The sequence below is a fragment of the Pleuronectes platessa genome, chromosome 23, assembly GCF_947347685.1.
Source record: "Pleuronectes platessa chromosome 23, fPlePla1.1, whole genome shotgun sequence".
NCBI classification, from domain to species: Eukaryota; Metazoa; Chordata; class Actinopteri; order Pleuronectiformes; family Pleuronectidae; genus Pleuronectes; species Pleuronectes platessa.
Window position 1 is genome coordinate 5,847,364 of NC_070648.1, and position 279,438 is coordinate 6,126,801.

A 279,438-nucleotide genomic window follows, 5' to 3' on the forward strand; every position below is an offset into this window, starting at 1 on the left:
TAGCAACTCGACTCGAATGATGCGAAACGCGACTCCAGCTCCGGGCCTGCTGCCTGCTCACCTGAGCTAACAGGCTAACAGGCTAGCTCCCGTCAGTGAACACTGACCGGGGATGTGGAGAGGCTTCACTCACATATCGGATGAATAATACGGTTTGAACTTCAGTTTGTTCTCCTGACAGAGAAGCTAAAGACGTCTGCGCTCCCGTTTCTGTGGTAAGTCAAGTTTAGCATTGTGTTAGTAGTGATGAGCAGGTACCTTGTTAGTTTAGCGCCGCTAGCCTGCAGGCGATGCTAACGGGACAGTACAGAGTTATTAACCGACATGAACCGACATGATCCGGTCCACCCAGCAGGGAAAAAGCATTAGAGTTGATGAGGATGAGTGTGTTTGGGGAATAAGCTTCACAACGTAAGATATCTAATGGCATGTGAAGTTGTTTCACTCGCCAACCCATTTGACTTGACTACGTAACACAGATTATTATTCTGCAGAAACAGATTTACTGTGATCAACTGAAAAGTGAGTATTTAAAGTCACATCTGCATTTTAAGAGCAGCTGTTTAAAGAAGCATTATGTCTCCTAAAACTCTTTATTCAGAGTATTGATGTTGACGTTGATGTGAAGCTATGTGTCTGTCTCATCTTTTTACTTTGTTGCAATCATTTTACTCTAATGCTGTATTATAGCATGAGACAAATGGTTTGTCATTCTCAATTCTTCTGGGGGGGCCAATAAGACCCCCAGTGAGGGCGCTGGGGTGCTGCAATGTGGGGTCAGTCAGACCCACACCTAATTCCAATTGTAATCTAGAGGGGTATATAGAGAAGCCGGTGTCCCATTAACCATGTGCCATCCTCCCTGACCATGCAACGATATCCCGTCGGCGCGTTTGCACGACTGAAACAGCTATTCTCCGAGGATCCCTCATCTGAGCCCGAAGAGGACGCAAAAGAGCCAGACCTAGAAGCGGACGGACAACCAGATGGAGTAGTAGACCGGGAAGAAGACAGAGACGAGATTGAGGACAACGTGGAGGACAACTTGGATGCTGAGGTAGAAGACAACGGAGAGGACAAGGACTACAACCCAGTGGGTGATGCTTCTGCAGATTTGTCATCCGAAGAAGAGGGACAAGATCACGGCTGCACCACCACCCCCACCAGACTCGTGGAAAGAGAGACCTTCAAGTCAAGAAACAGGGAAATAATATGGCGTTGTGCGATAGTAGTAGACTGGACGTTGGCTAATTATTAATAATCATGAAATATGCACCCCGAGAACGACAGGGCGATATTTCGTGCCACGATGCCCCTAAAACTATTCCACACGTACTCAAGACTGCTGCGCTTCGACTGCGAGAAGAGACGCTGGAGAACACTAGCGTTGGGTGATTTTTACCCGAGCGAGTGTGGTCATGGGATTTTCATTGTGTTGCTGCTGTCTGAGTGGTGTGGGTTCTTCACTGACGTCATAGAAGGTAGGCTAGTTTCCCTGCTCCCGTCCCAGTTTTTTTCAATAGGCACGTGTTCGGGTAATTTTCACCTGACATTCATATTAGAGGGTAACAGTTTTTTTGAATATAATATAAGTTGTAAATGATGCAGGCAGACTGAGCCTTCGCCGGACATGTCCCAGGAACGGCTGGACCGAATAACAAGTTCCCAGCTCTGTAACTTTTTTAGGAATTTTTCTTTAACGACCCCCTAATTTTTCACTAATTTTGGAGACTTTTTATAGGGCCCCATGATACCTTTTTTTCGTTTTATGAGATGTTGTATCGAGGAATATAAAAGAACAGTACTTAAAATTGCCAAGTATTGTTGTTCATTCAAATATTTTGATGAGAAATTTTTTTATCGGGTATATTATATCGGGTAAAATTTACCCGACGTTAGTGATTGTTTAATAAATTTTTCTCTAGATTGAAAAATGTCATGAGTAAAACCTTAAAATCATCACCCAAGAGAGGAGAAACAATTTCAAACATTTTGTACCATGTTTATTAAGACATTTCTGACAGAAACCCCAGAAAAATCCATGAAAACTCACAGAATAAAGAAATGTGCGATGATGTAAATCCACTATTTGTGAACCATGACCTTTGATTAAATAAATGTGGTCGCATTGTGAAGCCAGCTATGACCTGCATGTGTTCCTTCATTTAATTTAAAATACAAACTTAAACATTCATTTTACATGCATTTGGAGATTATAGAAAAGTTTAGATAAGATGACATTAATACCAAACAAAGTTGAATATTGCTACTCCACAGTGCTCAGTGAAGTCAGATACATTTTGACTTTAACAGTGCAACAGTAGACATTTTTTGAACTCCCCAGTGTTTCATAGATAGTGTTGTTATGTTTCAAAAGAACAGAAGCTTAAAGGCAGCTGTGTCATTCTGTCCAGGATCCTGGACGTCCCCAAACACTAGCGTGTTCAGTTCCACAGACAAACCTAATCCACTGTCATTGATGTGTCGGATCAGTGCAAAATTTAACTTGGTGTTGAGTTCATCCAAAACCACAACACATAAAGAAAATCCACAATCTGGGATTCTTGCTGACGATAAAGTCCTTTTTCATTCCAGAGATGACGTTCTTGATCTCATGGGAATTCATAACGAACTCAGCGCAGATGCTAATGCTGGCTTGACAGTAGCCATGACAACAGCACCAGACAGGATGCAGTGACGAGACTGATCTGTTGACTGACTCCACTTGAAGCTGTAAATGAGGAGAAAATAAATCATAACATTAGTTTGATAAATACTTTTTCGGCCTGTGAAGTTTTCCAAACAAGCAGAACTAAGTATATCTTACCTATGCCATCCACGGTGATGGAGCTGCCTTCAATGTTGAAGCCGGTGACTGATGAAGCTGCATTTAGCAAAACGACTGCAATCTCAGTGTTGGTAGGAACAGATGTGCCAGTGAAGGTGAGGACACAAGAATTGATGATTGATCCATTACTGCAGGAGGAGAAACCATTAAATGTTAAATTAAATATCAGATATAGGCTGCAATCCTGAAAATGTAACAATATGTCAATAAATTACCTGAATCCCACCACTTCCAAGGAAGAGAAGGAAGAGAATGTGTTTCTGTATATAGGTTCAAGCTGCAGAAACAGAAAACACAAGGTATTTTAAAAAATCCATTTGTTTTATGCTCTATGTTCTTTCACTTGATATTATTTTGGCATCTTGATAAAAAATAAAAAATTTGAAAACACAATTATGTGAAGCCACAGGTTTTATTTTGAGAAGAGGCTTACCTGACTCTTTATGTTAGCAGCTCTTCCTTTAAAAGCAGCAGATGATGTATCCAACAAGTCGGTTGTGAATGTTTGCTGAACAGACCTGAACACCACTCGCTTTGTTGTGATGGCAGCAGTTGTTGGTGCTGCAGTTGTAGTTGTTGTTGTTGCAGTTGTAGTAGCAACTGGACTTACTATAACACATTTTTTAGAAGTGCAAGTGAATAAATCAATATGTATACTGATTTGTGTATGAATATCTTCTGCTGTTGTAAGAGTTAATAACAATTACTTTACAGAACGAGTATTTTAGATGCATAAAAGGAAGCAAAGCGTATTGAATGTTGCCACAAACACACAGGCACTGTTGATAGGTTAATTTCAACTTTAGAGAACTGAAAATCTTTAAGTTGTCCAATTAAATCTTTATTTTACCTCATTGTCTTGTATAGAAACACAATTTTGAATGTGAGTCATTGAACACCAGCATCAGTGGCACAGTGGTTAAAAAATGTTTTACAACAGAAACCACCCTTTAATCACTCCCAGACGTTGTCCCCACCCACACCACCCCAGAAAAAGAATCGAGGACCTAATCACATTTAACTGTGCTCAAAGGCAAAGTACATGAGCAGATCATCTGCCTGACAACAGTGTACATGCCCCGTGCAGCATGTGGATGCATATAACTATCTTTATAAGGCCGCATGAAATAACAGGAATATACTGGACGATTAACTTTTGAGGTAGTTTGATATCAATGCAGCAACACTGCAGCCAACAACAGCTCATTTGAGGATAATTGGACGGATTGGTGCTCAGATGAGTGCAGTAGTATGTACTAGATCAGGGGTGTCCAAACTTTTTATCCCGAGGGCCACATATAGAAAAGAATACGAAGGTCTGCGCCACTCACCCTGCCATGCCCCCCCTGCCCTGGAGCAGACTGTTGACAGGGGGGGGGAGGGGGCTTTCTGAGGGACAGCTGCAGTGGGCCAATACAGTGGGCCATGGTCCATCACATTACATTTCATTTAGCTGACGCTTTTATCCAAAGCGACTTACAATAAGTGCATTCAAGGGTACAAACCCAGAACAACAAGAATCAAGAAAGTACAATTTCAAAACTACAAAGTGCTGTAATTAAATGCCATTTAAGTGCTTCTAAATTGATAGTTTCAAAAAAACAAAATTATAATTTTTTAAAATTTGTTTATTAATTTATTTAAAGATGGCCCGCGGCCCGTAGTTTGGACACCCCTGTACTAGATGATGAACTTGGCTGGAGGGGTAACAAAAAGTCAGTTGTGTCATGCTGTGGGATAGATGTTATATCAACTTACCTAGTACTTTGATTGTGTTGGAATCTATCGTCACATTGAAGGGGCTGTTGATACTATTAACAGCTGTTACTAAGGTTTCAGTAACAACAGCATCCGCTGGGAGTTCTGAAGTGGTAGCGAACCCAACATTCAAATCTACATCAACTCCATCTGCTCTAGTTGATCGTCGCCTACGTCAGGAAACCAAACAAGTATTAATAATAATATTTCCTGAGTGTAGATTCATCCAAACGTGTAATTTGTATATGAAACTATCAACACAGTCAGTCAGTCGGCCTGAATTTAAACAATATTAGTAGAATAACAAATATGTTTTACCTGAACTCTTTCACTCTGCACTTGTCGAACTTATCACCAAATTTGTTCTTGTATATTGTGTTGCACTGCAAAAAAAGAAGCAACACTTAGATGCTGGAAAGATTTCAAACAATTTTCATGAACTAAATTAAGGAATACATTGGTATTTTGGTGGAAATAAATCATCAAAAGTGGTTTCTAGAGTAAAATGTAATAAATAGGCACTTCTAACACTGTTAATGAATAATATATAGGATATGAAAGTGTACTCACCGGCCCAACAAGTTTTTGTTCAAGAGCTTTGAATGTAGCGCTATCTCGGTTATTGAGATCGTCAGTAAATGGCTCTCTAGTCAAGCCAAATGACACAGTGTAAGTAGATTGAGAAGCCACAGTTGTTGGTGCAGCGGTAGTAGGTTCAGCGGTTGTAGGTTCAGCGGTAGTAGGGGCAGCAGTAGTTGGTGCAGCGGTAGTTGGTGCAGTGGTTGTAGGTGCAGCGGTAGTAGGTGCAGCGGTAGTAGTTGCAGCTGTTGTAGGTGCAGCGGTAGTTGGTGCAGCGGTTGTAGGTGCAGCAGTAGTAGATGCAGCGGTAGTTGGTGCAGCAGTAGTTGGTGCAACCGTTGTAGGTGCAGCTGTAGTTGGTGCAACAGTAGTTGGTGCAGCAGTAGTTGGTGCAGCTGTTGTAGGTGCAGCGGTAGTTGGTGCAGCGGTTGTAGGTGCAGCGGTTGTAAGTGCAGCAGTAGTAGGTGCAGCGGTAGTTGGTGCAGCCGTTGTAGGTGCAGTGGTAGTTGGTGCAACAGTAGTTGGTGCAGCTGTTGTAGGTGCAGCAGTAGTTGGTGCAGCGGTTGTAGTTGGACTTACTATAACACATTTTTTAGAAGTGCAAATGAATAAATTAATATATATATCTTCACTGATGAGTGGCTCCATTTTAACAAGCTTAACACTTGGTATGAATCACGTGGTGCAGGTGCATTAGTTTTGTTTCCAATTCCACTGTCACTTGTTTCACAGACATTTTTTTGCTGCATCAAATACATGGTTCATAATTTTTGTCATAACAGGCAATACATCAATCATAGTGTCACCTATTAAAAGCCCCTTGAACATTGGTGGATTACTGTTATAAGCAGTTTTTCCATGAGTATTAAGGGACAACGTTTCTCTGCAGAGGAAAAAGTTCTGCTAGTGCTCAAAGGCAAAGTACATGAGCAGATCATCTGCTTGACAACAGTGTTCATGCCCTGTGCAGCATGTGGAAGCATTAATATCTTTATAAGGCCCCATGAAATAACAGGAATATACTGGAAGAATAACTTTTGTGGTAGTTTGATATCAATGCACCAACACTGCAGCCAACCACAGCTCATTTGGGGATAATTGGACAGAATGGTGTACAGATGAGTGCAGTAGTATGAACTAGATGATGAACTTGGCTGGGGGAGTAACAAAAGTCAGTTGTTTCATGCTGTGAGATAGATGTTGTATTTACTTACCTACTACTTTGATTGTGTTGGAATCTATCGTCACGTTGAAGGGGCTGTTGGTACTATTTACAGCTGTTACTAAGGTTTCAGTAACTGCAGCATCCGCTGGGAGTTCTGAAGTGGTAGTGAACCCAATGTTCAAATCTGCATCAACTCCATCTGCTCTAGTTGTTCGCCGCCTACGTCAGGAAACCAATCAAGTATTAATTGTAATATTTCATGAGTGTAGATAAATCCAAACGTATAATTTATACATGAAACTATCAACACAGTGAGTCAGTTACCCTGAGTGTAAAAAATATTAGTAACGTAAGAAATCTCTTTTTACCTGAACTCTTTCACTCTGCACTTGTCGAACTTATCACCAAATTTGTTCTTGTATATTGTGTTGCACTGCAAAATAAGAAGCAACACTTACACGCTGGGAAGATTTCAAATATTTTCATGAACTAAATTAAGGAACAGATTGATATTCTGGTGGAAATAAATCATCACAACTGGTTTCTAGTGTAAAATGTAATAAATGGGCAAAACTGACAGACTTAATAATTATTATATAGAATGTAAAAGTCTACTCACCGGTCCAACAAGTTTTTGTTCAAGAGCTTTGAATATAGCGCTTTCTCGGTTATTGAGATCTTCAGTAAATGTCTCACTAGTCAAGCCAAGTGAGACAGTGTAAGTAGATTGAGAAGCCACAGTTGTTGGTGCAGCGGTAGTTGGTGCAGCTGTTGTAGGTGCAGCAGTAGTTGGTGCAGCGGTAGTTGGTGAGGCTGTTGTAGGTGCAGCGGTTGTAGGTGCAGCGGTTGTAGGTGCAGCGGTTGTAGGTTCAGCGGTAGTTGGGGCAGCAGATGTAGGTGCAACGGTAGTTGGTGCAGCAGTAGTTGGTGCAACCGTTGTAGGTGCAGCTGTTGTAGGTGCAGCTGTTGTAGGTGCAGGGGTTGTAGGTGCAGCTGTTGTAGTTGCAGCAGAAGTATGTGGAGTGGTAGTAGGTGCAGCGGTAGTTGAAGCAGCTGTTGTAGGTGCAGCGGTAGTAAGGGAAGCGGTTGTAGGTGCAGCAGTAGTTGGTGCAGCGGTAGTTGGTGAGGCTGTTGTAGGTGCAGCGGTTGTAGGTGCAGCGGTTGTAGGTGCAGCGGTTGTAGGTTCAGCGGTAGTTGGGGCAGCAGATGTAGGTGCAACGGTAGTTGGTGCAGCAGTAGTTGGTGCAGCGGTAGTTGATGCAGCTGTTGTAGGGGCAGCGGTTGTAGGTGCAGCGGTTGTAGGTGCAGCTGTTGTAGTTGCAGCAGAAGTATGTGGAGTGGTAGTAGGTGCAGCGGTAGTTGAAGCAGCTGTTGTAGGTGCAGCGGTAGTAAGGGAAGCGGTTGTAGGTACAGCAGTAGTTGGTGCAGCGGTAGTTGGCGCAGCATTGCTTGTTCCAGCGGTAGTAGGGGCAGCTGTTGTAGGGGCAGGGGTAATAGATACTGCAGTAGTTGGTGCAGCGGTTGTTGGTGCAGGAGTTGTAGGTGCAGCATTAGTTGGCGCAGCAGTGCTTGGTGCAGCGGTAGTAGGGGCAGCTGTTGTAGGGGCAGGAATTGTAGGTACTGCAGTAGTTGGTGCAGCGGTAGTTGGTGCAGCAGAAGTTGCTGCAGCTGTTGTAGGGGCAGGGATTGTAGGTACTGCAGTAGTTGGTGCAGCGGTAGTTGGTGCAGCAGAAGTTGCTGTAGTTGGACTTTCTATAACACATTTTTTAGAATTGCAAATGAACAAATCAATATTTATATCTTCACTGATGAGTGGCTCCATTTTAACAAGCTTAACACTTGGTCTGAATCACGTGGTGCAGGTGCATTAGTTTTGTTTCCAATTCCACTGTCAATTGTTTCACAGAAAAATGTTTGCTGCATGTTTGCTGTTATGCTAGTGCTCAAAGGCAAAGTACATGAGCAGATCATCTGCTTGACAACTGTGTTCATGCCCTGTGCAGCCTGTGGAAGCATTTTTCTATCTTTATAAGACCCCATGAAATAACAGGAATATACTGGACGAATAACTTTTGAGGTAGTTTGATATCAATGCACCAACACTGCAGCCAACCACAGCTCATTTGAGGATAATTGGACTGATTGGTGTACAGATGAATGCAGTAGTATGAACTAGATGATGAACTTGGCTGTGGGAGTAACAAAAAGTCAGTTGTTTCATGCTGTGAGATAGATGTTGTATTTACTTACCTACTACTTTGATTGTGTTGGAATCTATCGTCACGTTGAAGGGGCTGTTGGTACTATTTACAGCTGTTACTAAGGTTTCAGTAACTGCAGCATCCGCTGGGAGTTCTGAAGTGGTAGTGAACCCAATGTTCAAATCTGCATCAACTCCATCTGCTCTAGTTGTTCGCCGCCTACGTCAGGAAACCAATCAAGTATTAATTGTAATATTTCATGAGTGTAGATGAATCCAAACGTATAATTTATACATGAAACTATCAACACAGTGAGTCAGTTACCCTGAGTGTAAAAAATATTAGTAACGTAAGAAATCTCTTTTTACCTGAACTCTTTCACTCTGCACTTGTCGAACTTATCACCAAATTTGTTCTTGTATATTGTGTTGCACTGCAAAATAAGAAGCAACACTTATACGCTGGGAAGATTTCAAATATTTTCATGAACTAAATTAAGGAACAGATTGATATTCTGGTGGAAATAAATCATCACAACTGGTTTCTAGTGTAAAATGTAATAAATGGGCAAAACTGACAGACTTAATAATTATTATATAGAATGTAAAAGTCTACTCACCGGTCCAACAAGTTTTTGTTCAAGAGCTTTGAATATAGCGCTTTCTCGGTTATTGAGATCTTCAGTAAATGTCTCACTAGTCAAGCCAAGTGAGACAGTGTAAGTAGATTGAGAAGCCACAGTTGTTGGTGCAGCGGTAGTTGGTGCAGCTGTTGTAGGTGCAGCAGTAGTTGGTGCAGCGGTAGTTGGTGAGGCTGTTGTAGGTGCAGCGGTTGTAGGTGCAGCGGTTGTAGGTTCAGCGGTAGTTGGGGCAGCAGATGTAGGTGCAACGGTAGTTGGTGCAGCAGTAGTTGGTGCAGCGGTAGTTGATGCAGCTGTTGTAGGTGCAGCGGTTGTAGGTGCAGGGGTTGTAGGTGCAGCTGTTGTAGTTGCAGCAGAAGTATGTGGAGTGGTAGTAGGTGCAGCGGTAGTTGAAGCAGCTGTTGTAGGTGCAGCGGTAGTAAGGGAAGCGGTTGTAGGTGCAGCAGTAGTTGGTGCAGCGGTAGTTGGTGAGGCTGTTGTAGGTGCAGCGGTTGTAGGTGCAGCGGTTGTAGGTGCAGCGGTTGTAGGTTCAGCGGTAGTTGGGGCAGCAGATGTAGGTGCAACGGTAGTTGGTGCAGCAGTAGTTGGTGCAGCGGTAGTTGATGCAGCTGTTGTAGGTGCAGCGGTTGCAGGTGCAGCTGTTGTAGTTGCAGCAGAAGTATGTGGAGTGGTAGTAGGTGCAGCTGTAGTTGAAGCAGCTGTTGTAGGTGCAGCGGTAGTAAGGGAAGCGGTTGTAGGTACAGCAGTAGTTGGTGCAGCGGTAGTTGGCGCAGCATTGCTTGTTCCAGCGGTAGTAGGGGCAGCTGTTGTAGGGGCAGGGGTAATAGATACTGCAGTAGTTGGTGCAGCGGTTGTTGGTGCAGGAGTTGTAGGTGCATTATTAGTTGGCGCAGCAGTGCTTGGTGCAGCGGTAGTAGGGGCAGCTGTTGTAGGGGCAGGAATTGTAGGTACTGCAGTAGTTGGTGCAGCGGTAGTTGGTGCAGCAGAAGTTGCTGCAGCTGTTGTAGGGGCAGGGATTGTAGGTACTGCAGTAGTTGGTGCAGCGGTAGTTGGTGCAGCAGAAGTTGCTGTAGTTGGACTTTCTATAACACATTTTTTAGAATTGCAAATGAACAAATCAATATTTATATCTTCACTGATGAGTGGCTCCATTTTAACAAGCTTAACACTTGGTCTGAATCACGTGGTGCAGGTGCATTAGTTTTGTTTCCAATTCCACTGTCAATTGTTTCACAGAAAAATGTTTGCTGCATGTTTGCTGTTATGCTAGTGCTCAAAGGCAAAGTACATGAGCAGATCATCTGCTTGACAACTGTGTTCATGCCCTGTGCAGCCTGTGGAAGCATTTTTCTATCTTTATAAGACCCCATGAAATAACAGGAATATACTGGACGAATAACTTTTGAGGTAGTTTGATATCAATGCACCAACACTGCAGCCAACCACAGCTCATTTGAGGATAATTGGACTGATTGGTGTACAGATGAATGCAGTAGTATGAACTAGATGATGAACTTGGCTGTGGGAGTAACAAAAAGTCAGTTGTTTCATGCTGTGAGATAGATGTTGTATTTACTTACCTAGTACTTTGATTGTGTTGGAATCTATCGTCACGTTGAAGGGGCTGTTGGTACTATTTACAGCTGTTACTAAGGTTTCAGTAACTGCAGCATCCGCTGGGAGTTCTGAAGTGGTAGTGAACCCAATGTTCAAATCTGCATCAACTCCATCTGCTCTAGTTGTTCGCCGCCTACGTCAGGAAACCAATCAAGTATTAATAGTAATATTTCATGAGTGTAGATAAATCCAAACGTATAATTTATACATGAAACTATCTAAACAGTGAGTCAGTTACCCTGAGTGTAAAAAATATTAGTAACGTAAGAAATCTCTTTTTACCTGAACTCTTTCACACTGCACTTGTCGAACTTATCACCAAATTTGTTCTTGTATATTGTGTTGCACTGCAAAAAAAGAAGCAACACTTAGATGCTGGGAAGATTTCAAACAATTTTCATGAACTAAATAAGGGATAAATTGATATTCTGCTGGAAATAAATCATCAAAAGTGGTTTCTAAAGTAAAATCTAATAAATGGCCAAAACTGACAGACTTAATAATTATTATATAGGATATAAAAGTGTACTCACCGGCCCAACAAGTTTTTGTTCAAGAGCTTTGAATGTAGTGCTTTCTCGGTTATTGAGTTCTTCGGTAAATGGCTCATTAGTCAAGCCAAGTGAGACAGTGAAAAAAGTTTGAGAAGGCACAGTAGTTGGTGCAGCTGTTGTAGGTGCAGCGGTAGTAGGTGCAGCGGTAGTTGGTGCAGCGGTATTTGGTGCAGCTGTTGTAGGTGCAGCGGTAGTTGGTGCAGCTGTTGTAGGTGCAGCGGTTGTAGGCGCAGCGGTAGTTGGTGCAGCGGTAGTTGGTGCAGCTCTAGTAGGTGCAGTGGTAGTTGGTGCATCAGTAGTTGCTGCAGCAGTAGTTGGTGCAGTGGATGTAAGTGCAGCAGTAGTTGATGCAGCAGTAGCTGCAGTGGTAGTAGGTGCAGGGGTTGTAGGTGCAGCGGTAGTTGGTGCAGTAGTAATTGGTACAGCGGTTGTAGGGGCAGTGGTAGTAGGTGCAGCGGTAGTTGGTGCAGCAGTAATTGTTGCAGCGGTAGTAGGGTCAGCGGTAGTAGGTGCAGCTGTTGTAGGTGCAGTGGTAGTAGGGGCAGCAGTAGTTGGTGCAGCTGTTGTAGGGGCAGGGGTAGTTGGACTTTCTATAACACATTTTTTTGAATTGCAAATGAATAAATAAATATATTCATCTTCGCTGATGAGTGGCTCCATCTAACAAGCTTAACACTTGGTCTGAAGCATGTGCTGCAGGTGCATTAGTGTTGTTTCCAAATCCACAGTCAATTGTTTCACAGAAAAATGTTTGCTGCATGTTTGCTGTTCTGCTAGTGCTCAAAGGCAACGTATATTAGCAGATCATCTGCTTGACAACAGTGTTCATGCCCTGTGCAGCATGTGGATGCATTTTACTATCTTTATAAGACCCCATGAAATAACAGGAATATACTGGATGATTAACTTTTGTGATAGATTGATATCAATGCACCAACACTGCAGCCAAACACAGCTCATTTGAGGATAATTGGACGGATTGGTATTCAGCTGAGTGCAATAGTATGAACTAGATGATGAACTTGGCTGGGGGAGTAAAAATAATTCAGTTGTGTCATGCTGTGAGATAGATGTTGTATTTACTTACCTACTACTTTGATTGTGGTGGAATCTATCGTCACGTTGAAGGGGCTGTTGGTACTATTTACAGCTGTTACTAAGGTTTCAGTAACTGCAGCCTCCGCTGGGAGTTCTGAAGTGGAAGTGAACTCAATGTTCAAATCTGCATCAACTCCATCTGCTCTAGTTGTTCTGGGCCTAAGTCAGGAAACCAATCAAGTATTAATAATAATATTTCCTGAGTGTAGATTAATCCAAACGTTTAATTTATACATGAAACTATCAACACTGTGAGTCAGTAATCCAAAGTTTAAAAAATGTTAGTAAAGTAAGAAATATATATATTTTACCTGAACTCTTTCACACTGCACTTGTCGAAATCATCACCAAATTTGTTCTTGTATATTGTGTTGCACTGCAAAAAAAGAAGCAACACTTAGACGCTGGGAATATTTCAAATATTTTCATGAACTAAATTAAGGAATAAATTGATATTCTGGTGACAATAAATCATCACAACTGGTTCCTAGTGTTAAATGTAATTAATGGGCAAAACGGACAGACTTAACAATTATTATATAGGATATAAAAGTGTACTCACCGGCCCAACAAGTTTTTGTTCAAGAGCTTTGAATGTAGCGCTATCTCGGTTATTGAGATCTTCAGTAAATGTCTCACTAGTCAAGCCAAATGAGACACTGAAACTACGTTGAGAAGCCACAGTTGTTGGTGCAGCGGTAGTTGGTAAAGCTGTTGTAGGTGCAGTGGTTGTAGTTGCAGCGGTAGTTGGTGCAGCAGTAGTTGGTGCAGCCGTTGTAGGTGCAGCGGTAGTTGGTGCAGCTGTTGTAGGTGCAGCGGTTGTAGGCGCAGCAGTAGTTGGTGCAGCGGTAGCTGCAGTGGTAGTAGGTGCAGCGGTAGTTGGTGCAGCGGTAGTGGGGTTAGCTGTTGTAGGTGCAGCGGTAGTAGGGGCAGCATTTGTAGCTGCAGCTGTAGTAGATGCAGGGGTTGTAGGTGCAGCGGTAGTTGGTGCAGTAGTAATTGTTGCAGCGGTAGTAGGGTCAGCGGTTGTAGGTGCAGCGGTAGTTGGTGCAGCTGTTGTAGGTGCAGCGGTTGTAGGTGCAGTGGTTGTAGGTGCAGCGGTAGTTTGTGCAGCGGCAGATGATGCAGCTGTTGTAGGTGCAGCAATAGTTGGTGCAGCTGTTGTAGGTCCAGCGGTAGTAGGTGCAGTGTTTGTAGGTGCAGCGGTAGTTGGTGCAGCTGTTGTAGGTGCAGCGGTTGTAGGTGCAGCTGTTGTTTGTGCAGCGGCAGATGATGCAGCTGTTGTAGGTGCAGCAGTAGTTGGTGCAGCTGTTGTAGGTCCAGCGGTAGTAGGTGCAGTGTTTGAAGGTGCTGCGGTAGTTGGTGCAGTTGTTGTATGGACAGCGGTTATAGGTGCAGCGGTAGTTTGTGCAGCAGTAGTTGGTTCACCAGTAGTTGATGCAGCGGTAGAGTGTGCAGCTGTTGTAGGCGTTGCAGTAGTTGGTGCAGCTGTTGTCGGTGCAGCGGTAGTAGGGGCAGTGGTAGTAGGTGCAGCGGTAGTTGGTGCAGCAGTAATTGTTGCAGCGGTAGTAGGGTCAGCGGTAGTAGGTGCAGCGGTAGTTGGTGCAGCTGTTGTAGGTGCAGCGGTTGTAGGTGCAGTGGTTGTAGGTGCAGCGGTAGTTTGTGCAGCAGTAGTTGGTGCACCAGTAGTTGATGCAGCGGTAGTTGGTGCAGCAGTAATTGTTGCAGCGGTAGTTGGTGCAGCTGTTGTAGGTCCAGCGGTAGTAGGTGCAGTGTTTGTAGGTGCTGCGGTAGTTGGTGCAGTTGTTGTAGGGACAGCGGTTATAGGTGCAGCGGTAGTTTGTGCAGCAGTAGTTGGTGCACCAGTAGTTGATGCAGCGGTAGAGTGTGCAGCTGTTGTAGGTGTAGCAGTAGTTGGTGCAGCTGTTGTCGGTGCAGCGGTAGTAGGGGCAGCGGTAGTAGTTGCAGCGGTAGATGGTGCAGCTGTTGTAGGTGCTGCAGTAGTTGCTGTAGCTGCTGTAGGTGCAGCGGTAGTAGGTGCAGTGTTCGTAGGTACAGAGGTTGTAGGTCCAGCGGTAGTAGGTGCAGTGTTTGTAGGTGCTGCGGTAGTTGGTGCAGTTGTTGTAGGGACAGCGGTTATAGGTGCAGCGGTAGTTTGTGCAGCAGTAGTTGGTGCACCAGTAGTTGATGCAGCGGTAGAGTGTGCAGCTGTTGTAGGTGCTGCAGTAGTTGCTGTAGCTGCTGTAGGTGCAGCGGTAGTAGGTGCAGTGTTCGTAGGTACAGAGGTAGTTGGTGCAGCGGTAGTTGGTGCAGTGGTTGTAGGTGCAGCGGTTGTAGGTGCAGCTGTAGCTGTTGTTGCCGCAGTTGTTGGTACGGTTGTAGTTGTTGCTGCAGTTGTAGTTGTTTGCACATATCCATGAAGAACTAAAATTCAAGATTTGTGCTTAACTGGTGAAAAAATATATTAACTTACTAAATTAACTCTGATAAATGACTATGTTATAATTGTTCAACTAAAATGTTTGTTGCGATTAATCCCATTATATTCCTTTTATGCTAATGTGACTTAATATTTTCATGTGTAAGATATTAGATAAAGTTTCCACCAAGTTCTCTTACTATAGTCCCATCGTATTGATCAACACAGACTTTATTCTTATTTATTTCTAGACAATCTGAAGTCAATCAGTTCAACCTAATTTATCTTACCTGTTAGAATCAGAAAAACTGATATGATCTTTCTGGTCCCCATCCTGTCAATGTAATCTGCAAAATCAAACAAGATGGATGCAGATTGTGAAGAGATTTTGTTCAACAGTTGGATTAGTTGACCCTCAGAGATGTATTACCTTGTCTCTGATGAAATTGTTGAATGAGTTTATTCACCATCACATACATCTTGATTATTTTTGCAATATTCTGAATTAAACTTTTTTTAATTTTGTTTTAAGTATTCTGAACCAAGCAGATGTTTATCTTGGCACAATGAACATAGAATCCATTGTTTTCCTTAACCCTTTAATGAAAATTGTTTTATTTATTTGTTACACAAGTTTCTGAGATGTCTAACTCATTAAATAAGTATTGATCATGTGGCTAAATACTTTCTCGATATATGGTATATCATATGTTATAAAAGATTCAAAATGTGTTCATTCATCAATGTCTCAATATATTAGTGATTACAGAAACACTGAGAATTTTTTTTTGGGGGAATCATACGATGGAGTAGATGCATATTTTTAATAAATAACAAGGACATGCTGGTAAGTTTTTTTAATATTATTTTTAATCCTTTCAGCTGCAAATTGAAATGCCATCATCTACTTGTATCGTATTTTGGTTGCAGTTTAAACTAGTGGCCTACACACACAACAAACACTTTTTCTAAGGCCATTTGTTTCCAAATTTAGGGACTAAGATGCATTTCAGATGTCTACGATATTGTTTTTAAATAAAGTGCCCAATTCAACTTTTCACTTTTTAAGTGTAATAGAGAGACTATTCTTTTTAATCTGCTATCTACAAAATATCCCTTGGAAGATTTCCAGCTATTTTACAATTCAGTGAGTAAAAATTTGTTATTTATCTGATGGCAAATCCTTAACATCCCTGAACAATAAAATAAAACTTAACCCAGTGAATGTAACAGAGAAGCAACAGCGATCTTGAGCGAAGTTTAATTTCAGCATTAACCAGGCTGAACTGCTCTTAAGCAATTGGACGCCAGAAAATTCTAGAAGAACCACTACTGTATCAATTTGTTTTCAAACATTTAACAAACGTATAAACGCAACTATAATATCCAAATATAAATTGAGCTGAAAATTAGGTTCATCGGTGAACAGAAACGTTGAAGCAGGATTTCAGATTTAACAACAAAGGTTTATGATTTAATTCTCAATCAATTATTATCATTTTTAAGTATTAGATAATAGGTAGTAATGTTTCTTATTCATAATGAAATACATGTTGCATCTTTGGCTTAATAATTAAATATAAACTAAATTAGTATAATAAATAATCGCACAAACATTCAACACACACACACACACACACACACACGCTGATGATGACTTTAGAAAGTGTACAAAAAGTTTAAACTTGTACTTACCCCAATAGAGATCAGTACAAGATGAAAAGTTATCGATTCCCTTCTTTTTCCAACAAACAGGTTCTTAAAATGTTCACTTCTCTCTAAGCTGTCCACATATGATGGACTGCAAACTTCTCTTCCTCTGTCACAGTCGTCTTCTATTTGGGCCTTTTTATACTCAAAGGGAAAAGAGGCTCATGACGTGACAAAATAGTGATACATCTATCAGAAATGCTCTGACACCTAAGTTGATAACGATCTGCTAACAGTCAGTTTCTTGACAGAGTAAGATGGTACACTCCCTTCTTTTGTCCTGTGAGAAAAGTACAGGTACATTCCATCCTCTTGTGTGACAGTAAATTACGGTAAATAAACACTTGTAGTTTCGTAAAGTAAATACAAGAAAACTTGAGATGATCATATGCAACCACTAAATTAATATATTAATGCGTTGGAGATACAATATAATTAAGGAGTTCAAGTTTAAAGTTCCTATGGACACATCCAAAACTATGAAAGACGCGTCAGATTTATTTCCTCATATTTGTCGTAGGGAGTGCCATGGTGTCAAATCTAGAAAAATGTGGGGACGCAAAACAGACTTGACAAGTGTCAGGTTTCTATAAATAGTCTTCAGTCAGTCAGACACATTTCTGGTAACCTTCTAGTCAAAACTATATTGTTAGGGAAACTAGGCTAACGACAAAAACACAACCTGAAATGCACAAGCTATTGAGCAGCTTGAATTGGTACATTTACGTCACATTAATGAAGTGGCTAAAACCATTTTAATAAGTTATTAATCACAGGGTAGCTGTGATTAATCTGATAAATCACCATCTCTAAATGCCAGAAAAATACCAATTTTCTATGTATACTGTTGTGGGAATGGAAAGATAAATGACAGAAGGCAGATGTGAATGTAGCGTGAGGGAAGCGGGGAAAATGAGGTATTGCAACAATGCCACCTCGGGAGTTTCACCTCCAGGAAATAATTAAACCCTTTTGTGTGCAACACAACAAGTTCGTTGATATCACGGGGCAAGAGACGGCTTTACTCAGAGAAAAGAAAAAACTTTTATTTAACTCAATAAATGCTTAAATCAATATACATATAGGGTAAAGGTTACATAGACATTTACCATTAGTTTTTTTTGATTGATACATGTCCAAATGATAGCGTTATTTAGATTGAAAAACAAAATAAAATCAAACTAAAACATACCACAACATAATTGAATGTGGCTGTCTCTTTGCTATGCCCCTGAGGAATCATAGCATATAGTTATTTAGATTTTTTTTTTTATCAAACTCAAAGATGCAGAAATACATGAAATCTCACAGAATAAAGAAATGTGCGATTACTTGAATCCACTATATCTAAATAAGAAAATCAACAGTAAACAGTTTTCATATATATATATATACCAGATACACCATGACCTTTGATTAAATAAATGAGGTCGCATTGTGAAGCCCGCTATGACCTGCATGTGTTCCTTCATTTAATTTAAGATACAAACTTAAACATTAATTTTACATGCATTTGGAGATTATAGAAAAGTTTAGATAAGATGACATTAATACCGAACAAAGTTGAATATTGCTACGCCGTAGTGCTCAGTGAAGTCAGATACATTTTGACTTTAACAGTGCAACAGTACAGATATATTTTTTGAACTCCCCAGTGTTTCATAGATAGTGTTGTTATGTTTCAAAAGAACAGAAGCTTAAAGGCAGCTGTGTCATTCTGTCCAGGATCCTGGACGTCCCCAAACACTAGCGTGTTCAGTTCCACAGACAAACCTAATCCACCGTCATTGATGTGTCAGATCAGTGCAAAGTTGAACTTGGTGGTCAGTTCATCCAAAACCACAACACATAAAGAAAATCCACAATCTGGGATTCTTGCTGACGATAAAGTCCTTTTTCATTCCAGAGATGTCGTTCTTGTTCTCATGGGAATTCATAACGAACTCAGCGCAGATGCTATTGCTGGCTTGACAGTAGCCATGACAACAGCACCAGACAGGATGCAGTGACGAGACTGATCTGTTGACTGACTCCACTTGAAGCTGTAAATAAGGAGAAAATAAATCATAACATTAGTTTGATAAATACTTTTTCGGCCTGTGAAGTTTTCCTAACAAGCAGAACTCAGTATCTCTTACCTATGCCTTCCACGGTGATGGAGCTGCCCTCAATGTCGAAGCCGATGACTGATGAAGCTGCATTTAGCAAAACGTCTGCAATCGCAGTGTTGTTAGGAACAGATGTGCCACGGAAGGTGAGGACACAAGTATTGATGATTGATCCATTACTGCAGGAGGAGAAAAAAAAAAATGTTGAACGAAATATCAGATTTAGGCTGCAATCCTGAAAATGTAACAATATGTCAACAAATTACCTGAATCCCACCACTTCCAAGGAAGAGAAGGAAGAGAATTTGTTTCTGTATAGAGGTTCAAGCTGCAGAAACAGAAAACACAAGGTATATTTTTTAAATCTACTTGTTTTATTCTCAATGTTCTTTCACTTGATATTATTTTGGCTCCTTGATAAAAAATATTGAAATAGAAAACACAATAATTTGAAGCCACCAGTTTTATTTTGAGAAGAGGCTTACCTGACTCTTTATGTTAGCAGCTCTTCCTTTAAAAGCAGCAGATGATGTATCCAACAAGTCGGTTGTGAATGTTTGCTGAACAGACCTGAACACCACTCGCTTTTTTGTGATGGCAGCAGTTGTTGGTGCTGCAGTTGTAGTTGTTTTAGCTGTTGTTGCTGCAGCTGTAGCTGTTGTTGCTGCAGTTGTAGTTGCAACTGGACTTTCTAAACACATTTTTTAGAAGTTCAAATGAATAAATCAATACCTACATCTTCTGCTGTTATTGGAATCAGAGTTAATAACAAACACTTTAACAAATACGAGTAACAAAAGTCAGTTGTGTCATATTGTGAAATAAATGTTGTATTTACTTACCTAGTACTTTGATTGTGGTGGAATCTATCGTCACGTTGAAGGGGCTGCTGGTACTATTTACAGCTGTTACTAAGGTTTCAGTAACTGCAGCATCCGCTGGGAGTTCTGAAGTGGTAGTGAACCCAATGTTCAAATCTGCATCAACTCCATCTGCTCTAGCTGATCGTCGCCTACGTCAGGAAACCAAACAAGTATTAATAATATTATTTCCTGAGTGTAGATTAATATAAACGTGTAATTTGTACATGAAACTATCAACACTGTCAGTCGGCCTGAATTTAAACAATATTAGTAAAATAACAAATATGTTTTACCTGAACTCTTTCACACTGCACTTGTCGAACTTATCACCAAATTTGTTCTTGTATATTGTGTTGCACTGCAAAAAAAGAAGCAACACTTAGAAGCTGGGAAGATTTCAAACAATTTTCATGAACTAAATTAATGAAGTCATTGGTAATTTGGTGGAAATAAATCATCGAAAGTGGTTTCTAGAGTAAAATGTAATAAATAGGCACTTCTAACACAGTTAATGAATAATAGATAGGATATGAAAGTGTACTCACCGGTCCAACAAGTTTTTGTTCAAGAGCTTTGAATGTAGCGCTATCTCGGTTATTGAGATCGTCAGTAAATGGCTCACTAGTCAAGCCAAATGAGACAGTGTAAGTAGATGGAGAAGCCACAGTTGTTGGTGCAGCGGTAGTAGGTGCAGCGGTTGTAGGTTCAGCGGTAGTAGGGGCAGCAGTAGTTGGTGCAGCGGTAGTTGGTGCAGCTGTTGTAGGTGCAGCGATAGTAGGGGCAACAGTAGTTGGTGCAGCCGTTGTAGGTCCAGCAGTAGTTGGTGCAGCTGTTGTAGGTGCAGCAGTAGTTGGTGCAGCTGTTGTAGGTGTAGCAGTAGTTGGTGCAGCTGTTGTAGGTGCGGCGGTAGGTGGACTTACTATAACACATTTTTTAGAAGTGCAAATTAATAAATCAATATATATATCTTCGCTGATGAGTGGCTCCATTTTAACAAGCTTAACACTTGTTCTGAATCACGTGGTGCAGGTGCATTAGTTTTGTTTCTAATTCCACTGTCAATTGTTTGACAGAAAAATATTTGCTGCATCAAACACATGGTTCGTAATTTTTGTCATAACAGGCAATACATCAATCATAGTGTCACCTATTAAAAGGCCCTTGAACTTTAGTGGATTACTGTCATAAGCAGTTTTTCCACAAGTATTAAGAGACAACGTTTCTCCGCAGAGGAAACAGTTCTGCTAGTGCTAGAAGACAAAGTACATTTGCAGATCATCTGCATGACAAAAGTGTACATGCCCTGTGCAGCATGTCGGTGCATATTACTATCTTTATAAGGCCTCATGAAATAACAGGAATATACTGGACGAATAACTTTTGAGGTAGTTTGATATCAATGCACTAACACTGCAGCCAACCACAGCTCATTTGAGGATAATTGGACAGAATGGTGTACAGATGAGTGCAGTAGTATGAACTAGATGATGAACTTGGCTGGGGGAGTAACAAAAGTCAGTTGTTTCCTGCTGTGAGATAGATGTTGTATTTACTTACCTAGTACTTTGATTGTGGTGGAATCTATCGTCACGTTGAAGGGGCTGTTGGTACTATTTACAGCTGTTACTAAGGTTTCAGTAACTTCAGCATCCGCTGGGAGTTCTGAAGTGGTAGTGAACCCAATATTCAAATCTGCATCAACTCCATCTGCTCTAGTTGGTCGCCGCCTACGTCAGGAAACCAAACAAGTATTCATAATATTATTTCCTGAGTGTAGATTAATCTAAACGTGTAATTTGTATATGAAACTATCAACACAGTCAGTCAGTCGGCCTGAATTTAAACAATATTAGTAAAATAACAAATATGTTTTACCTGAACTCTTTCACACTGCACTTGTCGAACTTATCACCAAATTTGTTCTTGTATATTGTGTTGCACTGCAAAAAAAGAAGCAACACTTAGATGCTGGGAAGATTTCAAAAAAATTTCATGAACTAAATTAAGGAATAAATTGGTATTTTGGTGGAAATAAATCATCAAAAGTGGTTTCTAGAGTAAAATGTAATAAATAGGCACTTCTAACACAGTTAATGAATAATAGATAGGATATGAAAGTGTACTCACCGGCCCAACAAGTTTTTGTTCAAGAGCTTTGAATGTAGCGCTATCTCGGTTATTGAGATCTTCAGTAAATGGCTCACTAGTCAAGCCAAATGACACAGTGTAAGTAGATTGAGAAGCCACAGTTGTTGGTGCAGCGGTAGTAGGTTCAGCGGTTGCAGATTCAGCGGTAGTAGGGGCAGCAGTAGTTGGTGCAGCGGTAGTTGGTGCAGCGGTTGTAGGTTCAGCGGTAGTTGGTGCAGCAGTAGTTGGTGCAGCTGTTGTAGGTGCAGCGGTAGTAGGGGCAGCAGTAGTTGGTGCAGCGGTTGTAGGTGCAGCGGTAGTTGGTGCAGCTGTTGTAGGTGCAGCGGTAGTAGGGGCATCAGTAGTTGGTGCAGCGGTTGTAGGTGCAGCGGTAGTTGGTGCAGCTGTTGTAGGTGCAGCAGTAGTTGGTGCAGCTGTTGTAGGGGCAGCATTAGTTGGTGCAGCAGTTGTAGGTGCAGCGGTAGTTGGTGCAGCTGTTGTAGGGGCAGCAGTAGTTGGTGCAGCTGTTATAGGTGCAGCGGTAGTAGGGGCAGCAGTAGTTGGTGCAGCGGTTGTAGGTGCAGCAGTAGTTGGTGCAGCTGTTGTATGTGCAGCAGTAGTTGGTGCAGCTGTTGTATGTGCAGCAGTAGTAGGGGCAACAGTAGTTGGTGCAGCCATTGTAGGTGCAGCGTAGTAGGGGCAAAAAAAAGAAATTAGTTTTTTTTTTTTAAACTAACAATTTAGTAGCACTTGAATGGCACTTACTTATAGCACTTTGTAGTTTTGCTTTATTTTTTAAGAAATTGTACTTTCTTGCTTCTTGTGGTTCTGGGTTTGTACCCTCGGGGTTGATGCACTTATTGTAAGACGCTTTGGATAAAAGCCTCCGCTAAATTAAATTTGACCGGGAGTGTGCTGTATAGGGCTGGAAAGGGCACATGATCTCCCTTCACTTTTTCGCTTTGCCCTGTGAGCCCTTCTGTAAAATGAGCGGATCAAGGAAGCGAAAAGTGGACAATGAGTGCCGAGTGTTTAACACAGAGTGGGCAACAAAATACTTTGTCACTGAAATCCATTCGAAAGCTGTATGCCGGATATGCCGAGAGTACAACATCAGCCGTCACTTTGCTACGAAGCATGCTAACTACGCTAGCAAGCAGTCAACGCAAGAACAGGCGGCTACAGCTCAGAGGTTGGCTGAGTATTTGTTAAATTGCCTTGCAAATAAATGCTTTGCTACTTGTTAAAGGCCAAATCCTTTCATGTAATGATTTTTCCATGTAATTTATATTAGTTCACAAAAATACTCCATCCATCTGGTCCTGGCCCGGCCCCTCTGTCAAATTTTAGAACCCATTGTGGCCCGCGAGTCAAAAAGTTTGCCCACCCCTGTACTAGATGATGAACTTGGCTGGGGGAGTAACAAAAAGTCAGTTGTGTCATGCTGTGAGATAGATGTTGTATTTACTTACCTAGTACTTTGATTGTGGTGGAATCTATCGTCACGTTGAAGGGGCTGTTGGTACTATTTACAGCTGTTACTAAGGTTTCAGTAACTGCAGCATCCGCTGGGAGTTCTGAAGTGGTAGCGAACCCAATGTTCACATCTGCATCAACTCCATCTGCTCTAGTTGTTCGCCGCCTACGTCAGGAAACCAATCAAGTATTAATAATAATATTTCCTGTGTGTATATTTATCCAAACTTGTAATTTGTATATGAAACTATCAACACAGTCAGTCAGTCGGCCTGAATTTAAACAATAATAGTAAATAACAAATATGTTTTACCTGAACGCTTTCACTCTGCACTTGTCGAACTTAGCACCAAATTTTTTCTTGTATATTGTGTTGCACTGCAAAAAAAGAAGCAACACTTAGATGCTGGAAAGATTTCAAACAATTTTCATGAACTAAATTAAGGAATACATTGATATTTTGGTGGAAATAAATCATCAAAAGTGGTTTCTAGAGTAAAATGTAATAAATAGGCACTTCTAACACTGTTAATGAATAATATATAGGATATGAAAGTGTACTCACCGGCCCAACAAGTTTTTGTTCAAGAGCTTTGAATTTAGGGCTTTCTCGGTTATTGAGATCGTCAGTAAATGGCTCATTAGGCAAGCCAAATGAGACAGTGAAAAAAGTTTGAGAAGCCACAGTAGTTGGTGCAGCGGTAGTTGGTGCAGCGGTAGTTGGTGCAGCGGTAGTTGGTGCAGCGGTTGTAGGTGCAGCGGTAGTTGATGCAGCGGTAATTGGTGCAGCGGTAGTAGGTGCAGCGGTAGTTGATACAGCAGTAGGGGCAGCGGTTGTGGGTGCAGCGGTAGTTTTTGCAGCGGTAGTTGGTGCAGCAATAGTAGGGGCAGCAGAAGTTGGTGAAGCAGTTGTAGGAGCAGCGGTAGTTGGTGCAGCGGTAGTTTTTGCAGCGGTAGTTGGTGCAGCAGTAGTAGGGGCAGCAGAAGTTGGCGAAGCAGTTGTAGGAGCAGCGGTAGTTGGTGCAGCGGTAGTTGGTGCAGCAGTAGTTGGTGCAGAAGTAGTTGGTGCAGCAGTTGTAGGTGCACCGGTAGTTGGTGTAGCAGTTGTAGGTGCAGCGGTAGTTGGTGCAGCCGTAGTTGGTGCAGCAGTAGTAGAGGCAGCGGTTGTTGGTGCAGCAGTAGTAGGGGCAGCGGTAGTTGGTATAGCAGTTGTAGGTGCAGCGGTAGTTGGTGCAGTAGTAGTAGGGGAAGCGGTTGTAGGTGCAGCGGAAGATGGTGTAGCAGTTGTAGGTGCAGCAGTAGTTGGTGCAGCAGTAGTTGGTGCAGTAGTAGTAGGGGAAGCGGTAGTTGGTGCAGCGGTAGTTGGTGCAGCGGTAGTCGGTGCAGCAGTTGTAGGTGCAGCGGTAGTTGGTGCAGCAGTAGTTGGTGCAGTAGTAGTAGGGGAAGCGGTAGTTGGTGCAGCGGTAGTAGGTGCAGCGGTAGTCGGTGCAGCGGTAGTCGGTGCAGCAGTAGTTGGTGCAGCTGTTGTAGGGGCATCAAACGAAACAAAAATTACTTTTTTGTTATTAATTAAGACAACAATATTGTTCAATGGGCACTTCACCATCAATAATACCAAACAAATGTCAGCTGAAGTTAAACGTGCGGCTACTGTTACTTACATACTGCTGTGATGGAGGTGGCTTCCACCGAAATGCTGAAGTTGTTGGTATTGTTCACAGCTTCTACTAATGTTGTTGCAACATCAGCAGAGCTGGGGATTTCTGCAGATGACGTAGTGTCATTGAACACAATTCCCACCTCCACTTCAGTATTATCCACTCGTGTTGAGCCTCGTCTGTATCAAAACAAACATATATCTCAATCAAATTCTACTGACATTCATACATTCTATCTGTAATTATTTTTTAATGAATGAATGTAGAAGCTCTAATATTAATGACAACCCAGATGGCACATATTCAGTTTGAATCTGAAAAATACAAAAAATATCTTACGTGAACTTTATGACATAAGTGCGGATGAAGAGTAAGCCATATTTTGTCCTGTAGACAGCATCATACTGTGGAAAGGAAGCAAACAGAAAAACATTCCTAATTAAGAAAGAAACTACAAAAGTTAATTCAATTAAACTAGAATCATATGAAATCTGATCAATTTAACATTACTTACCACAGCTACAACTTTTGCAGCAAGGGTTTTGAATTGATTGCTATTGGGATCACTGAGTTCTTCTACAAATGCTTCTACTATGGTGGCTTTGACAACCACTACTGGTCCAGAAGGTGCAGTAGTTGGTGCAGCAGTAGTTGGTGCAGCGGTAGTTGGTGCAGCAGTAGTAGGGGCAGCCGTTGTAGGTGCAGCTGTAGTTGGTGCAGCAGTAGTAGGTGCAGTAGTTGTTGTTGCAGCAGTTGTAGGTGCAGCAGTAGTTGGTGCAGCGGTTGTAGGTGCAGCAGTAGTTGGTGCAGCGGTAGTAGGTGCAGCAGTAGTTGGTTCAGCGGTTGTTGGTGCAGCGGTTGTAGGTGCAACAGTAGTTGGTTCAGCAGTTGTTGGTGCAGCGGTTGTTTGTGCAGTAGTAGTCGGTGCAGCAGTAGTTGGTGCAGCAGTTGTAGAGGCAGCGGTTGTTGGTGCAGCAGTAGTAGGGGCAGCGGTAGTTGGTGTAGCAGTTGTAGGTGCAGCGGTAGTTGGTGCAGCAGTAGTTGGTGCAGTAGTAGTTGGTGCAGCAGTTGTATGTGCAGTGTTAGTAGGTGCAGCATTAGTTGGTGCAGTAGTAGTAGGGGAAGCGGTAGTTGGTGCAGCGGTAGTTGGTGCAGTGGTAGTTGGTGCAGCAGTTGTAGGTGCAGCGGTAGTTGGGGCAGCAGTAGTTTTTGCAGTAGTAGTAGGGGAAGCGGTTGTAGGTGCAGCGGAAGATGGTGTAGCAGTTGTAGGTGCAGCAGTAGTTGGTGCAGCAGTAGTTGGTGCAGTAGTAGTAGGGGAAGCGGTAGTTGGTGCAGCGGTAGTTGGTGCAGCGGTAGTAGGTGCAGCGGTAGTCGGTGCAGCTGTAGTCGGTGCAGCGGTAGTCGGTGCAGCAGTAGTTGGTGCAGCTGTTGTAGGGCCATCAAACGAAACAAAAATTACTTTTTTGTTATTAGTTGAGACAACAATATTGTTCAATGGGCACTTCACCATCAATAATACCAAATAAAAGTCAGCTGAAGTTAAAGGTGTGGCTACTGTTACTTACACACTGCTGTGATGGAGGTGGATTCCACCGAAATGCTGAAGTTGTTGGTATTGTTCACAGCTTCTACTAATGTTGTTGCAACATCAGCAGAGCTGGGGATTTCTGCAGATGACGTAGTGTCATTGAACACAATTCCCACCTCCACTTCAGTATTATCCACTCGTGTTGAGCCTCGTCTGTATCAAAACAAACATATATCTCAATCAAATTCTACTGACATTCATACATTCTATCTGTAATTATTTTTTAATGAATGAATGTAGAAGCTCTAATATTAATGACAACCCAGATGGCACATATTCAGTTTGAATCTGAAAAATACAAAAAATATCTTACGTGAACTTTATGACATAAGTGCGGATGAAGAGTAAGCCATATTTTGTCCTGTAGACAGCATCATACTGTGGAAAGGAAGCAAACAGAAAAACATTCCTAATTAAGAAAGAAACTACAAAAGTTAATTCAATTAAACTAGGATCATATGAAATCTGATCAATTTAACATTACTTACCACAGCTACAACTTTTGCAGCAAGGGTTTTGAATTGATTGCTATTGGGATCACTGAGTTCTTCTACAAATGCTTCTACTATGGTGGCTTTGACAACCACTACTGGTCCAGAAGGTGCAGTAGTTGGTGCAGCAGTAGTTGGTGCAGCGGTAGTTGGTGCAGCAGTAGTAGGGGCAGCCGTTGTAGGTGCAGCTGTAGTTGGTGCAGCAGTAGTAGGTGCAGTAGTTGTTGTTGCAGCAGTTGTAGGTGCAGCAGTAGTTGGTGCAGCGGTTGTAGGTGCAGCAGTAGTTGGTGCAGCGGTAGTAGGTGCAGCAGTAGTTGGTTCAGCGGTTGTTGGTGCAGCGGTTGTAGGTGCAACAGTAGTTGGTTCAGCAGTTGTTGGTGCAGCGGTTGTTTGTGCAGTAGTAGTCGGTGCAGCAGTAGTTGGTGCAGCAGTTGTAGAGGCAGCGGTTGTTGGTGCAGCAGTAGTAGGGGCAGCGGTAGTTGGTGTAGCAGTTGTAGGTGCAGCGGTAGTTGGTGCAGCAGTAGTTGGTGCAGTAGTAGTTGGTGCAGCAGTTGTATGTGCAGTGTTAGTAGGTGCAGCAGTAGTTGGTGCAGTAGTAGTAGGGGAAGCGGTAGTTGGTGCAGCGGTAGTTGGTGCAGCAGTTGTAGGTGCAGCGGTAGTTGGTGCAGCAGTAGTTTTTGCAGTAGTAGTAGGGGAAGCGGTTGTAGGTGCAGCGGAAGATGGTGTAGCAGTTGTAGGTGCAGCAGTAGTTGGTGCAGCAGTAGTTGGTGCAGCAGTAGTTGGTGCAGTAGTAGTAGGGGAAGCGGTAGTTGGTGCAGCGGTAGTTGGTGCAGCGGTAGTAGGTGCAGCGGTAGTCGGTGCAGCTGTAGTCGGTGCAGCGGTAGTCGGTGCAGCAGTAGTTGGTGCAGCTGTTGTAGGGCCATCAAACGAAACAAAAATTACTTTTTTGTTATTAGTTGAGACAACAATATTGTTCAATGGGCACTTCACCATCAATAATACCAAATAAAAGTCAGCTGAAGTTAAAGGTGTGGCTACTGTTACTTACATACTGCTGTGATGGAGGTGGCTTCCACCGAAATGCTGAAGTTGTTGGTATTGTTCACAGCTTCTACTAATGTTGTTGCAACATCAGCAGAGCTGGGGATTTCTGCAGATGACGTAGTGTCATTGAACACAATTCCCACCTCCACTTCAGTATTATCCACTCGTGTTGAGCCTCGTCTGTATCAAAACAAACATATATCTCAATCAAATTCTACTGACATTGATAAATTCTATCTGTAATTATTTTTTAATGAATGAATGTAGAAGCTCTAATATTAATGACAACCCAGATGGCACATATTCAGTTTGAATCTGAAAAATACAAAAAATATCTTACGTGAACTTTATGACATAAGTGCGGATGAAGAGTAAGCCATATTTTGTCCTGTAGACAGCATCATACTGTGGAAAGGAAGCAAACAGAAAAACATTCCTAATTAAGAAAGAAACTACAAAAGTTAATTCAATTAAACTAGAATCATATGATATCTGATCAATTTAACATTACTTACCACAGCTACAACTTTTGCAGCAAGGGTTTTGAATTCATTGCTATTGGGATCACTGAGTTCTTCTACAAATGCTTCTACTATGGTGGCTTTGACAACCACTACTGGTCCAGAAGGTGCAGTAGTTGGTGCAGCGGTAGTTGGTGCAGCAGTAGTAGGGGCAGCCGTTGTAGGTGCAGCTGTAGTTGGTGCAGCAGTAGTAGGTGCAGCAGTTGTTGGTGCAGCGGTAGTTGGTGCAGCAGTAGTAGGGGCAGCCGTTGTAGGTGCAGCTGTAGTTGGTGCAGCAGTAGTAGGTGCAGCAGTTGTTGGTGCAGCAGTTGTAGGTGCAGCAGTAGTTGGTGCAGCAGTTGTAGGTGCAGCAGTAGTTGGTGCAGCGGTAGTAGGTGCAGCAGTAGTTGGTTCAGCGGTTGTTGGTGCAGCGGTTGTAGGTGCAACAGTAGTTGGTTCAGTGGTTGTTGGTGCAGCGGTTGTTGGTGCAGCAGTAGTCGGTGCAGCAGAAGTTGGTGCAGTGGTAGTAGGTGCAGCGGTAGTTTGTGCAGCAGTAGATGGTGCAGCAGTAGAAAGTGCTGAAGTAGTTTGTTCAGTGGTAGTTGGTGCAGTGGTAGTAGGTGCAGCGGTAGTTGGTGCAGCAGTAGTTGGTGCAGTGGTAGTTGGTGCAGTGGTAGTAGCTGCAGCGGTAGTTGGTGCAGCAGTAGTTGGTGCAGCTGTAGTTGGTGCAGCGGTAGTAGGTGCAGCGGTAGTTGGTGCAGCGGTAGTAGGTGCAGCAGTAGTTGGTTCAGTGGTAGTTGGTGCAGTGGTAGTAGGTTCAGCGGTAGTTGGTGCAGCAGTAGTTGGTGCAGCGGTAGTTGTTGCATCGGTAGTAGGTGCAGCAGTTGTAGCTGTTGTTGCTGCAGTTGTAGTTGCAGCTGGAATTTCTATAACACATTTTTTTTAAGTGTAAATGAGTAAATCAATATGTACATCTTCTGCTGTTGTAAGAATCAGAGTTAAAAACAAATACTTTACAGAGCGAGTATTTTAGATGGATAAAAGGAAGCAAAGACTATTGAATGTTGCCGTAAAGACACAGGAGCTGTTGATAGGTTAATCTCAAGTGTAGAGAACTGAAAATCTTGAAATTGTCCTAATAAATCTTTATTTTACTTCATTGTCTCCTATAGAAACATTATTTTGAATATTAATAATTTAACAACAGCATCAGTGACACACAGTGCTCCGAATTTAACGACTTTGTCACTAGATTTTATCGACTGTTCACCTTCCCTAGCCACTAAAAAATAATTTTTACATGAACAGAGAGCCCCGATGTCATAAGACTCTATGGGAATGTGTCTCAAGTTAATGTTGGTCAGCTGAGACGAGCTCTTTCACACAAAAGGCTCAATCAGTTATGCTTCCATGATAAAATTAAGACCACAACATTTAAAAAAAGAAAAAAAAACACCCTTGGATCACTCCCAGCGATTTCCCCCACCCACACTACCCCAAAAAAAGAATCAAGGACCAAACAAAATATCAAACCTGCAAAATAATAGGACACCGGTTGCATAACTCAATCTAGCGACTTTCAGCTCAGTTTAGAGAGCTGATGGCTTCTTCTGGTGAGGTATTTTTCGGCAACACTGATTTCACATGTATTTAGGACTGACTAGAGATTCGCTGATGAGTGGCTCCATTTTAATAAGCTTAACACTTGGACTGAAGCACGTGCTGCACGTGCATTAGTTTTGTTTCCAAATCCAGTGTCACTTGTTTAACAGAAAAATGTTTGATGCATCAGATACATGGTTCAAATATTTTTCATTCATAACAGGCAATACATCAATCATAGTGTCACCTATCAAAAGCCCCTTGAACATTGGTGGATTACTGTTATAAGCAGTTTTTCCATAAGTATTAAGACACAACGCTTCTCTTCAGAGGAAACGGTTCTGCTAGTGCTCAAAGGCAAAGTACATTAGCAAATCATCTGTGTGACAACAGTGTACATGCCCTGTGCAGCATGTGGATGCTTATATCTATCTTTGTAAGGCCTCATGAAATAACAGGAATATACTGGACGATTCACTTTTAAGGTAATTTGATATCAATGCACCAACACTGCAGCCAACAACAGCTCATTTGAGGATAATTGTACCGATTGGTGTACAGATGTGTGCAGTAGTATGAACTAGATGATGAACTTGGCTGGGGGAGTAACAAAAAGTCAGTTGTGTCATGCTGTGAGATAGATGTTGTATTTACTTACGTTGTACTGAGATTGAGCTGGAATCTATCGTCACGTTGAAGGTGCTGTTGGGACTATTTACAGCTGCTACTAAGGTTTGACTAACTGCACCTTCCTCTGGGAGTGCTGAAGTGGAAGTGAACCCAACGTTCACATCTGCATCAACTCCATCTGCTCTAGTTGGTCTTGGCCTACGTCAGGAAACCAATCAAGTATTAATAATAATAATTCCTGATTAAAGATTAATTCAAACGTGTAATTTATACATGAAACTATCAACACACTGAGTCAGTAACCCTGAGTTAAAACAATATTAGTAAAGTAAGAAATATCTTTTTACCTGAACTCTTTCACACTGCACTTGTCGAACGTGTCACCAAATTTGTTCTTGTATATTGTGTTTAACTGCAAAAAATGAAGCAACACTTAGATGATGGGAAGATTTCAAATATTTTCATGAGCTAAATTCAGGAATAAATTAATATTCTGGTGGAAATAAATCATCACAACTGGTTTCTAGTGTAAAATGTCATTAATCAGGAAAACTGACAGACGTAATAATTATTATATAGAATGTGAAAGTGTACTCACCGGCCCAACAAGTTTTTGTTCAAGAGCCTTGAATTTAGGGCTTTCTCGGTTATTGAGATCTTCAGTAAATGGCTCATTAGGCATGCCAAATGAGACAGTGAAAATAGGTGAGAGCGCCACTGTTGTGGGGGCAGCGGTAGTTGGTGCAGTGGTTGTAGGTACTGCAGTAGTTGGTGCAGCTGTTGTAGGTGCAGCGGTTGTAGGTGCAGCAGTAGTAGGTGCAGCGGTAGTTGGTGCAGCGGTAGTTGGTGCAGCGGTAGAAGGTGCAGCGGTAGTTGGTGCAGCGGTTGTAGGTGCAGCGGTAGTAGGTGCAGCGGTAGTTGTTGCAGCGGTAGAAGGTGCAGCGGTAGTTGGTGCAGCGGTAGTTGGTGCAGCTGTTGTAGGTGCAGCGGTTGTAGGTGCAGCGGTTGTAGGTGCAGCTGTAGTTGGTGCAGCGGTAGTTGGTGCAGCTGTTGTAGGTGCAGCGGTTGTAGGTGCAGCTGTAGTTGGTGCAGCGGTAGTTGGTGCAGCAGTAGTTGGTGCAGCGGTGCTTAGTGCAGCTGTTGTAGGTGCAGCGGTTGTAGGTGCAGCGGTTGTAGGTGCAGCGGTAGTTGGTGCAACGGAAGTTGGTGCAGCAGTAGTTAGTGCAGCGGTTGTAGGTGCAGCGGTAGTTGGTGCAACGGTAGTTGGTGCAGCGGTAGTTGGTGCAGCAGTAGTTGGTGCAGCAGTAGTTAGTGCAGCGGTTGTAGGTGCAGCAGTAGTTGGTTCAGCGGTTGTTGGTGCAGCGGTTGTAGGTGCAACAGTAGTTGGTGCAGTTGTAGAAGGTACAGCGGTAGTTGGTGCAGCAGTAGTAGGTGCAGCGGTAGTTGGTGCAGCAGTAGTCGTTGCAGCAGTAATTGGTGCAGTTTTAGTTGATGCAGCAGTAGTTGGTGCAGTTGTAGTTGATGCAGCAGTAGTTGGTGCAGTGGTAGTTGGTGCAGCAGTTTTAGCTGTTGTCGCTGCAGTTGCAGCTGTTGTCACTGCAGTTGTAGCTGTTGTTGCTGCAGGTGTAGTTGCAGCTGGAATTTCTATAACACATTTTTAGAAGTGTAAATGAATAAATCAATATGTACATCTTCTGCTGTTGTAAGAATCAGAGTTAAAAACAAATACTTTACAGAGCGAGTATTTTAGATGGATAAAAGGAAGCAAAGACTATTGAATGTTGCCACAAAGACACAGGAACTGTTGATAGGTTAATTTCAACTGTAGAGAACTGAAAATCTTTAAGTTGTCCTAATAAATCTTTATTTTACCTTATTGTCTCCTATAGAAACATTATTTTGAATATTAATAATTTAACAACAGCATCAGTGACACACAGTGCTCCGAATTTAACGACTTTGTCACTAGATTTTATCGACTGTTCACCTTCCCTAGCCACTAAAAAATAATTTCTACATGAACAGAGAGCCCCGATGTCATAAGACTCTATGGGAATGTGTCTCAAATTAATGTTGGTCAGCTGAGAAGAGCTCTTTCACACAAAAGGCTCAATCAGTTATGCTTCCATGAGGAAATAAAGACCACAACATTAAAAAAAGTAAAGAAACCACCCTTTAATCCCTCCCAGCCGTTTCCCCCATCCACACTACCACAAAAAAAGAATCAAGGACCGAACAAAATATCAAACCAGCAAAAGAATAGGACGCTGGTCATCATTACTCAATCTAGCGACATTTAGAGAGCCAATGGCTTCTTCTGGTGAGATCTTTTTCGGCAACACTGATTTCACATGTATTTAGGACTGACTACAGCATTGCTGATGAGTGGCTCCATTTTATCAAGCTTAACACTTGGTCTGAAGCACGTGCTGCAGCTGCATTAGTTTTGTTTCCAAATGTAACTTGTTTAACAGAAAAATGTTTGATGCATCAGATACGTGGTTCAAACCACAGCTCATTTGATTATAATTGGTCCGATTGGTGTACAGATGAGTGCAGTAGTATGAACTAGATGATGAACTTGGCTGGGGGAGTAGCAAAAAGTCAGTTGTGTCATGCTGTGAGATAGATGTTGTATTTACTTACGTTTTACTGAGATTGAGCTGGAATCTATCGTCACGTTGAAGGTGCTGTTGGGACTATTTACAGCTGCTACTAAGGTTTGACTAACTGCACCTTCCTCTGGGAGTGCTGAAGTGGAAGTGAACCCAACGTTCACATCTGCATCAACTCCATCTGCTCTAGTTGGTTTTGGCCTATGTCAGGAAACCAATCAAGTATTAATAATAATATTTCCTGGGTGAAGATTAATCCAAACGTGTAATTTATACATGAAACTATCAACACAGTGAGTCAGTAACCCTGAGTTAAAACAATATTAGTAAAGTAAGAAATATCTTTTTACCTGAACTCTTTCACACTGCACTTGTCGAACGTTTCACCAAATTTGTTCTTGTATATTGTGTTTAACTGCAAAAAAAGAAGCAGAACTTAGATGATGGGAAGATTTCAAATATTTTCATGAACTAAATTAAGGAATAAATTGATATTCTGGTGGAAATAAATCATTACAACTGGTTTCTAGTGTAAAATGTCATTAATGGGGAAAACTGACAGTTTTAATAATTATTATATAAAATGTGATAGGGTACTCACCGGCCCAACAAGTTTTTGTTCAAGAGCTTTGAATTTAGGGCTTTCTCGGTTATTGAGATCCTCAGTAAATGGCTCATTAGGCAAGCCAAATGAGACAGTGAAAATAGGTTGAAGCGCCACAGTTGTTGGTGCAGCAGTAGTTGGTGCAGCGGAAGTACGTGCAGCGGTAGTTGGTGCAACAGTAGTTGGTGCAGCAGTTGTAGGTGCAGCGGTAGTAGGTGCAGCGGTTGTAGGTGCAACAGTAGTTGGTGCAGCTGTAGTTGGTGCAGCGGTAGTTGGTGCAGCGGTAGTAGGTGCAGCGGTAGTTGGTGCAGCTGTAGTAGGTGCAGCGGTAGTTGGTGCAGCGGTAGTAGGTGCAGCGGTAGTTGGTGCAGCGGTAGTCGGTGCAGCTGTAGTCGGTGCAGTGGTAGTCGGTGCAGCGGTAGTGGGTGCAGCGGTAGTGGGTGCAGCGGTAGTGGGTGCAGCTGTAGTAGGTGCAACAGTAGTTGGTGCAGCGGTTGTAGGTGCAACAGTAGTTAGTGCAGCGGTTGTAGGTGCAACAGTAGTTGGTGCAGCGGTAGTTGGTGCAGCGGTAGTTGGTGCAGCGGTAGTAGGTGCAGCGGTAGTTGGTGCAGCTGTAGTAGGTGCAACGGTAGTAGGTGCAGCGGTTGTAGGTGCAACAGTAGTTGGTGCAGCGGTAGTTGGTGCAGCGGTAGTTGGTGCAGCGGTAGTAGGTGCAGCGGTAGTTGGTGCAGCTGTAGTAGGTGCAGCGGTAGTCGGTGCAGCGGTAGTAGGTGCAGCGGTAGTTGGTGCAGCGGTAGTCGGTGCAGCTGTAGTCGGTGCAGTGGTAGTCGGTGCAGCGGTAGTGGGTGCAGCGGTAGTGGGTGCAGCGGTAGTTTTTGCAGCGGTAGTTGGTGCAGCAGTTGTAGCTGTTGTCGCTGCATTTGTAGCTGTTGTCGCTGCAGGTGTAGTTGCAGCTGGAATTTCTATAACACATTTTTAGAAGTGTAAATGAGTAAATCAATATGTACATCTTCTGCTGTTGTAAGAATCAGAGTTAAAAACAAATACTTTACAGAGCGAGTATTTTAGATGTTTAAAAGGAAGCAAAGACTATTGAATGTTGCCACAAAGACACAGGAACTGTTGATAGGTTAATTTCAACTGTAGAGAACTGAAAATCTTTAAGTTTTCCTAATAAATCATTATTTTACCTCATTGTCTCCTATAGAAACATTATTTAGAATATTACTAATTCAACAACAGCATCAGTGACACACAGTGCTCCGAATTTAACGACTTTGTCACTAGATTTTATCGACTGTTCACCTTCCCTAGCCACTAAAAAATAATTTCTACATGAACAGAGAGCCCCGATGTCATAAGACTCTATGGGAATGTGTCTCAAATTAATGTTGGTCAGCTGAGAAGAGCTCTTTCACACAAAAGGCTCAATCAGTTATGCTTCCATGAGGAAATAAATACCACAACATTAAAAAAAAGTAAAGAAACCACCCTTTAATCCCTCCCAGCCGTTTCCCCCATCCACACTACCACAAAAAAAGAATCAAGGACCGAACAAAATATCAAACCAGCAAAAGAATAGGACGCTGGTCATCATTACTCAATCTAGCGACATTTAGAGAGCCAATGGCTTCTTCTGGTGAGATCTTTTTCGGCAACACTGATTTCACATGTATTTAGGACTGACTACAGCATTGCTGATGAGTGGCTCCATTTTATCAAGCTTAACACTTGGTCTGAAGCACGTGCTGCAGCTGCATTAGTTTTGTTTCCAAATGTAACTTGTTTAACAGAAAAATGTTTGATGCATCAGATACGTGGTTCAAACCACAGCTCATTTGATGATAATTGGACCGATTGGTGTACAGATGAGTGCAGTAGTATGAACTAGATGATGAACTTGGCTGGGGGAGTAGCAAAAAGTCAGTTGTGTCATGCTGTGAGATAGATGTTGTATTTACTTACGTTTTACTGAGATTGAGCTGGAATCTATCGTCACGTTGAAGGTGCTGTTGGGACTATTTACAGCTGCTACTAAGGTTTGACTAACTGCACCTTCCTCTGGGAGTGCTGAAGTGGAAGTGAACCCAACGTTCACATCTGCATCAACTCCATCTGCTCTAGTTGGTTTTGGCCTATGTCAGGAAACCAATCAAGTATTAATAATAATATTTCCTGGGTGAAGATTAATCCAAACGTGTAATTTATACATGAAACTATCAACACAGTGAGTCAGTAACCCTGAGTTAAAACAATATTAGTAAAGTAAGAAATATCTTTTTACCTGAACTCTTTCACACTGCACTTGTCGAACGTTTCACCAAATTTGTTCTTGTATATTGTGTTTAACTGCAAAAAAAGAAGCAACACTTAGATGATGGGAAGATTTCAAATATTTTCATGAGCTAAATTAAGGAATAAATTGATATTCTGGTGGAAATAAATCATTACAACTGGTTTCTAGTGTAAAATGTCATTAATGGGGAAAACTGACAGTTTTAATAATTATTATATAAAATGTGATAGGGTACTCACCGGCCCAACAAGTTTTTGTTCAAGAGCTTTGAATTTAGGGCTTTCTCGGTTATTGAGATCCTCAGTAAATGGCTCATTAGGCAAGCCAAATGAGACAGTGAAAATAGGTTGAAGCGCCACAGTTGTTGGTGCAGCAGTAGTTGGTGCAGCGGTAGTACGTGCAGCGGTAGTTGGTGCAACAGTAGTTGGTGCAGCAGTTGTAGGTGCAGCGGTAGTGGGTGCAGCGGTTGTAGGTGCAACGGTAGTAGGTGCAGCGGTTGTATGTGCAACAGTAGTTGGTGCAGCGGTAGTTGGTGCAGCGGTAGTTGGTGCAGCGGTAGTAGGTGCAGCGGTAGTTGGTGCAGCTGTAGTAGGTGCAGCGGTAGTTGGTGCAGCGGTAGTAGGTGCAGCGGTAGTTGATGCAGCGGTTGTAGGTTCAACGGTAGTAGGTGCAGCGGTTGTAGGTGCAACAGTAGTTGGTGCAGCGGTAGTTGGTGCAGCGGTAGTAGGTGCAGCGGTAGTTGGTGCAGCGGTAGTCGGTGCAGCTGTAGTCGGTGCAGCGGTAGTGGGTGCAGCGGTAGTGGGTGCAGCGGTAGTGGGTGCAGCTGTAGTAGGTGCAGCGGTAGTTTTTGCAGCGGTAGTTGGTGCAGTGGTAGTTGGTGCAGCAGTTGTAGCTGTTGTCGCTGCAGTTGTAGCTGTTGTCGCTGCAGTTGTAGCTGTTGTTGCTGCAGGTGTAGTTGCAGCTGAAATTTCTATAACACATTTTTAGAAGTGTAAATGAGTAAATCAATATGTACATCTTCTGCTGTTGTAAGAATCAGAGTTAAAAACAAATACTTTACAGAGCGAGTATTTTAGATGGATAAAAGGAAGAAAAGACTATTGAATGTTGCCACAAAGACACAGGAACTGTTGATAGGTTAATTTCAACTGTAGAGAACTGAAAATCTTTAAGTTTTCCTAATAAATCATTATTTTACCTCATTGTCTCCTATAGAAACATTATTTAGAATATTACTAATTCAACAACAGCATCAGTGACACACAGTGCTCCGAATTTAACGACTTTGTCACTAGATTTTATCGACTGTTCACCTTCCCTAGCCACTAAAAAATAATTGCTACATGAACAGAGAGCCCCGATGTCATAAGACTCTATGGGAATGTGTCTCAAGTTAATGTTGGTCAGCTGAGAAGAGTTCTTTCACACAAAAGGCTCAATCAGTTATGCTTCCATGATGAAATAAAGACCACAACATTAAAAAAAGTAAAGAAACCACCCTTTAATCCCTCCCAGCCGTTTCCCCCACCCATACTACCACAAAAAAAGAATCAAGGACCGAACAAAATATCAAACCTGCAAAAGAATAGGACGCTGGTCATCATTACTCAATCTAGCGACATTTAGAGAGCCAATGGCTTCTTCTGGTGAGATCTTTTTCGGCAACACAGATTTCACATGTATTTAGGACTGACTAGAGCATTGCTGATGAGTGGCTCCATTTTATCAAGCTTAACACTTGGTCTGAAGCACGTGCTGCAGCTGCATTAGTTTTGTTTCCAAATCCAGTGTCACTTGTTTAACAGAAAAATGTTTGATGCATCAGATACATGGTTCAAACCACAGCTCATTTGAGTATAATTGGACCGATTGGTGTACAGATGAGTGCAGTTGTATGAACTAGATGATGAACTTGGCTGGGGGAGTAACAAAAAGTCAGTTGTGTCATGCTGTTAGATAGATGTTGTATTTACTTACGTTTTACTGAGATTGAGCTGGAATCTATCGTCACGTTGAAGGTGCTGTTGGCACTATTTACAGCTGCTACTAAGGTTTGACTAACTGCACCTTCCTCTGGGAGTGCTGAAGTGGAAGTGAACCCAACGTTCACATCTGCATCAACTCCATCTGCTCTAGTTGGTTTTGGCCTATGTCAGGAAACCAATCAAGTATTAATAATAATATTTCCTGGGTGAAGATTAATCCAAACGTGTCATTTATACATGAAACTATCAACACAGTGAGTCAGTAACCCTGAGTTAAAACAATATTAGTAAAGTAAGAAATATCTTTTTACCTGAACTCTTTCACACTGCACTTGTCGAACGTGTCACCAAATTTGTTCTTGTATATTGTGTTGCACTGCAAAAAAAGAAGCAACACTTAGATGATGGGAAGATTTCAAATATTTTCATGAGCTAAATTAAGGAATCAATTAATATTATGGTGGAAATAAATCATCACAACTAGTTTCTAGTGTAAAATGTCATTAATGGGGAAAACTGACAGACGTAATAATTATTATATAGAATGTGAAAGTCTACTCACCGGCCCAACAAGTTTTTGTTCAAGAGCTTTGAATTTAGGGCTTTCTCGGTTATTGAGATCCTCAGTAAAGGGCTCATTAGGCAAGCCAAATGAGACAGTGAAAATAGGTTGAAGCGCCACAGTTGTTGGTACAGCAGTAGTTGGTGCAGCGGTAGTATGTGAAGCTGTAGTTGGTGCAACAGTAGTTGGTGCAGCAGTTGTAGGTTCAGTAGTGGGTGCAGCGGTTGTAGGTGCAGCGGTAGTAGGTGCAGCGGTTGTAGGTGCAACAGTAGTTGGTGCAGTGGTAGTTGGTGCAGCGGTAGTAGGTGCAGCAGTTGTTGGTGCAGCGGTAGTAGGTGCGGCGGTAGTTGGTGCAGCGGTAGTTGGTGCAGCGGTAGTAGGTGCAGCGGTTGTAGGTGCAACAGTAGTTGGTGCAGCGGTAGTTGGTGCAGCGGTAGTTGGTGCAGCGGTAGTAGGTGCAGCGGTAGTCGGTGCAGCGGTAGTCGGTGCAGCGGTAGTAGGTGCAGCTGTAGTTGGTGCAGCGGTAGTCGGTGCAGCGGTAGTCGGTGCAGCGGTAGTCGGTGCAGCGGTAGTTGATGTAGCAGTTGTAGCTGTTGTCGCTGCAGTTGTAGCTGTTGTCTCTGCAGTTGTAGCTGTTGTTGCTGCAGGTGTAGTTGCGGCTGGAATTTCTATAACACATTTTTAGAAGTGTAAATGAATAAATCAATATGTACATCTTCTGCTGTTGTAAGAATCAGAGTTAAAAACAAATACTTTACAGAACGAGTATTTTAGATGGATAAAAGGAAGCAAAGACTTTTGAATGTTGCCACAAAGACACAGGAACTGTTGATAGGTTAATTTCAACTGTAGAGAACTGAAAATCTTTAAGTTGTCCTAATAAATCTTTATTTTACCTCATTGTCTCCTATAGAAACATTATTTTGAATATTAATAATTTAACAACAGCATCAGTGACACACAGTGCTCCGAATTTAACGACTTTGTCACTAGATTTTATCGACTGTTTACCTTCCCTAGCCACTAAAAAATAATTTCTACATGAACAGAGAGCCCCGATGTCATAAGACTCTATGGGAATGTGTCTCAAGTTAATGTTGGTCAGCTGAGAAGAGTTCTTTCACACAAAAGGCTCAATCAGTTATGCTTCCATGATGAAATAAAGACCACAACATTAAAAAAAGTAAAGAAACCACCCTTTAATCACTCTCAGCCGTTTCCCCCACCCACACTACCCCAAAAAAAGAATCAAGGACCGAACAAAATATCAAACCTGCAAAAGAATAGGACGCTGGTCATCATTACTCAATCTAGCGACATTTAGAGAGCCAATGGCTTCTTCTGGTGAGATCTTTTTCGGCAACACAGATTTCACATGTATTTAGGACTGACTAGAGCATTGCTGATGAGTGGCTCCATTTTATCAAGCTTAACACTTGGTCTGAAGCACGTGCTGCAGCTGCATTAGTTTTGTTTCCAAATCCAGTGTCACTTGTTTAACAGAAAAATGTTTGATGCATCAGATACATGGTTCAAACCACAGCTCATTTGAGTATAATTGGACCGATTGGTGTACAGATGAGTGCAGTAGTATGAACTAGATGATGAACTTGGCTGGGGGAGTAACAAAAAGTCAGTTGTGTCATGCTGTTAGATAGATGTTGTATTTACTTACGTTTTACTGAGATTGAGCTGGAATCTATCGTCACGTTGAAGGTGCTGTTGGCACTATTTACAGCTGCTACTAAGGTTTGACTAACTGCACCTTCCTCTGGGAGTGCTGAAGTGGAAGTGAACCCAACGTTCACATCTGCATCAACTCCATCTGCTCTAGTTGGTTTTGGCCTACGTCAGGAAACCAATCAAGTATTAATAATAATATTTCCTGGTTGAAGATTAATCCAAACGTGTAATTTATACATGAAACTATCAACACAGTGAGTCAGTAACCCTGAGTTAAAACAATATTAGTAAAGTAAGAAATATCCTTTACCTGAAGTCTTTCACACTGCACTTGTCGAACGTCTCACCAAATTTGTTCTTGTATATTGTGTTTAACTGCAAAAAATGAAGCAACACTTAGATGATGGGAAGATTTCAAATATTTTCATGAACTAAATTAAGGAATAAATTAATATTCTGGTGGAAATAAATCATTACAACTGGTTTCTAGTTCAAAATGTCATTAATGGGGAAAACTGACTAATTATTATATAAAATGTGAAAGTGTACTCACCGGCCCAACAAGTTTTTGTTCAAGAGCTTTGAATTTAGGGCTTTCTCGGTTATTGAGATCCTCAGTAAATGGCTCATTAGGCAAGCCAAATGAGACAGTGAAAATAGGTTGAAGCGCCACAGTTGTTGGTGCAGCGGTTGTAGGTGCAGCGGTAGTTGGTGCAGCTGTAGTGGGTGCAGCAGTAGTTGGTGCAGCGGTAGTTGGTGCAGCGGTAGTTGGTGCCGCGGTTGTAGGTCCAGCTGTTGTTGGTGCAGCTGTAGTAGGTGCAGTGGTTGTAGCTGCAGCGGTAGTTGGTGCAGCTGTACTAGGTGCAGCAGTTGTAGGTGCAGCAGTAGTTGGTGCAGCGGTAGTTTGTGCAGCTGTAGTAGGTGCAGCAGTAGTAGGTGCAGCAGTAGTTGGTGCAGCAGTTGTAGGTGCAGCGGTAGTTGGTGCAGCGGTAGTTTGTGCAGCTGTAGTAGGTGCAGCAGTAGTAGGTGCAGCAGTAGTTGGTGCAGCGGTAGTTGGTGCAGCGGTAGTTTGTGCAGTGGTAGTAGGGGCAGCGGTAGTAGGTTCTGCAGTAGTTGGTGCAGCGGTAGTTTGTGCAGTGGTAGTAGGGGCAGCGGTAGTAGGTTCTGCTGTAGTTGGTGCAGCGGTAGTTGATGCAGCTGTTGTAGGTGCAGCAGTTGTAGATGCAGCAGTTGTAGATGCAGCAGTAGTTGGTGCCGCAGTAGTTGGTGCAGCGGTAGTTGGTGCAGCGGTTGTAGGTGCAGCTGTTGTAGGTTCAGCAGTAGTTGGTGCAGCTGTAGTAGGTACTGCAGCAGTTGTAGATGCAGCGGTAGTTGGTGCAGCGGTAGTTGGTGCAGCGGTAGATGGTGCAGCTGTTGTAGGTGAAGCCGTTGTAGGTGCATTCGTTGTAGATGCAGCAGTAGTTGGTGCCGCAGTAGTTGGTGCAGCGGTAGTTGGTGCAGTGGTTGTAGGTGCAGCAGTTGTTGGTGCAGCTGTTGTAAGTGCAGCGGTAGTTGGTTCAGCTGTTGTAGGTGCAGCAGTAGTTGGTGCAGCTGTTGTAGGTGCAGCGGTAGTTGGTACAGCTGTTGTAGGTGCAGCGGTAGTTGGTGCAGCTGTTGTAGGTGCAGCAGTAGTTGGTGCAGCTGTAGTAGGTGTAGCGGTTGTAGCTGCAGTTGTAGTTGTTGCTGCAGTTGTAGTTGTTTGCATAGATCCGTGAAGAACTAAAATACAAGATTTGTTCTTAACTGGTGAACAAATATATTAACTTACAAAATAAACTGTGGTAAATTACTCTTTTATAAGTGTTCAACTAAAAAGTTTGTTGCGATTAATCACATTATATTCCTTATATGTTAATATTATTTAATATTTTCTTGTATCAGATATTATACAAAGTTTCTACCAAGTTCTCTTACTAAAGTCACATAGTATTGATCATTACAGACTTTATTCTTATTTATTTCAAGACAATCTGAATTCAATCAGTTCAACCTTATTTATCTTACCTGTTAGAATCAGGAAAACTGATATGATCTTTCTGGTCCCCATCCTGTCAACGTAATCTGCAAAATCAAACAAGATAGATGCAGAATGTGAAGAGATTTTGTTCAACAGTTGGATTAGTTGACCCTCAGAGATGTATTATCTTGTCTCTGTTGAAACTGTTGAATGAGTTTATTCACCATCAAATACATCTTGATTATTTTTGCAATTTTCTGAATGAAACTTTTTTGATTTTATTGCATATACATTGCAATAAATAGGGCTAACCCTAACCCTAACCCTTATTTTTGTTAACGTTTTTCTTTGGAACTATGAATGCCATCATCTACTTGTATCGTATTTTGGTTGCAGTTTAAACTAGTGGCCTACACACTCAACCAAAACTTTTTCTAAGGCCACTTGTTTCCAAACTTAGGGACTAAGATGCATTTCAGATGTCTACGACATCGTTTTAAAATAAAGTGCTCAATTCAACTTTTCACTTTTTAAGTGTAATAGAGACACTATTTTTTTTAAACTGCTATCTACAAAATATTCCTTAGGAAGATTTCCAGCTATTTTACAATTCAGTGAGTAAGAATCGATTATTTATTTGATGGCAAATCCTTTACATCCCTGAAAAATAAAATGTTGTAATTTAAGTGTAATTTAAGCATCAACCAGGCTGAACTGTTCTTTGGCAATTGGACGCCAGAAAATTCTAGAAGAATCACTACTGTAACAATTTGTTTTAAAACATTTAATAAATGTATTAATGCAAATATAATATCCAAATTTAAATTGAGCTGAAAATTAGGTTCATAGGTGAACAGAAACATTGAATGAGGATTTCAGATTTAACAACAAAGGTTTATGATTTAAATATCAATCAATTATTATTATTTTAAGTAACAGAATATATGTATTCATGTTTCTTATTTATAATGAAATACATGTTGCATCTTTGGCTCAATAATTAAATATAAACAAAATGAGGATAATAAATGATCGCACAAACATTCAACAAACACACACACACACACACTCACACTGATGACAAAAAGGTTTAAACTTGTACTTACCCCAATATAGATCGGTACAAGATGAAAAGTTATCGATTCCCTTCTTTTCCAACAAACAGGTTCTTAAAATGTTCACTTCTCTCTAAGCTGTCCACATATGATGGACTGCAAACTTCTCTTCCTCTGTGACAGTCGACTTCTATTTGGGCCTTTTTATACTTTGAGGGAAAAGAGGCTCATGACGTGACATAATGTTGATACATAGATCAGAAATGTTCTGACACCTTAAATGATCTGCTCACTGTCAGATTCTTGGCAGAGTAAGATGGTACAATCCCTTCTTGTGTCCTATGAAAGGTATAGGTACATTCCATCCTCTTGTGTGACAGTTAATTACGGCAATTAAACATTTCTAGTTTAGTGACGTAAATACAAGAAAACTTGAGATGATCCTATGCAATCACTCAATGAATATATTAATGCGTTGGAGATACAATCAATGGACGTAAGGCTGCTGGCCCTGATGGCATCCCTGGACGCATGCTCAGGGCCTGTGCTGGGCAGCTAGCTTAGGTATTGACTGACATATACATGTCCATATACTTGCTTTAAAACCACCTCCATCATGCCGGTGCCTAAACGCTCCACTGCCCTGAGCCTCAACGACTTCCGCCACTTGCACTCGACCCCACCATTATGAAGTGCTTCGAGAGGATGGTCCTGGCTCATCTTAAAACCTGCTTACCGTCCACACTGGACCCCTTTTGTGCTGAGTCCTCCCCTTCACCTATGACTTCACCTATGACTGCACACCTGTACATGCTTCTAATACCATTGACAGCTTCATCCCTGCGGCTGTCACCCTGCTGAACTCTGCACCACAGTGATAGCAACCGTCCCCCCCCCCCCCCCCCCCCCCACACACACACACACCCACACCCCCGCACACACCTTCTCCAGTGACTATACTTCCCCCCTACACCCTGGCTTGGACAGCCACAAAACCTCCTCCAACCACTGAACATTTGAACATTAGACTGTATTTTATTTTACTACTGTATTATCCCGCCTGTAGTATGTTCACATTTATATACACTACCGTTCAAAAGTTTGGGGTCACCCATGAAAACTCACACTTTTATTTGTCAAATGAGTTGCAAAATGAATAGAAAATATAGTCAAGACATTGACAAGGTTAGAAATAAGGATTTTTATTTGAAATGTGAATTCTTTTCTTCTAACTTTTCTTTCGTCAAAGGATGCTCAATTTGCAGCAATTACAGCATTGCAGACCTTTGGCATTCTAGCTGTTAATTTGTTGAGGTAATCTGTAGAAATTTCACCCCATGCTTCCTGAAGCCCCTCCCACAAGTTGGATTGGCTTGATGGGCACTTCTTGCGTACCATACTATATTTCAAGGGTTTTCTAATCATCCATTAGTCTTCTAAGGCGATTAGGAAACAGAATTTACCATTAGAACACTGGAGTGATAGTTGCTGGAAATGGGCCTCTATACACCTATGTAGATATTTCATTAAAAAAACAGACTTTTCCACCTAAAATAGTCATTTACCACATTAACATTGTAAAGAGTGTATTTCTGATAAATTTAATGTTATTTTCATTGGAAAAAAAAGTGCTTTTCTTTGAAAAATATGGAAATTTCTAAGTGACCCCAAACTTTTGAACGGTAGTATATATTTATACATTTATCTTGCTCATAGTGTATTCATCGTTCTTATATCATACAATGACTGTTAATACTGTACTATTCCATATATATATTTCTTACTGTACATATCTTATTTATTCACATTCCACTTTAAATATGCACATTTCACTGCACTTTTACTACCTTTTTTTGCACTTCTGGTTAGATGCTAAACTGCATTTCGTTGTGCAATGACAATAAAGTTGAATCTAATCTAATCTAATCTAATACAATTTAAGTGTTCAAGTTTAAAGTTCCTATGGACACATCCAAAACTATGAAAGGCGCGTCAGATTTATTTCCTCATATTTGTCGTAGGGAGTGCCATGGTGTCACATCTAGAAAAATGTGGGGACGCAAAACAGACTTGACAAGTGTCAGGTTTCTATAAATAGTCTTCAGTCAGTCAGACACATTTCTGGTAACCTTCTAGTCAAAACCATATTTTTAGGGAAACTATGCTAACGACAAAAACACAACCTGAAATGCACAAGCAATTGAGCAGCTTGAATTGGTACATTTACGTAACATTAATGAAGTGGCTAAAACCATTTTAATAAGTTATTAATCACAGGGTAGCTGTGATTAATCTGATAAATCACCATCTCTAAATGCCAGAAAAATACCCATTTTCTATGTATACTGTTGTGGGAATGAAAAGATAAATGACAGAAGGCAGATGTGAATGTAGCGTGAGGGAAGCGGGGAAAATGAGGTATTGCAACAATGCCACCTGGGGAGTTTCACCTCCAGGAAATAATTAAACCCTTTTGTGTGCAACACAACAAGTTTGTTGGTATCACGGGGCAAGAGACGGCTTTACTCAGAGAAAAGAAAAAACTTTTATTTAACTCAATTAATGCTTAAATTGATATACATATAGGGTAAAGGTTACATAGACATTTACCATTAGTTTTTTATTATTGATAACAAGTCCAAATGATATGGTTATTAAGATTAAAAAACAAAACAAAATCAATCTAAAACACTTTGCTATGCCTCTGGGCAAACACAGGATGATGTTATTGAGAACTTTTAGAACTCAAAGATGCAGAAATACATGACATTTTACAGAATAAAGAAATGTGCGATTACTTGAATCCACTATATATAAATAAGAAAATCTACGGTAAACAGTTTTCATATATATGTATATACCAGATACACCATGACTTTGATTAAATAAATGAGGTCGCATTGTGAAGCCCGCTATGACCTGCATGTGTTCCTTCATTTAATTTAAGATACAAACTTAAACATTCATTTTACATGCATTTGGAGATTATAGAAAAGTTTAGATAAGACATTAATACCGAACAAAGTTAAATATTGCTACGCCACAGTGCTCAGTGAAGTCAGATACATTTTTACTTTAACAGTGCAACAGTACAATATTTTTTTAACACCCCCCAGTGTTTCATAGATAGTGTTATGTTTCAAAAGAACAGAAGCTTAACAGATGCTACTGCTGGCTGGACAGTAGCCATGACACAAGCACCAGACAGGATGCAGTGACGAGACTGATCTGTTGACTGACTCCACTTGAAGCTGTTAATGAGGAGAAAATAAATCAAAACATTAGTTTGATAAATACTTTTTCGGCCTGTGAAGTTTTCCTAACAAGCAGAACTCAGTATCTCTTACCTATGCCTTCCACGGTGATGGAGCTGCCTTCAATGTCGAAGCCGGTGACTGATGAAGCTGCATTTAGCAAAACGTCTGCAATCGCAGTGTTGGCAGGAACAGATGTGCCAGTGAAGCGGAGGTCACAAGTATTGTAGATTGATCCATTACTGCAGGAGGAGAAACAAATAAATGTTGAATGAAAAATCTGATTTAGGCTGCAATCCTGAAAATGTAACAATATGTCAACAAATTACCTGAATTGCACCACTTCCAAGGAAGAGAAGGAAGAGAATGTGTTTCTGTATAGAGGTTCAAGCTGCAGAAACAGAAAACACATGTTATTTAAAAAAAATCAACTTGTTTAAAGCTCTATGTACTTTCAGTTGAAATTATCTTGGCTCCTTGATAAAAAAATACTGAAATAGACAACACAATAATTTGAAGCCACAGGTTTCATTTTGAGAAGAGGCTTACCTGACTCTTTATGTTAGCAGCTCTTCCTTTAAAAGCAGCAGATGATGTATCCAACAAGTCGGTTGTGAATGTTTGCAGAACAGACCTGAACACCACTCGCTTTGTTGTGATGGCAGCAGTTGTTGGTGCTGCAGTTGTAGTTGTTTTAGCTGTTGTTGCTGCAGCTGTAGCTGTTGTTGCTGCAGTTGTAGTTGTTTTTGCTGCAGTTGTAGTTGTTGTTGCCACAGTTGTAGCTGTTGTTGCTGCAGTTGTAGTTGTTTTTGCTGAAGTTGTAGTTAATTTTGCTGCAATTGTAGTTGTTTTTAATGCAGTTGTAGCTGTTGTTGCTGCAGCTGTAGTTGTTGTTTCTGAAGTAGTTGTTGCTGCAGTTGCTGCTGTTGTTGCTGCAGTTGTAATTGTTGTTGCTGCAGTTGTTGTTGCTGCAGTTGTTGCTGCTGCTGTTGTTGCTGCAGCTGTAGTTGTTGTTGCTGAAGTTGTTGCTGCAGTTGCTGCTGTTGTTGCTGCAGTTGTAATTGTTGTTGCTGCAGTTGTTGCTGCTGCTGTTGTTGCTGCAGTTGTAATTGTTGTTGCTGCAGTTGTTGCTGCTGCTGTTGTTGCTGCAGTTGTAGTTGATGTTGTTGTAGTTGAAACTGGACTTTCTAGAAGACATTTTTTAGAAGTGTAAATTAATAAATCAATATTTATCTGTTCTAAGAATCAGAGATAATAACAAAGACATTACAGAAAGAGTATTTTAGATGGATAAAAGGAAGCAAAGACTATTGAATGCCGACACACACACACAGGAACTGTTGATAGGTTGATTTCAACTGTACAGAACTAAAAAATCTTTAAGATGTCCGAATAAATCTTTATTTTACAAAATTGTCCTGTATAGAAACACAATTTTGAACGTGACTCATTTAAAACCAGCCTCAGGGGCACATGGTTTTCATACAGTGCTCCCACTTTACTGTTCACTTTCCCTAGCTACTAAACAATCATTTCTACAAGAACAGAGAGCCCAGAAATCAAAAGACTCTATGGGAACGCGTCTCACGTTAATGTTGGTCAGCTGAAAAGAGCTCTTTTACACAATAGGGTTGATCATTTATGGTTCAATGATAAAAATAAAGTAATTAAAAACAACAGAATTCACTCCCACCCGTTTTTCCTATCCAACCTCATTCAAAAAAAGACGTATCTTTGTCACATGTGACGCCATCAAGCAATCTAGTGACTTTCAGATACATTTTAGAGAGCCAATGGCTACTTCTGGTGAGATTTTTTTCTGAAACACTGATTACACATGTATTTAAGACTGATAAGAGCGTCGCTAATGAGTGGCTCCATTTTATCAAGCTTAACACTTGGTCTGAAGCACGTGGTGCAGGTGCAGTAGTTTTGTTTCCAAATCCACTGTCACTTGTTTAACAGAAAAATGTTTGATGCATCAGACGCAGGAAAATTGGACAGAATGGTGCTCAGATGAGTGCAGTAGTATGAACTAGATGATGAACTTGGCTGGGGGAGTAACAAAAGTCAGTTGTGTCATGCTGTGAGATTGATGTTGTATTACTTACCTAGTACTTTGATTGTGGTGGAATCTATCGTCACGTTGAAGGGGCTGCTGGTACTATTTACAGCTGTTACTAAGGTTTCAGCAACAACAGCATCCGCTGGGAGTTCTGAGATGATGGAATTCGCAATGAACTCAACGTTCAAATCTGCATCAACTCCATCTGCTCTAGTTGGTCGTCGCCTACGTCAGGAAACCAAACAAGTATTAATAATAATATTTCCTGAGTGTAGATTCATCCAAACTTGTAGTTTGTACATGAAACTATCAACACAGTGAGTCAGTCGGCCTGAATTTAAACAATATTAGTAAATAACAAATATGTTTTACCTGAACTCTTTCACTCTGCACTTGTCGAACTTATCACCAAATTTGTTCTTGTATATTGTGTTGCACTGCAAAAAAAGAAGCAAAACTTAGATGCTGGGAAGATTTCAAATATTTTCATGAGCTAAATTAAGGAATAAATTAATATTCTGCTGGAAATCAATCATCAAAAGTGGTTTCTAGTGTAAAATGTGATAAATGCCCAAAACTGACAGACTTAATAATTCTTATATAGAATGTGGAAGTGTACTCACTGGCCCAACAAGTTTTTGTTCAAGAGCTTTGAATTTAGGGCTTTCTCGGTTATTGAGATCTTCAGTAAATGGCTCTTTAGGCAAGCCTAATGAGACAGTGTAAATAGGTTGAGAAGCCACAGTTGTTGGTACAGCGGTAGTTGGTGCAGCAGTAGTTGGTGCAGCTGTTGTAGGTGCAGCGGTTGTAGGTGCAGCTGTTGTAGGTGCAGCGGTAGTAGGTGCAGCAGTAGTTGGTGCAGCGGTAGTTGGTACAGCTGTAGTTGGTGCAACGGTTATAGGTGCAGCGGTAGTAGGTGCAGCAGTTGTTGGTGCAGCGGTTGTTGGTGCAGCGGTAGTTTGTGCAGCTGTAGTTGGTGCAATGGTTGTAGGTGCAGCGGTAGTTGGTGCAGCGGTTGTAGGTACAGCGGTAGTAGGTGCAGCCGTAGTAGGTGCAGCGGTAGTTGGTACAGCTGTAGTTGGTGCAACGGTCGTAGGTGCAGTGGTAGTAGGTGCAGCGGTTGTTGGTGCAGCGGTAGTTGGTGCAGCGGTAGTTGACGCAACAGTTGTAGGTGCAGCGGTAGTAGGTGTAGCGGTAGTTGGTGCAGCGGTTGTAGGTGCAGCGGTAGTTGGTGCAGCAGTAGTCGGTGCTGCAGTAGTAGGTGCAGCAGTAGCTGGTGCAGCGGTAGTTGGTACAGCTGTTGTTGGTGCAACGGTTGTAGGTGCAGCGGTAGTTGGTGCAGCGGTAGTTGGTGCAGCAGAAGTTGGTGCAGCTGTTGTGGGTGCAGCGGTAGTTGGTGCAGCAGTAGTTGGTGCTGCAGTAGTAGGTGCAGCAGTAGTTGGTGCAGCGTTAGTAGGTGCAGCGGTAGTTGGTGCAGCGGTTGTAGGTGCAGCTGTAGTAGGTGCAGCGGTAGATGGTGCAGCAGTAGTTGGTGCAGCGGTTATAGGTGCAGCTGTAGTAGGTGCAGCTGTAGTAGGTGCAGCGGTAGTTTGTGCAGCTGTAGTTGGTGCTACAGTAGTAGGTGCAGCAGTAGTTGGTGTAGCGGTTGTTGGTGCAGCAGTAGTTGGTGCAGCGGTTGTAGGTGCAGCAGTAGTTGGTGCAGCGGTAGTTGGTGAAGCAGTTGTAGGTGCAGCAGTAGTTGGTGCAGCGGTCGTAGGTGCAGCGTTGGTTGGTGCAGCTGTAGTTGGTGCAGCAGAAGTTGGTGCAGCGGTAGTTGGTGCAGCGGTTGTAGGTGCAGCTGTAGTAGGCGCAGCGATAGTTGGTGCAGCTGTAGTAGGTGCAGCGGTAGTTTGTGCAGCTGTAGTTGGTGCTGCAGTAGTAGGTGCAGCTGTAGTAGGTGCAGCGGTAGATGGTGCAGCAGTAGTTGGTGCAGCGGTTGTAGGTGCAGCGGTAGTTGGTGCAGCAGTTGTAGGTGCCGCAGTAGTTGGTGCAGCGGTCGTAGGTGCAGCGTTGGTTGGTGCAGCTGTAGTTGGTGCAGCAGAAGTTGGTGCAGCTGTTGTAGGTGCAGCTGTAATTGGTGCAGCGGTAGGTGGTGCAGCTGTTGTAGGTGCAGCGGTAGTTGTTGCAGCGGTTGTAGGTGCAGCAGAAGTTGGTGCAGCTGTTGTAGGTGCCGCGGTAGTTGGTGCAGCAGTAGTTGGTGCTGCAGTAGTAGGTGCAGCAGTAGTTGGTGCAGCGGTCGTAGGTGCAGCGTTGGTTGGTGCAGCTGTAGTTGGTGCAGCAGTAGTTGGTGCAGCGGTAGTTGGTGCAGCTGTTGTAGGTGCAGCGGTAGTTGTTGCAGCGGTTGTAAGTGCAGCGGTAGTAGGTGCAGCAGTAGTTGGTGCAGCGATTGTAGGTGCAGCTGTAGTAGGCGCAGCGGTAGTTGGTGCAGCGGTTGTAGGTTCAGCGGTAGTAGATGCAGCCGTAGTAGGTGTAGCGGTAGTTGGTACAGCTGTAGTTGGTGCAGGGGTCGTAGGTGCAGTGGTAGTAGGTGCAGCGGTTGTTGGTGCAGCGGTAGTTGGTGCCGCGGTAGTTGGTGCAGCTGTTGTAGGTGCCGCAGTAGTTGGTGCAGCAGTAGTTGGTGCTGCAGTAGTAGGTGAAGCAGTAGTTGGTGCAGCGGTAGTAGGTGCAGCGGTTGTAGGTGCAGCGGTAGTAGGTGCAGCTGTAGTAGGCGCAGCCGTAGTTGGTGCAGCGGTAGTAGGTGCAGCGGTAGTTTGTGCAGCTGTAGTTGGTGCAGCAGTAGTTGGTGCAGCAGTAGTTGGTGCAGCAGTAGTTGGTGCTGCAGTAGTAGGTGCAGCAGTAGTTGGTGCAGCGGTTGTAGGTACAGCAGAAGTTGGTGCAGCTGTTGTAGGTTCCGCGGTAGTTGGTGAAGCAGTAGTTGGTGCTGCAGTAGTAGATGCAGCAGTAGTTTGTGCAGCGGTTGTAGGTGCAGCTGTAGTAGGCGCAGCGGTAGTTGGTGCAGCAGTTGTAGGTGCAGCGGTAGTAGGTGCACCGGCAGTTTGTGCAGCTGTAGTTGGTGCTGCAGTTGTAGGTGCAGCAGTAGTTGGTGCAGCTGTTGTTGGTGCAGCGGTAGTAGGTGCATCTGTAGTTGGTGCAACGGTTGTAGGTGCAGCGGTAGTTGGTGCAGCGGTAGTTGGTACAGCAGAAGTTGGTGCAGCTGTTGTAGGTGCCGCGGTAGTTGGTGCAGCAGTAGTTGGTGCAGCGGTTGTAGGTGCAGCTGTAGTAGGCGCAGCAGTAGTTGGTGCAGCAGTTGTAGGTGCAGCGGTAGTTGGTGCAGCGGTAGTAGGTGCAGCGGTTGTAGGTGCAGCGGTAGTAGGTGCAGCTGTAGTAGGCGCAGCCGTAGTTGGTGCAGCAGTAGTAGGTGCAGCGGTAGTTTGTGCAGCTGTAGTTGGTGCAGCAGTAGTTTGTGCAGCAGTAGTTGGTGCTGCAGTAGTAGGTGCAGCAGTAGTTGGTGCAGCGGTTGTAGGTACACCAGAAGTTGGTGCAGCTGTTGTAGGTTCCGCGGTAGTTGGTGAAGCAGTAGTTGGTGCTGCAGTAGTAGATGCAGCAGTAGTTTGTACAGCGGTTGTAGGTGCAGCTGTAGTAGGCGCAGCGGTAGTTGGTGCAGCAGTTGTAGGAGCAACGGTAGTAGGTGCACCGGTAGTTTGTGCAGCTGTAGTTGGTGCTGCTGTAGTAGGTGCAGCAGTAGTTGGTGCAGCTGTTGTTGGTGCAGCGGTAGTAGGTGCAGCTGTAGTTGGTGCAGCGGTTGTTGGTGCAGCAGTAGTAGGTGCAGCCGTAGTAGGTGCAGCGGTAGTTGGTACAGCTGTAGTTGGTGCAACGGTTGTAGGTGCAGCGGTAGTAGGTGCAGCGGTTGTTGGTGCAGCGGTAGTTGGTGCAGCGGTAGTTGGTGCAACAGTTGTAGGTGCAGCGGTAGTTGGTGCAGCAGTTGTAGGTGCAGCCGTAGTAGGTGCAGCGGTAGTTTGTGCAGCTGTAGTTGGTGCAGCAGTAGTTTGTGCAGCAGTAGTTGGTGCTGCAGTAGTAAGGACAGCAGTAGTTGGTGCAGCGGTTGTAGGTACACCAGAAGTTGGTGCAGCTGTTGTAGGTTCCGCGGTAGTTGGTGAAGCAGTAGTTGGTGCTGCAGTAGTAAATGCAGCAGTAGTTTGTACAGCGGTTGTAGGTGCAGCTGTAGTAGGCGCAGTGGTAGTTGGTGCAGCAGTTGTAGGAGCAACGGTAGTAGGTGCACCGGTAGTTTGTGCAGCTGTAGTTGGTGCTGCTGTAGTAGGTGCAGCAGTAGTTGGTGCAGCTGTTGTTGGTGCAGCGGTAGTAGGTGCCGCTGTAGTTGGTGCAGCGGTTGTAGGTGCAGCAGTAGTAGGTGCAGCCGTAGTAGGTGCAGCGGTAGTTGGTACAGCTGTAGTTGGTGCAACGGTTGTAGGTGTAGCGGTAGTAGGTGCAGCGGTTGTTGGTGCAGCGGTAGTTGGTGCAGCGGTAGTTGGTGCAACGGTTGTAGGTGCAGCGGTAGTAGGTGTAACGGTAGTTGGTGCAGCAGTTGTAGGTGCAGCAGTAGTAGGTGCAGCGGTAGTTGGTGCAGCAGTAGTTGGTGCTGCAGTAGTAGGTGCAGCAGTAGTTGGTGCAGCTGTAGTTGGTACAGCAGAAGTTGGTGCCGCTGTTGTAGGTGCAGCGGTAGTTGGTGCAGCAGTAGTTGGTGCTGCAGTAGTAAGTGCAGCAGTAGTTGGTGCAGCGGTAGTAGGTGCAGCGGTAGTTGGTGCAGCGGTTGTAGGTGCAGCGGTAGTAGGAGCAACGGTAGTTGGTGCAGCGGTAGTTGGTACAGCTGTAGTTGGTGCAACGGTTGTAGGTGCAGCGGTAGTAGGTGCAGCAGTTGTTTGTGCAGTGGTAGTTGGTGCAGCGGTAGTTGGTGCAGCAGTAGTTGGTGCTGCAGTAGTAGGTGCAGCGGTAGTTGGTGCAGCGGTAGTAGGTGCAGCGGTAGTTAGTACAGCAGTAGTTGGTGCTGCAGTAGTAAGTGCAGCAGTAGTTGGTGCAGCAGTAGTAGGTGCAGCGGTAGTTGGTGCAGCGGTTGTAGCTGCAGTGGTAGTAGGTGCAGCTGTAGTTGGTGCAGCGGTAGTTGGTACAGCTGTAGTTGGTGCAACGGTTGTAGGTGCAGCGGTAGTAGGTGCAGCAGTTGTTGGTGCAGTGGTAGTTGGTGCAGCGGTAGTTGGTGCAGCAGTAGTTGGTGCTGCAGTAGTAGGTGCAGCAGTAGTTGGTGCAGCGGTAGTAGGTGCAGCGGTAGTTGGTACAGCAGTAGTTGGTGCAGCAGTAGTTGGTGCAGCGGTAGTTGGTGCAGCAGTTGTAGATGCAGCGGTAGTTGGTGCAGCGGTAGTTGGTGCAGCAGTAGTTGGTGCTGCAGTAGTAGGTGCAGCGGTAGTTGCTGCAGCGGTAGTAGGTGCAGCGGTAGTTGGTACAGCTGTAGTTGGTGCAGCGGGTGTCGGTGCAGCGGTACTAGGTGCAGCAGTTGTTGGTGCAGTGGTAGTTGGTGCAGTGGTAGTTGGTGCATTAGTAGTTGGTGCTGCAGTAGTAGGTGCAGCAGTAGTTGGTGCAGCGGTAGTAGGTGCAACGGTAGTTGGTACAGCAGTAGTTGGTGCTGCAGTAGTAGGTGCAGCAGTAGTTGGTGCAGCGGTTGTTGGTGCAGCGGTAGTTGGTGCAGCTGTAGTTGGTGCAACGGTTGTAGGTGCAGCGGTAGTTGGTGCAGCGGTTGTAGGTGCAGCGGTAGTAGGTGCAGCCGTAGTAGGTGCAGCGGTAGTTTGTACAGCTGTAGTTGGTGCAATGGTCGTAGGTGCAGTGGTAGTAGGTGCAGCGGTTGTTGGTGCAGCGGTAGTTGGTGCAGCGGTAGTTGGCGCAACGGTTGTAGGTGCAGCGGTAGTAGGTGTAGCGGTAGTTGGTGCAGCAGTTGTTGGTGCAGCGGTAGTAGGTGCAGCGGTAGTTGGTGCAGCAGTAGTTGGTGCTGCAGTAGTAGGTGCAGCAGTTGTTGGTGCAGTGGTAGTTGGTGCAGCGGTAGTTGGTGCAGCAGTAGTTGGTGCTGCAGTAGTAGGTGCAGCAGTAGTTGGTGCAGCGGTAGTAGGTGCAGTGGTAGTTGGTACAGCAGTAGTTGGTGCAGCAGTAGTTGGTGCAGCGGTAGTTGGTGCAGCAGTTGTAGATGCAGCGGTAGTTGGTGCAGCGGTAGTTGGTGCAGCAGTAGTTGGTGCTGCAGTAGTAGGTGCAGCAGTAGTTGCTGCAGCGGTAGTAGGTGCAGCGGTAGTTGGTACAGCTGTAGTTGGTGCAGCGGTTGTCGGTGCAGCGGTACTAGGTGCAGCGGTAGTTGGTGCAGCGGTAGTTGTTGCAGCGGTATTTGGTGCAGCAGTTGTAGATGCAGCGGTAGTTGGTGCAGCGGTAGTTGGTGCAGCAGTAGTTGGTGCTGCAGTAGTAGGTGCAGCGGTAGCTGCTGCAGCGGTAGTAGGTGCAGCGGTAGTTGGTACAGCTGTAGTTGGTGCAGCGGTTGTCGGTGCAGCGGTACTAGGTGCAGCAGTTGTTGGTGCAGTGGTAGTTGGTGCAGTGGTAGTTGGTGCATTAGTAGTTGGTGCTGCAGTAGTAGGTGCAGCAGTAGTTGGTGCAGCGGTAGTAGGTGCAACGGTAGTTGGTACAGCAGTAGTTGGTGCTGCAGTAGTAGGTGCAGCAGTAGTTGGTGCAGCGGTTGTTGGTGCAGCGGTAGTTGGTGCAGCTGTAGTTGGTGCAACGGTTGTAGGTGCAGCGGTAGTTGGTGCAACGGTTGTAGGTGCAGCGGTAGTAGGTGCAGCCGTAGTAGGTGCAGCGGTAGTTTGTACAGCTGTAGTTGGTGCAATGGTCGTAGGTGCAGTGGTAGTAGGTGCAGCGGTTGTTGGTGCAGCGGTAGTTGGTGCAGCGGTAGTTGGCGCAACGGTTGTAGGTGCAGCGGTAGTAGGTGTAGTGGTAGTTGGTGCAGCAGTTGTAGGTGCAGCAGTAGTAGGTGCAGCGGTAGTTGGTGCAGCGGTAGTTTGTACAGCTGTAGTTGGTGCAATGGTCGTAGGTGCAGTGGTAGTAGGTGCAGCGGTTGTTGGTGCAGCGGTAGTTGGTGCAGCGGTAGTTGGCGCAACGGTTGTAGGTGCAGCGGTAGTAGGTGTAGCGGTAGTTGGTGCAGCAGTTGTAGGTGCAGCAGTAGTAGGTGCAGCGGTAGTTGGTGCAGCAGTAGTTGGTGCTGCAGTTGTAGGTGCAGCGGTTGTTGGTTCAGTGGTAGTTGGTGCAGCGGTAGTTGGTGCTGCAGTAGTAGGTGCAGCAGTAGTTGCTGCAGCGGTAGTAGGTGCAGCGGTAGTTGGTACAGCTGTAGTTGGTGCAGCGGTTGTCGGTGCAGCGGTACTAGGTGCAGCGGTAGTTGGTGCAGCGGTAGTTGGTGCAGCGGTAGTTGTTGCAGCGGTAGTTGGTGCAGCTGTAGTTGGTGCAGTCGTAGCTGTTGTTGCTGCAGTTGTAGTTGTTGCTGCAGTTGTAGCTGTGGTGTTATCTGCTTGGCTTGTTGTTTGGATAGATCCGTAAATAACTAAAATAAAAAAGATTTTTGCTTAACTTGCGAAAAATTAAATTAACTTACAAAATAAACTGTGGTAAATGACTGTGTTATAAGTGTTCACCTAAAAAGTTTGTTGTGAATAATCACATTATATTCCTTATATGTTAATGTTATTGAATATTTTCTTCTTTAAAATATTGGTTGAAGTTTCTACCAATTTTCTGACTAAAGTCACATCATATTGATCATCACAGACTTTATTTTTATTTAATTTTAGACATTTTCAAGTCAATCAGTTCAAGCCTATTTATCTTACCTGTCAGAATCAGGAAAAACGATTTGATCTTTCTGGTCCCCATCCTGTCAATTCAATCTGCAAAATCAAACAAGATAGATGCAGATTGTGAAGAGATGCTGTTCCATAGTTGGTTCAATTGATCCTCAGAGATGTATTACCTTGTCTCTGATGATGCAGTTGTTAAACTATGACACAAATGTTACATAATTACACTTTCTCTGTGGTCAAGTTATTAGTCATAACCCTTAAATGCGGTTTGTTTCCTATTTGCCACATTAGTTTCTTGAGACTTGACTAAGTGATGAGAACTTTATCTCATCATCATGATCACTACTCAATTGCACAACATGTTGTACACAATCTATCAGGCATTGTCTGACCCCTTGTGGTCTGTCTGTGCACTGTACGTAGGGAGAGTCGAGGACTTTATAGGGGCTTTGAGCAGAATTGGATGTTGTGGAAACCATCGCCTACCTCACCTGCTATTTAATCGAATATATCCATCATCAATTTACACAGATGTAGCTTTATTGTCCTGAGATTAGCATTAGCTCTCATGATTACAATCTCAAAAACTACAATACAGACCACAATGACAAAATCTGAACTCAACTTATAATAATTTCATTCTTCATATTTCTTATTCTATCTTGTTTAATTTACTCTGTCAGTTGAGACAATATCTGAGTGCATTGGTTTCTGAACTTAATAATTATTTGTATCTGCTTATATACGTTATTTCGAATGTAAAGGTCTTTTAGCTGCAATTGATTTGTTGAAAAGATGCTATATAAATAAAGTTTGATTGATTGACAGTAAAGTACTTTGAACTATTAACCAAGACTAGAAAAGCATGATAGAATTAAGACCATTCTCACAAATTCAAAATATAGTATTCAATCAGCCCACTGATAAAACATTGAATCTACAATGGATTAATAGTTATATTTTCAAGACATCTTGAGGAGTTTTCTGAAATATAAGTTTTGATCCTTTCAGATTCACATTGAAATTCCGTCAGTTGCCTTCATCATGTTTTTTTTTGTTTTGGATATTGGTGGATATCTCATAAACCACACATAAGAGACAAACAGCAAAAACTGCGTCTTTAAATATCATGAGGCTGCATTTAAATATCATGAAAATGACTCGTCAACCTGTTGTGCTCAGCAGAACACGAGACGCTCACAGTCAGGACTCAGTATTAAATTAAATGCTAATTGGTTTTGTATTTGTATAGCGCTTTATAGTGAGTGGAGCAGACAAGATCCGTCACCATCGATTCATCACCAAACACATGGCCGCAGGTTTGTCACCTAAATCATCCCAAGAAAAAATTAACTATGGACGTGAACTAGTTTATTTTCATCTGCATGAACTGAACTTGGAACCCGTTCTTTTTAAGTGTGAACTGGCTCAACACTGCATCTAAAGATGGGCTCATAATTCAGTTTTTTTTATTCAACCATCCTTTATTTGCGGGAAAAAAAGACCCAGTTGTTTAGGATAAAGGTTATCTTTGAGTTTGATTAAAACAAATTGTGGTGTGGTATGTTTAAGTTTGATTTTATTTTATTTTCAATCTTAATAACTTGGATTTGTCATCAAAAATAAAAAAAACTGATATTAAATGTATATATCTGCTCTCTGTCATTTATCTTTCCATTCCCACAATCAGATAATTTAAATGTTGCAAACACACACAAATAGTCTCATTCTCAGACTATTTACTATCTTCATTACAAACAGATGTTATAAAAGAAACCAGGAATGAAATCACGTTTCTTTTTCAAAAGTGTAATTTAGACCAAATTTAGATGCAACAACTGTCACCAATTAGTAATGATTATTATAATTCCATTGGTGGCAATTTTACAAATCCAAATCAGTGGGGAATGTAAATCTATTCTTTTTTTGAAGGAAAAGATTTTGACAAATTTTTTTGCTGAACTTAAACAAAAATCCCGCCTGACTAACAAACTCTCTTTCTTCACATCTCGTTATTTAGATAATCTGCACAAATTTTCACAAGTGATAATGAGTCTTTTACTTCACTTTATTCTCTCAAAACGATTTTACTTATTGCTATTTGAATATACCAATACAAAAGAAATACTACTTAATATTAAGTCGAGCTTTAAATTGAACAGGTCATATAAAAAGGTGATGATCTAGGTGATCAGTTATTGTCTCTTTAAATCTGAGAAAATATTTGTTATTTAACTTGTTGGAAACACACACACACACACACACACATACACACACTAACACTTAAATACACCAACGTGTCCATATAGATTGTACTCACCTTAAAGGCAATGAAGAAAAGTTATTTATTTCTCTGGTGTAGCTGTTCTTAAAGTCTTACAGTGCTCAGTTCACTTCACATATGATGAACTGCTAACCTGTCTCCCTCTGTGGCATTCCACATTTATTTCGGCCTTTATATATTGCAAAGAACTACAGGCTAATGACGTGGGTCATTCATGACAGATATGTTGCGACAGCTACATCTGTCAAATTCTTGGCGTAACATTGCGGTATACTCCCTTCTTTTGTTCGTGTTGTTTTCAGTTTGACAGTATGAAGGGCCGAAGAGATCACCTGTGTAAGGACACAGATTAATGTTGAATGTCTTAATTCAAAAGTTTTTGTAAACAACCCTAGAATTTATTAATTAATTTCACATTTTATTCTACATTCTCTATTCTGATTTTATTAATTAAATAATACCCCAAAATTATATATAGCAGCAATTATATAGCCTGTTACATTCAAGGTTAACGATTGAGGTATATATGAATATGAGATACTACATACTGTATGTAGGTAATATTGACAATATTTACAATGAAATATCAAAGCATGAACATGTTTGATGTTTGGGTCATTGATAAAAATTATTATTGAATAAAATAGTCAAAATAAAAGAAAAACAAATTCAGTATTTTTTTAATTCAGTTCAGTTCACAAATAAAACACTTTAAATCTTTCACCTTATGTGAAATTTTACATCTAACAAGGTCTTTATGGAATAAAATCAAGCTGTCTCAAGTCCTCACAATAAATCATTGAATTGTTTAAAGGTTAAGTTAAATTTAGATTTAAGGTTTGTCTCCAGGAATTGAATGTGAGTAAAAGGTATTTCCTCTGATGTCACAACTACTGGGTGTGTGTGTGTGTACGTAGGTGTGTGAAAACAAACACTTTTGTCTTAGTTATGTTGTGAGTATTTGCAGTAGTCTACATTAGTCTATTTGTGAAATTGATTATGTATTTTCTTTCTGCTTCTTCTTGTTCTTATAATTATAATTATTTATAGTAATAATAATAATAATTTATTTTTACCAAACGTAGCCCCCCCCCCCCCCCCCCCCCCCCCTCTCTTTTTATCTTCATGACTGCTTGTGTGGCTGTAGTGGATGGGCAGAGGGGGACATTTAATAATGTCATTGGTAAAATTGGTAAAATTAAAATTCCAGGACAACAGAAGGGGAATTCAAAGAATTTAATGTGAGTTAAAGGTATGTCCTCTGATGTCACAACTACTGTGTGTGTGTGTGTGTGTGTGTGTGTAGGTGTTTGAAAACAAACACTTTTGTCTTAGTTATGTTGTGAGTATTTGCAGTAGTCTACATTTGTCTATTTGTGAAATTGATTATATATTTTCTTTCTTCTTCTTCTTGCTCTTATAATTATAATTATTTATAGTAAGAATAATCATTTTTTATTTTACACAAAACAACAAACATAGATAAAAAAGCACACCGTCCATCAATTGGCTGGAGATGCAAGTAAAATCTAGGTTGGCATAATGGGAGACTGCCTCTTTCACCAACAGGGTGAATGGTATCAAGGAGAGAAGAAAATAAAACCAAACCAATATTTGGGCGGAGGATGGCACAACATAAACTAGTAAACAGGAGAGGGCAGTGTTTGCACAGAATTAAAAATTGCACAGGGGAGAACTACTGGCAGTTTCTAGCCCCAAGCCAGTGTCAAGGTTCCCTTCATCACCTTTATATTATGTTAGACATATTTTTTTCTCATTTTTAAATATTTTTCACGATGTTCAAGAGTAATCTGGAAATGGTTTGAAATATCAAAGGGAATTTCGCAGACCCCGGCAATGCCGTCGCGGACCACCAGGGGGCGGCAAACCCCTGGTTGAAAACCCTTGGTTTAGACGGAAGGAGAAATATTATACTTTTATTTTGAAAAGGTAGTTCCTGAAAAACGAAAAAGATCGCTAAATGGCAGATGTGCCTCGTTGTTGCATGAAAAACATTACTTTTAGTTGTTTAGCACCTGGCTGATAAAGGCACAAGGTTTGTGGTTATTTCGTTACTTGTTGTCATTATTATAAACATAATTCTAAACGTCTTTTTGCGGTGTAAGGACACGTGTGTGCGCGTTTAAATTTCCAAAACAGCAACGCAATCCATATTTCCCGTAGCCTGACTGTCATACTCATAATTCTAGTCAGAATAAGAGTCTGATACCCAGGAACGTGCACAGATAGACCCCTAGGTTGGCCCTTTTGCCCTGGATGAGAAAAGTGCCCTTCTGCTGGAGCCCACTTTTTTCTTCATTCATCAATATTTAAGAATAAAAATTACTCACTCTGTCATCAATTCCCCCCAAATGTGTTTTGATATCTAACGGGGCTTTTATTTGAGTTCTTGTGAGAATTTCGCCGCGACATGCTATGCTGCGCTCACAAGCCCAGCGGAGCTGTTCTGTGTACTGTGTTGTCAGCTTTATAGAGATTATGTAAGTCACTCTTGATAATTATGCACAACATTGATTTATCTCATTTACAAAATTTGCAGCATAATGCCAAGAAAAGAGAGACTCCAAAAGCAGAAGGACAGGGAACTGCAGCAAGCAGCTCAGGGTAGAAGCTCTCTTTATCTTGGATCAGGCCATCAACTTGTAAAACAAATGAGGGAGAATCAGTAACCCTACCTGGTCCTGGGAGCCCATCACATCATTAACCCTAACCCTAACATATTATTTGGTTATATGACCTTGTTTTGTCTGTTTTTGCCTGTTATTCATTTATTTATTCAAATTGATCATTTGAGCTAGTTTGTTAACAAAAATAAATATATAAGTTGAAAATATCCTTCTGTGTTTTTTATTTATTTATTATTATAATTTTTCATTTCATAAATAATTTTGGCAATGGGTGCCCTTTTTGGGGGTTTGAGCACCTCCCCCCCCAAATGTCTGTGCACGTGCCTGCTGATACCGCTCCATTGGCCTGTGATTATGTGGCGTGTTTCAACCGAACCAGGAAAATAAATGCCTCTTCGCTCAATTGGATAGACCTACAACCAATCAGAGCAACGTAGTATGTGACGTATGTTAAGCGACGTATAGTTGTTATTAACAGAACTCAACTGCACGCACGCAGGAAGAAGTAGAAGAAGAAGATCAGTAAAAACGATTTTTGCCGGTGTTGTAAAAATAATTTATGGATACACGGAGAACTTACCAACACGATCTGCAATTTTTAGGGAAACAGTGACGCATGGTTCACACCGGACGCGGAGGCGACGCCAAAGCGCCGCGCTAATCCCTAGCGCGCCGCTGCTTGGCTGTTCACACCGGACGTTGAAGCGTCGGGCAGCGCTAATAATATCACCCGTTGATCCAGTAGTATAAAAGCATATACTTATGTTGCTCCAACATTAAGCAACAGCGTCCCAACATTTGTCTTTTTTGTTGTTGTCTTTATACAACATGTTCCGAGGATCATACAACTCACTGTACTTCTCCACTTCAATTATTAATTTAATGTCATCCATGTTGAAGAACTTCTCCGCTGTTTGCTCCGTTTAATGTCGGGTGTCGAAGGTAAATTACGTATTCTCCACTCAAGCCTATGTGGAGAATACGTAGCCCCCCCTCTCTCTTATCTTTATGACTGCTTGTGTGGCTGTAGTGGATGGGCAGAGGGGGACATTTAATAATGTGATTGGTAAAATTGGTAAAATTTAAATTCCAGGACAACAGAAGGGGAATTCAAAGTCTGGCATCCAGGCTATATTTCCCGATATGATAGCTGCAAATGTTTTCTAGTGTAAAATGTAATTAATGGGCAAAACTAACAAAGTTAATAAATATTATATAGAATGTGAAAGTGTAGTCACCGGCCCAACACATTTTTGTTCAAGATCTTTGTATTTTCTGCTTTTTGGATTTTTTAGATCGTCAGTAAATGTCTGTTTAGGCAAGTCCACTGAGACGGTGTAAATAGGTTGAGAAGCCACAGTTGTAGTTGTTATTGTTGTAGGTGCAGCGGTAGTTGGTGCACAAAACAAATACGGCCACCTTTGGCTGACTTGTGTCCCAAATCTGGCAAACAGGAGTGGCATCATTCTTCATGGGATGTGGGTCAAATCTGGCCCAAAATAATTTTGCTGTGTTGGTTTGAGACTGAAATAGGTTGTTTTTTTCAAATGACTCAAACTACACATAAAGGTTAAAAGTCTGATCGACCCTCTCTTCACCCACCAACATTTTAAAAAACATCACAAAAGAGATGACAAACTTTTAAAACATTTGTTTATTTGCGAAGTTTTTGACAGAAACCAGAGAAACTATAAGGAATCTTACAGAACAAAGAAATGTGTGATTAAATAAATTCTCTTTATATAATTACGAAAATTGACAGTGCATAATTTTCACATATATACCAGATACACCATGACCTTATCTATAATACAAGAGGTCGCATTGTGAAGCCCGCTATGACCTGCATGTGTTCCTTCATTTAATTTAAGATATAAAACTTAAACATTCATTTTACATGAATTTGGAGATTATAGAAAAGTTTAGATAAGACGACAATAATACCGAACAAAGTCGAATATTGCTACGCCACAGTGCTCAGGGAAGTCAGATACATTTTTACTTTAACAGTGCAACAGTACAGATATTTTTTTAACTCCCCAGTGTTTCATAGATAGTGTTGTTATGTTTCAAAAGAACAGAAGCTTAAAGGCAGCTGTGTCATTCTGTCCAGTATCAACAACAAATAAAAAAAATCAACAATCTGGGATTCTTGCTGACGATAAAGTCCTTTTTCATTCCAGACATGACGTTCTTGTTCTCATGGGAATTCATAACAAACTCAGCGCAGATGCTAATGCTGGCTGGACAGTAGCCATGACACAAGCACCAGACAGGATGCAGTGACGAGACTGATCTGTTGACTGACTCCACTTGAAGCTGTTAATGAGGAGAAAATAAATCAAAACATTAGTTTGAGAAATACTTTTTCGGCCTGTGAAGTTTTCCTAACAAGCAGAACTCAGTATCTCTTACCTATGCCTTCCACGGTGATGGAGCTGCCTTCAATGTCGAAGCCGGTGACTGATGAAGCTGCCTTAAGCAAAACGTCTGCAATTGCAGTGTTGTCAGGAACAGATGTGCCAGTGAAGCGGAGGTCACAAGTATTGTAGATTGATCCATTACTGCAGGAGGAGAAACAAATAAATGTTGAATAAAAAATCTGATTTAGGCTGCAATCCTGAAAATGTAACAATATGTCAACAAATTACCTGAATTTCATCACTTCGAAGGAAGAGAAGGATGAGAATTCCTTTTTATATAGAGGTTCAAGCTGCAGAAACAGAAAACACATGGTATTTAAAAAAAAAAAACTTGTTTTATGCTCTATGTACTTTCAGTTGACATTATTTTGACACAATAATTTGAAGCCACAGGTTTTACTTTGAGAAGAGGCTTACCTGACTCTTTATGTTAGCAGCTCTTCCTTTAAAAGCAGCAGATGATGTATCCAACAAGTCGGTTGTGAATGTTTGCAGAACAGACCTGAACACCACTCGCTTTGTTGTGATGGCAGCAGTTGTTGGTGCTGCAGTTGTAGTTGTTTTAGCTGTTGTTGCTGCAGCTGTAGCTGTTGTTGCTGCAGTTGTAGTTGTTTTTGCTGTTGTTGCCACAGCTGTAGCTGTTGTTGCTGCAGTTGTAGTTGTTTTTGCTGCAGTTGTAGCTGTTGTTGCTGCAGCTGTAGTTGTTGTTGCTGAAGTTGTTGTTGCTGTAGTTGCTGCTGTTGTTGCTGCAGTTGTAGTTGTTGCTGCTGCAGTTGTAGCTGTTGCTGCTGCAGTTGTAACTGTTGTTGCTGCAGTTGTTGCTGCAGCTGCTGCTGTTGCTGCTGCAGTTGTAGCTGTTGCTGCTGCAGTTGTTGCTGCTGCAGTTGTAACTGTTGTTGCTGCAGTTGTTGCTGCAGCTGCTGCTGTTGTTGCTGCAGTTGTAGCTGTTGCTGCTGCAGTTGTAGCTGTTGTTGCTGCAGCTGCTGCTGTTGTTGCTGCAGTTGTAGCTGTTGCTGTTGTAGCTGTTGCTGCTGCAGTTGTAGCTGTTGCTGTTGCTGCAGTTGTTGCTGCTGCAGTTGTTGCTGCAGCTGCTGCTGTTGTTGCTGCAGTTGTAGCTGTTGTTGCTGCAGTTGTTGTTGCTGCAGTTGTAGTTGAAACTGGACTTTCTATAACACATTTTTTTTAAGTGTAAATGAATAAATCAATATTTATCTGTTGTAAGAATTAAGTTAATAATAAAGCCATTAAAGAACGAGTATTTTAGATGGGTAAATGGAAGCAAAGACTATTGAATGTTGACACACACACACACACAGGCACTGTTGATAGGTTGATTTCAACTGTACGGAACTGAAAATCTTTAAGTTGTTCTAATAAATCTTTATTTTACCTCATTGTCTTGTATAGAAACCCAATTTTGAATGTGACTCATTTAAAACTAGCATCAGTGGCACATGGCTTTTCATACGGTGCTCCCCCTATACTGTTCACTTTCCCTAGCTACTAAACAATAATTTCTACATGAACAGAGAGCCCAGAAATCAAAAGACTCTATGGGAACGCTTCTCAAGTTAATGTTGGTCAGCTGAAAAGAGCTCTTTTACACAATAGGGTTGATCAGTTATGGTTCAATGATAAAAATAAAGTAATTACAAACAACAGAAATCACTCCCACCCGTTTTCCCTATCCAACCTCATTCAAAAAAAGACGTATCTATGTCACATGTGACGCCATTAAGCAATCTATTGACTTTAAGCTACATTTTAGAGAGCCAATGGCTACTTCTGGTGAGATTTTTTTGGATTACTGTTATAAGCAGTTTTTCCCTAAGTATTAAGAGACAACGCTTCTCTGCAGAGGAAACAGCTCTGCTGGTGCTCAAAGGCAAAGTACATTAGCAGATAATCTACGTAACAACAGTGTACATGCTGTGAGATAGATGTTGTATTTACTTACCTAGTACTTTGATTGTGCTGGAATCTATTGTCACGTTGAAGGTGCTGTTTGGACTATTTACAGCTGTTACTAAGGTTTCAGCAACAACAGCATCCGCTGGAAGTTCTGAAGTGGTAGAATTCGGATAGAACCCAACGTTCAAATCTACAACAACTCCATCTGCTCTAGTTGGTCCTCGCCTACGTCACGAAACCAAACAAGTATTAATAAAAAAAAATCCTGAGTGCAGATTAATCAAAATGTAAAAATTGTACAAGCAACTATCAACGCAGTCAGCAACCCTGAGTTTAAACAATATTTGTAAAATAAAAAAAATGTTTTTACCTGAACCCTTTCACGCTGCACTTGTCGAACTTATCACCAAATCTTTTCTTGTATATTTTGTTGCACTGCAAAAAAAGAAGCAACATTTAGACGATGGGAAGATTTCAAAGAATTTTCATGAAATAAATTTAAGAATAACTTGATATTCGGGTGGAAATAAATCATCACAACTGGTCTCTAGTCTAAAATGTAATTAATGGGCAAAACTGACACAGTTAATAAATATTATATAGAATGTGAAACTGTACTCACCGGCGGAACAAGACTTTGTTCAAGATCTTTGTATTTACTGCTTTTGGGATTTTTTAGATCGTCATTAAATGTCTGTTTAGGCAAGTCCACTGAGACAGTGTAAATAGGTTGAGAAACCGCAGTTGTAGTTGCCGCAGTTATAGTTGTTATTGTTGTAGGTGCTGCAGTAGTAGTTGCAGCGGTAGTTGCAGCAGTAGTTGGTGCAGCGGTTGTAGGTGCAGCGGTAGTTGGTGCAGGGGTAGTTGGTGCAGCGGTAGTTGGTGCAGCGGTAGTTGGTGCAACGGTTGTAGGTGCAGGGGTAGTTGGTGCAGCAGTAGTTGGTGCTGCAGTAGTAGGTGCAGCGGTAGTTGGTGCAGCGGTAGTAGGTGCAGCGGTAGTTGGTGCAGTGGTAGTTGGTGCAGCGGAAGTTGGTTCTGCAGTAGAAGGTGCAGAGGTAGTTGGTGCAGCGGTAGTTGGTGCAGCAGTAGTTTGTTCTGCAGTAGTAGGTGCAGTGGTAGTTGGTGCAGCGGTAGTAGGTGCAGGGGTAGTTGGTGCAGCGGTTGTAGGTGCAGCGGTAGTTGGTGCAGCGGTAGTTGGTGCAGCGGTTGTAGGTGCAGCGGTAGTTGGTGCAGCAGTTGTTGGTGAAGCGGTTGTAGATGCAGGGGTAGTTGGTGCAGCGGTTGTAGGTGCAGCGGTAGTTGGTGCAGGGGTAGTTGGTGCAGCGGTAGTAGGTGCAGGGGTAGTTGGTGCAGCGGTTGTAGGAGCAGCGGTAGTTGGTGCAGCGGTAGTTGGTGCAGCGGTTGTAGGTGCAGCGGTAGTTGGTGCAGCGGTAGTTGGTGCAGCGGTATTAGGTGCAGCGGTAGTTGGTTCAGCAGTAGTTGGTGCTGCAGTAGTAGGTGCAGCAGTAGTTGGTGCAGCGGTAGTAGGTGCAGCGGTAGTAGATGCAGCTGTAGTTTGTGCAGCAGTAGTTGGTGCAGCGGTTGTAGGTGCAGTGGTAGTTGGTGGAGCGGTAGTCGTTACAGCTGTAGTTGGTGCAGCGGTAGTTGGTGCAGCTGTTGTAGGTGCAGCGGTAGTTGGTGCAGCAGTAGTTGGTGCTGCAGTAGTAGATGCTGCAGTAGTAGGTAAAGCAGTAGTTGGTGCAGCGGTTGTAGGTGCAGCGGTAGTTGCAGCGGTTGTAGTTGCAGCAGTAGTAGGCGCAGCGGTAGTTGGTGAAGCGGTTGTAGGTGCAACCGTAGTTGATGCAGCAGTAATTGGTGCAGCTGTTGTAGGTGTAGCGGTAGTTGAAGCAGCTGTTGAAGGTACAGCGGTAGTTGGTGCAGCTGTAGATGGTGCAGCAGTAGTTGGTGCAGCGGTCGTAGGTGCAGCGGTAGTTGATGCAGCTGTTGAAGGTGCAGCATTAGTAGGGGCAGGGGTTGTAGCTGCAGCCATTGTTGGTGCAGCGGTAGTTGATGCAGCTGTTGTAGGTGCAGCGGTAGTTGGTGCAGCTGTTGTAGGTGCAGCGGTAGTAGATGCAGCTGTAGTTGGTGCAGCGGTAGTCGGTGCAGCTGTAGTTGGTGTAGCAGTAGTCGGTGCAGCGGTAGTAGGTGCAGCGGTAGTTGGTGCAGCGGTTGTGAGTTCAGCGGTAGTAGGTGCAGCGGTAGTTGGTGCAGCGGTAGTAGGTACAGCAGAAGTTGGTGTAGCTGTAGTTGGTGCAGCGGTAGTAGGTACAGCAGAAGTTGGTGCAGCTGTTGTAGGTGCAGCGGTAGTTGGTGCAGCAGTAGTTGGTGCTGCAGTAGTAGATGCTGCAGTAGTAGGTAAAGCAGTAGTTGGTGCAGCGGTTGTAGGTGCAGCGGTAGTTGCAGCGGTTGTAGTTGCAGCAGTAGTAGGCGCAGCGGTAGTTGGTGAAGCGGTTGTAGGTGCAACCGTAGTTGATGCAGCAGTAATTGGTGCAGCTGTTGTAGGTGTAGCGGTAGTTGAAGCAGCTGTTGAAGGTGCAGCGGTAGTTGGTGCAGCTGTAGATGGTGCAGCAGTAGTTGGTGCAGCGGTCGTAGGTGCAGCGGTAGTTGATGCAGCTGTTGAAGGTGCAGCATTAGTAGGGGCAGGGGTTGTAGCTGCAGCCATTGTTGGTGCAGCGGTAGTTGATGCAGCTGTTGTAGGGGCAGCGGTTGTAGGTGCAGCGGTAGTAGATGCACCTGTAGTTTGTGCAGCAGTAGTTGGTGCAGCGGTTGTAGGTGCAGCGGTAGTTGGTGCAGCTGTAGTTGGTGCAGCTGTAGTTAGTGCAGCAGAAGTTGGTGCAGCTGTAGTTGGTGCAGCGGTAGTTAGTGCAACGGTAGTCGGTGCAGCAGTAGTCGGTGCAGCGGTAGTAGGTGCAGCGGTAGTTGGTGCAGCGGTTGTGAGTTCAGCGGTAGTAGGTGCAGCGGTAGTTGGTGTAGCGGTAGTTTGTGCAGCAGTAGTTGTTGCAGCAGTAGTTGGTGCAGCTGTTGTAGGCGCAGCGGTAGTTGGGGCAGCGGTAGTTGGTGCAGCCGTAGTTGGTGCAGCAGAAGTTGGGGCAGCTGTAGTTGGTACAGCAGAAGTTTGTGAAGCTGTTGTAGGTGCAGCAGTAGTTGGTGCTGCAGTAGCAGGTGCAGCAGTAGTTGGTGCAGCGGTAGTAGATGCAGCGGTAGTTGCTGCAGCGGTTGTAGGTGCAGCGGTAGTAGTTGCAGCTGTAGTTGGTACAGCAGTAGTTGGTGCTGCAGTAGCAGGTATAGCAGTAGTTGGTGCAGCGGTTGTAGGCGCAGAGGTAGTTGGTGCAGCGGTAGTTGGTGCAGCGGTAGTTGGTGCAGCATTAGTTGGGGCAGCTGTAGTTGGTACAAGAGAAGTTGGTGCAGCTGTTGTAGGTGCAGCAGTAGTTGGTGCAGCGGTTGTAAATGCAGCGTTAGTTGGTGCAGCGGTTGTAGGTGCAGCGGTAGTAGGTGCAGCGGCAGTTGGTGCTGCAGTAGTAGGTGCAGCAGTAGTTGGTGCAGTGGTAGTAAGTGCAGAGGTAGTTGGTGCAGAAGTAGTTGGTGCAGCGGTAGTTGGTGCAGCGGTTGTAGGTGCAGCGGTTGTGGGTTCAGCGGTAGTTGGTGCAACGGTAGTTGTTGCAGCAGTAGTTGGTGCAGCGGTTGTAGGTGCAGCGGTAGTTGGTGCAGCAGTAGTTGGTGGAGCTGTAGTTGGTGCAGCGGTAGTAGGTGCACCGGTTGTGGGTTCAGCGGTTGTAGGTGCAGCGGTAGTTGGTGCAGCGGTAGTTGGTGGAGCTGTAGTTGGTGCAGCTGTAGTTGGGGCAGCTGTAGTTGGTACAGCAGTAGTTGGTGCTGCAGTAGTTGGTGCAGTGGTAGTAGGAATAGCGGTAGTAAGTTCAGCGGTACTTGGTGCAGCGGTAGTAGGAACAGCGGTAGTTGGTGCAGCGGTTGTAGGTGCAGCGGTAGTAGGTGCAGCAGTAGTTGGTGCAGAAGTTGTAGGTGCAGCTGTAGTTGGTGCAGCAGTTGTTGGTGCAGCGGTTGTAGATGCAGCGCTTGTAGGTGCAGCGGCAGTTGGTGCAGCACTAGTTGGTGCTGCAGTTGTAGGTGCAGCATTAGTTGGTGCAGCGGTAGTATGTGCAGCGGTAGTTGGTGCGGCGGAAGTTGGTGCACCGGTAGTTGATGCAGCCGTTGTTGGTGCAGCGGTAGTTGAAGCAGCTGTTGTAGGTGCAGCGGTAGTTGGTGCAGCTGTTGCAGTTGCAGCGGTTGTAGGTGCAGCGGTAGTAGGTGCAGCGGTAGTAGATGCAGCTGTAGTTTGTGCAGCAGTAGTTGGTGCAGCGGTTGTAGGTGCAGCGGCAGTTGCTGCAGCGGTAGTTGGTGCAATGGTAGTTGTTGCAGCAGTAGTTGGTGCAGCGGTTGTAGGTGCAGCGGTAGTAGGAATAGCGGTAGTAAGTTCAGCAGTAGTTGGTGCAGCGGTAGTAGGAACAGCAGTAGTTGGTGCAGCGGTTATAGGTGCAGCGGTAGTAGGTGCAGCGGTAGTTGGTGCAGAGGTTGTAGGTGCAGCGGTAGTAGGTGCAGCGGTAGTTGGTGCAGAAGTTGTAGGTGCAGCTGTAGTTGCTGCAGTAGTTGTTGGTGCAGCGGTTGTAGATGCAGCGCTTGTTGGTGCAGCGGTAGTTGGTGCACCGGTAGTTGATGCAGCGATTGTAGGTGCAGCTGTAGTTGGTGCAGCTGTAGTTGGTGCAGCAGTTGTTGGTGCAGCGGTTGTAGGTGCAGCAGTAGTTGGTGCAGCGGTTGTAAGTGCAGCGGTAGTTGATGCAGCTGTTGCAGGTGCAGCGGTAGTAGGGGCAGCGGTTGTGGGTGCAGCGGTAGTTGGTGCAGCGGTTGTAGGTGCAGCGGTAGTTGGTGCAGCTGTAGTTGTTACAGCAGAAGTTGATGCAGATGTTGTAGGTGCAGCGGTAGTTGGTGCAGCAGTAGTTGGTGCTGCAGTTGTAGGTGCAGCATTAGTTGGTGCAGCGGTAGTATGTGCAGCGGTAGTTGTTGCGGCGGAAGTTGGTGCACCGGTAGTTGATGCAGCGATTGTAGGTGCAGCTGTAGTTGGTGCAGCTGTAGTTGGTGCAGCAGTTGTTGGTGCAGCGGTTGTAGGTGTAGCAGTAGTTGGTGCAGCCGTTGTTGGTGCAGCGGTAGTTGAAGCAGCTGTTGTAGGTGCAGCGGTTGTAGGTGCAGCGGTAGTAGATGCAGCTGTAGTTTGTGCAGCAGTAGTTGGAGCAGCGGTTGTAGGTGCAGCGGTAGTTGGTGCAGCGGTTGTAGGTGCAGTGGTAGTTGGTGCAGCGGTTGGAGCTGCAGCCGTTGTTGGTGCAGCGGTAGTTGAAGCAGCTGTCGTAGGTGCAGCGGTAGTTGGTGCAGCAGTAGTTGGTGCTGCAGTTGTAGGTTCAGCATTAGTTGGTGCAGCGGTAGTATGTGCAGCGGTAGTTGGTGTGGCGGTAGTTGGTGCAGGAGTAGTTGGTGCAGGAGTAGTTGGTGCAGCGGTTGTAGGTGCAGCCGTAGTTGTAGTTATTGTTGAGGGAGGTGTTGTTGTTGGTGTTGGAGTTGGACTTGTAGTTGTAGTTGTACCTTCGCCACCCACGATGACGGAGCTGCCTTCAATGTCGAAGCCAGTGACTGAAGAAGTGGCATTTAGCAAAACGTTTGCAATCGCAGTGTTGTTTGGAGCAGATGTGCCGTTGAAGGTGAGGACACAATCATTGATGATTGATCCATTTCTGCAGCAGAGGAGAAACAAGTTGATGTTGAATGAAATGTCAGATTTAGCCTGCAATCCAGAAAATAAGTGAACAAATTACCTGAATTTCACCACTTCGAAGGAAACGAAGTAGGGGAATTCATTTTTGTACCGCGGTTCAAGCTGCAGGAACAGAAAACATAAGGTATTTAAAAAACTTGTTTAATGCTATTTCACTTGAATAAGAAATACTGAAATAGAAAACACAATAATGTGAAGCCACCGGTTTAATTCATGAAAAGAGGCCTACCTGATTTTTTATGTTAGCAGCTCTTCCTTTAAAACCAGTAGATGATGGATCCAACAAGTCGCTTGTGAATATGTACAGAAGAGACCTGAAAATCACTTGCTTTGTTGTGATGGCGGGGGTTGTTGGTACTGAAGTTGTAGTTGTTGTTAGGGTAGGGGTTGTAGTTGTTGGGGTTGGGGTTGTAGTTGTTGTAGGGGTTGGTGTTGTAGTTGTAGTTGTTGTTGGGGTAGGTATTGTTGTTGTTGTTGCAGTTGGTGTAGTTGTCGGGGTTGGTGTTGTAGTTGTTGTTGCAGTTGGTGTTGTTGTTGGTGTTGTTGTTGTTGTCGGGGTTGTAGTTGTTGTTGTAGTTGTTGTTGTTGGTTGTGTTACAGTTGTTGTTGGAGTTGTTGTAAGGGAAGGTGTTGTAGTTGTTGTTGTAGTTGGTGTTGTTGGTTTTGTAGTTGTTGTCGGGGTTGTAGTTGTTGTCGCGGTTGGTGTTGTTGTTGGTGTTATAGTTGTTGTTGGAGCTGTTGTAGGGGAAGGTGTTGTAGTTGTTGTTGGAGTTGGTGTTGTAGTTGTTATTGGGGTTGGTGTTATAGTTGTTGTTGGAGTCGGTGCTGTTGGTATTGTAGTTGTTGTTGGAGTTGTTGTTGTTGTAGGGGAAGGTGTTGTAGTTGTTGTTGGAGTTGGTGATGTTGTTGTTGTCGGGCTTGGTGTCGTAGTTGTTGTCGCGGTTGGTGTTGTTGTTGGTCTTATAGTTGTCATTGGAGTTGTTGTAGGGGAAGGTGTTGTAGTTGTTGTTGGAGTTGGTGTTGTAGTTGTTGTTGGGGTTGGTGTTATAGTTGTTGTTTGAGTCGTTGTTGGTGTTGTTGGATTTGCAGTTGTTGTTGGTATTGTAGTTGTTGTTGTAGGGGAAGGTGTTGTAGTTGTTGTTGGGGTTGGTGTTGTAGTTGGTGTTGGTGTTGTTGTCGGGCTTGGTGTTGTAGTTGTTGTCGCGGTTGGTGTTGTTGTTGGTGTTATAGTTGTTGTTGGATTTGTTGTAGGGGAAGGTGTTTTAGTTGTTGTTGGAGTTGGTGTTGTAGTTGTTGTTGGGGTTGGTGTTGTAGTTGGTGTTGTTGTCGGGGTTGGTGTTGTAGTTGTTGTTGCAGTTGGTGTTGGAGTTGTTGTTGTTGTAGGGGAAGGTGTTGTAGTTGTTGATGGAATTGGTGTTGTTGTCGTTGTCGCAGTTGGTGTTGTTGGTGTTGTAGTTGTTGTTGTAGTTGGTGTTGTTGTTGGGGTTGGTGTTGTAGTTGTTGTTGCAGTTGGTTCTGGTGTTGTAGTTGTTATTGGAGTTGTTGTTGTTGTAGGGGTTGTAGTTGTTGTCGCGGTTGGTGTTGTTGTTGGTGTTATAGTTGTTGTAGGAGAAAGTGTTGGAGTTGTTGTTGGAGTTGGTGTTGTAGTTGTTGCTTGAGTTGTTGTAGGGGAAGGTGTTGTAGTTGTTGTTGTAGTTGGTGTTGTTGTCGGGGTTGGTGTTGTAGTTGTTGTTGCAGTTGGTGTTGGTGTTGTAGTTGTTATTGTAGTTGTTGTTGTTGTAGGGGTTGTAGTTGTTGTCGCGGTTGGTGTTGTTGTTGGTGTTATAGTTGTTGTTGGAGTTGTTGTAGGGGAAGGTGTTGTAGTTGTTGTCGGAGTTGGTGTTGTAGTTGTTGTTGGAGTTGGTGTTGTAGTTGTTGTTTGAGTCGTTGTTGGTGTTGTTGGATTTGTAGTTGTTGTTGGTATTGTAGTTGTTGTTGGAGTTGTTGTTGTAGGGGAAGGTGTTGTAGTTGTTGTTGGGGTTGGTGTGGTTGTCGGGCTTGGTGTTGTAGTTGTTTTCGCGGTTGGTGTTGTTGTTGGTGTTATAGTTGTTGTTGGATTTGTTGTAGGGGAAGGTGTTGTAGTTGTTGTTGGAGTATGTGTTGTAGTTGTTGTTGGGGTTGGTGTTGTAGTTGGTGTTGTTGTCGGGGTTGGTGTTGTAGTTGTTGTTGCAGTTGGTGTTGGAGTTGTTGTTGTAGGGGAAGGTGTTGTAGTTGTTGATGGAGTTGGTGTTGTTGTCGCAGTTGGTGTTGTTGGTGTTGTAGTTGTTGTTGGAGTTGTTGTTGTAGGGGAAGGTGTTGTAGTTGTTGTTGGAGTTGGTGTTGTAGTTGTTGTTGGGGTTGCTGTTGTAGTTGGTGTTGTTGATGGAGTTGGTGTTGTTGTCGTTGTCGCAGTTGTTGTTGCAGTTGGTGTTGGTGTTGTAGTTGTTATTGGAGTTGTTGTTGTTGTAGGGGTTGTAGTTGTTGTCGCGGTTGGTGTTGTTGTTGTTGTTATAGTTGTTGTTGGAGTTGTTGTAGGGGAAGGTGTTGGAGTTGGTGTTATAGTTGTTGTTTGAGTCGTTGTTGGTGTTGTTGGATTTGTAGTTGTTGTTGGTATTGTAGTTGTAGTTGGTGTTGTTGTCGGGCTTGGTGTTGTAGTTGTTGTCGCGGCTGGTGTTGTTGTTGGTGTTATAGTTGTTGTTGGATTTGTTATAGGGGAAGGTGTTGTAGTTGTTGTTGGAGTTGGTGTTGTAGTTGTTGTTGGGGTTGGTGTTGTAGTTGGTGTTGTTGTCGGGGTTGGTGTTGTAGTTGTTGTTGCAGTTGGTGTTGGAGTTGTTGTTGTTGTAGGGGAAGGTGTTGTAGTTGTTGATGGAGTTGGTGTTGTTGTCGTTGTCGCAGTTGTTGTTGTTGGTGTTGTAGTTGTTGTTGGAGTTGTTGTTGTAGGGGAAGGTGTTGTAGTTGTTGTTGGAGTTGGTGTTGTAGTTGTTGTTGGGGTTGCTGTTGTAGTTGGTGTTGTTGTTGTTGATGGAGTTGGTGTTGTTGTCGTTGTCGCGGTTGGTGTTGTTGTTGGTGTTGTAGTTGTTGTTGGAGTTGTTGTTGTAGAGGAAGGTGTTATAGTTGTTGTTGGTGTTGAAGTTGGTGTTGTTGTTGTTGTTTTAGTTGTTGTTGTTGTAGGGGAAGGTGTTGTAGTTGTTGTTGGAGTTGTTGTTGTTATTGTTGTTGTTGGGCTTGGTGTTGTAGTTGTTGTCGCGGTTGGTGTTGTTTGTGTTATAGTTGTTGTTGGAGTTGTTGTAGGGGAAGGTGTTGTAGATGTTGTTGTCGTTGTTGTTGGGGTTGTAGTTGGTGTTGTTGTTGTTGATGGAGTTGGTGTTGTAGAGGAAGGTGTTGTAGATGTTGTTGGAGTTGGTGTTGTAGTTGTTGTTTGGGTTGGTGTTGTAGTTGGTGTTGTTGTCGGGGTTGGTGTTGGAGTTGTTGTTGTTATTGTTGTTGTTGGGCTTGGTGTTGTAGTTGTTGTTGGGGTTGTAGTTGTTGTGTGTGTCGGGGTCGTTGTTGTAGTTGCAGTTGTAGTGGTTGATGGGGTTGATGTGGTGGTCGTTGTCTGTGTTGTAGTTGTAGTTGTTGTTGGGGTTGGTGTAGTAGTTGTTGGGATTGTAGTTGTTGTTAGGGTAGGTGTAGTAGTTGTTGAAAGGGTCGGTGTTGTAGTTGTTGTTGGGTTTGGAGTTGTTGTGGGTGTTGGAGTCGTTGTTGGAGTTGCGGTTGTAGTAGTTGATGGGGCTGGTGTTGTAGTCGTTGTTGGTGTTGTAGTTGTTATTGGGGTTGGTGTAGTGGTTGGTGTTGTTGTTGCAGTTGGGGTTGGAGTAGGTGCTGTAGTTGTTGAAGGGGTCGGTGTTGTAGTTGTTGTTGGAGTTGGTGTTAAAGTAGTTGTAGTTGGTGTTGTTGTTGTTGTTGTTGTTGTAGGGGTTGGTGTTTGAGTAGTTGTGGGGTTTGTTGTAGTAGTAGTTGAAGGGGTTGGTGTTGTAGTTGTAGTTGTTGTCGGGGTAGGTGTTGTAGTTGTTGTTGAAGATGGTGTTGTTGTCGGGGTTGGTGCTGTAGTTGTTGTTGTATTTGTAGTTGTTGTTGGGGTCGGTGTTGTAGTTGTTGTTTGGAAAGGTGTTGTTGTTGGACTTGTAGTTGTAGTTGTACCTTCGCCATCCACGGTGACGGAGCTGCCTTCAATGTCGAAGCCAGTGACTGATGAAGTTGCATTGAGCAAAACGTCTGAAATTGCAGTGTTGTTAGGACCAGATGTGTCGTTGAAGGTAAGGTCCAAAACATTGACGATTGATCCATTTCTGCAGGAGGAGAAGAACATTTATTTTGAATGAAATGCCGGATTAAGTCTGCAATCCTGAAAATGTAACAATATGTGAACAAATTACCTGAATTCCTTCACTTTCAAGAAAGAGAAGGAAGAGAATTCGTTTCTGTATAGAGGTTCAAGCTGCAGAAACAGAAAACACATGGTATTAAAAAAAAAGAAAACTTTTTTGGTGCTCAATATACTTTTACTTGATATTATTTTGGCTGTAAACGAAAAGCTTTTATTTTTAGAAGACGCTTACCTGACTCTTTATGTGAGCAGCTCTTTCTTTAAAAGCAGTAGATAATGTATCCAACAAGTCGGTTGTGAATGTTTGCTGAACAGACCTGAACACCACTCGCTTTTTTGTGATGGCAGGGGTTGTTGGTACTGCAGTTGTAGTTGTTGTTGGGGTTGATGTAGTTGTAGTTGGCGTCGGGGTTGATGTTGGAGTTGTTGCTGGAGTTGGTGTTGTAGTTGTAGGGGATGATGTTGTCGTGGTTGTTGGGGTAGGTGTTGTAGTTGTTGTTGGTGTTGTAGTTGTTGTTGGGATAGGTGTTGTAGTTGTAGTTGTTGTAGGGGTTGGTGTTAAAGTAGTTGTAGTTGGTGTTGTTGTTGTTGTTGTTGTAGGGGTTGGTGTTTGAGTAGTTGTGGGGTTTGTTGTAGTAGTAGTTGAAGGGGTTGGTGTTGTAGTTGTAGTTGTTGTCGGGGTAGGTGTTGTAGTTGTTGTTGAAGATGGTGTTGTTGTCGGGGTTGGTGCTGTAGTTGTTGTTGTATTTGTAGTTGTTGTTGGGGTCGGTGTTGTAGTTGTTGTTTGGAAAGGTGTTGTTGTTGGACTTGTAGTTGTAGTTGTACCTTCGCCATCCACGGTGACGGAGCTGCCTTCAATGTCGAAGCCAGTGACTGATGAAGTTGCATTGAGCAAAACGTCTGAAATTGCAGTGTTGTTAGGACCAGATGTGTCGTTGAAGGTAAGGTCCAAAACATTGACGATTGATCCATTTCTGCAGGAGGAGAAGAACATTTATTTTGAATGAAATGTCGGATTAAGTCTGCAATCCTGAAAATGTAACAATATGTGAACAAATTACCTGAATTCCTTCACTTTCAAGAAAGAGAAGGAAGAGAATTCGTTTCTGTATAGAGGTTCAAGCTGAAGAAACAGAAAACACATGGTATTAAAAAAAAAGAAAACTTTTTTGGTGCTCAATATACTTTTACTTGATATTATTTTGGCTGTAAACGAAAAGCTTTTATTTTTAGAAGACGCTTACCTGACTCTTTATGTGAGCAGCTCTTTCTTTAAAAGCAGTAGATAATGTATCCAACAAGTCGGTTGTGAATGTTTGCTGAACAGACCTGAACACCACTCGCTTTTTTGTGATGGCAGGGGTTGTTGGTACTGCAGTTGTAGTTGTTGTTGGGGTTGATGTAGTTGTAGTTGGCGTCGGGGTTGATGTTGGAGTTGTTGCTGGAGTTGGTGTTGTAGTTGTAGGGGATGATGTTGTCGTGGTTGTTGGGGTAGGTGTTGTAGTTGTTGTTGGTGTTGTAGTTGTTGTTGGGATAGGTGTTGTAGTTGTTGTAGGGGTTGGTGTTGTTGGGGTTGGAGTGGTTGTTGGTGTTGTTGGAGTTGATGTTGTAGTTGTTATTGGGGTCGGTGTTGTTGATGCAGTTGGCGTTGTAGTTGTTGTTGGGGTTGGTAAGGTAGTTGTTGAAGGGGTCGGTGTTGTAGTTGTTGTTGGGGTTGGAGTTGTTGTGGGTGTCGGAGTTGTTGTTGTAGTTGCAGTTGTAGTTGTTGATGGGGTTGGTGTTGTAGTCGTTGTTGGTGTTGTAGTTGTTGTTGGGGTTGGTGTAGTAGTTGTTGTTGGGATTGTAGTTGTTGTGGGTGTCGGAGTCGTTGTTGGAGTTGCGGTTGTAGTTGTTGATGGGGCTTGTGTTGTAGTCGTTGTTGGTGTTGTTGTTGTTATTGGGGTTGGTGTAGTAGTTGTTGGGATTGTAGTTGTTGTAAGTGTCTTAGTAGTAGTTGTTGTTGTAATTGTTGTTGTAGTGGTAGGGTTTGGTGTTGTAGTTGTTGGAGTTGGTGTTGTTGTTGTTGTATTGGTTGGTGTTGGAGTTGTTGTGGGGGTTGTTGTAGTAGTCGTTGAATGGGTTGGTGTTGTAGTTGGATTTGTTATTGGGGTAGATGTTGTAGTTGTTGTTGGGGTTGGTGTAGTAGTTGTTGTTGGGATTGTAGTTGTTGTTAGGGTTGGTGTAGTAGTTGTTGAAGGGGTTGGTGTTGTAGTTGTTGATGGGTTTGGAGTTGTTGTGGGTGTCGGAGTCGTTGTTAGAGTTGCGGTTGTAGTTGTTGATGGGGCTGGTGTTGTAGTTGTTGTTGGTGTTGTAGTTGTTATTGGGGTTGGTGTAGTGGTTGGTGTTGTTGTTGCAGTTGGGGTCGGTGTTGTAGTTGTTGAAGGGGTCGGTGTTGTAGTTGTTGCATTAGTTGTAGTTGGTGTTGTTATTGTTGTAGGTGTTGGTGTTGGAGTCGTTGTGGGGGTTGTTGTAGCAGTCGTTGAAGGGGTTGGTGTTGTAGTTGGAGTTGTTATTGGGGTAGATGTTGAAGTTGTTGTTTGAGTTGGTGCTGTAGTTGTAGGGGTTGGTGTTGTTGTTGTATCTGTAGTTGTTGTAGGGGTCGGTGTTGTAGTTGTTGTTTGGGAAGGTGTTGTTGTTGGACTTGTAGTTGTAGTTGTATCTGTGCCATCCACGGTGATGGAGCTGCCTTCAATGTCGAAGCCAGTGACTGATGAAGTTGCATTGAGCAAAACGTCTGAAATTGCAGTGTTGTTAGGACCAGATGTGTCGTTGAAGGTAAGGTCCAAAACATTGACGATTGATCCATTTCTGCAGGAGGAGAAGAAAATTGATGTTGAATGAAATGTCGGATTAAGTCTGCAATCCTGAAAATGTAACAATATGTATAGAGATTACCTGAATTCTTTCACTTCCAAGAAAGAGAAGGAAAAGAATTTGTTTCTGTATAGAGGTTCAAGCTGCAGAAACAGAAAACACATGGTATTAAAAAAAAGGAAACTTTTTTTATGCTCGATACACTTTTACTTGATATTATTTTGGCTGTAAACGAAAAGCTTTTATTTTGAGAAGAGGCTTACCTGACTCTTTATGTTAGCAGCTCTTTCTTTAAAAGCAGTAGATGATGTATCCAACAAGTCGGTTGTGAATGTTTGGTGACCAGACCTGAACACCACTTGCTTTTTTGTGATGGCAGGGGTTGTAGGTACTGCAGTTGTAGTTGTTGTTGGGATTGTAGTTGTTAGGGTCTGAGTAGCAGTTGTTGAAGGGGTCGGTGTTGTAGTTGTTGTTGTTGTAGTTGTAGGGGTTGGTGTTGTAGTTGTTGGAGTTGGTGTTGTTGTTGTTGTTGTTGTAGGGGTTTGTGTTGGAGTTGTTGTGGGGGTTGTTGTAGTAGTCGTTGAAGGGGTTGGTGTTGTAGTTGGATTTGTTATTGGGGTAGATGTTGAAGTTGTTGTTGGAGTTGGTGTTGTAGTTGCAGTTGTTGATAGGGTTGGTGTTGTAGTTGTTGTTGGGGTTGGTGTAGTAGTTGTTGTTGGGATTGTAGTTGTTGTTATGGTTGATGTAGTAGTTGTTGAAGGGGTCGGTGTTGTAGTTGTTGTTGTAGTTGTTGTTGGTGTCAGGGTCGTTGTTGGTGTCAGAGTCGTTGTTGGAGTTACGGTGGTAGTTGTTGATGGGGTTAGTGTTGTAGTCGTTGCTAGAGTTGTAGTTGTTGTTGGGGTTGGTGTTGTAGTTGTTGTAAAGGTTGGTGTTGTAGTTGTAGTTGTTGTTGTAGGAGATGCAGTTGTTGTTGCAGTTGGTGTGGTTGTTGGAGTTGGTGTTGTTGTTGTTGGCAGGGTTGGTGTTGTAGTTGTTGTTGGAGTTGTTGTTGTAATTGTTGTTGTAGTTGTTGTTGTAGTTGTTGCTGGAGTTGGTGTTGTAGTTGTTGTTGGAGTTGGTGTTGTAGTCTGTGTTGTTGTTGGAGTTGGAGTTGTGGTTGTGGTTGGTGTAGTAGTTGTTGAAGGGGTCGGTGTTGTAGTTGTTGTTAGGGTTGGTGCTGTAGTTGTTGTTGGAGTTGGTGTTGTTGTTGCTGTTGTAGTTGTTGTTGGTGTTGTAGTTATTGTTGTAGTTGTTTTTGTTGTAGGAGTTGTTGTTGGAGTTGGTGTGGTTGTTGGGGTTGTTGTTGGAGTTGGTGTTGTAGTTGTAGTTGTTGTTGGGATAGGTGTTTGAGTTGTTGTTGTTGGTGTTGTTGTTGGGGATGGGGTTGGTGTTGCAACTGTTGCTGAAGTTGTTGTTGGTGTTGTAGTTGTTGTTGTAGGGGTTGGTGTTAATGTTGGGGTTGGTGTAGTATTTGTACTTGTAGTTGTTGTTGTACTTGTTGGAGTTGATGTTGTAGGGATTGGTGTTGTAGTTGTTGTTGGAGTTAGTGTTGTAGTCTGTGTTGTTGTTGGAGTTGGTGTTGTTGTTGTTGTTGTCGGGGTTGCTGTTGTAGTTGTTGTTGGTGTTGTAGTTGTTGTTGTTGTAGTTGTTGTTGTTGGAGTTGGAGTTGTTGTTTGGGTTGGTGTAGTAGTTGTTGAAGGGGTCGGTGTTGTAGTTGTTGTTAGGGTTGGTGTTGTTGTTGTTGTTGGTGTTGTAGTTGTTGCTGTAGTTGTTGTTGTAGGAGTTGCAGTTGTTGTTGGAGTTGGTGTGGTTGTTGGGGTTGGGGATGTTGTTGGAGTTGGGGTTGGAATTGTTGTTGTTGTAGCTGTTGTTGCCGCAGTTGTAGCTGTTGTTGCTGCAGTTGTAGCTGTTGTTGTAGCTGTTGTTGGTGCAGTTGTATCTGTTGTTGGTGCAGTTGAAGCTGTTGGTGCTGTAGTTGTAGCTGTTGGTGCTGTAGTTATAGATGGTGTTGCTGCAGTCGTAGCTGTTATTGCTGCAGTTGTAGTTGTTGCTGCAGTTGTAGCTGTTGGTGCTGTAGTTGTAGATGGTGTTGCTGCAGTTGTAGCTGTGGTGTTATCTGCTTGGCTTGTTGTTTGGATAGTTCCGTAAATAACTAAAATAAAAAAGATTTTTGCTTAACTTGCGAACAAATAAATTAACTTACAAAATAAACTGTGGTAAATGACTGTGTTATAAGTGTTCACCTAAAAAGTTTGTTGTGAATAATCACATTATATTCCTTATACGTTAATGTGATTTAGTCTTTTCTTGTGCAAAAGATTAGTTGAAGTTTCTACCAATTTCTCTGACTAAAGTCACATCGTATTGATCATCACAGACTTTATTTTTATTTAATTATAGACATTTTGAAGTCAATCAGTTCAAGCCTATTTATCTTACCTGTTAGAATCAGGAAAACTGATTTGATCTTGCTGGTCCCCATCCTGTCAATACAATCTGCAAAATCAAACAAGATAGATGCAGATTGTGAAGAGATGCTGTTCCATAGTTGGTTCAATTGATCCTCAGAGATGTATTACCTTGTCTCTGATGATGCAGTTGTTAAACTATGACATAAATGTTTCATAATTACACTTTCTCTGTGGTCAAGTTATTAGTCATAACCCTTAAATTACGTTTGTTTCCTATTGCCACATGAGTTTCTTGAGACTTGACTAAGTGATGAGAACTTTATCTCATCGTCATAATCAATACTTCCTTGCACAACCTGTTGTACACAATCTATCAGGCATTGTCTGTCCTCTTGTGGTCTGTCTGTGCACTGTACGTAGGGAGAGTCCAGGACTTTATGGGGCTTTGAGCCGAATTGGATGTTGTGGACACCACCACCTACCTCACCTGCTATAAATCAAATATATCCATCATCAATTTACAGAGATGTAGCTTTATTGTCCTGAGATTAGCATTAGCTCTCATGATTACAATCTCAAAAACTACAATACAGACCACAATGACAAAATCTGAACTCAACTTATAATGATTTCATTCTTCATATTTCTTATTCTATCTTGTTTAATTTACTCTGTCAATTGAGACAATATCTGAGTGCATTGGTTTCTGAACTTAATAATTATTTGTTTCTGCTTATATACGTTATTTCGAATGTAAAGGTCTTTTAGCTGCAATTGATTTGTTGAAAAGATGCTATATAAATAAAGTTTGATTGATTGACAGTAAAGTACTTTGAAATATTAACCAAGACTAGAAAAGCATGATAGAATTAAGACCATTCTCACAAATTCCAAATATAGTATTCAATCAGCCCACTGATAAAACATTGAATCTACAATGGATTAACAGTTTTCAAGACATGTTGAGGAGTTTTCTGAAATATAAGTTTTGATCCTTTCAGATTCACATTGAAATTCCGTCAGTTGCCTTCATCATGTTTTTTTTTGTTTTGGATATTGGTGGATATCTCATAAACCACACATAAGAGACAAACAGCAAAAATTGCGTCTTTAAATATCATGAGGCTGCATTTAAATATCATGAAAATGACTCGTCAACCTGTTGTGCTCAGCAGAACACGAGACGCTCACAGTCAGGACTCAGTATTAAATTAAATGCTAATTGGTTTTGTATTTGTATAGCGCTTTATAGTGAGTGGAGCAGACATGATCCGTGACCATCGATTCATCACCAAACACATGGCCGCAGGTTTGTCACCTAAATCATCCCAAGAAAAAATTAACTGTGAACGTGAAGTAGTTTATTTTCATCTGCATGAACTGAACTTGGAACCCGTTCTTTTTAAGTGTGAACTGGCTCAACACTGCATCTAAAAATGGGCTCATAATTCAGTTTTTTTTTATTCAACCATCCTTTATTTGCGGGAAAAAAAGACCCAGTTGTTTAGGATAAAGGTTATCTTTGAGTTTGATTAAAACAAATTGTGGTGTGGTATGTTTAAGTTTGATTTTATTTTATTTTCAATCTTAATAACTTGGATTTGTCATCAAAAATAAAGAAAACTGATATTAAATGTATATATCTGCTCTCTGTCATTTATCTTTCCATTCCCACAATCAGATAATTTAAATGTTGCAAACACACACAAATAGTCTCATTCTCAAACTATTTACTATCTTCATTACAAACAGATGTTATAAAAGAAACCAGTAATGAAATCACGTTTCTTTGCTGAACTTAAACAAAAATCCCGCCTGACTAACAAACTCTCTTTCTTCACATCTAGTTATTTAGATAATCTGCACAAATTTTCACAAGTGATAATGAGTCTTTTACTTCACTTTATTCTCTCAAAACGATTTTACTTATTGCTATTTGAATATACCAATACAAAAGAAATACTACTTAATATTAAGTCGAGCTTTAAATTGAACAGGTCATATAAAAAGGTGATGATCTAGGTGATCAGTTATTGTCTCTTTAAATCTGAGAAAATATTTGTTATTTTACTTGTTGGAAACACACACACACACACACACACACACACACACACACACACACACACACACACATACACACACTAACACTTAAATACACCAACGTGTCCATATAGATTGTACTCACCTTAAAGGCAATGAAGAAAAGTTATTTATTTCTTTGGTGTAGCTGTTCTTAAAGTCTTACAGTGCTCAGTTCACTTCACATATGATGAACTGCTAACCTGTCTCCCTCTGTGGCATTCCACATTTATTGAGGCCTTTATATATTGCAAAGAACTACAGGCTAATGACGTGGGTCATTCATGACAGATATGTTGTGACAGCTACATCTGTCAAATTCTTGGCGTAACATTACGGTATACTCCCTTCTTTTGTTCGTGTTGTTTTCAGTTTGACAGTATGAAGGGCCGAAGAGATCACCTGTGTAAGGACACAGATTAATGTTGAATGTCTTAATTCAAAAGTTTTTGTAAACAACCCTAGAATTAATTTATTAATTTCACATTTTATTCTACATTCTCTATTCTGATTTTATTAATTAAATAATACCCCAAAATTATATATAGCAGCAATTATATAGCCTGTTACATTCAAGGTTAACGATTGAGGTATATATGAATATGAGATACTACATACTGTAGGTAGGTAATATTGACAATATTTACAATGAAATATCAAAGCATGAACATGTTTGATGTTTGGGTCATTGATAAAGATTATTATTGAATAAAATAGTCAAAATAAAAGAAAAACAAATTCAGTATTTTTTTAATTCAGTTCAGTTCACAAATAAAACACTTTAAATCTTTCACCTTATGTGAAATTTTTCATCTAACAATGTCTTTATGGAATAAAATCGAATCGAGACTAAAGAGGTGACTCCTTTTCAAGATGTCTCAAGCTGTCTCAAGTCCTCACAATGAATCATTGAATTGTTTAAAGGTTAAGTTAAATTTAGATTTAAGGTTTGTCTCCAGGAATTGAATGTGAGTAAAAGGTATGTCCTCTGATGTCACAACTACTGGGTGTGTGTGTGTGTACGTAGGTGTGTGAAAACAAACACTTTTGTCTTAGTTATGTTGTGAGTATTTGCAGTAGTCTACATTTGTCTATCTGTGAAATTGATTATGTATTTTCTTTCTTCTTCTTCTTGTTCTTATAATTATAATTATTTATAGTAATAATAATAATAATTTATTTTTACCAAACGTAGCCCCCCCCCCCCCCCCCCCTCTCTTTTTATCTTCATGACTGCTTGTGTGGCTGTAGTGGATGGGCAGAGGGGGACATTTAATAATGTCATTGGTAAAATTGGTAAAATTAAAATTCCAGGACAACAGAAGGGGAATTCAAAGAATTTAATGTGAGTTAAAGGTATGTCCTCTGATGTCACAACTACTGTGTGTGTGTGTGTGCGTAGGTGTTTGAAAACAAACACTTTTGTCTTAGTTATGTTGTGAGTATTTGCAGTAGTCTACATTTGTCTATTTGTGAAATTGATTATGTATTTTCTTTCTTCTTCTTCTTGCTCTTATAATTATAATTATTTATAGTAATAATAATAATTTTTTATTTTACACAAAACAACAAACATAGATACAAAAGCACACCATCCATCAATTGGCTGGAGATGCAAGTAAAATCTAGGTTGGCATAATGGGAGACTGCCTCTTTCACCAACAGGGTGAATGGTATCAAGGAGAGAAGAAATTAAAACCAAACCAATATTTGGGCGGAGGATGGCACAACATAAACTAGTAAACAGGAGAGGACAGTGTTTGCACAGAATTAAAAATTGCACAGGGGAGAACTACTGGCAGTTTCTAGCCCCAAGCCAGTGTCAAGGTTCACTTCATCACCTTTATATTATTTTAGACATATTTTTTTCTCATTTTCAAATATTTTTCACGATGTTCAAGAGTAATCTGGAAATGGTTTGAAATATCAAAGCGAATTTCGCAGAACCCTGCAATGCCGTCGCGGACCACCAGGGGGCCGCAAACTCGTGGTTTAGACGGAAGGAGAAATATTATACTTTTATTTTGAAAAGGTAGTTCCTGAAAAACGAAAAAAATCGCTAAATGGCAGATGTGCCTCGTTGTTGCATGAAAAAACATTACTTTTAGTTGTTTAGCACCTGGCTGATAAAGGCACAAGGTTTGTGGTTATTTCGTTACTTGTTGTCATTATTATAAACATAATTCTAAACGTCTTTTTGCGGTGCAAGGACACGTGTGTGTGCGCGTTTAAATTTCCAAAACAGCAACGCAATCCATATTTCCCGTAGCCTGACGTTGTCATACTCATAATTCTAGTCAGAATAAGAGTCTGATACCCAGGCACATGCACAGATAGACCCCTAGGGTGGCCCTTTTGCCCTGGATGAGAAAAGTGCCCTTCTGTCGGAGCCCACTTTTTTCTTCATTCATCAATATTTAAGAATAAAAATTACTCACTCTGTCATCAATTCCCCCCAAATGTGTTTTGATATCTAACGGGGCATTTATTTGAGTTCTTGTGAGAATTTCGCCGCGACATGCTATGCTGCGCTCACAAGCCCAGCGGAGCTGTTCTGTGTACTGTGTTGTCAGCTTTATAGAGATTATGTAAGTCACTCTTGATAATTATGCACAACATTGATTTATCTCATTTACAAAATTTGCAGCATAATGCAGTGTTAATTTCGTTGACGAAGACTATGACGAAATATATTCGTTAACGACCTTTTTTCCATGACGAAGACGAGACGAAGACGTAACGAAAACGAATCTTTGAAAATAAAAACTATGACGAAATCTATTTTAATTTTCGTTGACGAGACTAGACGAGACGAAAATGTTGGTGGTTGACTAAGTCACAATAATTTTTAAAACATCATCGTATCAGGCCGTCATGAAGTATCAGGAGTGGTCGAGTGACTGTGTCTGTGTGTGTCTGTGTATGTGTGTGTGTGCGCCCCAGATAGCGCTCCGGTCCGTAGCTCCGCCCCCCGCCTCGCGCACTCCCTCAGGGAGACACAGTGAAAGCAGAGCGCGTTCTCGTGGAGCAGCCTCTCAGTGACCGACTGCTTCTTAACTATGAAAACAGTGAAAACCAGAGTTTCTCTGGTCTCAGCTGCTCAGAGATCAGCCCCTCAGCTTCTTGATCAGAGCAGAAGCTGCAGTTGGTTTGTACATAGCTGAAGTTTCTGTGTCCGGCTCCAGTCTGACCTAGCCTGGATGCCAGACGAACTTAGCCCCGCCCACAACAATTTGGTCGGGCAGTTCGGTCTGGAGTCGCTCCATTGGGAAAAAATTATGGCCCGACCGGGCCAATCAGATTGTCAGGGCGGGCTTTATACGATGATTGACAGATGATCAACGGTAACGTAATCAGCCACGTCATCAAAGTGCCCTCGGGTTGAATTCGTTTTCAACAAACATGCCTGCCGCTGGCGAGCTGAGATGTGTAGATGCTGCCATTGAGTCTGTTTTAGAAGACATCGACAGCGCATTCATTTTGAAAGAGGAACACAGAACGTGGAGGCGACGCCAGAGCACCGCGCTAATCCCTATCGCCCCGGCGCTTGGCTGTTCACAACGGACACTGAAGCGACGCTGAACCGCCGGGCAGCGCTAATAATATCACCCGTTGATCCAGTAGATCGCTGCACGGCTTTGTGCCGGTCACACCTGAGGCTGAAGCACCACACTGCGCCAAGGCTGCCTCGCGGTGCTTCAGCCTCCGGTGTGACCGGCACAAAGTTTTAACATGGGAGTGAATGGGAGCCAGCTGTTATTTAAGGCTTGGCGCTGCGCTGAAGCGTCCGGTGTGAACCCGAGTAAATAACTCACAATGCGTTGCTTAGCATACGTCACATACTACGTTGCTCTGATTGGTTTTAGGTCTATCCAATTGAGTGAAGAGGAATTTTACTTACTGGTCAGTTGAAACACGCCCCATAATTTTTTCCCAATGGAGCGACTCCAGACCGAACTGCCCGACCAAAATGTTGTGGGCGGGGCTAAGTTCGTCTGGCATCCAGGCTAAGTCTGACCTGCTCTCCCTATTTGTTTTCACATTTAAAATTAAATATATATTTTTAAGCTATTAGGCTGCAGCTATATGTTTTTATAGAAAAGGAGTTTAATGTGGCTATTAAATGTGACTAAAACTAGACTAAAATGGAATTTGTTTTCGTCGACTAAAACTAGACTAAAACTAAGAAGGATTAAAATGACTAAAAGGTGACTAAAATTAATATGCATTTTCGTCAAAAGACTAAGACTAAGACTAAATCAAAAATAGCTGCCAAAATTAACACTGGCATAATGCCAAGAAAAGAGAGACTCCAAAAGCAGAAGGACAGGGAACTGCAGCAAGCAGCTCAGGGTAGCAGCTCTCTTTATCTTGGATCAGGCCATCAACTTGTAAAACAAATGAGGGAGAATCAGTAACCCTACCTGGTCCAGGTAGCCCATCACATCATTAACCCTAACCCTAACATATTATTTGGTTATATGACCTTGTTTTGTCTGTTTTTGCCTGTTATTCATTTATTTATTCAAATTGATCATTTGAGCTAGTTTGTTAACAAAAATAAATATATAAGTTGAAAATATCCTTCTGTGTTTTTTATTTATTTATTATTATAATTTTTCATTTCATAAATAATTTTGGCGATGGGTGCCCTTTTTGGGGGTTTGAACACCTTCCCCCCCAAATGTCTGTGCACGTGCCTGCTGATACCGCTCCATTGGCCTGTGATTATATGGCGTGTATCAACCGAACCAGGAAAATAAATGCCTCTTCGCTCAATTGGATAGACCTACAACCAATCAGAGCAACGTAGTATGTGACGTATGTTAAGCGACGTATAGTTGTTATTAACAGAACTCAACTGCACGCACGCAGGAAGAAGTAGAAGAAGAAGATCAGTAAAAACGATTTTTGCCAGTGTTGTAAAAATAATTTATGGATACACGGAGAACTTACCAACACGATCTGCAATTTTTAGGGAAACAGTGACGCCTGGTTCACACCGGACGCTGAGGCGACGCCAGAGCGCCGCGCTAATCCCTAGCGCGCCGCTGCTTGGCTGTTCACACCGGACGCTGAAGCGTCGGGCAGCGCTAATAATATTACCCGTTGATCCAGTAGTATAAAAGCATATACTTATGTTGCTCCAACATTAAGCAACAGCGTCCCAACATTTGTCTTTTTTGTTGTTGTCTTTATACAACATGTTCCGAGGATCATACAACTCACTGTACTTCTCCACTTCAATTATTAATTTAATGTCATCCATGTTGAAGAACTTCTCCGCTGTTTGCTCCGTTTAATGTCGGGTGTCGAAGGTAAATTACGTATTCTCCACTCAAGCCTATGTGGAGAATACGTAGCCCCCCCCCCCCCCCCCCCCCCCCCCCCCTCTCTCTTATCTTTATGACTGCTTGTGTGGCTGTAGTGGATGGGCAGAGGGGGACATTTAATAATGTGATTGGTAAAATTGGTAAAATTTAAATTCCAGGACAACAGAAGGGGAATTCAAAGTCTGGCATCCAGGCTATATTTCCCGATATGATAGCTGCAAATGTTTTCTAGTGTAAAATGTAATTAATGGGCAAAACTAACAAAGTTAATAAATATTATATAGAATGTGAAAGTGTAGTCACCGGCCCAACACATTTTTGTTCAAGATCTTTGTATTTTCTGCTTTTTGGATTTTTTAGATCGTCAGTAAATGTCTGTTTAGGCAAGTCCACTGAGACAGTGTAAATAGGTTGAGAAGCCACAGTTGTAGTTGTTATTGTTGTAGGTGCAGCGGTAGTTGGTGCACAAAACAAATACGGCCACCTTTGGCTGACTTGTGTCCCAAATCTGGGAAACAGGAGTGGCATCATTCTTCATGGGATGTGGGTCAAATCTGGCCCAAAATAATTTTGCTGTGTTGGTTTGAGACTGAAATGGGTTGTTTTTTTCAAATGACTCAAACTACACATAAAGGTTAAAAGTCTGATCGACCCTCTCTTTACCCACCAACATTTTAAAAAACATCACAAAAGAGATGACAAACTTTTAAAACATTTGTTTATTTGCGAAGTTTTTGACAGAAACCAGAGAAACTATAAGGAATCTTACAGAACAAAGAAATGTGTGATTAAATAAATTCTCTTTATATAATTGGGAAAATTGACAGTGCATAGTTTTCACATATATACCAGATACACCATGACCTTATCTATAATACAAGAGGTCGCATTGTGAAGCCCGCTATGACCTGCATGTGTTCCTTCATTTAATTTAAGATATAAAACTTAAACATTCATTTTACATGCATTTGGAGATTATAGAAAAGTTTAGATAAGACGACAATAATACCGAACAAAGTTGAATACGCCACAGTGCTCAGTGAAGTCAGATACATTTTTACTTTAACAGTGCAACAGTACAGATATTTTTTTAACTCCCCAGTGTTTCATAGATAGTGTTGTTATGTTTCAAAAGAACAGAAGCTTAAAGGCAGCTGTGTCATTCTGTCCAGTATCATCAACACATAAAAAAAATCAACAATCTGGGATTCTTGCTGACGATAAAGTCCTTTTTCATTCCAGACATGACGTTCTTTATTCTCATGGGAATTCATAACAAACTCAGCGCAGATGCTATTGCTGGCTGGACAGTAGCCATGACACAAGCACCAGACAGGATGCAGTGACGAGACTGATCTGTTGACTGACTCCACTTGAAGCTGTTAATGAGGAGAAAATAAATCAAAACATTAGTTTGATAAATACTTTTTCGGCCTGTGAAGTTTTCCTAACAAGCAGAACTCAGTATCTCTTACCTATGCCTTCCACGGTGATGGAGCTGCCTTCAATGTCGAAGCCGGTGACTGATGAAGCTGCCTTAAGCAAAACGTCTGCAATTGCAGTGTTGTTAGGAACAGATGTGCCACGGAAGCGGAGGTCACAAGTATTGTAGATTGATCCATTACTGCAGGAGGAGAAACAAATAAATGTTGGATGAAAAATCTGATTTAGGCTGCAATCCTGAAAATGTAACAATATGTCAACAAATTACCTGAATTTCATCACTTCGAAGGAAGAGAAGGATGAGAATTCCTTTTTATATAGAGGTTCAAGCTGCAGAAACAGAAAACACATGGTATTTAAAAAAAATCAACTTGTTTTATGCTCTATGTACTTTCAGTTGACATTATTTTGACACAATAATTTGAAGCCACAGGTTTTATTTTGAGAAGAGGCTTACCTGACTCTTTATGTTAGCAGCTCTTCCTTTAAAAGCAGCAGATGATGTATCCAACAAGTCGGTTGTGAATGTTTGCAGAACAGACCTGAACACCACTCGCCTTGTTGTGATGGCAGCAGTTGTTGGTGCTGCAGTTGTAGTTGTTTTAGCTGTTGTTGCTGCAGCTGTAGCTGTTGTTGCTGCAGTTGTAGTTGTTTTTGCTGCAGTTGTAGCTGTTGTTGCTGCAGCTGTAGTTGTTGTTGCTGCAGTTGTAGTTGTTTTTGCTGCAGTTGTAGCTGTTGTTGCTGCAGCTGTAGTTGTTGTTGCTGAAGTTGTTGTTGTTTTTGCTGTTGTTGCCACAGCTGTAGCTGTTGTTGCTGCAGTTGTAGTTGTTTTTGCTGCAGTTGTAGCTGTTGTTGCTGCAGCTGTAGTTGTTGTTGCTGAAGTTGTTGTTGCTGTATTTGCTGCTGTTGTTGCTGCAGTTGTAGCTGTTGCTGCTGCAGTTGTAGCTGTTGCTGCTGCAGTTGTAACTGTTGTTGCTGCAGTTGTTGCTGCAGCTGCTGCTGTTGCTGCTGCAGTTGTAGCTGTTGCTGCTGCAGTTGTAACTGTTGTTGCTGCAGCTGCTGCTGTTGCTGCTGCAGTTGTAGCTGTTGCTGTTGTAGCTGTTGCTGCTGCAGTTGTAGCTGTTGCTGCTGCAGTTGTTGCTGCAGCTGCTGCTGTTGTTGCTGCAGTTGTAGCTGTTGTTGCTGCAGTTGTTGTTGCTGCAGTTGTAGTTGAAACTGGACTTTCTATAACACATTTTTTTTAAGTGTAAATGAATAAATCAATATTTATCTGTTGTAAGAGTTAATAATAAAGCCATTAAAGAACGAGTATTTTAGATGGGTAAATGGAAGCAAAGACTATTGAATGTTGACACACACACACACACAGGCACTGTTGATAGGTTGATTTCAACTGTACGGAACTGAAAATCTTTAAGTTGTCCTAATAAATCTTTATTTTACCTCATTGTCTTGTATAGAAACCCAATTTTGAATGTGACTCATTTAAAACCAGCCTCAGGGGCACATGGTTTTCATACGGTGCTCCCCCTATACTGTTCACTTTCCCTAGCTACTAAACAATAATTTCTACATGAACAGAGAGCCCAGAAATCAAAAGACTCTATGGGAACGCTTCTCAAGTTAATGTTGGTCAGCTGAAAAGAGCTCTTTTACACAATAGGGTTGATCAGTTATGGTTCAATGATAAAAATAAAGTAATTACAAACAACAGAAATCACTCCCACCCGTTTTCCCTATCCAACCTCGTTCAAAAAAAGACGTATCTATATCACATGTGACGCCATTAAGCAATCTATTGACTTTAAACTACATTTTAGAGAGCCAATGGCTACTTCTGGTGAGATTTTTTTGGATTACTGTTATAAGCAGTTTTTCCCTAAGTATTAAGAGACAACGCTTCTCTGCAGAGGAAACAGCTCTGCTGGTGCTCAAAGGCAAAGTACATTAGCAGATAATCTACGTAACAACAGTGTACATGCTGTGAGATAGATGTTGTATTTACTTACCTAGTACTTTGATTGTGCTGGAATCTATTGTCACGTTGAAGGTGCTGTTTGGACTATTTACAGCTGTTACTAAGGTTTCAGCAACAACAGCATCCGCTGGAAGTTCTGAAGTGGTAGAATTCGGATAGAACCCAACGTTCAAATCTACAACAACTCCATCTGCTCTAGTTGGTCCTCGCCTACGTCACGAAACCAAACAAGTATTAATAAAAAAAAATCCTGAGTGCAGATTAATCAAAATGTAAAAATTGTACAAGCAACTATCAACGCAGTCAGCAACCCTGAGTTTGAACAATATTTGTAAAATAAAAAATATGTTTTTACCTGAACCCTTTCACGCTGCACTTGTCGAACTTATCACCAAATCTTTTCTTGTATATTTTGTTGCACTGCAAAAAAAGAAGCAACATTTAGACGATGGGAAGATTTCAAAGAATTTTCATGAAATAAATGTAAGAATAACTTGATATTCGGGTGGAAATAAATCATCACAACTGGTCTCTAGTCTAAAATGTAATTAATGGGCAAAACTGACACAGTTAATAAATATTATATAGAATGTGAAACTGTACTCACTGGCGGAACAAGACTTTGTTCAAGATCTTTGTATTTACTGCTTTTTGGATTTTTTAGATCGTCATTAAATGTCTGTTTAGGCAAGTCCACTGAGACAGTGTAAATAGGTTGAGAAACCGCAGTTGTAGTTGCCGCAGTTATAGTTGTTATTGTTGTAGGTGCTGCAGTAGTAGTTGCAGCGGTAGTTGCAGCAGTAGTTGGTACAGCGGTTGTAGGTGCAGCGGTAGTTGGTGCAGGGGTAGTTGGTGCAGCGGTAGTTGGTGCAGCGGTAGTTGGTGCAGCGGTTGTAGGTGCAGGGGTAGTTGGTGCAGCAGTACTTGGTGCTGCAGTAGTAGGTGCAGCGGTAGTTGGTGCAGCGGTAGTTGGTGCAGCAGAAGTTGGTTCTGCAGTAGAAGGTGCAGCGGTAGTTGGTGCTGCGGTAGTTGGTGCAGCAGTAGTTTGTTCCGCAGTAGTAGGTGCAGCGGTAGTTGGTGCAGCGGTAGTAGGTGAAGTGGTTGTAGGTGCAGGGGTAGTTGGTGAAGCGGTTGTTGGTGCAACCGTAGTTGGTGCAGCAGTAATTGGTGCAGCTGTTGTAGGTGCAGTGGTAGTTGGTGCAGCGGTTGTAGGTGCAGGGGTAGTTGGTGCAGCAGTACTTGGTGCTGCAGTAGTAGGTGCAGCGGTAGTTGGTGCAGCAGAAGTTGGTTCTGCAGTAGAAGGTGCAGCGGTAGTTGGTGCAGCAGTAGTTTGTTCTGCAGTAGTAGGTGCAGCGGTAGTTGGTGCAGCGGTAGTAGGTGAAGGGGTAGTTGGTGCAGCGGTTGTAGGTGCAGCGGTAGTTGGTGCAGCGGTAGTTGGTGCAGCGGTTGTAGGTGCAGCGGTAGTTGGTGCAGCAGTTGTTGGTGAAGCGGTTGTAGATGCAGCGGTAGTTGGTGCAGCGGTTGTAGGTGCAGCGGTAGTTGGTGCAGCGGTATTTGGTGCAGCGGTAGTAGGTGCAGCGGTAGTTGGTTCAGCAGTAGTTGGTGCTGCAGTAGTAGGTGCAGCAGTAGTTGGTGCAGCGGTAGTAGGTGCAGCGGTAGTAGATGCAGCTGTAGTTTGTGCAGCAGTAGTTGGTGCAGCGGTTGTAGGTGCAGTGGTAGTTGATGGAGCGGTAGTCGGTAGAGCTGTAGTTGCTGCAGCGGTAGTTGGTGAAGTGGTTGTAGGTGCAGGGGTAGTTGGTGAAGCGGTTGTTGGTGCAACCGTAGTTGGTGCAGCAGTAATTGGTGCAGCTGTTGTAGGTGCAGTGGTAGTTGGTTCAGCGGTTGTAGGTGCAGCGGTAGTTGATGCAGCTGTTGAAGGTACAGCAGTAGTAGGGGCAGCGGTTGTAGCTGCAGCCATTGTTGGTGCAGCGGTAGTTGATGCAGCTGTTGTAGGTGCAGCGGTAGTTGGTGCAGCTGTTGTAGGTGCAGCGGTAGTACGGGCAACGGTAGTCGCTGCAGCAGTAGTAAGTGCTGCAGTAGTAGGTGTAGCAGTAGTTGGTGTAGCGGTAGTAGGTACAGCAGAAGTTGGTGTAGCTGTAGTTGGTGCAGCAGAAGTTGCTGCAGCAGTAGTTGGTGCTGCAGTAGTAGGTGTAGCAGTAGTCGGTGCAGCGGTAGTAGGTGCAGCGGTAGTTGGTGCAGCGGTTGTGAGTTCAGCGGTAGTAGGTGCAGCGGTAGTTGGTGTAGCGGTAGTAGGTACAGCAGAAGTTGGTATAGCTGTAGTTGGTGCAGCGGTAGTAGGTACAGCAGAAGTTGGTGCAGCTGTTGTAGGTGCAGCGGTAGTTGGTGCAGCAGTAGTTGGTGCTGCATTAGTAGGTGCTGCAGTAGTAGGTAAAGCAGTAGTTGGTGCAGCGGTAGTAGGTGCAGCGGTAGTTGCAGCGGTTGAAGTTGCAGCAGTAGTAGGCGCAGCGGTAGTTGGTGAAGCGGTTGTAGGTGCAACCGTAGTTGGTGCAGCAGTAATTGGTGCAGCTGTTGTAGGTGCAGCGGTAGTTAAAGCAGTAGTTGGTGCAGCGGTAGTAGGTGTAGCGGTAGTTGCAGCGGTTGTAGTTGCAGCAGTAGTAGGCGCAGCGGTAGTTGGTGAAGCGGTTGTAGGTGCAACCGTAGTTGGTGCAGCAGTAATTGGTGCAGCTGTTGTCGGTGCAGCGGTAGTTGAATCAGCTGTTGAATGTGCAGCAGTAGTTGGTGCAGCTGTAGATGGTGCAGCAGTAGTTGGTGCAGCGGTAGTTGGTGCAGCGGTTGTAGGTGCAGCGGTAGTTGGTGCAGCAGTTGTTGGTGAAGCGGTTGTAGATGCAGCGGTAGTTGGTGCAGCGGTTGTAGGTGCAGCGGTAGTTGGTGCAGCGGTATTTGGTGCAGCGGTAGTAGGTGCAGCGGTAGTTGGTTCAGCAGTAGTTGGTGCTGCAGTAGTAGGTGCAGCAGTAGTTGGTGCAGCGGTAGTAGGTGCAGCGGTAGTAGATGCAGCTGTAGTTTGTGCAGCAGTAGTTGGTGCAGCGGTTGTAGGTGCAGTGGTAGTTGATGGAGCGGTAGTCGGTAGAGCTGTAGTTGCTGCAGCGGTAGTTGGTGAAGTGGTTGTAGGTGCAGGGGTAGTTGGTGAAGCGGTTGTTGGTGCAACCGTAGTTGGTGCAGCAGTAATTGGTGCAGCTGTTGTAGGTGCAGTGGTAGTTGGTTCAGCGGTTGTAGGTGCAGCGGTAGTTGATGCAGCTGTTGAAGGTACAGCAGTAGTAGGGGCAGCGGTTGTAGCTGCAGCCATTGTTGGTGCAGCGGTAGTTGATGCAGCTGTTGTAGGTGCAGCGGTAGTTGGTGCAGCTGTTGTAGGTGCAGCGGTAGTACGGGCAACGGTAGTCGCTGCAGCAGTAGTAAGTGCTGCAGTAGTAGGTGTAGCAGTAGTTGGTGTAGCGGTAGTAGGTACAGCAGAAGTTGGTGTAGCTGTAGTTGGTGCAGCAGAAGTTGCTGCAGCAGTAGTTGGTGCTGCAGTAGTAGGTGTAGCAGTAGTCGGTGCAGCGGTAGTAGGTGCAGCGGTAGTTGGTGCAGCGGTTGTGAGTTCAGCGGTAGTAGGTGCAGCGGTAGTTGGTGTAGCGGTAGTAGGTACAGCAGAAGTTGGTATAGCTGTAGTTGGTGCAGCGGTAGTAGGTACAGCAGAAGTTGGTGCAGCTGTTGTAGGTGCAGCGGTAGTTGGTGCAGCAGTAGTTGGTGCTGCATTAGTAGGTGCTGCAGTAGTAGGTAAAGCAGTAGTTGGTGCAGCGGTAGTAGGTGCAGCGGTAGTTGCAGCGGTTGAAGTTGCAGCAGTAGTAGGCGCAGCGGTAGTTGGTGAAGCGGTTGTAGGTGCAACCGTAGTTGGTGCAGCAGTAATTGGTGCAGCTGTTGTAGGTGCAGCGGTAGTTAAAGCAGTAGTTGGTGCAGCGGTAGTAGGTGTAGCGGTAGTTGCAGCGGTTGTAGTTGCAGCAGTAGTAGGCGCAGCGGTAGTTGGTGAAGCGGTTGTAGGTGCAACCGTAGTTGGTGCAGCAGTAATTGGTGCAGCTGTTGTAGGTGCAGCGGTAGTTGAATCAGCTGTTGAATGTGCAGCAGTAGTTGGTGCAGCTGTAGATGGTGCAGCAGTAGTTGGTGCAGCGGTTGTAGGTGCAGCAGTAGTTGGTGCAGCGGTAGTTGGGGCAGCGGTTGTAGGTGCAGCAGTAGTTGATGCAGCTGTTGAAGGTGCAGCATTAGTAGGGGCAGGGGTTGTAGCTGCAGCCATTGTTGGTGCAGCGGTAGTTGATGCACCTGTTGTAGGTGCAGCGGTAGTTGGTGCAGCTGTTGCAGGTGCAGCGGTAGTAGGGGCAGCGGCTGTATGTGCAGCGGTAGTAGGGGCAGCGGTTGTAGCTGCAGCCATTGTTGGTGCAGCGGTAGTTGATCCAGCTGTTGTAGGTGCAGCGGTAATTGGTGCAGTTGTTGCAGGTGCAGCGGTTGTAGGTGCAGCGGTAGAAGAAGCAGCTGTAGTTTGTGCAGCAGTAGTTGGTGCAGCGGTTGTAGGTGCAGCGGTAGATGATGCAGCTGTAGTTGGTGCAGCAGTTGTTGGTGCAGCGGTTGTAGATGCAGCGCTTGTTGGTGCAGCGGTAGTTGGTGCAGCAGTAGTTGGTGCAGCGGTTGTAGGTGCAGCGGTAGTTGGTGCAACGGTAGTTGGTGCAGCTGTAGTTGGGGCAGCTGTAGTTGGTACAGCAGTAGTTGGTGCTGCAGTAGTTGGTGCAGCGGTAGTAGGAATAGCGGTAGTAAGTTCAGCGGTAGTTGGTGCAGCGGTAGTAGGAGCAGCGGTAGTTGGTGCAGCGGTAGTTGGTGCAACGGTAGTTGGTGCAGCTGTAGTTGGGGCAGCTGTAGTTGGTACAGCAGTAGTTGGTGCTGCAGTAGTTGGTGCAGCGGTAGTAGGAATAGCGGTAATAAGTTCAGCGGTAGTTGGTGCAGCGGTAGTAGGAGCAGCGGTAGTTGGTGCAGCAGTTGTAGGTGCAGCGGTAGTAGGTGCAGCGGTAGTTGGTGCAGCGGTTGTAGGTGCAGCGGTAGTAGGTGCAGCGGTAGTTGGTGCAGAAGTTGTAGGTGCAGCGGTAGTAGGTGCAGCGGTAGTTGGTGCAGCGGTTGTAGGTGCAGCGGTAGATTGTGCAGCGGTAGTTGGTGCAGAAGTTGTAGGTGCAGCTGTAGTTGGTGCAGCAGTTGTTGGTGCAGCGGTTGTAGATGCAGCGCTTGTTGGTGCAGCGGTAGTTGGTGCACCGGTAGTTGATGCAGCGATTGTAGGTGCAGCTGTAGTAGGTGCAGCGGTAGTTGGTGCAGAAGTTGTAGGTGCAGCTGTAGTTGGTGCAGCAGTTGTTGGTGCAGCGGTAGTTGGTGCAGCAGTAGTTGGTGCAGCGGTTGTAGGTGCAGCGGTAGTTGGTGCAATGGTAGTTGGTACAGCAGTAGTTGGTGCTGCAGTAGTTGGTGCAGCGGTAGTAGGAATAGCGGTAGTAAGTTCAGCGGTAGTTGGTGCAGCGGTAGTAGGAGCAGCGGTAGTTGGTGCAGCGGTAGTTGGTGCAACGGTAGTTGGTGCAGCTGTAGTTGGGGCAGCTGTAGTTGGTACAGCAGTAGTTGGTACTGCAGTAGTTGGTGCAGCGGTAGTAGGAATAGCGGTAGTAAGTTCAGCGGTAGCTGGTGCAGCGGTAGTAGGAGCAGCGGTAGTTGGTGCAGCAGTTGTAGGTGCAACGGTAGTAGGTGCAGCGGTAGTTGGTGCAGCGGTTGTAGGTGCAGTGGTAGTAGGTGCAGCGGTAGTTGGTGCAGAAGTTGTAGGTGCAGCAGTAGTTGGTGCAGCAGTTGTTGTTGCAGCGGTTGTAGATGTAGTGCTTGTTGGTGCAGCTGTAGTTGGTGCAGCTGTAGTTGGTGCAGCAGTTGTTGGTGCAGCGGTTGTAGGTGCAGCAGTAGTTGGTGCAGCGGTTGTAAGTGCAGCGGTAGTTGATGCAGCTGTTGCAGGTGCAGCGGTAGTAGGGGCAGCGGTTGTAGGTGCAGAGGTAGTAGATAAAGCTGTAGTTTGTGCAGCAGTAGTTGGTGCAGCGGTTGTAGGTGCAGCGGTAGTTGGTGCAGCGGTTATAGGTGCAGCGGTAGTTGGTGCAGCTGTAGTTGTTACAGCAGAAGTAGGGGCAGTGGTTGGAGCTGCAGCCGTTGTTGGTGCAGCGGTAGTTGAAGCAGCTGTTGTAGGTGCAGCGGTAGTTGGTGCAGCTGTTGCAGGTGCAGCGGTTGTAGGTGCAGCGGTAGTAGATACAGCTGTAGTTTGTGCAGCAGTAGTTGGTGCAGCGGTTGTAGGTGCAACGGTAGTTGGTGCAGTGGTTGTAGGTGCAGCGGTAGTTGGTGCAACGGTCGTAGGTGCAGTGGTAGTTGGTGCAGCTGTAGTTGTTACAGCAGAAGTTGATACAGCTGTTGTAGGTGCAGCGGTAGTTGGTGCAGCAGTAGTTGGTGCTGCAGTTGTAGGTGCAGCATTAGTTGGTGCAGCGGTAGTATGTGCAGCGGTAGTTGGTGCGGCGGTAGTTGATGCAGCAGTAGTTGGTGCAGCGGTTGTAGGTACAGCCGTAGTTGTAGTTATTGTTGGGGGAGGTGTTGTTGTTGGTGTTGGAGTTGGACTTGTAGTTGTAGTTGTACCTTCGCCATCCACGGTGACCGAGCTGCCTTCAATGTCGAAGCCAGTGACTGAAGAAGTGGCATTTAGCAAAACGTTTGCAATCGCAGTGTTGTTTGGAGCAGATGTGCCGTTGAAGGTGAGGACACAATCATTGATGATTGATCCATTTCTGCAGCAGAGGAGAAACAAGTTGATGTTGAATGAAATGTCAGATTTAGCCTGCAATCCAGAAAATGTAATAATAAGTGAACAAATTACCTGAATTTCACCACTTTGAAGGAAACGAAGTAGGGGAATTCATTTTTGTACCTCGGTTCGAGCTGCAGGAACAGAAAATACAAGGTATTTAAAGAAACTTGTTTAATGCTATTTCACTTGAATAAGAAATACTGAAATAGAAAACACAATAATGTGAAGCCACCGGTTTGATTCATGAAAAGAGGCCTACCTGATTTTTTATGTTAGCAGCTCTTCCTTTAAAACCAGTAGTTGATGGATCCAACAAGTCGCTTGTGAATATGTACAGAAGAGACCTGAAAATCACTTGCTTTGTTGTGATGGCGGGGGTTGTTGGTACTGAAGTTGTAGTTGTTGTTAGGGTAGGGGTTGTAGTTGTTGTTGGGGTTGGGGTAGGTATTGTTGTTGTTGTCGGGGTTGGTGTTGTAGTTGTTGTCGGGGTTGGTGGTGTATTTGGTGTTGTTGTTGTCGGGGTTGCTGTTGTAGTTGTTGTTGGAGTTGTTGTAGGGGAAGGTGTTGCAGTTGTTGTTGGAGTTGGTGTAGTTGTCGGGGTTGGTGTTGTAGTTGTTGTTGTTGTCGGGGTTGTAGTTGTTGTTGTAGTTGTTGTTGGTGGTGTTATAGTTGTTGTTGGAGTTGTTGTAAGGGAAGGTGTTGTTGTTGTAGTTGGTGTTGTTGGTGTTGTAGTTGTTGTCGCGGTTGGTGTAGTTGTTGGTGTTATAGTTGTTGTTGGAGTTGTTGTAGGGGAAGGTGTTGTAGTTGTTGTTGGAGTTGGTGTTGTTATTGGGGTTGGTGTTATAGTTGTTGTTGGAGTCGGTGTTGGTGTTGTTGTTGGTATTGTAGTTGTTGTTGGAGTTGTTGTTGTTGTAGGGGAAGGTGTTGTAGTTGTTGTTGGAGTTGGTGTTGTTGTTGTTGGGCTTGGTGTCGTAGTTGTTGTCGCGGTTGGTGTTGTTGTTAGTCTTATAGTTGTTGTTGGAGTTGTTGTAGGGGAAGGTGTTGTAGTTGTTGTTGGAGATGGTGTTGTAGTTGTTGTTGGGGTTGGTGTTGTAGTTGGTTTTGTTGTCGGGGCTGGTGTTTTAGTTGTTGTTGCAGTTGGTGTTGTTGTTGGTGTTGTAGTTGTTATTGAAGTTGTTGTTATAGTTGTTGTTGGAGTCGGTGTTGGTGTTGTTGTTGGTATTGTAATTGTTGTTGGAGTTGTTGTAGGGGAAGGTGTTGTAGTTGTTGTTGGAGTTGGTGTTGTTGTTGTTGTCGGGCTTGGTGTCGTAGTTGTTGTCGCGGTTGGTGTTGTTGTTGGTCTTATAGTTGTTGTTGGAGTTGTTGTAGGGGAAGGTGTTGTAGTTGCTTTTGTTGTCGGGGATGGTGTTGTAGTTGTTGTTGCAGTTGGTGTTGTTGTTGGTGTTGTAGTTGTTATTGAAGTTGTTGTTGTTGTCGGGGTTAGTGTTGTTGTTGGTGTTATAGTTGTTGTTGGAGTTGTTGTAGGGGAAGGTGTTGTAGTTGTTGTTGGACTTGGTGTTGTAGTTGGAATTGGGGTTGGTGTTATAGTTGTTGTTGGAGTCGGTGTTGGTGTTGTTGTTGGTATTGTAGATGTTGTTGGTGTTGGTGTAGTAGTTGTCGAAGGGATCGGTGTTGTAGTTGTTGAAGGGGTTGGTGTTATAGTTGTTGTTATAGTTGTTGTTGGAGTTGGTGTTGTAGTTGTTGTTGGGGTTGGTGTTGTAGTTGGTGTTGTTGTCAGGGTTGCAGTTGTAGTTGTTGTTGGAGTTGTAGTTGAGGTAGGGGAAGGTGTTGTTGTAGTTGGTGTTGTAGTTGTAGGGGTTGGTATTGTTGTTGTTGTCGGGGTTGGTGTTGTAGTTGGTGTTGTTATTGTCGGGGTTGGTGTTGTAGTTGTTGTTGGAGTTGTTGTAGGGGAAGGTGTCGTAGTTGTTGTTGGGGTTGGTGTTGTAGTTGTTGTTATAGTTGTTGTTGGATTTGGTGTTGTTGTTGGGGTTGGTGTTGTAGTTGGTGTTGTTGTCGGGGTTGGTGTTGTAGTTGTTGCAGTTGTAGTTGTTGTTGGAGTTGTAGTTGTTGTAGGGGAAGGTGTTGTTGGAGTTGGTGTTGTAGTTGTAGGGGTTGGTATTGTTGTTGTTGTTGTCGGGGTTGGTGTTGTAGTTGTTGTCGGGGTTGGTGTTGTAGTTGGTGTTGTAGTTGTTGCTGGAGTTGTTGTAGGGGAAGGTGTTGTAGTTGTTGTTGGAGTTGTTGTTGCAGTTGGTGTTGTTGTTGGTGTTGTAGTTGTTATTGGAGTTGTTGATGTTGTCAGGGTTGTAGTTGTTGTCGCGGTTGGTGTTGTTGTTGGTGTTATAGTTGTTGTTGCAGTTGGTATTGTAGTTGTTTTTGGAGTTGTTGTAGGGGAAGGTGTTGTAGTTGTTGTTGTTGTCGGGGTTGGTGTTGTAGTTGTTGTTGCAGTTGGTGTTGTAGTTGTTATTGGAGTTGTTGTTGTTGTAGGGGTTGTAGTTGTTGTCGCGGTTGTTGTTGTTGTTGGTGTTATAGTTGTTGTTGGAGTTGTTGTAGGGGAAGGTGTTGTAGTTGTTGTTGGAGTTGTTGTAGGGGAAGGTGTTGTAGTTGTTGTTGTAGTTGGTGTTGTTGTCGGGGTTGGTGTTGTAGTTGTTGTTGCAGTTGGTGTTGGTGTTGTAGTTGTTATTGGAGTTGTTGTTGTTGTACTGGTTGTAGTTGTTGTCGCGGTCGGTGTTGTTGTTGTTGGAGGTGTTGTAGGGGAAGGTGTTGTAGTTGTTGTTGGAGTTGGTGTTGTAGTTGTTGTTGGGGTTGGTGTTATAGTTGTTGTTTGAGTCGTTGTTGGTGTTGTTGGATTTGTAGTTGTTGTTGGTATTGTAGTTGTTGTTGTTGTAGGGGAAGGTGTTGTAGTTGTTGTTGGGGTTGGTGTTGTAGTTGGTGTTGTTGTCGGGCTTGGTGTTGTAGTTGTTGTCGCGGTTGTTGTTGTAGTTGGTGTTGTTGTCGGGGTTGGTGTTGTAGTTGTTGTTGCAGTTGGTGTTGGAGTTGTTGTTGTTGTAGGGGAAGGTGTTGTAGTTGTTGATGGAGTTGGTGTTGTTGTCGTTGTCGCAGTAGGTGCTGTTGTCGTTGTCGCAGTTGGTGTTGTTGGTGTTGTTGTTGGAGTTGTTGTTGTAGGGGAAGGTGTTGGAGTTGTTGTTGTAGGGGAAGGTGTTGTAGTTGTTGTTTGAGTTGGTGTTGTAGTTGTTGTTGGGGTTGGTGTTGTAGTTGGTGTTGTTGTTGTTGATGGAGTTGGTGTTGTTGTCGTTGTCGCGGTTGGTGTTGTTGTCGGGGTTGGTGTTGTAGTTGTTGTTGCAGTTGGTGTTGGAGTTGTTGTTGTTGTTGTTGTAGGGGAAGATGTTGTAGTTGTTGATGGAGTTGTTGTTGTAGGGGAAGGTGTTGTAGTTGTTGTTGGAGTTGGTGTTGTAGTTGTTGTTGGGGTTGGTGTTATAGTTGTTGTTTGAGTCGTTGTTGGTGTTGTTGGATTTGTAGTTGTTGTTGGTATTGTAGTTGTTGTTGTTGTAGGGGAAGGTGTTGTAGTTGTTGTTGGGGTTGGTGTTGTAGTTGGTGTTGTTGTCGGGCTTGGTGTTGTAGTTGTTGTCGCGGTTGTTGTTGTAGTTGGTGTTGTTGTCGGGGTTGGTGTTGTAGTTGTTGTTGCAGTTGGTGTTGGAGTTGTTGTTGTTGTAGGGGAAGGTGTTGTAGTTGTTGATGGAGTTGGTGTTGTCGTTGTCGCAGTTGGTGTTGTTGTCGTTGTCGCAGTTGGTGTTGTTGGTGTTGTTGTTGGAGTTGTTGTTGTAGGGGAAGGTGTTGGAGTTGTTGTTGTAGGGGAAGGTGTTGTAGTTGTTGTTTGAGTTGGTGTTGTAGTTGTTGTTGGGGTTGGTGTTGTAGTTGGTGTTGTTGTTGTTGATGGAGTTGGTGTTGTTGTCGTTGTCGCGGTTGGTGTTGTAGTTGGTGTTGTTGTCGGGGTTGGTGTTGTAGTTGTTGTTGCAGTTGGTGTTGGAGTTGTTGTTGTTGTTGTTGTAGGGGAAGGTGTTGTAGTTGTTGATGGAGTTGTTGTTGTTGTCGCAGTTGGTGTTGTTGTCATTGTCGCAGTTGGTGTTGTTGGTGTTGTAGATGTTGTTGGAGTTGTTGTTGTAGGGGAAGGTGTTGTAGTTGTTGTTGGAGTTGTTGTTGTAGGGGAAGGTGTTGTAGTTGTTGTTGGAGTTGTTGTAGGGGAAGGTGTTGTAGATGTTGTTGGAGTTGGTGTTGTAGTTGTTGTTGGTGTTGGTGTTGTAGTTGGTGTTGTTGTCGGGGTTGGTGTTGTAGTTGTTGTTGCAGTTGCAGTTGGTGTTGGAGTTGTTGTTGTTGTAGGGGAAGGTGTTGCAGTTGTTGATGGAGTTGGTGTTGTTGTCGTTGTCGCAGTTGGTGTTGTTGGTGTTGTTGTTGGAGTTGTTGTTGGTGTTAGAGTTGGACTTGTAGTTGTGGTTGTACCTATGCCATCCACGGTCACGGAGCTGCCTTCAATGTCGAAGCCAGTGACTGAGGAAGTTGCATTGAGCAAAACGTCTGAAATCGCAGTGTTGTTAGGAGAAGATGTGCCATTGAAGGTGAGGTCAAAAACATTGACGATTGATCCATTTCTGCACAACGAGAAAAAAATTAATGTTGAATGAAATGTCAGATTTAGGCTGCAATCCTGAAAATGTAACAATATGTGATCAAATTACCTGAATTTCACCACTTCAAAGGAAAACAAGTAGGGGAATTCATTTTTGTACCGAGGTTCAAGCTGCAGAAACAGAAATCGACATGCTAAAAAATGAACTTGTGCTCGATGTACTTTCACTTCATATTATTTTGGCTACTTGATTAAAAAAAATATTGAAATAGAAAACACAATAATGTAAAGGTACAGGTGTTATTTTGAGAAGAGGCTTACCTGACTCTTTATGTTAGCAGCTCTTCCTTTAAAAGCAGTAGATGATGTATTCAACAAGTCGGTTGTGAATGTTTGCAGAACAGATCTGAACACCACTTGCTTTGTTGTGATGGCAGGGGTTGTTGGTACTGCAGTTGTAGGTGTTGTTGGGTTTGTTGTAGTTGTAGTCTCCGTCGGGGTTGTTGTATGAGTTGTAGTTGTTGTCGGGGTTGGTGTTGTAGTTGTTGTTTGAGTTGTTTGGGTTGGAATGGTTGTTGTTGTAGTTGTTGTAGGGGTCGGTGTTGTTGGAGTTGGAGTGGTTGTTGGTGTTGTTGGAGTTGGTGTTGTAGTTGTTATTGGGGTTAGTGTTGTACCTGTTGTTGGGGTTGTAGTTGTGGTGGGTGTCGGAGTCGTTGTTGTAGTTGTGACTGTAGTTGTTGATGGGGTTGGTGTTGTAGTCGTTGTTGGTGTTGTAGTTGTTGTTGGTGTAGTAGTTGTTGTTGGGATTGTAGTTGTTGTTAGGGTTGGTGTTGTAGTTGTTGTTTGGGTTGGTGTCGTTGTTGTTGTAGGGGTTGTAGTTGTTGTCGCGGTTGGTGTTGTTGTTGTTGGAGTTGTTGTAGGGGAAGGTGTTGTAGTTGTTGTTGGAGTTGGTGTTGTAGTTGTTGTTGGGGTGGGTGTTATAGTTGTTGTTTGAGTCGTTGTTGGTGTTGTTGGATTTGTAGTTGTTGTTGGTATTGTGGTTGTTGTTGGAGTTGTTGTTGTTGTAGGGGAAGGTGTTGTAGTTGTTGTTGGGGTTGGTGTTGTAGTTGGTGTTGTTGTTGGGCTTGGTGTTGTAGTTGTTGTCGCGGTTGGTGTTGTAGTTGGTGTTGTTGTCGGGGTTGGTGTTGTAGTTGTTGTTGCAGTTGGTGTTGGAGTTGTTGTTGTTGTAGGGGAAGGTGTTGTAGTTGTTGTTGGAGTTGGTGTTGTTGTCGTTGTCGCAGTTGGTGTTGTTGTCGTTGTCGCAGTTGGTGTTGTAGTTGCTGTTGGAGTTGTTGTTGTAGGGGAAGATGTTGTAGTTGTTGTTGGAGTTGTTGTTGTAGGGGAAGGTGTTGTAGTTGTTATTTGAGTTGGTGTTGTAGTTGTTGTTGGGGTTGGTGTTGTAGTTGGTGTTGTTGTTGTTGTTGGAGTTGGTGTTGTTGTCGTTGTCGCGGTTGGTGTTGTAGTTGGTGTTGTTGTCGGGGTTGGTGTTGTAGTTGTTGTTGCAGTTGGTGTTGGAGTTGTTGTTGTTGTAGGGGTCGGTGTTGTTGGAGTTGGAGTGGTTGTTGGTGTTGTTGGAGTTGGTGTTGTAGTTGTTATTGGGGTTAGTGTTGTACCTGTTGTTGGGGTTGTAGTTGTGGTGGATGTCGGAGTCGTTGTTGTAGTTGTGACTGTAGTTGTTGATGGGGTTGGTGTTGTAGTCGTTGTTGGTGTTGTAGTTGTTGCTGGGGTTGGTGTAGTAGTTGTTGTTGGGATTGTAGTTGTTGTTAGGGTTGGTGTTGTAGTTGTTGTTGGGGTTGTTGTCGTTGTTGTTGTAGGGGTTGTAGTTGTTGTCGCGGTTGGTGTTGTTGTTGTTGGAGTTGTTGTAGGGGAAGGTGTTGTAGTTGTTGTTGGAGTTGGTGTTGTAGTTGTTGGGGTGGGTGTTATAGTTGTTGTTTGAGTCGTTGTTGGTGTTGTTGGATTTGTAGTTGTTGTTGGTATTGTGGTTGTTGTTGGAGTTGTTGTTGTTGTAGGGGAAGGTGTTGTAGTTGTTGTTGGGGTTGGTGTTGTAGTTGGTGTTGTTGTTGGGCTTGGTGTTGTAGTTGTTGTCGCGGTTGGTGTTGTAGTTGGTGTTGTTGTCGGGGTTGGTGTTGTAGTTGTTGTTGCAGTTGGTGTTGGAGTTGTTGTTGTTGTAGGGGAAGGTGTTGTAGTTGTTGATGGAGTTGGTGTTGTAGTCGTTGTCGCAGTTGGTGTTGTAGTTGCTGTTGGAGTTGTTGTTGTAGGGGAAGATGTTGTAGTTGTTGTTGGAGTTGTTGTTGTAGGGGAAGGTGTTGTAGTTGTTATTTGAGTTGGTGTTGTAGTTGTTGTTGGGGTTGGTGTTGTAGTTGGTGTTGTTGTTGTTGATGGAGTTGGTGTTGTTGTCGTTGTCGCGGTTGGTGTTGTAGTTGGTGTTGTTGTCGGGGTTGGTGTTGTAGTTGTTGTTGCAGTTGGTGTTGGAGTTGTTGTTGTTGTAGGGGAAGGTGTTGTAGTTGTTGATGGAGTTGGTGTTGTTGTCGTTGTCGCAGTTGGTGTTGTTGTCGTTGTCGCAGTTGGTGTTGTAGTTGTTGTTGGAGTTGTTGTTGTAGGGGAAGGTGTTGTAGTTGTTGTTGGAGTTGTTGTTGTAGGGGAAGGTGTTGTAGTTGTTGTTGGAGTTGTTGTAGGGGAAGGTGTAGATGTTGTTGGAGTTGGTGTTGTAGTTGTTGTTGGTGTTGTAGTTGGTGTTGTTGTCGGGGTTGGTGTTGTAGTTGTTGTTGCAGTTGGTGTTGGAGTTGTTGTTGTTGTAGGGGAAGGTGTTGCAGTTGTTGATGGAGTTGGTGTTGTTGTCGTTGTCGCAGTTGGTGTTGTTGGTGTTGTTGTTGGAGTTGTTGTTGTAGGGGAAGGTGTTGTAGTTGCTGTTGGAGATGGTGTTGTAGTTGTTGTTGGGGTTGGTGTTGAAGTTGGTGTTGTTGTTGATGGAGTTGGTGTTGTTGTCGTTGTCGCGGTTGGTGTTGTTGTTAGTGTTGTAGTTGTTGTGTGAGTTGTTGTTGAAGAGGAAGGGTTTATAGTTGTTGTTAGTGTTGAAGTTGGTATTGTAGTTGTTGTTGTTGTTGTTGTAGGGGAAGGTGTTGTAGTTGTTGTTGGAGTTGGTGTTGTTATTGTTGTTGTTGGGCTTGGTGTTGTAGTTGTTGTCGCGGTTGGTGTTGTTGTTTGTGTTATAGTTGTTGTTGGAGTTGTTGTAGGGGAAGGTGTTGTAGATGTTGTTGGAGTTGGTGTTGTAGTTGTTGTTGGGGTTAGTGTTGTAGTTGGTGTTGTAATTGTTGTTGGATATGTTGTAGGGGAAGGTGTTGTAGTTGTTGTTGGAGTTGGTGTTGTAGTTGTTGTTGGGGTTGGTGTTGTAGTTGGTGTTGTTGTCGGGGCTGGTGTTGTAGTTGTTGTTGCAGTTGGTGTTGTAGTTGTGGTTGGAGTTGTTGTTGTTGTAGGGGAAGGTGTTGTAGTTGTTGTTGGGGTAGGTGTTGTGGTTTGTGTAGGTGTTGTTGTTGGTGTTAGAGTTGGACTTGTAGTTGTGGTTGTACCTATGCCATCCACGGTCACGGAGCTGCCTTCAATGTCGAAGCCAGTGACTGATGAAGTTGCATTGAGCAAAACGTCTGAAATTGCAGTGTTGTTAGGACCAGATGTGTCGTTGAAGGTAAGGTCCAGAACATTGACGATTGATCCATTTCTGCAGGAGGAGAAGAAAATTTATGTTGAATGAAATGTCAGATTAAGTCTGCAATCCTGAAAATGTAACAATATGTGAACTGATTACCTGAATTCCTTCACTTCCAAGAAAGAGAAGAAAGAGAATGTGTTTCTGTATAGAGGTTCAAGCTGCAGAAACAGAAAACACATGGTATTAAAAAAAAATCAACTTGTTTTATGCTCTATGTACTTTCAGTTGACATTATTTTGACACAATAATTTGAAGCCACAGGTTTCATTTTGAGAAGAGGCTTACCTGACTCTTTATGTTAGCAGCTCTTCCTTTAAAAGCAGCAGATGATGTATTCAACAAGTCGGTTGTGAATGTTTTTAGAACAGACCTGAACACCACTCGCTTTTTTGTGATGGCAGGGGTTGTTGGTACTGCAGTTGTAGTTGTTGTTGGGGTTGATGTAGTTGTAGTTGGCTTCGGGGTTGATGTTGTAGTTGTTGCTGGAGTTGGTGTTGTAGTTGTAGGGGATGATGTTGTAGTGGTTGTCGGGGTAGGTGTTGTAGTTGTTGTTGGTGTTGTAGTTGTTGTTGGGATAGGTGTTGTAGTTGTTGTTGTAGTTGTTGTAGGGGTCGGTGTTGTTGGGGTTGGAGTGGTTGTTGGTGTTGTTGGATTTGGTGTTGTAGTTGTTATTTGAGTCGGTGTTGTTAATGCAGTTGGGGTTGTAGTTGTTGTTGGGGTTGGTGTGGTAGTTGTTGAAGGGGACGGTGTTGTAGTTGTTGGGGTAGGAGTTGTTGTGGGTGTCGGAATCGTTGTTGTAGTTGCAGTTGCAGTTGTTGATGGTGTTGGTGTTGTAGTCGTTGTTGGTGTTGCAGTTGTTGTTGGGATAGTTGTTGTAGTTGTTGTAGTTGTAGTTGTTGTCGGGGTCGTAGTTGTTGGGGTTGGAGTGGTTGATGGTGTGGTTGGAGTTGGTGTTGTAGTTGTTACTGGGGTCGGTGTTGTTGATGCAGTTGGGGTTGTAGTTGTTGTTGGGGTTGGTGTGGTAGTTGTTGAAGGGGTCGGTGTTGTAGTTGTTGTTGGGGTTGTAGTTGCTGTGTGTGTCGGAGTCGTTGTTGTAGTTGCAGTTGTAGTGGTTGATGGGGTTGATGTGGTGGTCATTGTTGGTGTTGTAGTTGTAGTTGTTGAAGGGGTTGGTGTAGTAGTTGTTGGGATTGTAGTTGTTGTGAGGGTAGGTGTAGTAGTTGTTGAAAGGGTCGGTGTTGTAGTTGTTGTTGGGTTTGGAGTTGTTGTGGGTGTTGGAGTCGTTGTTGGAGTTGCGGTTGTAGTTGTTGATGGGGTTGATGTAGTTGTAGTTGGCGTCGGGGTTGATGTTGGAGTTGTTGCTGGAGTTGGTGTTGTAGTTGTAGGGGATGATGTTGTAGTGGTTGTTGGGGTAGGTGTTGTAGTTGTTGTTGGTGTTGTAGTTGTTGTTGGGATAGGTGTTGTAGTTGTAGGTGTTGTAGGGGTCGGTGTTGTTGGGGTCGGAGTGGTTGTTGGTGTTGTTGGAGTTGATGTTGTAGTTGTTATTGGGGTCGGTGTTGTTGATGCAGTTAGGGTTGTAGTTGTTGTTGGGGTTGGTGTGGTAGTTGTTGAAGGGGTCGGTGTTGTAGTTGTTGTTGGGGTTGGAGTTGTTGTGGCTGTCAGAGTTATTGTAGTTGCAGTTGTAGTTGTTGATGGGGTTGGTGTTGTAGTCGTTGTTGGTGTTGTAGTTGTTGTTGGGGTTGGTGTAGTAGTTGTTGTTGGGATTGTAGTTGTTGTTAGGGTTGGTGTAGTAGTTGTTGAAGGGGTCGGTGTTGTAGTTGTTGTTGGGTTTGGAGTTGTTGTGGGTGTCGGAGTTGTTGTTGGAGTTGCGGTTGTAGTTGTTGATGGGGCTGGTGTTGTAGTTGTTGTTGGTGTTGTAGTTGTTATTGGGGTTGGAGTAGGTGCTGTAGTTGTTGAAGGGGTTTGTGTTGTAGTTGTTGTTGGAGTTGGTGTTGCATTAGTTGTAGTTGGTGTTGTTGTTGTTGTTGTTGTAGGGGTTGGTGTTTGAGTCGTTGTGGGGTTTGTTGGAGTAGTAGTTGAAGGGGTTGTTGTTGTAGCTGTAGTTGTTGTCGGGGTAGGTGTTCTAGTTGTTGTTGTAGATGGTGTTGTTGTCCGGGTTGGTGCTGTAGTTGTTGTTGTATTTGTAGTTGTTGTAGGGGTCGGTGTTGTAGTTGTTGTTTGGGAAGGTGTTGTTGTTGGACTTGTAGTTGTAGTTGTACCTGTGCCATCCACGGTGACGGAGCTGCCATCAATGTCGAAGCCAGTGACTGATGAAGTTGCATTGAGCAAAACGTCTGAAATTGCAGTGTTGTTAGGACCAGATGTGTCGTTGAAGGTAAGGTCCAGAACATTGACGATTGATCCATTTCTGCAGGAGGAGAAGAAAATTTATGTTGAATGAAATGTCAGATTAAGTCTGCAATCCTGAAAATGTAACAATATGTGAACAGATTACCTGAATTCCTTCACTTCCAAGAAAGAGAAGAAAGAGAATTTGTTTCTGTATAGAGGTTCAAGCTGCAGAAGCAGAAAACACATGGTATTAAAAAAAAATCAACTTGTTTTATGCTCTATGTACTTTCAGTTGACATTATTTTGACACAATAATGTGAAGCCACAGGTTTCATTTTGAGAAGAGGCTTACCTGACTCTTTATGTTAGCAGCTCTTCCTTTAAAAGCAGCAGATGATGTATTCAACAAGTCGGTTGTGAATGTTTTTAGAACAGACCTGAACACCACTCGCTTTTTTGTGATGGCAGGGGTTGTTGGTACTGCAGTTGTAGTTGTTGTTGGGGTTGATGTAGTTGTAGTTGGCGTCGGGGTTGATGTTGTAGTTGTTGCTGGAGTTGGTGTTGTAGTTGTAGGGGATGATGTTGTAGTGGTTGTTGGGGTAGGTGTTGTAGTTGTTGTTGGTGTTGTAGTTGTTGTTGGGATAGGTGTTGTAGTTGTTGTTGTAGTTGTTGTAGGGGTCGGTGTTGTTGGGGTTGGAGTGGTTGTTGGTGTTGTTGGATTTGGTGTTGTAGTTGTTATTTGAGTCGGTGTTGTTAATGCAGTTGGGGTTGTTGTTGGGGTTGGTGTGGTAGTTGTTGAAGGGGATGGTGTTGTAGTTGTTGTTGGGGTAGGAGTTGTTGTGGTTGTCGGAATCGTTGTTGTAGTTGCAGTTGTAGTTGTTGATGGGGTTGGTGTTGTAGTCGTTGTTGGTGTTGCAGTTGTTGTTGGGATAGGTGTTGTTGTAGTTGTAGTTGTTGTAGGGGTCGTAGTTGTTGGGGTTGGAGTGGTTGATGGTGTGGTTGGAGTTGGGTTTGTAGTTGTTACTGGGGTCGGTGTTGTTGATGCAGTTGGGGTTGTAGTTGTTGTTGGGGTTGGTGTGGTAGTTGTTGAAGGGGTCGGTGTTGTAGTTGTTGTTGGGGTTGTAGTTGTTGTGTGTGTCGGAGTCGTTGTTGTAGTTGCAGTTGTAGTGGTTGATGGGGTTGATGTGGTGGTCGTTGTTGTTGTTGTAGTTGTAGTTGTTGAAGGGGTTGGTGTAGTAGTTGTTGGGATTGTAGTTGTTGTGAGGGTAGGTGTAGTAGTTGTTGAAAGGGTCGGTGTTGTAGTTGTTGTTGGGTTTGGAGTTGTTGTGGGTGTTGGAGTCGTTGTTGGAGTTGCGGTTGTAGTTGTTGATGGGGTTGATGTAGTTGTAGTTGGCATCGGGGTTGATGTTGGAGTTGTTGCTGGAGTTGGTGTTGTAGTTGTAGGGGATGATGTTGTAGTGGTTGTTGGGGTAGGTGTTGTAGTTGTTGGTGTTGTAGTTGTTGTTGGGATAGGTGTTGTAGTTGTAGGTGTTGTAGGGGTCGGTGTTGTTGGGGTTGGAGTGGTTGTTAGTGTTGGTGGAGTTGATGTTGTAGTTGTTATTGGGGTCGGTGTTGTTGATGCAGTTAGGGTTGTAGTTGTTGTTGGGGTTGGTGTGGTAGTTGTTGAAGGGGTCAGTGTTGTAGTTGTTGTTGGGGTTGGAGTTGTTGTGGCTGTCGGAGTTGTTGTAGTTGCAGTTGTAGTTGTTGATGGGGTTGGTGTTGTAGTCGTTGTTGGTGTTGTAGTTGTTGTTGGGGTTGGTGTAGTAGTTGTTGGGATTGTAGTTGTTGTTAGGGTTGGTGTAGTAGTTGTTGAAGGGGTCGGTGTTGTAGTTGTTGTTGGGGTTGGAGTAGGTGCTGTAGTCGTTGTGGGGTTTGTTGTAGTAGTAGTTGAAGGGGTTGGTGCTGTAGTTGTTGTTGTATTTGTAGTTGTTGTAGGGGTCGGTGTTGTAGTTGTTGTTTGGGAAGGTGTTGTTGTTGGACTTGTAGTTGTAGTTGTACCTGTGCCATCAACGGTGACGGAGCTGCTATCAATGTCGAAGCCAGTGACTGATGAAGTTGCATTGAGCAAAACGTCTGAAATTTCAGTGTTGTTAGGACCAGATGTGTCGTTGAAGGTAAGGTCCAGAACATTGACGATTGATCCATTTCTGCAGGAGGAGAAGAAAATTTATGTTGAATGAAATGTCAGATTAAGTCTGCAATCCTGAAAATGTAACAATATGTGAACAGATTACCTGAATTCCTTCACTTCCAAGAAAGAGAAGAAAGAGAATTTGTTTCTGTATAGAGGTTCAAGCTGCAGAAACAGAAAACACATGGTATTAAAAAAAAATCAACTTGTTTTATGCTCTATGTACTTTCAGTTGACATTATATTGACACAATAATTTGAAGCCACAGGTTTCATTTTGAGAAGAGGCTTACCTGACTCTTTATGTTGGCAGCTCTTCCTTTAAAAGCAGCAGATGATGTATTCAACAAGTCGGTTGTGAATGTTTTTAGAACAGACCTGAACACCACCTGCTTTTTTGTGATGGCAGGGGTTGTTGGTACTGCAGTTGTAGTTGTTGTTGGGGTTGATGTAGTTGTAGTTGGCGTCGGGGTTGATGTTGGAGTTGTTGCTGGAGTTGGTGTTGTAGTTGTAGGGGATGATGTTGTCGTGGTTGTTGGGGTAGGTGTTGTAGTTGTTGTTGGTGTTGTAGTTGTTGTTGGGATAGGTGTTGTAGTTGTTGTAGGGGTTGGTGTTGTTGGGGTTGGAGTGGTTGTTGGTGTTGTTGGAGTTGATGTTGTAGTTGTTATTGGGGTCGGTGTTGTTGATGCAGTTGGCGTTGTAGTTGTTGTTGGGGTTGGTAAGGTAGTTGTTGAAGGGGTCGGTGTTGTAGTTGTTGTTGGGGTTGGAGTTGTTGTGGGTGTCGGAGTTGTTGTTGTAGTTGCAGTTGTAGTTGTTGATGGGGTTGGTGTTGTAGTCGTTGTTGGTGTTGTAGTTGTTGTTGGGGTTGGTGTAGTAGTTGTTGTTGGGATTGTAGTTGTTGTGGGTGTCGGAGTCGTTGTTGGAGTTGCGGTTGTAGTTGTTGATGGGGCTTGTGTTGTAGTCGTTGTTGGTGTTGTTGTTGTTATTGGGGTTGGTGTAGTAGTTGTTGGGATTGTAGTTGTTGTAAGTGTCTTAGTAGTAGTTGTTGTTGTAATTGTTGTTGTAGTGGTAGGGTTTGGTGTTGTAGTTGTTGGAGTTGGTGTTGTTGTTGTTGTATTGGTTGGTGTTGGAGTTGTTGTGGGGGTTGTTGTAGTAGTCGTTGAATGGGTTGGTGTTGTAGTTGGATTTGTTATTGGGGTAGATGTTGTAGTTGTTGTTGGGGTTGGTGTAGTAGTTGTTGTTGGGATTGTAGTTGTTGTTAGGGTTGGTGTAGTAGTTGTTGAAGGGGTCGGTGTTGTAGTTGTTGTTGGGGTTGTAGTTGTTGTGGGTGTCAGAGTCGTTGTTGGAGTTGTGGTTGTAGTTGTTGATGGGGTTGGTGTTGTTGTTGTTACTAGAGTTGGTGTTGTAGTTGTTGTTGGAGTTGGTGTTGTAGTTGTTGTCTGAGCTGGTGTTGTAGTTCTAGGGGTTGGTGTTATAGTTGTTGTAGGGGTTGGTGTTGTAGTTGTAATTGTTGTTGGGGTAGTTGTTGAAGGGGTCGGTGTTGTAGTTGTTGTTGGGGTTGGAGTTGTTGTGGGTGACGGAGTCGTTGTTGTAGTTGCAGTTGTAGTTGTTGATGGGGTTTGTGTTGTAGTCGTTGTTGGTGTTGTAGTTGTTGTTTGGGTTGGTGTAGTAGTTGTTGTTGGGATTATAGTTGTTGTTAGGGTTGGTGTAGTAGTTGTTGAAGGGGTCGGTGTTGTAGTTGTTGTTGGGTTTGGAGTTGTTGTGGGTGTCTGAGTCGTTGTTGGAGTTGCGGTTGTAGTTGTTGATGGGGCTGGTGTTGTAGTCGTTGTTGGTGTTGTAGTTGTTATTGGGGCTGGTGTAGTAGTTGTTGTTGGGATTGTAGTTGTTGTTAGGGTCTGTGTAGTAGTTGTTGTTGGAATTGTTGTTGTAGTGGTAGGGGTTGGTGTTGTAGTTGTTGTTGGGTTTGGAGTTGTTGTGGGTGTCGGAGTCGTTGCTGGAGTTGCGGTTGTAGTTGTTGATGGGGCTGGTGTTGTAGTTGTTGTTGGTGTTGGTGTTGTAGTCGTTGTTGGTGTTGTAGTTGTTGTTGAGGTTGGTGTAGTAGTTGTTGTTGGGATTGTAGTTGTTGTTAGGGTTGGTGTAGTAGTTGTTGAAGGGGTCGGTGTTGTAGTTGTTGTTGGGTTTGGAGTTGTTGTGGGTGTCGGAGTCGTTGCTGGAGTTGCGGTTGTAGTTGTTGATGGGGCTGGTGTTGTAGTTGTTGTTGGTGTTGTAGTTGTTATTGGGGCTGGTGTAGTAGTTGTTGTTGGGATTGTAGTTGTTGTTAGGGTTGGTGTAGTAGTTGTTGAAGGGGTCGGTGTTGTAGTTATTGTTGGGGTTGTAGTTGTTGTGGGTGTCAGAGTCGTTGTTGGAGTTGTGGTTGTAGTTGTTGCTGGGGTTGGTGTAGTAGTTGTTGAAGGGGTCGGTGTTGTAGTTGTTGTCTGAGCTGGTGTTGTAGTTGTAGGGGTTGGTGTTGTAGTTGTAATTGTTGTTGGGGTAGGTGTTATAGTTGTTGTTGTTGTTGAGGTTGATGTTGCAGTTGTTGTTGGAGTTGGTGTGGTTATTGGGGTAGGGGATGTTGTTGGAGTTGGGGTTGCCGCAGTTGTATTTGTTGTTGCTGCATTTGTACTTGTTGTTGCCGCAGTTGTAGGTGTTGTTGGTGCAGTTGTATCTGTTGTTGGTGCAGTTGTAGCTGTTGGTGCTGTAGTTGTAGATGGTGTTGCTGCAGTCGTAGCTGTTGTTGCTGCAGTTGTAGTTGTTGCTGCAGTTGTAGCTGTTGGTGCTGTAGTTGTAGATGGTGTTGCTGCAGTCGTAGCTGTTGTTGCTGCAGTTGTAGTTGTTGCTGCAGTTGTAGCTGTTGGTGCTGTAGTTGTAGATGGTGTTGCTGCAGTTGTAGCTGTGGTGTTATCTGCTTGGCTTGTTGTTTGAATAGATCCGTAAATAACTAAAATAAAAAAGATTTTTGCTTAACTTGCGAACAAATGAATTAACTTACTAAATAAACTGTGGTAAATGACTGTGTTATAAGTGTTCACCTAAACATTTTTTTGTGAATAATCACATTATATTCCTTATATGTTAATGTCATTTAGTCTTTTCTTGTGCAAAATATTAGTTGAAGTTTCTACCAATTTCTCTGACTAAAGTCACATTGTATTGATCATCACAGACTTTATTTTTATTTAATTATAGACATTTTCAAGTCAATCAGTTCAAGCCTATTTATCTTACCTGTTAGAATCAGGAAAACCGATTTGATCTTGCTGGTCCCCATCCTGTCAATACAATCTGCAAAATCAAACAAGATAGATGCAGATTGTGAAGTGAATCTGTTCCATAGTTGGTTCAATTGATCCTCAGAGATGTATTACCTTGTCTCTGATGATGCAGTTGTTAAACAATGACATAAATGTTTCATAATTACACTTTCTCTGTGGTCAAGTTATTAGTCATAACCCTTAAATTACGTTTGTTTCCTATTGCCACATGAGTTTCTTGAGACTTGACTAAGTGATGAGAACTTTATCTCATCGTCATGATCAATACCTTCTTGCACAACCTGTTTCACACAATCTATCAGGCATTGTCTGTACTCTTGGGGTCTGTCTGTGCACTGTACGTAGGGAGAGTCCAGGACTTTATAGGGGCTTTGAGCCGAATTGGATGTTGTGGACACCACCACCTACCTCACCTGCTATAAATCGAATATATCCATCATCAATTTACACAGATGTAGCTATATTGTCCTGAGTTTAGCATTAGCTCTCATGATTAGAATCTCAAAAACCACAATACAGACCACAATGACAAAATCTGAATTTAACTTATAATAATTTCATTCTTCATATTTCTTATTCTATCTTGTTTAATTTACTCTTTCATTTGAGACAATATCTGAGTGCATTGGTTTCTGAACTTAATAATCATTTAATATGCTTATATACGTTGTAAAGGACTTTTAGGCTGCAATTAATTTGTTGAAAAGGTTAAATGCTAAATAAATAAAGTTTAATTGATTGACATTAAAGTACTTTGAACTATTTACCAAGTCTAGAAAAGCACGATAGAATTGAGACCATTCAAACGAATTACAAATATAGTATTCAATCAACCCACTGATAAAACATTGGAGAAAACAATGAATCTACAAGGGATTAATAGTTATTTTTTAAAGACATGTTGAAGAGTTTTCTGAAATGTAAGTTTTGATCCTTTCAGATTCACATTGAAATTCCGTCAGTTGCCTTCCTCATGTTTTTGTTGCTCTGGATATTGGTGAATATCTCATAAACCACACACAACAGACAAACTACAAAAAGGTTTATGGCCAGATTCTTTAAATTCCAGACTATTTGCTATCTTCGTCACAAAAAGATGTGATAAAAACGTAATGAAATCAAACGTTTATTTTTCAAAAACTGTCATTCTCTCACATCGAGTGATTTAGATAATCTTTAATCTAAAGATTGAGAACTAATGTTGTGCTCATTTTAAACTAAAATCCGGCCTGACTAACAAACTCTCTTCACATCTATTGATTTAGATAATCTGCACAATTTTCAAAAGTGATAATGAGTCTTTTACTTCACTTTATTCTCGCAAACGATTTCACTTATTGCTATTTGAATATACCAATACAAAATAAATACTACTTAATATTAAGTAGAGCTTCAAATTGAACAGGTCATATAAGAAGGTGATGATCTAGGTGATCAGTAATTGTCACTTTAAATCTGAGAAAATATTTGTTATTTTACTTGTTGCAAAGACAGACAGACAGACACACACACACATACACACGCTAACACTTAAATACACCAAAGTGTCCATATTGATTGTACTCACCTTAAAGGCAATGAAGAAAAGTTATTATTTATTTCTCTGGTGTAGCTGTTCTTAAAGTCTTACAGTGCTCAGTTCACTTCACATATGATGAACTGCTAACCTGTCTCCCTCTGTGGCATTCCACATTTATTGAGGCCTTTATATATTGCAATGAGCTACAGGCTAATGACGTGGGTCATTATGTCGTGACAGCTACATCTGTCAAATTCTTTGCGTAACATTACGGTTTACTCCCTTCTTTTGTTCGTTCCTCAGAACAAATACTTGTATATTTCTTCATGGGAATGAAGCTCTACCAGTTTGACAGTATGACGGGCTGAAGAGATCGACTGTGTAAGGACACGGATTAGTGTTGAATGTCTTGATTAAAAGGTTGTTGTAAATAACCCTAGAATTAAATCGACAATTATATAATATAATAAAACCCCAAAATTATATACCAGCAATTATATAGCATGTTACATTCAAGGTTAACGTTTTAAGAATAAATTAATATGAGATACTACATACTGTAGGTAGATAATATTGACTCATAGTTTACAATGAAATATCAAAGCATGTACATGTTTGATGTTAAGGTCATTGTTAAAAAATGTATTGAATAAAATAGTTAAAAATAAAAGAAACACAAATATGCACTCTTAAACACATTTAAATTCAGTTCAGTTCACATAATAAACTGTAAAGCTTTCACCTTATGTGACATTTTACATCTAACAAGGTCGTTATGGAATAAAATGGAATCGAGAATAAAGAGGTGAGTCATTTTCAAGATGTCTCAAGCTGTCCCAGATGCAACTCCACTCTGTGCTGCTACTTCTGCTGAAACAATGGCCTCTGCAGCCCTATCTGCCCTATGGGGAAACCAGGAAGCAATAACTTCATCTCATATCACATGTTTGTGTGTGTGGTCCATTCACATTATCGGGACTTGTCTTTCTCATGAGGAGAAAAAACAAATCCTCACAATAAATCATTGAATTTTAAGGTGCATACATGTTTAAAGGTTAAGTTAAATTTAGACTTAAGGTAAGGTAAGGTAAGTAGTAATTATGGTTGAGGTTCGAGAAGGGTTAGGGTTAGGGTTAGGGTTAGGGAAATTAATGCGAGTAAAATGTATGTCCTCTGATGTTACAACAACTGGGTGTGTGTGTGCGTAGGTGTGTGTGTGTCTGTGATAACAAACACATTTGTCTTAGTTATGTTGTGAGTATTTGCAGTAGGCTACATTTGTCTATTGTTTAAATTGATTATGTATTTTCTTTCTATCTTCTTCTTCTTCTTCTTCTTCTTCTTCTTCTTCTTCTTCTTCTTCTTCTTCTTCTTCTTCTTCTTCTTCTTCTTCACATCTATCACACATAGGAGAAACTAAATCAAGTAATTAGCTGAAGTCAGTTTAAGAACAATGTAGCCTGTAGAGGACTTTAAACTGGATTTGCTAAAATTGATTGATACCAGATAACATACAGATGTGGGATTTTATCGGCAAAAATCCAGTGTTCTACAGAAGGTGTAATCTGGATAAGAACTTAAAGTGTCCCAGGTGATAAATGGTGAGCATGACCCAAATAGCACAACACAAATACGGCCACCTTTGGCACCTTTGGTTGACATGTGGCATTACTATGCTTGACTTGTGTCCCCAATCTGGCAAACAGGAGTGGATGTGTGTAATCATTCTTCATGTGATGTGGGTCAAATCTGGGCCAAAATCATTTTGCTGTGATGGTTTGAGACTAAAGGTTAAAAGTCTGATCGACCCTCTCTTCAACCACTCAAATTTAAAAAACATCACACAAGAGATGACAAACTTCTAAAACCTTTTCGTACCTTACTTATTGCGAAGTTTTTGACAGAAACCAGTGAAACTATAAGAAATCATACAGAATAAAGAAATGTGTGATTAAATAAATCCTCTTTAGATAATTAAGAAATTTGACAGTGCATAGTTTTCACATATATACCAGATACACCATGACCTTTGATAAAATACAAGAGGTCGCATTGTGAAGCCCGATATATGACCTGCATGTGTTCCTTCATTTAATTTAAGATATAAAACTTACACATTCATTTTACAGGCATTTGGAGATTATAGAAAAGTTTAGGTAAGACATTAATACCTAACAAAGTTAATGAGGCCAAAGTGCTCAGTGAGATACATTTGGACTTTACCAACAAATAACAATCTGGGACTTTTGCTGACGATAAAGTCCTTTTTCATTCCAGAGATGTCGTTCTTGTTCTCAACTGAATTCATAACGAAATCAGCACAGATGCTTTTGCTGGCTCGACAGCAGCCATGACAACAGCACCAGAAAGGATGCAGTGACGAGACTGATCTGTTGACTGACATTAATGAAGTCTCTGAATGTCTCTGTTGTGATGTTAAGATAATTCATAACATTCTGTCTGAAATAAATACACTTTCATGAAATAGCACACAAATATGTTTGATAGAGTTTAAGAGATAAGAGATTTTTGTTTGAAATAGCCAATGCGTTCAAGTTTTACTTTATTCTCAGCAAATCAAGTGCTTTAGCCCTCGTCCTGACTGTCCTCTGGTCACGCTAGAAGGGAACAGGTCAAAGAATCAGTCTTGGTTGTATTTGATGGGCTGAGATTGCAGAGAGATTCCAGATGAACCTTTTTACAGTACTGAAGGGCGAGCCTGCCCCATGATATACAGCACCTGTTGCCTGCAGTAAGGATGTTGTGAACTGAGCACCTACGTCAAGTCCGACAGGATTCAAACTGTACACACAGAGCTCCGGAGTCAGAGAACACACACACACTAACACACATAGTTGTTTGGAATTAGAACTGTGGCTCTTTTCTCCTTCTCTAAGAGAATCTGAAGATGTATGTAATTACTTGAGTTAACTGTTGTTATTTTGGGATCCCACCTGTCTATGATCCTGTTCAACCATTCGTTTATGCAGTTAAAATCGTTTTTCTCAGTTATCCATCCTCTTGGCTCACGTCATTCCTTAGGTCTTCTGAGTCTGGTCCAATCTTTACTTTATCTTCACTTTACTTGAATCTTCATGTACTGCGCTCAGTGATCAGACTAACTGACGCTATATTGCAGCATGACGCGTGTTTGACAGCAGGATGCAAGCCTCTTAGCTTCAGGAATGTTTTTGGCCTGTGTTAATCCTGTGTTATTTTTGCCCTTTTTGGTGTAGGTATGTTCCTCCTCTCACTTAAAGTTCACTGAGCGTCATTGCAAAACCGGTTTTCATGATTCACACCTCTAAATGGACTCTCCACAACCATCTATAATACAAACCCAGCTTATCAGGTGGTCTATTTAAGAAGGGAGAAATTTCTGCTGCTGCAGTATTGCTACCAGTTGCTTCAGCCCCTCCACCGCCCCTGCATCCACCTGTAGGCTCCAACGGGGGGGAGGGGGGGTTACAAGTATTTGCTCATCACTCCCATCATTCCTGTGTACTCACATTGGGGAGTGATTAAGTTGGAGCCTAGACACCAAACACTAAACCTGTTCTACTGCTGCAATAAATCTTTGAATCTGAGTTGTCTGACTGAATTAGAGCTCTCCACTTAACGACCACTCAAGTTGCAGTTTACATCCATGTCCGTCCAGACTCATAGAATATAAATAGTTGAGACTTTTAAGGGATTTAATATAAGTTGTTAAATCTATTTTCTCTTCAAAAACATATATCAGCTTTTTTTGGGAGAGGTTGACAGGGGCTTCACGGCATTCCTGAGATATTGCATTCACGAAAGTGATATGTATAACTCAAAAGCAGAATGCCTCCAGCTATGGTTGCTGCAGGGTTGGAGGCATGCAAAGTGGCTGTAGCATGATGGTGCTGAGTAAAGAATTGCCATACAAAATGCTGTATTGTTCTATTATTGCTATTAATTACATTTGTTTGCATTTCTACGAAGCATTTTCAAAAGTAACACCTCTTGCGTCTTCAGGAGAAAACTCAACAAGTTTCCTTGAATATGTTGCGTGACAACAATGTATTTATAATCATTACGGCAGAAACTAACTTGCGCAAGCACACTGATTTAATCTAAGAAATGAAAAGGTGTGATCATTGTATATTATTTTAACCTAACCCCACCTCTGGCTTGAGGTCCAACACACACACCCACACACACATACAGGCAGACACACACACAAAGACAGACAACAGATGGATTATGGCCGGCTGTGGCAGAGGATGTGAGGTGTGTTATTCACTAATGGAAGTAGCAAAGCTGTATACAAGGCAGACCCTGACTGACTTCTGAATCATTAGAAATGTGTTCAGAGCTTCTAAGGGAGCAGGCTGATTTAGGTCCGGACATTCTCCAGGAGGTTTCCTCTCACACATTAACAATGCAGCAGGAGATCTCTGCTCAGACTCATTCACGACAACAGAGAAATCTCTGTAGCATTCAGAGATTTAGGAATTCCACATCAGAGATCACTTGTATTTGTTTTGAGAACGTTGACTGCCAGTCAGGCCTTATCACCTAAACCTTCTTGACATCTTCGTCCGTGTCTTCTACGTGTATTGTACCATTATTTTCATCCTGATATATTTATTATATTTCAGTCTTGCATCGGTTGACTGTTAGAAATGTTATCAACATGCCCCGTTGCTCACAGTGACTCCTCCGGACAAACCTGCTGTTTTCTCACATCAGCTCACTCGGACATTCTGCAGAGTCTTTTCCAGGTGCTTTGTCGGACGATCTCCAAAGAAAGTCCGGAGCCTCTCAGTCTGACATTTGTTTTCTCACATACAGATCTCCGGAGAAGGTCCAGCATTCAGTGCATGTCTGAAAGCTCCGTAGGATTTGCAGGGTTCATGGGGCAACATATTAGTACAGATACTGTTGTCAGAGCAGGACTAATGCTGCTGTGGGGTTGCACCATTATCCTCATTTGTAAGGGCTCTGATAGGGAATTTTGTTGGAATTTGTTGTCTCCCAGTTCAAACATTATGGTGGCAAAAAAGGAACTAGCTACCCCTTACTTAAGAACCATTAGAACGTGCAGCCACAATCCATATCCCAATCTTTCCCGTCCTTGTTGCCTTTCTGTTTCAGTATGGACATCTTCAGCGAAAGCCTGTAGACCCTTTTCTTAGAAAATTATTCGGCGCTGAGAACTTCTGACTCCTACAAAAGAGATGTTTCTGTTATGACTGAGTCATTATGGATCCAAAAGCAAATTGGCTCACAGACAATAGGATGGGTTGAGGTTCATTATTTGATTAAATAAGCACTGCATAGCAAACAGCATGTGTCACTCTCAGTCTCTTTTGTCTGAACACACCTGATTCACTGATACAACAAAGGTCGAGACTTTCCCACCAACTGTAAAACATCACAATGACATGAGTGGTTATATAAATACCCTTTGTATTAAAAAGCTGACAATGTGCATAAAACATATATATACATATACATATATATATATTACATTATTCATATGCATATATTTTATATATAAATGAGATATAGTATGGGATTTTGCTTCAAAGTATAATAAACTAAAAAATTTGGAGCATTATTTGGTTGTGAAGTTGGAGGAAATACATCTTGACATTGACATTCAGATTTCACAATCCATTTCTGATGAAGCCACGCGATCAGCCAGACATGGAGTCGGGCCGGTTTTTCATGTCTGGCAAGGAAGCATAAGTCATCGTCGTCAAGTAAATATTGCGATAGCAAAGCACTCCGTGACATGCACGATACAATATGGAAAATGTTTTCTGACATCCTAGGTCTCAATAGCCTTTGTTGTTGTTATTGTGTGAGGCTGCGTCTCTACATGTGTATGTTGTTGGTTTGTTTGTCTAAAAGATTACACCTTTTTTATTGGTGCAACCATATGACAAAGAGTCCAACAAAAGACAACATATAAAAAGTCAATACAAAAGATAAAAATGATAATAGTCATAGTATAAACGGTTACCAGCTCTGGTGTGGATTCAGTTGACGGAGCAGAGCTAGAATTTATTCATGCCCACCTTGATATTTTATATATATATTCTCTTACTAATGTCATTTCTTGGAGTATTTTCAAATGTCTCAAATTGTAATTGACCTAAAGTAAAAGGTTATGTTAGTCAACAAGCCGAAAGAGATGATAAAAATAAGGAAATTGGACATAAACATTTTTGAAATAAAACACATAAAACATATTGATCCAAAATGTTTTCAAATATAAAAACATGAACAAAATATTTCTTATCATATATAAGATGTCATTAGAACTATGCTTCTTTTGTTTTTGGAGATATGCCCATTTTTCTCTGTTCCTCTCTCTGCTCTTTGGCGTAATCCACACGCTTTCTGCTGCATGAAGTGAGATGCCATCACGTTGTACGCTCGTGATGACATCGAAAACAAAGACCTTGACTTTCTGCTGCAAAATTGAATCTTCCTCTGTTTGAGAATGATTTTAAAAGTTTCGCAAACAATCGATAAGATAAGATAAGATGCGATTATTCTTTATTAGTCCCTAGATATGGAAATATGATATATAATAGACATCAGTAAAACTATGAATAAATAAATATTTAATATATACACAATAAAAGATACCTGCGTATGTAGAATATAGACAATCAACAATGTATATAGAATATATACATTATGAGCGATACATACACAGTGAGACAGGATGTGCATTGGTAATTAAATTGCACAGATAGATATATTTCTTTTTATGGCATTTCCCAGAAAATAATTTATGGAAGTTGGTGTAAAGAATATGCAATATATTCATAGTGTTGAAATCTAAGAGTTTGTACAGATGATAGACAACATGATGTTTTTTTACTGTGGTGGTGGTATGCACTCTGAGTGGAATTCAAGTAATTCCAGTAATGACGCAGTCGAGGTGTTCTCGTACTGTCATTACTAGGTCTGATCAGTGAAAAGCTGGTTCTGAGGTGATTCATCGAGCAGGCTCTCTGAATGCCTTGGGTGCAGGGCAAGGATTCTTTGGAACCGCACCCAACTCAGAAATAGATTTTACCCTCAGGCCATAAGTCTTAATCATGTATCAACTGTGCGCACTTTAACAATCTCTAAAAACATCTCCCCCACACACACATTCTTATCTTGTTAGTATTTTTGTTCTATGCAAGCTCACATTCTTTCTCTTCTGTCGTCGAAATCGTAATATTATTACTCTCCTGTCCTTTATTAGTAATTACTAAATGTGGAGCTTGCCGGTAAATGTTTTTCCCACGATGATACTTGCACAACCGGTGTGGCAATAAACATCTTCAATCATGTTCAGTCATTTTAAAGTTATGGCAGTTATAGGCACATTGGAAGCTAAAAGATTAACAACTACTCACTATTTATTTTAGCACTTTTCTGGTTCTGGAGATGCACAAATATTACACTTAATAATGTCGAATTTACATAACTAGCATCCCAGCTGCAAAGATATTGACATTAGCCTTGTTGTTATTGAAGTCTTTATACTGATGACAGTGAAACATCATGCTGAATCTATTTAAAAATAATAATGAGCTTGGATCCATTGTTGGACTTAATTACAGGTTTAATTCAGGTTTGAGCAAAGGTTTCATTAGGCAGCTCTAAAACTGTCTACAGTTCAGCTAGTGCCAAATCAGGTCAGTGGAAAAAAACAGGCTCCAATCTACATTTATACTTTATCCATACCTTTATACTTTAAACATCCCCCCCCCCCCCCCCCCCAAATATGAAGATTGACACTGTTTGTTTTCTATGAAAGTCATTCATAATTATCATTTATGTCACTGCGTTTCCTTTCAGCTGATAAACATTTTTCGTAGTTCAGGTTATCTAATTTAATGGCCAGTATTGGGCTCAGTGGAACCAGATAATGAAACTTTATCCCGTATTTGTTGAACTTCATTCGCGACACAAGCTGTTGTGACTATGTTGTGACATCTCTGTTTGTTCTGAATGCTCATTATTCACATGAGCAGCTTTTATGTTCAGTGTTGTCTTTGGCTCTGGGCCCTAAGAATGTCTTACCTTTCCATAGCACATTGTGCTTAACTATTATTAGAAAGATTCTTTCCCTCCCTTAGAAGTCAATGGGTATCGGCATTCAATAGCCGTAACAAAAGCAAAGAGATGTTTTGATCTAGACAACCAGGCACCTGCTTATTTGTGCCAGTATCCAATCAGCTCCTCAGCAGTGCGAATTATGAACAATCCTGCATATACCTGACAGAAAATGTTCTCCCCAAACATCAGAATGGAGAAAAAATGTAATTTAGTTCGTGGTATTGATGTTGGCACCAGGCAATCAGATTAGAACATGTCTTCAGTGTGAATAAAGGAAGCCGAATGGTGATGGTGGCACACAGAGGGCATGACTCAGAAAGCTGCGCTACAGGAAGCAAATGTTTTATTCGCCTCCTCGTCTTCAGCGGGTCCTGAAGCATAGATGTGAGTACAAACATGAGGGACAAATCCTTAACTAATGTCAAGGTATTCCTGAGTCATCCCAATATTTTAACCGGCCTCTCACAATCTTTCGTTTCAGTGGTACTGATAACATTTACTCAAATTGTAGATTGTGACGGATCAGGGATCAGGGATCAAGGAGATATTTCACTTCAACCACTGTGAGACATTATTGTGGCCTGGCACTCGTAATGGTGTGTGTGTGTGTGGGGGGGGGGGGGGGGGGGTGCAGGTGAAGAAGGATACTGAGTGTAAAGCTGAAGTTTAAAATGTCAAGCTCAAGTTTCAAATTTACTTTTACTGTCCTTTAGCCTCAAACAAAGAAATATCATGTTGCCAACAAAGTACAACAAAACATGCAACATGTTAACATACGACAAAAAGGCAGACAATAAAGGTCGCTATTGTGTCTGGCGTGTACACACCCGTAGGCAAACATAATAAAGTAACTAAAAGCATACAACAATAGTCTTATGACGTGATGGCATAATAAGACAAGTAGTAATGATGATTAATGTAATATGGTTTATAGTCTGGTGTGTAAATAAGCAGCCTAACAATACGATGTAAGTATGCAAACTAAAAATAGTTGGTAATAGCTTTGAATATGAACGTAGTAGTAAACAACTGGAGGCACAGTGGTGATAATGGACTGGGAGTGATGGTAAAGACTTTTCCATAACATTTCAAACATCATAGAACTGATACATCCTCAGTGGACAAAACTAACAGGAGTTGATATTATTTATTTATTGGTATTTACTTATTTCTAAATGTCAGGGGTAAGGTGATATTCATTAAAATAACTTTATTTATCAACCTTGAAAGCCTTTAAAGTGAAATTTACGTAATATCAGCAACCCAAGCTCAAGCATAAATGACTGAGCAGTCACACACCCAATAGCAAATAACTCTGATCGCCCCCTGGAGCTGCACCACGTTACTACAGGCCTAGGAGAGAAGTTTTGTCCCATTTCATACGACTGATACAAACGAAACGTTGACCCTCCTGTAGAGATTTAGGCTTTTTTTGTATTTCTCTGTTCATTTCTATGTAAAATTCGTATTTAAATACATCTTTATACATATACAGTAGAACATCTTTGTAGATTAAAAATGCATTTGAAAGTAAATGCACATACACAACTGCTTCTTTTGTCTTTTTCACAACAAATGCTGCCATTTGTGAACAAACACAACTTTAACCCTAGATGATCTTTTGACATTTTTTACTTCCCCTTAAAACATAGTCCTGTGGCAGATATTGCTGTCTGTCATGCAAGTGATCGTAGACGAACACGGGTATATAAGCTCCCCCTGCTGGTCATTGTTCTTTTCAAAATAAATTATTTAGATTATTTCACAGGTAGAAATAAAATAAAAAGTTTAAATCAAATGAATGTTTTTGGTTAGCATATTAACTTATAAAAATGTGGACTTCACAATAATAGTTTTCGCTGTGGATGAGTGTACTTTGTCACAGTAGCTTCAAATAAACTAAAATAAAAATAAAACATTCCAATTATTATCACAGATTAAACATAGTCTACTTCTCGAGGAAGTCATGGCCAAATTATCTCACACCTTTACAACATTCCTGATATATTAATGTGTGCGTTAACATTAAAACATAATACCGCCAAGGTATAATATATACAATAGTGACATCTGATCTTGATGGTGGATTTTACCCTCAGGCCATAAGTCTTAATCATGCATCAACCATTCACACTTTAACAATCTCTAGAAACATCACACACACACACACACACACACACACACACACACACACACACTTTATTCTTATTTTGTAAGCTCACATTCTTTCTCTTCTGTTTTAGAAATCGTAATATTATTACTCTCCTGTCCTTTATTAGTAATTACAAAATGTGGAGCTTGCCGGTAAATGTTTTTCCCACGATTATACTTGCACAACCGGTGTGGCAATAAACATCTTCAATCAGGCTGAGTCATTTTAAAGTTATGGCAGTTATAGGCACATTGGAAGCTAAAAGATTAACAACTACTCACTATTTATTTTAGCACTTTTCTGGTTCTGGAGATGCACAAATCTTACACTTAATAATGTAGAATTTACATAACAAGCATCCCAGCTGCAAAGATATTGACAACAGCCTTGTTGTTTTTTTAAGTCTTTATACTGATGACAGTGACACATCATGTTGAATTTTTTTTAAAATTATAATGAGCTTGGATCCATTGTTGGACTTAATTACAGGTTTAATTCAGGTTTGAGCAAAGGTTTCATTAGGCAGCTCTAAAACTGTCTACAGTTCAGCTAGTGCCAAATCAGGTCAGCGGAAAAAAACAGGCTCCAATCTACATTTATACTTTATCCATACCTCTATACTTAAAACATCTCCCCCCCTCCCCAAATATGAAGATTGACACTGTTTGTTTTCTATGAAAGTCATTCATAATTATCATTTATGTCACTGCGTTTCCTTTCAGCTGATAAACATTTTTCGTAGTTCAGGTTATCTAATTTAATGGCCAGTATTAGGCTCAGTGGAACCAGATAATGAAACTTTATCCCGTATTTGTTGAACTTCATTCGCGATACAAGCTGTTGTGACTATGTTGTGACATCTCTGTTTGTTCTGAATGCTCATTATTCACATGAGCAGCTTTTATGTTCAGTGTTGTCTTTGGCTCTGGGCCCTAAGAATGTCTTACCTTTCCATAGCACATTGTGCTTAACTATTATTAGAAAGATTCTTTCCCTCCCTTAGAAGTCACTGGGTATCGGCATTCAATAGCCGTAACAAAAGCAAAGAGATGTTTTGATCTAGGCAACCAGGCTAAGGCTTATTTGTGCCAGTATCCAATCAGCTCCTCAGCAGTGCGAATTATGAACAATCCTGCATATACCTGACAGAAAATTTTCTCCCCAAACATCAGAATGGAGAAAAAATGTAATTTAGATCGTGGCATTGATGTTGGCACCAGGCAATCAGATTAGAACATGTCTTCAGTGTGAATAAAGGAGGCCGAATGGTGATGGTGGCACACAGAGGGCATGACTCAGAAAGCTGCGCTACAGGAAGCAAATGTTTTATTCGCCTCCTCGTCTTCAGCGGGTCCTGAAGCATAGATGTGAGTACAAACATGAGGGACAAATCCTTAACTAATGTCAAGGTATTCCTGAGTCATCCCAATATTTTAACCGGCCTCTCACAATCTTTCGTTTCAGTGGTACTGATAACATTTACTCAAATTGTAGATTGTGACGGATCAGGGATCAGGGATCAAGGAGATATTTCACTTCAACCACTGTGAGACATTATTGTGGCCTGGCACTCGTAATGGTGTGTGGGGGGGGGGGGGGGTAGGGGGGGTGCAGGTGAAGAAGGATACTGAATGTAAAGCTGAAGTTTAAAATGTCAAGCTCAAGTTTCAAAATTACTTTTACTGTCCTTTAGCCTCAAACAAAGAAAAATCATGTTGCCAACAAAGTACAACAAGACATGCAGCATGTTAACATACGACAAAAAGGCAGACAATAAAGGTCGCTATTGTGTCTGGCGTGTACACACCCGTAGGCAAACATAATAAAGTAACTAAAAGCATACAACAATAGTCTTATGACGTGATGGCATTATAAGACTAGTAGTAATGATGATTAATGTAATATGGTTTATAGTCTGGTGTGTAAATAAGCAGCCTAACAATACGATGTAAGTATGCAAACTAAAAATAGTTGGTAATAGCTTTGAATATGAACGTAGTAGTAAACAACTGGAGGCACAGTGGTGATAATGGACTGGGAGGGATGGTAAAGACTTTTCCATAACATTTCAAACATCATAGAACTGATACATCCTCAGTGGACAAAACTAACAGGAGTTGATATTATTTATTTATTGGTATTTACTTATTTCTAAATGTCAGGGGTAAGGTGATGTTCATTAAAATAACTTTATTTATCAACTTTGAAAGCCTTTAAAGTGAAATTTACGTAATATCAGCAACCCAAGCTCAAGCATAAATGACTGAGCAGTCACACACCCAATAGCAAATAACTCTGATCGCCCCCTGGAGCTGCACCACGTTACTACAGGCCTAGGGGAGAAGTTTTGTCCCATTTCATACGACTGATACAAACGAAACGCTGACCCTCCTGTAGAGATTTAGTCTCTTTTTGTATTTCTCTGTTCATTTCTATGTACAATTCGTATTTAAATACATCTTTATACATTTACAGTAGAACATCTTTGTAGATTAAAAATGCATTTGAAAGTAAATGCACATACACAACTGCTTCCTTTCACATTTTCCCAACAAATGCTGCCATTTGTGGATAAACACAACTTTAACCCTGGATGATCTACCGCACCGACCTTTTGACAGTTTTGACTTCACTTAAAAACATAGTCCTGTGGTAGATTTTGCTCTCTGTCATGCAAGTGATCATCGACTAGCACAGATATATAGCTCCCCCTGCTGGTCATTGTACTTTTCAAAATAAAACAATTATTTAGATTATTTCACAGGTAGAAATAAAATATAAAATTTAAATCAAATGAATGATTTTGGTTTGGCATATTAACTTATACAAATATGGACTTCACAATAATAGCCTTCCCCTGTGGATGAGTGTACTTTGGCACAGTAGTTTAAAATAAAATAAAAATAAAACATTCCAATTATTATCACAGATTAAACATAGTTTACTTCTCGAGCAAGTCATTGCTAAATTATCTCACACTTTTATAACATTCCTGATATATTAATGTGTGCGTTAACATTAAAACATAATACCGCCAAGGTATAATATATACAATATAGTGGCATCCGATCTTGATGTCGGATCATGATCTTGGTGGCTGCTGACCATGGACTATGATTACAACAAGACTGCTTGAAATACAATATTTCTCCTCAGATACTCGACCATTACTGAAAATAAACCATCAAACCATTGACCATCCATTATTTTAAAAAGTGTTTATTCTAATCAATGCTGCAAATATCCTATCTTTCTGATGTTCTCCTTTACACGTGGCATCTATTGCACTTCTGTCCGTCCTGGGAGAGGGATCCCTCACATGTGGCTCTATCTAAGGTTTTTACGTTCTTCTGACCCTGTTAGAAGGGGATAATTTTAGTAGTTTATCAGTTCAAATCATACTTTGATGTATTGTAAGGCTATTTTATATAAATAAATTGCTGTTTGACACTGATAATGTCATGGTAGCAGGCAAGCTACAACTATCTTAGCCTACATATTGTTTAGTGTTCATGGGCAACATCCACCCTCATAGTTGCTCTATTTTTATGTTGTGTTATATTGAACTTTGTTAGGAATTAATTATGAAATATTCTAATAATAAATATCATGTCCTCATCTATTTAGTATTTTTTAAATCCAGTCCAACAAGGTACAAACAAAACAATAACATAGCTCAAATAGAAGAAAAAAATACATCAAAATTTACCTCTATTCTGTTTCTTGTTATGTTTTATTTTATCTGTTTTTTATTCTAATCTTTTCGTGTCTGTGCTCTATTGCGATGGGATCTTCAAATTGCTTTGAAACCGCCTATTGTTGACTTTTCAACTGTTTCATATTGTTTTTTCAAATTGTAAAACCCCCTATAACTGTGTTTTGAAAGGTGGTATATGAATCAATTTTATTATCATATCTTCGTATCAACAAACTGTTACCTTGCCATGTTATTTTTATTTAATACACATCAGCAGAAAACAAGTACATTTTTTTGTTTGCTTCTCATAGTTTCTCCTCTTGAACTTAAACAGCTGAATACAAAGGCAAGTCTTCGGTGTCATATCTTTCTCAGCTTCATGCAGCGAAATCATTTAATTCACTTTTAACATCTACCCAAACTGATTTTAAGTTGGTGACAGGTTGGTAAGAAATTGTGTAAACATACATACAAGCTAACAGACTACACATATGATGATATTTTTATTTATTAATTCATTACATTCTTTTTGTGTAAATATATTGTATCATATCAGCTTCTACACTTCACACAGTGGTTTTCAATGGAATTAAATGGAAATGGCACACACAGATCATTTATTGTGGTAATTAATAAAATGTTGTTCATGGGTCCTTCACAAACTGGAATCACAAACATGTGTTTCAGGGAATAATAAGACGTGTTTTCATTGTCTTCAGTGCCTTTAATCAAGCATCATCATCATACAGTATTACACATTTTTATATCCATTGTAGATGGATCAAGCTAACACCCAGCATAAAGCAGTGCAAAGTAGTGCCACACGTGACCCAAGTGTCTTTGCTAGTCGCAGACTGATGCAGTTGTCATTTTCCTGTCCAGCCCCCACGTTGCTTGAATATCAAATGCACCATCTGAATGCCTATCCTCTAGTTGGTCTTACATGGAGGTGTGGTTTTGGCACATTGTCGATGCATCGCTATCAAGGGCCGCTGGAATCCAATTGCACGATCAACTAACAAAATCCTTGTCTGAAGTCAAAGGTAATAGGCACCAAATACCACACACACTTCCCACTTCTTCACACACACTCCTCCTTGGCCACCTGATGAGCAGGCCCTTAAAATAGCGCAACTGTGAAGAATGGGAGCTGGTAGTCTACCTGATTTAAAGCATGCTAAGCCCCTAACACACCCGATACTTAAGTAAGACACTAAGTACTACCCTTCTGAACCGTGCGCCTGCGCAGCAACCTTTTTTTGCTCATATTGGGAATTTCTAAGTGCCCAAATGCGTTTACGACAATGATCATTAAAAGAAGAGCCCTTTATATTTCTTACTAAAGTTTTACAAAAAATACAGTTAAGCTCATAGAGTATACATGTATGATATTATAAATACATTAAAATTAATACACTTTATTTCAACAAAGCCAGGCATGGTTCAGACATTGTATATTGCAGGAGTTATAAACTGCGCTTGGGAGTCATTTTTTTCTCTCGCATCTTAACTAAATAAGTGAAATATAATTTAATATAAATAATGCTTAATACATTTCAATGAATTTACCTTTAGGTCTGTTTAAGAGGCAGTGGTTCTAAATTATATTATTATAGCAGGGGCAATTCAATTGTATTCATACTATGTTAAAAAGTTAAGTGTGATGTGATCTGAAGGTTTCAATTGTCACTACTCAAATGTTCAATTACCTCCACCAATATATTTTAACATGTGTCTCTTTGTTTATTTGCAGGATTGCACACATTCTACTAAACCCCTTTAAACCAAACATGGTAGGGAGATGTGGCATGTGCCTGGAGAGAACCCAGTAAATGTTGATATGAATGCAAGATCAAGGGGCAAATCCAGGAAGAGTTTTCATTCCTTTCATGACAATGCTATTTGAAAAATAAATAATTTCAGACCAAACTACAGAAACTAAACGAACGTGATTATTGCTTAGCCTTGACGGAGGAATGCACTCTACGGATTTTACAGTAAAAATAACCATTTTATTTTTGTAGAATCTCTTCCTATTATGTCAAAGAGAAATAAAGAGAGCTTTATCAAAGTTTGGTTGAATAGGAGTGCCCCTGTAATCAACTTTTTGGATTTCTGATGAGAATAATGTCCTTTTTCATCAGCCCAGTAACTATTGCTGGCTTGACAGCAGCCATGACATCAGCACCAGGAAGGATGCGCTGATGAGACTGATCTTGTGGCCGACTCCCCTTGATACTTCTGTAAATGTGAAATAGAAAATCAGATGTTGACTTATCAAGCGGTTATGTAATACTGGACATTTTTGAAAATGTAACATTCAGTCTTGCTTACGTGTGCCATCCACAGAAACGGAGCTGGTTTCAATATTGAAGGCTGTGATATTTGAAGCTGCATTGATCAATACATTGGCAATCTGCGTGTTATCCGGAACAGATGTGGATGCAAAGCCCAGTCTAATGTGGTTGATGATCGATCCGTTGCTGCAAAAGAAAAATACCAAAAGTATTGTTTTAATTTCATTGTATTAATTGCCAATATTCTTAAGATTGTATCACGACAATGTAGCATATTACCTGAAAGACTCCACATTTAAGGTGCGAAATGAAGAGAATCCTTGTTTGTAGGAAGGTTCAAGCTGCAAAAAGATAATTAAAACCCTTTGTAAGTACTTTTATTTCGTTGGCTGTCCAACAAAATGGATAAAACTGCCATTTTGTAAAAATACATCTGAAAAATGTATTTGAAAATTGTAGGTCATATCTAAAATATGAATTTGTGATGATAAAATCAATAAAAGTGTTAATATCTTTCAAATCATATCCAAGTTCACTCCAAAAAAGACACTTACTGTTGTCTTAATCAATAAGGCTCGACTTTTAAATGCTGCAGATGATGGATTCGCCAAGTCAATTGTGAATGTCTCTCCAACTGATCTGAAAGTGAGTTGTTTTGTTGTGATTGCCTCAGATGTGACAGTTGTTAAACCTCCAGTTGTAATTAATCCTGAAGTGGTAATTGACACGCCTGTGGTGGTCGACCCAGCAGTTGTAGTTGATACACCGGATGTAGTTGATACACCAGTTGTAGTTGATACACCAGTTGTAGTTGATCCGCCTGTGGTGGTCGACCGACCAGTTGCTGTTGAAGCTCCAGTTGTAGTTGATCCACCAGTCGTAGTTGACCCGCCTGTGGTGGTTGACCCACCAGTTGCTGTTGAAGCTCCAGTTGTAGTTGATCCACCAGTCGTGGTTGACCCGCCTGTGGTGGTTGACCCACCAGGTGTAGTTGAAGCTCCAGTTGTAGTTGATCCACCAGTTGTATTTGCTACAGTATTCAAACACAAATGTGAAAGAAGTGATTAAAATGTATTCAAAGTAACATATTATCTTTAGTGTAAATACATCATATATAGTAATATGTTGTGTATATGTGTATATTAGTCAAAATTGTTACATTTACTGAAATAAATCAGCAAATAAATAAGCAAATCAGAAATCAACCTTCGACAATTCATATTGCTTTCATGAAAATTTCTTTTTTGTTATTAATTGAGACAACAGTATTGTCCATTGGGTGCTTCAACATCAATAATACCAACAAATGTCAACTGAAGTTAAAGGTGGGGCTACTGTTACTTACACACTGCTGTAATGGAGGTGGATTCAATCACAATGCTGAAGTTGTTGGTATTGTTCACAGCTTCTACTAATGTTGTTGCAACATCAGCAGAGCTGGGGAGTTCTGCAGATGACGTATTGTCCTTGAACACAACTCCCACCTCCACTTCAGTCTTATCCATTCGTGTTGAGGCTCGTCTGCATCAAAACAAACATATATCTCAATCAAATTCTACTAACATTGATAAATTCTATCTGTAATTACTTTTTAATTAATGAAAGTAAACGCTCTAATATTAATGACAACCCAGGTGGCACATTTTCAGTTTGAATCTGAAAAATACAAAAAATATCTTACGTGAACTTTATGACATAAGTGCGGATGAAGATTAAGCGATATTTTGTCCTGTAGACAGCATCATACTGTGGAAAGGAAGCAAACAGAAAAACATTCCTAATTAAGAAAGAAACTACAAAAGTTAATTCAATTAAACTAGAATCAAATGAAGTCTGATCAATTTAACATTACTTACCACTTCTACAACTTTTGCAGCAAGGTTTTTGAATTCATTGCTATTGGGATTACTGAATTCTTCTACAAATGCTTCTACTATGGTGGCTTTGACAACCACTACTGGTCCAGAAGGTGCAGTAGTTGGTGCAGCAGTAGAAGGGACAGCAGTAGTTGGTGCAGCAGTAGTCGGTGCAGCAGTAGTCGGTGCAGCAGTAGTCGGTGCAGCAGTTGTAGGTGCAGCGGTAGTTGGTGCAGCGGTAGTTGGTGCAGCAGTAGTTGGTGCAGCAGTAGTTGGTGCAGCGGTTGTAGGTGCAGCCGTAGTTGGTGCAGCGGTAGTCGGTGCAGCAGTAGTCGGTGCAGTAGTAGTCGGTGCAGCGGTTGTAGGTGCAGCGGTAGTTGGTGCAGCGGTAGTTGGTGCAGCGGTAGTATGGCCAGCGGTAGTTGGTGCAGCGGTAGTTGGGGCAGCGGTAGTTGGTGCAGCGGTAGTTGCTGCAGCGGTAGTTGGTGCAGCGGTAGTTGGCGCAGCGGTTGTTGTGTCAGCGGTAGTTGGTGCAGCGGTAGTTGGTGCAGCGGTAGTAGGTGCAGCGGTAGTCGGTGCAGCTGTAGTCGGTGCAGCGGTAGTCGGTGCAGCAGTAGTCGGTGCAGCTGTAGTCGGTGCAGCGGTAGTCGGTGCAGCAGTAGTTGGTGCAGCTGTTGTAGGGGCAGCAAACGAAAACAAAAATTCATTTTTTGTTATTAATTGAGACAACAGTATTGTCCATTGTGTGGTTCACCATCAATAATACCAAACAAATGTCAGCTGAAATTAAATGTGTGGCTACTGTTACTTACACACTGCTGTGATGGAGGTGGATTCAATCACAATGCTGAAGTTGTTGGTATTGTTCACAGCTTCAACTAATGTTGTTGCAACATCAGCAGAGCTGGGGATTTCTGCAGATGACGTAGTGTCATTGAACACAATTCCCACCTCCACTTCAGTATTATCCACTCGTGTTGAACCTCGTCTGCATCAAAACAAATATATACCTCAATCAAATTCTACTAACGTTGATCAATTCTATCTGTAATTATTTGTTTAATTAATTAACGTAAAAGCTCTAATTTTAATGACAACCCATTAGCCCATAGTCAGTTTGAATCGGAAAAATACTAAAAATATCTTACGTGAACTTTATGACATAAGTGCGGATGAAGAGTAAGCCATATTTTGTCCTGTAGACAGCATCATACTGTGGAAAGGAAGCAAACAGAAAAACATTCCTAATTAAGAAAGAAACTACAAAAGTTAATTAAATTAAACTAGAATAATATGAAAACTGAACAATTGAGCATTATCCTTACCACAGCTACAACTTTTGCAGCAAGTGTCACGAATTGAGTGCTTTTTGGATCACTGAGTTCTTCTACAAATGCTTCTACTATGGTGGCTTTGACCACTACTGGTGCAGAAGGTGCAGAAGTTGTGGGCCCATCAGTGTTTGTTGGTTTAACAGTTGTAGTTGTTACTCCAGTTGTTGTCAAACCTGCCGTTGTAGTTGAACCAATTGTTGTTGTTGAACCTCCAGTTGTTGTTGATTCACCAGTGGTAGTTGACCCTCCTGTGGTGGTAGACAAACCAGCTGCTGTTGAACCTCCAGTTGTAGTTGATCCAAATGTTGTTGTTGAATCTCCAGTTGTAGTTGCACCACCAGTTGTAGTTGATCCCACAGTAGAAGTTGACCCACCTGCCATGGTCGACCCACCAGTAGTTGTCAAACCTCCTGTTGTAGTTGATACACCGGTGGTAGTTGATACAACAGTTGTTTTTGATCCTCCAGTTGTAGTCGATACACCAGTTATTGTTGAACCTCCAATTGTAGTCGATACACCGGTTGTTGTTAAACCTCCAGTTGTAGTTGATACACCGGTGGTAGTTGATACACCAGTTGTTGTTGAACCTCCAGTTGTTGTCGATACACCAGTTGTTGTTAAACCTCCAGTTGTAGTCGATACACCGATTGTTGATGATCCATCAGTGGTAGTTGACCCATCTGTGGTGGTCGACCCACCCGTCGTTGTTGAACCGTCAGTTGTAATTGGGCCAATGGTTGTTGTAGAAATGCCAGCTGTAGTTGACCCACCAAATGTTGTGGTACCTCCTACTGTAGTTGATCCACCAGCTGTAGTTGAACCTCCAGATGTAGTTAAGATAGCGGTTGTTGTTGAGCCTCCTGTTGTAGTTGATCCACCAGTGGTAGTATATACACCAGTTGTTGTTGAACCTCCAGTTGTAGTTGATAAACCACTTGGAGATGATCCATCAGTGCTAGTTGACCCCCCTGTGGTGTTGGACCCACCAATTGTTGTTGATACACCAGTTGTTATAGCGGTTGTTGTTGAGCCTCTGGTTGTAGTTGATCCACCAGTGGTAGTTGATACGCCTGTGGTGGTTGACCAAATAGTTGTTGTTGAACCTCCAGTTGTAGTTGATACACCAGTCGTGGTTGATCCACCGGTTGTTGTCAAGCCTACTGTTGTAGTTGATTCACCAGTTGTTGAACCTCCAGGTGTTGTTGAACCTCCAGTTGTAGTTGATCCACCATTTGTTGTTGAACCTCCAGTTGTAGTTGATACACCAGTTGTTGTTGAACCTCCAGCTGTAGTTGAACCACCAGTCGTAGTTGATTCACCAGTTGTTGTTGATCCTCCAGTTGTAGTTGATACACCAGTCGTGGTTGATCCACCAGTTGTTGTTGAACCTCCTGTTGTACTTGATCCACCAGTTGTTGTTGAACCTCCATTTGTAGTTGAACCACCAGTCGTAGTTGATTCACCGGTTGTAGTTGATCCTCCAGCTGTAGTTGATACATCGGTTGTTGTTGAGCCTTCTGTTGTAGTTGATTCACCAGTTGTTGTTGAACCTCCAGTTGTAGTTGATCCCCCATTGGTAGTTGACCCGCCTGTGGTGGTCGACTCATCAGTTGTTGTTAATCCACCAGTTGTAGTTGATTCACCAGTTGTAGTTGATCCACCAGTTGTAGTTGATCCACCAGTTGTGGTTGATTCACCAGTTGTTGTTGATCCTCCAGTTGTAGTTGATCCACCAGTCATACTTGATCCACCAGTTGTTGTTGAACCTCCAGTTGTTGTTGAACCACCAGTCGTGGTTGATTCACCAGTTGTTGTTGATACACCTGCCGTGGTTGCTCCACCAGTTGATGTTGAACTTCCAGTTGTAGCTGATAGACCGGTTGTAGTAGATCCTCCAGCTGTAGTTGATACATCGGTTGTTGTTGAGCCTTCTGTTGTAGTTGATTCACCAGTTGTTGTTGAACCTCCAGTTGTAGTTGATCCCCCATTGGTAGTTGACCCGCCTGTGGTGGTCGACCCATCAGTTGTTGTTAATCCACCAGTTGTAGTTGATTCATCAGTTGTTGTTGATCCTCCAGTTGTAGTTGATACACCTGCCATGGTTGCTCCACCAGTTGTTGTTGAACTTCCAGTTGTAGTTGATGGACCGGTTGTAGTTGATCCTCCAGCTGTAGTTGATACATCTGTTGTTGTCGAGCCTTCTATTGTAGTGGATTCACCAGTTGTTGTTGAACCTCCAGTTGTAGTTGATACACCAGTTATAGTTGATCCCCCAGTCGTACTTGATACAGCAGTTGTTGTTGAACCTCCAGTTGTAGTTGATCCCCCATTGGTAATTGACCCGCCTGTGGTGGTCGACCCATCAGTTGTTGTTAATCCCCCAGTTGTTGTTGAACCACCAGTTGTAGTTGATTCACTAGTTGTAGTTGATCCACCAGTCGTGGTTGATTCACCAGTTGTTGTTGAACCTCCAGTTGTAGTTGGTAGACCGGTTGTAGTTGATCCACCAGTGGTAGTTGATCCGCCTGTGGTGGTCGACCCACCAGTTGTTGTTGATCCTCCAGTTGTAGTTGATACACCAGTCGTGGTTGATCCACCAGTTGTTGTTGAACCTCCCGTTGTAGTTGATAGACCGGTTGTAGTTGTAGTTGATACACCGGTTGTTGTCGAGCCTTCTGTTGTAGTTGATTCACCAGTTGTTGTTGAACCTCCAGTTGTAGTTGATCCACCAGTTGTTGTTGAACCTCCAGTTGTAGTTGATCCACTAGTCGTAGTATTTACCTGACTTGTACTTAGGTCAATGGCCACTATTTGTAAAGAACAATTAACACATTTAAATAATAATAATGATTAAAGGTTCAAATGAATTTCATTGTCAGGTAACTGCTTCGAATAATTTTGCTATAATCAATAACTTACCTATAAATATCAGCAAACTTGATAAGACTGGTCCAAAAGCCATTGTGTCTGCCTGTTATCCTGCAATTGTTGACAGCATAGGAACAAAAGGTGTTATAGATATAATAGACATGATCTTCAATTGTTAATTATAATTACCTAGTTAAACTAAGATAATTGATGTTAGTCAAATCAGCAATTACATGTGCATAAAAACATAAGATAATAATAATTTACATCATGAAATCAACATGATATTTTTTCAATTGTATAAACACAGTCCTACACTGTAATACAGCATACCAAATTTCTCTTTTTTTCAATGAGTATGCAATGAGACCTATGTAGGTCCAAAATTGTTTAATTTATATTTCACTCAGATTTTCCCTTTACAGAATAGGGAACTTGAACACTGCTTTTCACATAACTTCAGACTTTCATTCACTCATTTAGCAGCTTTTTATCCAAAGCAACCTACAACTGAAGGACAGCTTCAGAACAGAGGCAGACCTTTAACTATATTGGCAATCAGTACAGCAATCTGCTGAACAACCCTACACTTAATTGTTTAGTTCTTATAGAGGAAATATAAAAGAAAAGTGGTCTGTTATCCTAAAAAACATATTTGTCATAAAACATGAAAAAATTAAATTTAAAATCCTAAATCAGAACCTAAATTAAATAGGTTTCTCCCAGGCTCATCCCCATCTTCACCAAGCTTGATGGAAATCGGGTTAGTTTTTGTTTTTACAAATAAACCAACAAACATACATAAGTGAAATCCCAGGCGTCTAGGAAGAGGTGATCTGTGCACTCTCAGGTAAAGATGTGTACCGAAAGTTGATTGTAAGTGATAGTTGTGCATGTTGAGGTGTTTGATGAGTTTAAAGAGGAGGTGCTCTTCCAAAAATGAGTCTTCAAGAGATAATTGATGTGCAAGGGCTCGCAATGTTCCTTGGAGGATTGCAATGCCTAAGGAGCGTAAGCATGTGTGATTGAGTTCAAGAAGCTGCGATCAGTCTACCTGTCAGCAAACATTACTGATTCGAATCTGGTACAAATTAAGACCAGACTTATAGATGCAAAAATCACGATTTTATTTAAAAAAAATTAAGATTCTGCAGATATTTAAAAAACACCAAATGTTAGTTGGTTTTATGCAAACAAAGCATTCCCAGCTTCTCTTATGTAGCATCTTGACTACAATTATACCCAATAAATCAGATTTAGTTTTTCTATAAGGTGGTATATGATTTCAAATTGTAGGATTGTATATATATGTAACTCTTAATATGATTGTAACAATGCTCTGTAAAAAAAGATTTGTTGAATAATTATATTTTTAAAAATGTTGAATAAAATATGTGTATAGGACCATTTGTTCTTTTCTTTGTAAAACCTAAATTAGTGAGTTATTAAATATACTGCAGCATTCAAGACCTAGTTTAAGCTTTAAATCAATCTCAGCATTGTAAATATTTTATGTAATTTAAAAAAAAAGGCTTTAAATTTTATGACAATTTTACGACATGTCTAAATGTTCCAAAAATTTAAATCAAGGAAGTTTTAGCAAATTGACGGAAATACATAGCAGGCAATCAATATTTACTCATTATAGTAAAGTATAATCTAGTTAAATTAAAACACCCTGCAATTGTAATGTTTTTCAAAGTAAAGATGTACTTACCGTAAGCAATATTCAAGTTAGGAATAATCTTCTGTTAGGTTCTTTAGATATGTGTTATTTCAGAGGCCCCTTCATGAAAGCCATATGGTGTGGTGTCTTATATACAGAGGAAATCTGAAGAAAGTGTGACGTCATTTGGGCATCAACACATCAGGCTGAACAAAGAAAACAATACCTGCAATCAAGTCTCTGTGAAATTCATGGTTCAGTCGCTGCGTTACATGCATTCCACCAACTGAACAAACTGGATCTCATTGTCATATCTCTAACACAATGGAGCATTGAAAACATTATTATATTTTATTTACGTTTATTTACAAGACTAATGTAGGAGATCAGGTAAAGATGTGTTGTAAAAGTGCAGAGTAAGTGCCAGTTATCCACGTTGGGGTGATTGTGCACTTATTTATAAAACAAATATGTCCTGGCAAGGCACATTGGTGCCAATGTACTTTGTTGTCTCTTTCAAATTCCATTTAAAGTCATGTGGTTTAGCCAAGTGACAAACCAATCATGCCAAAACAATGAAAGAATACTTCGACCACGGCCTGTCATGTTGATATGATTTAATAATTAGATAAATAAATAAAAGAGATTAGTATCTATATTACTATATATTGTAATGTTAAGCCAGCCATGTCCATTTTCTGAGAGTACAATGAGATAATAGCAGATGACTGTAGGTGTCTTGATCAAGTACTTCACACTGTCTAAAGCTTCACTGTAAAAATGTCTCTGCATGCCTTAATGCAACCTCAACAGAAAGTTAAAATAATTAACAGCAACATCCTTATCGTCAAAACAAAACAATAAGGATTATTTGATTTATTTAGGCAGAATAATGGGGAGTACTCTAAACTGTAAATACATGGCACAGGTCATTATTTTAGAAGATTATATAAATAAGCATCAGGGTAAAGAGAAAGGAAAAATAAATACACAGTGTGCAGATGAATAAGATAATAAACATCAGAATCACAAAGTTAATAAAAGAAATGTTTGCCTTGTTTGTTTTTTTCTTATGCAGTACTTTTCCAAAATAAAAGTAAGAATAAGAAATAGATTAAGGAATGAAACTGGCGATTAAATAAAAATAGAAACCACAAACAATGTATCTGTATGACTGAAACCCAAAGACATACAGTTTTAAATAATTTTATTTCCAAATCATTTGTGAATTAGATCGATTGGCATCATGTTTTTAAAAATAGGACGTTAGTGTTATCTACACATACACCCACAGAGAAGAATGCAGCATAACTGGCCTCACCAACACATATACAGTATGCAGAGGGAAACTCCATGAACATCATTCAGTGCCTTGCTTAAGTTCATGGCATGATGGCTGAGTGATACATCTATTTGCGGTTGTGCATCATCTCTTGGGCAACTAGGCTTCTGAACAGTCTGCTGCACACAACCAATAGGCAGTCATTCTGACATCACATACAGCAGTTCTAAGAATTCCAAGGCAATCATTGTTTTCACTCTTTGCTCCAATACGGCAAATCTGGGTGTGCAGGTGCTTCCTGGAGGCTGATCCTCGGTCATAAAGTCCTTCAAGCCTTCGGTAACTCTTCTAGTGACAATGTGGGAATCTGTGAAATGTTATAAGCAACTAAATCTAGATTTCGTGTTTCTTTGGATACTGTTACAACATTTGTTGTAGCTGGGTTTGCCTCCTCCATGTGTTTTCAGTAGTGTGTCATTTTTCCAGATGCTTTATATGTACCAGTGACCTGTTGATGGCGAATTAGCAGATAATGAGTCTGCACTGACACTGATTTGTGTTGTCACACCTGTAATTGACATTGACTGACATTGTATTGACTGTTGCCAAGTAGGTTTTAGTTTGTGTTGGCATTTAGATGTACTCTGTTATAGATAGGATGGTCTTAGCTGGTGTTGTTGCTGGAACTCACCTTTATGATATACATAAAATAAATGATGTCCTGTTATACAAGTCTTTTATCCAACTTACTCTTAGTTTCTCATCTATTGCTTTGATGGAAATCTAAATATTACCGTGCCAAAAATCAGCTGAGCTGTAATGTGATGGTGGCTGACAAGATATTCTTTGTGCAACAGGTAATGTTGCACCTTTTAAGGAAAACATCCTTACCTTTAGCATGTATGTACATAGTATTTCTTTCTGTATTGTACTGTTTTATTGCCTTTTATTTTGTCCACCTGATTGCAAGCCAAGTTTACCACGTGGAATGATGATCGCCACTGAAGGCTGGGCCAGCAGTGTACAAATAAGGCTCATTACTTTAGTTTTAGTGCATATCACACACAACTTATGTGACACAGCATAAAATATGTAGCAAGGAGAGGTGCAGCTAATGCGGAAATATTTGAAGAATCAGCCAACGTCATTGACCGCTTCGATGACGAGGCAGGGCAACAAAACATTCTTCAAGAAAAAAATTCGAGGGCAAGAGTTTGATCCCAGAGTGAAACAACATTAATGTGACATTAGTCTCAGTTTGATGTGCATTGATACAGATCCAGTTTTTTGTGTGGAAGAGGACTTTTCAACTTCAGGGGAAAGTAGGTCTCCTTTGAATAATTCCAATTGTGGGGAGGGATACATTGAACACTGTCTACAGGGACCGATTTTGATTGTGTCTTAAACACCTGATGTTGTGAAGTTGACTTCATGTTGTTGAAGTTGACCAGAATTGATGCTTTCAGGGATGGGAACATCTCAGATAGATTGTAAGATTTAGCTCCTCTGTCTGTGCTCTGTCTTGGAATTTGCGTGCAGATGAGCTTGTTAGCATGTGATCGGTACGTGACAAAGGTGGAATGCTGGTTTGACCCTGATCTGTGACGACTGAGGTTTCAGGTGTGGCTGGCATGGCAGTCAGAAATATGTTCATGGGAGAGTCAACAATGTTTGCAGATGCATTAAAACCATATAAAATATTATTTGTTTCATTTATACTGATACTGTCGTCTGTTGATATTGCATTTATTTCCTCTACTCGTTTAACTCAGGGAAATTGGCCATTACAGAAGCTCCCACAGTTAAATGTCCATATATTTTATCTCAAACATCTCCAACAAGGTTTTTCCCTTTTTAAGAGATTAAAACATGTGCACTATAGCTGCAGTGTTATCATAATTTATGTCTCCTGAATTCAAATAATGGTTCATGTTACTACACATAAGGACAGCTTTTATTTGGTGGTGGACACAACGCTTGACAGTTCAATGTGGTAGTTGAATCCATCCAGTTGTTAGTTTAGAGCAAATTTCTTTTTTGAGCGCGTAAAATATTGCCAGATATTAGAAAATAATTTGAACATTTATGACTTGTGAATATTAATTGGGGAAATTGTACTTTAAAATCAGTTTCAGTAACATGGGTATTCTTAGACTTTTAATTTAACCAAGATGGAACGCTAGCAAGTGGGAGTTTAGGGAAGAAAAAAAAAAGAGATCTTCCTCTTATAAAGTTAGATTTTTCTTGGCATTTCAACTTGATTCTCAAAATGCATAATGGAAAGATATTTTTCATCTTTTCATTTTGGTCTAATGCCTGGCCCTCTACACTTTTCCATATGTCTGTTCTTCCTAGTACGTTATAAAAACACCGGAATTGGATAGTCTGAGAACTTGTCAGACTTGTGGAATCCTATGTAGGGCTAGTCACTTAACCCTTTGTAAGGTGACTCAACTGCCAGTAAGACTCGGTGACAAGTGATAGCTGTGCATGAGCAGCAAGCATTTCTGATAACAAAACGAAGACAAATAGAAATGACGTCAAGGTTTTTGGGTCCTATTATATGAAGTCCAACACCGTCTACTAACAACGGCATATTCTTAGCTTCTAGCTTACTTGTTTCCTTGTGCGGAGTCTGTGTGCGCTGTGTGCAGGCTGAAGGATGTTGTGACATGATGTGTGGAAGATAACATTCCCCCACTGGCACATACACACTTCAGCAGGGGCTGAGTGAAAAGACATATTTAAAAATAACTGCTCTGTAGTATTTGATCTCATTTCGTTATTTTTCTGTTTGTGCCATTATTTTCTTCATCAATATTTTACTGTTAATAATGTTATTTTCCATTATTCCGCTATCTCTCTCCAGGAAGTTCACTAAGTCTTTAAAGCTTTTAAGTTCTTTATGCTTTCCCCGGTTTGATCAAATAAAATAGGTCTACAAAAAATACCTAAAAAAACTCTCTTTTGCTAAGTTTTGTCTTTGTACTTGGGAAGGTGTTAATTTAAAGCAAAATTCATAAGCCGTTTTTTTCATTGAGAATATATTTGAAACAAAACATTCTTGGGAAAGTGGTTGTATAAAATCGATGAGGCAAGCAAGTGCAACTCCACACGATCTGTCCAAATAAACAAACCCATAGTTGTTGTTCACGGTTCATTTAGAGTGAATCATGACTCTCATTGTCATTTATGATGTGTGTAATTGAGCCGCAAGTCTATAGCAGAGGTGTGGATGGAGCTACAGACATATTTATTCTTATATCAACTGTATCAACACAGCTACTGAATCTTATTAAGGTCGTCTTACCCTTCTGCCAACATGTTGCATTGTGCATTTAAAACAGTTTGCTTCCCTACTTAGATTCTTTCCTTACAGTAGTATGTGGATATCATTCATGAGAAACTAAAGACCTGGCTTTAATTATTTTTATATTATTTAGATTTTAATATAAATTTCCAAAACTCTTTTGCAATTATATTCTATTTATCGTTCTATTTCATCATTTAATTTCTTTGATTGGTTTTCCCTTAAAAAATATGGGACAGGAAGACTTTTCACCTTGAGGGGAAATGTAGGTCTACTTATTGAATAATTCCAATTGTGGGGAGGGATACATTTAACACTATCGACAGGGACCTAATTTTATTGTGTCTCAAATATCTCGTGTTGTAAAGTTGACTTCATGTAGTGATGCGACTATCTCAGATAGATTGTAAGATTTGTTGGTAAGATTTAGCTCCTCTGTCTGTACTCTGTCTTAAAATGTGCGTGCAGATGAGTTTGTTAGCATGTGATCGGTACGTGACAAAGGCGGAATGCTGGTTTGACCCGGATCTGTGACGTCTGAGGCCTCAGGTGTGGCTGGCATGGCAGTCAGAAATATGTTCCTGGGTGAGTCAACAATGTTTGCAGGTGCATTCAAACTGTGCAAAATATAATCGGTTTCATTTATACTGATACTCTCCTCTTTCGATATTTAATTTATTTCTTCTACTTATTTAACTCAAGTTAATCTATTTAATCGTTCATCTACTTATTTACTTTCTTTGATTTGTTTTTCCTAAAATATCGTTCTTTTCCATCATCTCTTTTAGTATTTATTTTATTGTTGTCATCTGTTCTTGTTTGCCTGTTTCCTGAACCATAATAAATACTGATCTGGTGGGGGATAACAAAAAAAATTGATTCATGCTGAAAAGGAACTGCCAAACCAATAAAAATATAATGGAACCGCCCATCTACTAAGATCTGAATGTACTGGAACTAGGTTAGTACACAAACATATAAACAAAGGACAACGAAAAACACTTCCTGGGTGGAGGTTATTTAGGCTCAGGACTGTTCCATGACTCACACTGAGATGTCTTCTGCATCCATGTTCTATTAAGTCAAGATTTTACAAGTTATTATCCATTTCTGTTTTACTTTACTTGAAAGGGGAGAATATTTGTTGAGAACAACTGCATAGGTTAACCCGTACGTTTTAACTGAGGGCCACTGAGAAGCGCAACTGGGGTGTAGGCAAGATTTGATGTGTAGACCAGGGAGTTTGCTCCGAATATTCCCCCTAACCCTAAATACCGCCAACTCTGTCACAACTTGTAAAGATATTCCTTCATTAGTTTAATGCCCTTAACTCATTGACCAGCTACTTATCATATCAAAAATTTTAGCATAACCCATATTCACAAACTACAATTTGCCTCAAGGGGATAACAATCTTTTCAAGGAGCTCCATTCTCTTTCCTTAACCCTCGACCTGAGAGAAAAAGTCTTAAATGTATCTTCTGTACTTTGTGTCATTTAATTTTATAAGAATCTAAAAATAGAGCAGTTGCACATTTTTGGTTAGTCTCTTATTGTTATTTATTTTTAATACACCTTTCTTACCAAGCTCTACAAAGTGCTTCACAAAGACGACAAACCAAAAAAAAAAAAAAAAAACATCAAAATAATACAATAGCATTTAAAATCAAAGGCAAAAAATTATATAACCCAAAATCTAAAAACAAATAAAAAATATAACAAAAAGCATAAAATGGCAAATACGTTGTAAAAGAAATACCTAAAAGCTATCAAATAGAAGCCATTTGGTAAAAGTACGTTTTGAGAAATGATTTAAAAACTATTATGGCATTCAAAAGTGATAAAACCCACACAAGAGACATCGATAACTTTTCTACAAAATCCCAACCCTCAGATAACATCACCTCCATTTAGACCAGAGCTAAACATACCACATTGTTGTCACTCATGTGAGACTAGTTTCTGTGGTGTATGTTATCTCTTTTCCGCCACGCAGAGGACATGTGGACACAGCCACACCTCGAATCCTGTTGTCTCTGCCGGTGGACACATCGGACTTTGTGTCAAATAAGGACATTATTTCCGATGTTATGTAAGTCTGCAATATGGTAAAAGAAAAACATTCCAACAAATACTTTTAGGAGGATTTAATTATATTGATGTATCGGTGCAATATTATGGAGGATAAAAGAATAAGAGAAAGAGTAAGTGATAGTAGTATTTAATTGTGCTTTCTATTAAAAAATGACCTTATTTTACATATAATGTATGTTCACATGTGTAATAGAAGAAAATAAAATAATTAAGCAAATATTCGTAGAGGTATTTATCCACATTACTTTACCACTGCAATATTATGGAGGAGTCTATTAGAATAAAAGATAAGTGACACTAATTGTAGTAGTTAAGTATTTATACATTTTGTGTGTCGTGTAACGATAGACCATAAATCTAAAATAATTTTAAAACTAATATATGAATGTAGTATTTCATTTATTTGTAGGACTAAAATTATTCTAAAGTTATTCATAAGGATTGCGAAAATTACATGAAAGGCATAGATACCGGTGTTGTACTAAAAACTACATTTCCCATAACCGCCATTTTGTAAATAGTAAGGAAAGCCATTAGTCCAAAAAGGAGCTTATCGCCTCTCCGTGCTGTGGCTCTTAAAGGAGACGCATCCTGAGCGGAACCGGTTTCCACCAAAGAAACGTGAGGTTTGCTGTCGCTTTAAGAAGACAATAATGTTCAATGTTTGTAAAATTATATTCTTCATATAACGTGATATTTTTTAACAATAACAGATCTAATGCAACAGCCGTGTAGTGTCGCTCATTGTATCTTTAGCCAGCGAACATTACTTGGTCCCACCGGAGCAAGGCCTTCTTCTCTGATCTTCATTTTTATATTTTCACATCTAACTGAGTAAGAAACGTGCGTGAGGCTCTTGACAGTCGAACTACAGCGACATGGACTCGGAGGAGGACGAGGTTTCGGCTCCTCGTCCCGGGGTCGAGAACACCGGAGACCCCGAGGAGGCCCCGAGCTCATCCGCGGACTCGCTTGAATCGCCCAGCGGGAGAAGGGGACGCAGAGGCCGCGCTGCAGCTGCAGGGACCCGCCCGGACTCTCGGTCTCCTGCCGGAGGCTCCGTGCGTGTTTTGCGAGCCCGGGGAGCTGCAGCTGGCGCCGCTGCGGGGTCGGAGGATCGTGGCGACTGCACGAAAAAACCCGCAAGTCCGCTCCCGGGACGTGGGAGACGTGCAGGATCCCGCTCCCGACATTCACCCGTCACACAGTAAGTGCATGCACATAAAGGCATGACAGCTACTTTACTGTACATCACTATTGCAAGCAGCCCCAGTGAGTCTGCACAGCAAGGAGGCTCGTTATGGAGGACCATACATGACTTAAGTAAAAATAAATAAATAAATAAATGTATAAATAAAAACAGAAATAAATAAATAAATGAATAAATAAAAATGGAAATAAATAAATAAATACAGAAATAAATAAATAACTATGTTAATACCAAGAGAAATGTCAAAATAAATGTCTTAAATATATTTGCACATTTATTTATTCCCTGATACATTTCCTTTTCATTTGCAGTGTCCTTATGCTAATGAGAAAGGCGGGCCTAACCGCAGTCTCATGCAGGATTGGTCACAAGAGTGTAATGATCCAGCCCTACGTCTGCCTCTCAATGCTGACTGGTGTCCAGTAGCTGTTTGCAGCGTTGAGCCAGTTCACACTTAAAATGAACTAATTCAAGTTCAGAGGGTTAGTTAAGGTTATTTTTTATTGGGATGATTTAGCTGTCAGTAGTCCTGACTGTGAGCGTCACGTGTTGTACTGAGCACAAGGAGCGAGCCGAGAGGAGAAGGAAACAGAAACTCCAGCTCGGTACAAACCACCTGCAGCCTCTGCTCTGATCATGAAGCCGCTGATCTCTGATCAGATGTGACCAGAGAAACTCTGTGTTTTCACTGTTTCCACTGTTCTACAAAGTCACTGACCGGCTGCTTCACGGTGAAGAGCTCAAGTCTCAGTCACTGCCCGTGTCTCTGAGCGAGTGTGTGGAGCAGCGCAGGGGCTGTGTGTGTAGCTCAGTTGACCAATCCTGCTCGAGACTGAGGTTGGGCCCGCCTTTCTCATTAGCATAAGGACACTGAAATCGAAAAATAAAAGTTGGAATAAATGTGGAAATAAATAAATAAATGTGGAAATAAATGCAGAATTAAATAAATCAATGTGTTAAACTTATTTCCACATTTATTTATTTATTTCCACTTTTATTCCAACTTTTATTTATTTCCACATTTATTTATTTCCACATTTCAGTGTCCTTATGCTAATGAGAAAGGCGGGCCTAACCTCAGGATTGGTCAACTGAGCTACACACACACACAGCCCGCTCCGTCACACACTCGCTCAGAGACACGGGCAGTGACTGAGACTTGAGCTTTTCACCGTGAAACAGCCGCTCAGTGACTTTGTAGAACAGTGGAAACACAGAGTTTCTCTGGTCACATCTGATCAGAGATCAGCGGCTTCATGATCAGAGCAGAAGCCGCAGGTGGTTTGTAACGAGCTGGAGTTTCTGTTTCCTCCTTCTCCTCTCGGCTCGCTCCTTGTGCTCAGTACAACACGAGACGTGACGCTCACAGTCAGGACTACTGACAGCTAAATCATCCCAATAAAAAATAACCTTAACTAACCCTCTGAACTTGAACTAGTTCATTTTAAGTGTGAACTGGCTCAACGCTGCAAACAGCTACTGGACACCAGTCAGCATTGAGAGGCAGACGTAGGGCTGGATCATTACACTCTTGTGACCAATCCTGCATGAGACTGCGGCTAGGCCCGCCTTTCTCATTAGCATAAGGACACTGCAAATGAAAAGGAAATGTATCAGGGAATAAATAAATGTGCAAATATATTTAAGACATTTATTTTGACATTTCTTTTGGTATTAACATATTTATTTATTTATTTCTGTATTTATTTATTTATTTCCTTTTTTATTTATTTATTTATTTATTTATTTCTGTATTTATTTATACATTTATTTATTTATTTATTTTTACTTATGTCATGTATGGTCCTCCATAGCTCGTGGCTATAAATGTCGGAAGTGTGTTTTATCACTGGGGGTTCTTAAAGCTATACAAATACCAGATATTGAGTTGGATGCACATGTTTGCCTCTGTGCTCTTGTTATCCTTGCAGTTGTACAATCACAGTATCATGCTTTGTGTTTTAGTTGCACCACATTTATTTACTTTCTCTCTCTCCCAGAGCTGCCACAAAGAAATCCACAGACAGAAAAGGTACACGCACACTTCGCTCAAATGCACATCACCTCTAAACAGATATGTATTGGATGTGTCCCTAACCCTTTGACACACTGGCTCCCTCAGCATCCTCTCTCAGACCCAAGGCGTCCAAACCTGGAAAGGGCAAAGGGAAAACCAGAGCCTCACACACCACAGCAGTAGCAGGCAAACCTGAAGCAGGGATGGAGACTCCATCATGTGGTGAGAGAAACAGTGTCCTTGTTTCTTTACACACACTGTACATGTCTCTTTAATAAGGCTGGAATATTTGAATGCTGAAGTTCAGTATCTCTGTTCTTTTCAGGGGAGGACTTGGAAGACAGCAATGTCAAGTGAGTGCTAGTCAACTTACAGAATGAGAAACGCAGAAGTTGTTATGGTTTCTGTATTTATTTTGCCAATTTGAAGTGTGAATTTTATTGTGGTCCGTATGGTCTCGATGGCCACATGTAGCCTTGCAGATGCAGCTCTCGGCGAGGACCCTCCATACAGTGATGACCCAGATGACCTCATCTGTCAACCCGACACAAAGACGTACGCTGAGCTCACTGCCGTTCTTCAATTGTATCAGTCACGAATGCTACTTTATATGAAGACTAGCAGTGTTAAAATGTTTGTTTCAATTAGGATTTTCCTTGTTACTCTCTAGGAAGAAATCAAGGCAGTGTGCAACGTTACAACAAGAGGAAGTCAAAAAAGAGGAGTTAGAGGGGAAGGAGGAGGAGGAAGAAGAAAATAACATCATAAAGGAAGAAACGACTGAGATTGTGGCGCAAATTGAGGATGGAGAGGTTGACAACACAGAGCCAACCAGGAAGTAAGTAAATTGTGGATTGATGATTATCTGAAGGAAATCACAGAGGGACTGATGGCTAACCACACTGGTAATGGGAGCATTTCAGGTGTGACTGATATCTGAAGGCACAAACCCCATTACTACATCCCTGTGAGCTGGTTTAATGCAGGGCTTTGTCTCTTCCTCCCTTGTGCTGGCTGCAAAAGTGCATTATGAAGTACACCTCTGATTGTGACCTGTGAGTTATTAAATATTGGTAACCACACGTAGCCATATGAGGTCATGACAGAACTAGAACCGCAACCAGAGAGCACATTCCTCTGCCAAACCAATAAAAATTAATGGAGCCACCCATCTACTATGATCGTAATGTACTGGAACTAGGTTAGTACACAAACATATAAACAAAGGACAATGAAAAAACACTTCCTGGGTGGAGGTTATTAAGGTTTAGAACTGTTCCATGACTCACACTGAGATGTCTTCTGCATCCATGTTCTATTAAGTAAAGGTTTTTATTAGAAGTTATTATCCATTTAATATACCTTTTACATGGGGAAAAAGTCACGACTAAAGTATTAACACACATTTCAGCCTACAGATATTACTTTTTTTGTGGATGCCACGTTGAAACATTTGAAGAGGAATCTAAGTGATTTCCTGACCAACTCAAATTCATACTCAACTTCAGAATTTGTTTCCATTCAGGCGAGGTCGACAGCACAAAGATAGCAAAGCCCCTCGGCAGCCAAAGCGAAGGTACAAATCTTTCCTATGTCAGTTCCTTTTGATATCTATTGTTAATCAAATAGAATTGGATTATGATGCTGTTTCCTCTTTTGTGTCCTTACAGGAAAAAGCCCCCAGTGCAGTATGTCCGCTGTGAAATGGAAGGCTGTGGCACTGTCTTAGCCCACCCACGCTACCTACAGGTCTGCCACCCTGTCGCCCTTAACCGGGACAACCGTGTTATTTTATCTTCTTCTAGCTGACTCTTCATCTGTCTCCTCTCTTTTTCAGCACCATATAAAATACCAGCACTTGCTAAAAAAGAAGTATGTCTGTGATCACCCTTCATGTGGGCGCTTGTTTCGCCTGCAGAAGCAGCTGTTGCGCCACGCCAAGCACCACACAGGTGATGTTGGAGCATCGAGTGTTCATGTGGACATTCTTTATACTCTCCCTTTATGTCTTCTCAATAACAGACACATTTCTGAGCTTCTTGAACTGCTTCATTATACAAGCCAAGCTGAGAGATGAAATAATTCTTCTTTGTTTCTTTTCATGCAGTTTTTTTAATCTCTGCCCGTCATTTGTCTTTCAGACCAACGGGACTACATCTGTGAGTTTTGTGCTCGTGCCTTCAAGAGCTCCCATAACCTCGCTGTGCACAGGATGATCCACACAGGAGAGAAACCTATACAGTGAGTAGGAGCAATAGTTTGCCTATTTATTTAGAGTTGATTTAAGATTTCATGCACATTGTCATTTATACAGTCACTGTATAATACTTTATTCTCGTAATTTTAAGGTTTTTTATTTTATTTTCATGCTAAAAAACAGTGAGAATTAACAGAATAGAGGAGATAAGAAACATATCAAACTCTACTAACGTCATTATTTACTATTAAAGCTCATTCTGTCACTAAAGTATTGACACCAGCCATCTGACTTGGATTTAAATCCTGGTTAATCCAGGGTTGTATAAACACGTCGGCTATAAATCCTTTGTATAAACAGCTTTCTTAGTTGTACCTATTTATGGGACTGCATGTAATGTGTTATGTAATGTTCCTAATGTATTGTCAACGGAAAGCACCAGACATAATAGATCTGTTTTTATACTCCGCCCTGACGAAGGCAGAAGATTAAGACTTTATGAAGAGCATTTTCTTTTCTTTGTCATACACATTTTAAGATCTTGTATAATGTGAAGTTGTTTCGTTTTAGATCTGAGTCATGTCTGAATGAATTGTGAGGGATTCATTGTATTTCTTTCTTTGCATATGGTACAAGTGTGCATGTAATCATTAGTAGTTTTTATATGTAGCCAAATTGAATTTAGCTTGTAATAATATTGTGTTATAATTTTATTGAATGCAGGACTTCCTTGTTGTGGAGTATATTTAACTATTTTCTACTGATTTGAAAACGTCTATTTTAGGAAATTTGAGGTAAAGGGTCATAGGTGAGATCTGAGCTTCACATCAGTTTGGATCATAATATGTTCTTCTGTCTCCACCTTGTGGCAGATGTGAGATCTGTGGCTTCACCTGCCGTCAGAAGGCCTCCTTAAACTGGCACATGAAGAAACACGATGCAGAAGCCTCCTACCAGTTTTCTTGCTCCGTTTGTGGCAAAAAGTTTGAAAAAAAAGACTCTGTTGTTGCACACAAGGCCAAGAGCCACCCTGAGGTGCTCATAGCTGAGGCTGTTGCAGCTAATGGTGGTACGGTAATAAGATGTTCCACCCCGGGCACAGAGAATGTCCCTGTCCTCACCCAGCCTGAACAGCCCTCTGTCAGCCAGGAGATCCAAGAGCTCCAGCAGAGCCAGGTGATCCAGGAGAGCCAGGAGGCAGCAGTGGGTAGTAATCTCACTCCGCTGCAGCAGGTGGTGCTCCCATTTACTCCACAGACTCAACTAGATGTGTCTCAAGGCCAGTTCCTCCAACTGCCGACGCATCAGGTGGTGCAGGTAGCACACCCGCAGCAGGCCCCTACCTTGCTGCACCTCACCGCTGCTCCTCTCTCTCACCTCTCCACCAACAGCCACCCGCAGCTCATCCAGCTCCCTTCCCTTCCCGCCAGCACCACCGCATCTATGACCACCATGGGCTCCCAGAGCACCCTCCTCACCCTCAGCTCCGTCACCACCCTGGCCTCCCAGCAGGCCGTGCAGTGGGGCAGGGAGGCGGCAGAAGTCGCCCCGCTGGCTGGGGAGGGCGAGCTGTGGGAAAAGGTGATCGTGGGCGGGGACCACCAGGATGTTGGGGACATGATTTGGGAGAGCTGCAGGGAGAGGAGGAAGGACGACGAGGGGGTTGTCTGGGAGCGGGAAGGAGAGAGACAGATTCGGTTGCAGTGTGCAGAGATTCACGGAGATAATTTAATCTAGATAGACGGCTCGAGAATGATGAACTTCATGGAGGGAAACTAAAAGGACACAAGACTGAAGGAAATGTTTATGCAAATTCAAGAAATAGCAATTTATCTCCATGGAGTATATCATAGCAGACGCATACAGTTACAAAACTACTTCATGTCAGGGAATATGATTAAATATGTAGATTAGTGATGCTTCTTTTACCACTTAATTTGAGTGTTTTAGAACTTTAACTTTGTCACCCTGTGTTTGTATAGATATGTGTATGTTAAAAAACATTTTAGATTTAAAGATAATGTACAGGAAAGTCCAAAATGACATTGACATTTATTTCCACATAGTAGCCCTGCTATCTTTATCTTTATTTTAATCTTTAATCTATTTACAGAGTGAAATGAGTGTCCTGAGGTTAACTCCAGCACTAGTTGCTTAAAACATCCAGAAAAATATTCCCTCCGAGCAACAACTACAACCACATTTTTTTGGGGTTTTGACAAGAACAAATTACAGACAAAATACAAAATAAGCAGCTTTAAAGTTCTTACATTGAAAGCCAGCCATTGTTTATTTTATTATTTACCTCCATGCTTTACCTACTGTCACATGCCAAAATGTCTAATGTCCAAAATATCTATATCGTCGTCCTCATTTGATCGTATTTATTCACCAGTGTTACATTTTCCATCCAAATGGTACTTTACGTTTGGCGTCTGATTTAATCAGTATACAGATCTTTGCATTGTCAGGATTATACAGGTAACAGTATTTTGATTTAAAAAAGAAATGTTTGTAATTCTCTCAATGGATGCGCTCAATATTTTTTGTTAGAAATGTTTAATAAGAAAATATACCTCTGTACACTGCCACTACTACTGAGTAATCGTCAGCTTAATTTATCCAAAATTATGTTCAGAATAAATGAATTATGTGCTGAAGTCTGTGGGTATGTTTATTTTTTGGGACAAATCCTTTTAACAAGAGAATCATTGTAACCAAATTACTTGAAATGACATATGCTTATCAATTACTGCAGTACCCTCAAATCACATACTGGGGAAAAAAAGATTGTTATGGAACTTTTCTGGAAGCTGGTGAAAAGAGAACTCCAGCATCAGCTGATGTCATAAACAGAAGATTTTAATGTAGACTTGATGCATCAAGGAGAACAGCAGGTGCAACAATATAGAAATACAAACAGAAAACCATGAGCAATTGTCACCCCAAGTCTGTACTTGCGTCACCCACTCAAACAGCAGATCCATGAATGGCTAGAATTGCTGTCATTCTCTATGTTACATGTAGCTGTTGGCATCCTATTGGATAGTTAAACCTAAAGTATGCATAACTAATTCACATTCTGCCACTGGGGAAATACGCCAAAGAGTAAAAGTCGGGGAGAGGTGAAGTTGGTGTCTCTCTGTCGGGAGTATCTGAGTTAGATATGAAAGTCCCTCAACGTAGATACCACAATACACTGTTGGTTGGGCCTTTATCTATAACCTGACCTTGGGTACTGACAGGCACTATTCTCCTGTACAGATATAATGTATAATATATAATGGCATATACAGTATTGTATATGCCTCAAAAAAGATAAATGAAGAAGACAAGACAAGTAGAAGAGGAAAACAAAGCAAACCAATGTTAGGTTTAATATTTGGCACAAAAACCTGGATTGCATTATAATTCTAACCTATCAGTGATGCACGAGTTGGTTAAGACTTGATGGAATCAGCAAACATATTCAGAGAGGGATCTGCCCCTTTCATTTTGTACACTTAACTGTGTTTTAGATCAATCTTCCATTAATAATCCATTTCGACAAGCTGAAAAATAGTTTGTAGACATTTTATTTAATATGTACATATGTAAACAAGATTCCTCCAGATTATTAGGTTTGACCATATGTATGCCCCTAACAGGTAAAATGAGCTCAAATTTACAATTTATTCTATATATTTTTAACGTAAATGTATTTACAACAATATCCAGGATGATGTTCTTAGAGGAAAAAATCATTAAAAATCACAGCTTTATTATTGCCTGAAAAGGAGAGTGTGCACCATAATAAAAATACATATGTAGGTTTGTCAATATGGTACTTTGCCAACAATATTAGTTTAATTGATTGAATTCAGATGCAGAATTGAAATTCTCTCAAAAAAACAACTCAGCCATAGTCCTGCAAACATAGAAATAAAAGCCCTATGAGACACATTCTACATTAGTGAACACGAGCAATACAATTAATATTAGATTGTTTGATTGATTGATATTCTTGCTTATTTTTAATATTGTACTGATAAAAACACAATATTCTACATTCAAAGTTACACTTAGATGTCTTAAAATCGACTGTTATCAGTTTCGGATATTAGATAGTTTCTAAAAACATGGCACCAGAGCTTTTTATTCTCTCTTGTGCACGTGAAGAAAATGGTTTGCAGCAGATGTTCATATTTCGGATTAACTTCTGTTTTGTTGTTCTTATTTACACTCACTTTCCAGTTGTCATTCCAGGAAAGTGAATGTCAGGAACTGGAAACACAAACTATCCCGGTGAGGAGTTTTGATTATTTGTGGAAGGATGGGTGGGGGCCACAGGGTGACGATGTTTTGGGGGGGGGGGGGTTGGAGAGGAAATAAAAAGGCCCCTTCTATGCGTCCCCCTAAAACACGCCCCCGTGCCTTGCGGAACCTTTTAAATCCCCTCTGGTTACGCGCACGCCGACATGAGCACCGACACCGACACGCCGCACTGACCCGGCCAGCGAGGACAGGAGCCCCGAGGCCAAACCGAGAAAACGTCCGAAGAAACGCTGCTTCGCCGCCCGATATCTTTGACGCTGGGGGTCGGGGGCGAAGCTTTGGGAGACACTCTCCCCCGCTCGGCCTTCGTCCCGCTCGCCGCCGCTGACCCTCCTGTGGAACCGGGGCTGGGGAGCAAATGGCAGAGCAGCAGCCAGAGGAGCAGCCGCCGATAACCGAGCTGGACGCGCCGGGGGCTGGACGGTCCCGTACCGGGAGAGCGGCGGCTCTTGCCCGGCTACTGCACCACGAGTGTACCCGTCTGCTCCAGCTATACGTGAGTTATGAGGGTGGTGGGACACTCTCCCCTCCCGTTACTTGTGGCTTCAAAATGGGCATGTTGGTCACTAGCTACCTGTTAATACCTCCATAACCCTACATCTGACTTGTAATGGCTACACATTGACCAGTGTGCTCTCAGAGTGTGTTGTTGATGCTGTGCTGCAGAGTGTAATCACACTAAAACAAGCCCCCACCTCCTCCATTTCCCCTGGGGCCCCTAATGGATAGAGTGCATGGGTTTGTGTTTTTCATGCTGCTGTGCCTCATCATCCTTTAAAAAAAAAACACCTTTCAATTGATCAGCACAATCAATTCCCACTAAGTGCTAAATTTAGAATTAATCAATATCAAAGAATAAAGTCACAAGTGCCAGGCCAGCAAGGCATCGTATTGCTGCAAGCTTCTAAATTCCTGTGTTTGATTTGCCCGTCCTTTGCAGAAAGAGAGGGAGACCTTCCTGCTGGACCACACCCCAGACAGCGGGCGCATCCTGTCCTTGTCCCCAGACTCGGAGGAGCCCAGCAGTGAGGAGACGGTCCAGCTGCTGCATGCAGCTCTGCGGCAGTGCCTGGGTCTGCTCCACTGTGTCATCCTGAAGGAAGAGGAGGAGTGGGGCGAGCTGGAGGGCGACTACGAGACCATGAGGACCAACGTCCGGGCCCGGCTGGAGCACTTGCTCCACAGCACCAAGAGTCTAGCAGAGAGCGAGAGCAAGCCCCTGGAGGTCACTCCTGACCACCAGTGTAATGAGGTGAAGTATTTGTCAGTAGTAAGGAAGACATCCTCTGGAGTGATGACGAGACTATTTATCAAACATCAATAAAATATGGCATTTTATCCATCATATAGGTACTTCTACTCCAGTATCACATACACAAAATTAAAAAGCTGTAATAAATGTAGTTCTGTAAACTTTCAAATAACATGCATTTGAATATGAATATGAATTGAAATCCGAAAAAATCGGTGGTGGGGGGGGGGGGGGGCAGGTAGCTGTTATGTGACTGTGCAGCCTCTGGACTCCAGGTTTGTCCATCACCCATATTTTATAAATATATATTTGTGCTTTTATTTTACATAACAAACCACAACATGCCTCATTTTCAGTAAAACGTTTGTTGAATGTACGATACTCTTCTCGTCTATCAGGTGACCGGATTCCCCTCCTTTTCTCCATGAAATGTATTCCTGTCACCTACATGTTTAGGTTTATTGCATTTTTTTATGCTATCATCCCAAGACATGAGATCTACAACTACAAACATGTGCATGTGACTAATGTTGGGAACAAAGATTCAAACCTTTCATATTAATCTCGTAGATAATCCAGAAAATCTTGGGATTGTGTTTAAATCTGCACTGAATTAATAAAGGATAAAAAAAAGTCTCACTCATAACCACAACAGATGTATCGCTCTCCTCTGCTTTGCTCATTCATTCATTACATGTTTGGGGTTTTCCTTTTAATGATGCATCCTGATGCAGTGATGTCAACTTGCTCTCCTCCGTGTAGGAACCCGACGGTGCTGGAGGAGCGTTCGGGCTCAAAATGTGGACCTATCGCGTGCTGCTGGAGCTGATCCACTGGGCCGACCACGCCGTGCAGACCCTCCACATCTTACACACCGAGACGACAGGAGCAGAGGAGACCTAACTCTCTCTGTTTTGATCTGGCAACATCCCTGAATGAACTCACTCAACACTAACAGCCAGCTTTGTCTTGTATTTTCTCCAGATGAAATATTAGGTCATGCGGAATATCCTCTGTGAACACTAGAGGTTCTAAAAGCCCTGCTCAACTAAAATCACAACTAAGCTCCTTTTTAAAAACAAAGCCCAGTAGACGGGTTTTCCCAGACGCTGGTATTTCCACAGCAAGTGCTAAAATGACCTCTAGTTTCCCACAGTTGCTATTTCCTTTGACAAAGAAGCGAGGGCAGACTCACTTTAACTCCAGTGAGTTTGCACTCTGCGTGTGTACAGGTTGGTTTGCCTGGTGCGGTGGCAGAAAAAGTTTTTTGTATACAGTGTCTAAATTATTTAATTTAAGTGTATTTACCTTTGATGACTAAATATGTGCTGTTCATAACACTCCAAAATCTACTAACTGCTAGAATGTAGCCAAAAATACCCGACTTTTAAAACTGTGACTGATGTGCAGCTGAACCTGTAGCCCTTAGCTATTTTAATAATTCACCTAGCTCTTATTGTACCCCATTATTAACATGTCTAGTCCCAATAATTACACGTATAGACTGAATGCTTGTATGTTTTATTGTTTGACATAATCTGTGATGATCAAGTTGCTGCTCCGGTCTCCTAGTTCTCTCCTGATATAACACTTGAATGTGCTGCTACACTGTTCTCGAGTTTGAACTAATAGACCAGTGGTTCTCTAACATTTTCTACCAAATGTTTGAGAACCACTATATTAGACCAATATCTTCTGGTAGGATTGTACTGTCTGTAGCCAAACTCTGCACCCCACTGTAGTGGTAAATGCCTGACACAGCACACAGTGTTTGAATGAGCTGTGACGTCAAGACCTGCTGGTTTGGTGGATTTCTGAATGTCTGGCTTTTCTTTTATCTCTGTGATAAATAACTGGATGTGCATTGAAGATTAAAAGGCAATCTTAACCTTTTGTGTTTCACTGATCCTGACTCTATTGTTTCCAAACCCCACTTTTGCGTTTACACTTATAATTACATGGTATCATTTTATTTTATAGGCAATCTGCCAGGTGGCTTTGAAAATAAATCTTAAGGGCCGAGAGATGATTAATGAAAGAATGGTTTCCTTACATTTATATCAATCTTTCTGGACTTGTATCTAACCATTCTGAAATCGAGGGTAATTGTGATTATTTAAATTAAACCACCTGTGAAGATCAGATGGGAAGTGACTTGTTAGTGGACCTGCTACTTGAAAATTAGCCTTAATTAAACTTTGTATATTCCTATCAAAAGTGTAATTGATTTGAACCCACTGATTTATATTTAACAATGTATTTTATGAGCTAACCATGTGTTTTCAAACCTTTGATTTTTACATCCTAACTCAAAAAGTATCCAGTAACTAAAGCTTTTGAAATGAATATAGTGGAATAAAAACATCACTGTTAATTAAATCAAATAAAAAAAAAACTCAAAGTAAAAATCTTTATTTGAAGAGTAACTGGTGGGTGAAACTTTTGAAATACATGTACTGGAATTAAACGATATAATATTTGCCTCTGAAATTAAGTGCAGTGGCAATATGAAATAGCATACAATGGAAATACTCGAGAAAAGTACTAGCCTCGAAATTTTACATTGTAGTACTTGAGTATTTGAGTACTCGGTTACTCTCCACTACTGCTTCAAAGCATCGATGTACATGCACGTGTCTTCAGGAGACATCACATGAATATCTATGCTGATGATAATATTGTCCATGTATTAAATGTGTGTTGCATTGTGTTGTGGTTTCTCTTTATTCTCCTCAGAGGTGGGTGCACCCCATTTTACCATTAGAGCCCCAGAGGGATGTTGTGCACATGCGCGTTGAGCCATCTACCGGAGCGCGAGAGGTAGCGAAGGGAGTCCTAATGGCGGAGACTGTACGCTCGCCTTTCGACTACCGGGAGCCGCCGACCCTCGACAGCGACGGGGATGGGAGCAAGCCGCCGCCGCCGCGGGGGTGAGTGAGAGCGTCGGGCCGCCGGTTCGCCGCCGCGCGGGCTCGTTTTTCCACCGGGGAAATGTGGCAGTTCCAACACCAGGGACGCACGCGCCGCCGCAAGCGTGCGCGTCTGTTTCAGTTCACGTTAGGAGCCTTTATTTCGCGTGCGTGTCTCCTTTGGTTATACCGGAGAAAAGGGAGCAAGGGGAGCGAGCTTGGCTGCCTTTCCACCCGGTGGCAGCTGCTATGTCCCGGGAGGTCGCGCCTCCTCCCCGCCTCGCTCATCTCCAGCCTCTCGGTTCATGATGTTTTGACCGAGGCTAGCTGCTAGAAGCTAACGGGGCTAGCGCTTGTTTAGCATCGCCGTTAGCATGCACCCAGCAGGGATCATCGGGGGAAACCTGGCTGATCATCGGGTGTGTTGTCGTGTGTCGGCCGTGTTCAGCTGCACATGCATGGGAACGTGTCGTCGAGCAGAGTCCGTGTGTTCACGCTCTCCGCTCGGACTGTGATCAGCCGCTGCACGTCGCCACTCGTGGCTTGTTTGGGCTTCGAGTAAACAAAGTTGCTGACCACGACCAGAATGTTTCCGATTAAAGTGTCACTGGACTCGAACACAGCTTGTGGAGGCGATCAGCCGTCTGACAATGCATCTGTACAGGCTGACGTGATCGAACAAAGGGGTGGGGCAATGTCCAATATTATTATTAATGAAATCATAATAATACCTGAGACTCAGCTGCTGTTTACAGAAGAATATTAGTCCCTCCATTATGATCTGCTAGTTTAGGGACTGATGTACAGCTGCTTAGAGGGATAAGATCTATATATATATATATATATATATTAATCCCAAAGATAATCCTTCTACCAGATCTTGGCCCAAAGTAGAATTTTATACTGGAAAAGGTTACAATAATTAAAACTAGACTAAAATAGGAATAGACATTGAAAATTCAACATTCCCGACGTACAGGTATTTTCATTGGGAGATTTTGCTGCCGTTTGATCTTGTGTGATCTCAGTAAATTGAATTATGGCTGCAGCTAATTCCCATTACTGATAAATCTGCTGATCCTGTTTTCAATGATTCCTCCCCACTTCATCTATGACATGTTAGAAATTGTCATAAATGGCAATGGCGGCTTTGCAAAGGTCATCTTCAACTGTTTTAGCATAAATCCACAAACGTAAGGAAATCTCCATTGGAAACTACATATATTTTTTTACTTTAAACAATGTCTGAAACTATCAATTATCACAATAGTTTGTGATAATGTTTTTGCTGATTGACTATAGTTTCAGCTCAAACTTGTTGGGTTAAGGACTGTTCGCATGAATATGAACTATCTAAAAATGTTTCTTCTGGCTATCAACAAGTATAATCGGCAAAATTTGGGTAAACGTGCGTAATTTAGTATTTATGACATTCACACACTGAACACAGAAGATGTATAGATATTGGAACAAAGTCTGAATTGAAGCCAGGATGAAAAGCATGTATGTGCAGTAACATCATATCTTTTAGACACTCGCCATTCCAATACACCCGACAGCAAAACCAACATGAAGGTTGTGGAAAAAAATCCAAGTTTCTGAACGGCTGTGTTTTCATTGTTTCCCAAATCAAAAGCATGTAAAATGTTCCCTTGAGTAAACGCCACTGCTGCTATCATCACATGTAGTTCACAGCCTTACTGTCATCTCTTCCCACCAGGCATCGCATGCTCCGCTCATTTCCTTTGCCCTTTTCCAGACGCCTCAAGCACCAGAGTCTTTGTCGCTTTGTCTGAACGTGTGATTATGCTGAACGAAGCCCTGGTTTTGTTTTTACAGCCGCGTGTGTGGGAGAAAAAGGAAGGGGACACCTGTGAAGGTGTGCGACCGAGCGTATGTAACAGAAGATGAGGAGGAGGAGAGCATGTCAGAACACAGCTACAGCCCTGGTATATACAGAAACACACACACACACACACACTCATTTTGCCACATGCTGTTGGTGTTTTCCTCCATTCTCCTGCTTATAAAAAACAAGTATTGTGTTGTAGTCATCAGTGTATTGTTGTAAGGAAACACCTGTTATCTTTCTAACATAAGGCTTGTTGTTGCTGAAGCTGTTATGATGTGATGGATAGAAACAGTCTTCTCCGTCTCAGGTGAGGGCCAGTACCCAGAGGGGGCAGAGGACCGCCTCCCTCCACCTGGCAGCCCCTACTACCTACCTGATCCCGCTCAGCTTTGGTAAGGAGACCCCCCTCACCAGCCATGGTTGCTGTGATCCGCTGTGCCTTGTTTGTTTTTTTTGTTTTTTTTCATAGAAGATCCATATTACTAACATCAGGTTATATATTTCAGTGTGCCAGAGTTGGGAGAAGAAGGGGCGAGTGGGGTTCGGGGGCCCGTGCTCTTCCATCCGCCGCCCAACTGCCGCATCCGAGAGGTCCACTGTGGGACGCAGGTGCGGTTGGTCGTCATTGCGATCCGCGACATCGCCAAGGGGGAGGAGATCACAGTGGACTACAGCCTGACCGACTGGGGAGAGAATGCAATGGTGAGCCACTACACATAAGGACATTATAAATAACAAGTCTGGTTATGGTCTTATTGTCAACAAATCCAATGAACAAGGTCAAAACCAACATAACTGGCCTGTGGCACAGACCTGATTATTGTCCAAAAACTAATAAAAACACCTTTAAAAGTGAAACTCCAAAAGTGTATTGTGGACACTTCACCCACCTATGCCATGACTATTGGGACTGAGGTTAATTTTGAGCTGGTCCCTCAATACACAGTCCAAAAATCTTCATAGAAATAGTGCTTGTTAATCCTCAAACTATGTGTTTGTGACCAGTCTTGATTTTATAAGGAGCCAACGGGTTGTGACTCAATAGGGAAGTGAGAAAGTGTATAACCCATATTGGTTTTTCAAGGACATTGTGAATAAGTGCAGACCCTGTTGACAATTTGAAATCTGTCTCTCACCAGGAGGATGAGGCTGGCCCCCACCCACTGTCCCTCTCTGTTTCCGATTACCTTACCCCCTCCTGGTCATTATCACCCTCATCCTCCCCACTCACCCACTCTGAACCCAGCGACTCAGATCGCGAGGAGGACGAAGAGGAGGAAGACGACGATGATGACGATGACGATGAAGAAGAGGAAATCGAAGAAATACGGGGCAGAATGCTGCGCCGCCGCAAGAAGCGCAAGCTGCCAGATGCTGTCGAGTCAAAGAAGAAGGACTCACCCACCTCCTCCAGAGGACCTGGGCGCCCGTGCTCCTCCTTTTCCCGCCCAGCACCTGTCACACCCCCAGTCAGATCCCAGTCCCAGTCACCAGCCAGCACCCTGGCTCCCCCGACCACCAACATCAACAATAACATCAACATTAACATTGGCAGCTCCAGCGGTGCCACAGTGAGCCGGCGGCAGCACTGCCCGTACTGCGGGCGCCACTATCGCTCATTAGCACGCCATCTGGAGAAACACCATGCCAACCAGCCGGAGGTCAGAACGGCCATGGAGCTGGCCCACCTTCACAGCTCTTCAAACGGCAGCGCCTCACACCCTCAACCCTCGTCGTCCTCCACCTCTGCTACTCACAGTCATTCCTTTGCTGTCCCTCAGCCTTCGGGCTCGAACCCTGCGCCGCCCTCTCTCTTCTCCAGGGAGAGGGAAACGCCAGCTACTCGCTCGAGCACAGGCGCCGTCTCCTTCTCCCTCTCGCTCACCCCGCCTCCCTCGGGTCAGCCCACAGCCGCCAAAAAGGGGTCAAGCTGCTCAGCACCTGCAGCAAAACGCGCTGCACCCCCCATGGTGACCAGGGTTAAGAGTCCATCGCCGCCGCCTCCTCCGCCGACTCCCAGGAGGGGTCGGAGAATGAAGAAAGAAAAGCAGGAGGAGCAGCAGAAGGTGGAGGTGGAGAGCTTGAGAAGTCAAGAGGAGCTGGTTCCACCTCCCACTCCAGAGCCGGACATAGATCCAGAGGAAGAACTGGAGCTGAGTGCAGAAGGTGAAGATGAACCGGCAGAAGAGAAGAATGGAGAAATTACAAGGTTTGGTTTTCTATGATACTAGATACCATTGTACATTAGTTGCTGGATTGTGCATCATTAATCTAACGGCTGTTTCTTGCTCTCTGTTTTTCAGCACACAAAGACATCACATGTCTCCGCTGCTCTCCTCCCTCTCTTGTCTGGTCCTCTACCTCCGCCGCCAGCAGCACACCTCCTTCCTTTCTTTAACCCGCTCTCCTCACTCCGCCGAGGCCTGGCGCCTGCTCTGCCATTCCAGCCTGTCCCTGCTCATCCTCTACAACCGCCACCGCGAATGTGAGGTGGCTAAACTCACCATACAGGACTACCGCAGCCGCGTCACCCCACAGGCCAGCACCATCACCAGCCCCCCCTCCGGCACGGAAGCCCTCTTGTCCCCCTTTGAACGCCATGTCCTCTCTCTACTCCCGCGGGCCGGCGTTTTAGGCAAGCGCGGTCGCGTCCAGCCGCTTATTCTCCCGCCACACTGTGAGTCCTGCCTGGACCTGCTGCTTCAAACCAGCCCCAATGTTGGTGTGGACCCAGAGAGCCCCTACGTCTTCTCCCGGCCGTACCACTCTCCTGCCACCCCTCTCCGGGGCACGGACCTCCTGAGGAACCTGGCTCGAGCCAGCGGGGCCAAGAACCCCGGTGCGCTGACAGCAACAAGAGCACGACGGCAGGTAGCTATCCTTACCCAGCTGCTACTGTTGGAGGAGGGTGAGGGCCAGGCTGGAGCAACCAAACGCCTGGAGGACTTCCTGGAGAGAGAGTACCACGTGACCCAGAACTGCTCCGCTATCATTCGTGATCCGTCTCTTATGGGCCGGGTGGGTCGTGTTGTTCTTTATGGAGAGAGGGAAGGTGTTCTTTTCAGAGGGATGAGTCTGCAGCACATCTGCCTTGAGTTGGATGGTAAACACACAAACACACAAACACACAAACACACAAACACACACACACACACACACACACACGTATGTATTTGAGCCCATCAGCAGGTATGCAATTCATTTCAGGTTTTGCTTCTGAGAACCTTTGGTAAGATTGAACTTTGAAATCTGTTTGGAGTAATGGTTAGTGACCAGTAATGCTTAATAATGTTTTTTTTTCTGGGAAAAGACGTTGATAATAGGTGTATACTTGTTTTCTTTTTCAGAGTTCGTTGTGAGAAGTCTTTCTTGCAGCAGAAAGTAGACGTTTCAAAACATGTACAAAGTCAACTAAAGCTATCTGTGTTGCTACACAACACTAGACGTTTTGTAGTTGATCCCACGGAATTATTGTACCATGTTATTTGATTTGATCCGAGTTAACCACCTTGTGGGTTATCTCTGTCCTACAGTGATGTCTGGGAACTCAGCCGACTCCTTTTCAGAGGAATCTGAGGCAGAAGAAGAGAAAGAGGAGGTGAAGGAGAAGGTTGAGGTAACGGTGAAGAAGAAAGGCCCCGGTCGACCGCCGCGGAAGAAGAGGGCGCCCATTCCTTCTCCAGTTAGCCAGTCGATAGCCAACGTCCATAAGAGGCGAAGTATTCCCCCCAAATCAGGTAACCATCCGTCTTTAACATTCTGAATTACTGGGAATCCTCAGTTGAACTTAATTTGTTTACTTTCTGAAACACCCCGTCTTTCTCACAGGCAAGCGTGGTGTGCTGAAGCGTCCCTGGTCGGAGGCAGAGCGTGTAGCAGTGGAGACTCACCTGAAGCGAAACCTCATGGAGCTGCGCGTCCCAGCGAAGGCAGACTGTGAGCGCTGCCTCGAACTCTGTCCTCTGCTGGTGAGCAACCAGCGAGACTGGAGGGCAATCAAGTTTTACGTCCACAACCGCATCCAGCTGCTGAAGAAGCAGGGGAGGAGGGAAAGCGCCGCCGCAGTTTGCTAGATAAAAAAACTATTTAAAAAAAAAAGATGTGGCAGAGGGACACGTACCATACTGTATAAACCACCAGCAATCACATGAAGATATAAACTCTTGGCTGTGTTGGAGAGCAGCTTTCCCCGTCTCATCACCCTGGTCATAAGGGAGAAGTGTAATAAAAGTGACTAAGCTAAGAAACGGATGCTGTCGCTTCAGTTAGGGATCGTTCGTGCTCAGTGTTGGGATCCCCAGTGTCTGTTTCCGAGATGTATTTTTAAGTGGTTGGACAAGATGTTCTTGTAAGTGTGAATATGAGTTCAGACACAGTGAATGCATTTTTTTTTTTAAGATCTGTTTTTTATGTCATTTTTACTAGCTAGTTGACAGTGGAGTGGTGGCTCTTATGAGATATAAAGGAGAGAAGGTGTCTGCAGTGATCAGGTGTGCGCTTTAGACCCCTAGACCACCGGGACACGCCACAACAGACAAGCTTCTGTCCCACATTTTCCTCCACAGAACGCTGATGACCAAACATGACTTTTAAAGCTTTGGAGGAAGACACCAATGGTTCCGATGGTTAAAAAAAAAAACACAGAAAAACTACGTCTCCGGGACTGAGACGTGTATGAACTTGTACAGTTTGTTTGATATCGACCCGCAACACCCAACAGACAAGTGTTTTAAAGAAGTATTCCTTAAAAGTCTTGGACTATGATGCACTGGTCTGTGTATCCGTTCTTGCATACCTCTTATCATGATCATCGTCAGACTAGTATGTATCGAGGCACGCCTACTTGAATTTATTGCGATATATGAGAAGAATATCCAAACAAATTTTATTTCTAAATCAACACATGGTCGCATTCATCATGTAAATACTTCTTAATCTATGAAAAAGTATACAGTAGTGATGACAAAGTTAGTATTGTGTTATGGTGTACATACTGTAAATACTATCTGTACTTATTAAAGTGTATGACATTTTGCTGTGTTTTCTTAAACTGGACTGTAAAGTGAGGATTCAACAAAGAGTGAAACAACAAAAAGATACTGGATCTCAGATTCATTGAGTTTATTGAAAAAGCTGACAGTAATGAAAAGTACTAACTTAATGAAATGGACGGCATAAAAAGACGAACACATCAAATATAACATCAAACACACAATATAATTATTCATTATTTCAGTCAGAATAATACTACATATCAAACTAATACTTTTAATAGCTACATTACTGTATAACATGCAGAGCACACAAAACTTTGCTAAATTAAATTAACAAATTACTTTTTTTTTTTTTTAAACACTATAAAACAGTAAAAAAACATTTACACATGCAATTTTTTTAAGTCAGAACTACAACTACCACTAAATATGAAACGGATAAACATCAAGAACGTTATCTGAAGGTTACCTTAAACCTTGAGTCAGCAGAAAGCAGGGTGTTGTTTTCTCTGGTGTGTGTGTGTATGTACAAAATAACTCAACAATTCATGGAAGGATTTTCACCAAACTTTGTAGAAATAGGACTTGGGAGTGTATGTCCAGGTGATTAGCTTTAGGAGCTGATAAAAATATTGACATTTATTACACACATTTTCCAAGAAAGCTTTGCAAACAATAGAGAAACAATCTAAAGCTTGTATTGATGAGACAAGTATCCTTCTTCAGATGATGTCCCATATATTATATATATTTGCCCCTCGATGCTTTTCGAGATTACTTGCGGTTATATATAATTATTATATTAGATTCAGAAGATATTAAGATTCAGGCTCTTGTGCCCTTTCATCGTTCCCTGTGTCATTACACGCACCCTGTTCTATCTTCTTTAATATCTTCATAGTTCCTGTGTCACCTTTACCAGGATTGAAAAACGGAAAGACTTCACCCTGGAACTTAGCAGTGACAGATCCAATGACAGATTCATCTTCCACATTATAAAAGGAAAGTTCTCCGCCGTCATAATTCAGATATACACCGACTCTTGTCGGTCTTGAGCGAACAGGCAGTAAAACCTTTGGTTCTGTGTTTAGCTGAAAGCTGTCTGCTCTCTCAGGGGAAGACGACAGGAACCAGAAACCATTTGAAGTGCTAGAAGGAGCATCACCCTGCAGAGGGAAGTCAGTTGCCTTCGTTACCCCCACCCACCAGGACTGTTTAACCTTTACTCCAGGATTCTCCAAAGAAACCTCCCAGTAGTGTTGACCTGAAGTGAAGCCAGGGGTTCCCCTTATCGCTGTGAGACAGGTAACTGCTGTTACATCAGGATGCTTTTTGTCTCTGAAGATACCAGCTTTGATTGTGATGTATGGATTTCCTTTATCCTCAAGTTCAATATTTACTGAAAAATGTAAACATAGATTAGATTTGAATCAGGCAGAGTCATAATAAGCTGATGTATAATGTTTATGGTCAGTGTGATTCTCTGAAAAGTTTAGATTACCGTAATGCTTTTTAGCCTCTTCAAGAGCTGCCTTCTCAACTGTAGGTGAGAACAGATACACACACAGTGAACATGGACTCGACACAACACTCAAGCAAGTAAGGATAACAGTCTGCTCCTATTTCAATTCAATACATGACATGACAACAATGACAGAGTGGGTTACTTCTTACCTTCTTGTAAAAGCTTCATATTCTCTGGAAACACAAAACACAAAAATTAACCCTTGAGTTCAGATTTTTAGAGAACAGAAACTACTTGAAGCATTTCCACGAAACTTGTTGAAGGATGCGATCTGGATCAGGGAAGAGTGCATTACACTTTGGTGTGGATCCAGAGAAAGGGGCAGATCTGGAATTTATTTTCACTTTCTTTAACGTTGTGAACTTGGGTGGTTTTTTGTGTGACATTTTCAACATTTTCCAAGTGAATTATTCCTGGATCTTGATGAAAGAAATCTGGAATATTTAGGGGACTGACCTCTGAGAGTGAGAAACTTGGGTTGATGAATTGATTTGCTCTACTGAGTTAATACTGAAATGTGCTCCATGTGATGTGTGAGGTGTTTCTTACCCTCAGCTTGGTTGCCCTCTGATTTGCCTTTCTTCTGGAAAACTAGGTGAAAAATAAGTAAAAATATTTGCAAAGATTTTCTTGATTCAAGTTCATTCAATAAATTTGGCTTCAGACAAAATGTGATGTGGGGAAATCTCTGACATACTGCCGCTATATTCTGACATTTTATAGAATATCATTAATGGGAATGTTGCAAAATGTCTGATAAAGCACAGAATCAGTTTATACTCACATGAACAGCACTTTAACACTATGATTAGTGACTTTGATTGTGCTGATAAATTTCTTCACATAATTCATTTAAATCTCCTTTTTATTGATTGAAAGGTGATTTAAAGAAATTGACAACATGTACCTCTCTTTTTGATGTACGGCCATCCAAGTAAAGCTAATGCGGCCAAGAAGAGTAGAATGAAGATCACCAATGCAGCCACCAATCCAGGCGCAGATTGAACCACTAAATAAAAAACAAGACATATTAGTATTATTCTTCTATTAATGTTCTATTTAAATTAAGAGACAGACAATTTTCTCTACCCTGTTTGGCAGGTGGAGGAGGGATTTCCAGCCGCACTCTTGCCTCCTTCATGTCCACGTCAGAGAGACCCACTGAGCAGGAAACCTCCGAGGAGCTTGGGACCAGCACCCAGCTGTGGACTGACACAAGACCAGAAGAGACTTTGCTGTACTCCAAACTCTTTGGGGTCAGATTCTGCTTCTGGTCGGCCCAGTGCAGCTTCGGCCTCGGATACCAGCCTTCAGATCCACAGCTCAAATTCACCAGGTTTTGTTCTGCCCACACCATCGACAGGAGCGGAGTGTTTCCTGTTTCTAGAAGTGGGACGAAGATGAAGATTTGATGTAAAGGTGGAGACATTTTTTAGAATTGTGTTATTTTTTTCCCCTGTCACTCACCTGTCACCTTGAGACTGACACTTCCACGGTCATAACCCTGATCACTGCTCACGTAACAAATGTAATCTCCCTCGTCCTCAATCCCGACATTTAGCAGCTTCATGCTCACGTCTCCTGCTGCCAGCCCACCGGATGCTGCGTCCTTCAGGCCAAACGAGGCTCGGTCCACGTACGAAGCATCCTTGTTCGCGCTCATCTTTCTATTCTGATACAATATGATCGGGGTATCGAAGCGGTCATTGCGGTACCAGCGTACCTCCAGAGCCTCGGCACTCTGTGGTGGATTGAGCCAGCATGGTAGTGTGGTTTCTCTACCAAGCTGCTCTAAGACAGAGGACCTGACCGAAACCACGAGGCTCTTTGAAGCTGCAACAGAATAAATGTTATTAGTCAAGATAATGTATTTTTCTTCTGTATTTTAGAGAAAATATAATAGTTATAACTTGTAACTAAACTGTACAACAGCATTTTTGTTTCACAATTCATTCAGTTATGTTGAAACTACCCGATTCTTTAACAGTAATTTAGTGGCTTCAGGAATTTACTAATTTATAGTCTTTTTCTCTGCTTGTGGTTGATGATAAATCATGTTTAGGAAAGATGCATTCAGCTCCTCTCAGCAAAGACGGTTTAATTTGATTTAGTGGAAATATAAAAGTTATTGCCATAATACTAAGTGATCCCATGCATTAAAAGATCAGACTGGAGAGTAAATACATTGTGAAATAGTGGAAAGTTGTAAATCAAACGGTTTACCAGGGGCAGCGCTTGACAAAGACGAGCAAAGAAGCAGCAACATGTGCACGTGGGTCATCATGTATAAACCTGACAAATGAAAGGAGTATTAATTCAGTGAGGAGACACACGTGATATATGATCCTTCACGCTTTAGTATCTGGTTTAAAACAGCACAGCTTGAATATGAACAGAATAAAGGTTAATGTGGGTCAATCAGAACAAAATGAAATGTAGGCCTACCCATTGCAGTGGTGTGATCCAAAATGGAAATATCCTTCAAGCAAGTCCAGGTATCGACTTTAAAGACAGAAATCAGGACCCAGTTCAGATTTAGAAATAAATCCAAGGTCACTAAATCGAGCTAATGTCCACGTGAAACCTGGAAAAGTGAGAACTCACGTCCTCGGACAAAAGGGTTTGGTCTGCAGCTTTACTTTCACTTTTGATAGACGCAGTTCGTAAATATGACCAACAGGAGGCACCAGTTTGCAGAGACACTGATGGGAGCAGTAGACATACAAGCAGCAGTACAAGTATCTGTACTTTTTGAAATGTATGACATATTACTGTGTTTTTCTCAAACGGGACTGTTGAGTGAGTTTTACACTGAGGACACAACGAAAAGAAACCAGATCTCAGATTCATTGAGTTTATTGAAAAAAACTGACGGTACCAAAAAGTACAAACTTCATGCAGTGTTTTAAAATTCAATCAATGAAAAGACAAACGGTATAAAAATATGAACACATCAAATAAAACATGAAAAACACTATATAATTATACATTAATTTAGTCCAAATAATACTACTTCATATCTAACTAATACTTTTCATAGCCTCATTGCTGTAGAACGCGGGAGCCCACAACACAAAGACTTTGTTAAATTAAATTAAACAAATTACTCATTTATCTCTTGCAAACACTATAAAACTGTTTATGTGACAAAATATTCTAACATGCAGTTTTCTTAAGTCTGAACTACAACTACCACTGAAGAAGAAACAGGTAAACATCAAGAATGTTATCTGAAGGTTCGATTTTTGCAACCTTTTGCGTACAATGCTGGAATGACTCCGCCCCCTTTGGAGGTTGCTTCTATCCATTAAGCCTGAATTTATCTATTCTCCACACGTTTCATTATTCAAACCGAGTTCCAGGGCAGAATTTTAAAATACAGGCATGTAGTTTATTAATGTTATATGAGTTAAAAAGTAGAGTAAATATTACTTGGGAGTCTATCTTTAGATGATTAGCTTAAGGAGCTGATGGGTCAAAGATCAACAAAAATATTGACATTTATTACACAAATCTTCCAAGAAAGCTTTGCAAACAATAGAGAAACAATCTAGTCTTATATATATATATATATATATATGCAGCTTATATATCTTTTACAGGATCATGAACAAAACCTAAATCTGATTGAAAAATAATTCATGATTATGTAGTGGGAATGATGATGATCATTATGGCGTCACTATAAGGTTGTTATAAATAACATCATATAGTGTAGAAATGCATTACATTTTGTAACTACTACGATTACAGAGACACGATCTACATCTTGTTCAGATCAACCATCACTCATCATCCTGTAGTTTGAATGCTGTAATGATGAAATGGCATTGTTACCAGTTAGCAAAACCAGATTGAAGTATATGTAACCATGCACAGGGTATGATTCGCCCTTCTATGCTTTTCATGATTCCCTGCAGTTGCTGTATAATTATTATAATAGACAATTTTAGATTCAGAAGATATTAAGATTCAGGCTCTTGTGCACTGTCATTGTTCCCTGTGTCATTACACTCACCCGGTTCTTTCTTCTTTATTATCTTCATAGTTGCTCTGTCACATTTACCAGGATTGAAAAACGGAAAGACTTCACCTTGGAACTTAGCAGTGACAGATCCAATGACAGATTCATCTTCCACATCAAAAAAGGAAAGCTCTCCGCTGTCATAATTCAGATATACACCGACTGTTCTCGGTCTTGAGCGAACAGGCAGTAAAACCTTTGGTTCTGTGTTTAGCTGAAAGCTGTCTGCTCTCTCAGGGGAAGACGACAGGAACCAGAAACCATTTGAAGTGCTAGAAGGAGCATCACCCTGCAGAGGGAAGTCAGTTGCCTTCGTTACCCCCACCCACCAGGACTGTTTGACCTCTAAATTAGGATGCCACAAAGAAACCTCCCAGTAGTGTTGACCTGAAGTGAAGCCAGGGGTTCCCCTTATCGCTGTGAGACAGGTAACGGCTGTTACATTAGGATGGTGCTTGTCTCTGAAGATACCAGCTCTGATTGTGACGTGTGGATTTCCTTTATCCTCAAGTTCAATATTTACTGAAAAATTGAAACATAGATTAGATTTGAATCAGACAGAGTCATAATAAGCTGATGTATAATGTATATGGTCAGTGTGATTCTCTGAAAAGTTTAGATTACCGTAATGCTTTTTAGCCTCTTCAAGAGCTGCCTTCTCAACTGTAGGTGAGAACAGATACACACACAGTGAACATGGACTCGACACAACACTCAAGCAAGTAAGGACAACAGTCTGCTCCTACTTCAATTCAATACATGTCATGACAACAATGACAGAGTGGGTTAATTCTTACCTTCTGGTAAAAGCTTAATATTCTCTGGAAAACATAAAACACAAAAATTAACCCTTGAGTTCAGATTTTTAGAGAACAGAAACTACTTGAAGCATTTCCACGAAACTTGTTGAAGGATGCGATCTGGATCAGGGAAGAGTGCATTACACTTTGGTGTGGATCCAGAGAAAGGGGCAGATCTGGAATTTATTTTCACTTTCTTTAACGTTGTGAACTTGGGTGGTTTTTTGTGTGACATTTTCAACGTTTTCCAAGTGAATATTCCTGGATCTTGATGAAAGAAATCTGGAATATTTAGGGGACTGACTTCTGAGAGTGAGAAACTTGGGTTGATGAATTGATTTGCTCTACTGAGTTAATACTGTAATGTGCTCCATGTGATGTGTGAGGTATTTCTTACCCTCAGCTTGGTTGCCCTCTGATTTGCCTTTCTTCTGGAAAACTAGGTGAAAAATAAGTAAAAATATTTGCAAAGATTTTCTTGATTCAAGTTCATTCAATAAATTTGGCTTCAGACAAAATGTGATGTGGGGAAATCTCTGACATACTGCCGCTATATTCTGACATTTTATAGAATATCATTAATGGGAATGTTGCAAAATGTCTGATAAAGCACAGAATCAGTTTATACTCACATGAACAGCACTTTAACACTATGATTAGTGACTTTGATTGTGCTGATAAATTTCTTCACATAATTCATTTAAATCTCCTTTTTATTGATTGAAAGGTGATTTAAAGAAATTGACAACATGTACCTCTCTTTTTGATGTACGGCCATCCAAGTAAAGCTAATGCGGCCAAGAAGAGTAGAATGAAGATCACCAATGCAGCCACCAATCCAGGCGCAGATTGAACCACTAAATAAAAAACAAGACATATTAGTATTATTCTTCTATTAATGTTCTATTTAAATTAAGAGACAGACAATTTTCTCTACCCTGTTTGTCAGGTGGAGGAGGGATTTCCAGCCGCACTCTTGCCTCCTTCATGTCCACGTCAGAGAGACCCACTGAGCAGGAAACCTCCGAGGAGCTTGGGACCAGCACCCAGCTGTGGACTGACACAAGACCAGAAGAGACTTTGCTGTACTCCAAACTCTTTGGGGTCAGAATCTGCTTGTGGTCGGCCCATTGCAGCTTCGGCCTCGGATACCAGCCTTCAGATCCACAGCTTAAATTCACCAGGTTTTCTTCGTTCCACACCATTGACAGGTGCGGAGTGGTTCCTGTTCCTAGCAGTGGGACGAAGATAAAGAAGATTTGACGTTTGAGCCATATTTTGTAATTATTTTTTTTCCCCTGTCACTCACCTGTCAAATTGAGACTGACACTTCCACGGTCAGAATGCTGACCACTGCTCACGTAACAAGTGTAATCTCCCTCGTCCTCAATCCCGACATTTAACAGCTTCAGGCTCACGTCTCCTGCTGCCAACCCACCGGATGCTGCGTCCTTCAGGCCAAACAAGGCTCGACCCTCGTACGAAGCATCCTGGATCCCGTACATCTTTTTATTGTAATACAGTAGGATCGGGGTATTTAAGGGATCATTGCGGAACCACTGTACCTCCAGAGCCTCGGCACTCTGTGGTGGATTGAGCCAGCATGGTAGTGTGGTTTCTCTACCAAGCTGCTCTAAGACAGAGGACCTGACCGAAACCACGAGGCTCTTTGAAGCTGCAACAGAATAAATGTTATTAGTCAAGATAATGACCAAGTCATCTTGAAAGTACTTTCAGGAAGATTAACATTTTTTTGTCTTTTTCTATTCTAGTGGTTGATGATAAATCATGTTTAAAGATCCATTCAGCTCCTCTCAGCAAATAAGGTTAAGTGTGATTTAGTGGAAATATAAAATTGAATATAATTGCCTGAATATTGCCACAATAATAAGGGATCACATGCATAAAAAGGTCAGAATGGAGAGTAAATACATTGTGAAATGTGGAATAGTATAAATCAAACGGTTTACCAGAGGCAGCGCTTGACAAAGACGAGCAAAGAAGGAGCAAAAGGTGCACGTGGGTCATCACGTGTAAACCTGACAAATGAAAGGAGTATTAATTCAGTGAAGAGGAGACACACGTGATATATGATCCTTCACGCTTTAGTATCTGGTTTAAAACAGCACAGCTTGAATATGAACAGAATAAAGGTGAATGTGGGTCAATCAGAACAAAATTAAATGTAGGCCTACCCATTTTAGTGGTGTGATCCCAGATGGAAATATCCTTCAAGCAAGTTCAGGTATCGACTTTAAAGACAGAAATCAGGACTAAGTTCGGATTTAGAAAAACATCCAAGGTCACTAAATCAAGCTAATTTCTACGTAGACCTGAAAGAGTGAAAATCACCCCCTTGGACAAAGGGTTTGGTCTGCAGGTGTACTTTCACTTTTGAACTGCTTATGTTATTCAGGTTAATATTTAGCTGGAAAATACTGTAAATATGATTGAGACTAAAACAAAAACAAAATCCCAGAGGAACTTTTAAGAATTGGCGCAAATTCTGACAACCAAAACATTTCTCACCTTGAGCTTCTTCTTCTTTGCGTCTCGCTTCGTGCTGGATCATAACTTTTCTGAACCTTGAACCTGATCTCAACAAACTAACAAATTAATCAGTAAACATTAATCAGAGGCTGCAGGCTTAATTTTCCATTTTTACGACGCCTCACGGTTAACATTTTACTGAATTTTTCTTCTACGAAAATACAAAAGACAAAAGTATCCTGCTACAAAATATGAATCGGTTTTCATCAAATCTATCAAATCCAAAATATTATTTTTTAGATACATGTATCTGCCCATCCCTGAATAAAGGCACGATTTAGAATTGAAATCAAAGTTACCCATTGTATTTTAATACTAATTGATATATATAGTTAAAGCAAATGGAAGCACAGTGTTTAAATATATATGCCTTTGCTCTTTGCTATTTTATTTCCCAATTTAATTCTTTTGTTGAACGAAGTAACACTTGCTCTGGTTCATTTGTACAAAACACTCACAAAATACATTCGACAATGACAAAAAGCACAGAAATGGGAAAGTGTTAGCAGCATCTTGTTCTTTTTAGGATCTAAAGCTTGAACTGGAGATCTAGGAGTAATAAGAGCCTTTGTAATAAGTGTGTTTGTGATCACATGTAAAGTGCTCAGTGCTGTAATGGAGCACACGGGATCCTGATTGTGTTACAGAAGGAGGGATTGTGGACACTGCCCTGAAATGTCAATGTGGTTTCAGACACGTGAGTTCTCTGCGTCAAGGGGGACGGAACACACCCGGATCTGACCGGAAGTTGTCTGATTATGTGTTCAATATAAAAGCACACAGTCGGTAATGGTTAAGACAAAGTCAGACGATGCGTTATTTGACAGCACAATGTTTATATAGTTACATTTACACGCAAGTGGTCGTTCTTCATGAAAAAAAACCTTCAGATTTCACTTTGCTGAAATAGGGATTTGGGTTTATTTTGAAAAGACTGACCGGAAGTTGCTATTGTAAGTACGTTAGCTTTAAAGCTACTGAATGTTGTTGTCGGGTACCACAGTCCAATCAGCCACCTAGCTCGTGTGGCCGTCGGGTTGAGATGACCCCGAGCAGTATCCGTGGATTAAGTTAGCCTAGCGTTGTATTATTTAACAACACGAAATGATAGCTCGGGTTGCTAACGTTAGCCGCTGCCGTGACTAGTTAGCTCAGTTGTCCCGCAGCTCAATGGCGAAGTAGCAGCTCATCAGTTTCACATCTGCAAAGTGGGCGACGTCGTTGTTCTTCTGGGGCTTTTCAGGGGACATGTCGAGACTCATTGACTCCGACGAAGACACACCGCTGCTCCGGGACGATGCCAACAGGTGAGCACGAGAGTTCAGCCACAAACTAAAGACTTCTACTGAGTTACTGGATCAGTAAACAGGGAGTGATGCAACTGCACAGACATTAGTGAACCGTGCATTGTGTAAAGAGTCAGGTCAGACTGGTTTACTGTTGTGATTGTGTACCAGCCTGTCAGTAACCTCACGACATCTGTCCTGTCCCCTTGTCCTGTCCTGTCTTGTCCTGTTCTATCCCCTTGTCTTGTCCTGTTCTCTCCTATACCCTCGTCTTTACCTGTTGTATCCCCTTGTCTTGTCCTGTCCTTCCCCTTGTCCTTTCCTGTCCTATCCCCTTGTCTTGTCCTGTTCTGTCCTATCCCCTTGTCCTGTCCCCTTGTATTGTCCTGTCCTGTTCTGTCCTATCCCCTTGTCCTGTCCCCTTGTCTTGTCCTGTTCTGTCCTATCCCCTTGTCCTGTCCCCTTGTATTGTCCTGTCCTGTTCTGTCCCCTTGCCTTGTCCTGTTCTTACCTATCCCCTTGTCGTGTCTTGTCCGGTACCCTTTTCTTGTCCTGTCCTGTCCTTTCCCCTTGTCCTGTCCTATCCCCTTGTCGTGTCTTGTCATGTGCTGTCCTCATGTCTTTTCTGGTCTTGTCCTCTCCCCCTTATGTGCAGCGACGGCTCCCAGGATGGAGTCTACAAGAGTCGGTGGAGGTCCATCAGAGTCATGTACTTCACCATGTTCCTCAGCAGCGTTGGTGAGTAACAGCCACACAAGTTACACAAGCAACTTAAAGTCTCCAAATAACCTAATCACTAGATGTCTTTGGACTGTGGTTTGAAGCTGGAGCAGCTGAGGTAAATGAGAACATACATTTTGCAGGATGAATAGGTTTTCTTTATGGTATTTCCCCCTCATAGACTCTGAATATGATCTGTGTGTTGGTCGGGCTTATGTTTGGTATAAAGTTCGGGATTTTTGGTAGCATCCAAATCATCAATGTGTTGCTTGCACTTTCAGGTTTCACTATTGTCATCACATCACTTTGGCCCTATTTGCAGAAGGTATGTATGACCCTCAATTTTTTTTTAATTAAGGGGCAGTGCTTTTATTGTTCAAATGCAAATGCAGTGTAAACAGGAAGTCAAAGAATAAATCAAAGCAAATGGAGACTCAACTTTGGATTCAGCATGTGTCAATAATGGTACTTGTTCATATTTGTCATTCTTGTGCTTTTGCTTTTTCTTCCACCTGTTTTTCACATAGATGGATGGAAGCGCCACCGCCAGCTTCCTGGGATGGGTGGTGGCCGCCTACAGCCTCGGTCAGATGGTGGCCTCCCCCTTGTTCGGCCTGTGGTCTAATCACCGACCACGCCGGGAGCCACTGGTGTGCTCCATTTTCATCAACCTGTTAGGCAACATCTACTACGCCTATGCAAACCATCCCACGGCCAATAACAAGTTCCACATCCTCTTGGCCAGAGCTTTTGTCGGCTTTGGAGCAGGTGATGTGTGGGATTCTTATTTGCTCTCAAACATATGTGCATTACACCACATTTGCAAATTGGATGATATTGTCAGTGCCCCACATCATGATAATGTAGATTTGGTCTTTTCACCGCAGGCAACGTTGCTGTGGTGAGGTCGTATGTGGCTGGGGCAACATCGCTCAAGGAGAGAACCAGCGCCATGGCGATGATGAGCGCCTGTCAGGCCCTGGGTTTCATCCTGGGACCGGGTAAAGATTCCTGCATTTTAGCGGTGTTGTGTATGCTGTGAAAAAGACAACAAGGACAGAAGTTGTGGATTTTATTCTTAACATTTTAGCGTGTTTGCGTTTTTCAGCACTTCAGGCGTGCCTGTCGTTCCTCGGCGAGCACGGTGTCACGGTGAAGTTCATTGATCTGCAGCTCAACATGTACACCGCTCCTGCTATACTGGCTGCAGCTTTTGGCCTCATCAACATCCTGCTGGTTCTGTTGGTGCTGAGGTGAGGATTTCCCCCCTGAATAAATACACAATATGTAATGCTGTGCTCATGTAGTTTTGGGAATTTGAGTACACAAGACAAAGATAACCGTACTATGTCTTTCAAAACCCGTTCATTTCCATCAGCCCTTTGCATCTTGCCTCTCAATGTCTGGAATCATCTTTTCATTTCATCATCGATAGTAATTAGGGGCTGTGTTGATTTCCACTAACAGAGAGCATCGTGTTGATGAACATGGAAGACACATTCGAGCCATCAACTACAATTCGGAAGGTATGTGCGGTCCTGCTCTGTCTTTATTATACATGTTTAAATTGAACACAAATGGTATGTGAATTTTCTTTGAGAACTATTGGACATATTATAAGCCAATGTTTCCTGGTTGAAGCTTTTATTTCTCACCCTTTTATTCTCCTATAGATGGAGAGGACATTTGCGAAGAACCTGAGGAAACCATCGATCAGGTAGCGGTCCTGACCTCCAACGTCCTCTTCTTCATGGTCATGTTCATCTTTGCCATCTTTGAGACGTACGTATTTCATTGCAGACTACAGAAGCAGTCGAATCAGAATGTAACAGACAGTTCTTCGTGTCTAATGCGTGCAAATTTACACTTGATGGCCCAGATTTAAATTGATGTGTTTATGATTTTGCAGAATCACCACCCCCTTTTCCATGGACATGTTCTCCTGGACAAGGAAGGAAGCTGTTGTATACAATGGCATCATCATGTGCTGCATTGGATTTGAATCCATCATTGTGTTTCTGGTTGTAAAAGTTGCTTCTCAAAGGTACAGTTACTCATGAACGTATTGAATAGAACTACACCTGAACTTGTCATAGATTGTTTTAACACAAGGAATGTTTTTTTTCTTTTCTGCCAGGGTTGGGGATCGTCCTGTGTTTCTTGTCGGACTGGCCATTATATTCTGTGGATTCTTTACCCTGCTTCCATGGGGGAACCATTACCCAAAGATCCAGTGGGCGGGTACTGATTGTTTTAATGCCACACAATGTATCAGTTTTCTATATTGAAGTGAGAAACTACCTATTGATATTTTGGATTTTCTCTTCCAAACCTAGACCTCAAAAACAACTCGCTGGTCAGTCAGATATCTGAGGCCACGTTAGCCTCCAACAGCTCTTTAGAGCCCACAGGCTGCCCGTATCAACAGACCTGGTGCCAGTATACTCCAGCAATACACATCGCCCAGTACATCTCAGCGGACGTCTTGATTGGCATGGGATACGCAGCCTGCAACGTCATGTCCTACACACTTTATTCCAAAATCCTCGGACCCAAACCTCAGGTGAGAAGATTATAGTTTGATGGATATGATGCTTTATTTTTAAAACATGATTAAATGGTTGAATGCCTCTTTTGAGAATCCCTAATGTGGATTTGACTTCCTGCAGGGTGTGTACATGGGCTGGTTGACGGCCTCTGGCAGCGGTGCGCGGACATTGGGTCCCATTTTTGTCTCCCAGGTCTACACGATCCTGGGACCTCGCTGGGCCTTCAGCCTCATCTGCGGGATGGTGACAGGGGCCATCGTCCTCCTGAGCTCCGTTTACCACAGACTCATCGCATTCTCTGCGCGCCACAGACAGACGGTAGAATAATTCTCAATGGAGAGAGACTGATGGCAGTTTTCTACTTTTATTCTCAAAGACTTGAGCCAAAGACCCTGGCTATGATGACGGACTTTCCATTGCTTTTGCTCACTTTACAATGTGGTTATTGATTTGAGAGTTAATGCCTCAGGGATGACCTTGACCACAGTCGATGTGAAATACCATGATCTTAATGATGGAACTTTAATACATTTGATATTTAATTTTTACTGACAGGAAATGTATTCACGATTGCACAAGCTCATATTCACTGGATATGGCATTCCTTATACTATATTAACGACACTTAAAAGATTTTATTTTAAATAATTTTGAATGTGTGTGTGTGTGGGGGGGGGGGGGCTGTAATTGAAATATTTCCGATCGAATATTTCCACATTTGATTGTGTAGGGGAAATAATGGGGTTATGTTTTCTATTACTGTTAATGACTTAACTTGTGGTTGTTTAAAACTACAGGTGGTCGGTTACCTGAACTAATTACGAAAGTGTGAATGCATGTATGATAATGATTAACTGAGTGATGCATTGAAGATTTAATATGATCCCACTCCCACGTTCTCTGTGTCACTTCATTATCAGTTGTCATTTTCAACTTGATCTGGGTTTTTAAAGCAACTGTGAGAAAAAGCTTTTTCATTGCTTATCTACAGAATAGAGTATACGTAATATACATACGACTTTACAAGTCCGTGTGGGAATCTGTTGTTTAATGACTTCGCAGCAGAAAAGCTGGACCGAGAAGTTAAAAATGAATTTAAGCTGTTTACATCAAATTCATGTGACATTAAAGATATAAGATGTGAAAGCTCCACATATTATATAAAGAACCTTTATATAAATGAAAACAGCAGCTATTTCTCTGAATATATAATTGTGCAAAAGTTATAATACTGGTGCAACTACAAAAGTCTTGAATTGTTACTTGTTTGTCATAGTAATGTGGAAACAGCTGTAAAATATAGAAATATATCTAAATAGTTAGAAATAAACCAAAATTTACTGTACAATGTTGTACAATTATAAGATATGGAGATATTGTATAATATCAACATATTTTATTTTATAATATGTGTAAATGAAATGCACTATAATGAACTAATAGCAATAAATATGACTGAATTTAGGAATAAAAATGACGCATAGAAACATAGCCCAAACTGTGGCTTTATAATATGGAAAAGTAAACATGTTCACTGTCCTTATTTTCTTAAAGATTAAAATAAATTCATTAACACAAAATAAATGTAAATAAACCGTAAAAATAAAGGCAAAATTTATACATTCACAGCACCAATGTTACAACACAGAAATAGAGTGCAGTCAATATTATGTAATGTAAAATAAATATTATAATGCAGGGAGGAAACAAACCAAAACAAACCTATCCAACAGAGGGCAGCAACGGCCGCGTCGCCGCAGCGAGCTTTCGTCAGAAACGATCGGACTTCCGCTAGTTCACGCGGATGCATCCCGGGGAGCGCGAGCCACATGAGTTGAAAGTTAGCGGCTAACTTTTTTAAAAACGTACAAGTCTCGCACATAAATGCGTTATAAGCTGGATCTGAAGCGCATATGAAGCGGCGGGGGGAACCATGGAGATGTACAGAGACGACTCGGGTGAGGAAACGCGTTAGCACAGAGTCGTCGGGCGGTGAAGCTAATGAGCTGGTCACTGTTTGGGGGAAAAAGGAAGGAAAACAAAGGAATCACAGCAAAAATATACACTAGTTTGATTTAACACTGACACGTCAAACATGTCTTCCTCTTTTTCCAGAGTTCATGGACATGGACATGATCGTAAGTACAGCGCTTTCAGTCTCTCTGCGGTTTGAAACTTCTGCTACAACAATGGTGGGTGTGGGACGATGGCACAGAAGTAAGAGGTGAACGTGTTTCTAACATGGTGGCGAACTCATCAGACTCTGACCTCTCCTGCTCACGTCTGTTGTTGACACTCGGTCACTTCCGGTTTGGGTTCCGCGAACACAGATGTGCGCTGATTATTGCGCAGTTGCTGCTCCTCGGGCAAGTCAACGAGATAGACGCTAAAACAAGATGCAGGTTATTTGCTGTAAACAAACAACAACTACAAACTATACAGTGAGTTAATCATTTTACATTTCTGTCAAATAGCTGCTGGTGTTGTGACACAGAGGTGACACAACCTGATGTGGTGACACAAAAGTGACACAACAACAGGTCGAGGTGTATTTGCAGTGTTGCTCTGATTATTTCCTGGAAATGAAGCTATAGAGCATTCTGCTGACTTCCTACTTCTGTAACATCGCTTCTTAAAACCCATTTTGTTGTAGACGCTTTCAAGGAGTGTTGTGTTTCTGTTTGACTTGTGTACTTGTCATATTGCTGCTTTTGTGTGTTGAAGTTTTCGCGGGGAACCTCGTTTCCTGAACCACTAAAGCTGGTTGGTCTGACCTAGTTGCCACGTTGCATCCTGTGAATTGTTATCTCTCTTATATTTAGTCTTCTTGCATTGCTGTCAAAGCACTTTGTTGTTGTTATTATTATTACCTTGGCTGAGGTAACAATGGTCCCACTGGGGGGAGAAATGATGCTGAATCATGCCCTCTACAATACCTTTAACAAAACCACGTCTGACACTACAGGTGGTCAGGAAGCTCAAAAAGGGGTTTAACGTCTGTTCCCTTCAAAAGATTGGTCGTACTGTGACTGGATCACTTTTTCTTTGCTTTTAAAAGACGGTCTCAACAAATGAGATGCAGTCTATTGTGGAAGTGGCTCCACCCCTGATGATCTCAGATCAGATCAGGGCAAAGGGAAGTGAAACTTAACTCGAGTCAGTACTGGCTTCAGATTTCCTTAAAAAAAACACACAAGCCTTGTTTAGCTTGGACTATAATTAGGGGGGGGGGGGGGGCTCTTAGGATGAAGTTGGGAAAATGAAAGTGTAAAGTCTGATATGATGATGGTCAGCAACTAGCATGAATGCACTTTGACATGTCTTTATCCCCCGTCTATAGCAAAAGGTTGTGGGCATGTTCGACAGAAATCCTCGCTTTCAAAGGTTTGTCAGCTTTGGCCTGCAGGGTAAGATCTACACACACACACACACAACACAGTCTTGCTTGTTTATTCTGGAACACATTTCATGAAATGCAAAGGGGAATGTATAAAACAAAATTATGAAACATAGTTTTTCTTCGCAGGTCTGGATTACAGGGATGAGGAGGATGACGATGTGGGTGAGGTTGATTTTGGAGATAGGAGATGGCTACCTCCACCGAGTTATTGGACTGGTGACCATCCTCACCTATCCACTCAAATAGTTCAGGTCAGAGAGAGCGTAAGTGAATTTTTGTTGTATCTGTCCTTCCAAAGTGGATGTTTGAAAGATGTGAAGTGTTTCCATAGAGTCCCAATGGTTAATGTTTGTTTGGTAGGAGGCTGAAAGAAATGCCAGATTATTAGAGGAAACGAGAAAAGGCAAAGAAAAGGCTGAGAAGAAGAAGCTTAAGAAACAGGTAAATTCTGTCCCCGGTAAAAACGTCATTGTAACAAGTGAATGTTAGAACGTGTCGATAAAGCTTTTGTGCATTCTTGTCAAACAGAATCAGAAGAGGAAAAAACAGCTTGAGAGGGAAAAACGGAACCCCGTAAAAGCCGAGGAGGTAAAATCCTATGTTTAACACCATTTTTTAAAAGGTATCCTCGAAAACAAACTCGTCAAGTATGTTTGGTTTAACAGGTTTGTGTTTTCTTGAATTGCAGGGAGAAAGGGATGCACAGCAATCTAAAGCAGAGGACACTAAACCCATTGAAGGGAAACCCAAAGACGATACAGATTCCAGTGTAAAAAAGTCGCCTTCAGCTCAGGATGCAGAGACCAGTGGTGGTGAATCCAGTGGTGAAGATAGTGACACTGAGGAGGACCCCTTTGAAAGTGAGGTACCAAGAGCTCTTGTTATTACTGCAATTCATACACATGTTATTAAACAGAACTAGGTTTTGATCTGAGGAATCTTTTTGTGTGATTGTGCTAAAATGATCAGTTTCTGTGTTGCATGCCTTACATTTGCATGCCTTACATTTGAACATGACGCAGAGGAACTTAATGTATTAAACTCATATTAAGCATTTGACATATGAACAAACAGAATATATAGTGTATTCTTCCGTCCGTCCCCTCAGTCCCCTCAAATTCAGTTAAGCGGCACCAAATGCCACACTCGCAGATATCAGTCTTTTATAGATACCTGATTGTTTTGATATTTAACAGGCTTAACAACTGGGGTTAGTTGTCTTTCTTTTCCTAATGTTTTATTTCTTTATTTGATCTTTTAAGGAACTGGATATGACCAGCACTTTTGTGACTAAAGCCGCACTAATAGCCAAGCGTAAAATGGAGCAGAGGCCGAAGCCTGAGAGGAAAGAGAAGAAGTCCCCGGTTAAAGAAAGTAAAACAGTCCCGGACCGAACTAAAGAAGAGCCAGAGGTTGAAAACAAGGTGATTGAGCTTTCAAACAAAACACAAAGACATTTATTTACAACTGATAACTCTTCCAGTAACAACCACAGAACTGAAATAGTTACTTGATTGTTTTGTCCTTTTATTTATTACATGGGATAAAGCTGCTCATCTCACTTCTCTCTTCCAGCCTGATCAGGATTCTGCTGCCTCTACCGTTGAAGATCATATAAAAATAAGTACTGAGCTCGCAGGTAGGTTTTGTCCGAATCGTGCACAGGCTCTTTGCAACTTGTCGATGTTTTATATTTGAATATTCTTTGTTTCTTTTGTCTCTACAGTTATTGGAAATAAATATGCAAGTTCTGGAGACTTTAATACGGCTGTGAAATTCTTCACTGACGCGATTAAATACAACCCTACAGAGTTTAAGTAAGAACTTGTGCTCTACTTCATTCACAGTAAATTTGCACACGATGCTCACCCCACCATTGTTTTTTCTTTTTACTTAATCTTATTGTTTCTGTCGCAGGTTGTTTGGCAATCGTTCCTTCTGTTTTGAAAAGATGCAAGAATACGAGAAGGCGCTGACTGACGCCGAGCTGTGTGTTAATTTGTGTCCAGGCTGGGTTAAAGGCCTGTTTAGGAAGGGCAGAGCTCTGGCTGGTCTTAAGGTAAAGATCTCAATGAAATGTATGTTGGTCTAAAAAGAAAATTGTGGCCTCTGGTCGGCAATCACCTGTTACATGAGTCCACTGGTTGGTGGAGGCATACAACTGCAGGGTGCTAAATCTAATCTTCCATATTGATCCAAAACATTTTATAGTACACCAGTGTTGACTTTATACTGCTTTATTGTTTTGTTCTTTTACACTCCATTAACATGACCCACACTTCAGTGTTTGTGGCTGTGAATAAGTAACCTCTTTCCCCAGGTTTTGTTTACCCTCATCGTTTTAGGTTGGAATAACTTTGAGATCACTCTGACCTCGTTGCAACTCTCCCGAATTAATTCGCAGTGTCACTGAGCTGCACCGGCTCCCATTACTTACTCAGACTTGTTTTGACTCGTTGTTGCTGGGTACATGAATAACTGGGCTGATTGGTGGTCACGGTGAATGAGTCTCAACTTTTTGATTTAGTCTCAAAGGAGAGAGTGAGGAGAGCTCATCTTCTTTTTTCTCTTTCTTCTTCCCGCAGAGATATAGGGAGGCTGCTCAGGCCTTCGGTGAAGTTCTCAAACTGGACGGTTCATATGCAGAAGCCGCTCAGGAACTTATGCGAGTGAAGATAACACAACTAATGGTGTGTTACATGCTTGTAAAATCTCTTTCAATGGGGATGTATGGGCTACATCCACACTACTACTTTTCAGTTAACAATATTTTGTACTTTAAAACACTAGAATCTGGAGAATTATAATTGTGTGTTTGTTTGCAGGAGTGTGGATTCACTCGGGAGCAGAGCTCAAATGCTTTAATTATTCATGGAACAGTTGAGGAAGCGTTAGCGGTTCTGTCTAACTTAAACCATCGTCCAGGTGAGTGTGTCTCCCCCGATGAACCCACATTTGGTTAGTTACTTACAGTGTCGGTGTGTGTTTGTACAATAAACCAATTGTAAACATGGATCTTGTGTTTAGGAGCTTTTCCAAGTGCCACTTTACCGGCGGCTCAAGTCAAGAACATCACCGGAGTGTCTCCAGTCCTTTCAGCCAGCACACACCCTGCAGTCGCTGCTTATCCTCCTCAGTCGCACAACGCACTGAATAACAAACCCATAGGCCCAGTTCAGAATATGTCAAACATCCAGAGTCAATACAAACCCGTTCCTCACCAGGCCACGAAGCTCAGCCATGAAAACAGTCGACCACCAACGTGAGTATATATCCACTCACTGCAGTAAAATGTTTTATTTAATCAAAGGTTCGAAACAACTTGTTGATGAAATTAACTTAAAATGATTGAAAGTCTCTCAGTTTACATACGGCAGCATTTCAGTGTCACAGACGGATGTGTGGGATATTCACCATAAATACCAAAACATCAAATCTTAATACCTTCCTGTCAAAAGATCAACGTGTCAATGAATCTACTATCAATGATTCTAACAATTATAGATACTGTATCAGCGAGTGTAATCTAAGGTTAATTGGAGGATTCTTGATTCAATTCTCATGAGGATCTTAATTTAACACTATTCAGAAGATAAAGAATTGTTGGTCTTTCTTTGCCTCTAATGAGACAGTATATTTTCATGGAGCAGAAAATCAGTTGACGTGTTTATGATCTCCCAACTGTTATGAATGATGGTGTTATGAATATAACGACTTCTGACAACATAAGAGGATCAATATTGGGATCTCGGCGTAGGTCGGTCACCTTCATTTTCTTTTTAATGTGTTGTGATGTTTTCTTTCAACAGGGAGCTGTTTCCAGTTTGGGTTGGAAACTTGATTTATCCAGTACCCGACTCTGTGATAACTAACGTGTTTAACAAGTACGTTCTTTTTTAGCTTTCGTATCTCTGCAATTTAATCCAAGTGTTAAATTGTTGTGTCTACACACACACTGCAGTTGCATAGTATTACAGCTGTCCTGTTGTGTCCTGCAGAGCTGGATTTGTCTATAGTGTGAAGGTTCTGGCTCAAAAACGCTGTGCCTTCGTCAACTTTACCAAACGGGAGCATTGTGATGAGGCGATCCGACGCTTTCATGTAAGTACTTCCTGAAAAACATATTTGCCGACCCAAGAAGAAAAAACGAATTATTACCTCCTTCCCTATGCGTTCATACATCCATAAGAAATAAAACCTCAGGCTCCATCTAACCTACAGGAATAGATTCTCCTGTAGATAAAATGTAGATAATATTTGTTTTTGTCTTCAGGGCTATGAACTGGATGGGATGAAGATCGCTGTGAGATACCCAGACAGGATTCCTCCGTTCATGGGCATTTCAAGAGCTGCCCTCAAATCTGATGGCTTTCAGAATGAAAATTCAAGGTGAGTGCTTCATATAACGTTCAGTTTGAAAAGTATAATTCATCTGATTTCACTGTCTTTCGGAGTGTGAGAGGAAAGGATTGATATTGCTCACACCTTCTGCGGACCAGGAGAAGGCCGCTGTTAGCTTGGTGTAATGACAGGAAGTGCTGGGAGACGGTTAGTCACTGCTCTCAGATGTTGGTCCTCCCGTCATGGAGGTTTGTTAAAAGGATTACAAAAAACATATCAAACCAATTAGATCAATTAAGTTAACATTTATTTATTTCACCTCATCTTCAATTATGAGGAAGTGTAAGTCATTCTGGTGTTTTCTCCATATTCCTTCCAATTCCGCTTGTTGATATCTGCAGTCTCCCGGTCATAATTTAAGATTACCTGCTGTTGTTTTTTCATTCTGAACTGAAACCTCATAATTCTTTGCAGGCTAAATGTTTATGGAAGCCCACGACCTGTTTACCCTCACAGACCCGTCCCTGAGCACAAAGACGACGAGAAGAACTGACGGGACACGAGACATATAGCATCTCTGAATATAATCAGAATCACTCGTACAGAGTTTAAAGGCTTTTACTGCCTCTTGAAGAAGTATTTGTCTTTAGTTAACCACAGAAACCAACACTTATTAGTTGCGATTTCAAAGAAGGATTTTATTTGTTCATGACTACTTATCTTAATCCGTGATTATCTGTTATATATATTTTTGGAACAGAAGTAATAAGATATCTGACAAAAAACTGATTTGTAAAGAAAAAAAAAAGTTTAAATGTCAGGGAAGGCGGAATATCTGATTTACCAATTTACATATAGAGTTTTATTTTCTAAACTGGGATTATCATATTTCTTACAGATTCCTGTGTTCCAAATGTATAGCGCAATGTTGGAGTGCTAAAAACACAGTGTCAAATGAATGTCTTAAGTACTTTATTTCTAAAGTATAGTATCAACTTTGTCACATGCTTTAAAGAAATCGTTTTTTTAAATCATTTATATACACACTGATCCAGAAAAAAAACAAAGGTATTGGTGTCGGGAGCTTATTTACAGCTAGTATCTGAATAGACTGTATTCAGTTATTATTCTTTCTTTCAAAAAACAAATAACAATTGTCGGTAACACACCAGGGACTATTTTGTTGCCCACTTGGTAAATGTTTAATTCCTCACTGCTCATTCAGGAGATGACTTTAAGGTTCCAGTTCATCGTCATGAGGCGGCATGAGTCATTTTATGCAGACGCACTAATTCATTCATTTTAAGGGTTTGGTCTCAAGTCAAGAATTAAAGATTCTTCCATATTCAAAGATCTTGTCTCTTTATTTAAACACAGTATGTAAACATAGTATACATATCTTAGAGGATGCATTTGTTTTTATATATATTTTACAATTGAATTTAAAATATGGCAGACTGGTTTACTTGTGAACTTCTGGTATTTTGCCACTAGATGACAGCACAAGCAAAGCATTTGATCTGCAGAGAACTGGCTTGTGTTGATCAGGCCATACCTGCAACACAACAGCTCTCGGTCTCATATACAGATGGCAAGAGAGAGCAGAGACGGATTTTTACACACTGTCTGATAAAGATTCCGACAGTAAAGGCAATGGGTAGTGATGGATAAGGTTTTCTTTAACAAGTTAAGTCTTTCATTCTCACTTTCCACCTTCAAACTATGAAATGAACTGAACTATGAACTAGTTCAGAATTGAAATGGTGAACTATGAACGTGAACTAGTTCATGAGAGGTGTGAACTTGCACAACACTGCTCATCACCTTGTAAAGATAACAGTGGTCCCCATTTATACACCTGCAGGAAGGAGTTACTCTGAGATTAGAGTTAGTTGCACAAGTCGTGAATATGTGCAGAGAAAACTCTCAGTAGATTCTGTGACTTTTCACTGGCCTCGTTCTGACTCTGCGGCTCCGCTGTGTAAACGACAGAAACTGATGTCATTTGAAAGTCAGATTCTGAGTCAGCACAAACACCAGCAGCTCTAATTCTTCATCAGCTGGCGTCACACGCTCATAACTCTTGATCACTTCCCCCTGGACAGATTCGCTGCTGCTGCTGAGCTGTTCCACGTGCTTGAAAAAAATAACCAAGATATTAAAATGCAAAAAGCAAAAAGGAAATCTACAGTTGCTCCTGCATCACTGATCAGATTTTTTTTTATTTTATGGCAACTTTGGGACTTAATTAAGAGCAGAGAAGTTGTGATGTGCAGCAGCTGCAGGCTTCATAATGTCTGCTCCTTCCAGCTCTGCTCAGGGAAGGAAAATACTTTATCATGGTTCAGCCTGCAGCCGGGGAAACGCTGAGGCAAGATGCACGTCAACAATACAGGGAAGGAGACAGATAATGACATGTCGAGGGTGATAGAATGTGTAGGAGGCAGGTTTGTGTCAGTATTTGTCCCATTTCAGGTTTTTAGTGGCTATTTTTGTGAAAAGAAAACCAATTTCTTTTGTTAAATTTTAATTATTTTATCACAAAATGTTCTTTATTTGGTCTTTAAACACAAAAACTCAGTTGAGGAGAATAACGATGGGTCTGGGCTCGGTTTGATTGACAGGTGTATTACATCACCTGGCGGGTTTCAGTTTGAGTAATGAACTCGTGTCTTTTGTCTTTTTTACTGTGCTTCACAACCTCGATGAACTCATTTACTTTAGTGGTGAAATGATGGAGAGGCAGAAAATCAATCAACCCTTTTGATAATCAATATATTATTTACTGATTGTGGCTTGAATCTGAGAATGTTTTATTGATCCTACTAAACCATTTTAATACCTATTTTTTATTACCGCAGTGCTTTATTGCTGTCTTGTTTCTTCAAGTGTTCATTTTTCCACAAAGTTTGGTTTGAATGAGTTATTTGATGATATAAAAACAGGGTGAAACGTCACGATTTACAGCCGCGACTGACTCGTGATTGGTCGAGCAGGTGCGTCTGGCTCCAAATGAAAATTGCAAAATGGCGGCATCTGTATCACGGTGGGATAAAGTGGAGACGCACCCCCCGTCTCTGCACACTGTCCATGGTCAGTTGTAGAGCGTGGATACTCAACCCAACCCCAGGTGGACCTGTTGGGTTTGTTTTCTCAGCTCCCAGCATTAGATCGCTGCCCGAGCTTTTGGTCGACTCAGGGATATCGTCTCTCTTTTGCTTTCCAGCTGTCGTCTGTTTGACTGTTTGGTTCAAATCTGTTGTCGAAATAAAACTCGTGGACCCAGTTCACTCCAGACTCTGCCACAACAACCGTCTGTTTTAATTTTTTGAGATATTACTTCTTTGTTCTCCTGGCACGTGTCACATTCACATCAGCCATTCACACCGAGTCGTGTGTGAGTGATGTCAGTGTCTCTCTTTCATGCATGGTCTAACCACTGTGCCATTACCATATTAGTGTAAATCATTTAGAAGGTAAAATTGCTTGGATTCGTCACATTAGCTCGACCAGCACTATGTGTGGGGATCAGAGACAGTCACACACACAGATCAGCTAAGCTCTTGTTAGAATTCCAGTGTGGCTCTTACCAAACAAGCTGCCGGAGGCCGATGATGGAGGATGAGGAAGTGGCGTGGAGCGGGACCTTGCGCTCCAGCAGACCCGCTGACACGTGGCGGCCTGCCCCGCCCTCGGCTGCGGAGCCAAGGTCAGCCAGGCTCCAGTGTCACACCCCACTGAGGGCCGCCGCCTCGGGGAGCTCACACACGGGTCGGGGGTTTTAACATCCAGAAATATTTCTTTAAACTTAGATGAGTATTAAATCTGTATGTAGATGGAGGTGCCCTGTTGTCCTGGATCTGTAGCTGTGGATTAAAGATGTCTTCCTTCTGTTGAAGATGATGTAATACCATCAAAAAGCTACTGTAGGCGAGATTTTCTTAGATACTGGTTTCCAAGGTCAAGAATGAACTGGCAGCACAACTTTAAATGAACGAGAAGAGGTTTAGAAGGCAGGAAATTTTAACATTTATAATTCCACAAAAAACGGAATAAACTCCAATACGAGGTGGAGGATCATGTGATACAAGGGACACTGAGAAATGTGTTTTTCCTTCCCCAACTTTCTCATGCATGTTAGGGAACGTGAAGGGAAACAGAAAACAGAGATTTGGAGAATAATAATAATAATTTCCTCCATATGGCCCCAATACTCCGTCATAATCAACATCATTTAAAAAAAGTGTTTTTAGGACTTGAACATTCAAAACAGCCACGTTGGTCTTTTCACTTGTTCTTTATCAAGGTAGAGTGTAATAAGAACATGTTTCATTTTAAAAACTAACACGGTGGATAAAAGTAAAACGTCTTCTAAGAAAGTTCAAAATAATCTAAAAACCATGAGAGAATTGTGCTTACTTCACTTTCTACCATCTTTGATAACCTTTGACACAGACGGGTTCAACATGGAGTTCTTTCACAGCGGGAAGGCACCTGTGTTTTGTCTCTTCTTGTTCTCTCTGAATCCCAAACACCGTCCCTGCGAGTTGAGGAAGAACTTAGGAGTAGAAAAATAAAAGACGTGTCCTCTGACTGTACTAGAAGGTAGTAGAAATGTTTGAGATATTCCTGATTCCAGAGAGGTGCTCCGACTGCAGTTCCTCCTCCAGCGGGGGGTCCTGACCTTCAGTCGACCCCCCCGCCGGTGTCGGACGCCTCCGAAGTAATTCCGAACAGCCCAGACACTGAAAAGTTTGAGCTCCTTCATCGAATGAGTCTCGACCTCAGCTGCTCCGGGGCAGATGTGAGCGGTGTCTCTTCGATCAGCGGCGCCGATCCCAGGTCAGCTCCAGAGGCAGATGCTGCTCATGGCCTGGCAGGTGGAGCTGCTCTCGGCGGGAGAGAGGTAGATCTTGCCGCTGGGGCAGACGCACACCTCGAACACGGCCTGCTCGTGGGCCGCCTGACCGGGAGACGCCGTGTAGACGCCGAGCGGGAGGCTGCCCAGCTGCACGGTGCTGGCGTCCAAAAGAATCTGGAAGAGGAAAAACACCAGAGACAAACCGAGGGTCATTTAAATAATGTCAGGGATTTATTACTAACTCAGGCTGATAAATGACTGCGGAGCAATCAGTGAACACAATGTGACAGTGCAGTGAAATACAGTGAATCCTCCATCTCGCTGTCAAATATTTTTCATTTAGTCCACAAAATTGTTAATTGTCTGAGCCGTGCTGCAGCTGGTCTGAGGCCCCTGTCAGTCATCTGAGGTTTAGGGTCTACACATCAAAAGCACAAGATGGCAGCACCCGTAAGCAGGATGTTTTGTCGTCCATCTTTATTTACAATCTCTGCTTTTGCGTTGTGACGTTTGTATTCATGTTGTTACCTTTAGCTTCATGTTGTGGCGTTTACATTCATCTTGTGGCTTTTGAATTCTTGTTTTCTTTTCGTTTTCGAGTGAGATGTCTTGGCCACAGTACCGTAAGCTACATGGAGGGAGGATGTTTTACAGGTCTGTTATATTACGCAGCAATCTCCCAGTGTATCTTGCGCTCCTCCTCACCTCGCCCTCTGTGGACTCCAGGATCAGGTCCTTTCGACTGCTGACCTTCAGTGGCCCCTTGGCGGCGCTCGCCTCGACCCCCCTGGGGGCCTCCATGGTGAGAGTCCGCGTTGGAGACTCCAATCTGACGAGCAGAGAGAGAGAAAGAGGACGTCTGAGAGATGTTGTGCGAGAACCCATCGATTCACTCTGTTTATTCTTCCGGGACGTTTGCATTGATAAAACTTTCCGTGTGATTTAATAGCCGAGGGAAACCAGTTGCGTCCGAGGGTGAATTGATCGCCCAGCTCACGGTTCATGAGCATCCTTGTGTAATCACTGGTTTCACATATTTGAAAGACAAAGCAGCTTTCTATTATTTCTGCTCGGCTCCTGATGCGAAAATGTATTTTAGGCGCCGGTTACACCAATGATTTCATCACCTGTGGAATATCAACGGTGCTTTTTCATGTTGAAGCAGCTCCTCTCATTATGCTAATCCAGCGCGGCTCCTAAACAGCCCGTAATTGTATCAGCTGATTTTGACCTTCAGCCGCACTGAGGCTAATGCAATTTGCATTTTCTTCCCAGGGACCATTTGTTTACACGGGGGAAGATAAGTGTGGGAGCCAATCAATGTGGAATTTGTTTTCATAACTCATAACCGTTTCAAATTGATTTTCTTCACCCCCCTCCCACAGCCGCCACCACCATCGCCATCTTCCCCCGAATCTGTTTTTCAATGAATTTTAAATGGGAGACTTTAAGGAGACGTCTAGAAATCGCTCAAATCTCCGCACCCCACTGAAAATGACACACATTTCGGATTATGCGCCAGTGGAATAAGGGGAGAGGGGGATGGGGGAGAGGGGGAATAAAAGGAAAAGAGAAAAGAGAAAAGCCAATGAATTTCATCTGCATTTGAAAAGCCTCTTTGACTTTAACTCGGCTTTCAGTGAATACAGTTTGGAGAGGATCTGTGAAATGTGCATTTGACCTGGGACTGGTTGTGCCCTACACCCGCGGGAAGTCAGTGGATTCTGCCTCAAGTCGTTATTTTTACCATTTTCTCCTTGATGCTGATTTTTCTTTGCTTATAACTTCATCAGCACTTTTTATTGCCTGTTCTACACCTGCCTTGTCCTGCGTTTCTGCTCCGGAGCTACTTGAGAATGATGCCTCCTCATTAGCGAGTCCTCCTCAAACAGTTCTACAACATACTGTCCCTTTGTTATTGTTTGTGTGCTGGATGTTGTGTTGAGGGCTGCGGAGTGCAGTTAGAAAACTTTGCTTTTCATCCTACCTGGTTTATTCTCCAGGAAGATTTTATCATTCAATATAAAATAAAAGGTCTAATTCAGCTCGAACGAAGCATTCCAAGCTTTTAATTTGTCTTCAAATTTGTCAAGGAGGAAGTGATACTATGAATGTTGTTCCCATGACCTTTGTGGAATCAGCAGGTTGAGGTGTCTGATTATTTATCGCATTGTGAACTGAGTGAACTCTCCCGAAGTGACACAACCCGATATGTCTTTCCACTGAATCTTTGCTTGTTAGTGAGAAACCTGTGCTCCTCGGCTTCGTGCGTTTCAATTATTGCAATAATTATTTCTCAAGCACCCACTGTTTAGCTGTGACTCGGATTGACGATTCATTAACAGAGCAAATTAAAACACAGAGTGATGAGAAGTTAGTTAAAGGCGATGTTTGACGTCCTTCTGGGGACATTGCATTGTCTTCTAATCACACGTTCACCAACAGCCGTCCTCTCACATCAGCCAGGACCTCAGCACTGAGGTTTTTCCTCATCAGGACCTGGACTCTGGATCGACTTGTCCCAACAAGGTCACTGAGGAGTCTGGTGAATCCACCAGAATACAAAGGACTCAATTTCCCCGAGTGCTTGTTTCAGACACAGTCCAAAAATAAAAGAATTAAAAGAAAAGTCTCCTGGGTTTTGAGAACCAGCTCAGACTGGTTCCAGTTTCATGTGGAGAAGGTTTACGGTCTTGTTTGTCAGGCTTTATCTTTAGCAGCAGTGTGAAGTCCCATTATAAACCTCACTGCTGATTGATAAAACCAGTAACCTTTACTACTAATGAGATGTCATTTAAAAAACCCTCCGTGGCTGCTCAGGATTTGATATTAAATGTTAAATGACACCATTTTAATCCCAATATTCCTCATAACTTATTTCAATGTAATGAATGAACTCGTACTTGATATCAGGAGCATGTGTGTTTCGTTGAATTGATTTTTAATTTCACAGTTGTATGAAATTAATGGTGACCATATAGATATATATCAGATTGAACTACAATGTTCAGGATTTGTTCTTAAATTCATATTTCTTATTTTCGCGATAAATTTCCTCTTTTCCTTCTGTATCAATAGTTTAAATGCAGCATTATGGTTTTTTTAACCAAGTGTTGCATTGCTGGAAAGAAAGTAAAGGAATCTACAGTGGAAATTATCGTGCTCATCATGTAATCTCCATTCATTTGCATACAATTTAGAGTCTTGTGTTAATGAGTGGAGCTAATTTGGTTGTTTTAAAATGTCACCATGTCCAGAAACATTCAGATCAAGCTCCGTCCTCCCCAGTGCCGAGAAGCTTCTTGTACTCAGAGTATTTCAGTGGCTTCTGGCTCCGTCCAGGAAAAAGCTTTGCTACAGATAACCTGTGTGGTATTTGCAGTCATAAAGGCTGTTTACGACTCCCCCCCCCCCCCCCCCCCCCCTTCCCTGGAAAATCTGTCCAGCTTTTCTCGGATGACATTTACATGGGCAGAAAGGTCACAGTATCACAGAGGCACGCAGGAAAAGAGCTGCTCTGGACCAAATGTGCTGATGGCCGGAGCTGATGTCTGAGTGGATGAGATTTATTAGAATAGAGCGAATCAGCTCTGTGCGTTCGGGGGGGGGGCTTCATAAAAGGTGAAACTTTAAAACTTTACAAAACTCCCAGACACGGCCACGAAACACTAAAAGATCTGGATGCTGAGAGATCCAAACAACCGTCCATCCATTATCCACACACCCTGGACAGGTTGCCATGAGGCGTATCACGGGGGAAGATCGGAACAACACACACTTATCTCTCGTGCAAGCACCCCAATTTACTATCTCAGCTTTGGGTCACAACAACAGAGTGTAGCTGTGGGATGCCGAGCTGGAAGAATACAAATATACGATGAAGACGCGGACGAAGATGTCGAATCGGAAAGACGGGATTTGCGCGCTTTTGGTGATAGAGGCCGGCAGTGGCATGTCCTGCCTCTGGACACGACCCCTCACCTGAATATTCCCGGATATTTACATTTCTGATCTGCACAATCTCAGATCAGCAGAACCAGCATCAAATGCCTGCAGACCTCAACTTTAGGTTCCTTTTGCAAAGAGGTGAAACAAAACATCCCATAACTCACATAAACCTAAACAGAAGATACAGGCAACCTAATAAAATATAGTATATAAAAATAATAACATTTTCTTGGATCCGACATCATATAAAATGTCCACATTTCCATCAAAGCAGTTTACTATGCGAGACACGTCCTCTGCTGACTCATCATGAGCGTTTAACAGTTTGATAGCAGGAGAGGTTAAATTATTTCTTTCTTGCTAATCACTAAATCGCCTTCAGGGGAGGAGAAGCTCTCAAAGTCTCGGTTCGGAAGATGTAAGAACAGATCGAGGCGATGATCTCACAGGTCGTTTCCCCTGCGATGGACTGATGTGTGTAGAGTTTGAGTCTGAGACGTTTTGTTTGTACAGCTCATATTCACCAATCATATTTAACCTCATGAGGCTGAATAATCTGTACAAGGTGTAACGTCCTCCTTCCTTAATACTTGACTAGAGAGAGGAAAAACTACTAAAACAAATCACTGCATCTGTATTAGAGCCCAATATCTCAATTGTAAAATATCAAACCTCTATATATTGTCATAAGGATTTGATAACAGAATCTTAAAATAGATCGGCCTTACCCTAGACCAATATCTGAAATGTTTCACTCCGTTATATCAGCATCGGAATTGACCTCAAAAGTCCATATCAGCTCTTATCTGTATAACAATGTGATATTTTCTGCTGTCCAAACTTTCCTCTCAGAAAACGATCGATGCAACAACAAAGAAACATCACATTCCTCCACTGCGGTCATAAGTAGAAAAAAAAAACACACACTGCTGCTGCACTACATCTTAATCCCAACAAAGTGCTGGTAGAACAAAGTCTGAGCGGAGCTAAGTGGAACCGAGAGGAGTTGTTCTCCTCCGCCTTTATCTCCTTAATGAACCTGTCACTCTGCCCCGGACACGTGCTGCAGCTGAAAAGCTGCTCGGTCGACCAACTCTGCAAACACACCTCGAAGCTGGAGAGCAGCCGAGACTGAGTCGCTGAGAAGTTGCAGAGAAAATAAAATCCAAAGCTGGGAAAACGTTTATTATCCTGCCTTTTTCAGATGCTGGGTCAGAAAAGGCCAGAAACCAAAAGAGGCTTCACATCCTGTCTCGTCTCACTGCAGATTCTCAAAACGTGTCAAACAGTCTGTTCTTGACACAGATGAGACCTGGAGACTATTCGGTGTGTTGATCACTAATAGAACAGACACGTCCCTGTGAAAGGGAACAAACAGCACGGCAGCAGCATCACAGCAGAAATCCCAGCATTCATCCCCGGCTTTGCTCCGCCCGTCAGGAATCAGAGCACAGTCGTCTCAAATTAGCTGCAGAATGATCTGGTTATGTAATTAACATAAATATTTTCATCTCCAGTCCCAGATTTTCTGCGATTCCGTTTCCGTCCTCCGACTCCACGGGAAGCTTTGAGAGCGAAACCACAGAGGTGATTATGAGGTGAAGGTGCAGAGCTTCTCCTCTTCATCACAGCTCAGCGCCAAGGCCTCAGCTCAGGGGCAGTGTATCACATGTCATCAAACTTCTTTTTTCTAGTTGTTGGGTCACAGAGACGATAAATACGATGAACTGGGGGGGTGAAAAAACGTTTTGAAACTAAGAAATATACTGACATTCTTTTACACTAAATATGCAAATTAATGCCAATGGACTTATTATTATTCGCAGGAGATTCAATAATTCAGAAGCAGCGTGACGAAGATAAATGAAGACAGAGTTGAGTGTGAGCGTACACACACACAAAGTCATCGGGGAGAGAGAGAGAGAGAACAGGTGTTTCTCAGAGGAGGAGATCTCAGGTGAGTTTCTCTGATTGTGTCTCTGCTCTTCTCTCCCTGATCGCCGCTGGTTTAAAGAATGAGAAATGACACACAAAGACAGTGATGTTGTGTAGAGAGAGAGAGAGAGAGAGAGAGAGAGAGAGAGAGAGAGAAACTCATGAATATAGATGAAAAGTCCCAGAGTCACACAAACAAACAATACAAAAAGAACATGAAATGCATAAGGTACTTTTAACACAAATGTTTTAAAGAGAACAAGCTGCACTGTTTTTAAAAACATGGAAAAGAAAATCCCGTCAAAGAGTTCCTACAGTATTTATGATAACAAAAAAAAAGGGTGCGTGTGTGTCGGAGAATTTTTATTTCAGCGAGTACATTTTTCTGAACGTGTTCCGGTAATTATACGGTGTGATGTCATCATATCACATGATAAATAAGATTTACACACAAGCGATTAATCAACAGACTGATAATTTACTGTGTGGGCGTGTATGATGAAAAAGAAGCAGTGCAGGAGGAGTGAGTCATCACTGGTTCTACTCAGACTGAACTTAAAACCTGCCAAAGTCAAAGAGAGCGGGGGGGGGGGGGGGATAATGAATACACATTTAAATATTGAAGATAATTATTTCAATGTGACCAATATGGATTTTTTAATATTGACATTAAAGGATATGGAATCTTTTCTTGGACCCACTGTCATATTTTGGTCTCTGGCCTTATTTCCCTTCCATTAGTTTTCTTTATTATTATTATTATTATTATTATTATTATTATTATTATTTTTATTAATGTCTCAGTTATTTGTACGTTGACATATCAACTTCCTGTTTTATTATGTAGTCCCGTATGTTTCAGTGACATCACATCCTGTTCCTGCGTTCCCTATCATGAGTTTCACCTGTGTCTGTTTTTCCCCTGAGTGTTTCCTCAGTGTTTCTTCTTTCCTGAGTTATTTACCCGTCTATGTTTTTCACTTTCAGCCCATGTGTGGTGTCTGGATTCCTCTTCCCCGTGTTTTAAAGCCGTAAGTCAAATCAAACATTGTTTATTGGATCTTTCCTCATGTGGCACCTGCGTTTGGGTCCTCACCTGTTTCTAGTCATTATAAAAATACCTGCAGATAAAACCAATCTGCTAAAATACGTTTTTATATCAGTGCATATATGACTTCAGACTTTCCTCTAATATTCTTTCCCACTTCCTATTATATTTAGTTAACACTCTGTACTTAACACTATCATGATCAAGTTAAAAAAAATATGTATATGATGTTTTTTCCTGCTGGTGTGCAGAAACACGAGATTTTGGTAAAAAACATAAAATGCAATAAGTTTTTTTAATTGAATCAAACGTTGACAATATATGAATGAAATTCAAGAGAAATATCTGTTTTATTTGAATGGAAGAAAATCTGAATCCCGTCCCGAGTAAAAGTCAAGTTGCTGTTTTCCTTTTCTCAACTGTTGGGCTGCTCCTCATTAAGATTTTGAACACATAGCAGATGGTGACCACCGAGCTGTGTGTGTGTGTGTGTGTGTGTGTTTTAAAGTGAACCTCATCAGTATTCCTCTCACTCTGGAGGAATTAGCTGCCAGAACACTGCGTTTTCTGCCAACTTTGATCCCTGGCCCCTCCCCCCCTGGACCAGTCAGGTGGACAACAAACCGCACTCGTTATAGCTCGTCAATGGAGCGACGGGCGCGCTCGCAGCCTCGGGGGGGGGGGAGCGTGCACGTGCCGAGGATCACATGCACAGCAGTGTACGAGTCTAATAAGCGCCAGCCGACGTCTCCACGCTCTCTCCACACTTTAATCAATTCCCCGCCGCCATAGAGAATAACCAACAAATTAGCTCGCCCCCCGGCCGTGAAATTAATATAATGGTGAAATCTTGTTTTTGAATTTGTGTGATAACGAGGCATCCAGTGGCTGCTCCAGCTTTGTAGAGAGGCTGCTCGAGAAGAATCCTGCTGCTGAATAATGGTTCCTCCATCTGTCATCATTATTTAAAGATATCCGTTTTTAATTGAACAGGATATGAACATGTGACATTAAGCTTTAATGAATCTCGTGGACTTACCTGAGGTCTTCGGACGCCCTCGCCTGGATCAGAGGAGTTTCTACTGAATTTCCGAACACGGCGCCTTCAGAGCCTGATGATAAAGCCGACTTTTAGAATTCACGAAATTTACAAGCTAGGTAAGGAACATCTTCAAAATGTCTTTCTTTGCCTTTAAGATCTGATTATGCATATTTCTGTATCACAAGAGGATAAGTTGAGGCACATTTGACCTGTGACGGTGAACTTCTCTGTTGTCATGATGACCTCCTCTTCATCTGCAGTGAACAGGAGTCTTCCTCCATCTCGACTTCGCACCTCCAGCCGCTGACACTGGGCCTCCACAGCCTCAGGTCCTGCAGACAGATGTTATCAGACTGAAGCTTCTGGCATCGATTATAACTCCTACAAACTTTTCTCCGCTCCTCAAAGATATATATTTATGTTATTATAATATCTATATTTTTGCCATGACAAAATGTTCAATAATCCACGAATGCTTCCCAGACTTAACTAACTTTTCAGTTTTTATAATTCATCTGCATTAGAGGACAGATCTACACCTACAAAGTTTGATTAATCTGAAAATTCGAACGTTAATAGTTGTTAATGACGCTGTTTAAAGAGAAACATCGGCCTCAGGAAACTCAGTCTGGGAAAGTAAGACTATTAGGGCTGCGAAAAACTTTTAAGTGTTTGTTCTGCGAATGAAAAGTGCCCAACAAAGCTGGATCAGCCATGCTTTTACTCCAAATGGAGACAAATCAGTAAGCTCTACTACTGCGGAGGAATATTAATTCTTGCTCACGTGACTTTTTCTCTGTGTCTTTCCAGATGTGCACGCAGTAACTTTAAACTTCTCCCTCCTCCTCCTCTCTCGAACCATTAATCCACACGCTGTGACGGCCCGGCAAGTTAATTATTCTCGACCGAGTTTCATCTCATTCCAGATAAAAGGCACTTGCTTCAGAAGTGGCCGCTGCTCGTTTTTTTGGAGGAAGGCCGAAGCGTGACCGAGACGTGTCACATCATCAGTCTCGTCAAATCAGCGTCAACCCTCAACTTATGTTGGCTCAGATCGATGGCTGCTCCCGTTAATAAGCAGGTCATCTGCTCTCCAGTGGTCATTAATCATGTAAACGACTGCGGTAATTTCCTCTGACTGATGTTTAAACTTAACGATAATAAGAAGAATCCATTGCCCTTTCAATGAGTGTATCAAAGGTTAGTGTGAAAGTCTACACAGCGTATTTTTACCAGCACAGAGAGGATTACAGAGAATTTAAATGGTTGTGCTACAGTTGATTCAAATGGGTAATAAATAGGATTGATCGGGTCATTTACACCCAGGACTGGATTAATGTAACATTTTCAAATTAAAGAAAAAGGGGAGCAAGTAAATAAACCTGTGTCCCAAATGACAGTGAGTCACAAAGCTGCTCTGCTCCAGAGTTTAAACCAGGTCCAGGCGAGTGGTGATTTCCTGTCTGGTGTACAGTGGACTCACCCACTGTGAGCTGGCCGGTCAGCTGGCCGCGCTCGTCTCTGGCGTTCAGCGTCACGTTCTTTTCTGATCGAAAGGCCAGCAAGCTTTCCTTGGGGGGGGGGGAGGAAGAAAGAGAGAGAGAAAGGATAAATATGTCATGTTAGTGACTTAAATCGTAACTGTAAGTCTCTCTCCTTTAGCAGGATGCACAGTCAAATTAATTACTTCTCCTGTTTTCTTTTTTTCATCATTATACAAGTGACATATGTATTTTTAAGGTAGAAGTATAGGTTTCGCAGCCGTAATGTCACAGTCTCCAGGCAGCTTCTCTATTAAATATGATCTATGAGCAGATGTATACTTAAAATTTTAACTGTAATAGTATATAGAGATGGATATCGCTTCCTCCCACTATCCCAAAATGATGCCACAATACCAGTGTTTCCCATTAATCATCAAATGTGGAGGCCAATTCTTTTTAGTCCCAACACAGTTTCATAATGAATCCAAATTTATTACACTCTTCTCATTATAACTTGGTTTGTGCAGCGCTATTTGCTGCATGGTCGCTCAGGCTGTTGCACCCCCACATGCTGGTGCTACAGTCCATAACGTTCTTACTGCCGACATGTCGTCCATCTTTCACATAAAATCAATGTTAATTCCTGTATAAAGATTCCATCATCAGCATCTGACTGCTTGTTTCTCTTTGCTACTGAACTCCTCTACAGGAACGCTTTGGGTGAGTATAAATGTAACATATCAATCTGCTTTATATCTCAATACAGTGTATGAAACCAGAATCAATGTGTCCTATGTCTTCAAAATAGACCTGCGTCAACACAACAGGTTGGAGTGAGCCGTAAAAAGCTTCCCACTTGGTCTCAACCTCTAAATTACACCACATTTACATTGAGACAGAATAAATTAAACCTAAATTATCCGAAGATGAGTGATGCAGTGAGGGAAGGGTTTGATGAGAGTCTGTGTCGGGGGAGGACGTGTGTTTTCCATCAGTGACAGCAGGTGTACGTGTTTCATATTCTTCACTGCAGACATTACAACTCCAGACCTGTGCTGCTGCTCTCTCCAGTTTTGCAAGTTAATGACTGTTTGGCATTTGAATGATGGCACGTGTGTGTTTGTGTGTGTGTGTGTGTGTGTGTTTGTCACTGTGTGCATGCAAACAAGGCTTTAACTCTGCAACTCTATCACCTCAGTTGTCTTATGTTCTTTAAAAAACTTGAGAGATGGTGAAACCAAGAATCAATTTAACAGATGTAGAGTGTTATTAGATGAAGGTTTATGTGAGTGTGTCGAAGGTGTTGGCCAATCAGCAGCGACCTGTAAATAAACCCTGCAGTATCAAAAAGGCAGTGCAACACAATGGATTCCAGTTCTCTCCCTTCTTTTAGTTTGCATCACTTGAAGATGCTAGAAGACACGTTTGTCGCCAGTATTTTATAATTACATTAATTAGCACAATGAGATAATACTTGTATCTGGGTTTCTGTATGTATTGATTTCAATAAATTTGTAACATCGAGCGTAATTTTAAACTATGAACACACGTAACCAAGTCATCTACTTTCGAGACTTCCAAAAATGTCCGCTGCTGTAGTTGCAATGCGTATGTATCATAACTGTTAACATGTATATAAAAGTTTTGTTTTGGTTGGGAGCTCTGCCCAAGTCCCCGACCACGAGATAGTTAGACGCCACCAATAACCCCCCCCCCGCTCTCTCTGTCCTGAGCCTCTGATTCTCCCGGTGATGGAGACACACTCGACTCTTTCTGCTCTTCACTAGCGGAGCGGCTGACCTCCCTGCAGGCCTGCTCAGAGCACTCCGCCACAACTTTGCTCCGCCTGTGGGTGAACCACAAGTGAACAAGTTTGAATTCACCACCGTCTTGCCGGATGATTTTGCAGGGGACAGGAGCCACAGAGCAAAGTGGGCGTCGAGCCTCACTGGACTTAAAACGCAGAACTTTACAAAGCATCTTCCTCTTCCTCCATGGAATTGGTAATGCAACCTTGTAGAGTGCAGCCAAGCACAGTTTAACATTGCCAATGTCTTTTACTTGACTTTGGTTGGTATTTATTAAACTTTAGTCTGGATTAGTTCATGTTAGTAGGTTCCACCCTCCTTGTATGTTGCTACTGTCTTTTTAACACCTGACACCAACTGGCCTTAACTAATAAACACAGCAGCCAAACAGTCCCAGCCGCCATTTTGATTCTGCCATCTTGTTTGTAGTTTTTCTTTGTGTACCTTTCACACACCTGTGTACCATTTGTTGTATTAGATATTGTTCATTGTTGTTCAGTACCACTTGAGTCTGTTTAATTTTTCCATGAGTGACTACTGCTAACTTCTAATCTGCAGACCTCAATCAATCGATATTATCCCTTGTCCCTTCTTTTGAGCAGTTGTTACTATTTCATATTTTAATATCAGTTTGTTTTGAATAGCCAATAATTAAAAATAACTGAGCGCTTCAGCCTACCAACACACATGAGTAATAAATTCTGGTTACAAATTATGGAAAGAGAAAGTTTGTGGGGACTAAATCAGATCAACGATGTATGTTGTGTCACAGGTTGCACTAAGAACTGTGTTATATGGTGACTACTTGCACGTGTATTTGTGGGATTATGTAAATGTGTTTGCAATATGGACGGGTGCACACAATATGGTACCATGTTATGTATTCAAACCTCTTTAGGGTAATTGCGATGTTTGTTGCATAATGTGGATTTGTGCAAGTGCATATGTATTTGTATGGTTGCAGCTTGGGTGAAGAGCCCAAGACAAATATTCCTTATTGTTGGATAATGTTAATTTTGAAACTGGATATCACGTTAACGCTGCTCTCACGTTCTAAAAGTCTATTATTCACTCTCCTTTTTGCTTTGTTTGGGTCTCCACCATCTCTTGGGAAATGTCTCTTTAGTTAAATAATGGTCCCTTATGTTCACAAGCTAGTTGCTGCCTGCTGTGTGATGCTTGGTCATTTGACTTATTCTTGATGTATTGATTCGTGCTGCATTTAACAGTTCATTTAAGGGTAACTGCTCATACCACACACTTGTGTCTGATGGCTAACTGCCAACTGAGCGGCAGCTATGTTATGGAGATGGCGTCCTCCATTTTGGACTCTCCAGTTTGTTTTTCCAGAAAGGTCAGCTCTGTCAGGACAGTTTACATTTGTCGCTGAAGCCGCACTTTACACCAAAGCCTCCACGAGCAAATCCACTGAATTCCCCAACTGGTTTATTCTTACATTATTCAGATTAATCCGTTTTGTGATATATTTGTTATTTTCGTAACTAACATGTATGTAGTTTCATATTGATCTGATTTTGCTGTGATGGAGTCTAATGGGTTTGATTAACCGTAGCATCACGTTGTCCCAGCAGATCATCTCAAGTTTGTGCGGTGTGTAACTTTGCAGAGGTCGTTGGTTTTGCATTTTCATTCCCTGCTTGCTCCCCTCTCGATATAAATGCGCATCATGAACTCAGACGTTCCACAGCAGGCAGGGCATCATGAAGAGATGCGAGTTCTCGAGTTGAAGTATCCCTTCACAGAGTTTATAGGTCTTAAACTGTTACCCGAGGGGCTGTGGCAGAGACGCGGCCAGCTCTCCTCCACACTTCTGTGGGGTTACATAAAAAAGGCTTTTTAGTCACTGCGCCCGTTCAGGAAGGTCAAGCGCGGACCCGAGTGAAGGCACATAAATGGAGCTTGTTGTTGGAGGTGCACTGGGCCCCATCAGACTGAGAAATTACCGCGGCTGCTTGTAAGGCAAAGGATGCCGCCCTGCATACAATGACTAACATCACGGCTCAAAGTAGAAGCACGACGCACGGCTGCGGTGAAACGGTTTGAAAAAACAAAGAAACCTCCCGTCTCTCTGCGACTGTGTGTTCACTAAAACCCCAAAGAGACATTTAAACCGCAGATCAAGAACATTGCTCCGGGATTAACTATAATCCCGACCAAATATTTGCATAAATATATTTCAATTTTAATTATATTTAGCTGATGTGCCAGAAGCTAATTTGGATTCTGAGCTGAACAAGTAAATATAATGAAAAAAAAGTAGGAGAGGTACGCTTATTATGTTTTAATTTCCTCTTTCAAATATCAAACCTCGCAGGCGGCGTCTTTGCAAGCAGGGAACAGGCGGTTAGAGGAAAATGTTTGCATGGATATTTACAAAAATTTTTTATTAACAGACCCCTTGTTTTTTCCGTGTACTAACACTGAGGCCAAATTAAATTGCTTTGTGTAAAACTCAGATTGAAGATGCTGCCACAGTTTGCTCCAAAGAAGTTATAATTAACCAAGTGGCCGGCTTCGCTCCTCATCCTCAATACACACTCGTCTTGTACAGTGAGAAGTAGTGAGGGAGAAGTTTCTCTCTCCAGTAAAAATACACCTGCATCTGAAGCTATTTATAGATCAGTCGGGGTCCCAGGAGACGTTAACGTGAGCCAACAGTCTGAACGGCAGAGATTTGATGAACTGTATCTGGGCACCGTGCCTCACACCACGCTGTTCTCAGACTGATGCAGACGGTAACACAACAGCGACAATCAACTGAGTGATGTTGATTTTATCAGGTTTTCGTGGGTTTGTTGAAACACAAAAGGCAGAATGCAAATCATACTTTTGAGCCAAATAACATAGCTTGATGTTTTCAAATCTAGTTTTTTTTTTTGTCGTCGTTGCAATTCAACTTGAAAGGTAGAGTTGGTTGTTCCAGAAACCATTTTTATCTTATCAGTTTAAACGGTCTTCACATCCCGATGGCCATCAGTAAATAAAGAAATCATTTTTAAATAGAAGCCTCCGTGATCCTTGCAGGACTGTAAAGCCAATTTCAGACATAATCCCTGGAGGATTGATAACATCAAAAGCTCTTTTAACATCTCCGTCAGTGAATCGAAGGGTAGGGCACCATGAGCACCCCCCCTGCTGCGTTCTCACCTTGGCTCCTTCAGACACTTACTGTTAAATATGGAGCTGGAAATGAGCTTTAAATTATATGAGAACAGAAATGTCCAATTTAGGTTCTGTAGGTTTCTCAGCATGACAATTTTTATTAAAATCTGTGAGAGAGTGAAACAAAAGTGTGATGATTTGACACGGAATAACCCAAATGCTCACGTAGTCATATGTTGAGTTTTTGTTTACTCATTTGATCGAGAACGGTGCTTGTTTGTCAACAGACAAAATATTGTAAATGAGCCAGAGTTTGCTGCATAAACTTATTTCTAATCTAAAAAAAAAATCTGTTATCCCGAGCCGGTCTTTACAAGGCAACTTGAAATAAAATAAAATGACCTGTTGTAATTCATGTGCATTAAACTATCAGAACTAACTACAACAAACTCAGGATGGAAGCACTCGTCCACTTACTGTTAACACATCACCATCTGCAAATCAAAGGCCACTTCTGCTTGTGAAATAACCACTCAAGCTGCTATTTTCCTTTCCTTTCAAGCGGACAACAGGAACCAATGAGCAAAACAAGCTCCTGTTGTTCTGAACATAAATAAAAACGCTCCAATCTCAACAGGCCATAATTTAAATCCACTGGAATACATGGATTTACAGCAGCGCTCTGAAGGGACTGACCTCTCTGTGAAAAATGTCCCCGCTGCCCATCGGATCTATGTTTTGACCTCTGGTGTCCTTAAGTTTTACTCTAAAGCAAAAAACAAGTCCCGAATCCCAGAGCTTGTCGTCTTTTGCAGGATATCTAATAGGAATCTAAACAATGCATCCGATCAGTGAGATGAAATATGACTTTTGCGCATAAAGCAAACAGAGTGCACGTATTCTTCTTCATGCAAAAAGATTCAAAACTACTGTGATAAAACTTTTATAGGTCATAAAAACAACAAAATGTGAAAGCTGCAAAGGACTGAACACATCAAGTTGGCCAGAACTGAAACTGGAAAAAAATTCTAGCGTCTAAAAGTGAAAGGGTATCTTCAAAATTTCAATATACATAATTTTCAACAATTATGGATGCCATGTTCCGTCGGAAGGTGAAGTTTCTGAGTGTGACTCAGTGAAAAAAGCCTGAAATTACAGTCGCTCTGTGGCTTTTTTACTTCACATGGGTGAAATTTCCTGTGTCAAAACTGATTCCTGCAAATTTTAGATGCACTTCGGCTTTGACACGTGTAATTGGAGCTGTTGTGTGGCAATAATGCGCTTGAAATTTTTATGTGTTAACATTTAACATTAAGGTTGTCCCGAGAAATCTCTTTCATGCTTCTCGAATGGAGCTTCTTTTTGGCATAAAAGCTCAATTGTTGCGGTGCTGAGCTGAAAGGAGGAGGGAGGGGTTGGTGGATAGAAATTAATATAGTTCAAGCCCCGTGGGCGTGAACAAATAATATACAGCTGATTTCATCTACAGTATCTGCCTGTCAGCTGTGAAGGACAGCTCTGGTTTACCTAGATAGAAACTGCAGCACATAGCCGGAGACGATATAAAGCTTGTATTGATCATAAAACTATGAAAAAGTCACAATGATGTCATGAAAGTACTACTTGAATAGTTTAAAAATGCATTTTTTAAATATACCTCTGCATCCTATAGGACTATAGACAAAACCTAAAGCTTATATAGATTTCACTCACGTTTTGGTCACCACCTTGTCTCTCGGTGGTTTAGTGCTGGAACAGTATGAACAGGAGGTTTTAAATCCTAATCTCTCTGTACCACTTAATCACTTTCTGTGTTTTCATTTCCAGATATTTTTAGATATTTATGTAGATTCATTTGCATATTTATTATCACAACATACAGATTTTGAGCTCACACTTTGGCTTCATGATTAACAGCCTCTCTGCTTTCTCCTCATTTATTTTGGGTGCAATTGACAGGGCGGTTATAAAAACGAGGATGAAATATGGAAGTTACTGAACCGATAATACCGATAAGTGTGGCGACATGCATCAGTAACACAACAGTTGTCTTTACACACGGAGACGGAAAAATTACAAATGCATCGCAAAGCCGATATTCTCATTCAGATACAAGTTTGGTTTCACTGGAAAAAACTTCCTTTTTAATCTCGACATGCAAACAGAATACATTTGATGTGTTTTCTGGCTCCAGTTTAAACCACATTCGAACAGTTATCACAACATGCTACTGAAAGCACTGATTTCAGGGGCGGCTCTGCTTGTCATTTGCTGCCAGAAAAAAAAAAAGAAAAAAAAAACTCCGCGGGAGCTGTTTCCACTTGGTATTCACAGATTACGGCTTCAGCCATTGATGAAGATTCAAAGCACTGGTTGAGCCGCGAGAAATAAAAACGAAAGCTCCTTTGAGTTCAGCTACTTGGCCGTGTGGCAGCTCGGACTTTGAACACTCCTAAAAAAACCATACTATTTTATATGTTTGGATATCTGGTCCATTACAGTGGTCACTGCTGCTTGCGGTAATGGCTTATTGATCAATGGTGGCCATCGGAGTGAAGAACAGCACTGGGCACTGTGCTGTAAACTCATTGGATGACCATAATCCCCCGCTCCCCCGGTGCTTGACATATTTCCTCAGGTGAGAAATATCGAGTGACCCACGGAGATCTTTGTCCTGCAAATATCTCTGGTGCCGGTAGATAAGGGCGCCACTGCACTGCCTGTCTGTAAAACAGGACAGTAAAAATGTCTGCAAGGTGGTATTGCACCGGGGGATGAGATATTGGCTTTGTCCAGTGCTGGGCTTGTGTGTCTGCTACGGCCTTGAGGTGTATGCTACTGCTGAAGTGCACGAGGGTTGTGTTAAAATCAAAGTTTGGATCCGACCACGACATGGAAGCGCGAGAGCGGCCGGTTTCCGAGTTGTTTCTCGATCTGCTGTGGAAAACTGTTCCCACGATCGAGCCAATTCCTCCATCGACTTCGCTCCAAAATCCAAATTTACATGGAGTCCCAGCTTCCAGGGCCTGAAATTGCTTTCTGCACCGTGCCTAATCACTGAAAAAGGGGGATGATCCAACTGAGCGTCTGCGATTCGTGTGGGAGAAGGCCGCTTGGATCGACTTTGGGCTGGCGCTGTGTTGGTTAATCAACTAAACATCAAAGGGGAGGAAGTGGAAGAGGGGAATTTATCGCGGGGGCTTGATTGGAACTCTGGTCTCCCCTCTGCAATCGTCTGTAATCTCCTGCAGGGTTGTATGTGGCCTGCGAGGAGCCGAGAGGCAGCCTATTGCCCATTTCCTGCCGATGGGAGGCCCCGATAGTGCGCTGTTGTGGGGTGACAGGAAATTAGGAGGGACGACGAGCAGGGGAGATGTGGACTGAGTTGAATCTCTTCGATCCAGGCTCAGCTGCAAGGTACAGCATCAAAGAATCGTCGAGGCAGAGGGATGCTGGCCCTGTCGTTAAAGAATTGATTGCAACTTCCTCAAAAGTGAAGGGTTGATATCGGCTCGTCTGCAGCTCCGGGGAGCTCCGTCTCTGTGGGAGCCTTTCTCCTGGTTGTTTCTACTTCATCATTCCCTGCTAGTAGGACGGGGATATTGATCATGGAGCTGGAAGAGCGTGAGAAGAGAAACGTACCTTTCTGGACTGGATCTCGTTCACGTAGAGAGGCAGCAGGAACTCGGAGATCCCCTCCAGGCGAATCCCGTCCTGGTTCAAATGGAGGTTTCCCATTCCGTCCTGAAACAGAATCAGTATGAGACGTTACATTCCTGGTTTTTATTCAAATGATTATTAACCTCCCAGAAGGATGACCAAAAAAAAGGAGTCCTGCCATAGCTTTGAATCGTCTGTTTATTTTCCACGCTTCCTAGTTTTGATGGGAGAGAGCACACGTCACTCACACACTGCAGGCCCAGCCGTCAGGGCCAATTTAGGGTTCAGCGCCTTGCCCAAGGAAACTTTGGCACGTGGATCTGTGCAGACTGGGATGGAACAGCCAATCTCCTGGTTAGTAGACGACCTGCTCTGCAGCCACAGCCGCCCGTCATGCCGCATAAGAGCTGCAGCGTGAGTGACAGCGAGGAAGGAGGACATGACATGGAGGAGACGATGCCACTCGGCTGTGTCGGGGTGACAGGCGCCATGCAGCGAGGAGAGCCAGGATAATGTGGCGGCCGTGGATGTGAATGTTGAGGAGATTCATGGAAATTATAAAAAGAGAGCGCTATGCTCATGTAAATTCACACGAGTCGGCTTAATATGAACATTACTGTAATGATTATTGTTATTATAGCCGGTGGTGGGAGTTGTAGTGGTGGTTGTAGAAATGTTTTCCAGGCTCTTCTGTGATTTACAGAGAGATTAAACACAACATGATAATGGAAGTTCATTCACCATGGCCTTACATTACCGCACGCGTTTGGATGCTTCTCTCTCGGGTTTGGACCGAAAAATGCAACCCAAGCCATGATCTACTGCAATATTACGTATAAAATTTCCATTGCGGGCAGTTTTCTGCAGCGGACTACTTCATAATTACAATAAAACTCACTTAATGCAGACGTGATGTTCGCTGCCCTGATGGATTCTTCATTTTTATATCGTATAGACGTAAATGGAAAAGCAGGGCCGGGGACAGTGGGAAAATACAAACTAAATTCCAAAAAACATGCACCACCACCAATTTCACCAAGCAAAGTTTTCAGGTCTTTACTTTTCGGTAGAGAAAAAAACATTGAAGATGCCATATAATGGGCACTTGAGCTTAAAACCATGTACTTTTAGTGCAGACCTCAAGCTGCATTAATATATAAAGTTATGAACGGATAAATGTCATGACAGATGTCACTGTAAAAAATGATAATGGTCCATTGGCTGTGTTTTACAATGAGGAACAACTCATTTAGATTTGTATCCAGGGCCTGGTTTTGTTGGACTCTAGATTTGTATCTCACCAAAGTGAAGTTTGGGCCCTGTTCGTGAACAGATGGATGTTTTTGAATAGTTCTAAAATGCGACCAGCTCTAATGGTGAAATACAGAGTGAGGGGAGTGGGTGAGCCCCATCGTACTCGGTCGAGAGCCGGGACTGAACCGGGGTCATGATGGGAGGACAGAGAGGAAGAGGAAGGTGGGCGGGGAGGAGCGGAGGTTTTTGTATGTCAGTGGCCAGACGTGTGCGACAAAGTGGAGGTGATGGTGGTGGGTGGGAAGAGTCGGCCACACGCTGTCAGACGAGTGGGTGGGAGGTGCAGGGAGCGTTGGACATATTTAAGCCCTTTTTTAAAGGCTAAAATTCAGATTACTCAATTATTTATTTTAAGACTTGCGAGTGGAATTATCAGTTTAGAGAAAAACCTTCACTACCGAAGTCCAATGCTTTCAGGCTGTTGCTATCATCGGGTTTGTGAGTGATGATCGTAAATCTGTCCTGCCTGAAATGATGAGGCGGTAAATGTTGACGTTCCCTGGCAGCTTTTTAGAAGAGATACAGGTGTGTGTGTCTGTGTGTGTCTGTGTGTGTGTGTGTGTGTCGGTCGACCCCTTTGTCCCCCATTTCCTTGACTATCTCAAATTCAGACGTTCAGACGTACAGTACAGCGGATAACAACTGAATATCAATCCAATAAACAGGCGTCTAGTTTGGCTCGTGCTTCCTTATTAAGCTCGCAGAGACCTGAGAGATGGGGGGGGGGGTGAACAGCGAGGTACATTTTCCAGAGCGACACCAACGGCACTGATAAGGTCTTTTACTCGTGACACAGATTGATGGGAGGCGAAGCGGCGGAGGAGTGATAGCAACAGTCGGGGGGGACGCATCCGTCACGGAGGGAGGATGGTGCCGCTGGGACTTAGTTGACAAAATGGTAAATTGTGTGTATTGTCCCCAAAAATGTCAGCGGAGCTCTCAGCAGCTGTCTGTTTTGTTTCTGCTCCGGAGATTAACACGTTGTGTGTCAGCCGGCCGCCGCTGCCAAGTCCTTTCTAATGCTTTATCAAATCCAGACGAGACAAAGCACTCAACAAGAGGCGCCTCCAGACACATTTCAATGGGCCTGCGAGAATGAACTGCAGATACAGAAATTCATGTTGTAATGTTCCTAATTGAATGTCCATATTAGGGCGACACGGTGAGGCAATGGTTTGTGTTTTCTGTAGCTTTGCAGCAAGAGGATATCTGTGGGTTTGAACCTGACGTCAAGCCGGGGCCATTTCTGGATTTTTTTTATATTCTCCCCATGTTTGTGTTGGTTTGCTGTAGCTTCCTCCCACAGTCAAACACATGCAGTTTGGTGACTGGGTGTTTGTCCACGTCGCCAGCAAGGATTGGCTACAGCCTATCATGACCCTCAAAGGAAAAGCCGTATAGATAATGGATTCACAAATGGATGAATGGTTGATTGTCCATAAGATGTGTTGTAAGATCGCTCACTGAAAACAGTCCCTTTCATTACTTGAGTAACACTTTAGGCATGTAATCCGGCATACACACACATTTACTCTAGGTGGCATGACAACAGTAGATAACCGTTAACCTCTGCGCTTGTAAGAGGACGAGAGGGTGCCAACAATCGCTGGGTGAGCTCCCCCGTGACAGCTTTCCAGATGTTCGGCCAATCAGAAGACTTGTATTGCCTGTGTGGCTGTGCGTAACAGGCCGTTTGAGATGAAGTTTCTGGGGCTGGGAGTCCTGCAGAGCTCCTCTAGAGGAGTCCCACTATGACAATATAATGTTGTAAATTGAGCACAATCTGTCTTTTTAATGTGTTCCACAGTATTAACTTAATAATCTCGACAGTTATATTCCAGGCTCGTAATTTCACCTTCCCGACCGACTCGGGCTCATTTTGGACGATGCCCCCCCCGCCGTCCACTCACCACTGAGAAATTCATGACTTTTATGATCCAGACGGTGAGCGCCAGGTTCACGATCATGGTGACCAGGAGCAGCAGCAGGAAGAAGTAGAGGCATCTCTTCCTCCAGCCGTACAGGCCCACGGGGTAGACGGCATCGCAGCCCGGCCGCTGGAGGTGCAGGGACTGGGAGGCGAGGATGAACTGCTCCTGGGTGATCTGGGGCCAAAACAAATCAATGAAACACACACACACAGGAGGCTTTATGTTTGCAGGCTGACAAGAACAGACATAATCACACACTGGATGAGGTTATTATCGCTAAAGATGACTCCGAGCTGATGCACAGCTGTGTTATTGGAAAATGTATACTTCCAAAAAAGTACAGAAGGTGAAGGCACATTATGAAAACCGCCTGAAACATTCATGCCTGGTAATTAAATGGACCGAGACAAGGATTTCAACCTGTGACACACCAGGAAATAAAAAGTCTGAATACGCGTTGCTGATTTATTTTGGTAGAATTTGAATTTTCCATTTTTGGGGCTTTGTCCTAAGCTATCTGGTCGCAGCATTGAACCTGTAGCAGAGTGATCCATCAAGCCGCGTGCAGAAGAGACAAGGTCATTTAGGGGACTGCATTTTTATTAAAAAGAGATACCAAATCATAGAGCCTCTTCTGTGTCGCTCCGCTGCAGGCTAAAGAGGAATCGTCCGTCCAGATTCATCTATTACAAGTTGGAAATCACTTTATAAAATAAAAGGCCCCTGAAGATGGAACATTTGGTAAACGGCATCTTTTTATTTCCTTGAGTCAATAAAACACAAACAGCGACTAAATCTAAATGCTTATGAGCTAATCATAGGGATTCGTGTCAATGAGACGACTGGAACACGAGGTGCTTGACATTTCTGCTCATTTTTTTCATGTACTTTACACTGATAATTCATTTCTGTAACGTCAGTGCTTTTTTTTTCTCTGCGCTAATTACTTGTTGACATTTTGTCAAACTGGATCCCTGTGCTCACAAAGGAAGCTGCAGTGAGTGGCAGCTTCCAGCCGATCTGTGTGCCACTCCCCTCAGGCTGAGATCTTTATGGTTCACTCTTAAAGGGAAAATATTTCACATGTCATGCCACCTGCCCTTGTGGGGGTGAAACTAATAGTAAGGTGCTGCCATGTCAAGTGAGTCCACGACTCCAGTGCACGGAAGTCCGCAACTATGAAATCTCACATTATGGAAGAGAGGTGAATTATGAGATGTCAGGAAGTGTTTTTCACTCCGGCTGAGAAACTAAGTGCCTGTCAGCTGCTGCAAAGCTGCTGCCGCTGTTGCATTGCAAGCTCTGATGTGAGATCAGAGAGGATGGTGTCTGCCGAGCGTGGCTGTCCGGGAGCCGAGGCGAGAGGGGGTTGTTGTTGTCCAGCCGATTGTGACCGCGAGCTGACAGCGTGAAACTCCCCATCACGGGCCTGCGGGGCTGGATGAGCTCTGAACTGTCGTGCTCAGCTGTTGTTGTGATGAATTCACAGGGAGGCTCTGCCAAGGCCCAACTGTCCCCTTATGAAACCATGTTTAAATTCACTATAGGTCCAGATTTATATTTGGATCTGGATGAACTACCAGTCCCCTAAACATGCCTGATTATTTTCATCCGTCTAAAACACATGAATTATTCTCCACTTAATGTCATGGAGATGGGTTGAGTAGATTTTTAATCCTGCTGCATAAGAGACAAACGCAGACAGAACCATGAGAGGTAACAAACTAGAACGGAGTAGACAACCTCCTCCCAGGCCCAGTCCTCTAGCATTCAGTAAAGCTGCATCACACTGCACATACTCACAGATATCAGTTCCCTGAATGTGACTGACATTTGTTCGCCCCCCCCCCCCCCCACCCTTCCATCAAGATCCATGAATTATTCCCTGAGAAATTGTTGTAAAACGTCAACAAAAAAAAAAACACTCATAAAATGTTAAAGATCCGGATCCTGATCCGGATCTGCACCAAAATGTGATGAGCTGCTCTTTGGGTCAAATCCAACAAACAAACAGATGAAACTCAACCTCCCTGGTGGTTTATGAATAAAGCACGGCGCCTGCTCATGCAAACAAGTTTTGAATACATTCCACAGGGGCGACTATTGATTTATCCTGCCAGTATAGAATAATTGCATGAAACACACACATCCATAGCTGACACACCTCGGAGGGGAGTGAAACGCACAGCCTCACACACTCGTCAGCTCAGCATCTAAAGACTTTTCCGAAAGCTTTCATGGTCGGTCAGGACACAGAATCCCAGCCCGTTGTTTTCTATCAATGTTGGGATAAATCAATCTCTCTCACGAGGAGCCAGCGGTTCACATGTTTGTGTGATTATAAAAACCTCAAAACACTGAATCCAGCTCTGTGAAATCGTATTGTTTGTGTGGACGAGGCAGCGTGTGGTGCATCAGCCGGTGAAAAGCTGGAGCCAGAAATAGGATTGTTGTCCTTCAGGCCGTCCAGAAACTCAACACCAAAGGCAACAAAGGCAGAGAGATTTTACTTTGTGGCTGCAACTCCAGATTATTTTCAATAACAAAACTAAAGCAGTAGAGCGCATGCATGCTGGTATTTTATAGGCAACATTTGCTTTATGTTATAATGAGGTTTACAACCGCCATGACCTCTCATAGTGTGACATTGAAAGAATATTGTACAATATAAAATATGTACAATATACCATACAATATATAACACACCCAGCAAAACTTGTTTGAGGGTTGGGCGTAAAAATATATCAAGAAAAAAGTTTCATATCAGTCAATATAAAAAATGATCACGATAGATATCACATTATTATTTCTGAGGAGGAAACTCAGAAAATGATGAACACATTTAATGCACGGTGCATACGCAATATCTTGATAAAGATTAGACTTGTTATATTGAAGAAAATTACATTATATATATATATATTGCGATAATTTTACATATTGCCTAATTTCCCCAGTGTGTTTCCAAGTCCTTCCCATTACCGACACCACCTCACGGAGCTTTATCGCTGCTTCACGGCCTCATCCACCCTGTAGGTGACTGCTCCCGGGGTTCAGACAGTTCAGGTCACGTCTGCGAGCGGCGGCAGATGTCTCACAAATGGAGGCTGTGACTTTGCAGCGAGTACAAATGAGCCACATCGCCGGCCAAGAAATGTCAGCGATTTCAATTTGGCCGGCGACACAGCTGAGAGACGAGGGGCGTTATGAGAGGTGCTTCCACAGAGGCCGAGCACAGAGTCTCAAGACTTTACCACAACTTCCCACAACGCAGGGAGCTCCTAGCCCAAAGCCGTGCCTCTATACTGGACACACGTTTTTTTCCAATCCACTCTTGCTAGGGGAAACTTCAGCACTTTTCAATTTCTATGGCAACCCACTGTTCCCAACGCCGGTGGATCCTGTGACTTCCTTGCAAGAGTGTTAATGCATATATTACCCTGGTCAAGTCGGGCCCCTCTTACAGCTCGGCCATTCACGGAGCAAGCAGCCGCTGGCATTTTGTCAATCCGTCATTTCAGCATGCGGGTCACAGCTGACACTCACAACCGCCACCGGACTGATGGAGATGTCAAACTGTGAGAAGCTACTCTGACGTTTTAGGAAAACAGAAGTATTGATCAGAGAGAGGCTGAACGGGAGCATCTCACTGTGCGGGGCTCCCACTTATCAGTTCATGTCAGCTGCAGTCGGCCTGACAGTTTTACCTCTTAATGTGTAAAAGCATTTATAAAACAGCGCAGGTACCGAGTCCAAGTTTTAAGAATATTCATGTTTTTATCACCTTTAATGGAGCAGCTGGGGAAACATCCTGATCATCATTAGTGGTCAGTTAAAGGTCAACGCAGGGACAGATGGACACTTAATGTTGATAACTGTGATACGACCCCGTGGGGCCTGATGATAAACTGAAGTATTAATCTCTTGTCGACACTTTTTAAAGAATTGTAAAAATCACATGTAGTTTAACTGAGAATAGCTCCGGCAAGCAAACCAGGAATTCAGTATATAACGAAATATATATCTCTCAAAGGTGATTTCTTTAATTTTATGTAGTGCTCTTCATACTGATGTTTATTCAAGTGATATTTGATTTGGAAACGTGGTGTAATGTCACGATTGACAGAGAAACTAGAGCTGTCACTTTTTGATTGAAATTGAAATAACCATTCTAATGTGGAGGGGAGAAGTTGATATTGGAACTGTGATGAGTCTAGAATCGCAGCTGGCTGTCTGAAGTTTGCCTCGTGATCCAGCAGAGGGCGCTCACTTTCGGCACGACCTATTGGATCTCATGTTCCAAAGTCACCAAAGCATCCGAGAGGCGAGGTGCGGCAGTAGACACCAAAGTAACGAACAAAGGTGCGGCCTGTTTTCCGAGCAGAGCGATCAACCGTGTCTGACTGTGTGCATGCAGGGAATTTAAACGAATGGCGTGTCCTGTGAAATTCGTTCCAACGAGGGGAAAATGCTAATTGGGACCGACTGGCGATGGTTCAAGCGTATGTATCGTCCGGACTTTCAATACCGCAACTCCGTACTCTGGATATAAACTACATCTTTGGAGCAAGATGGCAGCGCTTGCATGGGGGACATTCTGGCTTCATTTTCTGGATCAGCCTACTCGTCCCCTCGGCCAGCTCCTTACCTCAGGGAGGCGCTACAGGTCACTGCCCAGTAAGACGAAGCATTTCCCCCACTTTTGACAGGACTCTAAAGTCCATTCTTCACATGCATGCCTGCCCACCAGTTTGTGTATGGAAGATCAATTCAACAGTCAATCAATCAATCAATCAAAAGGAACCCGGCCTGTGGGTCCTCTGTCACCCATTTACTTTAACCAGTGAACAGATGGGTCTAAAATCAACTCAACGCTACGCATGGTTTACCACCTACGTTCCTGATTACATGTGGTTTCTATTAATAGAATCCAAACACCTACACAGCAACTTGCTCCTCTGAGGTACAATAAGCTGTAAACTGTTTCCTCTGCAGACTGCACCGAGCTGGAAACCTCCATGTGGATTTGCTTCACGATCATATTTGTCTTCTGCGTACTCACTGTTATCAATCCCTTTTAAGTTTGTGCCATGATTTGTGTAACTTTTTTTGGGGGGGGGGGGGCTTTTTCTCCGAGGAGGTGCTCCTCGGAGCTTTGACTGCTGACGTTACAGCTGGATCGAGCCGAGGCCAGCAATTACCCAGCATTCCCTACCCACTGTCAGCGCGCCTCATCTTCACCAATTAGCCTAGAGGGTGATATTCGACATGCTGCTCTGATCAAACGGTGACACGCTGCCGAGGCGGCAAAACGCAGCTGAGGAGCCACTAATGAAAGAAAATGAGTCGCTATTAATTCTTGATCATGTTAATCAGGAAATCGGCGAGTGCTCTCTCACTCAGCAGTGGCACCGGAGTCCCACAGGGCTGGAGGTAAGAAAACATTGGAACTGTAAAGCTGGTTCTCATCCGTCCTGCATATGAGCGCCCAAAAATCGCTGAGGCAGCAGCGAGGAGAAGAAAAAAATGGACGCAATCACGCCACAGGTCCGACGCACACTTTGTTAAAGCACCTATTTATTCAAGTTCTGTGGGCTACTGACAGAAAGCCCAATCAAAAAGACAGAGGAGCCCCAACACAGGACTATAGCCGGGGAAAGCCAATTATATCTTTCAACTGTGCAACGCTATGTATCGATGTAACCATTTCACATTTCGTTGATGTGACAATGAAGCATTCCGGCGAGGGCGCTGCTGTCGATAGTTGACTCCACTCGAATGCGAAATCCAATTTTTGTGGCTGCATCGTCTCTGCTGGAGTTACGATACTGGCGGTGGCTCGGTCGGGTGCAGCTTGCTCGCCCTTTCTGTGCGGATGCATGGACGGAGCAGCGGTGCACTTCCTCCGGCGGAAAGCAACAAGGCAACTCCACTCCCAAGTGCGAGATCGGCAGGGATCAAAGATCTCCAATAAGCCTGGCACGGCTAAAAGGTTGCGGCCGCTCAATCAGACAAAGCCCCGACATCACAGGCTGTTTGAAGGCGGTTTTCAGAGAGAGAGTTTCCTTCTGCTCTTTACGTGCAGGTCTGCGTTTGAGGACACTGTCATGAAAAATAAATGCACTTTTTGCAACACCTAAATGAGCAACAACCCTCATTGGCATTCTGCACCTCTGACCCTCGCATCATTTATTAACTCCTTCCCCCCGGTGTTCTCACGACTGTTCTGGCAGGGGAAGAGAGAAAGATACCGAACTGCTGATGTCAACAGACGGACACTTCTCTCCACAGTGCACTATCTCTGCCTGCTAATCCCCAGGAAATCCAGAGGGAGTCAACGGGGGGGGGCAGTTTTTGGACAGCTCTCCCATAGGTGTCATTTGTATTCATCAGCCAAACGCAAGGGGGAAGCGGCGGACTGTACGCAGTGTAATCAGAGAAAACAGAGCTGCAAAAGCATCCGAAAAAACAGAGCCGCTGTTTTAATTCCTGGCGTTAAATCAACAAAACACAACAACTCCCATTAAACACGACAAATACGCAGGGAGGGACACGTTTGCGAGTTTAAGGGGCCGTGCTGATCAGCTCAGAGCTGCTTTTAACAATCGTGGAACTTGATGAGGAGACTTTTCTTCTAACTTCCTCCAACGTCGCCATGTTTGTTGTTGTCGGAAACTCTCGACTCTGCGCTGCCCTCTAGGGGATGTTTCACTTTTCGCGTGTATAAACAACACAGTAGCCTTAATAAGGATACATGGGCAAGCCTGTTTGAGTGGCTTGTTTTTGTGGCCTCTTTAAGACGTTTTCCAGTACAAACAAGGACCTCACGACGTAAATCATATTTAAAAGGTGAAAACTGAAGATTAATGGGTTAGGGATGTTGTAACTAGGAGGTTAGTCTCCAGGGAAATCAATACAAGTCCTCTGAAGTCATAGTTATAGTGGACTAATGGGTGGACTCTGGAGTGCATGGTCAAACTGGAGCTCTGCTGGTTTTCTGACATGAGAACAGCACGGTGACGAGATGCACATACTGTACCCAGAGGTGACTAACCCCCGCCCCCCACCCCCACCCCCACCCCTCTTCCTCGACTTGAATGATAATGAGAAAAAGCATGCGGGCAGAATATTCATAGGCTGTCACATTAATGTGCTTCCTGAAACCGCGGCTGGGAGAAGCAGAATGCATAGAATATGAGGAGCATAGTGCAGGAGGGAGATACAGGAGCTCCAGGCCTCCTCCTCCTCCTCCTCCTCCTCCTCCTCTTCCTCCTGATGTGTTTGAGCTGCGGTGGGTCACTGGTTATTAATCACCGTGTACCTGCCTGCAGAGAGGAATGCAACCGCTGCAACACAGGGAGACACTTTCCATTCATCTTTCATTAGCCGGGACTTTCTCTAATAGAGGAAGCGGAGCAGAGGATGCACCTGTTGCACAGGGAGGAAACTTAATTTGTTTTTTTTTAAAGGGGTAGTTCAACCAAAGAATGGAAATTCACTCATTATCTACTTCGCACTATGTAGATGGTTGGTGAAGTGATTGAGTCCATAAAACACATTTGGAGTTTCAGGGGTTAAAAAGTGTTGCAGTCAAATCCAAAAGAATTGAAGTAACATGGCGACCGATTCTTCAAACATAAAAAAACATAAATTCTTCCAATCTGCTCCTTTGGTGTCATCAAAGTGTCCGTAAGCTCCGACATTCAAATTAGACTCAAAATGAGGTTGTTTACACCAAGTTTTTAGCCTGAATATCCTCTGATATCCTCCTGCTGGTTACTTCTGATCCTGTCTTACGAGAACTCACAAGTATCCTGAGAACAGACGACATGTAGGCGAAAAACTTTCAACTCGTATTTTAATGTCAAGCTTGACAGACACTTAAATATGACACCACAGGAGCAGTATGGAGGCATTTCATTTTTTTATTTTTAAGATCGAAGACGTGGCCAACATTTACTTCAATCGTATTGGATTTGGCTGCAACACTCTTTAACCCCCGAGACTCCACTTCACCCCCAACTCCATCGGCACGGTGCTGATGATATAATGAGTGAATTTTCCTTTTTGGGTGAACTGTCCCTTTACACGCTTTCTGTCCATCACTGAACTTTCCGTGTAGAACGATGAGTAGTGAGTGGACTCACCTTCAGTGACTCTATGTCCAGAGTAGTAGACTGATCCATGTCACAGCCTCATCGGTCCTGGTCACATATTCACATCAAACTTTGCACGAGCCCCCCCAACGCTCCGCATCTTGCAGCCGCTCCAGCGCCCGAGCCGCGCGTCCTCTCTGCCATTCACAAAGAAAATACGCACATCCAGAGTTTTACGCATGTGAGACTTTAAATGTGCGCAGCGGTGCACTCTGGGTGTTCTGTCCGTCCCGTGGTGTCCCGGTGCTGCGGCTCCTCCGCTGCGCTCCTCACTTTCCACTCCGGGAGCCTCCGCGCTTCAAAACTCATCAGCCATCAAGTCACACGGAGTTACGACCCGCCACTTCCGGTTACCCGTGCTTAAAACATAAAACGCAATTGTTCTGAGATGATTTGTGACCATTGTTTATTTTTTTATTTAACACAATCAGGTCGTGCATCTCTTATTAAGAATAATCTGTCGTGTGGGATTGATGAATAGGGAATGGGATCTTTTTCCATTATTTAGTTTAATTTGTTGTAAAGTGTACGTTTTTAGAGTAACCTTGATTGATTGCAGAGATTTATTCTGAAAACAAGGACTATAGCATTTCTGTTTCAATCATAGTTGATTGTTGCTGACTTGATATAAATCAAATCCCACTTCACACAGACGAAGCCCTGTTAAAACCCAGACTGGTTGCAGCACCAGTAGCAGCACCAGTTAGACTTTAATGGAACATTATGTTAGAATTATTTGACCTTTGTTTCCTCCTCATACTGTAAATTGGCTCGTTCTGTCACTGACTCCACTCCCATTCTTTGGTTATTGGCGACATCTGCAGGACACGTTGTGTTACTGCAGTGAGAAATCAATTAATCAACCAATCCTACATAAACTGGATTTGATCAAAAAGACTGTTATTTAATGCCAACAATTTGAGTAAAAAATGGAAATCCTGCAAAGTATGGTACAGCAGATGAATGTGTATTTAAAAAAAGGATAAAGGACACAATTTAAAGTATAAGACTAGAGATATAAAAAGATGTAAAATAAAGATAAACTTGAGAAGCATCTTGTTAATGTATTTGTATTAAATTAAGTTCATCATTATTTATTGTATTTTAAATTAAATGGAAACATTTAAACATCCTACGTTTAAGGATGTTAATTAAGGTTTAAAAAATTACTGAGAATAAAAGCTTATGTGTTTAATTTCGGGGTTTGCAGTACCGTGTGAAGACAGCAGAAGGCAGTCAAGTCTCAAACTGGTGTTTCCAGACAAACACAATCGAACCAGATCTCACGCACAGAACCTCTGAACTAGGATGAACAATCAATTGTCGACTAAATCAATTCCTCATCGCAGGGATGTCGGACGCCAGCAAACAGCTGATGGCTCAGAAAAGGTAAAGAAATACATCTGATCATCTGTTTATAACATGTATCGGCTTATGATTGATCAAGTTAAAGGATCCATAAATAAAAACATGTCATTTTACCTTTTTAATATCCTGTAATATCCCTGATGTCAACACAGACATCGAGGCAGTACTGAGGTCTATATATATCATTACTGCTCCTATAAATCGTTGATTATAACATATTCTCCTGTGTGTTGTTACAGTGGTAAAATTGCAGCTGGAGCAGTTGTGTGTGTTGAGAGTGAAATAAGAGGAGATGTGTCCATCGGTGAGAGATTCAATTCCACTGTTAACGCCCCTTTATACTTTTGTTTTTTATAACAGGCTCCTGACTGTCGCTGTTAATCTTTTATTTTTGATATTTCCACAGGAGCCAGAACAGTCGTCCACCCAAAGGCCAGGATCATAGCAGAGGCTGGGCCTATTGTCATTGGAGAGGGGAATCTAATAGAGGAGCAGGCTCTTATTATTAACAGGTAATAATAACAACATTCATAATAATAATAATGATTTGAGTTTCAGTTCACGTGATCTCTCCTGGTGTATTTTTTGTATTGTCTAGTTATCCAGAGAACATCATGCCAGACACAGAGGGGGTGGAGCCAAAGACCATGACGATTGGAACCAACAACGTGTTCGAGGTCGGATGTGGTATCCTTAACCGTTTTAAAATAAATTAGTAAATTACTGTTTTATCACAAATATCTCAATTTATGTTATATTAGAAAAAACGCCTCAGGAGAAATAACAAGTATTACATATTTTGACCAGCAGAGGGCACTGAATAGTTAATTATGCTACTTTGAAGCGTTTCAGGGCTAATATAAAAAGATTGCAATTTCTTAGAATTAAATCCTTAATAATTCTACCACAGTTTCCCAAGCTCTGAAAATTGGGGACAATAATGTGATTGAGTCTAAGGGTAAGTACTTTAATCCTTTACTGTTCTCCTCTAGTCCTGTCTTGTGATTTTATTACATTTAATTGTTGTCATTTATCTTGATATATTCAGTATAACATGATACAATAGATGATCTGTAAAATGATTAAAGGAACAATAATGTTATTAATTTACATAGTAATCTAATACCTGACAAATAAACACGAATCATCAAATTTATGCAAACTATAAAGAGTTTCTCGTCTCTTTCCCTTTTCTCTCATTGAATTGCAGCTGACCTCGGGAGGAATGTGATCCTGACCAGCGGCTGCATCGTGGGCGCCTGCTGCCAGGTCAACACGTGCGAGGTCGTGCCCGAGAACACGGTCGTGTACGGATCCAACTGCATCAGACGCGTGCAGAGTGAGAAGCCGCAGGTCAGTTCTCCACCGAAGCTTTGGTTGAGACTTTATCTTCATCTAGTGGATTCGTGTAACCAGCAGGTGGACATTTGTTTTTGTCTCGTAGCCTCAGACTCTGCAGCTCGACTTCCTCATGAAGATTCTGCCCAACTACCACCACCTGAAGAAGACGGTGAAGGGAGGCGGCACGCCCGTGAGGAACTGACGTGGAGGAATTTAAACGTCCTGCAAACGCCGACACCACGAACTCTCACATTTCCCTCAGCTTGCACTCGCTTTTTCACTCGTTTGTCCCTAATGTCTAATAAAATCACCTGCAGCATCAAAAAAGTTCAGCATACTCTACATTTCTTCCACCAGGAGCCTATCAGGGGACTTTTGAGGCCCAAAGAATTTTTTTCCCAGGATTTAAAGGTGTTTTTACATGTCTGCCATTATCAGCCCCCCCCCCCCCCCCCCCCCTTAGCTTGGGCCCCAGCGGCCCTGACTGCTATTATTCTTTTACATGTCTGACCTCATTTGAAATGTGTTGTAGTCCTGAAATAAAACCTTTTCAAATAAGTTAATCAATATTATTCATCTTTATTTATAATTGATCAAACAAAGGGACAGCAGATTCTAATAATGATTAATGGTTTTATATTGTCTATATTTTGTGACCACAAGGTGGGGGTATTGAGCAACTCTTTGCACACCTCCTGCCTTGAAGGCTTTGGGTTGGTCAGGTGATACAAAATGTGCAATTAAAATATGATTTATTCACACTAAAGCTTAAAATATCTATGTCATCATGTTAATGTTTAAAAAATAGTCTATATATAATGTAGTTTTCTGAAAATATTAGCGACAGAATACGCGAGCACTGGCGACTTCCAACCTGATCTAAAAAGTACGGTAATGATTCCCAAAAAAGATATCTGTGGGTGTGGTGGTCCCTATCTCGTTCCGGTGGGTTGCCAGTTCTGCGGCCTCCCACCAGGGGTTGCCAAATTGGTGCCGGGGTACAGTGGGACTTCCACACAGAGATTTGGTTTATTGTAATTGACATGGGTGGGGTTGTGACTTGCATTTCTTTCTGCAGGGTCTGAATAACGCCTGGCGCCCTCCTGCTTGTGTCGAAGCCCCTTGGGTTTTGCTCCCATCTGTGCCACACACACAGATTAGGGTGTGGGTTGAAATGTGTTTGTGTGTTTGGTGGACAGCTCGATCATGGCCTGACATAAAATAAATACTGATGCCACATTTTACAGTTGTTTTCCTGTGGACGTGAAGCGAGCTGGAGGCCGCCGCTCCGGCTCCTCAGAGTCTGAAGGGTTTGTGTCACGCTCGGCGAGGAGGGCGCCACACGGCACAGCAGCTCCCTGCAGGAGGCCCACAGCTGGTGTCGCACTCTGCCAATACTCATTTGAACATGTCACGGTGGAGTCCCACGAGGAGTCCACACCGACCAGGGGCTAATTATTTCAGCCGAGGAGTGCAGCCGGGGCCATGTCTAGGCTCCTCTCTGTTCTCACTTTGTCTTTTTTTTTCCACTACCATCATTTTTTACTTTGGGGTGTTGCCAAAGCGTAATTTTCCTTTTATATGACAAGGGGGACAGATGCTGGGGCGCAGTTGCACGAATGTGGAGCTAATGGGGGGAACGGGGGGGCAAGAGTGGCCTTTTAATCTGCAGAGGGTCTTTACATAGGCTAAATGATGATAGCAACTAACGTTAGGAATTTAGAGAGGAAGTTCAAATGGTGATCTATATTTGGAAACTGTTATTTATACCTCTGCCGTACTGTACTGGTGGGAGACTGAATTCTCCAGCTTCCACTGGTTTGTTCGAGCTTTTTGTTCATGGCGGTGGTGTTTGCTTCTCTGCCACCGGGGTTATCTCAAGTCAATGTTTGGCTACAATACGCAGCATTCCCTGAGGAGTCAATAACATCTTATCGTATACACAAAGAGAGCGGCATGGGATTTCAGTTTGTCGTTCGGTGGAAAGAAATGCGAGTGAGACCCGTTTCTCTTCGGCCATTTGGAGACACGTCGAACTCTGACATTTCGCGAGAGCAACATCAACAACAACAACAACAAAAAGTTCTTCCCCTTGGTTTCACCGCGGAGCTCTCCGTCTTCTGCAGTTGTTGTCGTCCACTGCAGTCAGTCATGTTCAAACAGGCCACCGGTTGGTTTCGGGTGGATAAAGGCTTTGTGACAGCTGACCTTTGCAGCCAGGTCCACGCCACCTTTCGAAAAGTGAAATGTGACCTATAGGCCGCAGTGATTTCCACTGCAATCCAACAGAAATAATTAATTTCATCACAACAGGGAACAACTGGATGTCCTGTCTTTTTTTTTTTCAGCCACGTTAGCAGCTCTGCAGACGGCTACGTGGGATGGTCAGGGGCAGATACATTTCACTCATGGATTGCTATGAAAATTGGTAGACATCCACATTCCCCAGAGGATAAACCCCAAAATCTTTTTTATTTTTGCATTGTGTCAAAAGCTAGTTTGTCTCGTACTTATGATCACATTACACCTCAGCTCAGATTAAGATGGCGACAGTGGTAAACCACATACATTGTTTATAAAGATGGACGATGTGATTGATTGATTGGTTGTTCAAGCAATGTTATTATTGTTGTTTACATATTTACCTTTTAATTTCTGAGCATAGTGTTTATGTTAGCTGTGGTGAAATTATATGCAGTTTATTGGACAAATGAATGACATGCTCAATACACATGAACATACTGCGTGATGTTTTTATTTAAAAGTAGGAGACAAGTTTCCCCTTTCCTGTAAAAAATAGATATGAACAGAAATATGAAATAGTCATTTTACAAAACGTGATGTGACAATCGTAACATTTGTATATGCATCAGGAAAAAAGTGACAATATATGATTTTCAATCACAGTAAGTGAAGGTCAGAGTCCTGCAGAGAGCATAAAACATTGTTTGGAATATGCACATTCTTCAATAAAGATTACAAGCGATGGTAAAGACAACAACCTCAGGAGCCGGGCTTTAGTTCAACCTTTTATTGGTTCCACTGCAGAACAAAGAGAAGATAGAAGTTGACGCACTTCCCTTTGACCTGCTTTAAGACATTTTAGGACCCACTCAGAAGCATTCAAAGGGAACATTATGGCCCATTATGCAGACCTGTGTCAACATTTGGGAATTCAAGCCTCGGAGACGTACTTAACGCGACCTCTGCTCTCCTGCCTCTCCACGGCTCACTGAGCCGTGAGAGCCTATAGTACAGTCTCATGACACACACTTGTCTCCTCAATGTGTTTCTGTGCATTCCCGTAACTGCAGGTTTTCCGTAAATGAAAGAAAGGAAAGGATTATTTTTGTCCTGAGCTGTTTTCCTTCATGTGGCTCATCAGATTTCACACAAAGTCCCACCTCACCACTCTCGAACGCTCGCATTCTCTTCCTCTCGGCCCGTCCAACAACGGGAAATATGACTTTTCTCAAACCAAAAATTGTTTTCCCAGACACCTGCCTCATTAATTTAACATTTTTGGCCATTTGGAAAGGTTAACCCAACCTGAAATCAGTGACTGCTCCAGCCAAAAAAGACAAGAAAACCCTTCAGTTTGTAAGGTGACACGTTCTCCAGGGATTCTTTCCTGGCACAGACTTGCATTTCATCCTGTGGGTATTTGGTGAGGGACAGTAAGCAGGGCATAACACAGCGAGGGCCCTGATATCAACTGAAACTTCAGTCCGGCCGACGCATCACTTTGGTCCACACTGAAATGTCTCGATAACTGGCGACTGAATGTTTTCTTGCATTCATCATCCCAATAGGATGAATCCCACTCGTTTTTTGACAACCTGGTGCTTCCTGTGGCTCGTCCAAGAGGTGGACGTTTTTTGTGGGATTTTGAATGAACTATTTTGTCAACTATTGGCTGGATTAACATGTGGTGCAGCTATTATCTTCCCCCTCAAGAAGAATTGTAAAAACTCAAGACAATTTCTCAGATTCGGATGGATTTTGGCCCCAGGTCGCTCCTGACTGATTTCAGATTCCGACTTATTTTCCGCCAACAGGGTCCGGATGTCTTTTTAAAAGAAGACTGATATAATTTAAAGGTTTAGTGTGTAAGATTTAGGTGAAAGGAATCTATTGGCAGGAAATTGAATATACAAAAAAAAAAGATTGTGAGAATTGTTTTTTTCTTTTGCCAAGAACGGGCCCTTTATATTTAATTCCCTCATATTTACATCAGGAGTGGGTCCTCTCTTTGGAGGCTTCCATTTCCACAGTGGACTTAACATGTCATGCTCTAGACAGACGTCACCCTTCACCCGCATGTTCAGGCAGTTTCCTGTTGTTGTGAACTCACCTGACGCGCCAATCTTCTGTTGCATTCTTTATATGTAAATATCAAACTCCCGGAAAATCTCTGGACCCACTTCTCCAGAGATCCTATCTGAAAATCTTTTTTTTGGTCTTTTTTTTCCTTCACTCAGAAAAAGAGCTATTGTTATGAAGAAGCCGCCGAAAAAAAAGCATTGAGCCAACTGAAACAAAGCACCGAGCCTCTCATGGCCAATTTGAGCAGGTCAATCTGACCACAAATTGCTCATTAGCGATCCTAGAGGAAGATCAAAGGCCACGGAGCACGAGGGAGGAACGCTGCGTATCAGTAAGTCAAAGGAATGGAATGGTCTGGCCCGGAGCCCAACGAGGAGCCACTTACCCCACATCACTCCAAAGGGTGAAGTGTGTTGCTCTGCCAAACGCAGAGGTGCTGTCAGGTCTGCATGTAGGCCCCGCTTGTTTGTACAGGTGACCTCTAAATGGATTTGCAGCCCTGTCCTCCCTCCCTCTTCTAACTTAATTAGTTTTGCGAGGACGTTTCGTAACCGTGCGGTGCAGAGATAAGGAGTTTTGCTTTGCTACCGAGTTGCGGGAATGCAAAGAAAGGGAGTAACAAGGGGAGGAGGCGCGGCATCGTCTCGTAGTCCTCTCACCGCCGGCTGAGCGGACTGCAAGAACCGCGGGGGTCCCTCCCTCGAGGATCCACCACTGGTCAATACATCGACATTGTGTCACCATAGATTCATGTTTTGGTGCTCATATCAGGCTGGCCTTTTAGCTATGAGTCAGTGATCCAGAAGATGATACTGGGTAACTTGATTTGTGTCTCAATCATCGGCCCCGCTTGTGTTTCAGCAGAGGCTTTTGTAATGCAGTTGAAATGTTGTGTTATCTGGGAAACAAAGGATCTCTGGTGCTCAGTGCTGTGTGTTTATTTGTGTTTTTAGGAAGCGACATATTAACCAGTTATTGGCATCTTGCCTATACTGCTCACCTATGTTAAAGCCTATTTGTCTAAAGTGGTGTAAGAAGTTGCATTGTTTTTGTGTGGATTGAACAAACAAGATACCTTTACTGGCCAAAATATGAAACCACAGCTAGACATAACCTCTGACAAAGTGGAGGCTGTATCTGAGGGCAAGATATTAACATTTTACACAACAGTACATAATCTGTAGTAACTACTCTCTGCCAGACAGCCAGGAGACATGTTTCCCTAAATATTATTTGACATTAACGTGCACGCTCTCGTTTGTCTCCCCATCGATAAACACGGCACCAACAAGGCTCCTTCGACCAGTTAACAGACACTTGTGCTTTTATTTTTAAACTCACAGTCCCCAAGATAACATAGAGATACCTCAATGTACGGCTGGACCATGTCAAAGCTTGCTGACGTGTTGCCCAGGACGCCGTGACCAGATTGTCTGCGTCCCCTGCTGTGTGTGAGTGTGTGTGTGTCTGTGTGCGCGTGTGTGTGCGTTTTCGTCGAGGGCCACACTCCCTCTCCAAGCAACAGACCACACAGCTCAAGCCCTGAGACCTGTCAAACACAGCTGGGACATCTCCCCCCCTCTCTCTTCCCCCGCCCCGCCCCGACTCCCATCCTCTCCTCCCCCTCCGTGCTCCCCAGACTCCAGCAGGAGGCTTTGATTCAGGGGGTGTGGAGCAGCGAGGGGAACATTTCCATTTTTATCTGCTGCGAAAAGACTCAGAGAGCCTCCTCCCCTCCCTCCTCGTGCCGAACTGCTTCTCATCAGCATAAAAAGGATCTGCCATGTCCCTGCTTCATTGTGCATGCTTCAGATGCAGAGTAATTGATATAGACACGATCGGGGAGGGGAAGGAGCACACGTCTCTATGTCCGATCCACGACGACTGATTTCCTTTTGTTGCTTCTGGGTTGCAGGTTCAGCAAAAGTGACTCGCTCTGTTTTCTGCACTGGCTGTCACTGAGTGCCAGAGTCTGTCCCGCGCAATGAGTGTCACGCAAACATATAGTCAAAGTCCTCCACTGCCGAGCTACTGTCAGCTCTTGAACTTTTCATCGCGAAGAAGAAAAAAGAAAAAAAAAACACACAAAGTGAAGCGGTTGCTGAAAATAACTGTTGTGTGTTCAAGGGCTGCCTTGTCACCTGATCGCCGCTTTTAAAGGCTGCCTTGCATCCTGCGCCGCTCGGGAGACAATAATAGGTGCGCCAGTGAAGTTCTTCAGTGTTTGCTCATCCCCACTGTGATTGAGACATGCACTTCCATAGCTCCAGGGTCCGACTGTTACCGCACTCGGAGGTCATAAATCAAATTGTCTGAGGTGAGCTCACGGTGGATTAGGGCAGCTTGTCATCATATTCCAATCTTGAGCAATTTGCAGGTGCTGTCTCCGGTAACTCTTTACATAGACATCCGGCCCTGTTTCTGTCTTTATCTACATTCTTAGCAGTGATCTCTAAGAGGAACTATTTTACCTGGGAGATAGATGGAGGACATGTCTTCCCTCCCTTACAATCTGCAGAAATGAAGCCAATAAATATCCTGGATACGAGTGACGCCATTTTGCTTGTTTGGAGCCAGACAGCGATCGAGGCCCCGCCCGTACACAAGCACGACCAATCACGAGTCAGTCTCAGCTTTATATCCTGACATTTCCTGCCATGTTTATAGAATCAAATAATAAACAGAAGCCAAACTTGTGGGAAAAAATTTATACTTTAACACAAAGTGGGATAAGAACCACTTAAAATGACAGTAACCATTTGTGTGTCTCTAACTTTGTTTAGATGGCTTCTGGACCTGTTACTGTTTGCACATATCTGAGTCAAACCCCAGACTTCTTGAGTAAAGCCTTCAGTTGTTTTGAAGTTTTCCTCTGACCCCCCCCCATGAGGGTCTCTGCAGACTCAGTTCTTTCCAGAGTTGTTACATAAGAGGCTTGTGAAATGTATTATTGAGTCAGGTTGATAATTGGCTGTGTCCCCTGCTCTGTGCATCTTTACAGGTGATGAATTATGCTGAGTGCCAAGTTTTAAGGTGTTAAAGTTTTAATCCATTGTGTGCGTGGCTTGTTGAAAAACATCTCGTGACTGCAGCTTTATGATGGAAAACTGATGGTTTGAAACGCTTGTTAAAGTTTAAACAGGTTAAGTTAAAGTTACTGAGTGAACTGTGCAGAAAACTATACTGACACTGAGTATTACTAAAACGAAATTACTTTCCAAACAAAACACAACACAAACAACGAGAGCCATTCAACAGTTTTTTGTGTGCGAGCGAATAAGTTAATAATAGAATGTGTCACCTGTCCTGCATAACCTGCTGCTACTCAGAGCGCAATAACAATTCTTAAGTATCTTCAATCATTGGACAAATGAATGTGCCACATCAAACCAGGCTAAGATGAATGCAATTTAAATATAATAGATGAAATAAATTATGAAACCCGACAATATCGATGTGTTTGAATTACGTAACCGTCTCTGAAAGAATCAAACCAACAATTAACCAACAATAAGTCAATAAACCAAAAACATTCGAGGAAGAATCCCTCACTACTAATTTTGTGTTTGAACCCTTCACGTTTTGTTTCATAATCAGTACGTTTAAACAAACCCTGACGTTTGGACACCTCTTCTTTCAGTGTTTTTGCAGATCGAGAGGGGGGGGGTTCATAGGGGGGAACCTGGGCCCCTGACCTCAGTGACTTCTATCTCCGGCCCTGCACTGAGTTCAGCTGCTGTGTTAAGTGACTCTTACTGATTATTATTATTATAATTTATTTTTGGGCATGAAACGTGATGAAGCCCAGCCAGCAGCAGCAGCAGCAGCAGCAGACGATGCCCCCCCACCCTCCACCACCAACCACACACTCACACACACACACACAAACACACACACACACACACACTAAACCCCTCCTCTGTCCCGCACCCCGCCCTCCCTCACGTGGAGATGGGGAGAGAAGTTACCACCGAACATTTACCGAGTGTTTCATTCAGGGAACAGAGACACGAGCCGGAGCAGCTTATCCAGGGAACCACTGAGGAATATCTGACCCCAAAAAAAAGCTGACTTCCATCCTTCCTTCCTCCTCCTCCAGTCAAGACCAGATCCACCTACCATCTTCCATGTCGCCAAACTAAAGAAGAAGAAGACAGAAGAAAGAAGAAGAAGAAGAAGCAGCAGCAGCAGCAGCTCGGCTCAGTTGGACAGCGGCCGCGCGCGGACTCCTGTCGTCTGCCCCTCTCTTCTTCTTTTCTACGCAACAAAAAGAGAGTAACCATTTCGGTCCTGGAGGAAGCGAAGAGGAAGAAGACGCAGAAGCGAAAGGCGACGAGAGAAGCGGAAGACGTGGAAGAAGACGACGGCGCAGGTGAAAGTGACAGAGGCAGAATGAACAGCAACAAAACCGAGAAGGAGATCGAGCAGAGTGAATTCACCAACCACGAGGAGGAGGTACGTGAGGGAAGCGAGTCAATAAAAACAAACACACCTTTCAACGAGTCAGATAAATCCACAATAAAGACTTTTCTACCCGCTTCAGATTATCAAGTGTCTCTGAGATGTTCCCAGAGTTGTTAAAGTTTCTTATTCTGAGGTGTTTTCTGAGCTGAATCCCAGTTCCAGCTTGTAAAAGTTGTTTGTACTGGTGTTAGTTAAAAGATGTGCCCCAAATATTTAATCAAGATAAAGAGTATTTTCTCAATATTAGTATTTCGTTTGGGATTGAAAACTTTGCTCCTCAGTAAATCAAGATTTTGCTCATTATCAGAATATATATGACGGGATTATATTTTTTAAGTTTAAAGATTTCGCTCCTGAGTAAATTAAGATAACAGTAATAACTATTCAATCAATAGTCAGGATAATCACATTAAAAGTGACAATATTATAATATTTTAAAGTTTTTCAATTTATATTTGTGCTCCTCAGTGAAGTAAACTCTTCTTCCTGAATAGAAAATGATAAATGCTAGTTAACATCAAATAATTGTAAATTCGAGGTAGATCCATTTTGTGTTATTCATACTCAATGTGCAATGTTTTCTTTTATTGCCCAGCCCTTTTGGCACAGTGCCATTCATTATATTTACACCTGGAGAATGTTCCTTTATTTCACTTCAATATGCACCTTTCATAAAATTTTCACATTACTTTTTTATTGTGTTTCCTTTTAAAGTAACCCACCTCATGCTGTAGCCAAGTTCAAATGAAGCAGTAATTAAACACTGGTAATACTGAATGTTCACTGAGGTTTAAATTAGAACCAGTTGATGAATGACTGATGCAGTTCCTGAATAGCTCTAAAACCCGGATGCCAATGAGGAGAATCATAACGTTCTTGGGACTTAAGTGTTACCAGTCCTCGGCTTTACTGTACCATAAAGCCAGACTCCCCGCAACACTGAGAAGCAGTGGTAGAGGGAATACTGAGCCAGGGCAAATTAGTTTTCAGTGAAGCTGAGGGAGCAATTGAAGTTCAGGCAACCACTGTTGCTGCAACACATTGGCAATAAGTCCTTTTAACCCACATGCACTGCATTACAGTCGACCAAGAAGAGCCTCTCCGTACGACTGTAACTTAATTACACCCAAACACTCTAAAATGATATTGTTTGTCCAAAGGAAAAGTGACGTGATCCGTTTTAGTTTCTGGTGAAAATGGCTCTCGAACATGTTGGACATGAGCCCAGTTTCTTCCTCCTCCTCCCGTTCTCCTCTGTAAACATTGCTCAACCTGGATCCGTAATATCGCCCTTCTCTGTAAATAAGTTCGCAGAGGAGCGGCACGGACCAACCCCCGTTCGGACGACAAGAACTGTTATTTCAGAGCTCCCCACATCCCCAGCCAAGTGATGTAAGAAGGGCTCCATGAGATCATATCAGATATTTCTCTTGGAGCGGTCTGACGAAGGCCCGGTGTATTGTTTTTGTCATTTTGTAACTGAATTGCTGAACAAACCCCCGGCCTGATGTAATACCATATTTGGTCCACCGCTGAGGTTACCGTGGGTTCAAGCCCTTTGTGTTACACCACACAGAGGAGAATTAGACTCCTATACTGAAGTCTGTGAAAGTTAAAGGAGAGTTTAAAGGTCCACAGTGCGGCAGTGCGCCTGTTTATGGACGCATGATTACTGTCATTACTGAAAAATCTATTGTTTTGATGAACATTTCAATGTCAAAGGTGGAGAACTATGCCCATCACACTTTATCAGGGGCAAAGGTGACAAAGTCCCTTCAGATGTCTCGTTTTTTATCACTTGAAACCCCCAGAATCTTTAAGGTACAATGAGCCATTTTTGGACACAGACCCAAATTTCTGGATATTCTCTCGAGTCTTCCTTTCACACATGAGGAACGTAGAGGGAGATTGTCCAGGTCAGACGCGTTCACAACAACATAATCATGTCTAGAACATTCAGGCTGGGCAGAGGAAGAAGAACATGACATATAAATGTATATGTCATGTGTTTTTTGGTTTAAGGCACATTGACGCCGGCCCTTACCGTCAAATGTCTTCGTCGGCCTCTTCTTCATGCATGACACTTTTTTTCATCCTCAACTGTCTGGATTTGAGACGTCACTTTCTCCCTTTCGAATACGTCGGCAGCAGCTGACTCGGACGTTTTGCGTTCTCCCTCACAGCCCCTCCGGAAAATGTCCAGACTTCAGCGCATGTCTGATGTCAGCCGCTATAGAGAGACGGCATCTAGATCTCACATTTGTCAGGCTAGAACCTACAATTGTGCATTTGTTTGCTTAGGAAATGGCTTCAATGATTCATAGCTGTTGGTAGTTTAATGTTGATCAATTCATCAGCTCATTGTTTCTGCACCACAGGGTGCAACCTATTTGTTTTAGCCGGGAGAGAGAGATGGCTCCACATCATTTCAACCGATGATAATTATCTGATTAATTTCTTTTTACCAGCTAATAATGCATCACTCAGCACAGCGTAATATGGTAATTTAGTTTGAGTGCTAAAATCATCAATGAGTGAATTGAGGCAGTTGACTTTTATATAAGACACATTTTAAGCCGAAATGCACAATATTTAATGATTGAACTCCAACGTGAGGATTTTCTGCTCCTTTGTGTTTTTTCTATTGTTCCACTGAATTTGTTTTTCCTTATGGATGAGTTGTCAGACAACATTTGCAACCAAATGCATCTCAGCCTGTGATTCTTATTTTCTGACATTTCATTAACCAAAGAAGTAATTTATTTACTTCTAAATAAAAACAAGCAGCTGAACCCAAAATTGTAATAATCGTTTTGACTTTTTTTCTTCTATTTAATATGAGAAAAACCTCAACCTCAAAAAAGATTGTTTTAAATTCTGCGATGCGCACAAGCAGAGGGAAGAGACGAACCTCTTTTATTGTGTAGAGGACAGAGAGCAATGACCAGAGGAATCTAATGATGGTGGACATGTTTGGAAGCCATCCAGACCGGCAGCAACTTAAATATACTCGGGTGTATTAACGTGCGGTCAGACAGCAACGTTTTGTCTCTGGTGTGATGCCGCTTTAATGATGTGCGTTTTATGCAAAGTGGAGCAGCGAGTTTTCAGGAACACGCACACACATCCACACACACGTACACAAGCAGGTGTTGATAGGTGCAATCACGCACTCGCACACTCTTGCAGACGGGTGTGGAGATTCACACAGAAACACACGAGACAGACAATAATGTGACTAATTTGTGTGTATGACTGGCGTTGTATCCACACGATTCAAGAACGTGAGAGTTCAGCTGTCGGCTTCACTTATCGTCAAAAGCTCTAAGATGTCGTTATCGGCATCTTTGTCTCATTACTTCTTCATCCTGAGCTTCTTGATATTCTTTTAGTTTTGTCCCGTGCTGCTGCCGTCACGTGTCTGAAACGTCATCCACACTCCCACTGCCCCCTCTGAAAGTTCTGGACATCTTCTTGCTGTATTCTCACAAGGGCTCACTTTGAAGGGACTAATTGGACATGTTGTTTTTCAACTTCAGCTCCTCATCCCGGCTCCTGCACTGGAGCGTCCACAAAGTTCCCCTTGTCGAAAGCACTCAACGTGAAAAATGCCAAACAGCTTTGTACTTAACAACACTAAAGCAACCGTAAAGTGTGACCTTATGAGAGTCAAAGTTTAACAACCCTGCTGGTGTGACTCTCACATGCTGAACAGCAGCAGCCTCTTGCACTGCCGAGTAGGCGACTCAATGGATCACTGATTCGCACCAGTAAAGCGCCGTAGCGAGCTCGGCTTCCCATGCCTGCTTCATCGCTCAGCCCTCACACGTCATCGTCAGCGCTGCACCTAAGCCCGATGATGCTCAATGTTTATCTTCCGTGGACCAGTGCTCGCCAAACATGGTCTTGTTGCAGAGAAGGTATGCAGGTCTCAGCCCCCGGCAGCATCTAATCTTGCGTGCTGGTTTGATAAAGCTCCATTATCGGGTGTTCTGGATGCTTTCACATTCTGTGGCACTCAGCGGCCACTGAGGTAGTGGAGGTGACACGCCGTCTCTTACATGGCAGATGCCAAAGATACGTTGTGACCCGCTGTGGATTCCAGACCGTGTATGGAACGAGAGGAGCTGCAGAGTAGATCATATTTTCTAGAAAAGTGAATTTAAAGAAGTGAGTGAGTCTTTGTGGAGGCTTTGTTCCTCCTGAGCTGTGGAGACAGTGATGTGAAGTACAGTCGCACAGCCTGTGGTGAGGTGACACATTCCAGCCGTGTTTGTGTTATCAGGAAGGTAACCTATCATGACAGAGTGCATGCAATGAGGGAAACAAACCCAGTTCAACAAAGTCACATTGAAATCTTATTTACTATTTTTAGTGCCTTTATAACTGAATGATAAATCGATTAGGTGACAGAATGTTTTCAATTTTATTTTTCGAACTGAAAGCCTTTGGCTCCTGGATTAGTAGCTGGAGAAACAATCTATTTGAATGCGTCACTTTAGGAATATTTTAGACTCCAAACTATTAATCAAGAACATAATCAGCAGACTAATCATTCGTTGGAGCTAAGAAATTAATTGATTAACCTTTTTAATTTATTTGATTAATCATTCAAGTCATTTATCTAGTGAAGACAGACAGATTTGTTCTCCTGGAATCTCAAAAACAAGGTTTTGCTGCTTTTCTTTTTTGTGTCATCATGAATTGAAGAGTTTTCTCTGAACCGAGGGTCGGACATTGTCGCCTTAGGCTCTGGAGTTTGAAATATTGCCTCATATTTTACACAGACAACAATCAAATCATAGAAAAGCAACATGATGATTTATTTTATTGTTTGCTGCCCGAGTTTGCGGTGTTGTTGTTCACATTAAAGAGCGAAGGGAAAGGTATTAGACAGAACGGTGAAGACATGCAGTACAGGCAGTGAGTACATGGAATGCATCGTGGATACCAGTCACCCGACTAAGCATGACCTCTAACCTCTTGCCGTCAATTTCCCTTAAGCCAACTCATGTTTATTTAAGTCGAGACCTGCCCAGCTCTCCCCACGCTGGAGGTCCACCATCAAACTGCACCTGATGTTTGTCCAACGACTGAACTCAGAGTGCCGACGCTTTTATTGTTTCCTCTACAGGACGAAACTATCCTCTGCCTGAAATGTGCTGCTGGATGTTACAATCTGACACAGCGGGGGCCTTTAAACCTTGTCAGACATCTGTTGATTGTAGTTCTTGGCTGACCATAAACACGTAAGTGGATATTTACGAGCGCCCAACGAGAAACAGAATATCACTCGAGCAAGAGTTCAGCAAATGCGGCGTGAGTCCCTGGGGTGTTGTTTGGATTGTGCTTAGCCTGCATCGGGGATCCACCGGGTCCTCCTCAAATAACAGGTCATGTGGCCGGCCTGACCTTTTCCATTAAGAGACGTAGCTGGGGGTGCTCCGCTGCAGGAGAGGCACTGTAAAGCGGGAGGGGGGGGCCACGCCGCTCTGCAGCACGGTGGCGTGGGCACGTGTGTGTGTGGTCCCTCCGTGTGCATGTATCTATGAAAAGGGCACGCAGATATGTTAACGCTCTGTGACATGAAACGCTATCGCATGGGGAGCTTTAGAAGGTAAAGTGGCCCTGAGAGGGCAAATGGGAAACATGAAAAAAGCGTCATGGATTGTTGAAGACGATCACAGTAATAAAAAAGCACATATAAAGTATACATTTATACAAAGCCCGGGTATAGTGCTCACACAGTAAAACCCTCTCCCGTCTGCCCGTCTAATAGTTTGGAGTTTATTTATATAAGCGCCAGGGGAATTGTCATCTTATCTTAGCCATTTGTCAGCTCTGCGACAAGAGGTATTTGAAAAGACAACAACAAGGCTTAGCGTCAGGAGCGGCTGGCAAAAGAAGCCTTTTAAAACAGTTGCGAGAAGAACAAAAAGAGGCAGCGTTAAAGAATCGTAGGATAACTTTGAATAAATATATTAAAAAGTGATCAGGAGCGAGGAGTGAGCCTCTAATGTGGCACCGCGTTCCTTAAAAGGCCTCGGTTGTCATCTTTGCCTTGTAATTAATGATGCTCGAGTTGAGGGAAGTGCGAGCTCGTGCCTCGACAGCGTCAGCCATCTTGTCCTGCTTTGTCACACTGTATTTATGAGCCTGTTCAGTCACCTCCACTTAATATTGCTTACTCACCAGCTATAATTATCCACCTCACTGTGAGATCTGTCTCGTCTCTGTCTCTCTTTACACCCTCCTGTAGACTTTTTTCATGTTCTACACCATTTTCTCGAAATTAATCTTTTTTCTTTTCCCCAACCACCAAGTACTCCTCCTCCTCTTCTGCTCCCTCTCTCCACTTTTATCTCCTTTCCCCTCCGTTTCCTCCTCCACTCCGTTCCTACGTCCCAACCTTTATCTTGTTCTCCTGCCGTTTCCTTACCCCCCTCTTTTCTCTGCCTCCACCCTGGCACTGTTTATAATTTTGCCTCTCCTCTTCTCCTCCTCTTTCCTACCCCTCCCTTCTTTTTCATCCTGCCTTCTCTCTCTTCCTCTCTCTCTTGCACCCATTTTAGTCCCAGTAGCCACTCTTTCCTTATCCCTTATCGGCCCATACGTTGAAAGCCTGACCCTGACATTTCTGAGCAGAACGACCGTTTATGGTCATGGGAAGGAAGACAGAGGCGAGCCAGGCGGAACGGAAACAAAGTGAATGAGAGTCCAGATTAGCACGGGAAGGGTTGGGCCAAAACTGGAAACTCGAAAAGTCTGTAGATGTGCATCAGTGGGTTGACCCCTGAAACGCTTCAATTACACACTAATTGTAAGTCAGACTAAACTATTTCATATTCTAAACAACAGATCCTTCAAACATCCCCAAAAAACTATTTAAAACAAAAAAAAAGGTTTATGAAGCTAAAGCAAACATTTTGTGGCCCCAGCTTTCAGCATGTGAGTATATTTTGATATAATTATTGAACAGTGACAATTCTGTAAGAAAGTGTTCCAAATCAAGTCATGAGCTAAGGCTATTGGAATGTTCTCATGAGAATTTGTTTTGGTATCTTTTATTTAAATAATGTCACATGTATTGATTTATACTGATAACAAGATAACCATTGTTCGTAGGAGAATTATCTCTGACAAACACAAAAGAATATCTGTACGAGTAAAACTACTTATCAACGGCAGGTTAAGAGTTTTTTTCCCCTGGAGACATAAAGAATAATTGAGTTTTCCACTTGCACCTGACATTTTAACCTTCTGCCTACCCAACCTAAAAAAGGTTTTAGGTGTCCACTTGGGGAAGCAGCAACAAAGAGAGCACAGGAGAGGCTGACATGGACTTGGCCGATTCGTTTACGTTAATGAACACTCAGGAATGTTAAGTCCATTCTTTGAGACTCATCAGATAAGAGAACGGGAAGAAGAGAGCAAGCGGGCATGAAAGATTTTGATGAACTCTGATCCGACAGCCGAGCAGTCAAGCCGTTGCGTCGCTGACACCCCGTGAATGGGTCCGGCCTTATCTCCCACACGTCACCCAAATGACACCTCAAGGCCTTGTTTTGCTCAGGTCGGAGACGGCTGATGAGAAAGAGCGAGCACATGCGTGTCACTGCGTTTCGTTCAAGTCCGGGGGGAGAGGAGGGAGAAAAGAGTCACTGAGCAAGGGATGGAAAAACACAGTGAAGTGGGCACGCTCTCTCGGCTTTCCGAGGTCATTTGTTTTAAATGTCTTTTAAAGGTTAACCTGTTGGAACATTTACAGACCCTCACAGGGCTGTACTTGTTGCTCAAAAGCACTTGTGGGAGGCAGCGAGGGGGAGAAAGACAAAGAGACTCTCGGCTCGCCGCTCCGCTGTGACGCTGGGAGTGTGCTCAACCCTCACAGTTAACCCCTGACCTGCACAATAACCGTGGCTTAACCCCGTGACCTCTGACCGTAAATGTGAAACTTGACCCGATGAACCCTGGTTATTAACGGACAAACGGAGTCGTCCATTTATGGTGGTTTGACACCTCTCGGGGTCTGCCATCTCTCACTCTTCACATTCTCCGACACGGAAGATGAAGGGGGGGGGGAGAAGAAAGAAAGAACTTGTGAGGATGGCGGATGGCGATGCCAACGCATAAGATGGCAGAGGAGAGTGGGAGTCTTGTCAGTTAGACTGTTTTTTAATAACGTGGCACTCAAGTGATGCAAGAAAACTGAGCTTGCCCTGAGCTGACACGGGCTTATGGGTAGACTTTGATTGTAACTTGGTCACAGTGAACAGAGACCTGTGCACGAAGACTTGAAAGCAACTATTGCGGGTCTGCAAGGAATGAGCTTTTTTTTAAATTTCATATGCAGGTAATTGCAGCATTGTTGCGTACGCTCAGGCTCCACAATAGGCCCGGATACTGTATCCTCCCTTTCAAGGCGTCAAGGTTAGATCTGTGTCCCGCTACATCTGGCTTAAAGGGCCTGTATCTATTAACTTGGCTGTCGAACACACGAGCACTCGCCCACGGGGAAGGTGGTAAAGAAACACATAGTAATCATCTCGCATTGCACCAAGGTCATGTCTCTCATTTCAGCCGGAAAAGTACTCAATTAAATTCGGGGGGGGGGGGGGGGGGGGAAATACCTGAGAAAGTCAAACGGCGTGGCAGATAAAAGGCATTACAGGCGATCGGTGTAACCAATTTTACACATATGCCGTTCCAGGCAGTTATTGTTACAGCTTCCAGTTATGGCTTTGTCCATTAGAGCTTCATGGCATTTGATGGTGGAAACGCTTTGTGGTGAAAGGCCGGTCGGTGGCTTTGTCTCGGGGCCTAAGTAAGATTTTCCCTTCACACGATTTGGTGTTGTGAGTTCTGTGATATTTTCTAACACCAGATGTTTTTAGCTCATTGTATCATCCATAGGGCTATTTTTATAACTTTCATCTGGCTCATGAAAAATGCTCGTTAGTCGTAACTTCTGAAATCTCAACAGTCAGTTTGGTAAACAGCAAGGTTTCTCACCAGATCTCAACAAGCCAGACCAAAATAAGACCCAAGCTGCTATAAACCAGACTTTAAGATATCACCTTAACACACTTGAGCAGCCGAGGCGTGTTGTGAGCACACACCTCTCGCCCCTCCTTCCACAAACTCAGGGTGGCACCAGAAAACCTGCAAGGTGCAATAATGGAGTATCAAAAGGGTGATGACCTCATCCGGGGCTTGTGGAGTCTCAGACCTCTGATTAGAGGTGCATTGATCTCCTGGGACTTGCTGCAGAAGTGGCCTTAATAGGATCTGATGTTTTTGGCCCGGGGCTCCACACTCTGCTGTGCCTCGGCCAAGGCGTTGCCAGGGAACTGCGCTGGTACGCTGGTTGTGAAGTACTCAGCTGGCTTGTGGTAGGTAGGGACTGCTGTTTTTGATCGAAGCCTGCATGCATGTCGGTGTGTGAGCACTCCATAAATGGTCAATGATTCAAAGGCCCGTAGCTGGCCACGCACCACTATGGTAATGCAGGTATGCGACTCACAAGGAACCAGTAAAACAATGTCTCTAAAACCCAATAATACAGAGGCTGAGGGTTAATCTTTACTTTTATGAATCTGCCCAACCCATGGCCTGACCTGCAAATAAGTTTACTGCATCGTGACAGCTTAAAAGTCTCACTTCACCTGGTGGCAGCCAACTTATAACTCTCTGTCTTTCCGAGGGTTGTCTCAGAGCAACAGCAATAAAGACCGATACTGAAATCAAAAGCAGATGTCTGCAGGAGAGAGCTGTTGACACATTTAGCCTGTGAATCATCCCGAATGTGGCATGTGCAGTCAGCTCCTCACCGGCGGACACACGGCAAAACGATCATATATCACAACAGCTGACGTCAGGAAGTCTCAGGAATGGGGCCAAGAATGTCCCATTGTTCTAAGGGTGCGGAGGACCTGTTGTTTATGTGTGTTTTAGCTGAACTCAACTTTTCCAGCTCCAATGTGTCTATTAGGCTCGTGACTGGAGATAAGAGCTAAATCAAACTGGGAGCTTTGATAGTTTGGCAAGGGAAGATTAGATGACTCCGATTTTCTTGATTTGTTGGCCAACCAAATGTTCAGGTAGTGTTGGAGAGATGTCAAGGAGCAAGATTTAGTAGACGTGATTTTATCTAGAAACAAATCATTATTTAAACGAAAAGTTGGAGCCTGTTTATTTGCTTTGCAGTGATCCAGAGGGGAGAGATATAAATCTGTCATCCCAGCGGCAGCAGGTCTTTTTCCTCTGGCGGTTCTTGTGGTCGTGTAGCTTCATCAGGAATTCAACCCTTAAAAACATCAGTGAAAAACCAAACCTGTCCCTGTCAACTCCTCAAACACCTTCTTGGATCGGAACATTCAGCGACACTAGTATTTTGAACATCACACACACACACGCACACGCACACACACGGTTTTATCAGCCCCAGCAGCTGTCACTGACGGCCCTCGCTCGTGTCTGATTGATACCATCCTGTTGTGACTCTTTGTTCCCATGTAGCTCCATATAAGGAGGTCCTCAATAGCGTTTGTTTAATCAGATCTGCCAGAGACAGAGCCCAGCGATGGCCCCTGCAGGGTCCAGCTCGGTTCAGATAAAATACGATAAGATAAGAGTGAAGGTGAGAAAGTCGGAGGTGAGATTTCCTATTTTTTTAGACTGGATGGTCGTTTTTGGACTCACAGGCTAATGCTCCCCCCCCCCCCCCCCCCCCACCCACCCCTCAGTTGCTAAGCTGCTTTGTTTGTGTGGTTCTCTGCCTTTGGCATCAGTGGTGCGTATCAGGTTACATGTGGGAATGAGGTGTAGTGTTAGTTCAGCAGCTCCTTTGTCCCCTGAGTTGTGAATCCACAATCTAATGAATCTGGGAGCTTTGAATCTTATCTATGCACAATGTAACTGCATGATAATGGTTCTGTTGTAAAATCGCCCCTGAATAGAATCAGATTATTCAATAAATAACTACATTATTCTTCCAAATCCGCTATTACAGTATTGAATTTTAGTGCGCAGGGTGGAGCTGTTAGATGCACACAGTCTATTGTTTGATTCGAATGTCTCCAGTGAATTAAAGCAATTATTTTCCTGTAGCAGCCAAGTTTAATTGGGTGATAACTCCAGGTAGGAGGTGTGATAAGTGCTTGTATAGATACAATACATTTCCTTTTAATTTTATCTCACGCTTCATGTCTTCCACAGTTATTTTAGCACCGAGGTTTGATATTTTTCATTGTTTTCTGTAGCTTTTACTAGATAACATGTAAAAACGAAGCTGCTGCGTTAATTGGAGACGCATGTAGTTTATAGTTATAAATACCTGTGGTAACAGCTCTTTCCTTTGGCCCTATATTAAGCGCAGACATCTGCAATTACATGCAACAAATAGAATTTCCCAGTGTTCTTATTTTTTCTCTCCTTCTAATCGTAACCAGATCTGCGCTCGTGAGCTGTGACAGGACGTCTCAGCACCTCCAGTATACGTCTTGCACTGTGCTGCTATGTCTGTGTTTACTAGATGCTGGCACTGCTGCAGATGTGCGTGGAAAGAAGCACTGCTGTTCACACAAAAGCTTTTTCTAAAAGTCATGCCAGTTTGACAGTCATGTGGTTTTCAAGAGTGACGCTGCAAAAATAGGAGGTGAAGGCTGAAATTGACGATTTTTGCCTGTTTAATAAAGAAGTGTCAGGAGTGCCACTTGCCATTAGGAGTCTCGTGGAATAAAATTAGGGAGATACCTTTATTCATGTTAGTGCTGAGAGTGAGATGAGAGGATCGATACCACTCTGGTATAGAGCATTACGTATGAAGCTGGAGCAGCTGGTTGGATTAGGTTGGCATAAAATCAAAGTGCACGTGCATGCACACATAGTGTTTGCCCTCTGGAAAAGCACATTGTGGCTGTTCTGCCCGGTCTCTAGTCCGTACATTAACCTGAGCGAGCAGCATCGCACAGATATGCAAGCTCTATTGGTCTCTTATTATCAGATAATCAAGATACAGATGTATCATCGTAAATAAAGAGGTACAAAATAGACATTAGATTGCCCTGCGCTTAATCTCATATACCCTGGTTGTCGTTTCTATATATATCGTTTCTATCTTATCTGCAGTTTATTTACTTTCTGTCTCAAACCATTAATTCTTAAATGATTAGTTTTTTAGCTGTGCTCTCTGTGGAATTCCTACCTCCACCCAAGGCCAAACAATCCTCCATTTTCGTCTAGTTATGTCTAGTCTTTTCTTGACCTCAATAATAAAAAATATAAGGGAAAAAGAGTCCGATGATCTTGGCAAAGATCTTGGCCAAGATCATCGGATGCCAAGATCTTTGCACCATAGATATGTTGGATGTTTTTTTTTACATCAAGATTAATTTAAATGTTATCCTTGACAACAAAAAGGAGACATGGGTGAGAACATAACTTCCCTGGCCGAGGTGAATAAATCTATGTTAGCCCCTCTGCTGTTGTAATTAAACTTTTAGATGTTTTAGTGACAGGCCATAAAAACATATGCTGCTCAACTTCACTCCTTTAAGTTTATATACCACAGTCAGGTTGTGGTGTGTTGTCTTGTACATTCTCCCCATACTTTCCAAAGCAATATTTCAAGTTTATCCCTTTTCCCTTTTTTAGAAGATGACTTCACCCTCCCCCGCCCACTTTCTGATGACTTTATTCATATTGACTTTTGCTCATCTGTCAGGGTTGATGCTGAGGTTGTAGGAATTAAAAAAAACTGGGTTTAGATTGTGTTTTAGAAATAAAGATTTTTAGACAAACTAACTTTACCTGCAGTACGTTTAGTGCTTTACTTCTCTATCAACCCACATTATAATATAATATAAAAAAACTTCCTCGTCTTAAAGCACATCGGAGTTACTACTCCCACTGTGGGTTTTTCACCTCCTCTCACTTAAAGGTTCCTTTGCTCTGCCTCAGCTAACATATACATTGTAATTCCCCAGCAATGCCAGCTCAAGTTGCAAGTTGAAAAGTTCAAATGTAAAACAGAGGCTAGAGCTGTGAGGGAGGATCGCCATAAAACACAGCCGGCTATAGATTACACAGGAGAACACAAAACACTGGGTGTAGAAAAGGTATGATTGGGGGGGCAGCAGTGTGTGTGTGTGTGTGTGCTGAGCTGAGGTTCATCCCCATCAGTATCTTAGAAGTCTTATCTTTCCCTGTCAAGCCAACCCTGGGAATAATCTAACTCATTTTCCGTGTCCTTTTTCACATAACCTCATCCTTTACTGTCAGGGATGCAAGGAAGCTATATATAACACCTGGAGGTTAATGAAAAATACATGATCTCTCGTTCTTGTCTTCCCCAGGTCCGAACGCTATTCGTCAGTGGACTACCGCTGGATATCAAGCCGCGGGAGCTCTATCTCCTGTTCAGACCTTTTAAGGTATGTTTGTATGTTTTTTAAATGGACGGACTGCCGCTATTCTTAGCCGCCGTCTTTCCATGCTGTCAATGGTCCATTAATGGTGATGAAATGAACGGCAATGGAAACTCTCTCGCGAGGTTCAAGTCTCTGTGTTCCTGAAGCTGAGGTTCAATCACATCTTGATCCATGGGAAGCATGTGTGTGTCTGTGTGTGTGTGTGTGTGTGTGTGTGTGTGTGTTTGTGTGTCATGGAAAAAAGGTCTGGCTGCCTGTGATACAAAAACAAAGCTCATTTAGCTTCACCTCAGAATCTTCAAGGTGTCACAGCACAAACAGTCCTGGACGTAAGCTCAGGGGAAGGCGCGTAAATGATGCAAGCTTTTTGTCCCAGTCGAAATAATGGAATAATGCACTTAAATGGGAGTGGGGGGGAGGGGGCAGCACTGTTAAAGTGAATAATGGGACAATTGCTATGCATCTAATCCTGCTCTTAGATCATGCTGATGGTATGCACTCTCTGAATTTATGTCTTGAAAGCTGTAAATCTCAATTAAGGGGGTAAGACGTGACAATCCGGTTCATGTGGTCTACATACGAGACCTTTGACCCACGTAAAAAACTTGGTGTAGTAAACTGTGACTCTGCAAATGTAAAAAAAAATAGAGAAGATTTTCCCCTCTGCCGAGGAGGTTATGTTTTTGTTCGCATTTGTTTGTGCAATATCTTTACCTGCTGGAATGGAATGTGAGCTCATGTATGCATGTGTGGTAGACCCTCAGTTCTGTATGAATGGATCCATGGGCTTGTTTGTACATGTGACTGGTACAAGTACACAGCTATCAGCAGACCCTACCTAAGAATATGGTCAACCCTTTAAATTTAGTTTTCAGGCAGATCCAGAATTCTTTTGTTTACTTTATTTTACATCGTGAGATACAGCGTTTGTTCAGATCCAAGTAAAAATCTGGATTTAGCGAATTCAAACGTGGTGTCATAAAGGGACTGTTGTGCCTTGGTGTAGGTTTGCACTCTACATAGTTCTAGTTTCTTAATTTAATTGTTACAATGCTAAAAAAATATTCTTTGCAACCATTTGCTCGTTCGAATTCCTAAAATATCTTGTTCTTTAAATGGAATGAAAGCTTTCGTCTGTGTTAACTCACAGCTCCACCATTGTCTCTCTGTTTCAGGGTTATGAAGGCTCCTTGATCAAACTCACCTCCAAACAGGTAAGCTACAAGACGCCGAGCGCTGTGTTTCTATACAAAGAAACTAATGAATGAAGGCATCTGTCAGTCTCTCTTCACTCCGTTACTGTTTGCTTTTTGTTCATCAACACATTTAATTCTTTTGTCTCCCCTTTTGTCGTTTCGTCTTTCTCTCCCTGTGTTTACACCTTGTTGACTAGGATGGATTAGCACCTTTTGTCAGCCGGTACCTGGAATAGCTGGCAAAAAATGATTTGTGGGGGGGGGGTGTTGCACCAACTTGCCTTTGGCAGTCGCGCAGTCTGCTTGTAGTCACAGACAGACAACTCCGTGGGGACGTGCAGGGATGGGAACGGAGATTGAAAAGAATTTTGAGGTGTCAAAGCGAGCGTGTTTGACAAAAGCGGTACTGACGGTGGAGCTTTCTGCCTCCGGGGGCGCGGGACTGAAAATGAGCTCGGCTGGCAGGTGTCCAATCCAGAGTAAAGCAATTTAGCTGCATGACACTGTACTTATTAGCACATTACACCGCTTCCCATAAAGACATGACATGCTCATTAGGAAGGTTTAGGGCGATTTAGAGGGGAAAACTGCCAAGTTAAGTTTTTGTTCATGTTAGTGAAAAATTGTTCAGCTCAGGAAAAATCCTATTGGTTTGTAATTTTCCCTTTATATATTTTTGTGTTGTTTCACGCTATAATTGTTTTTAACTTGCAATTAGCAGCCATTTTAATACATTGTCCATCTTTTAATACATCTAGGTCCGCCTGAACCTCATTGTGTTCCAATTCATGTAAAAATTATCTTTTTGATCAATTTATTCCCAAATATTTGCTACTTTAAAGGCTTTGGCTCCAAATGTGCAAGATGGCGGAGTCTGAATCCAGGAGGCGTGTTGTTCATCTATATTTAAAGTTTATGGGCTTGACATCTAGAAGTATTTTCAGATTTTCAAGCTCAAATTCAGCTTTTCACTCTAATGAAACTACCAAACAAATACTGATCAATTGATTAATTGGGTAATCAATGCTGGTCTTCTAGTCCTGTTGTGAACCCTAACCTGCACAACAACAATGTAGAGAGTGTGGTTCAGGCAGGTTTGCCTTCTTTTTGTTTTGCCTGTTTAATGAATAGCTGAGACGCTCTCCGTGCACTTTGGCCTCTCGCTGGCATCTACCTCGCCCTGCACTTTCATAATAATTGGCATCTTCCGCGTGGCCAACATCAGCTGATGCTTGTGTTCCGTCGGGTCTCGCAAGTGCAAAGACAGCACAACATTTCTCAAGCTTTGCTTTGAGCGACTTCCCTCCCGACTAATGTCAATGACAATGGCATCGTAAATCAATCGATCTCGCCCTCCCTTCCAGTCAGGAAAACACGCAGCTATCTCCTTATATAGCAAGAGCCACATCTCAGGCCCTTTCTATTTATATTCCTGTTACGCTTTCCTCTGCCTGACGTGTTCACTTAGTCCGACTTTCTTTTTTGTGTGTGTATGTGTATGTTTTCTTTCCCCCCCTCCTCCTTCTTCTCCTCCTTCTTCACTATACTTGTTCCAAATTCCCATAACCCTGGAACAGCTTTTTGCAGATCACACGCAGCAGCGCAACCTCACGGGATCAACATGTTTAGCGATTTCGTTTTTCTCCTCAGCCCCACCTCCTGACGTCCCTATCCACACATACATGCACCGTTGGAAATGTTTATTCTTAGATCACATCTGCAGCATCGGTTTAAAATTCGTAAAGCACAAACCGGCGGCAGCCTTTTGTCGTTTTTTGTTTTTGTTTTCTATCTCTCGCTCACTCACCTTCACGATTGTGACTCTAAAGTATCAGCCACCAGGACACAAAGCATGTAGATGTAAACAAGAATGTGTTGCACTGACAGGCCTGTTAGAGGAGCCCAACTATGTTCACCTCTTGCTTCACTTTCTCCCTTTTGTATATTCTCACCTTTAACCTCTAAAATTCTAATCCTCAAGACCACCCCCCCTTGCATATTTCTTCCTTTTTCTCTTTCTGTTTCTTCTCATTTTCAAGCCCCCCCCCCCCCCCCCACCCCCCTTGCCTCTATTACACTCACTCACATTCACTTTCTTGCTCTCACATTGCCCGTATTTGGGCATAGGGGAGATGAATGATGAACTCTCCTCGCACAGAGTGAGCGTCCAGCCTCTCTTTCTCTTCCCCTCTTCCTCTCTTAGTCGCCACAGCTCTATAAACAGGGCGAGAGAGAGACAGAGACAGGGAAGGAGGAGGAGGGGTGTGGGTCTGATAAAAAAAATGGAAAAAAATATATAAAGAACAACATGTCTATGTCACTCAGACAGAAATGCAGACTCAGTCTTCTGCCCTAAACCATGTTTCTTCCTTTTGTTCTGTCTCCCTGTCTCCCCAGCCGGTGGGGTTTGTCAGCTTTGACAGTCGATCAGAGGCGGAGGCTGCTAAGAATGCCTTGAACGTAAGTGTCATGCCCTCTCCGTGCTCCTCTCCAGCACCAGCTCAGCGCTCCTATATCTTGTGATGACTTGGAATCAAATCGTTCTGCCTTCTGTGCAAATGCATTGAATATATCGGGGCAACGGGGGGGTGGAGGGGATCCAGATATTCCTATATTACAATTTGGGTGAAAAAGGTAGAGAAGACAAACACCGCAGGGCTGCTCTAAATGCTGAATGTCTGAATGTTAATAAGTAAATAAAGCATTTTTTCTTAAAGATTTACTGTGGATCCTGCAAGGTCAGGAGGAAAATTAGCTCTTGCACCACATATAAATAGAAGATATTGATCTGGGGTTTACTTTTAATCTCGCTTATATCAGAATGAAGCTCGGGAGAAAGCCTTGATGAGGCAGATTCAGATATATAACGTTGACCGTCCTCAGGGTTTTATTCGGCTCTCTTGAAACAAAGATAGACTAATGAACTCAAAGCTCTATTTTCCCATTGTTTCTTCTTTAAATGCATCTATCTATACACCACCCCTTTCCTATTTTGCATCTTAAGTTTTTGTTGATCTCTTTGTCTCGGAAAAAGATCAGTTTTTTCTCATCCTCCCTAAAAGTGAGACTGTGACAACGCGAGCAGAATCTGTCAACCTTCAGATGTGGGAGATATTGGTGCGCATCAAACGCGGAGCAGAGAGTTGAAGAAAGGATACAAAATTATCATCTTATTATGAGCCAACAATAGTCTGACTTGTTTCCATAGAATCGCTCAGCAGGGCTGAGAATTGAGCAGCGCGCTTGTTTTTCGGGGAAAGCCACGTCCCAGGGGTCATATGGAGATAAGCCAGAGTTTTTCTGCACATTGAAATATGGGAAAGACGAAGAAACTGAAGGAAAAAGGGGATTTGTCTCCTGTTGTGGTGGTTTTATTTCCCCCTAAAAACCAAGGGCATTTATAATTTCTAAAAGAACAAAAACACCATTAAATCATCTACACATTGCATGCGGAAGTCCAAAGGAAGTGCTTAGAAGCTTAAACACACCTCAAGGTAAAGATTCCACACAGTTCAAACCGAGATGCACTCAGGCCTCATTATATTCATGTACCTTATTATACTGGTGCAGCCTCGACTGGCAGAAGCTACAAGAGCGCTGAGCCACGGCAATCCTAGTTAATTCCCCCCCCCCCATTCATGAGAGGAGTCATCCCTCGCTTGTTTCAGCTCAGCTTTGCCCGAGCCTGCAGGGACGAGCCGAGAAACACAACCCCGCAGCTTCTCACTCTTCTGCTGCAGAGAACTTTTACTCCCGGCTGCTCTTCTCCTCCATCGATCTGACCTTCGCGTTTTTTTCTCTTCTCTCCGCAGACAATCAAACGGGGGTTAATTAAAGGGTGTTTATAGTCGCCGGCGAAAATTCCTCCTGCCGTTTTTGGTTCCAAGCAAACCAAACAGATAGCGGCGTTGTTTTTTGGGGATGAAGAAGACCTTTGTGTGTGTCACATTCCTTATTTTTTCCTCAGGCCAAAGTAATTGAGGAGAAAAAAATGATTTGGACGAGGGCACATGTGGAGTTGTTTGATGTCGATCTGAGAGACAAACAACCTCTACTTGGCTTGTCGTGAGCAGTGCTATGTCAGAAGGCTTTTAGCGTTGGCATCTGAAGAATTCAGCAGAATCTTTGGCTCACTGGAAGCAATGACTGTCATTTGATGTCATGGTATTACGTTACAAATAGCAGCAGCGAGCTCAGCGGGGGCCTTGCGGCTCGTGGTGTGGGTGACATCATGCCCCGGCCAGGTTCGTGTCATCAGGTCGTGATTTTCAGTTTGCAGTGAGTCGTTCATAGCGAGCTTCAAAGTCTAAGCAAGCGCCAAGATAGTGGCAGTAGAGTCGTTTGTGAAATGGTGCAAGATGAAAAGTATACAAAGTGACAATTGCAGATACCAGCAAGGTCCCGTTGGACATTTAAATAACACACAACAAGGCTGAGGATGCAGAAGAGAAAGATGTGCACGATAACAAACTCCCTTAGTGTTCTAAATTAGTCTGCTTCATCATTATCTCAAAGCATACGACAGCAAATCTGTCAATTGCTCTCTATTATTTATAGCGTCACCACTTCAGCGGTGAACAAAATCATTTGCTCGTTTCAAGCACGGCTGCTTAAGCAAAGCATCTCTGACCTGATGTGTTACATCATTGACTAATTTGACTAATCCTAGTCTGGTTAAACAAAAGGCGTTAACTTCCAGGAAAACAAAGGACTTCTAAGAACTTCACAAACAACTTGTGTGCATTTGTCAAATTTGACAGCAACATGAACAAATATTTTGTTACCATGTGCAAGTGATAAATGCTAAAATCTTAGAATAAATGTGTTTAAATACCCATAGTTAAAGAAATGAGCTGATTTCTGCACAGTTATCTTATTTCCCAACAAACATCCTCTATATTTACAGGTGAAGGTCAAAGAAATCTAAGAGAACTTTACAAAGCAAAGTCATCACATGCTTTAACCACATTGTTTTGTGTAGAGTAACCACTTGGACTCAATATACTGATAGCGGGAGCACTTCACAGTTTTTTCTCCATGGTTTCTATGCTAAACCTAGGGAATGTCATTACTATTATAAAGTCAGGATGCTAAGTTTACTTTTCAAAAAGTACAATATCTATGCAGGTACCATTTCGTATTTTGTTGTAGTTTTTTGAAGAATCAGTCCAACGTTAACTGTTTCATTTTGTTCTCGTAGAAAAGCTTTGTACAATCGCTGATGCATCTTTCCATTTGATCTCAGGGGGTCAGGTTTGATCCGGAAATCCCCCAGACCCTGCGGCTGGAGTTCGCCAAGGCCAACACCAAGATGGCCAAGAACAAGCTGGTTGGCACCCCCAACCCCCTCCCTTCCCAGCAGAGCCCGGGGCCACAGTTCATCAGCAGAGACCCATGTGAGTTCTATGTCCCCGAGCTTGTCTAACTTTTTCTTCGTCTGTGCTGCTGCTTCCTTTGGACATTAGCGTCACTTGTTTGAGCTGAGTGGGCAGCTGTTTCCTTTTAGTTTTTTTCTTGCCGTACATTAATAGAGGAGCGTCTGTGCTTCGGCTGCATCCGTGGAAATGGAGATGGACTTGGCTTCTAATCACTGAAAAGTAGATTCTTTTTTATCTCTTAAATGTGTGTTTGCTCGAAACTGAAACACTGTCATGCTGTGCACAACATGTTTAGAGCTCCCTCCCTTAAATGATTCAAGTGTTAGATCAACAGTACATGTTCACAGTTTCAAGGCCTTTCAGTACCAGGCGTGTATGGAATGCAGCCCTGTTCGCTTTCTCCCGTTTAGGTAAATATTTTTCCGAGAGGATTCTGTGAGAATCAGTGATTGATAGTTGAACATAGGCCAGCTGTGGCTGTACATTCTTCCTGAATTACCAAACTGCTCTTATCTTAAATCTTTTTTTTGCCAGAGAGAGGGTGTGTACTCGAGGCCCCAGTGGAAAATGGAAGGAAACGATTAATGAAACCATGACGTAATCACCAGGAGTGAAATTGCTGTCATTTCCCGATAATAGATGTTTTAAATCAGGCATGTTTCTGATCCTGCTCTGATACATTTTACCAGGAGACAGAAAACAAAGAGAAAAATGCTCCTTTAATTTTACCACAATATTATGTTTCTCCACTGAGTTGCTGTTTTCAACGGATCCTGTGTTTTTTTTTTAAGTGTTCACACATTCTGTACCTCTCTGCACTGTCATCTATCTCTTCACTCATTCACTACGCTCTTCATTCACTGTCACTTTACATTCGACACTGAGTAAATCATCACATCTGAGATGGTTTCCTCTCATTTCCCCCTGAAATTAGTCAGATATATTGATATTTAATTAGCTATCAGCTGCTTTTTAAGCATTCCATTCTCACATATTACAAATATGTGCTGCAAACAATGATAAAAATGCCAGATTTAGCATCAAAAACAGATAAAGATGCTGGAATTCTCATTTCTAATGGACTAACATAAATTGTATTGGCTAAAATGATAAATGTTGCACCCGTAGCTAACTAGCTATTCAAACTGATGTCAGTTCTGTGCGTTAGTCGAAAACGCAAACTCCGACTGACTCCTTCCAACTGACTCGTCTTAGATACGAAAATAATCATTCAAGATCTATAATTATACAAGTTTTTACTACTGACACTAAAGCTGCCAGGCTAAGGCTTTGAGACTGATCAGAAAACAATGTGGAATTTTGTAAGTGTCAACCCCTATTTTTGACGTTTAGCTAACTGTTGAATTAAAGAAATGAAATGAGAGGAAGCGACTTGAGATAATTAGTACTCAGCTGTAGCGCACCTCCACGACCACCCCCTCCTCCACCCGAGCCCCCCCACCCATCCACGGGCCACTCTCCTCACTCCACTCCTCCTCTTCTTCTTTCCACAGATGAGCTCACAGTGCCTGCTCTATATCCCAGCAGCCAGGACGTGTGGGCATCATACCCACTGTACCCGGCGGAGCTGTCGCAGGCCCTCCCACCCGCTTTCACCTACCCCTCCTCGCTCCACGCTCAGGTAACCTGCAGACCCACCCCTCCCTCGCTCACTATTCCACCATCACCACCACTGCCCCTTCACCTCCTCCTGGGCCCACGGGGCAAACAGCTGCCGCCCTGAAATCATCTGTCTGTTCCATCCTCAGGGCACGCACCACCCAGCCACTGTTATTTTTCAGATTTGCAAAGGACTGACAGCTGCAAGGTTAAATCAAACATCCAGACAGTTACCTTGTACTGTTTTAAAGCAAAGAAATGAATTGGTTTTGGGGATCTATTTTTTTTAGAGCCGCGTAATCACATTTATTTGTTTTTTATTTGTCTCTACACACAGATATGTTGAATGGACCTTTTTTAACAAACTCCAAAGAGCCCATGGTTAACAGTTGCATTATAGCTTCATACTAGGATCTGGTCAGTCATGTTCATGTGCTCAACGGAAGCAGGAAATGAATTAGGAATCGGACATAATTGAATTTGCGTACTGATGGTGAAATCTCTGACCTTTTTACTATAAATATTTAATTTGCAGGCTGTAGTGCGTTTTAGCTTGTAATGATGGCGCTCTCTCTTGAGCGGAGCTGATACCTGATCCCATTAACTTCCAGGAATCAAACTAACCTCACTCTTCACAAAACCCTCGGCCTGTTAGACCTCCAAGTAGGACATTATTGTATAAATCATACGATTTTCTAAAATTCCAAATAGTTCATTTTTAAACAATATAAGTTTGAATCACCTTTTTGTCCTGATTGCAACCAATCACGAGTCTTCTAACTCTGAGATAAGAAATAAAACTTCCCCAAACCGAAGTATCTTTTAAATGATACTTCTGTTTCTGCCTTGAAATCGTGAAAACTACAAATAAGTCATCAATATAACAATTTCTGGGTATTCAAAAAAACTACTTGGAAGCACCTACTTGATTGAGATAAACATATTTTTCTATAAAATTAAGATTGTGTCAAAGTTGAACATCTACAACCACAGCTTATACTCTTTGTGAATCAATAACGGCTCATATAATGTCACTTTATTAAAATCACTCTCTCTCACTCACAGACACACACACACACACATTACTGGAAGCTGCAGCCCTTTTAAAAAGGTTTGCATCATCATTTGATCATCACCTACTTCATTAATTAAAACCCTCTTCTTTTTTTTTTTCTCCACCAACCGTGATCCAGTTTATCAAGGTCTTCTAAGCTGCACAGCTCCACTGTGAATTCCTTATTGATCTCTTGAAATTCTTCTCATGGAGCCTGTTTGCTACCGGCCGACCCGATTAGATCTCACTATTAGACATACTATTTCTGACTCCTTTTTTGGGGGGTGGTTGTTGATTGGGTTTCAATCTTGCATTGATCTGTCAGTTCTTTGAGGTATTTTAAGCTCGAAATGTTCAGTATCTGTTGTGTGTTTTCTTTTTATCTCTCTATATATAGAGTGTATTTCTGCATACTGTATAACGCAGATATCAAGGTTATTTAAGTATAAAGGCCCCCTGGCAAAGACACTGAAGCTGAAGCTCAGATGATGTCAGAATTCGAAATGAGTTGAATCTGCCTAGCTGGTATTTTTCCACATGTGAGGGCACACAAAGAAAATCCAGACTTGTGAGTTTTTTTAATAGAGTGTTAGCATCTCGCATCCTCTTCTGACCCAGGGTAGAAGCTGATGTGAGGTATTAAATGTGGATATAAACAGGTAAAGCCCACACACACAGACACACACACACACAGAAACACACACACACAGACACACACACACACACACACACACACACACACACACACACACACACACACACACACACACACACACACACACACACACACACACACACACGAGTAACTGCTCAAATCTAATTTATGTTAACATGAGCTCAGCTCTCTGGCTCATTGAGATGCTGGCGTCCTCTCCAGTGAGGGCACAGTGGATGTGGGATCGCTGCTAACTGTTAGCATCTGTTTGCAGAGTAGAAACACAATAAGTCCTTCTGTTGTGTGACATGTGAACTTCATTTTGAACACAGGGTGATTTCACAATGTGGAATAAATGAGTCAATTCATCTGTATGAGACAGCGACTTGTTTGTTACAGATATTTACAGCTTACTGTTTTATACATGTAAATTAAAAGTATAAGTTAGAGGACATAAGCGACATTCTCACTTAGGAGGTGGAGGTGCATCGTCCATCTTTATGGTTCCTTGTTGTAACTTCGTATTTGACGAATCAGACTTTCATAAATTTTGAAACTCTCAACAACTAAGGGAATTATTTCTGTTTGTATTAAATGTGAAACCATTATTGTGCAACACATTTTTCAGTGTTTAAAACGTGCCAGTTAATGTAATATTTACTGGAACATTAAAGTTTGTATGAATATAAATTGTGTGTAGTCATATCATCTGTTAATGTGAGTGTGACTGTTTGTTTAGATTCGCTGGCTTCCACCTGCAGATGGAACTCCTCAGGGATGGAAGTCCAGGCAGTTCTGCTGAAGTATGTGTGAGTAACAACACACACACACACACTCCCACACACACACACACTCTGCCCTGACCCTGCTATGACAAAGACGTGTACATCGAGCCTTGCCATAAAATAACTTCGGTAAATGTTATGACACTTCGTTTAAACAGGCGCAGAGATATTCCTAAACATGTGTCGGGAATATCACAGGGTTTCACTCCGTGCACGTGTTCCCTCCTTTTTACCCTCAAACCTCACGTGGAAAAAAAACCTCCATCTCACTTACCAACTAATTAGTCACGTTTCTGCCGGTGAGCACATACTACTCGCTAACACAAAACAAATTAGCCTGTTATGCAGAGTAAATGTGGACGTGTGAAATCCAGTCGGTCAATTAAACCGCGGTCTCCTCGCACGGCATCACACGAGATGAAAGGTGCAATTTAAAGGGGGAACTCCATTATTTTCTTCCGCTCGGGTCACAGGGTACAGAGGCTCCACTTCTCCCATTGAAGTGACGCTTGATCTCGGGCATCAAAGGCGGCGAGTCAAACGGAATGTGCAACGAGCTCCGCCGATGTTTCAGCAAAGCAGCCGGAGTAGAAGTCAGCAAATATGTCTAAAGTAATCAAATGAGCTGCTCTGATAGGTAAAGTTATTATAACCAGTGGCGAAAGTCACTCGGTGGATTCACTCGAGCGCTGAGAGCGATAATTAGGTGGGTTTGTCGGTACGAGCAACCTCTGCCACACTCTACAGTCAAAACAGCTGTGAAGGAGTTTTAATGATCTGAGTTCCACCAGAGATTGTAATTGATTTTAATTTTCCGAGATGATCTTATCGCTCCTGAAACGAGATTAAGTTGTTTTGGTGCAGGATCAGTCAAAGTTATCAGCTCCACAGATCTGCCGTCTGATATTTATTGTTATTGTATGTGAGGAAGAGTTTTATTTCATTTTTTTATCACGCCCACGTTGTAACATTGCTATAATAAACACTGAATATTGTCCTATAATATTGTTTGGTACCATACGGCGGATATTATGGCGTGTTTGTCATTTTGTCAAACCCTGGCCGGATGAAATACATTTTTTAATTTAGAAAGTGTTTTTGTGCATTGTGACAAAGTGCACGGTAGAGAATTGTAAAGGAGACGGGACAGAACGAGGCGGCGGACGTGAAATGCTCCGAAAGGTCGTAAAAGTTGGATATGCACTATGAACCGCTGAGGTACCTGGGTAATGCCGGAAGGGCTACCTTTATGAATCTTTATTAAAAATTGATTAGCTCTGGGCTTCCGTTACAAAACGAATTACAGATTAAATAGTTTCAGCGGAGAGTGCAGAGGGTACTCGAAGCAGCTGGTTTCTAATAAACGCTTTGATAAGTTCATTAGTCGGCCGTAACCACTCCTGAGCTACGCCATATGTGTTCCTCTCTGCTTTCCGTTGTGCTCGCAGGAAAGAAAAATGAAAAAAACACAAAGCACGACCAATCCCCCTGCTGCTTTGTGTATCTGTGTCGACTGACTGTGTGTATTTGTGCTCGGCGCCAGTCACACTGTCACCAGCACCCTCCCTTCAACGTCTCGGGACAGGAAGGAACATGTTCTCCCCGACCCCTTAGGGAGCGAGTGGAGCGTGTGGGGAGCGGGTGGGGAGGCGGGAGTAGCTATGGAGGCTAACATCCATCAGGTTGTTGATTGATGCGAGTCCTCTGCTGTCTCCCTCTCACCCTGCGTCAGAGCTTTCGTCCAGACATCCAAACACACTGAAAGAGATAAAAAAAAACTAAACAAAGAGCTGTTGGAGTAATTTGATGTTTTGGGGATTTCATCTCCGTCAGGGGGGCCAAAGAGGAAGGGAGTGGAGGAGGGAGGGGCTTGGAGGAAATAATTACTACTCTATCAAACCAGAAGGAAGTCATTTGGTCGGTCAGGCTGCCCCAGTGGATATTAGCCCCTGTATGAAACAACAACATCCACACATCCGGCTCACGGTGCAGGGTGAAGAGAAGTCGAGACAGCACCAGTCAGAATCCTGTGATAATTACAGGCCACTGCAGTAGATGCATACACACACATGCAGCACACTGAGATTATGTAGTTTATATGATGTGCCTCTCGAAGTCAAGCACTCTCAACTGCATACACGTTCCAGTGAACAGGTTTTTCTTTAGGATTTCTGCTCATTTGATTCTGATTGTTCTCTCCCTGTACAATGGAGGTGCTCACAGCATTTACAAAATACACTTGAATAATTCAGCAGTTCCGTGTGTATCCAGAATCTGCCCCGTTCCATTACTCTTGAAAGCTGTCTCTGGAAATGCATGTTTGTCGTTGAAGGTGCTAACAAAGAGGAGGCGGGGCCTTCAGGAACTGGCTCTTTAAGAAAGTTTCTGCTCCAGTTTTCAACACAGCACACATGTTGTGTTTATTTTTATATTTATCAGTATCGAAATCAGGACCCCAGCTCCTTATCTGTCAGGCAGATCTGAAAACTGTCAGTTTGGGGTTAGTCCCTTTATCATATATACAGACCTTGTGTTATTCAGCTCATCCTCCATTTTAAATTGATGCAGTCATGTTAGACACACAGCTCCTGTCTTGATGTGACTGCTGTGACTTATTTGTGCAACGCAATCCGCGAACCACAAAGCTCTTGTGAAACAATTTTCAGCAGCAGGACGACAAGAATAAACTTGAACTGAGGTTGCAGAGAGATTCAATGTCTGTGTTGCACCACCGTTGTCAAAATCTGTCTGCTTGTCGGCGGACAGAAAAAATAAGAATCAGCATTTGTAAATTGTTTCTCATGCCGAAGGCCGCCAGTGACAGGAACCCTTCGCTATGGGATTTCAAACCGCTCCGCAGCCCTGAGAGGCCTGTGGTCGGTCAGTGATCGTCTGGGCATCTGAAGGACGGGGACCACTCATGGCCCGAGTATGTGGCTCGAATTCGGAAGTGTATCCACAGGAGACTTAAGTGTGTGTGTGTGTGTGTGTGTGTGTAAGAGAGACACACACACAACAGCTGAACGTGTACTACTGACCAGGAGTCTTTAGTCATGGCTTGTAATGAGTCCTCCTAATCACCTGACATCCTGTCCGTCACAGGAAGCAGCTTTTTGCCGACTTTATTTACAGCAGAGCCTCGACTTTAAAGCGATCGCTACACTCCGGGTCGGCTTCTTTGCAACGTACTGTACTGTAACTGCTGTTGTTATTGTAATACCACCGGGGGCTTAAGCCCAGTCACTCATCTGAATGTTTGTGAAGCTGAATTATATTTGACATTCATGCTCTGGCACAGTACTGGGTCCAAAGACAACCTAATAGTGGACATTAATGCCTAGTGAACTGGAGGGCAAGGTAATCCGGATTTTCCATCTGACAAGACATGGTGGGGGAGTGTAGTGTGCGTGCCCCTATCATGCATGCCTGAGTGTGGGTCTGAGAGAGTTCAGTGTGTTGGTGTGTGTTTGTGTAATGTGGCTGCCTGCCCCGAGGACATTTTTGGCCAATAGCCCGACAAAACCAATGGTTCCTGTGCAATGTTGGACTAACTCCCACTGGAGAGCTGAGGGCCAGCTGGGGCCCCATCTAATAAGGAAGTGGGACTTTATCCCCTCACCCCCCACTGATACAAAACCCACACACACACTCACATAGAACTGTACAGCATAGCTACACCGTGGCCTCGTCCCCACACGGGGTCTCGGGAGCTAGATGCATGTCAGCAGCTGCGTTCATCACCACCCAGCACCAGCAGCCATCACTGGTATGTGAGAACCACAGCCAGGGCCTAAGGGCTTGTCTCCAGATTAAAGTGGCTTCAGACGGGGTCTCTTTTTCATGGCCGTGCTGCACAGGTAGAGCTCTTAAAGGACCATTCAGAGGTTTTGCTCCTCGACTACAAATCGACTCTGCTTTACACTTTCACCAACCATTGATGAAGGCTGGCTACAGATTAACATCAGGCGGTTAATGGTTTACACTCTGGCCTCATGACGTGAAAATCTGTTAGAGGAAGTAAAAATAGGTCTTATTTGTCAACTTTACCTTATCATTGCATGTTAATGCAGTTTTGTAGAGCAGATTGATTAGATTTGTGTTGGTACTGTAACTGCATTACTGTATTCAATAAATTATTATTATTCAAATGTAAAACTTAAGTTATATGAATTACAGTAAACTTCTGTTTAGTTCCATTACTGATGAAAGATATCCGGGAGTTATTGTGTTCACATTCCTTTTATGTGTGTCGTGATCTAAGCTCCTCGTGTTGAAAAGTCGGTCTGGGTGTGCATGTGACTGCCCACACAACACTGTGAAGTCGATGTGGCAGAGTCCAGTATGATCTGATTCATTCTTCTGTTCATATTCATACCCTACACTAGGCTGCTATAGTAAAAGTTTTATCGATTTTGTGATTCAAGGATTCCTTTGAAATGGGATTATAAGATAATTGTGACCAAGATGTGATTGTGATTCATTGTGATAGTTAAACTATAATGTAATCATCTCTGTCTGGCTCTTATTTTGAAAAGAATCAATTCAGATTCAGTGTTTGCAGCCAGAATAACACCAGCGATGCACTGAAGAAAATGTATTACAATTTTTTTTTTTAAGGGTTAGATTAACAGTGAATGACGGAAAGTTCGAGCAATGCACTTTCAAATGTCGGGTTTAAATCCGAACCAGTCTTCTTTCTCTCTCCTTCATCTGCAGCACGAGATCAATGATCCCCGATAACATGGGCAGGAACATTCGCTAAAGGAAGCCGAGCTGAAACAATCCAAACCAGTGCACACGTTCACGAGAAACCCGAGCCTCCGCTCACATTCTCAAACACTTGTTGTTTACCTATCTCACATCATGTGCCGGGGACTGAGTTATTGGATGTAACACATTAAGCCAGCAGATCACTAAACCTCTTCCTAATCCACACAGACGTGTTCAATGATCAACCCAATCTTTAACCTTGGCGTCTCTCAGCCAGTGCAAATAGCTCGGTCTACAAGTATGTGTCGCATCAGCTCAGCCGAGCGGCAGGACGACACATCGATTCCCTCACCCTTGATCGAACGCGCAACAGGGCATTAGCCTGGCCAGCCGTGCCCCCTTCAAAAAAAAAATAACACAAAACACACACTGCTCTCTGGATGGGGGAACAGTTCCCAGCTCATCTCTCTTTTCCTTCATCCGTCTCTCTCTTTTTTCCCCTCTTAAGGTCATGTTTGGTTTACTAATTGTTTATTGTTCCAAAGAGTTTCTTTCCCCCTGAACCCGAGTTACCACGGTCTTGGAGAGATGTCTATTTTTGGTGATACATCTGGGGAGACTGGTGCGGGGCGGGGGGGGGGGGGTTCAGAGGGGTCAGAGGAGTAACCTTTTTCTTCGGTCTGCTGGTGGTGGTGCTGGTGGTGGTGGGAGGCATCATGGGAGATATGGTTGTTGGGCAGAAATTGATTTCCTGTTCGTCGAGGTTGAAAGATTTGGCAAAATTGTCCTGTTAAAAAGCACATTCCTCCACTTTTTACACATCTGATGGAGTTTACAAGTTACATGGAGTTCTGTGAGAAAGCAGCTGTGTGTTCTCTCGTGTGCAGATCTGGAGTCTGTGAGAATTGCCTCAGAGACGTCACTTACTGGAAGTAATCTGTGCGTGGGCTTGTTGTCTACATATTATCACTGAAAGGCCGCTGCCCAGACTGGTGGTGTTAAGCTGGAAAGATGTGGGCGTTAAATAGACAGACAGCCTCTAATGAGGGAGGTTGCATGATGGGAAGTGTAGGACGGAGGGTTTCAGGAGTTTGGAAGAAGCAGGGGGGAATCCAGCGGTGGGGTCAGGGGGGCACTGGTCCCGGCTGAAATCTGATCGGCCCCACTCGTTTTTCTTTGACAGTAAATATTATCAATAACTTTTTTTGATGTGCTTGAAAAAGAGACAACTTTCTAAAATATTCAATAGTGTGTGGCTCACAGCTATAGAGCAAACATTAAACAAGGAATGACTTAAATGTGCACATTACTGAAAACGCAGAATTGTAAATAAAATTACATCTAAAAGATCTTGAGCCGCTTCATGTTCAATTCCTACGCGGCCAATTAGATTCTGTCCTATCGATAAGGGCAACAATTCCCCAAACACATTTTTTAAGAGAAAGGATATTTTTGTTATTGCTCTCTCCACATTCATTTCAATAGGAGTCTGGTCCTTGTATCCTGAAATAACTTGAATGGAGAGACACCGATATATTCAGCGTTCATGCTGCTTTGATTTTGAAAACACTCTTGTTTTAATTCATCTCCTGCGAGTCCCCCGGTTTGAAATGTGATCCATGACATCCTGTCTGGTCTCGGTGCAGCTTTGAGACGCTGAGCTTGAAGTAGCTGCCACTGCACTTCTTGTCTTTATCCCTTCGGAATAATCACAATCTCAATCATGAATATACAGTAGATCATAGACTGTATAGAAAGAAAAGAGTGATGACACGTTTCAAAGTCTCAGAGACGGTTTCTGTCACTTTCGGTCGTTCTTATCACACTGATGTTTCTCAAGTGTTCATTTGTATGTTAAGTTTGGTTTTAATTATGTATTTGATGCTATAAAAAACGCCACTGCACATACTCCTGCTCCAAATGAGCAAGATGGCAGATTTTTGTTTGGTCCCTGGACAGTGGAGACAGAACTGGAGACGAGTCGTTCATCTTTACACACAGTCTATGGGCTGGATACTAAAACAATGAACAACTTACTATGGCCTCAGATTTACCATGAATCTGAACATCTGTAGAAACCAGCTTTAAGAGAAACCCTCCACTGGTTGTGCAGCTCCATCCCGTGAGTAACTCTCTCTCCTCTGTGCCCCCAGGTTCCTGATGTGTGATGGTGGCCGTGGCCGGCTGTGACGGGCGTTGCTGACTGCTTCTCATGTCCATTAGAAAAGCAAGGAGGACCGACCGGACTCCAGCACTCGGAGCAGCGTACCGTCGGTGAGTTGGAGTGCTAGGTTCATTTGATCACATCTGGTGTTAAACTGCATCCTGACTGTGGCGCCTGTGACCGCTCGTGATCGGATCTCACTTCCCCGCTCTACGTGCAAATAATCCTCTGTCATTTGTGCTCTGGAAGATCAAATAATGTTGTTTTTACCCAGACTGAGTTTAGGGTAGTTGGCCTCGCGTTTCACATTCAGACCTGCAGTTGGCGGTGTCCGTCCCTCAGGATGCATGTTAGTACCAGGTCTGAACAGGATCCGTGGCTCGGACTGTACGGTGATCCCGACATTGATCCCGGCAGGCGAGGACAAAAGGTGTAAATCTCACCTCAGTGCCAAACCAGCGAGCCTCGGCCTCCTGGAACAGGGGTTGATCCCTGTGCGTAGATTTTGTGGGAAAGCTGTGAAATCCCACTTTATTTATGGGAGGGGGGGGGGGGGGGGGGGCAGTATCGCACTGCCAACGACATCTGCTGGCATGAACATTACCCCACCGAGCCATATTGACAGCGTGTCAGCTTTCATCTCTGGTGTGTTTCAGCTTTTTGCTCCACAGAAAATGTTTTTGAAAACACACCCAGCATCGCAGTGTTATTTGTGGGATAAAAGTGTGTGTGTGTGTGTGTGTGTGTGGTCTTGGCATCACAGAGACAAGTGTGAGAAACGGAGGGGAACACAACATTTTGTGTTAGTGTTTGTGCGTCTACAATACAATATCTACCGTTGTGTGTGGGTTTAATAGGCGTGTGAGTGAGTCTTGCACCAGTTCCACATGATCCCCTGTGTTTTCATTAGTGCACAAGGTGACCATGACAACCTCACCCCTTTTCTCTCTCTCTCTCTCTCTCTCTCTCTCTCTCTCTCTCTCTCTCTCTCTCTCAGGCAGCAGCAGCCTCCTGGGCCTCAGGACATTCTAGACCCCAGCCTCCATCACACATCGAGACCCCCACCACCGTCCCCGAAGTCCCTCCAACTCTTTTTTTTTATACTGTTACATACTCTAGATTTACTGGCAGTGCTTTGGCCACACCTCCACTGACCACTCTGTGAAAAGGTACCGGGCACGCCCCTTTGTTAACCACACGACTGCAGTGGCTGTCTGAGGCTACAATCCACACTGGTACGTTTAAGTTTAAAAACACACTGCTGTTACGCCACGCTACACGTGACCCTGAAGAAAAGGGTACCGCCTGTTTCTCCTTTGAGGTGGCATGGTGGTGCAGTGGTTAACTCACCCCACAGCAGAAAGGTTCCTGGTCTGATCCCAGGTCTGCCGGGGGCCCTTTCTGTGTGGAGTTTGCATGTTCTCCCCGTGTCTGCGTGGGTTTTCTCCAGCTTCCCGCCCACAGTCCAAAGACCTGCAGATTTGGGGTTAGGTTGATTGGAGACTCTAAACTGATCCAATCTGCTTCCTATTTACACGATATGTAAAAGGTCATGTGATGAGTTTTCAGGTGTGTACGTATCTGAATCGCGAGGAAATCTCTCATCTGGTCGTTGATCATTTCTTATAAAGCCGTTTTAAAACATAAGTGTATTATTGTGGACGTAGCCCAACATTAGCCGCTCTCTTGCTTTGTGTTCTGTACGTAATAGAAGTGTAATGACAAGCCCGTCAAAAAAAATACACTTTTATTACTCAGTCACTTTGCAAGGCCAGATGTGTGGACGTGCAGCCCAAGCACTGCTCGATAATGTTATTATATTACTATAATTATTACTCCTGTGTATATCATTCATATTAATGTTATTACGATTACTAAATACATGTTGAAGCATGACTTTGCAAAAAAACGAAGAAAAAAAAACAATGCTGTACATTTTTAGATATTTTAAAGAAATACAAAAAGGTATTTTTGTAATCCAGACGATGTTTGAAATGTTTGATTGGTTTTTTTGTTGTGTTGAAGTGTGTGAGGAACTTTTCCTGTTTTCTGGTTTTTGTTTTGGGCCCTCTCTCGTTAGTGCCATTATTAAAAAATGGCGTGTCACCCTGCTATACCAAAGCAGCCCTGTCGGTTTGCTTTTGTCTTCTCTACATACTGTGTGGACGCAGGTTTGCCCCGTTTGTGTCTTCGTGGCGGCGTCTTTCACCGGATGAAGGAAAACGTATTAGTCCGATGTGCTGTGGTTCAACCGAGCAGTCGACGCCTGATCCAGCTCATCATTTTGCAGTTTGACGTAATCAGACGTGTAAAAACAAAAAAGGCATTGACAGGAGTAAGCCATCGGTGGTGAAGGAAGAGTGACCCCCCCCCCTAGAGACTCTAAAACATGGCAAACTGAGTCCTGCTATAATTAGGAGCTGTCTCTTCATTGTCTAGCAGCAGGACCGCAGCACAGTATGGAGACATAAAAGACCAAAGGCATTTTTTTTTTTACACTGGAGAGCTTTCTAGGCGAGTGGAGTTATTCTGCTTTTTGACTGCTTTGTAGTCCTCAATCTGATTTCTTATGAAGTGTGACGTTATTTTTTGCTTAATGTCTCTTTTGGTGTCACTCCAAAGAGCCAGTCTGAAACGGAGAAGATATTCACTTTAGGCAATTTGTCTCTTTTGTCTATTTTTAGGGAGCCAATGTGACTCAACCGGCTTTTGTAAATTCTGAATTTACATATCGGTGATTGGAGCGCAGAGAGCAAAAAAACAACAACAACACATCTTTTGTAATCGTGTGTATTCTGGGCCTGCAATAATGTCTTTACTGTACGACATGTCGAGCGATAATGTTCCTGTGACATTTTGACGCCAAAATTCTCATTCGTGTCACATTTTGCACAAAAACAAAACCTGTGAGACTTTTACTTTCCTGGCGAGGCGAAGTCACATTTCGCGGTGATGTGACAATCAAAAAAAAACCTGAAACAAACCTTTTCCCGGTGACGTTTTAGCCCAGATGTGTACAATCATGTTGGACCGGTCGAATCATATAGTCAGTGTTTGTAATTAATAATAATGATAATATGCACGCACATCATATCGACTGATTCTAAGCAGATTTTGCTTTTACGGACATTTTTGACGCCGAGTGTGGCACCAAATTTCTAAGTATTTATAAGGTGTGTGTGTGTGTTTTTTTAATGGGTATCAAGTTTTTGAATTTCATAGAAGATGCCCATCATATAATTCATTGTAAGTATTATTGTAAGTTTAATTGTATATTCCTTTTACCGTAGGGCTCTTTTTTTTTTTCTAGAGCTTCATATTTGTGTTTGTATCTGACTGATTGGAACAAACTGTATGTGATATATGAATACTGTTTTATCTTCACTGTGAAATCCAGAGGAAAAACCTGCTCTTTGAACGAATGGATCTATTTGTGTTTTGTCAGCAGTACGGTACAGAAGTTCCTGGAAATGAACACGATGATCCCTCCTTTCGTAGATGAAAACTGCTCCTTCCCCCGTTTCAGTATACCGTGTGCATACCTGTGTGTTTCTGTGCATGTTCACGGCATGTGTGTGTGTGTGTGTGTTCTTTTTACTTTTCCTTAAATGCATACAGTACTGTTGATATTTATGTACTCTAGCCGCTGTAAGGAGAAACTGTATTTCAGTGAATTGCAGAGGTGTGTTTGTTTGAAACCCCCCCCCCCCCCCCCCCAAAAAAAAGGTGATCAAAATGAGAAGTTTTTATAAAAATGTTAAATGAAGACATTTCAGGCCGTCCGCCATTAAAAATTGACGTCATTCCTCGTTGTCGTGATTACACACTTTTGTTCTCTCTGTGAATTTAATTGTGATTATCCATTGTTTAAAATGCACAGAGGGTTGGCGTATCAAAACACAGTAAGAAGGGGAGACAATGAATTTATTACATCAAAATAAATATTCCAAATAGGAAATTCAGCTTTACTCACACGATTTCCTGATTTTAAGTTTAGAAGAAATTCTCTTTTTGTCTCAATTAGGAGTAAAGTCGTAATGTTGCCCGGAGATAATGCTGTAATTTAAATGAAATCTAAAAATGGGGGAAAAACAATAGCGAGCATGATGTTTTCATGGGAAATACAGCTTCCTGTTTGGTAGCTAGCTTTGTGTTTGACTACTGTCTAAATTAAACAGTTAGCACACGTGGGTAGAAAAGGAAAAGTCAATGTTAAGATCATAAATAGAATTCGTTAATTGATGAGATAATCATAAGCTTTGGTCAGGATAGCTCCTCCATATTTAAGGTGAGTTAAGTCACGTAGACATCCACCTGCACTGAGGCTTAATTCCTCTCTCACACTTGTCATTGGATAACACCTCCCCCACGCTCCCAGGAGGCCGTGACAACATGATGTGGCTTCTTATAAAGTGGTTTGTGTGGCAGGGGAGCCGCAGACCTCTCACTGCCCTCTATAAGAATAGCCCACCTCACCCAGGGGCCGGCCACTCCTGAGACACAGGCCACAGCCAATTTACTTTCCCTCTCTCTCCGCCAGCCGTCTTCCTGTCCTGCTCGGTCACACCAGGTGGAACACACCAGCCTCTCACATGACACTCACTCGTCCACGCCTGAGGGTTTTTCACACAGGGTGTCGGAGCACAGCAGAGTGGGGGACGGAAATGTTGGTGTGCGGTGGACTTGCATGCACACGTCCGATCCGGCAACACTCTGTAATGTTGTTACTCCCTTTGACCAGTCCATTAAAGACATGTTCCTGGTCCCCCGTCACTCATCTTCCTCCGAATGTCCGTACCGAAGAGTCGACAATCTAAATCTTCATCTCTGGATTGATCCGTGACGCAGACAATCCAGGGCCTGTGTTTTTTGTTTTCATCTCCCTATCGACTGTTTTGCTTGGCTCACCGACCACTGCTCGGGGTTTCAGGCAACCGTGATATGTTATCATCCGCGGCTGTTACAGACGGAGCCTGGATGTTGATCCACAGCGTGTCCTTTATCAAGTTAACGCTCTGGTTCTACTTAAGTGGATTTGCACGCTAACAGTTTGCTAATTATCAATAAGTGAGAAGTAGAGATCTTCTTGTTTGGATAATACTCATAAAAGAAAGTAGGACAAACCCTCCTTCTGTCCTGATGATGTTTTCCCCACATAGCAAAGTTGTTTTGGCCCACATCCGGCCCACACACCTCGTGTTTGCCGGATCTGGGCCACAACTAACCTATCGCAATACCACCTGTAAACCACAGGTGGCCCAAATTACTTCCGTGCTATTTCCACATGGGCTGCTTTACGTCCACATCAAGATTACACCTTGTGGAGAGCAACACATGTTTTCCCAACTAGGCCCAGATTTGCATTTTTGTCTGGGCCTCAAGAATCGGTGATCAAATTCAAGGCGCTTTACATTGTAGTTATAAAGAAACCCAACAGCTCCCAGAGTGACCAAGCACTTGGCGACTGAGGAAATATAAATAGTCACTAGTAACCTGAAGGAACCGACAGAATCAGCCTTGAGAGGAGGGACGGACACAGAGGAGATGTTTCCAGGTCTGCAGGAGAAATCATCTGGGAACCATGATGGCGAAAAAAATGTCCTGAGTCATTATTCTGTGGGAGCCATTGCTGCTACCTTGGCAAATACCTCCTGTAGTAAATGTTGAGGTAGTTCATGATGTGAAATACAGCTCAGATACAGTATTCAGCGCCGACTAACTGGTGACTCATCGTTCAGCTGCACTGCACAGACTCTGCACAGTCACTGTCTAAACAGGGTCGGGCCCAACAGGGGGCTGGCTTCTTCTTGGAAACATTACACCGAACCAAAAGCCCCGACACGCCCTAATGATGCCGTCCTGTGAATCCTTACACACTGTTACACGATGAGCTGACGAGTTCAGACTGAGTCAGGGCGTTTGATTTCACAGCAGGGGGTGATTATGGAGGTGGGGTGATTTGCTTCCCTGCACCGTCCTCCCATCTCTCCCCTCGTGCCCCCGCCCTCAGACTTTTTCACCGTCCACTATTTTTCTCCTCCTCATTTCTCTCATATGAAACTCCCCTACCCCCCCCCCCCCCCCCTTCTCTTGGGTGGGCCCCTGCACCCAATCACAACACCAGGATCTGACCCTCTCCCATCACTTCCATGCCTCCCACTGATTTCATGCTTGTACAATCGGCTCTTTGAATCCAGATAAGTACAAAGAGATATTATTTTAATTTCATCTGAGAGAGTGCAGATCCAATGACTGTGTGTGTGTGTGTGTGTGTGTGTGTCATATGATAACTTGACTCAGGATGACATCATAAGATGACTGAGGCCCTACCCCTTAGAAAAAATAAGAGCTCCACAGCGCTCCCAAATGGTCAGGACAAGACATTACAGCGTCCACCAAACAGTACATGAGTACTTCTACCATAATGAAGTACTCAGACCCTTTTGTTTGATGAAAATAGCAATACCACAGTTCAAAAATACTCGTTCTATATTATACGTAGAGGTTCTGCGTTCACAACATTTAAGCCACTGTATATAGGTCTACTATTGGTTTGTCTATGATCTGTTAATCATACTTTATCAAGATTAAATCTTTGCAATGTTGTCTACATTAGGGCTTTTTGTTATAAACTGATCATATATGTTGTATTAAAATATGAGTCAGATAAAGTAAAAAGTTAAAAATGCAGCAATTCTCTCATGTGATAGAAATATAAAGAATTATACAAGTTGAATACAATACTAATGCATTAAATTCAATTTATATACAGTACTTCTACTGTAAATGTGAATTTAGAAAAAAAATCAAGTTTAGATTTATGCTTGGTAAATTCTGAAATTAATATGAATTATTAATTTATTAATATGAAATGTCCCACACATTAACATGGACAAGGTGACCCATACAGCAGTCGACCACCAGGTGGCGATCAAGATGATGGAAAATATTCATCCTGCCATGTAGAGATTTAGTTTACTATTATCATACTGAAAGATTTGAGTGCAACTGTAAAGTAGACACAGGTCGCCCTCTTGTGGTGAAAGAGGCTCAGTGCATGTGTGCTCTTCATGGTCAAAGCAGAGAAAGTAACTCCATGAGTGTTTTTACCACTTGAATGAACGTCATGATTCACTGCACAGCCACGACCCGGTCATGTGAGAAACCCTCACTTCTCTACCGTGTGTTTTTCTGTCTGACCTGAGGACAACAGACACACACACACACACACACACACACACACACACACACACACACACACACACAGAGAGGCCAGCGCATGATAGCACAAGACCCTGCTGTCATCATGTGATCCAACCAGAGCCAAGTTATGAAAGAAAGACTTTAATTCTGCCGTGATGTGATATTTCCTTAAAAATCGTATTTATCCAGTGATTAATAGAATCATGTAAAGTTCTCACTGACACATGACCTCTGCATTTAAACAGGACGTACTGAAAACACATGATATAAGTGGCCTGGAGGCAACATAACTGCAGCCAATGAATCATTATCAGTTCGACTTTTATAATTCATTTATCAGGCTGTGCACACATTGCTCCAGGGAGAGAAAGTAAATAAATAATAGACCCGTGTGTTATATTAAAATTGCTTTATTGTTACAGACTGAATAATGGACATGAGCCATCGGTGCAGATTGGCTGGTTAACACGAAGCAGTGTCTCGTGTCGTGCAGGATTGTTATGGAGCTGCTTCACAATGATGGAGATTAGTGTGGGTTGAAGTCTAGTCAAGTTCAAGTCCAAATCCCAGAGACCATCCTGTCCCACTCGCATGTGGCTGCATACAATCGTTTGCAAAGCTTTGGGTTTTATTTGCCCAAAACGATGGAGGTGCTGGAGTTTCAATGGCAACATCCCAATTCCTGAAACCCCCTTCTCCATTATATGATCCAGAGAGAAATCTTCCGAATAAATCTTAATCTACATGTTAAATGTTATAAATATATGCATGAAGCGACCATGAGAGATATGTTCTTTTAAAAAAATGTGTAAACTGACTCTTTAACAAGTGTTTGGACACTTCTGGGCTCCTGTTTTTTTGTGGGTGTGATTCTTTTAAGACCCTGAGGGCGCCACATGGTAACGGCTGTTCTCCCTCAGCTCGTTCGACTTAATATTTATGACTTCTGCTTTTTTTTCTTACTGCCGCTGCTGATTTAATTCACCTGCTCGTTTCTTCTCAGGGTTGTTTGGAGTTGTCGGATCGGCCTTTTGTCGGGTCCCCACTTAGTCCCCCACTCATTGTGTCATTGGTATTCAAGCAGCAAAACACTGTGGATCATTATTCTCCTACCAGAAAACAGGTTTTGAGGTATATGCAGTCAAATCCCACGAGACTTTGCCATGACTTGTTGTTAGTGGGAGGGGAAAGGAACTAAATGCTGTCGTCTATATAAAAAATAAGATATGAACTTCACGCTGCAGGTTACTGCTTCTTGAAAATCCTCTTTGCGTCCACTCCCTCGTAGTTGTAGCTCTGCGAGGAGGAGACGGGGGTTAGTTCAGACACGTTAACATATTGCACTGGTTTGAGCTGAGACGGTAGAGCCACATGAGGAGGTACAAACCTGTACGAGCTCTCCTCCCACCACAGCCCGGGTGGTCGTCAGGACCTTGCTGTTGTCTTTCCTGGTGAATTTGCCCTTGAGCACATCGCCCTCCATCTCCCACATACCCTGGATCAAAAAACACAAAGGGTCGGTTGACGGGAGCTCTCTATGTTCGGCTGCCAAGTTTCATTGGCAGCAGCCTCTCCAGCTTCATCTACTCTCTCCACATGAGGGATGAATCCATTCACTGGGAAAAAATAAGCCTTATTTTCCAGTTTCTGGCTGCATTGACTCTATGAGAGGTCGTGAGGTCTGGCTCGGGACACTCACCGAGACCTCTGTGCCGTCGGCCAGGCTGTAGTCGAAGACGACGCCCAGGGTGAAGTCGATGTCCTTGGTGCGGAAGGTGCTGGACTCCTTGATGTGGAACTTGTCCCCGTTCTGCTCGATGGTGACCTTCAGGTTGTCGTGTTCCGCCAGCTTGCGCTTCATGACATTAACATCTTGTTATAGGGAAGAGGAAGAAGAAGGAAAAAAAAAGGAATATGAGGATGAAGAGTTGCCATTATGGGCAAAAAGGATAGGTGAGAAGTTTTCTTTTCTCCAGTTTGTGTCCAAGTCCAAAGAATAAACTTCAGCCCAGCAGCAGTGACTGTTATGGCTGGTGCCATAGATGCTTTGAGCTTATCACTACACTTTGTAACATTCATACAGGGATCAAACTTCACTTGAACACACAGCTCAGGCAGACACACTGTCGTTAACTACAGGGGATCGCAAGCCCAGACACATTCGAGATTCCAATAAGACTTAACAAACTGTGAACACACACACACACCCTCTCTCTCTCTCACACACACACCCACACACACAAACTCACCCATTTTCTCCATGAACTTGTCATAGTTCTCATTGCGGTCGACTTTCCAGGTTCCGTTGAACGTCATGGCTGCAGGCTGGCGTTGGGTTGAGTGGCGGCTGGATGATGAGGCACAGGCAGACCGCGGGGCCTCCATATATATACGGACCCCTCCCCTCTCCCCATCCCACACTCTCACACACACACACCCCCTGCTCCCCACCCCACCCCTCCGCTCCCACCCCGAGCTGGCATGGAAGATGCCCTCCTTTATCTCGCTGATTATCTGTCTGCTGATGTGGCCATTTAAAGACTGTGGCAAAATGTAGGGCGATGGCTGCGCGACCTCGAGGGTGCACTGATAAAAAACTGGAGGGCAACCCCCCCCCCCCCACACACACACACACACACACACCCACACACAAACACACCCCCTCGTAGAATCTGGCACAGTCGAACACTGTCGCACTGTTCTGCAGGAGAGAAAAGAGGAGAAAAAAATAAAAGAGTGGGCTGTTTGCATGGATGCCCATGGCAGCCACTCGGCTGAGCCCCTCTCTGTCCCACAGTCTTTTCTTTGTCGCCCTGTTTGTGCCTGGCATGGAAATGGGTTGTGCAGGACTTTCTATGTGACGCTGACAACTTGAGCTGGCACGTTACAAAGAGCAGTGACCCAGAAGAGAGAATACTTCACACTGGAAACATTCCATCTGTGCATAAAGAGCCATACTGGTGTGATTGTAGAGGTTTGTCACTGTGTGTGTGCGCGTTCCAACATGTGGAACATTCGTTGATTGTTGCCTGCAATTTACACACTGTCCAACCTGTTCTGTATTTTTACAGTTTAATATTATTAAACATCTTTCCCATTAGTTATTGTGGGTAAAGTGCATGATGCAACACGTCTTTGGAATGTGCAGTAAGATACATGTTAAGGGAAGGGAAGTTTTGTGTGTTTTTTATTTACACCTGCAAGCTGCAATCATGTCAGCTCCATAAAGTCCATAATCTCACATGCCCTGAGTGCACAGATATCCTCTCCAGAATAAAGCTCTAGTTTCCAACTGTCCAAGAGACTCGTGCAGACAGAGACGAGTTATTCCTGCAGATTACAGCCCTGAGCACGAGGTGGGGGGGAGGATATTTCACACACTGGTGAAAAGGTTTTGACGATTCAGCTCCAAGCTCCTCAAATGCTCACTCTAGTTAACTTGTTATAGCTTGTTTATTTAACACACAAACACCAAAGTGTGAAGATTAAAAACTACTCAGAGTTTCACAACACCTTGGTTCGGTTTACAGAACAATCAAGATAGCACATGTGAATTAATCAGATAATTATCTAAGCTGTGCTAAGATAGCCTGATATATTTAACATGCAGGTATAAGATTGGGTTTCTCAGCTCACTGGAATAAGACTAAATCCTTCTTCACACCAGCATATTTAAAACACTGAGAGTTCTGATGTGGTTGAAAGCTCTGGAATAAAGGCAAGTTAGTGGACCTGGAGTTGAGATTGTTTTGTCAGATTATTATTATCAAGATCAGGACTGAACTTTCCCACTAATCTGAATTTATTGTTTAAATTTTACATCATAAACGGCAAATATTGGATGTTAGAATGGCAGTAATATAAGAAATATAAGAAAAACTACACTTAATCTCTGATTCCAAATATATTTTTGTAAATCACCATCTATAACACTATATCTCTGCTTCTATAACATTTTAGATTTAAGAGCTTCTCTGCTTCAATGCTGTTACGTTAAATGGTCGTGGCATCTCATTGTGTGTTGAGTGGAGTGAACAATGAGTTCAACATTGTTCATATAGTCCATAATCTCATTGTCCAGCCCTGAGTGAACTAATTTCCTCTCTAGAATAAAGCCCTAGTGTCCAACTGCCCAAAGACAAAAGCTGGAAAAAAGCAGCTGATACTTTTAGTAGAAACAATAGTTCTCATGTTTCTGCAAATACTTGAAATTGTTTAGTTAAATTGTCGTTAAAAGTCGACTTTGAATTTGAGGATGGAAGAGTAGTTGAATCCTCTGTTTATTTAGATTTACTGCAGGCTGGTATCCTAAAGTGGCAGCAGATTTACAGTTGAATAACACAACAGCTATAAAATGTGTTTTACAATAGATATCAAGGAAAGTAAACGTCACTGAAAGTTATGATAGAGCTGGGAGTAGGTGTCTGATAGCAGCTGTGTCTCCTGTTCTAATCCCTTTTACTGCTGCCAGATAAACAATGTGTGTACTTTGACTCTTTATTTGCCTCACCTGATACACTGTGTACTATAGACTGTTGGCATGATGTGTATCTAGCGTGGTAAATACCACCCTCGATGAAGCACACACTTAGATGTACGGTGGCCCTGTGAGGACAACGCACTGCAACTTCACAAAAACACATTCAAATACAGAAAAAGTCCTCAATTTGATCACACGTGTTCAGGAAATAGAAAGAACAACACAAACAAATAATCACAACACAACCAAATACAAAAAAGCTAAAATATCTGAATCAAAACAAGGGAAAAAAGCATTTTTTTTTTTTTTAGGGATAGTGAACATTGGTTATACTTCAAATTTATTTGAGTATTTGGTCATCTTGTGTGTATTTGTTGTGTTGTAAGTATTTGGTAGTTTAAGTGTTTGGTTGTGTTGTGAATATTTGATTATCTTGTGAGCATTTGGTTGTGCTGCGAGTATTTGGTCGTGTAAGTATTTGGTTGTGTTAGTATTTTGTTATGATGTGATACTTGGTTATGTTGTGAGTATTTGGGGTGTTGCGAGTATTCAGCTCGTCCTCCATCCATCACCTTCACCGTGTTGCAGCCTGTTGAGATCTGTGTGTGTGTCTGTGTGTGTGCGTGTGATGCTACACTTTGATGTCACACACTGATGTATAATCTCACTAATGACTCCTGTTTCAACCATGTAATTAGTTCAATGATCATTTTAGCGTATTGCTGAGCCCCAGTGGTCTCAATTACTCTTATTAGTGTGAGCACCACACCTGGCCCTGCTGGGTGTTGTATGTTATTTTTTAATTGTCTTTTTTTTTATGCAAAGGGCACAGTTCAAGTGGACAAACCAATAAATTACATCACACATCAAAGATACTGTTATAAGTAGATTAGTGGTAGATAAGTAGATGCATCTAAGCAGATTATCACTCAGATAATCTGCTTTATCAGGACTGTGACGGTGATTTGATTGAGAACGGCCAACATGAGAAAACAAATCTGTTACGGTCATCACAGTTTGATTCCCGTCACGGGTGTTAAGAAATGTCCAATATCACCTTGTCCCATAAAACACATGATTTAAACCAGTGAAGGAAAGTAAGCACAAAACCATTTCCCTCACTTGTAAAAATAACAAAACCAGTCCAAATATTGGATACAATGTTTTTGTAACGATACAGGATCCCATTGTTCCCATTGAGAGGTTGATGAAATAGATTTTTCAAGGCCTTTTAAACAATTCACAGAATGTTCCAGTCTCTAAAATCGGAGGATTCACACCCGATCTATCTGTTTATATTAATATAAATAGAATAGCATTCGGTTAAAGACGTCCACTTGGGCTCTTGGAAATTGTAATGGGCTTTTTTCTCTGTTTTGTGGACCACTTGATCAGGCAATTTATCAAAACAATAATTTAC

General features: G+C 42.4%; 16 protein-coding genes and 3 long non-coding RNA genes across 30 annotated transcripts; 6 read left to right on the top strand and 13 right to left on the bottom strand.

Moving 5' to 3' along the window:
* Positions 1-1,981: 1,981 nt before the first annotated feature.
* LOC128430155 (mucin-5AC) lies at positions 1,982-16,735 on the bottom strand. Of its 3 annotated transcripts, none has more exons than XM_053416135.1 (21): positions 16,575-16,735; positions 15,170-15,226; positions 13,023-14,884; positions 12,772-12,836; positions 12,450-12,619; positions 11,342-11,922; positions 11,091-11,155; positions 10,772-10,941; positions 9,171-10,273; positions 8,920-8,984; positions 8,601-8,770; positions 6,970-8,102; positions 6,719-6,783; positions 6,400-6,569; positions 5,177-5,763; positions 4,925-4,989; positions 4,607-4,776; positions 3,282-3,457; positions 3,064-3,125; positions 2,828-2,976; positions 1,982-2,731 (listed from the first exon to the last, which is right to left on the bottom strand). In XM_053416135.1, the coding sequence occupies exons 2-21, from the start codon at positions 15,210-15,212 to the stop codon at positions 2,646-2,648; spliced, it is 6,957 nt and encodes a 2,318-aa protein (XP_053272110.1). In that variant the 5' UTR covers positions 15,213-15,226; positions 16,575-16,735; the 3' UTR covers positions 1,982-2,645. The 3 variants fall into 3 exon arrangements, with proteins under 3 accessions (XP_053272110.1, XP_053272109.1, XP_053272111.1); XM_053416134.1 differs by having other exon boundaries at positions 11,342-11,952; XM_053416136.1 differs by lacking the exons at positions 9,171-10,273; positions 10,772-10,941; positions 11,091-11,155 and having other exon boundaries at positions 11,342-11,952.
* A 7,906-nt stretch (positions 16,736-24,641) lies between these two features.
* Positions 24,642-25,483, bottom strand: LOC128430158 (uncharacterized). The gene is made up of 4 exons (XR_008333962.1): positions 25,336-25,483; positions 25,161-25,225; positions 24,825-25,000; positions 24,642-24,684 (listed from the first exon to the last, which is right to left on the bottom strand). It is a non-coding gene; the product is annotated as an uncharacterized LOC128430158 (long non-coding RNA).
* A 639-nt stretch (positions 25,484-26,122) lies between these two features.
* Positions 26,123-27,045, bottom strand: LOC128430157 (uncharacterized). Its single transcript, XR_008333961.1, has 4 exons — positions 26,898-27,045; positions 26,723-26,787; positions 26,387-26,562; positions 26,123-26,246 (listed from the first exon to the last, which is right to left on the bottom strand). It is a non-coding gene; the product is annotated as an uncharacterized LOC128430157 (long non-coding RNA).
* Positions 27,046-27,684: 639 nt separating this feature from the next.
* On the bottom strand, positions 27,685-28,596 carry LOC128430159 (uncharacterized). Its single transcript, XR_008333963.1, has 4 exons — positions 28,460-28,596; positions 28,285-28,349; positions 27,949-28,124; positions 27,685-27,808 (listed from the first exon to the last, which is right to left on the bottom strand). It is a non-coding gene; the product is annotated as an uncharacterized LOC128430159 (long non-coding RNA).
* Position 28,597: 1 nt separating this feature from the next.
* On the bottom strand, positions 28,598-44,284 carry LOC128430600 (mucin-5AC-like; the record flags this gene model as incomplete). Its single annotated transcript, XM_053416703.1, has 10 exons — positions 44,209-44,284; positions 42,465-42,521; positions 38,919-39,406; positions 38,488-38,552; positions 36,926-37,014; positions 34,265-34,857; positions 31,545-31,949; positions 31,024-31,088; positions 30,705-30,874; positions 28,598-29,124 (listed from the first exon to the last, which is right to left on the bottom strand). Coding segments are annotated over exons 1-10 (2,535 nt in total), but the record flags the coding sequence as incomplete, so codon positions are not given.
* A 2,353-nt stretch (positions 44,285-46,637) lies between these two features.
* LOC128430601 (mucin-2) lies at positions 46,638-83,773 on the bottom strand. Its single transcript, XM_053416705.1, has 23 exons — positions 83,670-83,773; positions 81,513-81,569; positions 79,298-81,225; positions 79,116-79,177; positions 77,426-79,028; positions 77,243-77,304; positions 76,414-77,155; positions 76,231-76,292; positions 73,542-76,143; positions 72,027-73,430; positions 71,838-71,899; positions 71,414-71,756; positions 68,999-69,075; positions 68,297-68,535; positions 67,625-67,833; positions 66,314-66,378; positions 52,924-53,118; positions 52,339-52,443; positions 51,692-51,798; positions 49,415-49,500; positions 49,164-49,228; positions 46,820-46,968; positions 46,638-46,723 (listed from the first exon to the last, which is right to left on the bottom strand). The coding sequence occupies exons 2-23, from the start codon at positions 81,553-81,555 to the stop codon at positions 46,638-46,640; spliced, it is 10,296 nt and encodes a 3,431-aa protein (XP_053272680.1). The 5' UTR covers positions 81,556-81,569; positions 83,670-83,773.
* A 5,824-nt stretch (positions 83,774-89,597) lies between these two features.
* On the bottom strand, positions 89,598-95,001 carry LOC128430161 (mucin-5AC). The gene is made up of 7 exons (XM_053416141.1): positions 92,925-95,001; positions 92,673-92,737; positions 92,349-92,527; positions 90,797-91,563; positions 90,608-90,669; positions 90,372-90,520; positions 89,598-90,275 (listed from the first exon to the last, which is right to left on the bottom strand). The coding sequence occupies exons 1-7, from the start codon at positions 94,272-94,274 to the stop codon at positions 90,190-90,192; spliced, it is 2,658 nt and encodes an 885-aa protein (XP_053272116.1). The 5' UTR covers positions 94,275-95,001; the 3' UTR covers positions 89,598-90,189.
* A 66-nt stretch (positions 95,002-95,067) lies between these two features.
* LOC128430602 (mucin-17) lies at positions 95,068-117,102 on the bottom strand. The gene is made up of 14 exons (XM_053416706.1): positions 116,987-117,102; positions 115,373-115,429; positions 112,402-115,085; positions 112,213-112,274; positions 110,292-112,125; positions 110,103-110,164; positions 107,894-110,015; positions 107,705-107,766; positions 104,185-107,617; positions 103,973-104,034; positions 99,463-103,885; positions 99,273-99,334; positions 95,150-99,183; positions 95,068-95,102 (listed from the first exon to the last, which is right to left on the bottom strand). Exons 2-14 carry the CDS (start codon positions 115,413-115,415, stop codon positions 95,068-95,070), a joined length of 18,918 nt encoding a protein of 6,305 aa, XP_053272681.1. The 5' UTR covers positions 115,416-115,429; positions 116,987-117,102.
* A 14,275-nt stretch (positions 117,103-131,377) lies between these two features.
* Positions 131,378-141,060, bottom strand: LOC128430160 (mucin-19). Of its 3 annotated transcripts, XM_053416140.1 has the most exons (14): positions 140,960-141,060; positions 139,294-139,353; positions 137,478-139,181; positions 136,366-137,195; positions 136,189-136,253; positions 135,853-136,028; positions 135,288-135,711; positions 135,041-135,182; positions 134,866-134,930; positions 134,530-134,705; positions 133,739-134,214; positions 133,464-133,525; positions 133,222-133,370; positions 131,378-133,128 (listed from the first exon to the last, which is right to left on the bottom strand). In XM_053416140.1, exons 2-14 carry the CDS (start codon positions 139,334-139,336, stop codon positions 133,040-133,042), a joined length of 4,401 nt encoding a protein of 1,466 aa, XP_053272115.1. In that variant the 5' UTR covers positions 139,337-139,353; positions 140,960-141,060; the 3' UTR covers positions 131,378-133,039. The 3 variants fall into 3 exon arrangements, with proteins under 3 accessions (XP_053272115.1, XP_053272114.1, XP_053272113.1); XM_053416139.1 differs by having other exon boundaries at positions 135,288-135,666; positions 136,366-139,181; XM_053416138.1 differs by having other exon boundaries at positions 136,366-139,181.
* A 4,773-nt stretch (positions 141,061-145,833) lies between these two features.
* LOC128430373 (E3 ubiquitin-protein ligase ZFP91) lies at positions 145,834-155,678 on the top strand. Its single transcript, XM_053416415.1, has 11 exons — positions 145,834-148,801; positions 150,805-150,836; positions 150,927-151,043; positions 151,147-151,174; positions 151,296-151,376; positions 151,492-151,659; positions 152,347-152,397; positions 152,492-152,570; positions 152,659-152,773; positions 152,963-153,062; positions 153,891-155,678. Exons 1-11 carry the CDS (start codon positions 148,473-148,475, stop codon positions 154,753-154,755), a joined length of 1,965 nt encoding a protein of 654 aa, XP_053272390.1. The 5' UTR covers positions 145,834-148,472; the 3' UTR covers positions 154,756-155,678.
* Positions 155,679-161,407: 5,729 nt separating this feature from the next.
* LOC128430117 (uncharacterized) lies at positions 161,408-168,378 on the top strand. Its single transcript, XM_053416082.1, has 8 exons — positions 161,408-161,514; positions 163,333-163,442; positions 163,653-163,737; positions 163,852-164,047; positions 164,485-165,554; positions 165,649-166,448; positions 166,879-167,082; positions 167,174-168,378. The coding sequence occupies exons 1-8, from the start codon at positions 161,423-161,425 to the stop codon at positions 167,416-167,418; spliced, it is 2,802 nt and encodes a 933-aa protein (XP_053272057.1). The 5' UTR covers positions 161,408-161,422; the 3' UTR covers positions 167,419-168,378.
* A 73-nt stretch (positions 168,379-168,451) lies between these two features.
* LOC128430118 (butyrophilin subfamily 1 member A1) lies at positions 168,452-172,533 on the bottom strand. Its single transcript, XM_053416083.1, has 9 exons — positions 172,310-172,533; positions 172,088-172,156; positions 171,332-171,697; positions 170,954-171,247; positions 170,772-170,873; positions 170,414-170,455; positions 170,014-170,037; positions 169,841-169,879; positions 168,452-169,738 (listed from the first exon to the last, which is right to left on the bottom strand). Exons 1-9 carry the CDS (start codon positions 172,311-172,313, stop codon positions 169,158-169,160), a joined length of 1,521 nt encoding a protein of 506 aa, XP_053272058.1. The 5' UTR covers positions 172,314-172,533; the 3' UTR covers positions 168,452-169,157.
* A 171-nt stretch (positions 172,534-172,704) lies between these two features.
* On the bottom strand, positions 172,705-176,716 carry LOC128430119 (butyrophilin subfamily 1 member A1). Its single transcript, XM_053416084.1, has 8 exons — positions 176,659-176,716; positions 175,998-176,363; positions 175,626-175,919; positions 175,438-175,545; positions 175,086-175,127; positions 174,686-174,709; positions 174,513-174,551; positions 172,705-174,410 (listed from the first exon to the last, which is right to left on the bottom strand). The coding sequence occupies exons 1-8, from the start codon at positions 176,714-176,716 to the stop codon at positions 173,830-173,832; spliced, it is 1,512 nt and encodes a 503-aa protein (XP_053272059.1). The 3' UTR covers positions 172,705-173,829.
* Positions 176,717-178,173: 1,457 nt separating this feature from the next.
* On the top strand, positions 178,174-182,681 carry mfsd8 (major facilitator superfamily domain containing 8). The gene is made up of 12 exons (XM_053415783.1): positions 178,174-178,545; positions 179,180-179,262; positions 179,526-179,569; positions 179,772-180,012; positions 180,132-180,245; positions 180,353-180,497; positions 180,712-180,770; positions 180,918-181,026; positions 181,154-181,288; positions 181,382-181,485; positions 181,581-181,807; positions 181,914-182,681. The coding sequence occupies exons 1-12, from the start codon at positions 178,487-178,489 to the stop codon at positions 182,118-182,120; spliced, it is 1,527 nt and encodes a 508-aa protein (XP_053271758.1). The 5' UTR covers positions 178,174-178,486; the 3' UTR covers positions 182,121-182,681.
* Positions 182,682-183,559: 878 nt separating this feature from the next.
* Positions 183,560-190,885, top strand: LOC128429910 (tetratricopeptide repeat protein 31). Of its 3 annotated transcripts, none has more exons than XM_053415784.1 (18): positions 183,560-183,751; positions 183,909-183,931; positions 185,134-185,200; positions 185,320-185,456; positions 185,554-185,634; positions 185,722-185,781; positions 185,882-186,058; positions 186,456-186,617; positions 186,769-186,832; positions 186,920-187,010; positions 187,111-187,252; positions 187,779-187,883; positions 188,019-188,118; positions 188,221-188,455; positions 189,003-189,077; positions 189,192-189,294; positions 189,467-189,582; positions 190,009-190,885. In XM_053415784.1, the coding sequence occupies exons 1-18, from the start codon at positions 183,727-183,729 to the stop codon at positions 190,085-190,087; spliced, it is 1,842 nt and encodes a 613-aa protein (XP_053271759.1). In that variant the 5' UTR covers positions 183,560-183,726; the 3' UTR covers positions 190,088-190,885. The 3 variants fall into 3 exon arrangements, with proteins under 3 accessions (XP_053271759.1, XP_053271761.1, XP_053271760.1); XM_053415786.1 differs by having other exon boundaries at positions 185,320-185,444; XM_053415785.1 differs by lacking the exons at positions 183,560-183,751; positions 183,909-183,931 and adding an exon at positions 183,956-184,234.
* Positions 190,886-194,377: 3,492 nt separating this feature from the next.
* On the bottom strand, positions 194,378-223,874 carry LOC128430350 (zeta-sarcoglycan-like). Of its 3 annotated transcripts, XM_053416394.1 has the most exons (8): positions 223,836-223,874; positions 215,668-215,862; positions 212,426-212,527; positions 203,852-203,939; positions 202,578-202,700; positions 202,366-202,438; positions 195,101-195,224; positions 194,378-194,569 (listed from the first exon to the last, which is right to left on the bottom strand). In XM_053416394.1, exons 1-8 carry the CDS (start codon positions 223,872-223,874, stop codon positions 194,378-194,380), a joined length of 936 nt encoding a protein of 311 aa, XP_053272369.1. The 3 variants fall into 3 exon arrangements, with proteins under 3 accessions (XP_053272369.1, XP_053272370.1, XP_053272371.1); XM_053416395.1 differs by lacking the exon at positions 212,426-212,527; XM_053416396.1 differs by lacking the exon at positions 202,578-202,700.
* Positions 223,875-225,140: 1,266 nt separating this feature from the next.
* Positions 225,141-226,956, top strand: LOC128430318 (dynactin subunit 6). Its single transcript, XM_053416362.1, has 7 exons — positions 225,141-225,233; positions 225,452-225,516; positions 225,619-225,724; positions 225,811-225,899; positions 226,123-226,170; positions 226,423-226,565; positions 226,657-226,956. The coding sequence occupies exons 1-7, from the start codon at positions 225,196-225,198 to the stop codon at positions 226,753-226,755; spliced, it is 588 nt and encodes a 195-aa protein (XP_053272337.1). The 5' UTR covers positions 225,141-225,195; the 3' UTR covers positions 226,756-226,956.
* Positions 226,957-234,829: 7,873 nt separating this feature from the next.
* Positions 234,830-270,046, top strand: LOC128430045 (RNA-binding protein with multiple splicing). Of its 4 annotated transcripts, XR_008333941.1 has the most exons (9): positions 234,830-235,334; positions 248,699-248,776; positions 249,949-249,987; positions 252,367-252,429; positions 255,215-255,365; positions 256,862-256,989; positions 259,416-259,479; positions 266,325-266,445; positions 267,333-270,046. XR_008333941.1 is itself a non-coding variant. In XM_053415975.1 (8 exons), exons 1-7 carry the CDS (start codon positions 235,272-235,274, stop codon positions 259,476-259,478), a joined length of 585 nt encoding a protein of 194 aa, XP_053271950.1. In that variant the 5' UTR covers positions 234,830-235,271; the 3' UTR covers positions 259,479-259,485; positions 266,325-266,446. The 4 variants fall into 4 exon arrangements, 1 of the variants encoding a protein (XP_053271950.1); XM_053415975.1 differs by lacking the exon at positions 267,333-270,046 and having other exon boundaries at positions 259,416-259,485; positions 266,325-266,446; XR_008333942.1 differs by lacking the exon at positions 256,862-256,989 and having other exon boundaries at positions 234,831-235,334; positions 259,416-259,485.
* Positions 270,047-273,932: 3,886 nt separating this feature from the next.
* On the bottom strand, positions 273,933-275,952 carry LOC128430124 (fatty acid-binding protein, intestinal). Its single transcript, XM_053416091.1, has 4 exons — positions 275,788-275,952; positions 275,238-275,410; positions 274,926-275,033; positions 273,933-274,834 (listed from the first exon to the last, which is right to left on the bottom strand). Exons 1-4 carry the CDS (start codon positions 275,921-275,923, stop codon positions 274,784-274,786), a joined length of 468 nt encoding a protein of 155 aa, XP_053272066.1. The 5' UTR covers positions 275,924-275,952; the 3' UTR covers positions 273,933-274,783.
* Between the last annotated feature and the right edge of the window lie 3,486 nt (positions 275,953-279,438).

What these genes read in the sequence shown, in the direction of transcription:
- LOC128430155 (XM_053416134.1), bottom strand. Translation starts at nt 15,212, where the DNA reads ATGGGGACCAGAAAGATCATATCAGTTTTTCTGATTCTAACAG. An exon ending in AACAAAAACTTGTTGGGCCG is followed by an intron (nt 11,156 to 11,341) that starts GTGAGTACACTT and finishes CTTTTTTTGCAG; the next exon opens with TGCAACACAATATACAAGAA. An exon ending in CAACACAATCAAAGTAGTAG is followed by an intron (nt 8,103 to 8,600) that starts GTAAGTAAATAC and finishes AATGTGTTATAG; the next exon opens with AAAGTCCAACTACAGCAACT.
- LOC128430601 (XM_053416705.1), bottom strand. Translation starts at nt 81,555, where the DNA reads ATGGGGACCAGCAAGATCAAATCAGTTTTCCTGATTCTAACAG. An exon ending in CAATAACAACTACAACACCA is followed by an intron (nt 73,431 to 73,541) that starts ACACCAACTGCA and finishes ACAACACCAACT; the next exon opens with CCAACAACAACTCCAACACT. An exon ending in ATGCTGAACCTACAACTGCA is followed by an intron (nt 69,076 to 71,413) that starts GCACCAACTACT and finishes TACCAACTACAG; the next exon opens with CTGCCCCAACTTCTGCTGCA.
- LOC128430161 (XM_053416141.1), bottom strand. Translation starts at nt 94,274, where the DNA reads ATGGCTGCAGCTACAACCGCTGCCCCTACTACTGCTGTACCTTCAACA. An exon ending in AACAAAGTCTTGTTCCGCCA is followed by an intron (nt 92,738 to 92,924) that starts GTGAGTACAGTT and finishes CTTTTTTTGCAG; the next exon opens with TGCAACAAAATATACAAGAA. An exon ending in TGCAGCGTGAAAGGGTTCAG is followed by an intron (nt 92,528 to 92,672) that starts GTAAAAACATAT and finishes TTCGTGACGTAG; the next exon opens with GCGAGGACCAACTAGAGCAG.
- LOC128430602 (XM_053416706.1), bottom strand. Translation starts at nt 115,415, where the DNA reads ATGGGGACCAGCAAGATCAAATCGGTTTTCCTGATTCTAACAG. An exon ending in TTGGAAGTGAAGGAATTCAG is followed by an intron (nt 112,126 to 112,212) that starts GTAATCTGTTCA and finishes CTCCTCCTGCAG; the next exon opens with AAATGGATCAATCGTCAATG. An exon ending in TTGGAAGTGAAGGAATTCAG is followed by an intron (nt 110,016 to 110,102) that starts GTAATCTGTTCA and finishes CTCCTCCTGCAG; the next exon opens with AAATGGATCAATCGTCAATG.
- LOC128430160 (XM_053416138.1), bottom strand. Translation starts at nt 139,336, where the DNA reads ATGGCTTTTGGACCAGTCTTATCAAGTTTGCTGATATTTATAG. An exon ending in CACCTCCATTACAGCAGTGT is followed by an intron (nt 134,215 to 134,529) that starts GTAAGTAACAGT and finishes TGAATACTGTAG; the next exon opens with CAAATACAACTGGTGGATCA. An exon ending in CCTTATTGATTAAGACAACA is followed by an intron (nt 133,526 to 133,738) that starts GTAAGTGTCTTT and finishes ATCTTTTTGCAG; the next exon opens with CTTGAACCTTCCTACAAACA.
- LOC128430373 (XM_053416415.1), top strand. Translation starts at nt 148,473, where the DNA reads ATGGACTCGGAGGAGGACGAGGTTTCGGCTCCTCGTCCCGGGGTCGAG. An exon ending in GATGGAGACTCCATCATGTG is followed by an intron (nt 151,044 to 151,146) that starts GTGAGAGAAACA and finishes TGTTCTTTTCAG; the next exon opens with GGGAGGACTTGGAAGACAGC. An exon ending in CCACGCCAAGCACCACACAG is followed by an intron (nt 152,774 to 152,962) that starts GTGATGTTGGAG and finishes TTTGTCTTTCAG; the next exon opens with ACCAACGGGACTACATCTGT.
- LOC128430117 (XM_053416082.1), top strand. Translation starts at nt 161,423, where the DNA reads ATGGCGGAGACTGTACGCTCGCCTTTCGACTACCGGGAGCCGCCGACC. An exon ending in CCTGATCCCGCTCAGCTTTG is followed by an intron (nt 163,738 to 163,851) that starts GTAAGGAGACCC and finishes TATATATTTCAG; the next exon opens with TGTGCCAGAGTTGGGAGAAG. An exon ending in ACTGGGGAGAGAATGCAATG is followed by an intron (nt 164,048 to 164,484) that starts GTGAGCCACTAC and finishes GTCTCTCACCAG; the next exon opens with GAGGATGAGGCTGGCCCCCA.
- LOC128430118 (XM_053416083.1), bottom strand. An exon ending in TCCTCCACCTGCCAAACAGG is followed by an intron (nt 170,874 to 170,953) that starts GTAGAGAAAATT and finishes TTTTTTATTTAG; the next exon opens with TGGTTCAATCTGCGCCTGGA. An exon ending in AGAGGGCAACCAAGCTGAGG is followed by an intron (nt 170,038 to 170,413) that starts GTAAGAAACACC and finishes TTGTGTTTCCAG; the next exon opens with AGAATATGAAGCTTTTACAA.
- LOC128430119 (XM_053416084.1), bottom strand. Translation starts at nt 176,716, where the DNA reads ATGACCCACGTGCACCTTTTGCTCCTTCTTTGCTCGTCTTTGTCAAGC. An exon ending in AGAGGGCAACCAAGCTGAGG is followed by an intron (nt 174,710 to 175,085) that starts GTAAGAAATACC and finishes TATGTTTTCCAG; the next exon opens with AGAATATTAAGCTTTTACCA. An exon ending in AGAGGCTAAAAAGCATTACG is followed by an intron (nt 174,411 to 174,512) that starts GTAATCTAAACT and finishes TCAATTTTTCAG; the next exon opens with TAAATATTGAACTTGAGGAT.
- mfsd8 (XM_053415783.1), top strand. Translation starts at nt 178,487, where the DNA reads ATGTCGAGACTCATTGACTCCGACGAAGACACACCGCTGCTCCGGGAC. An exon ending in TTTTGTCGGCTTTGGAGCAG is followed by an intron (nt 180,013 to 180,131) that starts GTGATGTGTGGG and finishes TTTTCACCGCAG; the next exon opens with GCAACGTTGCTGTGGTGAGG. An exon ending in GTAAAAGTTGCTTCTCAAAG is followed by an intron (nt 181,289 to 181,381) that starts GTACAGTTACTC and finishes CTTTTCTGCCAG; the next exon opens with GGTTGGGGATCGTCCTGTGT.
- LOC128429910 (XM_053415784.1), top strand. Translation starts at nt 183,727, where the DNA reads ATGGAGATGTACAGAGACGACTCGG. An exon ending in GATGTACAGAGACGACTCGG is followed by an intron (nt 183,752 to 183,908) that starts GTGAGGAAACGC and finishes CTCTTTTTCCAG; the next exon opens with AGTTCATGGACATGGACATG. An exon ending in ATAACTAACGTGTTTAACAA is followed by an intron (nt 189,078 to 189,191) that starts GTACGTTCTTTT and finishes TGTGTCCTGCAG; the next exon opens with AGCTGGATTTGTCTATAGTG.
- LOC128430350 (XM_053416394.1), bottom strand. Translation starts at nt 223,874, where the DNA reads ATGGATCAGTCTACTACTCTGGACATAGAGTCACTGAAG. An exon ending in AAGTCATGAATTTCTCAGTG is followed by an intron (nt 212,528 to 215,667) that starts GTGAGTGGACGG and finishes ATTCTGTTTCAG; the next exon opens with GACGGAATGGGAAACCTCCA. An exon ending in AGAGAAGTTCACCGTCACAG is followed by an intron (nt 202,439 to 202,577) that starts GTCAAATGTGCC and finishes CTTTATCATCAG; the next exon opens with GCTCTGAAGGCGCCGTGTTC.
- LOC128430318 (XM_053416362.1), top strand. Translation starts at nt 225,196, where the DNA reads ATGTCGGACGCCAGCAAACAGCTGATGGCTCAGAAAAG. An exon ending in CAGGCTCTTATTATTAACAG is followed by an intron (nt 225,725 to 225,810) that starts GTAATAATAACA and finishes TGTATTGTCTAG; the next exon opens with TTATCCAGAGAACATCATGC. An exon ending in TAATGTGATTGAGTCTAAGG is followed by an intron (nt 226,171 to 226,422) that starts GTAAGTACTTTA and finishes ATTGAATTGCAG; the next exon opens with CTGACCTCGGGAGGAATGTG.
- LOC128430045 (XM_053415975.1), top strand. Translation starts at nt 235,272, where the DNA reads ATGAACAGCAACAAAACCGAGAAGGAGATCGAGCAGAGTGAATTCACC. An exon ending in CTGCTAAGAATGCCTTGAAC is followed by an intron (nt 252,430 to 255,214) that starts GTAAGTGTCATG and finishes ATTTGATCTCAG; the next exon opens with GGGGTCAGGTTTGATCCGGA. An exon ending in CCTCCTCGCTCCACGCTCAG is followed by an intron (nt 256,990 to 259,415) that starts GTAACCTGCAGA and finishes CTGTTTGTTTAG; the next exon opens with ATTCGCTGGCTTCCACCTGC.
- LOC128430124 (XM_053416091.1), bottom strand. Translation starts at nt 275,923, where the DNA reads ATGGAGGCCCCGCGGTCTGCCTGTGCCTCATCATCCAGCCGCCACTCA. An exon ending in CAAGTTCATGGAGAAAATGG is followed by an intron (nt 275,411 to 275,787) that starts GTGAGTTTGTGT and finishes CCCTATAACAAG; the next exon opens with ATGTTAATGTCATGAAGCGC. An exon ending in TGGGAGGAGAGCTCGTACAG is followed by an intron (nt 274,835 to 274,925) that starts GTTTGTACCTCC and finishes TCCTCCTCGCAG; the next exon opens with AGCTACAACTACGAGGGAGT.